Here is a 288358-nt window from a genome sequence, read left to right on the forward strand (position 1 = left end):
GTATAGTACATAAGTAGACTCTGAAAAGTATTTGATAATGAAATGCACACTTTTTTTTACTCAGATTTTAAATATTTCAAAAGAATGTTTTGTGGGAAGGGCCTTTGTCCCATGACTATTTAGGATTATACTGTAAACAATGCAGCACTAAAACCTATTCTGTTTTGGTAGGAAATAGAATTTATTTTTCATGATGTGTAAGTACCACAATGATTAAAAACCACAGTATTGTTTTTGCTTTGATATGCTAGAGAAAGGAACTAGCTTACTAAAGGTAGTCTTGATAGGAAGCAGATTAAGAAATTTGACAATATTAACAGAATACTTCTTTGGGAAATTGCTTAATAGTATGCATCTTGAAATTAAAGTTTAACAATTATAACAGAGGTAGGATGATACACTAGCCAGTTGAATTTTTTAAATATGATAAATCTTTTAAGTGACGTGGCACCCGTCTTCACTCAAAAATGGCTAGATTAGGAATCAACTTTATTTAAAATCATAAGTTACAGTATGCCCTTTTCTTATGAGAAGTAAAATATCACATGACTTATGTTATATACTAAAGTTGAAAACAGAAGCAGTGATGTCTGTAGTATTGTTTCTTTAACAGATTCTTAGAGTAACCCTAGTTGCCAGGAAGAATTCCCTTATCACTCCTTAATTATATGAACAACAGACACATAATACCTTTGAATTTACACTTTTAGTATTAGAATCCTCTGATATAAAAATCTTGTATTAGACTCCTCATAAACCTCTCAGAGTAATTAACAGTCTGCTTTCTGTGTAGGGCAGCTACCTGTGGGCTGAAATGCCCCCGTCATATTTTTGTATTCTCATGTTGCCAGTAATCTCCCTAGACACATTAGGAGAATACTTAAAGATGGGTGAATAAATGGGATTGATGCAGAATCAGTCACCTCATTTGTTATATTTTCAAGTAAATTTTGTAGAGTCTTAACCATCTAATTTATGGCATTGTTATCATGAGTTAACAAAACTGTGAAAGAATTTTTTAATTAAAGTGGTTTTTGTAACTTTTTGTAGTAAAAAAATAACTTGAATGCATAACAATAGGAGATTCAGTAAGTTGGCATTTTCCTGCAATAGTATACTATGCAGCCATAAAAATAGAATAATTACATGAAAAAAGTCAATTTTTAAAAGAAAAATATGTAAAGTAAGATTCTAATTTTAAAGTTTAAATTCATATTTCCAACATGGCAAGACCAACAGTCCTGCTGCACAAAACTAAAAATGTTAAAAAAAAAAAATACTAAAAAATAAACTGCAGAACACCAATGCAAAAAGTCTTAAAGATTAGCTGAGGATAAAAGATATGTTAAACTGACAGTTGACTTAACTGTTAGCAACATTTAAAGTTAGCAGAGAGTGGGAATGATAAATTCAATATGCTGGAATTATGTAATTGCCATTCTAAATACAGAAAAAAAATCTTTGACGAATGAGGATAAAATAAACATACATTATTCCATTCATGTAAAGTTTTAAAAAATAGATGGTAAAATCTATTAAGCAAGAAAATTATTGTAAAGGTGAGGACAGTCGTTCCATCTATTTAGCAAAAAACAGTTATGATCAAAGACGAACAAGATGGAGAACTTGTGGGATACTGGTAGGGATACACATTTTATATATTATGTGCTTTTCCCAATTGTTATATTCACAATAAAAGAAGAAAAAAGGGTACAAAGTTATTTTTAAAGTAAAGTATCATTTGTGGCCTAGACAATATATAAAACATTTCTCTCAAATTGATAGATGGATTCAACAAACATCAAAATTTCAGGGTTTTCTCAGTGAAAGTGATAAACTATAAAATTTAAATAGAAAAGGATTGAAAATAACCAAAACAATCTTGAAAAATGGCTTACTATAAAGCTATAGTAATCAAGACTGGTTTTGGCATAAAAATAGACAAACCAATGAGACAAAATAGAACCCAGAAACGTACAAATACAGTCAATGGACTTTAGACCAGGCATCAAGTTATTTTGATGGGGAAATCTAATAATACCTAGTGCTAGAATAAGATACCTATATGGAAGAATAAACCTCAACTCTTAACTCTCATAATACACAAAACTTAATTAAGATGGATCATAAACAAAACTAAGAACCCAGTAGAAAACAATATTTTTGCAATCTTGGGATAAACATGTTATTGGACAGGACACAAAAAGTCCTAATCATGACATGATCAGTAAAAAAAAAAAAAATTAAATCTATGTGTAAGACTGTGCATATTGTCAGAAAAGACCCGAGAAGGCTGTAAGCTGTCACCTCTAAATTCATGAGCTGAAAGTGAATGCTAAACAGTTAAAAACTGCTAGGGTGTGTGTGGAATCCATGCCCCAACATGTGCATAGAAGCTCTCAGCAATAACTAGCAGATTTATCAATTCAAGGAAATCTCTGTCCAATCATTACCTGAACATTATGCTACTGAGTAGTGACTTCAGTGGTTACATGCCACAAAGCTTTACAAAATTAGTTAAAAAATGTCACTAAACAAGCAGTGACAATAAACCCGGGGGATGAGGGAGAATATAGTTCCTAGAGTTGGCACACTATATTTTTTAAAATGCCCAATTTATAATAAAAATATGGAAAGAAAAAGTATGATTCATATCCAGGAGAAAAACAATAGAACTGTTCATTAGAAATAGACATTAGAATTACTAGACAGAGACTTTAAAATATCAATTTTAAATGTGTCAGAGAGCTAAAAGAACCTTGTTCGAAGAACTAAAAATAACTTTATTACCAAATAGAGACTATCAAGAAAGATATTTTAAAAGGAATGAAATAGAAATTCTGCAAAGTTGTGTTGAATAATTATAGTTATTGTACTGAAGTATTAGAAGGGCTCACCAGCGGTCTGTGAGTTGTCTTCTCATTCTCTTGAGATGATGTTTTTAAAAAAGATCATTCTTCCAATCTCCGCCTTTTACTTTGAGTTTAATCAATTTACATTTTAATGTAATTACTGATAAGGTAGGATTTATATTTGTCACTTTATTTTTTCTGTCTTATTTTGTTCCTTAATTATTCCATAGTTGCCTTTTTTTGTTGTTTAGTAGGTATTTTGTAGTGTACTATTTTAGTTTCCTTTTGTTTCTTTGATACCATTAGCATCTTAATTTATATCAATCTAGTTGGACTAATACCAACTTAGTTTCTATAGTATACAAAAATTTGTGTACTTTATAGCTCTAGTCTCTACCTTTTTTATTCTGTTACTGTATAGTGGGCCCACTAACAAATTTATAATTATTGCAACATGCAGTTATCGTTTAAACAGATAGAGGAAAAAACAAGTTACAAAGAATACATTTATACTGTTCACATTGTCACAAAACAGAAGGAAATGGAAAGATCAGTAATGGATGAGAGAAACAAGTCCCCAATTTCAAATACAACAACAAAGCTATAGTAACCAAGACAATGTAGTACTGACGTAAGGATAGACATTTAGATCGATGGAATAGAATCAAAAATCCAAGGGGAAAGAAAAAGCCTATGTGTGTGGCCAGTTGTATTTTGACAAGGGTGCCAAGACCATTCAATGGGGAGCAACAGTCTTTTCAACAAATAACACTGGGACAACTGAACATCAACTTGCATGCAAAAGAAAGTTTGGATCCCCACCTCATACCATTCACAAAAATTAACTCAAAAAGGATTAAAGGCCTCAATCTAAGAGCTAAAACTATAAAACTCTTAGAAGATAGGTGTAAATCTCTGTGGCCTTGTAGTAAGCAATGATTTTTTTCAGTTGTGACATCAAAAGTACAAGTAATAAAAGAAAAAACGAATTGGGCTTCTAAATTAAAAACTTTTGTACTACAAAGGACACTATCAAAAAGTGAAAAAACAGGAGAAAATATTTACAGATCATATATCTGATAAGAGATTAGTCTCTGGATTATATTTTAAAACTCTTAAAACTCAATAATAAAAAGCAAATAATCTAATAAAGTAATGGGCAAAAAATTTGAACACTTCATAGAAAAATACAAATGTCCAATAACTACATGAAAAGACCCTCTACATCATTAATTATTAGAAATTGCAAATCAAAGCCACACTGGGATACAACTTCATGTATACATGGATGGCTATAATTTTTAAAAAGTGATGGTGGATAAATGAAATTATGACTTTAAAAGGTTTTCTATTTTATCTCCATTATGATGTGTATGTTTTTAAATGAACGTTTATTAAATTTTTAAAGTATTCTCACTTTTGAGGGTAGATGAAAGGGAAGACTCACAGTCAAGCAGAGTTTATCACTACTATTCAATAAAAAGCTGATATGGTATGTCAACTGAAAAAGCACAGAGAATTATTCCTCTAAATAAGATATTCAAATAGCCATCATGTATCCAAATTAGACATCAGGAGGAAAGATGAACCTTAAGGTTAGACTGGGGAAACATATTACAAACTGAAAATATAACTAAATAGGAATAAATACACTTTGGGATTTGTTGACTTGCTTAAGTCTGTACCAGAGTAGATAAAGGAATATAAATAAATATATATATATCAAAATCAAAATAAAGGACTAAAAGGAAAAAATCTAAATCAAGATACTGAAACCGCTTTTCTGGCTTGTGTGTTAGCCTAACCTTGAGCAATGTCATAATCTCAAATGACTCCTAGAGCATGCAGTTAGAGTAAATATGTAAAGCTGGCTGGACGTAAAGCCACATGCTGAGCTCTTTGTATTTTACTTAGTTATATTGTCTTAAAAACACTGTGGGCAGATAACAAAACAGCTGCCTGTCTTCCTAGCTTCATATAGATAGCCTATGGCTGCCAATTTGAAACCCCTGTTCAAGAGTGTGGTAGCTTCACTGGGAAGCAAATCATCCAAAAGCTAATAATAGAGGGCAACATAATTTTGCTTCTTATTTTAATAAATATTTGACAGGTATGGGTAGATGTCATTATGTAGTAAACCTGAATTGCTACATCATGTCGAATTTAAGAGTGTCATCTTTGCTGAACAGAACAACTTATAATTGGCAACATTGACAACCAAAAGTATTTTAATGTGAGTTCTTGATGTATTTATTCAGTTATATTGTCTTAATTTGAACTATGTCGAACATATGGTTACAGCGGAAGATTATGAGATTATTGTTTTATGTAGAATGCTGGGTACTTGTTACAGAATGCAAACTCATTGTTGCCTAACTTTAATAAAAATCTCAATTGAGAAACACAGTATTGATGGAGAATTTCAGGAGAGCCAAGGATTCTTTCAAATGAAAGAATATCAGAAAGCCAAGTACTCTTAGAGCAAGCGTGGTAAAAAAAAAAAAAAAATAGCATATGCTGTGAGTTTGCAATTAGCTTTACCACTTATTACCTCTATGAACTTGGACAAGTCCCTTAACTGCTCTCTGGCCTACCTATATGTCATTTCCTGTTTCGAATTTTTGCTGTCTTATTTATATTTTATGTATCCTTATAAGCAACCTTCAGTCTACTGAGATAATGTTGGGGGATATTTCTAAAGATAAGTAAACAAATAGATAATTGATAATACTTCATAAAATAGAAGTTTAATGTATCTCAGGGATTTATAGGCAGTTTAATATTTTTAATTATATTAACATCACATCGGTAGCCTAACTAAAAGAAAAAAAACCTATATCATTTCAGTTGATGCTGAAAAGGTATAAAATAAAGTTGAGACTGTCCATGATTTTTTAAAAAGCTCTTAATAACCTAGGACCAAAAGGCTATTATCTTAACATTAAAAAAAAAATCTATCTGGTACCATAGCCATTTAATTCTTCACAGAAACATTCATTAAAATTAGAAGCAAAATCAGTATATAACTTTAGTTATTATTATTTAACATTGAATTAGAATTCTGGCCACCACAAAAATACATGGCACAGAACTGAGATCTAAATTTTGTGAAAAGGGAAATATAATTATCATTACTTATGAATAATATGATATACTAGAAAAGCTATAATAATAAAATAAAATCTCTGGAATTATTTAAATCCAATAAAGTGCTAGACAAAATATGCAATTGGTTCTTTGTTATTAGACAACATTTTGCTTGTTCTTTATATGGCAGCAGTAATCAGTTACCAAACACAATAAAATTATATTTACAATGTAGTCTAATATCTTAAGAAATGTAAAAGACTATATGAAGAAAACCACAAAACTGATGAAAGATAAAAAAGAAGAGTTTTTCAATGAAGAGAACAAATTTTAAAAATTTGTTAGTTACCACATTTTATAAATATATAATTCAATGCCAATTAAAGTCACAGTTTTCTCTACAAAATAATTACAAAGTTTGGGGAAATAGTGACTATATTAATGGGGCTTATCTAGAGCTATAATAATTTAAGACATATAGCATAGATACTGGAGTAGGCAGACATATGTACAAAACAGATGACTATATGTAAGATTTTAATGTGTGATAAATGGGGCACTGCGAACAAATAACAGGAAGATTATTCAGTAACTTATTTGGGAAACATTAAATATTTTGGGAAAATTAATTCAGATATTTATCTCATACTTTTGAAAGGACTAAAGGATAAAAATAAAATAAGTCAAAACATCTGTAAAGATCTTGAGAAAAACAGAAGTAAATCATTTCTTGAGCAGGGAACTATCTTAGAAAGGATTAAACAATTCATATTAAAAATGCCCAGAAAACTCAAATTTTAAGGCTAAAATTAAAACTAAATCCTAATGATAAAAAGATAAACTACGACTTGGAGGTAACATTTGCAGAAATGCCACAGATTTTTTTTTTTAAATGAATGTTCTTTACATTGTACTTGCAAATTTTCTGTAAATTTAGGATTCTTTTAGAATTATAAAATATTTATGAATACTCTTGGATATATGAAGAATTCTTGCAGCTTGATAAGAAAAAGACTAAGTAAGACCTAGTCAATGAATGGGTAAAGGACATAAACAGATAGTACACCCGCCCACACATCCACGCTCACAAAAGGAAAAATGTGGTTAACAGACAAGGCAGAAAAATATTCAGTTTTAGTAGCAAAGAAATTCAAATTCAATTTATCACTCTCAAATTGGCAAGTTTTTTGTTTTGTTTTAATAATAACATCAAATGTTTACAAGAGAAATAAAACAGGCATCCTTTCTTATTACTGGTGGGAGTGTAAATAAGAATAGCTGTTTGTATAAACAGTCTAGACATCCTTGAATACAGTAATCCCACTTGTAGGAATCACACTAAAGGAGAAATTCTGGAAAAAGAAAAGGTTTTATGCAAAAGATGTTCACTGAACATTATTTATATCAAACTATACAGGGATGATTAGATAAATTATAAAATATTTGGTAGCCATTAAAAATTGTGTTTGAAAAGGACTTTTTAAAATAATGTGATAAAATGTGCTAGATGAGGAAAGCCAGATGCAAAATTGTTTATATAATATGGTCACAAATTTGTGTAAAAATGAAGAAGTGAGGGGAAAAGAATTTTTAAAAGTACATGCTAACAGTTGCTTTGAGTGAAGGAGCTGTGGGTATTTGTTCTTTGAACTATTTCATTTTTACCAAATTTTCTATAAGGAGAATATATTAGTTTATAATTTAATAATATATAATATGACTCATAAATAATCACTGCTATGTCTGGAGCAGCAGGGAAATCTCATAGTATGTGACCATCATAGATACCAGGTTTCTGATTTTAATAAAGAAAATTTGTATGAACTTTTAAGCCAATGGCAACAATTTTTCCAATTCCATCGGGCACTAGCAGCCTATACAGAGAGAGGTCAGATAGATGGGAAAAAGGTTGACTGACTGAATTCTCTTACTGGGCACTTCGGTGCTACAACATGATTAGTTGGGCCTGAGCAGGGAAAAGAATCTTTTTTAAAAAGTACAATTCTACTAAATTTCTTAATGGCAATTTTTGTTTGCTTTTTTTTCCAAACTACTTTTTCTAAGTACAAGAATAACAAATGCTTGTTATAAAAGTTTCAAGTGTTATAGGTATTTATGACAGAGAGAGTGACTATCATTATTATAGCTTGGTATGTATTAGTCCAAATTTAGGATAAATAGCTAACATTTAAAAAATATTGTTTATACTCACCACTATTGTATAATGAAAATGCTTGTTTTCTTATATCTTCAACAATATAGTATATTATCTACTTTTGTCTTATTTTGGCCAATCTAATAGGTATAAAATATTGTCATTGTCATCTTTTGTAATTCTTTATTAGAGAAGTTAAGCACCTTTTCATAGATCTTTTGGTCATTTGTTTTTCTTCTAGGAATTGGCCATTATTGTCCTTTGTCTATATTTCTATTTGCTTATGTTTTTTGGTTAATTTGTCAAAGCTCTTTTATATCAAGGAATGATGCCCTTTATTATGTTATATGCATGATTTTCTAAGGTATCCTTTTGACTCTTAGTTTTCAATTATTTGGTAAAAATTCTTCAGTTTTAGTGGAGTTTTATTTATCAGCATTTCCTAACTGGGGTATAAAAGTATCATGCTTAGAAAGGCCTTCTCTACTCCAAGATTAAAATAATATCCACATATGTTTTCTTAAAGTATTTTTATTCCCTCATTATTTTACATTTTCATTTTTGAAGTATCTGGAATTTATTTTGATGTAAGGGGTGAGATAGATATCCAGTTTATTTTGTTACAACTGGATAGTCAGTTGGCCAGGTATCACTTATTAAATAACCCATCTTTTCCATACTAATTTTATATGCCTTATTGATGATGTACTAAAGTCTTATGTATACCCCGTGTATGTCTAATATCCATTTACCTTTGTTCCCGAGCCAGAAAGTGGCAATTTATTTTTGAGTAAAGATTTTCTTAGTAGAAAAGCAAAACACTACTGTTCTGAAGTTGAACGCCCCTAGACAATATGGAAAATGCTGATTTAACTTTCAAGATGAATCATTGGTCTTTGGTGATATGATGTGGTTAATATGGCTAGCAAAGTCAAATTTGGTATCATGCCCAAGTCACTGTGAGCCTTACCCACAGTTCCTTAGCCCTACTTTACCTGCCAAAGAAGAATTAATATTGTTCATCTGTCATTATCTCTGCCCAGTGAGTCCACTGTGACAAAATATTAGAACCACAAATTGAAAGTTTTCTTTATAATAAAGGTTGATGATATCAAGCTAAGCTATGGAACTTTTTGTCCCTAAGATGCCCTCAGTAGGAAAAGGTGTTTAAATTCATATGTAGACATGACTAAGATTCCTTTATTCCAGCTAGTATATCTAGCCCTGTGTAGATTTACGCTGAACACACAAAAATAGATACAGTATTTTACTTTAAGGGAAATTTCTGAACGTATAGAGTTCACATAGAATCAATGACATGGAGATTTGCCACAGTCTGTTTTCATGCCGTGGGGTGTGTGTGTGTGTGTGTGTGTGTGTGTGTGTGTGTGTGTGTGTGTAACTCACCTTTTCTTTCTTCAGTTACCAGAGCATGGAGGAAAGGAATGACCCTGCAACAACCTATCTCATTTCCTCTGATCTCATTTCCTCTGATGGAATGCCATATATTGCCTCTCGATTCTATTGTGTGTGTTTTGTGCAGTGACTCACTTCACCTATATAACACCTGTCCTCAGGTCCAACTTCCCTATTAGACAGAGTATATACAATATTTAGAGTCCACAATACTTTCAGGAGGGGTGCACAAATGTCTTTTAAAATTAGAAGCAGGAAAAAAAGAATTTAGGTCAAAGAAAATATTTTGTTATATAATATTAATGTAGTTAGCTTTATACAAACAGTTATAAAATATAATCCTTTATATTTGTTTATGAAGGAAGGAGCCCATAAAAATGATAACATAGCTTTCCCTGTCCTGCTAAAGATTCCTTGCAAAGGAAACATCAAATGTTTTAGATCTTCTATCTCTATTCTCCTCTTGGAAATTTACAAAGACTCAGAGAAGCCCTGCAATGCAAAACAACAACAAAAATGAACTTTAGTTTACAGAATTTAGTTTACTTCAGGTTCTTCAGGCTTATTTGACGTTGGAACTTTTTTTTTTTCTCCCCATATGATAGCTGCTGTGTTCCCCCAGAACTAGTAGTGATCCATGGAAGAATTTTGAAAATACTTAACTTTCCATTACATTAACATTCAACATTGATCAAGAGAGTCTATAGCTGAAATCTCCCATCCATCTTTCTTTTATTTCTTTATTTTTTTAGCAGACTATACAGAAGCCTAAAGGATTATTCTTCGTTATATGCAAACAAAGTTAAAATGCATCCCCTGATGCTAGCAACACAGCCCTACCCATCCACTTGGCAAGGGAATTTTATTGTTGCACAAGTTTCAGATTTATGCTACACAGCTCACTGGGACCCATTTCAGTTCAGTTTTCTTGATAAGCTTGCAGCAGCATGAGAGAAAATAATTTCCTAATGGCAAGGAAAGGTGAAAAGTCGCTTTCCCGAACCCCAGAACGGGTTATTCCGTAACCTGTCAGACCTTATTAAGAGCGACTTAAAATCTGTCAGCTCTCAAAAGGTTTCTCTAGTGACAGCTTTCTTGGTTCCATCTCAGTTCCTGCAGTTTTCATAACCACAGCCTATTCAATTTAGCAGCGCTCAGCTGAGTGAATGCTGAAATTAAAATGTGCCTTCAAAATTCAATCCATAGCAAAACTGACCTAACTAGAAGCATCTCCACAGTACGATTTAACAGAAAGATATGAGCCTGAGCTAGAAGGCCGAAGGAGGATAAATTCCTCTGAGGAATAAAATCGAAGTAGAAAGTGTTTTTTGTTTGTTTGTTTTTTAAGCTTACATTGACTAATGTCCCTTTTTAAAAGTCAGTTTTCTGTTTAACAGAATAAGTCAAAGATCCTAGGTCTTTTCTCTTCAGCTTTCAGGTTTGTCCCTTAGGGGGATGATCTCCATTATTTTTCTTGAAACAGAAACATTTGTCTGCCCATCATGATTTAAAACGCACCCATTTCTCACCTAGGAGAAATTCACAAGCTTTTTGGTTCAGAGAAAATCATCAAATCTAGGTGACCATATATATATTTTTTACACTCTTAAGGAAGCAAAACTTCTTTTAAGAAAAAATCTGCTCATTTAACTACAGACCTGACTTCTAGAAGATAAAGAATTACTTCCCCCAAATACATTATACTTAGCAAAACAAACAAACAAACAAACAAATAACAACAAAGGCACCATTTGGCCAGGCTCTCCTTTGTACATCTTTTATTATAGCCAGTGCACTTCACTGAAATGATTTCTTTATAGGTCTGTCTGCCTTTCTTAAGGCAGAAAAGACCTTAAGGGTAGAGAAGTTATAATATTTGGCTTGGTCTCTCTAATGCCAACCACAGTGGCTAGCATATATTAGGAGTCTAATGCAGCTTGTGGAATAAAGATCTATATATTTAATGGCTTTTTGGCAATATAACCTATTGGAAAATTTCAATATGTCCATGACTTAGTTATATCGTTATTATTCATCCTGAATACTGATACTGTACAAGCATCTGGGGAAAACTCTCAAGAAGTACAGGTTAAGCTAAATAGAATTTTACAGGATCTTGCGTCTATGTGTGAGAGTGGCGGGGCGGGGGGTGGGGGGAGCGGAGTAGAGAGAGAGAGATAGAGAGATTCAGAGAGACAGAGAGACAGAGACGGGCCCTTTGCCTGGCAGAGGAGATTGAAGTTTTGATAAAATTGCTTGCATTAATTTCATTTACTATTGAAGCCTTACATGGGTTCCTTATTTTTGAGTCAATAGAGATATCTATAACTCTTCCAAAGGCTATTTAATGCTGATAAAATAGTAATGAAGGAAAAAGAAATTATTTTAAAGGAAAATCACTTTGATAATCTTCTTGAACAGCTTACCTGGAATAAATGGAATGATAGTTAATTTATATATCAATCAGCCAACAAATATTTGATGAGTACTTTCTAGGTAGTCTACTACACACTAGGTGTTTGGTGGAGGGAACACAAAGGGACTATAATTGACAGTTAGTCATAAATCTTGAGGGGCTTATGAGCTAGTTGGAGAGGTGATACCAACATACCTGAAACAAAATACCTAACATAAAACAGGAGTAGAGCAGTGATTTTCAATCATGCTTCCATATGTCAGTGCTATTCCAGAAACATCACTGAGGTGTCTCCTGCCAAAAATGAATAACGGTAGCCTATTTCTTGTTTTATGAACTGGTAAAAGAAAAAAAAAATGGTTATCAGAATTTTCTCAATTTTATATTTTTACCTTACACATCTTCCTTAAACTATTGGTGTTTGCTATCATTTATCTATTAATAAGATGGCAAAAAGATCTAAATCTGTACCAAACACATATTGAGAGGAAAATTCTTCTGAAGTTACTGAGGACTTAATTTCACAACTTCTTATTTTTAAGGACATATACTCCTGGTTGTAATGTTATATTTTATATATAGAAGCAATGTTAGTTTCTTCTGGTAAAATTATTTCTAGTTTGTAGGGTGAACTAAATCAATATTTTATGCTGTTACTACCAGATGACCATAATATTCCGATATTTAACAGACCGAAATAAATTGGGATACAACAAAGTATATAAGCAGATGCTAAGCAGAATGAGCAAACAATTTTATCAATTTTTATCTATTTATAGCCTGACATTACATAAGGTTTAAGACTGCTAATGCTACAAACAAATGCTCAGACAACAACGTATATCAGTGAGTCTGAAAACGTTTTCTTAAAGTATACGGTATCTGAAAAAAGAAGTATAAATAAAATCTGGAAAAAATTTATTAGAAATGCAAAATGACCCAACAGCTATTTTTATTGCACCTGTTTGGTAATGTTGTTAATTTTACAACCATGTTTTAAATAATCTGATATGTTCAAGTTGTTAAGGTCATATGCACATTGTAAAAAAAAAATTAACTGTCAAGACATAGAAGGAAAATAACCCTACTACTTGAGTGGACTGCTATTAACATTTTGATGTACTTTTTTCTATAATCAACTGCCTACATAATTTTGTATCCAGATTTTTTTCAGTTCAAGGTAAGAACTTAATTTTTTTCATAAGAACTTAAATTTTTCATGTTAAAAAATTTGGTTGTGGTATCTTTAATACTGCATACTATATTACTGTAAAGGTATGTCAATCTATATACTGATTACAGTAAGTTAAAGTTTCTCATTTTTCATTATTACAAGCCTGAGATAAACACGGTAGTTGATGTTTTCATTTGCATTTGCCTCTATTTCTCACACTCTGTGGTTCCTAAATCTTGCTCTGTCCTCAATCAACCATGTGGTTTGACTCAGCTACAGGACTGGGAGCCATGCCACTGGCCAGGGATGGGCATATAACCATTTAAAAAAGACAGTTCTGTTCCCATGCTGCTCTTTATTCAGAAACTTCATTTCCAGAGTAGAATTACTCTATGTAACATCACAGTGTCTTCCGATGATAAGCATAGCCATAGTACAAAATTCTAGGTGCAGTGAATGTGATTCAAGAAAAAGAGAGAGAGGAAGCTTAACCTGTTCAGGGAATAGAAAGGAAAAGGGGCCTATCTAAAGCCAGGACAGAAATTATGTCTACAGAAAAAGCTGGTGAAATAAGAATCAGTATAGGATACATACACTTCATAATTTTTCTTGTTGTTGTTCATACATTTTAAATCCTGTGACAAAGGTGGCTATACTTGGGATTAGAAAGTTAGCTGGATTACCAAATATTAGTACAAATAAAATCCTCAAGAAAAACCTCATTACCCAAAGGTTGTTGAGGGTTTTTGCTACCTACAACTTCAGCTCATAAGTTTAAATGCAAGGACTGAAAGAGATAGAAGGTAATTACTAAGGATCTTGAAATGAAGGGAAAGTATCTACTGCTGTGAGAAGAGACAATTCTGATTTTGGTTGTCTAGTATTATATGAAAGGCTGAAAGACATGGTCACAGTCTTGTGAAGTTTGAATGAATTTAGTGAATCCTGGAATCTGTGGATCTCAACTGACAAAAATAAACCTAAATGAATAATAGTTCATGGATCCCTGACTTCTTACCAAGTAATGAACAGTGCTTGTACCAGTAAGATAAACTTGTATGGACAGGGCCAGCAGAAGGAGTTGGAACCTCAGAGATCACACTCAAGGGAATTATCTGTGAGCCACTGGGAGACAAAACTGAGTTTGTCTGTAATATGAGGCTCTAAACTGGCATGCACAGAGACTTCTGATCCACATGCAATGCTGGACAAGGCTTTAAACCTAAGTCACTTGGCACAGTGTCTATAGTATCATTACCTGCTACAATGGCTGCCAGTATGAAACACTGAATAGCAGTTTTTACCCTTGTGAAAAGAAGTAGATGGATACAAATATTTGAAGTAGCCTATAAGAATACCTATAAGTAGAAAAATACCCATAAAGCAGGCACAGGAAAACTACAGATAGAAGAACAGGGCCAAAGGAAGAGCTATGACATAGATATAAAAGCCACATGGACCCACTCATTTCCTACAATGATCTGTAAATTTGGCTTTGAGTTTCCTGCCCGCCAAGGCACGAAGAGCAATATGAACACTTAAGACGACGATTCACACTCTCTGTGAGGAACAGGCATATCTGTGTTTTTCATGGGAGGGCAGGGGGAGCAGGAAGGAGTAGTTTTCCAGATATGAATATTTAGTAACTAATTAGTTTTGGAGGTCTCTATGCTGCCATTATAACAGTTATTACTTTTCTTTATATGGCACTTAATACTTTGCAGAGTAATTTCACATACTTTGTTTAATAGGCACAAAAATCCTGTGATGCAAGATTAGAGAGGAAGGTGTTATTAAAGCCATAATGTATCTCTTACTCTTGCATCAAGGAACTTTACCTCACTGAAAATACAATGCAAAAGTAGAAATTCGAGATAACAAATCATATGGCACTAAATATATGCACAGAAAAGAGCCTCTCAGAACCTATATCCCCTTACTTAACCTGAAATTCTAACAAAGTAAGTTAATTTCCTTCCTAAATCCACAACAGATTAAAAGTAACAGAACAGAGACTAGACTCTTACAGAGAGGCACCCTGAAAGTTCCCCAAGCTGGTACATATGAAAGCAGAGGCAAGAACTAAAAAACAAGCAAAAGAGCAGTCCCTGCAGAAACTGAAAGCCTAAACACTCCCTAAGTAGCACAGGCAGGATGTGTCCAGCCTGGACTCTGCCCTTCATGAATCAGTTTTTCACAGAGCTACCTCCCTGATCTCTCAGGAACTGAAATGTGATCGGGACCACCCTCTCCCAAACTTATAATAAGAAAAAAAAAAATCATTGTTTAAAATGACCCAGAGGTCCTTCAGGTTCTGGCTGCTGCCGTCTACCTCTCCCGCCCATTTCACACTCCCTCCTCACTTCAGCCCCACCTGGTGGGCTTCTGCATATTTTCCCCGGTACCTAAAAGAGTCTCACTGCTGCCTCTCCTGGGCAACCGGAAAGGTCATTTCCTTGGAAAGCTTTACCTAATCCCGGAGTCTAGATTACATTTCTCTGTGAACCCTTAGCATTTAAGAATTGATCACAGTTGGACTTAATTATCCGTCGATTATTTAATACCTGTTTCTTCCACGGTTCTGTGGACTCTGGGAGCACAAGGACCATGTCTGGAATACATGCCGAATAAATATTTACTGAAAAAAAATGAATATGTAATGTCACAGGACAAGCATGATACATCTTCCTGGTATATTTCGACTTTACTAAAATCTTATCGGGGAGGGGAAAGCTATTATTTTCCTTATTAAAGGGGGAAAAAAAGGTTCATTATGGAGTAGAATGCAAAATTCATACGAAATTTAAAACACAAGACTTTGAGAATGCTTGGGGCTACACCCCCGGACTTTTCTGGATGCATTGTGCTTAAAATAATATGGAAACACGGTCTGGTGAAAGGATCCGTTCCCGGATCTGGATAACCAAGGCTTATCTTCATTTTGCTACATGGGAATGTGTATGAAGAGGGCTTTGGAAAGTATAAGGTTCGGTGTAAATATAATTTATTATTGAGAAATCTGTGTCCCGAAAAGGGGGAATGATTTGGCTTATATTACACGGCCAATTACAGGTGAGGCTGGCGCCAGAGCCCAGGTCTCCTGAGGCTGTCCAGCACACTGCTCATTAATGCACAGCATCTGCCACCTGGTCTCTGCAGCAAAGCAAAGGTCCCCTTCCTCCTTCCCAGCCGTATCTAGGGCTGACGCCTTAAGCCAGGCTCAAATACACTTTAAGTTCTGACCAACCACAACTGAGAAGCGGTCAGGAAAAATAAGGCAAGCTTTTCACGGCATAGTAATCCAGAGGCTTTCTGCTTTTCCTGCCAAGAGCGCGCAGTCCCCCTCTAGGGCTGCAAACGCAGCCAGCCTTGCTCCGGCCCCAAATCCGAGAAGCTCGCGCCCTAGCGGCGAAAACGCAGTACTGCAGCGCGTTCCCGGGACTCCGTCCGCCGCCAGACCGAGGGGGTGCGGGCGTTATTTAAGAGGCCCGGGACAGCGGCAAAACGGCAAAGTAACTAAGGACAGAGAGGGAAAAGACGACAGGGGCCGACGCCGCTGCTCGGCTTCATGGTCCTGCCGCGTGGTCTGTTGCTGCGCGCAGAGGTTGCCCACAGCTGCTGCTTCAAAAACCGGACACCCCCTTAGGCTTCCGCCGAAGAGGCTAGAGGACCCCATCAGTCCCCTCGGGCACGCGACCACCTTTAGCGCTCCGTGCGCCCGACCGGGAGCCGAAGGCGGGGGGCGGGGCAGGAGCTCAGACGAGACCGGAGCGCGAGCGGCAGCGAGAAGCGCCAGAACCCCGCACGCCCACCCGCGCGGGGCGGAGGCGCAGTGGCGGACGCTGGGTGCAGGACCGCGCCCCGCTGCCTCGGGCTCGCGCCGCGCGCGCACGCGGGTGGGCGTGGGAGGCAGGGGCGCTACTAGCGCGCGGCGTGTGCGCGCGCGCTCTCTCCCCGCGCGCCCTCCCGCGCAGGCGGGCAGGCTCGGCCCCGGCGCGCGTCACGAGGGGCGGGAGGGTGGGGAGAAGGGGGTGGGGCCGCAGGACCGGAGGGGCCCGAGCGGCGGCTGCGGAGCCCTAGCGGGAGCTGGGCTAACACGGCTGCGGTCCTGGCGGCGGCAGAGGCAGCGGCGGCGCCGGGAGAAGATGGTGGCGCTGGAGGTAGGAGCGGCTGGAGCGGAGCTTTATTCCCAGGCTTGGCACCAACGCTGTCATTAGCGCCGCCTGCTCCCGCGGGCCCGCGAACCCAGCTGTCAGGCAAGGTACCACCGCCAAGGAGGGGTGGGTGAATGGAGGCGCCTGGCGCTGATGCCGCCCCCGACGGAGCCCAGGTCCTCGCCGAAGGGCACCCTGGGGTGCGAGAGGGGCTGCGTGGAACAATAGTGCGGATGAGCGGGGACAGCCGGCGACATCCAGGGGGAAGTTCCTTTAGCCAGCGAGCCAACGGGGCGGTGGAAGGGGGCGTTGAAGGTAGGGACGCCTGGTGTCCGATGCTCGTTGGGATGCGGGGGTCTTGGGGCAGCAGGCAGACCAGATGACAGACATGGTAGGAGTGTGTGTGTGTGTGTGTGTGTGTGTGTGTGTGTAAAAAGATACAGTCAAGGGATTGGGGGTGGCTGACCGAAGGTGTTAGGGGATGACATTTCCAGGAATCCCCGCTAGGATCCCTCATCTCTCCGCTGACTCTCTGGGAAAAAGAGTGTGGTGATGGCAACGACGAAGTGGGCAGGAGGCACTTGGTCTGTGAGTGAGGAGGGAGGCGGTGGGGGTAGGGGCGGATTTGTAAAATCCCGTGTGTGAGTGTGTGTACTCGTGCGATTGCATCCACGTTCTTCCAGCTGTGCTCCAAACCCGGAGATCTGCTGGTGCCCTGACTTGCCGTCACCGCTGACTGTGGGACAGTTGTTTGTTAATTTGACCCTGCCACTCTGAGTACAGTCTCTGTTCTGCTCCTGCGTGTGGATGGTGCGGTGTAGAGAGTCTCACTTCCCCTTTCTCTGGCTTCTTGACATGGGGATGTGGAAGTGTATGTGTGGCTTTGGGCGCTTGGCTGAGAAATAGGATAATGGTTGCCCCTCTGGGCTTGCTGGCATCTCTGGTTTTGAAGGGAGCTTCCATCCTGTGACACTTCTCTCCTCAGCCCCTGTTCTGTAAGGGTCTTAGACATCCTGACTCTGCAATTTCTATTGTTTATCTCCTGTCTGAAATGAAGGAGAAGGGTCTTTAATGGCCACATTCCTTTCTCAGTCCCCACAACTTTGAATGTCAAGTAGACCTTCCCCTTCCACATTTAAACACTGGAAACCTAATGGCTTAAGAATGGGTGATCTTTATGTTGGTTCTTGTAGAATCAACTCTGGAGGTGTGAATTTGGTGGTGTGTGTGTGTGGCAGGGTTGGGGGCGAGTATTAAAAAAGAAGGAAAAAAATCATACTGAGTGATGTTTGGTACCCCCCCTTGGTCATCATCACGCAGACAGGGCGTTTTCCTTAGGAAAAGGGATACTTTATTTCTATTGCTAGTGACATCCGCTCTCCCAGCTTTCACAATGGCTAGGTGGTACCATGTATCATTCGGAAACTGAAATCTCCCAAGACCCAAGGTAATAGGGTCCAGGATCATTTGTCTGCTTTCCTAACCAATGTAGCTTGCTAGTACGGAATTTGGAAAATGTCAGGCTGGCAACGTCACCCAGTGGGAACCAGGACACAGAATTGCATGTAGAATCTATAGCCGTTTAATTGTCTCTGCGTAGTAAAGATAGGCTTGTGTGGGGTTGGATAGAGAGATAGGAAGGGAGATAGCATATTCATGTGTGTGTCCACTGCAGTTTGACGCCCCAGTTCCCGTATTCTCCTGTGGTAGTTGTGGGAATGAGTGCACCTTTAACTCAGTATCTTGATACTTCTTTATTAAAATGTTGTGTGACTAGATTAACCTGCTTAGAACATATTTGAACCATAACACCTTGAATTTTACTGTATTGCTGGCAGAATCCAAACTGGCTGCCCCTGTCCTCTTTGAAAAGCCTGTAACAGCCATGGCTACTCAAGTAAATACACAACAAAGTGGCATTAGAGGTTTCTTTCTCTTTTTTTAAAAAAAAAAAATTTTATTTTGTTTTAGCAAAGGTTGCATATTGTTATATTGATAAAACCAAGGCTATCCACATGGTTTTTTTTTTCTTCCCATTTATCTTTTTCTTAATGATGATGTGCAGACCAGGTGCTCTTGAAGCTGTGAACATTAAACTTCCCTATGTCCTTCAAGTCAAGCCTTCTGAAATTTTAATGTGAGGTTGTTGGAGCTCATCCAAGATTTAAGGATAGATTTATAAAAATGAATTTTGAATCTTAGTTCTTTCCTCTCTTGTTCATTCTGCCAATTTCTTTCTGAGAAAAGTACTTAAGGAATTTAAGAGGTTTTGTTTTGTTTTAGAAGTTATCTTTATATTTGCTAGTGAAACCCAGAGATGTAAATGTCTAACAAGAAAGTTTAACAATATTAGGAATTACCAAGGTAAATAAACTGTTTAGAAAAAGAGGAATTATTCAGCAGCACAATTGATGACTCAGGAATTAATGATTTCCTTTTTAACTCAAATGTGATCATTTTTAAGTGCAATGCCTGACTGCTAGATTGGATTAGTAAGGTTACTTTGGCTGCTTGAATCCTGTGATTTAGTCTGGTAAACAGTTGTACCTTTTGCTGTAGCCTGCAGCCAGTCACATTTGTTTTGTATAGATGCATTTGCTTCACTTGCAGTAGGAGTAATGCTTTTCTTTTTCATTATTGTGTGTCTTAAAGAAGTTTGTTTTTCAGAAGCTTGAAAATAAAAGACGTTTGAAAATCGATCTGTGGGGCCAAAAGGAATAAACTATGGCACCATGTGGAGAGATGGGACTTGTAGTCTACAAGGAAAGAGTAATTGTTGCTAAAACATATAATTTCAAGCCTAAAATCCACAGTTAACCCTTTGGGTTACCGTCATTAACCTACGAATATATGTTACTTGCCTACTACATCTCAGGCATTATATACCTTTGACTAGAATTTGGGAAATGTTGAGAGAGCTTGAGATTTGAAGAATAGGAGACTTAAATCCTGCCCTAAGGAAGTTCAAGGCCTAGAAGGAGAGACAAAGCATGTGGCTAACGAACTATAAAAATGGTGGAAAATGGTTACGTGCTGAAAAGCCACATTCCTGCAGTGCTGTGGGAGTTTGCAGGTTACAACACTGACTTCAAATGAAAGAATTAGGGAAGATTACATGGAAGAGGTAGCAGTTGAGCTGACTTTATGTAGGTGGCATTTGGACTGGCAGGGAAGGAAGGGCACATTTAGGGGAGGAACGTGTAGCAGAGGCTTAGTGGTGGGAAGGTGTGTGCCTGCACAGGGAGCAAAGAATGGTATGCTTTGGCTGGAGTGCAGAGGATGCCAAGAGATGTAATGAGACAGGTAATGAGATGAGAAAGAGAAGTTGTTTCCAGGTTGTAGAGCAACTTGCATGAGGATTTTATTTAGTAAGTACCAAGAAGCCATGGAAGATTTCTGAAGAGGAAGGTCAACAGGGTCAGATCCCTGCTTTAAAGCGATGGTCTCGTAGCATTGTGTTGATTGTTATGGAATGAGAAAAGACTGGCAGTAGAGAGACAAGGTCGACTCTAGTCAAATGAGGGGGTCAGAGAAAATGAGGCAGTGGGAGTGAAGAGGAAGAGACAGACACAAGAGACAGGGTACAGGAGTAGTCTAAACCTGAGCAGAGAAGTTGAAGGTCATTGTCAGGCTCAGTTGAGAGAATGATTGGGTCATTGGCACAGGAGTAGTCTAAACCTGAGCAGAGAAGTTGAAGGTCATTGTCAGGCTCAGCTGAGGGAATGATTGGGTCATTGTCAAAAGGTTCAGAGGAGTATGAAGAAGAAGAGGAAAAAGAAGTGGAGAAAAATGAAGTTTTATTTGGGGCATGACCAGTTTGTCCAAATGAAGTGATTACAATGCAGGTGTTGGTCTTTGGAGAGAGGTTAGAACTATGAAGAGAGATTAGTAAAATATCTATTTAGGAGCAATATTGATATCTCAGCAATGGATAATAAATAAAATGGAGTGGGAAGAAGCAAAGGTAGGGATAGGATCCCTGGGGGATCTCTATATGTTAGACAGAAAAAAGAAGAGAACAATATTAAACAAAGGGCAGTTGGAGAAAAATGATGGAAATAGCATGGTGTCATGGAAGCTAGGAAAGTTGAGGAAAGCTCCTATCATCCATACATCATTCATACAGCGCACCCCATGGATTTGGGGGTACAGTGAAGGAAAAGCCATTGGATTTGATGCCTGGCTATCCTTGATTATGTTTGTTTAAGAGGTAGCCAAGCCGCAAGGGCTTGAAGACTGTACATGTACATATATTTTGCGTGTACATGGAAAACAGCAAAGACAGGCTTCCTTTTTAGGAAGTCAGGTAGTGACAGAGAAGGAGAGAATTTGATGTATCAGAACAGTGGCGTAGTAGAAAGAAAGTAGTGCTGTTAGTATAAGAGGACTTGAGCCTACTTTGTAAGTGGAGAAGAATCAATTGAAGGGAAGAGAGATCAAAAAAGTAAGGGAAAGCTAAACTGAGGAAATGGAAGCTTCAAGAAGATGGAAATATACTGGATAATACCAAAGGAAAGACTCTTGAGAAAGAAACAGTGGGAATTTTGAGGTAGAACAAAAAGATTTTGGCCATCATCTTCTAAGTATAAAGTCAAAAGAGGAGTAGGCAGCTTGAGACCATGAAAAGAATAACAAAGACTTGGAGTGTGCTCTGTGGAAATACACTGGTGAATAAAAGATTATCACTCAACTCTGAGGGCTTCCTGCATTTGGAGAGCATGAATTTGTAGTGGAACCAATTAGCCCTGTGTAATTAGAATTTGGCTACTACTTATGTAATTTTTGTAATAGTGAACATTAAATGTTAAATACAGTGTTTCTTCTTTCTCTTAAACTCAATGAAAACAGAGAAATATTTACCTTCAAAATTAGCCACATAAAAGAATACCCCCGTGGAGTATTTCCTATGACTATTCTCTCTGAGGGATTGCTGACTTAAATAAATAAAGCTTATGGTAAAATAATGGAAAAAAGCATAAATGTGTTCAAAAAGGTGAGCTTTCACTATAACGGCAGGATATGGCTTTACAGTGAAGTGTAAAGTTGATTTTCAGAAGAAAAATCAAACATAGCACCTCACTCAACACCATCCCCATCATAAGCACTCAATAAATATTTGCCATACGAATACATAAGTTTATTTTTTTAATAAGCTAACTATAGTATCTCAATTCTAAAATTTCAGGCTTTCTTATTTACACCATGGACGTTGACTGAATTGCATTCTACGGCCTGTACAAATGTATGATAGAATTAAAACAATTTTATTTATTCATATCTCCTACATATGTTGTAGCTTTACCAAAAAAAAATTTTTCACAAAATAATTTTGTACATTTTAGACCCTTGAGTTAGGGTCTGTGTCATGACTCCAGACAAGATTATGAAACTTCAACTGTGGTTTTTGAGGTTATAATGATTAAATCACTTATTCATTCATTCAACAAATATTCATTGAGCACCTTCCTTGGGCCAGATACTATTTTAGGTGCAAGATATGGGGGTGGGGGAGGGGGGTGGAATGAGCTAAGTCCTTACTATCACCAACCTTTCAGTGGGAGGAGATTTAAAAATAAATAAATAAGCAAATATGTAACATGTCAGATGGTGGTAAAAGTCCTATGAAGAATGAAATGAGGAAGGAAACAATGTGGCAATGTAGGGGGGTGATACTACTTAACATAGGGTGGTTAGGGAAGGCCTTGAGCAGAGAGAGCTCAAAAATATAGAGGAGTGAACCATGCTGATCTTTGGGGTGAAGGGCTTCTAGACAGAATATCCAGAGTGAAGGGCCTAAGGTGGAAACGTGCTCAGCATGATCAAGGAACAGCAGAGAAGCCTCATTTTTTCCCCTTGCTTCACTTGGCCATGTCCTACCACACCTGATAGGTGGAATGGTCACTTAGGGACCCTGCAATGTAATGTTTTGCCTTTTGGATTGAATCAGTGGCCCATAAGGCTATATCGTATCATCTCATACCATGTTTGGACTGCACTGTGTGTGAGTCGGTGCGGAGTTTCTAAAAAGATGGATATCTTCAATCAGACATTTAGATTAGAAAACTTAAGAGTGGCTCTGTCTGGGTAGTGGTAAAATACCAGTCAGCTGGAAATAGTTCTCTCTTGGAAGAGCCACATCATGCTCTGCATTCTGTATTTCTTTAATTATGGAGTTTCTCTTTAGGTCCTTGAGGGTAGAACTATGTTTTGTTCATCTGGGTCTACCCTACAACTCATAGAAAAATTTTGCATTAGTAAGGGATCATTCAATATGTATTGGAAGGAATGGATGAGACATTTACAAAGATCTAGGTAATCTAGGTGTAAAGAATGAGAGTAAAACTCTTTTACCTTGATTTCTGCAGACAATTGTTTTTCAAAGAGGACACAAAATAGCTACATGATGCTGAAGTAGTTTATACATGCAGGACCTGAGACAAGGACTCGGGTGCAAGTAGTTTATTTGGAGGTGAACCCAAGACGCATAAGTGAGAGAGAGTAGATTAAATGAGATGGGGAAGGAAAGCAAGCCAATAAGAGGTAGGCTAATGAGCAGATCACCATCGTGGGCAATGGAGACTCAGTTCTGCTGATATTATGTAAAATGAACTTTATGATTTCCACCAAGCAGTGGGTAAACTGGGTTGTTTGTCCACCATTTAATATTGGGGCCATAAAATTCCCGGTACTTCAGGGAATTAACCTGAGCAAGCTCCGGAGGCATCAGAGAAAGTCCTTGGGCAGATAAGCAGAGAGGCAGAGGAGGCTGGAGGTTGGAAGCTGTCAGTGTGCTGGGGAGCTGTCTGTCAGAGCTATCGGTGAACTCAGAAGTGGGCTGAGGGGACAGGAGGTAGGGCAAAAACAGCATCTGTTCCACATGGCACAGAGGAATCTGAAAGAATTTTTTTTAACAGATAAGAATTGGTTTGATAAAAATTATTGATTCTTTTATTATCTATAAATTCTTTTTTTCAACTACTGTTGACATTTAATATTATTTTATATTAGTTTCTGGTGTACAGCATAATGATTAGATATTTATATAATTTACAAAGTGATCCCCTCTGTTAGTCTGGTATCTACCTGGCACTATACATAATTCTTATGGTATTATTGACTATGTTCCCTGTGGTTGGGGAACTGTGTGAAAAAGGTGAAGGGATTAAGAAATACAAGTCGGTAGTTACAAAATAGTCACAGGGATGTAAAGTAATTGGTATTTTAATTTAGAGATTTTGATGTCTTGCATTAACTACCTACAGTTCAGTTCACTCTCAGGCCAACTTTCCATAATCCTCAGGTATCCGGGGTGCAGATTGCTGTATATGCCCACATATAAGGTGTCCTCGATTATAAATTGGTCCCCAATTTTCCACTGAGATAGTTTTAAACAAGGTCAATTAGAACATGTACATTTTTGGGATATAAGGAGTGAAATGCCAACTTATATTTAATTTACTAATTTACCTGTATGTAGTACAATTAACATTATATAAAATTAATTTATAAATACAATGTCCTTCTTTCACATTTTACGAAATCATTTATTGAAATGTTTTCATATCACTTTGACCTAAGAGTCTTTTTCTTCATTAGGCTACTCTTGGCATATTTATTTTTATCTAGCTTGTTCAAAATGTCATCCTTCTTGAATATCTGTGTGATGCTGCCACCACAAACTTTATTCCAAGCCCTGTGTGTATAAGGATATACAATACAGGCAACTGTGAAGGAATATTCACTTAAATTAGTGATGAAACCTTGGCCTTCTTTATTCTCTCATCTAGCCTATTTCAATCATGTGACCTCCATCAGCATCCTTGTCTCGCATTGACTGAGGTTGTTTCCGTCTATCCTCTCCAAATAGTTCTCAAGTAACCTTGAAAACATACACTCCTTGTTCATGAAAACTTCAATCTTACCAAATAATATGTTTTCGACATGGTTTCTCCCTTTAAAACTTGTTGCCATCACGCCCAGCATTAATGAATTGCCCGATTTCAGTTCTTGCTGTCTTGGAGTTAATAGGCTTTTTGGCATTCAGAAAAAAAGTAGTTGAGAGAATGCCTCATAATATAGGAGATTTGTGTGGATTCAAACATAAGTTGACTTTCTGTTTTCTGAAATATAATTTTTGGGAGAATAGAAATCTCTTCAAATTTTTACATATGTAACCCCCCCACCCTTGCCCGTTAAGTTTCCTCTCTGGCTTCCTCCTTTTCCACTCCATGGCGGATTAATTAGTGTGAAAAATACAGCAGTGATTTATTTCATAAAGAAGATGATTAGCCATGATTTTGAACAATATAATCATTTATGTTTCTGATTTTGTATATTGAGATCTATTCTGTATTAATTAATAGGTACACTTTATTTTGAAGAAGTAGTATACGTGACAAGGCATGCATAAATCCTTTTCTTCCTTGTAAATTGTAGCATATTTTAAATGCAGAGGAAGAGCTTGTCATTTAAAGAAATTTCATTTAACAGATAATTACCCCTTAACATGGCTGGATTTTTATACTTGACTTTCTTAAAGTAGATCACTCTGTTTTGGAGGCTTTTAAATATTTTTGACTATGATCCCTGATGAGAATACAATTTGTATCATAGCCTAGCAATATAGATAAGTATGTAAACAAACACACATGCACATACACACAAACATATCACTGAAACAAAAGTTTCACTCAACAGTACTTGTCCTTTATTATATGTAACACACTGATATTTTCTATTCTATGTAGTTGCCAACACACCAAACTGATTTCAGCACTAATGGGTCCTGACGATGCAGTTTAAAAAACACTGTTCTATTGTATTACAGCCAGCAGAAGAGTGCTTATTTCCTTAGAGTGTGAAATAATTTCATGTCAGAAATTTTTTTCCATTTGTTTCAGATTTTTAGCATATTTGGATATTTGTTGGTGTGGGTGTATGATGTCACAATATTCTTAAAGGAAAAGTTTATTTTTAGTACATATTTTCTTTCTAAAAAAAGAAATTATTAGTGTGGAAAATGGAAATTAGAGTAAGATGAATTGTTTGTTTCTTGAATCTAGTGGCTTTTCCTGGACTGTGTGAACCGTGACCAGTTACGGGGCCCCAACCTCCTCACTGGGCTGATTACTCACTGGTCTGGCTAATCTCGCCTCACAATTCTTTCCTGTCCTTCTCCCTTCCTGCCTCTTTCCCAAGATACCACTCCCAAAACCCTGGGAGTTCCACATGTTCAGTTCAATGACTTAATTCTTAACTTCAACCTAATATATTTCTTTCCAAATCCGAAAATAGTTTTTACACCCAATTCTCTTCCAAGTAACTTGAAAATACAAGTATCATTTTTCCTGAGGTAATATTTAGGGAGATTTTGTCCTAAATGAGCTAGAATTTGTTTCACAGATGGAATGTTTCCATGGCATTAATTAGTCTGAAAGTCTAATGTTCTTATGTTCAGGTATAAGTGCATCCTTTATGGCTTGCTAGTTGTGTAAGTTAAGTACATACCAATTCCTGCTTAAAAACTTCAGCAGATTCCTTATCCAGTGAATGAAAACAAGTTAGTATTGTGCTTCGTACTATGTACAGTTAACTCATTTGCTTATCATAATGATCTCATTTACTCTTCATAATCATATCAGCAAAAGACTGACATTGCAGACTGGACTTTGAGGCTCTCAGAGGTTCTCTCAGTGACTGAAGGTTGGGGCAAGGGAGACTCACCTCAGGTCCAGGGTTAGGAACAGGCCCCAGCAACTCCTGGCCCCCCTGTCTCTGTTGTCGTGGGGCCCAGCAGCAGCCCCCTCCTCACACCGGCCCAGCCGGACTTGCTTGTTTATGTTGCCCGTGCCCCACATGGGCCAGACACCTCTGTGTCTCTGTGTGTTGCTGTTCCACCGACATCTCTCCAGTCTCAGCACCATGGAGTGAAGCCTCAGGACAGTTGTAATATGGTGTTGCCATTGATTAGCTGCCAGCATCATACAAGTCTCTAGATTGGGCTGAGCCTCAGTTTCCCCAGCTATAAAAAGGGGACTGACGAAACCTGCCCTTTCTACCTCTTCCCATACGGGGCTGCTAGGAGGATCAATTGAGATATAAAGGGCTATAGAAAAGTAAAATATGTTACTTTCTTCATAATGACCTCGGGCAGAAGTGATGTCTCTTCTCTAAAGGGGATTGACAAACTTTTTCTGTATAGGGCCAGATATTAAGTAGGTTCAGCAGGCCATACCCTCTGTATCATAACTTCTCAGCTCTGCTGTTGAACTGCAAAACAGCCATAGACATTATGTAAACCAGTGAGCGTGGCTGTATTCCAATAAAACTTGTAGACACTTGAATTTCGTATTTCAGATGTGTTGAGAGGAATGTCACAAATTTGATTCCTCTCCTGGTTTTTTCCCCCAACCATCTATCAATGTAAAAACCACTCCCAACTCCCAGACAGTACAAAACCAGGTGGCAGGCTGGATTTTTCCCATGGAACTTCACTTGCTGACTCCTGGTATAAATACTTATCAGCACTTTGTACCACTTGTTAGCAAGCAACCACAGTTTTATTCACTTTGGACTAAGTGGTACATGCCCACTTTCTTCCATCTCTTTCTCATCCTTCCAAATTATACAGCCCCCACCCACATTTTTTTCATCTCCTTTAGCACTGAGAAGGATAATAGCATATAGCTAGTATCCACATGCACACACATGTATAATGAATGCTGAATAGAAATTCATGTGTGTATTTAATTATTTCAAAATAATTTCTTCTTTTGGAAATAAAATATTTGAATAAATGGGGATTAGAAAATCTATTGCTTTTCTATGTATCTTATTTTTGCATATTTAATAGAAATTTTACCTATTCTCTAGTAAACCTTATAGGAATGACTGAGTTAACATTTTATAATTGAATTTAAGGCCTATATGATTCATGCCTTAAAGTCTGCCCCCTACCCCCTACCCCCACCCCACCCATTAACCATAAAAGGAAAAGAATTTCAGGGAAGAAAGAAGGGGGGAAAAAACAGACAAAACAAAATCAACTTTTCAGCATAAAAAGGGTTATTAGAGAATTACCGAAGTGACCAAACATTTAGTTTTGGTCCCTGGGGCTTTCTGTCACTGTAGGAGGTTTGCAGGCTGAAGTGCTTTTCTGTCTCAGCTGCCAGCAACCCTGCTCTTTGCTGTGTTTTCCTCAAAATACCAGAACTCTGCGTTGGGCTATAAATAAAGAGGACCTAGTAGAATGTACTTTATTTCTGCATCATGTCTTCATCTTTGATATATATATTTCCCCAACATGTATCAAGGAATGGTGGATATCTCTGAAGAGCAAAGCCTTGAACACAGCTCTCATTTTATTTCTTAATAAGTATATAGGCCTGAGAATGGAATTATTAGGAAATATATAAATTTAAAATGTTCTCAAAATGAGGTGGACAGAAACTGGATGATGGAATTATGGCGGTGTGTGCATGTGTGTTATTTTTCCAAATGTTCTATGATGAATATGTTTCTCCGTGTTCTGTCATGAGGACATTATGTGTACATGCATGTGAGTATATTTAAGGGATGAGAGAAAAGTAATATGCTAGAAAATTGGAACCAAAATCATCACTATATACTCCTTATTAAACATTTTTAAGGAAGGGAACAATTAAGTCAGCTTTAGAATAAGCACTTGACTTTTTTAGTCTGCCAAAATATATAAATTTGCTATAACATGGAAAAAAGATTCACAGCTGGTGTAAAATAAATTATAAAGTGTGCTTTTGAATTGGCATAAATCGTTACCACTCTGGTAGATGCTATCTAGCCTTGAAGATGGAATGTTAAAGCCGGTGTTAAAGGTACATATTACATTTAAGTCCTGTGAGATATTTGGAGCCTACTTGAGGAAGAATGGAGGCTGAGAGGCTCAGGATCTTATTCCTTATTATGTCTGAGCTACTCCAGGTGAGACACAACATACTTTACTGGCAATGTAAAGATTGTTTTTAAAATTACCCTTAGTGGATGGAGACAGAGAAAGCATGTAGTGGGGAGGGCAGGCTAACTCAAGAACTCCAAGGTGGTGGGGAGGTAATTAACCATCTGTCTGCAGCTTCTCGTGTGGAGTGAGGCACTTCCAGATGAAGCAGAGAGACTGTGCTTATGAAAACAGATGATTAAGGTTTTGTTCATTATGTCACCTGCACAGGGAATCTTACCGTATCTTCTTTCTGCTATAATTTTCTCCTTTCTTACCACTCCCTCCTCTTTCTTTCTTCCACTTGGGGACTTACAGTGGGTTTGTTTCCATCGCATGGCTTATGTGGATCGCTCTCTTCCATCTGGAGATTTTCAGATGGTCATTGTTGATTGTCCATTCACATGCAGGTCCGTGATGCTGAAGCTGGGTGGAGGTCTGTATTAGTCAGCTTGGTCTGTAGAGATCTTAGGTTGGGCTTTGTCAGAGCAGATGCTGAGAAGGGGTTGGTATGGGGGTGGGTTCTCTGCTTTATTAAGGAGATGCTGGGGGAAGGGGGTGTTGGGAAGGGGGTAGTGGGAAGATTATATGGTATGAGTGTCCTGAGGGGGAGCTCTAGACTGTAAGTCGTCTTTAAGGTTGTTCCTACCTGACTCAGTGGGGTCAGTCTTTCATACTCCATACCTGTCAGTTGTTGGGTAAGAGCCTGGGGATGAAAAGAGAAAAAGAGACTGTGGTGGTTAGAGGGGACATAAATTATCAGGTATTTCTGGCTCTTCACATGAAACAGCGAAGTTAGTGCACCTCTCCCAGTGAGAGCCTAAAGTTAAAGTGCTGGCTCTTGGCCGGGTGAGGATCTGGGCGGGACCAGAACATCATCCACCAGCTGACCGGTGGCTTCTCTGGGGGGCAGTCAGGCAAAGAGCCATTCATTTACTTCACTGGGAATTCCCAAATGCCAGTCTTTCCTAAGAAGGAGCTGCTGGCTTCTGGTGATATGTGTGTGTTCCATGGAGCAGAGGGCTGGGATCTAGTTGTTTGGTTACAGTGAATCATGTCCACCTCCATCTGTTGTTAGGCCTGCATCCCTGGGGTTCTACAGTCCAGTCAGTTCCAAAGAAATGTGTCAGAATCTCTTGTTTGTAGATATTTTCTTTGTGGGTTTATACCTTACCTATGACTTTATATGCATTAAATGGGGTCATGAGAGAAAACGGATAAAAATATATGTGGTCATTTGCTACCTTTAACCACCCAAAACAAAAGCCAAAGTGGAATCTTGGAATGAATTCTCTCTCTCTCCCCCATGCCTTCTCCCCGCCCCCACACCTCCAACATGCCTGCACATAAACATTTGTATTCCTGTAACCTCATGGACATAAGCTAATAGTTGAGAATTAGCCAATCTAAGTATCATCTAGCAAAGTGCTATAGCCAAAAGAAGTAGTTATAATCTGTTGTAACCATTATTTGGATAACATGAGCTAGTAGCTATTGTGGGTATCTTTGGTCTAAGCAAGGGGACTTCTTTCTTTCCCAACATTTTTGAATAGAAACACCAGACACAGGTGAGTAAACTGCTGATGTAAGTGTGAACCATGGTTCTCATGTTATCATATCAGAGTTAATGTTGACAATTGATTAGTAATCAGAAACCTAAGTAATAACTTTGGCAAGCTCCAAAAACACTGTCTTGTTGTTCGGGAATCACAAAGAAACTCTCCTTTATGTGTAACAGGTTTATTAACGGGCTAGGCTCAAGAGGGTGCAAATAGCACCCATCCCTGGTTCTTCTCACATGGCTCCCCACCCACTTACCAGTCTCATCTTGTCTTCCCCATTGGAATAAAAAATTCTTGGTCGGGTCCCTTAGATTTCCCAGTTACTCTTAAATGGTGAAAAGTTCAATCCAGTCTATCAATCACATAATACTGTCTAGAGTAGTAATAAAAATTCCACACTCTCACCTAATTTTTGATTTTTAAAAATTACAATATAATGAACATGGTGATTAGCAGAAATCTCAAGTGTACGGTTGTCGAATTTCCACATATGTGAAAACTCATATAACTTGTATCAAGATATAGAACAATTCTGCCCTTCCCCATCCTCCCTCATCCCCCTTCCCAGTCACTATCAACCACTACTCTGGTCTCTATCACCGTATAGCAGTTTTGCCTGTTTTTAACTTTATATAGGTGGAATCATATAGATATTTAACCTTCCGTTGCATACTTCTTTGTTCAATACTATTTTAGATTCATCCATGTTGTTGTATTTATCAGTAGTTCATTCCTTTTTATTACTGTTTAGTATCCCATTGTGTGACTACACTGAGTTTATTTAACCATTCTTCCATTGAAGGATATTTGGGTCGTTTCACTGTGAACACTTACGTGCATTTAATTTGGTGCCCAAATGCACTCATTTCTGTAGGAGTGGAATGGCGGAGTCATGGAACAGGTGTATGTTTAGGTTTAGAGATATTGCCAAAGAGGTCTTCAAAGTGGTTGTACCAATATGCACTTCCTACAGCAGGTTCTGAGAACCGTGGAGGTTCCACATCCTTGTCAACACCTGGTGTCTTACCATTCATGCAGCTCAGTCCGTTCTCATAAGTGTGTAGTGGTGTTAAACACATCTAATTTTAAACTTTATGACCTCCAGCTAAAGCAGGCTGCTTCTGCGGAGCCCACATTGTGACGACAGGAAACACACACCCCTGTTCTATTGGCATAGAAGTGCATTTTACTGTGAACACAACCCTCTCTCTCTTTGTCTTGCTAGCTCTGACTAGCTTTTAGATTTTTCAAAGCAAGGGAGCATTTGAGATCTTGCTCCTTGGCATGTGTTGTCAGTTTGGCTCAAATAAACTTATACAAATTAAAAAAAAAAAAAAATTTCTTGAAACAAGAGTCAGACAGAAATACCTGGGTCCCATAAACTCCAGAGGGCCTATGTCTAGCTCATGGAGTTTTTCTTGAAGCCTTCTTTACTTAGTATATTAGTCTTCACAGGCTACCATACAAAATACCACAGGATTATCCAACAGAAATGTATTTTTTCATAGTTCTAGAGGCTGGAAGGCCAAAATCAAGGTGTTGGCAGGTTTAATTTCTTCTGAAGCCTCTTATCTTGTCTTGCAGTTGGCCACCTAATTGCTGTGTCCTCACATGGTCTGTTCTCATGGGGGCACATTCTTAATGGCTCTTCCTCTAATAAGGGCACCAGTCGTGTTGGATTAGGGCTCCATCTTTATAACCTCATTTAACCTTAATTACTTCATTAAAGACCCTGTCTCCAAATTCAGTCGCATTAGGGCTTAGGGCTGTGACATATGAATTGGGGCGGGGGGGACACAGTTCAGTCAGTGGCAGTTGGTTCGGTGTCTGTGTAGAGAGAGGACTCTGCCAATTCTCCAGTGACACATGAAGTACTCAGATGGCAGTCCATTTTGTTAAATCAAAGTGCAGTAACGATTTAAACTACCAGTTGGGAAGATGTTTTTATAACAGAAGTAAAATGCACAGTAAAGTGTATAAAGTACATATGTCATCAGAGTATAGCTTGAAGAATTTTACATCTGTATAAACCTATGAAACCATTACCCAAATCAGGATATAGAACATTGCTAGAACCCCAGAGACTCCCTCATATAATTCCCATCTATACTTTTCCTGCCCTCCACAGAGGTAACCACTATTGTGACATACCATTATTTATCAGGTTTGATGATTCTTGAACTTCATGTAAAGAGAATCACATATGTATCTTTTTGTCCAGATTCTCTTACTAGATATAATATTTGTAAGATACATGTTACTGCATGCATTAGTAATTCTTCTCATTGCTGAGTAGTATTCAATTGTATAAAAACATGATGACTTGTTTTCCTATCTTCTGTGAATGGACATTTGAATTATTTTCAGTTTTTGGCTATGTGAACAAAACTGCTGTGAAGATTCTCGCACATGTATTTCTGTCTTTTTCCATATTTCTTGGCTATATATTTAGGAGTGGAATTCCTTGGTCACAGGATAGTATGTGTCTAGTAGGAAACATTTTAATTGTTTTATAATAAGTACGTTCTGTTTGATATAACCTTAACATATACTCTTGACAACTCAAGGACAGGTGTAGTTATATATGTTCTGCTTTAATGCGGAGACGTGTTTTGTTGATTTTTTTCTGATTAATTTTATTGTCTAGGTCACTTAACTGAATGTAATTTTGTTCCTTTATATTTTAAAGGTAAACGAGGCATATGCTTGTAAATTCACTGGATACTGACCAGGTTATTCATGCATATTTGAGGACTATTTTTGTCACACACTGTTAAGGAGCCAACAACCATCTACTAACAGGCGTTTTGTTAGTTTTATCTGAATCAACAAGGTTATATATTTAGAATATTTTCATGAATACAATAGTTTTATGTACAACAAAACAATCCAGTGCATAATTTAATTTTTAACATTTTAGTTTTAAATATTATCACCAAATAGTCTCATTATAACCAAAATATAACAATTAATGTATTAGCTAGAATGCTGTAAAGAAGCTTTAAGGAACACCTTAAAGCATTTATGGCAAACATTTATATATTACTCATTATAAAAAACATAAGACAGGGCTCAAAGCACTTAATATACATTAATTCATTTAATCCTTACAACAACACTACAGAGTATGCTAATACTATTTTCATTTTATAAATGAGGACACTAAGACACAGAGAGACCAAGTGACTTGCCCAAGATTACACAGCCAGTAGGTAGCCAGGGTACAGAATCAGTGTACATGTAATTACTATACCACACTGCTTTTAACTCTGTCTTTGATCTTTTTCTTTATTCACGAGGAGGGAGCTGTGGGGGAGAGGATTCCCGCTTTCTCAGCTCTCTCAGTTTAGATTGAAGCCATAGCAGTTAAAATCTTTATTGTTACTTTAACAGATTTTATTAATGAGATACCTAAAGGATGCCACCTGCTATCACTGTCTTTTAAAAATCATGTTAAAATAATACCTCTCTCACCCCTTTATAACCCCTGAGGTCATACTGGGGAGATCTTTTGAGGGGAAGACCGTACGTTCCTCCATGTCTTCTGAGGCTCTGAAACAGCCACCATTGCATGGCAAGAGAAGGACCCTGAATGAGACAGGCCTTAACCCCTGTAATCTGAGCACTAACTCCTTTCTCAATATCTACCCCTGTTTGTTTTCATTCTGCACACACTTTCTGGGTAGGGACAGTGTGTCAGCCTTGTGTGAGCCCTGGGGGTTGACGGGAGCAGAGCCCTTGTAGCCCCTGTCTTCAGGAGCTTTAGAGCACAGGAGACAGGCACTCACACAAGCCACACACATGTCATTGCTGTCATTACAACTGATTAGTACTATGAAGGCAGCGTGAGGGTGCATGCATGTGACAGGGAGACCCCATCCTGTCGGGGTCACTCAGGAGGAGCTTCTCTGTGTGGGGAGTAACTGAAGTGGAGTAGAAGAAGTAACTCAGGGAAGAAGGGAGAGGGTGCACCAAGGCCCTGGGAAGTGGGGGGCATATGTGGAGGGAACAGTGGGGACCAGCTGGCTGAACAGTGGAGCCAAGGCTGGGTCAGGCAGGAGCTCCAGGCCACTCTTTATTCTGAGGACAATAGGAAGCCATTTCAGTGCTTAAAATATAGGAAAGACATGATCAGATTTGTGATTTTCTAGGACAGTAGATTGGAAAGAGGGCAAAGGGAAAGCACATTTGTAAGCATTTTTGCAGATTGGAAGACGGTTTGCATCCAAGGACATTACAGAGCTCCAAGTAGGAAGATGGTAAGTTGGAATACTACTGGCAGAAAAGTTGGGGAGAAAGATGGTCTAGAAAGCCATTTAGCAGGTAGCAGTCAGTGCTTGGGGGTGGATTGGGTGTGGGAGTTAGGAAATAACAGGTATCATGGCTGACTCTCAGGGTTTGTTTTGTGCTGCCGGAGGGATGGGGTTTCCAGTCACTGAAATAATGGATGGAAAATGGAAGATGACTCAGTGGTTGGGGGCGGGGCGGGGAGTGAAGAAGTGCCCTGGAGTGAAGAACTGCATCTGGAGCTCTTCCGCTGGGGTCCTAAAGCCACAGAGCTCAACGATAACCGGGTGGTCCCCGCTCTTAAGCTGAAAACCTCGTTACGGCTTTTCAAATAATTTTTATACACTGCGAAATATACAAATAGGTTACAAAGAGAAACGTTTAGTGTGGTCTCCCAATTTGGAAGTGTTTAAACAGTTTTTGTCTCTAATATTGATGCATAGTTTGTGGAAAAATATTTATAAATGTCTTTACATGTAAACGTGGCTAATTGTAAAGTTTATAGTATCAACTGCTGATTAAATGGGAAAGTTACTTTTAGGTCCCATTAGAGCAGTTTATTCATGTGCTTCTTGTAACTTCATTGTGAAGTTAAACACGTTGATGTATTCTGACGCTGTCTCTAGTGTAGTTTTGTTCCTGTCCCTGTTCTCATCAACCTTTAGATTTATTTCCCTCAAGGGCCCTGCTCTTGATGAGAAATGGTGAAGCCGGGGGTCTAGTGGCCAGACATGAGAAGCCAGCAGAGAGGACTTTTAACGCTGCTCTCCACTTCTTGGCAGGTGACTAGCCCTTCTCCTGTCCAGACACCAGCAAGGACATCTGAGGTGCCTTCCAGCTCTGACTCAGTGCACAGAGGCGTGCTGCAGGATTCAGGCCCACGCTGCGGCCGGCAGTGTGGCGCAGCCTGGGCAGCGACAGCTGAAACTCACTGGCCACGCAGCCCTGACCTTCAGGCCTTGTCCTTATCACTCCTTTGTCCCAACTCTTTGAGAGGCCAGCCACCAAAACCCTACTCAGCCGTCTGCCCAGTTCATTAGAAAAGACATATTGTGAGCTTCTTTGGTCATTTAAGCATCTTTTATTTGATTTTCTAGAAAACAATGCTCTCAGAACATTTTATCTGAAGATTTTTAGACAATAGTACTGTTTGAGTTTTGCGTATTTGTGTGTGGTCAGGTCTTTCCATTTTGATAACATATATTCTGGTGCATTGAGAAACCAACTTTTAAGGCTTGGTTAAGTGAGGTTTGCTTTTCTGTTTAATGACATGCATATCTTAAACTGTCATTTTCATGATCTTGAGTTATAACTTAAGAATAAATTTGAGGAAAATATTGTCAGGAAACCTAAGAAAGAAGTGATTGACTTTGGTTATTGTCTACACTGAAAGCTGTCAGACAGAGATTACGTGTAATATTTGGAAGTTGGCTGGCTACTTTTCTGTCATTTTTAAAGCACCTGCTTTATCCAGCTACTTTGCAAAATGCTGATAAACTTGGGAAGATGGGTGTGTTTTTATGACTAGATTTTAAGAGTAATGACTTATGAAACTTAGATATTTTATCTGAAGGAGGCAAGAAATAATAAAATAGCTCGGGTAGAACTGCAGATTTGAGATTCCACAATTTGCTTCCTTTTCACATACTTGTAAAGGAAACAGTTAAGATGAATAGATAAGCTTTCTAAGCTTGAACAGTGCCTGCTTTCTGAACAAAAAGAGCTATAATCCCATTAAAACATCTTGCTGCTAATGAAATCTCAGGGCCCATCTTCAGATATTTTATTTGATGGCACAGGTTTTATACTGCTGTTACTAAGGCGCTGCATCCTTTTGCGGGGTTCTGAATATTAAATAATGATGCATGTTTCTAACAAAGCAGCAGAGAGAGAGAGACTGCAGGCCAAATTGGCAGCACATCAGAGTGTGGGACGTCTTCTCCCCAGTTACAGGCGATTGAGAGGAGCAGTCGACCACCCTGTGTTCCCCTGTGTCCCAGGACTTAGGCATGGAGGGCACTGAGAAGCCTAGAGAAACAGTATTAATCAAAGGTACCTGAGTGCATCTGGAACCGCTAAATCACATCTCTCTGTTCCCCTCCCAACTTTGGAACCAGAGAAGAAACAAAAGGCAGACAAATGGAGCTCTGCTACTGATAAAGCTGGTTAGGAACTGTGCCTTAGGTGTGCAGCCTCCAAGGACTGTCTGGAATTCGTCTTACTCACACTCTCAGCCCTGCTACAACAGGGGCAGCGGGTACCTGCAGGCAGGGGGCAGACCAGAATGCACCTCCTGTGGGCGGGCAGAGGTGGGAGAATGGAAGCTGGACATGCTCAGGACTTGTTCCCAACTCCCCAAGCATGCTGGACACACCCCCTCCCAGGAGAAGGGGTGAATGCTGAGGAGAGGGATGAGGCCACAGAGTGGAGGAGGCTTAACTGTAGATTCTGAACACTTGTGGGAATATCAGACCAAGGAAAAGAAGTTATTCAAAGAACATTCCAATGGAGATGGGAAGTAACGATATGCATACCTGCAGAAAATAACCAAACATGTTTCTATGTTTTAAAATAACATTTTTAATAGAATTACATATGCACAATAGAAAACTTATAAACTGTATATAAGCAAAATGAAGGAAATCAACATTACCATTCTCACTAGCCCAAGATAATGTCTGTTAATATTTTGGTGTAATCTTTTCGTATGTATGTAACAAAAATACAGCATGTATACTATTTTATATCCTGCCTCTTTTCACTTAATATCATAAAGAAGTTTTAGTAAATCTGAGAAATGGTGCCTAGGAGCATATCAAATAAAACTTTTCCAATTTTCAGTTTGCTTATATGTTAGAGGACTTGCTTTCAACTGGTTATAAGATTGATGAATGGATCATAAAGTAAAACATTTACAGTATTAATGTGTATCATTCGGGATTCTTAGACACAAGCAACAGAAAGTGACTCTGGCTGACCAAGCAGAAAAGTCGCTGGGTAGCTTGCAGAATTGTTGGGAGAACTGAAGTTCTGGGATGAAGGTTGAGCTTCCCGGAACGGAACCCAACACCAAGGCTCAGAACTGGTCTGACAAGAAAATGTCACTTCTTCTGAACTCTTGATGACACATGACTTCTGTTACAGGACTTTAAGTTTATTACCACCGCTAGCCTTGCCATCACCGAAGCTCTCTTCATGTCAGGTACTCAGCTACCACCTCTTCTGACACAACTGAAGAGAATGAGCCTTCTTTCTTTCCCTTTTGCATCACCAGCACCTCAGTCTACCTCCCATGCAGATTTGTCTGATTAGCAGAGCCAGGTCATGTGCCTTTTCTTGAGCTACAAAGGAAACTGGCAAAGCAGTTATCAATTTTTTTTTTTTCTCATCTTGGAGGAGGCACTCTTGCCTTGTCTAACCTCGATCATCAAGCACATAATGAAGTTCACGCAGTGGGTGGCCAAATTAAAGGAAAATGTTTTTCATGCGCTATGTTGTTATAAGTCTTTTCTTTAACTGATGTTTCCAAATAGTTGGCCAACTTCCTGTCCTGATCATTTTAGAGACATTGACTTCAATTCTGCTGGCTCGTGTGGCTTGGACAAGTCACAGTCTTTCTTACCTGCCCATCCTACAGGTCAGTAAAGATCATTAAGATGAAAAATGCTTTGAAAATAATAAAGAACATGAAGCTATAGTTATTCCACCTCTTAACCAATATATTTATATCTTTTTTGCAATCCAATCTTCATCTAAAACTGTTGTCTTGAGGATTACCATGTGTCTTCTAATAGGCAACCCTAGCTTATTAGAAGGGTTGACTTCTAGCTCTATTCTTTGGCAGTATCTGACATCTCTCCTGCCCCCATACCCAGTCCCATTCCCACACATACTTCTAGTCACTCGCCAATCCATATAAATTCTTTGCCCCTCCCCCCGCCATGTTATTTTCTAAGGCTCCATTTCCAGAGTTCTATTCAGATTTCATTACCTACTCCTGCTCATGAACCATCAATGGCTTCCTACAACTCACAGAAGAAATTTGGTTTCCAAGGGACTTCACCATTAGGACCTTGGCTCTTCATCCAGCATTATTTCACAGTTCTCAACAGCCATCCCCAATTTTCTCTGTTCAAACTGGTTACTCCTGGTCTCCCAAACATGCCCACCCCCAGGCTTTGCTCCCATTGCATCCTATTTCTGGAGCGCCTCCTCCATCTCCATCTTTTAAATCTTTCCGTATTTTTTTATTTCTGAATTTCTGTTGTATCTGTGGTAATTTCTCTTTTGTCATTCTGTTTTATTTGAATCTTTTCTTATTTTTGTGGTCAGCCTCGGCAGAGCCTATCTTTTCAAACCTTTTTAAAGAACGATCTTTTGATTTTATTAATTTTTCTTTTGTTTTTGTAGTTTTCTAATTTTATGATTTCTACCTTAATTATTCCCTTCTTTTTATTAATTTGAGTTTGCTGTGTTTTTAAAACATTTTTTATTTGAATGCTTGTTAATTTAATTTATTGTTAAACTTTCTTTGTTTCCCAATAAATGTGTTTTAAGCTATAAAACTTTCTCTAAATACTGTTTTAGCCACATCTCTATATCTTTTTCACATGCAATGTTTACATTCTAATTCAGTTCTAAATAATTCTCTCCATTCTTCAAGACCTTTTTTTCCCCTACAGCTACCTTCCCTATCATACTTCCAGAATCTGTTTTGCTCTACTTACCTTGACTTTAAGAATTTTTCCCTCTTAATACTGTTCTTATGACTTTCGTTATTAGTTATCTGTGTGGATGTTTTAATCCCTACAATGCATAGTCTGTCCCTTGGCAGTGTCTAAGGACTGCATATTGTTCATCTCTTCTGGCTTCAGCCCCCCGTATAGTGCAACAGTATTATGTTCTTATCATTATTAAATCATCTGGAACTAAGTTTCTTATTTTAGCTCCATGTACTAAATCACCAGTCAGTAATCTCAATCCAAAAATACTTGTTACACATCCTTTGCAAATCACTGTGCAAAGTACTTTGGGGTAAGTTTTAACAAGGTTAAATTTCCCATCTAAGACATGACCACCTTGGAAAGAGAAGAACAGAATTTCTGGGCCTCTAGAAGTAGAATGCTGTAGTGAGAGCATTTGGGTCTTACGGATAGAGAAAGCCAAACTGAAGTTGTAAGAATGTGATTAAGTGACTGATAGGAATTGAATTGAGTCTCTGGTTGAGAACTAACAGCAGAATTTGGAGAGATGAAAAAAAAAAAGTGTCAGCATTGAATGTACAAAATATTGGCATAGGCATGATAGGAGATACTCCTCTATGTTGATATTATCAGTAGGGATAAATGGACTGTGACAGTGTTAACTAAGTTAAAACAGGTATGTAAAAATTAATTACTGCTTTATTTAATAAATTTATGGAACATTTCCTAAGAGTTCTGGTGATAGGAGCATAGTTCTCACTCTCATGAAGCTTACATTCTCATGGAGAAAAATAGATTAACAAGTACCTATATATTATCAATGCCATGTTTTTACAGTGCTCTGAAGACAAATAAAGTTGAGTAATGGCAAAGAATGTTGCATAGGGGTTGGTCTTTTAGATATGGCAGTCAGGGAATACCTGACCTTTGAGCAGAGGCTTGATAAAGTGGCTAAGCCACCTTCTTGAATATCTACGGAAAGAGCCTTCTAAGCAAAGGGAACGGCAAATGTCAAGACTGAGGCAGGAGTATTGCCACAGTCCTTGGGAATAATAAGAAGCCAAAGGGAAATGGTATGAAAAATAGTAGTATCAGCTCAGGTGATGCCTCATAGGCCTGAGGCCTGGTCATTTTTAACCTGCTCCAAATCCCCTTCCCTGAGAAATGTCTCCTAAGCCAGCCTCTGCTCACTGGGGATATGAGATATGTATCCAAAGCCAAATAGACCTCAAGATGAATCAATCTCATTCTTTCTGAGAATTTGGATGTGAGACTTCATAAAATTGATAGGAGGCCAGGCAAGGCTGGGCATATTTGGCTCATATTTCTCATGAACAAGAAAGAGAAGCAGTACAAGGAAGGAAAGAAAAAGATATGAGAGACCATTGGGCCTTGATAAGGAGAAGAGATGCATCGGTTCCTGATCTCAGACCTTCCTGAGGCTAGCTGTACTTCCTGTTTTCAGATTTTCAGAGTTTTCTTTATAGGTAAGTTTATAACTAGGATTTCAGTTTCTTTCATAGACAGAAGGATGCTCAGGTTATCTGTTTTTTCTTGAATAAGGTTTGGCAGATTGTATGTCTTCAAGTAATTTGACTATTTTACTTACATTATCAAATTTATTTGGCAGAGTTGTTGATAATATTTCCTTATTATCTTTGTAATGTCTGTAGGATTTGTGGTAATGTCTCGTGTCATTCTGATACTGATAATTTGTGTTTCCTCTGTGGGGATCAGTTTAGCTACAGATTGGTGAATTCTATTGATCTTTTAAAAGAACTAACTTTTGGTTTAATTGACTTTGTTCTATTTTATTCTGCTAGGCTTAGGATACTGTTTTCTTATCTCTTAAAATCTATACCCTAATATGATCAACATAAAAATCTCATTTTTCTGAAGAGATTCCCAGAATGCTTGTAAAGGATATATTTTTTTTCATTTCCCAGACACTCTACACCAAATTCTGGTTAAAAGCCATTTATCTTCCATGTATACCTAGAATCTAACATGAGTTGATCAAGCTTTTCTTGAAGCAGAATGGTGAGGTGGCTAAAAAAATATCACACAATTTCTGGAATCCTGTACTTTATCCACCACTTACTAGCTGTGTAGCCTTGGGCAAGTTACTCGCTTCCGAGAAATAAGGATAGTTATATTTGTTCCTATGTTTTTTTTATGTAATTTATACAAAATGTTCAGCATAGAACCTGGCATTTGTTAAAAAATCAACAAACATTGCCTCTTCATAATATTATGTACATAAAACATTCAATTTTCCAAATATAAAAAGTATATTATTAATATAAACACCAAGGGGTGTTTGTGCCTCAGATGAGGATCGCTATCCTAAGTTTTCCAAATTTGCTTTATTTACCAAGTGTGAGAGCTCACACTGTTTTACGATTACCCAATTAAAAATACTATATTCTACAATTGTAATCGTTTCCTAGTTATTTTCAAAGCAACTTATTTTGTTTGCATATGCATATAGGATGTGTGTGTGTATAATGGTTTTAGAAGTGTTACAAATATATATCATGCAAAATAGGCTGGCATTAAATCTGAATACAGTTTGTTATCATTAATATTTTCTGTTCTGTTTCTCTTCCCTTTATTTGTTGAAGTACAAGCTGGTCGATTTTCCTGTAAGATGTCCAGAGTCTGGAGTTTGTTGACTGTCCCCTGTGGTGTCATTTAATATGCTCTTTAGGCAGAACTAGAGGTTTCAATTAGGTTTAGTTTCAATAATGTTTTGCAATACTATTTCATAAATGGTTTTTCTACATGTATTAATACATTGGGCATTACAAAATGACATTCTAATTTTACTATTCTCTCATTTATTAGATAGATGTTCTCTATAAATAGAAATTTCCCTTTGTCAACTATCTAATTACTTTGAAGAGCAGTTCATACTTGCAGGGCAGGATAATTGCTTGATTCTTTTTCTTTGTTTACCAGTTTTCAGAATAAGGAGTTGGTTCGCTCACATCCTCCACAGGTGACCAGTGAAGAGAAATTTTCATTGTTACTGTTGACTTTAGTGCCATAAATTTAAACACATTTGATGTTTTTATATTCATTGTAGTTTGGCCAGTAGGAACCTGTTAAAGTTGGCTCCAGAATCCTTTTCACATAATCCTAGTAGTCTTTGATACTCCCTTGTTTCTGGTGTGGTAAGATGTTCCAGGTTTATCTTTCACATTTCTTGCTCCAGACCTAGAATCAGTGGTTTCTCTTAAGAACCATTGGTTTCTTTTAGTGAGAAATGGTATAGACCACAATCCATTGGGGCTACTCACTGCTACTAGGTTGCTCGTTATTTTTAGGTTAACTTAATGGACAATTGGGAACTGTGTATTTTTTAAAAAATAAATGACATCATAAATTCATGGGGATCTTTCCTATTCAAATTCAACACCACAGGGTTACAACTCCCTTTAAAAAGAGAAACATTTGCAAAGAACCATGCCATTTCAGTGAACTCCAGACCTCATTTAAGAATAGGAAGATGAAAATAATATTATAAAAATGTCTTTTAATTGCAAACTGTCATGCAAAATAGAGGGGTTTTCCATTTATAAGTAATAATTTAGTGCAAGTTGTGAAAGCAAAAGATTGGGTTATCATAGAAATTATAACCCCTATAAATTCTCCTACAGCTCCAAGGGCCCTGAGAATAGGGTATGGAGCCTCCTGTTTGAGAAGCCCTTTCCCAGGCTAAATCTCTATGTTATTCTCTTATGACTTCATTAATTGTGACTTTTATCTTTTTTTCCATTAACCTTCAGAATAAGCACCGAGGTATCTGAAGTAAAAGACTTCTCATATCTTTGCTTTGACTGACTCTAGTAAATATTTGATAGGAATTGTAATCACTTCAGTCTTTTGCTGCCTTAAAACCTAAGATTTTTAAAAACTAAACACACATCCACATATACCTCCACATACACAAACCAACTTTTAATCTCATACACAGAAATGAAGAGTGGGTCAGGGGCAAGGGCTTTATTATTTATTTAACAAAGTATTCACTTGAGCATTTTGTCTGTTAAGCAAGATCCCCAAGCACATTCGAAATATGATTCTCTGTATAAAAATCTAATTTGTACGCAGCTCGTCAGCAGCATATCTCTTGAGTACATAAAACTACAGCTCATCAGTTGCGTCGTATTTTGAAAGAAACAACACCATCTTCAGAGGTTGCTGATTTTGCTTAGTTGTGGATTTTGCAGGAAGGCATTCATGGTAATGTCATGATCTGTGAAATATGTACAACACTTGAACAACACGGTTGGCCTGATTTTCCTGAATTTTCTTCCTTTCTCTGTTGCATATGTCCTAGCTCTCTTTTTCCATGTTGAATATCTCTTCTCTGGCTCCATTTTTAGAACCATTATCCATTTTTCCTAGTAAAATGTGATTTCAGTGTTATTATTCATAATCATGATTTTTTAGAGATCATGACAATATTGAAGATATTTTAATATTTTATATCACTTCTGCTCTTATGTGTTTCAGGTCCTTATTAAATTGACAGAAAGTGTTATACAAGACAAACAGTGATTCTCTGCATTACAACTTCTTTGTATTAGAACTGCCTCTTAGCCCGCGTCTGCTACTCCAGGGTATTCAGACATACTTGCCAATTTTATTTATTGGGCCAGTGGTTTATCACCAAGGCAGCTGATAACATTTATTCATTTCCTCATATGGAGGATGACCTAAAGATGCAATTAATGGTTAATTCATAATGTGAATATAAAACCTGCTGCTGGTGTCACCTTCTAAAATTAAGCTTCTGGTTATAATTAAGAGCTTCAGCCCTGGGGCATTCAGTATTACTGCTGGCTTGACTGTTCACAGGGAGAGCTCCAGGTTGTATCTCTTAACTCCCGTTCCACTAGGCCAGCTTGGAAAAGGTGAGGTAGCACTAAGAGAAATTTGTCTTTGAACTTGTTCTCAAGGGCATGGTAGCAAATGCTTCAGTGGATTGAATGTGGATGGAGGAGAAACTTTGATCATTTGAGAGATGGAGTACCAGCAAGTCCTCTTATCCTGCAAGTTGTCAGGGGAAATAACATTTACCTGAACAGAAGGTCAGTGAGGACAGTAAATGCTGAGAGGATTAGAGTCCCTCACTTTGCCTTCCCAGCTCGAATAACAGAAGAGTTTGAAGTGGAGTGCTTTGGGTGAGAGTCTCAGCCTTCTGGCTCAACTGCTGTTTTTTTTCACATATATAAAGTATTCAGGGTGCTATCTTTCCTTCATGCTTTGCATGGCCATATGTCCCAAAGCTTGGCTAATGTGTCCATCTAGGTCTCATCAGGTAATTTAGGAGAGTCAAACGAAGGGACTATTTAAAACCATGTATTTAGAGTTATGGAGAATAGCCGGAGATGGTGAAACATCCTGGGGCTTGCAACAGTGGGGAATCTTTTCCCTCTCTAGGCCTGAAGGGGATGGGAAAAAGAAGGTTATCAAACCCTAAAGAGAGGAGGTGTATCTGTGACAGTGGGTCGCCTGGCTGGAGCTGTGGCCTTTGGGAGAGGGCAGCCATGGTGACCCAACAAAGAGGAAACTAGAGGAATAGACACCCAGACTCACTCTCCTTCCTCTCTCTTACCTATCACCAGTGCCTCCCATTGGCTGAATCCAACCAGAAACCAGAGGATAAGGAAGCCCATTGAGGCAGAAGGTCAGCCTTCTGGAACACAGAACAGAAGGAGAGTAGATCTGGAGAGACAAATGGAAAACATCCAACAATATCTATTTCCTGTAATGTATACAAATGTGGATCGTTGTATACAGGAAATGACAAGTATGGACAAGTAATTCAGATATCTGATCTCAAATCCCTTTGTGAATTTGAAGTGAAAACTCCAGTGATGGAGTAAAAATAGTCATAGTTGTCATCATTGTTCTCATCTTAATATTTATTAGGAGCTTACTTATGCTAGTTACTGTTCTAAATACTTCATCTATATGAACTCAATAAATTTTCTAAACAATACCATGAGATACATACTATAATTAGTCCCCTATTACAATTAAGGAAGCAGAAGCACAGGAAGCTTAAGGCATCTGTCCACAGTCTCACCCCTGGGGAGATGGAGAGGCAGGACCGCAATCCAGGCTCTCAAGCTCCACTCTTACTACACACTGCCTCTCACTCAATAAAGTCAAAGTACATAAAATACATTTGAGGGGAGGAAGTGGCCACTGTTCAGTAAAGATTAATATTTGCTTCCAGCTGATAATCGGAAAGACATTTTATACATTAGAAATCTCTTCTCACACTTGAAGATTTTAGGTTTAGAAGGCAAAGTTTGTTTGTTTGTGAGTCATTAGCAGTGACTCCACCTAGAATGGTTTAGTGATGACTTTTCTCTCTCCTCTTTAATGTTATTTTTCTTTCCTCTGTTATTCATATAGAAGGTACTCTTTTTGAGCTCCAGAAAAATAGTAGCAACAGAATAGCATCTGTGGCACTAGCCAGAGAATTTAAGAAGAATAAATTATTCGATCTTCAGAATAACCCTGCAAAACAACTGTTAAATTTCCTATTTTACAGGTGAGAAGACTGAATCCTGGAGACATGGTTCGTTGTCCAGGGTCACACAGTTAAAAAGTGCAAGCCTAAGTCTTACTTGCTCTGGTTCTGTCTTTACCATAGTGTCTCTGGGAGACTAAGTGGCTTGTCCTGGGTCATCAAGGCTGATGAATGAGCTTTCACTTAACCAAAGCCCCTGAGAACTTTTTCCCCTGAACACTTACATTTATGAGTCATTCCCAAGAAGGGAAGCTGAGGAGAAGCCAGAAACTGAGGAGAAAATGTGGTGTCATGAAGAGAGGAAAAGGTTTCTAGAATGAAAGTGTGGTCACCTATGTCAAGGGCAGCAGGAAGTCAGATGAGTCAAGGGCAAGTGTCCTTTGAGTTTGGACATGTGGAGGTCATTGGTGACTTTAGCAAGATCAGTGTTAGGAGAGGGATTCACTTAAAGGGAACTGAAGGTAAATGGGCGGGCCAGGAGGTGGAAGCTACACATGACTCTTCCTTGGCTGGGAGAGATGATGAGTGGTGTCCAGGAGGGTGTAGTGTTCTTTAAATATGGGAAGTAATAGAACTTTAAAACTGAGGAACAGGACCCACAAACAGGGAGAGAGAGAGGATAACAATATAGCAGAGAGGGGGAGATAATTAAGGGCTAAAGTTCACTTTTTTTTACCTAATTCTACATGAAGTGGCCCCGGCCCGCATCACTGGCCCCACCACTTTGATCGTTACGCCCAGCCACTCTCGTTTTCTTTCTGTTTCTGTTCCTTCGTGCTCAGCTCGGTCCTGCCTTAGGGCCTTTGCGTTTGTGGTTCTCCCTCCCTGGTACGCTCAGCTCCCAGATCTTTGTATGTCTGGCTCCTCCTTAACACGGAGATCTCAGCTAAAATGCCACCATCTCAGAAAAGACTTTCCTTGCCACTCCATCTAAAGTTGTCCCCTGTACCTCCCTCTAGTCACTCCATTATAACCCTACATTACTTACTTCTTAGTACATTTCCTCCTTCAAATCTACTCAGAAGCCACCTACTCAGCAGCCACCTACCCTGAGTGCCGCATTTAGAATTGTGACCCACTGTGCCTCCACATACACACATCTAATTACCTTTATCCTGTTCTTTTAATTTTAAAATAGTACATATCACATTTTAACACAGTATATAAATTACCTACTCATTATGACTTGTGTTATTATCTCTCTCCCGTGGTAGAATGTGATTTCTGTGAGGGTGGGAATTTATGTCTGTTTTGTTCACTGATGAATCTCTAGTATCTGAACGCTGCTTGGCAAGGAGTAGGATCTTACTAATATGTTCATTTGAATCAACTTAACTTTCTACTATCCGAAATTGCCTTGATCAGTTGTTGGCTTGTTGGTTAATTATTTGTTCCTGAACTTAAATCTTAGCAGGGACCTTATCAGTCTTATTTACTGCTGTAAACCCAACACTGGAACTATGCCAGTACTTAATAGGTGCTCAATAAATATTTGTTGCATGATTGATGGTTACATTCTCTAACTTGACTGAACTCCCAGACTTAAGACTCTTGACTTGTCTTAAGCACTGTTTATCCATGACCGTCAACCTGTACTATCAATTTCCAGACCTTGGTTATGTTTTGTTCCTCTGGAAATTTCTGGAACTTCGACATTCTCAATAATACAAAATATAGATCTAACTCCATTTCATGCAACTTATTATCATCATTATATGGACGATATTATGCCTGTTTTTACATCTTAATGCCTCTAGATGCTTAATAAATATTCCTCAAAAAGTAAGATTAATCATCAACTATTAGCAGTAGAAGAATCCTTTGAGGTTATCTGTAGCGTGATTAAAATTAGGAATGGGCTAACATTAACATCAGCTGTGTAATCATAATGTATAGTAAAAATTCAACTAAGAAGTAAGTATTCTAAATATTAGCTAGATAACCAACCTTGTTATTTGCCAAATACTTGACATTGACATTAAATAAATGAAGGAGAGAACTCCTGAATATATGTTGGATATACTCAAGAGTTATATATAATTTGTTTCAATTCAGGCTTTAGCTGTGCTTTTTGTGTTTGTACTCCACAGAGGCTACATATTCTGAAATTACCTTTTGTGTAGTTTTATATAAGCAACCTTAACACGGTTAGTTTTTGAAATTTATATCTTAGAAAAAAGCTATGAAGAAATTATTGAAAATCTAAGAAATGTAATGTGGAGTAAACATAGGTAAAGATTGACATGTGAAGTTTTGCAGTCCTGTAAACACAGTCAGCCACATTAGGCATTTTTCTAGTTCACTCTAATTCCAAAACTAGTATATGAACTCAGAGGTATAAAGATTTAATGGAAATGTATTTGCAAAAACATGAGCTATAGGCAGATGAGGACAAAGAGATTGTGTCTACTATTCTGCATTTCCAGGAATTTTAAGTAAAGCTACTTAGAAGTTCCCTGTACAGTATAATAAGATTTTAGAACATGTCAGGATGCCCATTATTTTTCATTGTCCGCTTAAGAGGTTTCGCTGGTTAATAAGCTTTACATTGTAGGACCCAGAACATCTAAGAGGCTAATAGGCACCCTTTGGAGTGGTTGACACACACTCAGCTGGCTCTGTCCGGCACTGACTTGAGTGTTTCTTTCTGTGATTGTCTGCAGAGGAAGGGGGTTAGCAAAGAGCTCTGTAACCAGACTTAGAATGACCCTGCTTCCTTTTCAGGGTGGACAGAGAAAGACCTGTGACGCTCATTTCTTCTCTCAGTAAATTACTTTTCTATTTCTGCAGAACAGATTACCATATACTGGCAGCTTGAAACAACACGCAGTTCTTATCTCATGGTTTCCATGGGTAAGAATCTGGGCACAGCTTTGCTTAGTCCTCTGTCTGGGGTCTCACAAGACAGCAATCGTGGTGTCTACCAGGCTACATCCTCATCTGGAGGCTTGACCGGGGAAGAATCTGCTTCCCTGCTCATTTGGGTCGTTGGCAGAATGTATTTCCTTGGAGCTGTGTGACTGAGGGCTCAGCTTTTGCAAGTTGCAGACTGAAATCTGCCCTTCCCCCCACAACAGCTCTTTGCCATGTGGACGTCTCAGCATGGATGCATATTTCATCAAACCAACAAGGAGCATCACTAAATAATAGTCATAGGAGTGACTTTGCTATGTTCTGTTGTTCAGAAGCAAGGGAGAGGATTACACAAAGGCATGAATAGGAGGAGGCAGGGTCACTGGGGTCATCTTAGAATCTCTCCACCGTGCTCAGGTATCTCATTCCCACACCTGTGCTTTTGCCTTTTAGCCATTATGTCCTGTATTTTGCAAAATGAAAAAAAATTTTTTTTTCTAGTTGTGGAACTAATTTGTGTTCCAATCTCAAGCTTCTGTTTTGGGATCTCTCTTGGTTACCTTAGGGATAGGAGAGAATTCCTAAAAATAATGGAAGGAAAACAGAATTTGGCTCCTGAGGAAGGGGAATTTTGGTGCCGGAGATTTGGGGTATCTGTCGTCTGTGTTTCATGTGGTATTAACACAATTTCCACTTGGTTTTTCATGATGTCACCCAGGAAATTCCTTTGGGTTATAACAATGAATTGACACCCAGATGGCCCATGTACTGTCAGAGGATTACTACCGTCAGGCTGGGAGCTGGCTCAGATGGGCTCAACAAGCCTGTCCCACCCACGAATACTCTGTATTGCTATAAAATTAGAAAGTCTGCCCTTCCCATGTAAGCCAATTAAGGAAGGATATATTCCCCAGAGATCTAGTTAATGGAAGAACTGTTTTTCAAAATCTGATGGAAAAAGAGAGAGAAGAAAAAGTAAAAACCCTAGGGTGAATCTAACTGCATGGAACTATGATGAACCTAAAGATGGTGTAATCTGATAACCGCCCCCACCCCCCAAAGACCCTTCATAGTTAGGGGAAAAAAAGTGATTAGAGATATTTTAAAAATTCTCACATTTAGAGTGCCTGTATTTCTGGTGTATTTATAATGTAGTGTATTTCTGTTTATGTTTTTTACTAATGATTTGCTCTGGAAGTACTTTAAGAAGGGCCCACGGGGTGCATTGGCTTTATTCAGAATAAAGAATAGGTCAGTAGTATGCGGCTTTTTCTGGAAAACTTTGAATAGTGACTTGAAGGCACTTTTAGGCATGGATAACCAGAATTACTGAGGTAGAAATCTGCAAAAGCAAAGGTATTATTTAAAATAATAATTCTGAATTTATCCAAGTTCCCCCCCCCCGCCCCCCGTAAGTGCTGTTTGTCTCTCACTAGCCTCAGGATTATAAATTTTGAGGACTTAATGGCTGACATTAGTAGGTAAATAAATATGAGGAGAGATGCCATTGGCTTTTATGGATATTGGTATGCCTTAGGACATGAATTGAAAATCATAAAACTCTTTTCTTTTTTAAGGCTTTAAAAGCTTATATTCCTATTCCATTCTCTCAAGGATGTTTGGCCAAGTCTTAATAAGTAAATTTATAGAAATGGCCAGAAGCGCCAGGTGCTTCTCAGAAATCAGTTGATAGATAAAGAGAGCAAGCAATATGTTTCATTTTTCCTATTCTGTAATTTTGAGGAGATGCTTGTTTATGTAGTTTAGCTTACAGCATGTTCTTTTTTGTGTGTTATAACAAAATCTGTGGTTCCTGGTCCTGGATGGGGAGAGTGATAACATACCAGAATGAAAAACTATCTGTTTGAGTTTTATTTGCCGGGTCTCTACTCTTGCCTTTATATCACCTTTTAAAAGTAACTAACAGCTCGTAACGTACATTAGTCAAAAAAACAGTTATTCCTTTGAAATAGAAAGACCTCCATGGCCAAAGCATGAGCCACTATAGCTGCTTTTCACTTTTTTGGGTAGATGTTATGGCGGAAGCTCAATTGGTCAGCAGCACAACCACCTACATCACCAGGATGCATGTTGCCCTTCGCCGACCCCACGAGCTTATGGACTATATTTAGCATCTACCAATTGGTTCTAGAAAAATAGTAACCTCATTTAAAGGCTCAAAAAAAAAGATTTCATATAACCTGTACTTAACAAATTGCTTTTTTCTAGACCTAGAATCATGTTTAAATGGTAGTTAATGTTTGAGTCTCCTCCCCTCCACCCCCATATTCAAGTTAATCCCATTACCAAATAACTCAAATAAAAACCTTTTCTGATGATCAGAGTGTCATTAGATACACTGCCCCAATAATATTCTTAAGAATTAATCTGCCAAATTTATTCCCAAAGTAATTTAGGCTGTGATGAAACTCAAGCCCAGTGGCATATGTTATACTCTTGTATATTCAATGCACCGGGTTGTGCATTGAGTCAAAACCTCTTATAGTTGTTAGGGTATGTTTCAGACTTCAGTAACACTTCTGTAATAATAATTATGGTTAATATTAAATTTTACAAAGAACAAAGGAAAAGTTTGAATTATGTTTTAACTAAATTAGCTCCAGCAGAGTTCAGCAATTTAAACTAATTGGGTCTACGAGCTATACATTTTTAAGCCCAATTAATGCTGAGCCCTAAGATCAGGCAACCTTGCTGTTTCCCATATTCACTTTTCCAAGAAATATTTGTGGGCCTACTCTGTGCCAGGAACAGTTCCAGGCTCTGCGGATACCACAGTGGTCAATACAGACAAGATCCCTGTTCTCATGGAGCTACATTCCATTTGAAGAAGACAATAAACCAAAATATAAATGTTCAAGAGAAATAACAGCTGGAGATAAGTCTTATGCAGAGAATTAAGTAATGCATTATGATAAAGAGTGATTAGACAGCTACTTTACATAGGGTGTTCATGGAAGGTCTCACTGAAAACAACAACAACAACAACAACAACAACAACAACAGCAATAGACTTTAGTGGCAAAACATTCCAGGGAAAGATGAAGGGAGAAAGTATTCAGGCAGAAGGAACAGCTGGCGCCAGCCCGATGTGCTTAAGGCTGGGGAAAAGGCCTTGCGGCTACAATGCAACGGGAAAGGGGAAGGTGGCCCAATGTCGGGGCCAGATTGTACAGAGCCCTGGACGGCAGAGAAGGGAATTTGAATTTATTTTAAGCTCAGATAGAACCCAGAGATCGCTGGAATGTTAGCTCCATGAAGGCAGTATGGAGACGAGAGGCCTACTAGGAGACTTTTGCTGTGGTTTGGTTGTTAGCAATTACATATTTGTAACAAAAGCTGGCCATGGCCTATTTTTCCTTTGAAAATTGGGAAGAAGAACCTGGGAAAATATGTCCCAGTTTGACAGTAGAGAAAGAGAATTCGAAGCATTTTAAATTTATTGTTGACGTCTATTTAAGTGTAACTTCACATCTTTATTTCTCTACATTTAGGAAAATTTAAACTGCGTAAATTGTGCTTCATTTTAAAATCCTTGCTCAAGAAGCAAGTTTTGGTCCCGCCTTTTTATTTCGTTGCAAAGATTGATGTATTTCTTGGAAATTTGACTTTAGTGTGTTGCTCTCCAGAATTCAGAACACATTTAGCTTCCTACTGCGGCAGGTCTAGTTCAGGTGAGAATATGAAACCATGTCCTTTGATCTGCTGGACACCTCACCTGATCTCTGTGGGGTGGGGCGCCTATTTCTACCTGTGGTGAGGACAGCTGCAGGGACTGAACAAGCACCTTCCGATTCTCAAAGAAAAATGCTGTTTTGTGGGTATTTTCCTTAATAATTAATAAGAGAAGAGAATTAAAGGAATTATTAAAGCTATAAAAATCGTTTCAAAATTGAATGTGTTTTTCATTCAGTCTGAGCAAAGAATGAGCGTTATTTGCTCTGGAAGCGTGTGCTTAGTCCCCCCATTCATTCTCTGCAGTGCGGAAGCCATTTAAAATTCACCGTGTTGTAACTTCACGAGCTCTTTATTATATTTAGAGACCATTTGATTTTTCCAGAAAACTGGCTCAGACTGCACGGTATCCTAATTTGGGCCTCCAGGAACTTTTTGTTTCACATCCGGAATCCCTCAGACGCACTTTGCCAGCATGTTCTCAATATGGGTTATAAATCAGGGAGAATGAAAAAATGGATGATGATGATTTATGTTTTGTATTTCATGTTGCTTTACATTTCTAAAAAATACATTCACACCTACCTTATGTAATTCTCAGGATATCTCTGTGAGAGAAGTACTACAACACATGAAGGGAGAATCAGTGACATTAAGGTGACCTACCCAAGGTCACAATGCTAGAAACAACAAAACTGTCCGCTGGTTTCATTTTTCACACTGTAAGGAGCTTAGGCTGTGTTCTGCAGTTTTGGAGACAACCATGTGCATCCGAATGGCCAGGGTGACTGCTAAAACACAGGGTCTGGGGCCTCACCCCAAATTTGAATCTCTGGGTTCGGAGGCTAGGAATCAGCATTTTTAAAGCACCCCTCCCCAGCTTATTTTTGTATGCCGTAAAATTGAGGACAATTATCATATTTAGTCAGGGTCAGCCCTTGACAAAATTATGAGGCTGGGAAGATTTCCTTTGTCGCATCTACCTCCTGCTCTAAATCTTGGTCTTCGGTTTAGTATATCAAGTTCATTCCCTGTTTTCTTTGATCAAAATCCTTCTAAGAAGAAGATGTGCAAGAGCTAAAAGTACCACTCCTTTTTAGGATTTCTGCCTTTTGGTGAAGACCAAGTTTTAAGCAGGAAGGAAGGAAGGGAGGGAGGAAGGAAAGGGAGGGAGGAAGAAAATATGTTGGGGAAGTGGAGGAGGCATGTGGGAATAAAGAAAAACGAGGTCCTTGTTGAACCTATAGAACCACCCTTATGTCATCTATTTTCATCGCCATCTCAGGTGAGTTCTAGGTACAGCACTCACCTATAAGATGTACATTTCAAAACAACTGGAGATTGAAAATGTAAGTTATTGGGTGGAGTGCCTCTGAGCCTCTCTTGAACTTGCTGTTTTTGAGACTTTTCAAGGACAACTTGGCTATTTGAGCCAAAGATCAAGTCAGACGTTGGCCTTTTAGAGGTAAAGCTTGGGCCTTCTCTTACTAGTGGGACTCCCTTGGAGAGTCTTGGAGAAGACCTTTGTCTCAGCCAAGGCTGTGGATACTTGACTTATGAGGTCACTGTTGTAGATGCTGTTACTATGCACTACGATTGTCAAAACTACAGCCGACTTTGAGCTACTTTCCAAACATTAGAGGGAGTTGTCATGAGCACTTAGGAAATCATCTTTCTCATCCCTACTGAAACTTCCAGGGAGAAGTCTTTAGCTTGGTAGGTATTTAGTTCCTGATCTCTGGATAGGTTGTTCTCAGGCACACAGAAGGACATGTTGCAAGAAGATTCCAAAAGGCAGCTTGGTATAAAAAGGTATAAAAATAGACTTGGATTTCCTTTGCACTGGCCTTAGATGCTACTGGCACTGAATGAATTCACAGGCCAGAATTATCTGTCACTTGTATTTCTCTGTATAAATGGAAGAATTCATGCAACCTAGCCATAACCTACCTGTCCTTGTAATGAACTAGACACAGACATGCTCATATTTAATCACTTGTGGAGACTGAGCCCTTGGCATATGATTCATTTCTTCGTTTCACTTTCTAGAGATGGTTCTGCTGGTTTAAATAAGCCTCATGGTTCCTCTTACTCTGAGATGTGGGGGAAGTGTGCTAATTCTGCTGTGTCTTAGTTTCATCTTCTTTGACAGGAAGGGAATTGATTAAATCAGTGGATCCCAAACGTGTTGACATCCCTGGATTCCTGAGATGGTCCTAGACCTCCTGAAATTGTCTCAGAGTCTGGGCCCTAGGGATTTATGTGTTTTGAAAAGCTTCCCAGGTGGTTCTTTCTTCTTCAGGTTGGGTGGCCACTGTAACAGAGGCCTCTCTGGCTCTGATGGAGTAGGAGGCAACATCTGTCCCTATTTATCAGGGTGCCATCTAGGACAGTAGAACATAGTTTGTTGCTAGTCATAGCCAACATTGAGGTCTAATTAATTGCTTAGTTCCTGCCAAACACCGTGGTTTATCCACTAGTAGAAAAGCAGATGAAAGATCATAAAACATTTGCCTGCAAAGCCTCCTGGGCCTAAGTCACTAGATTTTCCTATTCTTGAAGCATAATTATAATGATAGCCAATATTCATTTAGTGCTGTGTGCCAGGTGCTCTTCTAAGTACTTGAGAAGTGTACTTATTTGATCCTCCCAACCACTCTATGTTGTGGGACTATTTTTATGCCTTTTTGCAGATGTGGAAACTGAGCCACAGAAAGAGTAAATAACTTTCCATGGTCCCGCAGCTAATTAGTAGTGGGGCCAGGACTTGAACCTGAGCAGTGTGACTCAAGAGTGATACATTGGGCCACTTTGCTATGTAGTCTCTCCATGGGTGAGTGTTTGTCTAATTTTATTCTGGACTTCTAGGCTGGTTGCCTGGAAGTTTGGTTGGGCATTACTCTAGCTGGGGCAGTGGCAGTGGAGGGTCACTGGTTTGGGCTGATAAAGGTCTCTTTGACAAATTGAGTTGGATCTCACACTCAGAAAAGGAGACATGGCTCAAAAAGCAGAGTCGGGAAAGACCAGAACAGGCATGAATGACATAGGCAAGGAGCAGAATATAGAATGCCAGGGGGCCCAAAGGGAACAAAAACCATGGAGGTTGCCTTGGTCCAGGTGGGCAAGGGGTCAGCTAAGGGAAGAGGAGCAATCAAAGCAGTAACAGGAGAACCAAGAGCCTATGGTTTCAGAAAACCAAGAGAACACAGATTTTCTCAAATTACGGAAAGATAAACAGTGTCAAGTGGTGTAGTGGCAAGTGGAAAATGAGAGAGAGACGATAGGAATTGGGCAACTAGTATCTCATTGATAACCTTTCAGAAAAGAGTGTTAGTGGTGTCGAAGTACCAGACAAGGTCATGTTACAAAAAGTGATGTTAATGTGCTATATTTAATTTAATTAATTCATGAAGTCCTATATGAAATAATATCTGTGGAGTTAGTACTTTAAGAAAACCCTACTTGCATCAAGATAACTAGCTCAGCAGACAGCTGGCACCTTTAAGCTTTTAATATCTATAGTTAAGCGTGCCTTGCTGATGATAACTACCATTTGGTGGATACTTACTTGCTGCCAAACACTGGTCATTACCAAAAGTCTTATCCATCCCCATTTTACGGATCAGAAGCCATGATAGGTTACATCATGTGCCTTAAAACTCAGCACAAGGCGGAGCCCAGACTGAATCCCAGTTCACACGTTAATCCCAGCTGTGCTGCCTCCTCCTGCCGCCCGTGGTCTGCTGCTGGTTCAGCCCGCCCCTTCCTTTCTGGAACCCCACTACTGTTTGCCTGTGCAGGCCCCTTGGTTCCTGAGCCTGAAATGTCCCTCATCTGGGCATTTCCACGTGAAGATGAAGTGGGTGTAAAGGACCAGGACAGGGCTCTGCAGCCACTTTCTGACCCGGGAGGCTTCTCCTGGCCAGCCGTAAAAGAAATAGGTGGTATGTTGGCTCAATTACAGTCTCTAGGGACGATCTCCCGATCTTTCTCATTTTCTCAGTTTAGCACATACCTTACAGCCTCTCATTTTCTTCTTGAGGTCTGGTGATGCCAATTTACAGAGAGAAAGAGGACTAGAATTTATGCTAGGCTTTGCTATGGCTTTACGGAATAAATTTTTCGAACTCAATAGACCATTCTCAGAAGAAGTTAAAAGCCACCAGTACCAACTGCCAGATCTAATTTGGGGAGAGAGAGGAAGAGGCGATACTGGTAACTAGTTTTGCAGAAGACAGACAGGGCTTTGAGACTAAGATGTCAAGGGAAAACTGTTTTCAGTTCAGTGTTTAATTGCTTGTTTTTGAATGTTTGGAATCTTTTTATTTTTCCTAATGTTCTAGAGATTTTGTGTAATTTTTAACACAGAAATCCAGAATAAGAAAAAAATTCTATATTTGTCAGAGAATTTTGTGGGCTGGCAGATAAGAAATAGAAAAAGTACTGTTTATGCCATTAAGCAGAACAGAATGTGTGTGTGTGTGTGTGTGTGTGTGTGTGTGTGTGTGTGTGTGTGTGTTGTACACTGCAGGAGCAACCCAGGTACCTCCATTAGTGTGAATGAGTAGGTCAGACACAGCCATTAAACCCAGAATTTAAGAGATGAATGTGTGTCAGGCTCAATCATTTTCACAAAGCCGGTTTTATTTTGTAAGTTGGTAAAATTTCATCTTAGTTTTTCTATTGGTCCTAATATAAGCACAGGAGATATGGGGAAGGGGCCTGTGTTTTAATAAGTAAGAGATTTCATTGTTCTCTTTGAGATGCTGGTAATAATGATGCCATGCCTTCGTATGGCTCTTGTTGGTTGGCAGAGCTTGTCCGTGTACATTATCTTGTTTGAGTTTCATGACATCCAAGTAAGATAGATAAAAGAGAGAGCAACCTGCCCTTCATGGTTGAGAGGATAGAGATTCAGAGACATTAAGCAATTTGTGTAAGGTAAGACAGCTAGTAAATAATAGGGCCGAAGTAGCAAATGTATTTGTAGTATTTATAAGTCTCATATTTCCTTCCTTAATTTATAGAGATGTCTCCAATTGCTTCAGTGGTCCTCTCAGTCTTCATGAACAAATATTGTGTAATCACTCAGGAAGTATGTTTCTAAAGTAATGTTCCTGTTATGGGTTCCTTTTCATGACTGGAATTTTTTTTCTTATGGTTCTTTAAGATATACATTTCCTTTTCTTTACCACTAGATGAATTTCTTGAGAGGGGGAACTCTCAAGACTTAAATTTCTTTTGAATTGCCTCAAAGCAACAAATACTGTCCTTGTTTCACTAAATCTTGACTGACACAGTTTTGTAGTCCAATAGGCTACTCAAAATCTCCTTGGATAAAAGGGAACCAAAATGTATTCAGTACCTGCCATATGCTGAATATTTTGCTAACTGCCCTGTAAACTGCATCTCAGTTAACCTTCACACAGCCCAAGGAAGATATTATTATCCCTATTTTGTAGATATTATGTTTGGAGAAGTTGAGAGACTAACCTAAGTTCCCCTAGCTAATAGGTGGAGGATTAGGATTTGAATACTTTTGGCTCTAACATGTCTGTATCTTTTCCTCTATATAATATATCCTTAAAAATAAAGGCTGAAAATGTTTGCTAAGAACTTCTTATGACAAATCTTGAGTTTGAGCTTCTCTTTGTGTTAATGGATCTGCCCTGAGCCATAGATCATACTTTTCCCTCTACCTGGGTCTGCCCTATCTCTCACCTGCCTGATTCTACCTGCCATAACTCTATGACCTTTTTTTCTTTTTAGCCCAGATCTGCTTCAATCAAATATAACTGGTGATCTTGACTTCCTTCATACTTCCATTTTTGTTTGTCTTCTTCCATAGAAAGGATCATATCCTTTCTTACATCATCAGGTATTCAAGTACCTGCCTTAACCTCCTCTTACACTGAAAGCTTTTAGGGGTTTGGAACTTATTCTACTTATCATTTAATTATTATAGCATCTGGATCAGTGTCTCTTGCACATGACAAGAATACACTACATGTTGAGTGAATTAAAATGGATCAAGAGAAGCTGAGTGGTTCCTAGAAGAGTAGCTGGTACCAGGCCAGCTGCTTATGCCAGCAGCCATCAGATAGTCTGAGAAGTGCTGGGGACGCTGCACAAAACTGTTATCTATGGCTGTGTGCACGTCGAAGAGCACGAGCTCTGTTCCATTTCTCTGAACCTGCACTAAAAGGACTAGTCCGAGAATGATCAGTATGTAGCATGCATGCTGCCGTCCCACCTTTCACACAGTACTCCGGCAGACGTTACAAAGCAATTAAAGGTGACATTTGAGTGAATGTATTTGCTGATCCTCTGTTGGTCTACCTAGGGATGTGTCCGTGCGTACGCACATGTGTGTGTGTGTTTAAGCTTGATCATAAAACATCTGGAGGTTAGGACTTTAGCATGGCTTTTTTAAAGTGTGTCAATAAACACTCAGATTTGATCTCATTGATAAGAAAGCAGGATTTAAAAGAAAGGATAGTTGCACAGTAGTGTGAATGTATGTAATACTACCGAATTATACACCCCCAAATGGTAAAAATGATAAATTTTATATTATGTATATTTTGCCATAATGAAAAAAAAAAAGATGCATATGTCCCAAGTATTTCCCGTTGACAGTTGCATGGGTAAGCAGTAGGGATGAGTACGGTTTTGGGGAGAACGAAGGTATAAATCCCATTTTTTCTCCATCATGCTCCCATATTCTCAACAATTCCCCAAGCCTACAGCAAATATGTATCATGATCTGGGTTGAGTTTGTTATTAAACCATATTACTAGCTCTTAATGTGGCACTATTTATATAGGGAGTAGTCAATAAATATTTGTTGATGATCAGTAACGATCAAATGTAGGAGGGATATACACATAATCACTAGATTAGATTCTATTATTGGTCATCCAGTGTAAGTATAATTGCTCAGTCAATTTCTACACTCTGGCATCTTGGTGGTGTATAAGTCTCCTCCACCTGGCTTCAGGCTCTCTATAGACAGTATATAAGTCAACCTCTAGAACATGAACCCTATGAGCTATGAATTGTCATTACTTTTATTCAGTATCATTCCTTTGTCCCACTCCCCAGTACAGTGCCCAGAAAGAAATAAGTGTAAGCATTAAAAAATATTGTTGAATGAAGAAATAGAAGTGACATCTGATTGGCTTTTATATTCATTGCAGTACCTGTCTGGCCTAGTCTGTCACATATAGAATACAAGTTTGTACGTTAAACTGATGTTTTAAATTAAAAGCAGATCCCATACCACAGTGGGTATCACCTACTTGCACATAAGAAGAACTACTTAAATCTTAGTGATTGTTTCTGGAGTATGTTGAGAAAATATTAACGCTAATAAAGTGGCACAATTGTAGAAAAAAAGTCATATATGGAGGAGGGACAGAGGAAGGTGGAAACAATAGATAATTAGGGCTCAAAGTTGGGAAAGTATACTTAAGTTCTCAGTACAGATACTCTTTAATTCATTTTGCTTTAAGTAATTGCATGTAATTATCCTCTAGGTCTGTATCACTGCTTCTAAGAAGGAGAAGACCCAAAGGGAGCCTCTTAAAAATAATGATATTTAGATGTTCCTTTATGCCCTCTTTTCTCTGTGTATGTTGAAGTAGCATATTGGAAATATTGTCTTTATGGGAACCAGTCTCTTATATAAGACTTGTCTAAGCAGTGCTCTCTCTTCTCTTCTCAATCTGTCATCATTCTTCATATCTGAATTTTCCTGTAGCTCTTTCGATGTTTCGAAGTTATAGTTCTTCTCTCTGATCCACCTGCCTGCTTCTTTCCTTTTGAGCAGTTTGATGATGGTATAGATTCAAAAATTCAATTCAATTTAAAAAGAAAGAAGAAACCAGATGGGTTAAGAAGTACCTGATTTTGTGTGGGTATATTAATTCATCATAGTAGCTGTTCCCACCGTGATAAACATTTCTATTTTTTACTACTGAGTTTGCAGCTAACAGTGTTCATCACTGTAATTAAAAATATTTTGTGATTTCTTTTCCAAATATGATACTAAGTGTTCTTGGGCGGAATGGCACTGCATATAGAAAAGGTGAGTTGTAGGGTAGTTTACAGTAAGATGCACTTCCAATTAAATGGTAATCTTCTGTTGTCAAGTAACCTAAAAATAGTAGATGTGGCTTGTCTCTACCCATGCTACCTTGCTGGCACTAATATTTTCTAGGCATGATCTAATAATAATAACTAACATTTATTTAGCTCTTATTATGTGATAGGCATGTGGCTAAGTGCGTTATGTGCATGACTTCACAAAGACCCATGAGACAGCGACTGGTAATATCCCCATTTTACAGATAAGGAAATTGAGGCTTACCCAGTTTATGAAATTTATCCAAGGTCAAACCATCAGTAAGAGACAACTCTGAGATTCCAACCCAAGCTGTCTGACTCTGGAGGCACAGCCCTAACCACTAATTCGTACTGCCTACTATGAGCCATTGGTTGGCCCAAACAGACGAGACTTTGTCCCATTTTTGTTTTTCTTGAGCAATTCAAAAAATTAACACAAAATTCTTGCAAATATAAGAAAGAATGTGGTTTTATTTAGGGATGAGTCCTACAGTGTATTATTCAAAGTACATAGGGAAAGCTTAGCTCTGCAGGTTGGAGGAAGAATGAATTACAAACTATGGATGTGTCCATGTACCAGTGCTGGAAGTAACTGTGGATGCCGTTGCTGCTGCTTCTCTTTTTTTCAATCCAAAGGCGATAATCGCAGAGTAAACTAAATTCTGGCTGGGATTATAGGGGTTTCTTTTAAAGAGCTCCTACTGTGTTTCTTAGAAATAAATGGGACAGTATTGTTTTAATTTTTAATTTATCCATTTTTCTTCAGGACAGGAAATCTTCTCTTTATGGGCTTTTTCACTCTTTATTTTATTGCCCCTTCGTCACCACGTGTCGCTTCTTTTAGGAAGCAGCATGGCCTGAGAACAGAGTATGGACTTTAAATAGACAGACTTGGGTTCAAAAGTGAACTTCCCACTCAGTGTGTGAACCCTGTTTAACTTTTCTGAGCATCAATTGCTTTATCTGTAAAAATGTAAGTGATACAGTAAAGCCTGCTTCATTGAGTTCTTATGAAGTTTAAACTAGGTAACAGATATCAAGTTCCTACCACAGTGTTTACAGGCCTGCAGTAGATGCTAATATAATATGTTCTAGTTCTCTCCTCTTCCTTCCTTCCTCAGTCCTACTCTTTTGCACCACCATAGGCTTGTGTTAGGTTTTGTTAATCAAATGCAATTATTTGCTAATTGACAGAAGGCAAAGAGCCCTGTTTGCTGCACGGATATTCTTGAGGAAGACCAGTCCATTGGCTTTCATACCAATGCTTTTTCTCAGTGTTGAATATAAAATCTAGTGAGTATATGTGTGGATTCTTTTAGTGTATATGTACAGTTGTTAAGCCTATTGGCAGGACTCTGCCTGTGTTCTTCCTTCAGGTTCCAGGGGACTGAGGACCATGGGTATATTTCTTATAGTTCCATGAGTTCTCTTTGAGAATTTTCTATTCACTCACTCAGTTGTTCATTCATTAAATGAGTCTATAATGACTGTTTACTATGTGCTAGGGTTTGCTAAGTGCTGGGAACACTATAGTGAACAAAGCAGACCCAAATCCTTGACCTCATGGAGCTTACAATTCTAGTGAAATTCATTTTGATGATAATTTAAAAACAAGTTTAAGGTAAGCATGTTCTGGACTCTGCGGGTGACCACCTTGTATGTAACTACATGCTGCTGTGAGGCCCCAGTATGCATGATGATATGTGTGTTATTAGTACCCCAGCATCTAGTGGTTTTTCTTTAATAGCGTTTCAAAGAACGGTGGTAAATATAATTACAAATGATGCCTTCCAGCCACAGCAAGGCCAGATGACAATATGGGGCGGTGCTGATGACAATAAAAGCTGCATGGAGAGCCTGAATAGGAAAAAGCGGCTGGAAAATTGAGTCATCACATGACACACAGTAAAATGGGGAGACCAAACTTGAAAGAACCAGACCACAGCGTAGAAATCTAATTTCAGTAATATATTTCAGATTAATTAATGTGATTTATTTGAATTTTATTAGTTTTATGAGTTTCTTTGTATTATCAGTTATAAATTTGTTCTGATCTTATAGCTATGTGAGAGCTTAAAACCTAAGTAATGTATAGCCTTAGAATAATTTTTTCAGTTAGCCTGAGGGAGGCCAGAGATAATCTCTTCATTGTAAAGAAGACCAGTACCATTATTTAAGTGCAGAAACATTGTTCCAGAGAAAGCTTCTCTATAGGTAAATGTGAACAGCTTAGGAAAAACTAGTTTTGTCCTTCATTTATTAGAAAAATAAGGAAAGGACTGTGAGGAAAGGTTATGGCTATTGTTTTTACCCCAAAATCATTCTGTGTTTTATTCTACACTTGTGAGTTATTATTCTTACACTAGTTATGATGGAGTTGTCATGCTTTTAAGTATTTCTCATTGATTTTTTGAAAGAAAAAATTACATCAACTTCTTCCTTGCCATGCCTCTCTACTTAAACACATGTATGAGCACGTACGTGTGCGCGCGTGCGCGCACACACACACACATAAATGCTGACCTGTAATCTCTTCCAACTAACTTATATTCATCACTTATTCACTTTGGACCTGTCCTCATTTTAAACACCTTTGTACAGGTTTGCAGGATTTGTTATAAAACAGGGTAACGCAGGCCTATCCAAAGAGCAGTGAAGAGCAATCATAAAAGTTTATCACTTTATAACCATTAGCATTTCCTGACATGTAATATAGATTATTCAATCTTTCCTTCTAGATTCTAGGCTCTGGGACAGACTCGGGAGGTCATTCTCGGTTAGGACCTGGCATGATGCCCATGTACAGAGTGACCACACGTCTATTTGCATTTGTCTGGTACTGTCCAGGCTTATGTCTGCTGTCTCAGCCTGTTAAAGGTGCCCCTTTCACTCTCAAAAGTATCTCATTTGGATGATAAATTATACGGTCACTCTAGTTACATGAAACACTTTGGCCTTATGGTCCTGTTAGATCCAAACAAAGAAGTTGTTTCACAAACTCAGTTTAATCCCTTATTCTTAACTATGTTTGAGTTTACACATTGGGTAATGTCTATGTACGAAGGTATGGCGATATGTGTGTACCTGTTGGCAATGTTTCTCTTAGAAATTACAGCAGGTTTGTCATAGAAATGGCAAGGATCAGTCAGTCCGAAGCAGTGATTAATCTTCAGCAAAACTTTTTAAAGTGTGAGCTGATCAAGACATTTCACATCCAGGAGGTCAAATCCTGTAATGCTTGTTACAGTAAACTAGGACCTAAACACATTCTGCCTTCAAAAATTAAAAGTAAAATTGCTTCATTGTGTCCTGCCTAATACAAGGTCTCATAGCTTGGGTGGGACTAAGAAGATTTGGTTGGAACCTGCTATTTTGGTTGGAACCTGCTATTTTGGGTGATAATCTTCTCTTTGTCAAAAAGCTTATTATTTCAGAGTTAAAGCAGAGGTCTTAAGCCAGTGATTGGGCTTAGATGGTGGTTTGTGGCATAAAGCATGTGGACACAAGACAAGGAGTGACATCTGGTTGTTCTGAAGCTAGCTGCCCAGTTTGACTGTGGCTCAGGCCGTGCTTCGGGTCCTCTCTTGCTCTTTAGCTGTTTCATTTGATCCTTGCAACCCTCCCAGAGGCCCGGAAGGAGAAAAGAAGGGGAAATAACAACACACCAGTTTTCTAGAAAAAGTTATTAGTTAAGAAAGAATATTGAATCTGTTTTGCTTATTTCATGGGTGTGTGTGTGTGTGTTTGGGTTTTCTTGTTTGTCAGACTGAGTATATTGTATTTTCTTGCATGTATTTCGTTCTTACGAAATACATGTTGGTTTTTTTAATTTCGTGAAATGCATGTAATCACTAGAAGAATAGCTTTATTAAGGGGGCTCATAGCTTGTTTTATTCACCAGTCTGTCTCCCTGTTCCTAAAACAGTGCTTGGTGCTGAGAAGGTACTCAAAAATAATGAATGAATGCCACAGAGGCAAAAAGTAGATTCGTTTGTACAAGAAGCTGGGGGGAAGAGAAATGGGAGTGACTGCTGTTGGATGCTTGGTTTCTTTTGGGGACATTGAAATGTGCTGGAATAAGATAGTGGTGATGGTTGCACAACCTCGTAACCATACTAAAAACCCCTGAATCGTTCCTTTTAAAAGAGTTAATATTGTGGAATGTTAACTCTAGCTCAGATTTTTAAATTACGAAAAAAAAAAAAAAGAATGAATTAAGGAATAAATTATATGCTTTACACATAGTCATAGTTGATACTTAACAAATATATCTTTTGGATGAATTAATGATTGTTTTTCAATACTGAAATAGTCTTAGGATTTCTCTCCAAGTATGCATGGCTATCACTGGTCATATGGTAGTTATCTGGCTGAAACATTTGAGTTCAGGAAGTTTGTGGCTTACCGTGGTGCCTGAGCATCACTTGGGATTAGGGAGAAATGGAACACACTTGAAAAATGTAGTAGTCTCTGGAACAGTAGTGTGGTCTGTGAGTGAGAGATAAGAGTAAACTGCCTGTCGAGATTGTTTGATTCTAGTGATACCAAAGAAGACTGTAGTGTGATGATTTTTGAATTTTTTTTTTCAGTATTGAAGGAGAGAGCCTCTGTCAGAGGCATTTTCAGTGTAAATCTTTCCAACTCTTTTATTCTTTGCTCTTGTTAAGGCTGTTTAAAGTCCCTATGAAGCTGCTACTCTTCCGATAGCATATCCGTCAAAACTGTCAAGATTTTGCCATTACCCAAAATATTTGGTTATACAATGACAACTAATCTGGAAGAATTTATTAGAATTCATGTAATTTAACCACTTACTAGTTGCCAGCACATGGTTATGTAGTCATTCGAATCAGGTTATGGAGGTGGGGTTGGTTATGGGACCTCCTTAGCACAGGTCATGTAGAATTCTAAAATAATACCTATCTATACTTAAGGTGATTTCTTATATTATCTTTTCTCTGAGGTAGTATATATGAAATTAGTTAAAAGAGTGTTTGCTGTTATATGAATATTAAATAATATCTTCTGTCTGAAGAACTATGTTCAGAGACTCTGACCTAATCTAAAAGGAAGTTTTAGACTCTTTGGATTTGGAAAATGTGGACTACTTGGGTTTGAAACTTTTTCTCAAATGTGAATATTCTATCTTGTTCACATTAAACTAATAGCTCAATAGCTTGCATCTTTTTTTGTTGTTAAAATACGTGATTTGGCTATACATAGTTATCAATTTGTATTTTTTCTTCTCATGCTCTAAAGTTATCCTAAGGATACCTGATATAGCTATAAGCTTTCCTACTACTATTACTCATAGTAAACATGTATGATTGTGTTTACCATTTTAAGGAAGTGTGCTATGCCTTTTATTTGTATTCTCTCATTTAATCCTCAAAACAACCCTCTGAGATAGAAAATGGGTTGACATTCTTATTTTAAAGTCACACATAGGTGATAAGTAGTAGAGCTGGATTCAGACTGTTTTTTCAGAAGGGGCTTTCATTTACCTCTTCCCCAAACTGAGGTCTTCTTCCCCTAAAACCTGGTGCTGTCTTTGCAGAATTACCTTCCTATAGTCAGTGGCAGTCATAGCTAGCCACGACCTTCACTCTTCTTTCCTTTGAGCATTTCTACCACAGATCCAGGTGATGCTGATGCTGCTGGTCTGGAGACCACACTTTGAGAACCACCCCTGTAGAGAATTTGGTGAAAGCTCTATGCCATCTCCTCAGATAGATAGCAAGTTGACAGTGGGAGTTTGCAAATTATCAAACTCGGACAAGCTGGTTTAAGAGCACTGATGAGTGGTGAGGTATTGGAGGAAATACATGAGGGTGCAAGTTACTAAATGATTTGAAGTTGGTTTTTAGAAACTGCACTGAGGACGTTGTGGGAGGAGCTCCTGGCGGACCTGGAGGGGGTACCATTTGTTTCGGGTGGGTTGTGAGAAATGCTTAAAAACCATTCATAGTATTTGCAAAGTTGTTACAGGCTATGGGTCAAGCACTTTTTAAAAATATTGACAGTTGTAATGAAATGCAGTTCTCTAATATACGCAATTCATATGTGGACTAATTTTTTAATTGTGGTAAAATGTGCATAACATAAAATTTACCATTTTAACCATTTTTAAGTGTATAGTTCAGTGGTATTAAGTGCATTCACATTGTTGTACAACCATCAATCACCACCATCCATCTCTAGAAGTTTTCATTTTGCCAAACTGAAACTCTGTTGCCCATTAAACAACTTCCCCTCCTCTCCTATCCCAGCCCTGGCTAACCACCCTTCTGCTTTCTGTCTCTAAATTTGACTATTCTAGGTACCTCATAGGTAGAATCATATAACTTTTGTTTTCTTGTGACTGGTTTAGACTATTTTTGAAGAAATTTTGAAACAGTTATAAAATGTGATCATAATAGTCCTAATAATGAATAGAATATAAACTATAGCAAAGCCTAGGAAAAAAATCATGGGAGAAAGGCTTGACCTTTGGGCTTTTAAGAGTCCTCCTTTGCTGTCCACTATGACTTGGAGCCTTTTTCTCAGTGCACTGTAGGCCCAAAGCTCCTTCTTTTCCTCTCCTGCCAGGTGAATCTTGCTCCTCATTCTTACAAGAAGCCTGTCATCTTTGAAGGCCCCAAGGGAGAGTTGGGTCTCAGGCCCTCAAAATTGTCCTTTCGCTTATTCATTCAGCAGATACACATTCAGCACACGCTAGGTGCCAGGCCCCATTCAAGGTTCAGGGACCTAAAGGGGATCCAGATACCCTATGTTTTCCTATACCCCTACCACCACTCCACCCCCCACCCCCCATCATCCCCCCCCCCACACACATACATATAAACACCAAAGCTTCCATCGGAGGCCTGGAATATTCAGAGAGTGAGATATGCTGTGTCAGGCGAATGTCCCAGGTAATGAAGCTCATGACTTTAAATGTCTTTTAAAACGTTTCACCACGTTGATGGGAATCTTTCCATAGTGTGCCAGTCCTTCCATGCCTTAAGCAGAATGTGCCAAACATAATGTAACCTTCCCTTCATGATCGAGGTCTGTGTCGGACTGTAAATATTGATTTGCTCCCCCAGTAAATGGCTTTGAGCTGCTGCGTGTAATTCAGCAGCCACTGTCGTTTCAGCTGTCACTTTTCAAACTATCTCCATATCCCTTTCTAATCCGCTAGCTCTAGGAAGATCTAAGAAGAAAATCAGATACACTAAGCTTTGAACCTGAGCTACCTAAACGGAAGATAGAGTGTGACAGAAGAGAAATTTTTGTCCTTCAGTATCTCTCTCTACTGCTAATGTTTAGAATTTCACGATGTTTAGTGGGGCACATGGCCACCAGAATAGGGAAGTCCTCATTTCCCAGCCTCCCTTGTAGTTGTGCATAGGCAGCCTGACTAAATGTTACCCAATGAGATTTAAACAGAACGAAGCTTCTGGGGAGGGAATGTTCTAAAGGGTGATGTGTAACCTTCTCTCTAACGTGCTTGGGCTTGAATGCGATGGCTGTAGCTCCAGTTTGAACCCCAAAGAAAAGGAAAACATTTTGGGAAGGTGGAGCAGAAAACTTGAAGCTTTTAGTCTCACATAACTGGTGCTATCATGCCATGCATAATTTGGATTTTTATGTGAAAGGGAAATAAATTTATATCTTGTTCATTCACTCTTAGTTTGTGTCTTGGTTACTGGTAGCTAAACCTCATTGTAACTAATATGCAGATACATTTGATGAAAGAATTTAGATACCTGGATAATAAAAAAAAAAAAAACATTTCGTATCAGTGTTAAAAAATTGTCAGCGGAAACCCAACATGTAAGTAGATGAAAAGGAAGTGGTTCTGATGGAGAGGAGGTGTCCAGAGTACCCCTGGTTTAGGTTTCCTTCCTCTCTACCAGGGCTCTGAGGCGATGCCGATCATGAATTGCTGCAGAACATAGTCTGAAAACTGGTGTGCACAACCCTAAGGTCCCTTCCCAAACTTAGATTCTGGGAGGTAAACAGAGCCATCCTTCAAACCACTGATTGTTGAGCTCAACTTGGGATGTCTCCTTAGGCATCCTTTTATCATCATTTACCACCAACCCAGTGGATCCTGAGTGGCTAAAGTCAGTGTGGACATGCTAGATTTAGCCAGAGGCTGGTGAACTTTTAGCAACTTCGACCATCTGGAAATAATCTACAAAGCTATGAATAAACAAAACATAGCCTTGAACATGAAGGGAAACATTTACGATCCAGCCATACTCTTTATTGCATGAGACACATGGAGCTACCCTCAGACGGCTGGCAATGGATATAAAGTGGTGCATGAATTAGAGAGCTACTGAAAAGCTTCTTGAAAGAGTGACATAGCCCCAAGCACTGAGAAACAGGTTGGACTAGACCATCTCAGAGGTCTTTGCCTTCTAACACATTGCAATTCTATTAATAAGCAGGAAGGCAGAAGTCAGGGACTAGGTGGATTTTCTTTAGTCTGCTTTAAGTTCCCCATAGTACAGATTCCATGGAAACCAAACCAGAAGAGAAAAGAAAGGAGATTTCCAATATTAAATATTAAATTAAATATTTATTGAAAATATTTATTTAAATATGCATTCAACATATTAAATATTCAGTAAGTATTTGACTTACTGCCTGCTTGGTGTGTAAGTGTTAGACCTCAAGCCAAAGACAAGATTACAGACATTGGCCAGGCACTCAGTGGCAGCTTTTGTACAAAGATTATTTGAGCCTTAGTTTTCACCTCCTTGTTGCCCAGGTCATCACCTCAGGAGTGAACTGTAATAATATATATATGTAGAACCAGTATTTTATTATTAATGTTTACAATAGTCGTTATGAATTGAGTGTTTACTTTGTGCCAGCCTTTAAGCACTTCATACCATATTTCTCATTTAATTCTTATAATTAAACTGTAGTTGTTAATGTCCTATTTGACAGGTGAAGAAATTTATGTGTAGAGAGGTTAGGTAACTTGCCTAACTAGTAACAGCAATATGTGTGCTGGCCTCTTATCAGACTCCAAGGCATTGCTCTTAACCACTGTTTCCCCACGAGAAAGTATTACATGATTGGTTTGGGTAATGCTTGGTCATCAGAAAAGCTGAAAATGTCAGGTGGAAAAAATTTAAGAGCTCTTTGGGCTGTCATTTGGATGAACCTGTCCTATTAGTGTTTTGTTCACCAAAAATCTCTACTCATGTTATTATTATCTATTATTATTATCCCTAATCAGATCATAATCATATAATTATATATTGTTATTACACTCAATCATATTATATTCACCACAACCACCCTGCTTCCATAATCTCATCCAAACAATTTTGTGTCATTCTTCTTCCCTTCTCTCCTTAATTCCTCTCACATTCCTTGGTTTATCTTTTATCTGATCACCTCCTTCAAGGGAAATAGTAATCCAGATAAGGAGAACCGTTTGTTCAAGGGCTAGTTTGACATTGGATCAGCAGAGGAGACGGGAATCTGAGAACTTGATTGTGCAGCCTGATTCCTTGTGATTCGAAGTGAGGTGTGTGGGGCGGCAGCAGCAGTAGCAGCAGCAGCAGCAGCAGCAGCACCTGGGAGCTTAATAGAACTATATACTCTTGGGCCCCACTCAAACCTGCTGGATCAAAATTGGCATTTTAATGACTGCTCCTCCTCCCCGCCCCCCCACCCCCGACAATTTTAGGCACATTAAAGTGTGAGACGCACTACTCTTGTCCATTGCTGCAACCATGATACATCATAGATAATCCCAGACACTGTTTACAAGGGGAAAGGATAGGGAGAACCAACAGGAAGAAGACCCAGAGCCGGTGGCCCAACTCAGGGAGGAGAGGGCCAAGACCTCCTCAGCAGGAATAAGGAACATCTATGGACTCTTAAGAGTAGAAGAGCCAACACCTCTATTTTGCACTAAAAACACATTAAACTCAACTTGGAAACTACTGAGAGTTAAATAAATGTTGGATACTCAAGGTCATGGAAGTCATTTTAAGAGAGCTTCACTGAACAAATTTTCTTTTCATAAGTAATGAGTCTTTCAGGGATAAAAAGAGCTGATGAAACAAAAGATTCCCTTTTTGAAGAGTACATTTGTATTTTATTTATTTGCTTTATCTGGTGTTTTTTGTTTTGTTTTGTTTTTATCGTTGCCCTCTTATCTACTTTGGCTTTCATTGGAGCCAATAGGAGTGTGAAAGAATTGACCTCATTTGAAATTTCCTTTCAGCAAATGGTCAAACCTTTGTTTTCTGCTCCATTGTTTTCTAAAGTGGTGCATAAAAATAATGCTTGTGCTTGAGGCATGTGCTTGCAATGTTAACCTCCTGTAATTTCCTGAAACGCATATTCCATCTGCTCTCTGCTTTTACACATGAACCTTCTCCCGTCACCCTCTCTCAGGGGTCTCCTTCATGTTCTTTTTACCTCCTTGTTGATGGTTGTTTGATAATTCTTGTGGATTATCTTTGAATTCTTTGAATATTTTTGGTGATAATTGGATGAGATCTAAGCAAGTAAGGTATCACAGGCTGATTTTTTCCTATCAAAGCAACTGCATGTCAGATATGCATAATAGTGTGGTTGCTGATTTAAAAACCAGTTCTAGAAGAAAAAAGTTATGTTTCCTACATATTAAAAATGACTAGACTTCTTAAGATAAGCACTGGTATATTTATATCAGTCTTCATATATTGTAATAAGAAGAAATATAGCTTCAATGAGTAAATTTTTTAAGTGTAATAGAAATGCAGATTCTTGGCTTTATATTTTAAATATTTTACTTTGGAAAATAATATGATTTTATGAGAGTTAGACACTGTAGTGCCAAAAGGAAGGGTCTTCTAACAATGATAATTATTCTGCAGTATTTGAATGACTAGTAAGTTTCTTACATAGAATTTTGTAACACATCTTGGTTGCAGGTAAAATGATATAATAAATAGCAAAACGTAGGCCCTATTAATGGACTACAGTCATATTTACAGTTTCGTTTTCAGGTTCAGCACAATTTTAGTCTTAACAATATAAAGAAAAGCTTATTTAAGGAGCCACTTTCTTTGGCACAGAAATGATAAGCTTTGTGGATCCATATGAATAAAGCTATCATAAAATATTGTGACTGCAGGATATGGAGAGATTTTAGTTTCCTGTTCAGCATCCTAAAAAGGGTAATTTAGGTAAATGGCTTCTTAATTATTGAAAATGATGAATATATATCAAAAAAAAAGAGAAGAAAAAAAAATCACTCTTACAAGCAAGAAAATGTAACCCGGTTAGAATGCATTCTGTAAAATTAATTTCAACATTAATCAGGTAAGGTGAGGACTGGTCACTGTTATTAAAAACATCTATCTCATCAAAGTTAGAAAACATGAGCATAGATTGAGGACCTGGCTTATTGGCACTGGGCATGTATTGTTCATGGCCCTCAGCTTTGAGGTGCATTTAATTGAAGAGACTGGACATCGTATACATTAAGATATTTAAGGATATTTGTGACCGATCTATATTTGAACGTATAAAATGTTATTCCACTGGAAAATTTTTGTATTAATTGTGGATTCAGGAATCCACAGGAGAGGTCTGAATACTAAAAAAGGGAGTGGAACACTACTAAAGAGGAGGAGAAAAGCGTGTGGAGAGAGGAGAAATGCAGTTAACCAGGAGACATCAGGACTTCAGATCAGAAGCTCTGTTTTGATAATATTTAGAAAAATGGAGCCTAATAGGCTGAGTATTCTGTTCTCCCAGCCTCAGGAGGGGAAGCATCACATGGAATTTTTTACCTCCTCTCACAGTTTGGGACAGAGGTACAGGGGCCCTACCAGAGTCATGGCATTGATGGGAAAGTATGGGTCTATTCAGATTTGCTCTTAGCAAAACACCTTCTGCTGAAAGCCCCCAGCACTCTCTTAGGAGTTTGGTCTTAACGTTGAGTTTAGGACCAGATCCGAAGATTAAAACATGCAGAATATTCTGCGTTGTTGAGCTGTGTGCAGTGCATGCCAGGAAGCAGGACCCTGCTTTCATCAGGTACTCAAGCATATTCCCTGCCCACCTCCATGTCCCTTGCCCACCCCAACTTTGGAACGATGAGGGTTGGTGGGATGGGGGAGGAGCTAGGGGAAGCACAGCATATGCACGTGGCCAGAAAAAGATTGACACAATTAATAGATATTAGAACATGGTTTTCCGTCTGGAAATTGAGGGTGATTATTTCTCCTTCATTGTGTGCAGCATCCATTGAGATTATTTGGGGAGGGATTTTGTCAGACTGGAGAATTGTGATTAATGGTGAAGGCCTTGTAGAGCCAGACTGCATGAATGCATTATCCTTAGTTGCTTTCCCATCTGTGCTCACAACATCACTCAGTTTCAGAGCTGAGAGGCCATCAGAGCTGAGCTGGTCTAGCCCCACTATTTTAGCTGATGAACAAAGACCCAGAAAGGGTACAGAGCTTACCCTGCAGCACATAGGGAGCCAGCCCAAAGCCAGGACTTGCACCAAGGTCTTCCACATCCACAGATTCCTGTTCCCCTGACAACACAATGCCAGTCTCTCCACCGTTCAATTTAACAGCTATTTCCTGACCCTCACTCTATGTCACTGAGCCCTAGGTTTCTAAGATGGGTAAAACATAGTCCCTTCCCATGAGGAACTAATAGTCTATAAGGGAGAGAGAGAGAGATTGATGGCACATCTCTTTTTAAAAAACTAGGAATGAGCATAGGCACAAAAACACAGTGGAAGGTCACTTGAGTCATCCTAGGAGTGCTGGATGAGGTACCGTTTGATCTGAGGCTTGAAAGACTAGCGAGGGAGAGTCCAGGGAAGAAAGGCAAGAGGGCCAGTCCGTCCAAAGGAAAGAACAGCGTGGGCCTCTCTGCTGGGCTTTCCTGCCAGAGCACGTCCTCGTGATCCTCTATTGAGAAGCAAAATGGTCTTCATTTTGGATCCAGTAACCTCATTTCTCTTAAAATTGCAGGTGGAGGGTACGGCGAGTGCTTGTGAGTTCTTCTTTTCCTATTTCATTAAGTGGAAGATTGCCCTAAAGCTTTTGGTAGGAGGGAAACAGAAAAGCTGATCCCAGTTGAAATTGCTTGACTCTGGTTTATTCCGTATCTTACGTGTTTTCCTGCTCATTATTTCAGCTCTTTTTGGAAGCCACCTGAGTTTGGGGGTTGAGGGTACAGAATGAGTTTTAGCTTTAATTTACTGAAGACTGCCCAAATGACCTGAAAGGCCTTACTGAAAACCATGGGCTAAACGAGCTACTGAATGACAGCTGTTGCTAAGACACTCCTCTCCTCCCCCACCTCCTTGTTTCTGGTGACTTTGCGCCCCAAATCTCGTTGTGACGTACTGTGTAGATTCCTCTGTAGAGTGTTCTAAATGCTTCTGAAAGAGGAAAGTGAACCAATGGGTCCTAATCGAATACAGAGATAAAAGAATAAGGAATATGGAGGCCAAAGAGCTGAGGAAAGAGAACTAGAGTGGAAGCCTTCCCTGTTTGGGCCTAATCTCATGCCATTTTGTCTTTTCCCATGAATGATGGAATCAAGCAACAGATATTGATTAAGCATCTTCTAATTATAAAGCATTGTGCCAAGTGCTTTGGGAATGTAAAAATGAAAAGATACTGCCCTTCCCTCAAGTACCTTATATTCTCGTTCAGGATATATGACACATGTTATGACAAGGTCTCATGCCATATGAGGTAAAACTCTACTACTTATTTATTTAGCAGTCGCATTACTATTGACAGGTTGCCTTACCAAACCAGAGCTTCCGTTGCCTCATCTGTAAAATGAGAGTGATAGCTTAGAAGGATGTAGTGAGATTACATGAAATGATCTGTGTAAAGCATCTTGCATAATGCCTGGCATATAATACATGCTCAGTGAACAGTAGCTGCCACCACCACCATCATCATCATCGTTGTGGTTTAGAGGAACTAAGCTCTGACATCTAGATCTTTAACAAACTGATCAACTTAACATGTTCAAAAATGGAAGTCCTGATTACTTTCTTCCAAACTGGTTGTCTTATTATCTCACTGTCTGGATAAATGGCATCACCATCTAACCAGTTGTTCAAGCCAAAAACTTAGGAGACATCACTGATTTCCTCCCTTTTTCTCTTCCTTAATTTCTAACCACCCACCAAATTTTGTCTGTGCTACTTTCAAAACAATATTATGAATTTGCCCACTTTTTTTTTATTTCCATTGCTACCACTTTGGTCCAAGTCACCAGCATCTCCTGCCTTAACTGCTGGCCTCTCCTAGACTACAGGACCTTTTCTTGCTATCACTAAGCTCCAATGATACTGGCTGCCTTTCTGTTCCTCCAATGTGCCAAGCCCTTTCTTGCCATCAGAGCCTTTGCACTAGCTAGTTCATCTATTGGGAATGGCCTTTCTTCCTCTTCTCTTCCCAGTAGCCCTATTACTTGCTTTTTATAAATTAGGTCTCTATTCAAATATCATTCCCACAAAAAAGGTCTTCTCTGACACCGCCTCCATCCTCAACCCCACTTCCCAGCTTCTTAGATCACAGTTCTCTGTTTTGTGGCTTCTGGAACATCTCGAAAGGTGCTATAGAAGGGGGGAAAGGTTCTGGAGGAGCTCATAGAATGTTTTTGGGAAAAGGCTGAGAAGTGGCTTACATCACGTCTGCACATATTCCTTTAGCTGGGTTCAGTCTCATGGACACAACCTACCTGCAAGGGACACTGAGAAATGTGATTAAATTGTGTGTTGTGGAAGAGGAAGCCATGTCATTGACTGCCACAGTTCACACAACTGAGAATCCAAGTGTGTGGTTTCATCTACGCATTTGACACCGGGATCCTTTTTTTCTCTCTCCATCTCTGGATTCTTTTTCGGTTTGGCCATAGTCTCAGGTAGGCTTTCCTCTCAGTGAAGTAAGATGGGTGCAGAAGCTCCACACCTTGCCACCTACAGTGGTAAACGGCAAGAGTCTTTGCTGGAAGCCCAGCAGAATTCTCACTGACTGGGTCACCTTCCCCTCACACAACCAATTACTATGACTGAGGGAATGTGACCTCACACCAATGTTGTATTCTCTGTGCCAGATGTGTGGAGGATCAGGGAGGCAATTGAACCTAGTGGATCAAGATTAGAGGAGAAATTGATAGTGAAAGGTCTCTTATGGGACATAGGACAAATAGGTGTCAATGGAAAAAAAAAAATCAGACATCCAACTACGATAGCTCATGATGAGGTTTATCAGCCAACACTTACAATTCTAAATACTCTCCAAGTTAGTTATCTCAGGATCAATGGGCCACGTTTAGGAAAGATTTTTCTTCTTAAATCACCTTCGGCAGCAATGGCCTCTACCAGAAGCATATTGTACAGCCACAACTCTTTGTGATAATACACTGTAACTCTTGGTTCTTTGATTTCTCTTTCTTTAGCCTGATTTTTTTTTTTTTTTGACTAAGGATAAACCTAAGTGGCTTCATTCCAGTTAAATAAGTATTTTGAGTTGCTAGTTATAATGGGCAGCTGAGACTTCCTGTGTATCACCCACCTCTGCCAAGTTCACAGAGAATGCAGTTATAGTTCTTGTTGAGGATAAGACTGAGTGGCCAATGTGAGTCGAGAACAAAACCATCAGAGGAGAGGAACTTGGAGTTGTGGTGTTATAGGGTTATCTATGTGTCTGTTGAAACCATTCAGGATTACGATAGCAAGGTGGGCCCCAGAACCCAAAGAATAAAGCTAAGTGACTCAGATATTGTTGAATGACAGAAACAGTGAGGTGTAGTGGGTAAAATATGGTGTGATAAAGTGAGTTTCAAAGCTGAGGGGGTTTTAGGAAGCAAGGAGAGAGTGACCTGGAAGCAGCTTTGAGAAGCGATACCTACTGCTCCTCTGACTCCAGAAAAACAAGGTCTGTGGTAAAGAAAGTTAGCCATCATTTGAAAACTTTATAGGGAAAGCAGTGCCATCATGAGATCACCAGGTTGTGGCTAGAAAAAGAAGATGAAGAATGTTCAGCAAAGAGGTTGACTTTGAGATCCTTTGCCCTTAAGCCAGTTGATCATGACTTCAGCTCATGTATAGGCTGAATTGAGGCTGACCCTTGTGTCAGTGAGCCAGAGGCCACCTCTGTTGATGATCCCACTCTCCATCAGGTGCAGCAGGTACGCTGTGAGCAAAGCAGACACATTCCCTGCCCTCATGTAGTTTACGGTCAAGTAGAGGAGACAGACATCAGTCATATGATCAGATAAATATCAAAACAGAAACTGTGATAGTAGAGATATGCAAATGTTTGGAGCTTAATACAGAAAGATCTGATTCTTGGCTGATTCTAAGCAGTAGGGGCAGGAAAATTCTAGTTGTCAATCTGGATACAGCAACTTGGTGCTCAGTGTTAACTACTACAATGGCCAAGCCCTGGAGATATACTGATCTGTCTCTTTAATGGTTAAAATATGCAGGTGGGGTGTTGAATGATGGCCCCAACTGCTCACCCAGCAGAAATCCTATTGAGCAGCCACAATAAGGGTTCAGGAGCTCCATGGCAACAGAGCAAAATTCACGGGCCAGGCAATCAGTCATTGTGGCACAGTTCCATCATGAGGTGACAAGGCAGGCGTATACATCAGTGCGTAGTCCAGAACAGGCCCAACATGAAAATGCTGGCAATGGTTGCCTGCAAGTAGCTTGGCCCAACCCAGAGCTCTATGAGATGAACATGGAAAAGACACATTGTTCCGACTCCAAGGAGTACTGGAGTGCTCAGCAGGTGACCAGAATAAGCTTTGATACAGAGATGAAACCAGGAATCCTGTCACCAGAATTGGGTCCTTAGTTGAGAACCAAGTCTTATGAACAGGGAGGAAGCCCGCGTTTCAGAGCATGAGTATAGGTCATAAATGGTCACGGGGATCTTAGGGGGCCCTAAATGTCAAATCAGAGCTCTAGAAATCTGAACAGCAGCAGGTCAGGACTGAGTCGTGAGGCTCTTGCTGGGCTGAGCCTGCAGCTGGAGGTCAGATGGCATCACTGGGGCCTGGGCAGGAAAGGAGAGAACCAAACCCAGAACCAGCTGAGTCTCTGAGGTACCCCGCCTCTCTCTAGGGTGCTTTAGCTTACTTAGGCCAGCTTCCCACCCTGGCAGGAATGGAGGAAACTAGCACATACCCCAGCCCTTGTGCCCAAGGCTCTGCTCTTCACCTCTTCTTATTCAGAGGATCCTGGTACAGGTTTGGGGTCGAATAGCTGAGTTAGTTGACCTAACAGATTATTAGGGATCAGGAACTACTTTAGTCTTTAAATCTTTCCCCTCTGCTTTTAGTATTTTAAGGAGCAGATAATTTTGTGAATATAAATTTATTAATCAAATATGGTATTATCGCTACCTGATATGTTATGTACTTATCTGTTTGCTGCCTGCCTCACCTAAAATAGTGTGAACTCCCAAGGGCAGGAGCTTTGTTTTGTTCACTACTGGGTCTCCCAGTGCTTAGATCAGTGTTTGTCACAGAGTAGGTGCTCAGCATGTTTGTAAAGTGAACAAATGTGACTAAATTCCCCTCTGATGGGCTTGGCCAGTTCAGTTCTATCCATAGACACGTTGTACTCAAAGGAGATCATTCACAAGTTTAAGCCAGTCATCAAAGGGTTCCTCTGGAAATCATAGGTGAATGATGACTTATTCATCCTGGACAATAAATGACCATTCCTTTGTTTTCCTGGCTATTCCAGCAGTAATTCAAGTTTTTATGTCGATTCAAACTTTGACCCCTTTTTCCTCATATTTCTACAAGAGAAGAAAAATGAACTGTGCTTGTTTGTATTTATAACCATAAATAGAAAAGGTATTGTTTCTCTTTTAAAATTAAGTCATGGTAAATTTTGCTAAAATTTACCGAATGTGTACAATGTGCTTGGCACTATTCTAAGCCATTTACATGTATCAGTTCATCTTTATAATAGTTGCTTATATGGAGAAATTGGGGTACAGAGAGGTTAAGTAACTGACCTAAAGCTAATAGACAGAGGAGCCGGGAGCAGTCTTAATCACCTGCCTATACAGTCCGTAATGGTACATCAAAAAACACCACGTAACTCTTTATTTACTGAGTGAATAAAAGATAAATAACACATGTTGACTGGCTCATAGGTTTCTCGTGAGGATCAAATGAGTTAGAACTTAAAAGAATGTCTGCTACATGGTTAGCACTTGACAGAGGTTAACCATTTTCATCCACTACCCCCTAAGATCTCACAGTATTGTTGAGGTGACAATATGAATATATATGCTTTATGTATATATATTTACACACATATTATTATATATATGATATATATATATATTATTCACATGTATGATATAGATATGTATATCATTCATTGCATTTTTATTTGGGCTTGGTCATTAGTTTCTTCCTCTGGCAGAAGTTGGAAGAGGAAGACAAGTGACATTAAATACAGTTTATTTAGCAAACACACTAGGAGGGAATGTGACTCACTGCTGGAGAGATGGCAAATTTTAGCAATTCTTCAACTGACCTGCTAGAAAAGCATTTTACAAGTAGGAAGAAATGGCTGACATTTATTCGATGCTCATTATTTGCTGGACACTGTACAAAGCACTTTACATGGATTATGCCCTTGAATCCTCACCACATCCTTTCAAATTAGATACTATTGTCCGCATTTGGGAGATGAAGAGATGGAAGCCTGGAGAGGCTAAGTACTTGCCTTGGTCCCCCAGCCGACGAGCACGCACTATAGAGTCAGTGCTTTTAATGATTCTGCAACACCACACATTGTAACATTGGATGCGAGGTCAGTTGGCCATGAAAACTGCTGCTATCTAAGGCTTTTTAAGAAATGCAAGGAGTAGTCAGGATGGAAATCCTGGTAATTTTTTTAAACTGTATAATTAGAAATCTCTTTTAAGATGATTTTTTTTTTCTTTTAAGTCCCATTCATTTGTTGGGTAATTTCACTGAGCTAGCTCTAATAACACCATTTTAGTATAATTACTTGAGATATAGGTACTTAAGAGAGAATTCTTAAGAACAGTGTCTGATTGATGAAGGGTAATTTTGTAGTGCAGTAATAGGTTTAAAATAAATCTCAGTTGTCAAAACCATTAACACTCAGGATTTCTGGTTGTATGTGTCTTCATTCGTTTGCTTCATTGATTCATCCAGCAAATATATATTGTGAGCCTGCATAGGATCTGTTCTAAGCGAACATGACAGATTCTAGCTTGTATGGATCTTAACTCACTTTCCTAGCTAAAAGCCAGGGAAGGAAGCTAAGGCAGGAAATTTGTGAAGATGGCAGGGGAGGTAAGTCCCCAATTAGAAGGAGCCCCCAGTGGGGGTGCTGATAAAGTGAGGCCAAAATGGGAACAGCTTGAATGGGAAGAAAAAGTCAGTAGGGTAGGAGTAGAGTGTTTCAAAGGAGAGAGCAGGATGTGTCAGTAGTATTTGCCCCATTTTGTAGGGGTCGGGGGTGGGAACTAGGTAGAGGAGACTGGGGAAGTAGGATGGGAAGCAACATGAGCCAGAGGAGAGTAACAAACAGGCAGCTTGCTTAAAATCTGCAAAAGTCCTCAGTTTACATATTTCTTTATCACAATCTGTGGTTTAATTTGATGGGCTGATGCATCACGAACTCGTCTGAATGTAGAGGTGAAAAGCAACATCCCGATAGTGGGAGGTGTGTATAACTTCACTAGAAGCAGGTTGGGGAGTGCAAGATTTCATCTCCTGACTGTACACCTCAAATTTTCTAGAGGGTCGATCTCGTGTTAAACATTCTTCATACCACAGTGAACAACAACAACAACAAAAGATTTCACTTTTTTTTTGGTCCCGTGTAGTATCTAAAAGCAAAACTTAGCTATTTAAGAGCCTCCCACTTTGGTTTATCTCACTTTGTATCTGATAGGTTAAATCAGAAAACAAATTGGGGTTCTCCTTGATCCCTCGGTGCTAGGCTCAGTGCCCAAGGACACTGGAATATGTGCTCATCTGTTGGCTAAAAATGTATGTAGCTTCTCCTTTCCCTCTTGTTTAAATCACTTGATAGTGACTAAAAGAAGGGGCTCAGACCTTTTATAAGAGCTACACACAGGACAACACTTTTTATCTCCAGTGAAAAGCAGTTGTCCAGTTGGCCTTCAAGCCAGGACTCCTTTTATCAAGCAACTAGACCCCACCCTCCCCGGCTGTGATTCCTGTTTCACCTTTAACATTTCTGAGAGAGAAGCTAAGCCTAACCTTCAAACTACCCTGGAGGAAACTGAGGTGACTTGACCCCAGCTGGGAATTAAGAGGTTAGATTTGCATTCAGATCTGCTGTTCCTCAGGGCAAGAGTCCTCTTTCTCTGCCCTGCTTGTTAGGTCCTAGGACATTGTCGGTAAGGAGTACTCTTGCTGCAGAGGCCTTCCTCCATTTAGTAAATATTAACCTGAGTGTCTACTGTGTGCGGGTAACTGTTCTAAGCTGGTCATGGCTCTGCCTTCATGTTCAGAAACTTCAAAGGGCAAAATATGGGAGTACTTAAAGTGTGAAAGTTCCATATAGTCAGACCACACACACACACACACACACACACACACACCCTTGAAGATAGTATATTTTCCTAAGAAAATAAGTTGTCCTCTTGCCACATGTAACTTCTTGGAAGGAATCAGGTCTGTTTTGTTTTGTTTTGTTTTGTTTTGTTTCCTGCCCTCACAGAGGTATGGTGAGCTAAGCTTTCTGGAAGCGGTAAGGTAAATGTCAGGGATGTTTTCTCAGTGAATCTGACTGGCTGATTTTATTTTTACTTGCAACAGAAATAATAACAGTGGCCATGCTAACGTATAATCCTGAGGTGAGGAAATTGCGGGGCAGGATGAGGGGAAAATGCATTTTGACACTCTTCCCTTTACTGATACCATTTATGTGGCCTATTGTAAGCCTGAATTCGATTTAGGTCAGATGTACCAGGAAATTACAATGCCAGAAAAGAGTGCCTGGAAATGATGCCATTTGCAGGGCATTTCGGTGGTGTCACTGATTGGAGCCATCTTTGATCTTTGTCACCTGCTGCTCAGGAAATGAGTGACTGTCAAATATATAAGTTATCAGAGGCTCATGGAGGCATGTCAGAGATGGATCCAGGTCAGAATACCCATCAGGAGTCTGGAAAAGCAATTCGGCTCTCAAGTTTAGGGACAACTATTCAGCTTCTAATGGGTCTTCATTTTATTTAACTGTTTGGGAACAGCCCCATGATGCTGCCAAGGTGATATGGAGAGGGATATGTGAAGTTTATGCAGTGGGAAGCTGAAGGTACTTTATATAGTCCACAGAATTCTCTAGGCTCAATCAGTATGTGTCATGTGGAACACCATTCAGTGGGGTGAAAAGCATTTCACGCTTTTGGTTTTTCAAAGGAGGCCTGTCAGCAAGTTTCCGAGGGCAAAAAATAACTGTGCCATAGTCAAACTTCACTAAGAGTCCTACCCAATCAGATAATGTCCTACCACTATGAGGAAGAATTTAGGGCTTTGCTACAATAATAGGATACTAATCACTGGCAATAGGATTTGTTGACACAGGTCAGGAGGGTTAGTTATGACCACTGGTATATTGATTTTTATCCATCAGGCAAAGTCCATCTTCCTTTCTCAATGCTGATCTCTGCCCTGAGGTCAGACCAGGTGAGGAAAAGGTTGAGCTCGGTGCTTTGGTCAATATGAAGGTTGCTAGGGCTTAATTTAAAGTAAAGGAAGCAATATTTGTTGAGTATATACTCAGCGTAGGCATTGTGCTAGAAGCTTCCCCGCCATGTGCTCTTGGCTGACATTGCTACCTGACAACAACGCTGATCCAGTCAACCTAGATTCAGGCTCAGGATCTACAGCAAAGGGTTCCTGGAAACCATGATCAATCCATGGGATTTGGCAGTCTAGACAACACCCACGTGCCATCAGGTATTTAAAATGTTTTCTTCAAGGACGTGGACCCCAGCTTCACATCTCCTCACTTGTGCTTGGTTGTATTTGCTGCCCAGTAAAGGTCTATTGTTAAATAATGGCTTTCATCTTGAGTATGGTACCCACAGGCAGATATGGATATGTTTTATGAAAGTGAAAAGAAACTCCATTTGGAGCTACAGAGAGCCCAGCTCTGGGGCAGAGGCTGGCTGATACAGTCGGGTGTGCACAGCTATAAAAACCACTCTGCAGCTAATTGGCTCTTGAGAGATGGGATAGAACGAGCAAGAATCAAATTAGATCTAATTCCAAATTGGCTTTTTCTGTTTTTGCTCTTTTCCTTCCTCCTCACCATTTGCTTACCTCTGTCTTTCCATCTTATTTTAGTTATGATGTATTTACAGGGCTCAGGTAACATGCATTAATCAAGACCTACAACTTTTGCTGTGAACATCACAACAGGTTTGGCAACATACTTAAGAGAATTGGCTAGAAATTCATATCTGGGTTGGGTTCTCCACTCTCTTCCCTTAATAGCTGTATGAGCACAGCCAAATTAACTTCTCAGAATCTCAAAATCCTCACCAGTAACACAGAACTACTACCAGCGTCACTTTATTGTGAGGACAAAAAATGATTTTACTGTTATGTAGATGATTATAAAATATAGCCCCTGCTTATTCTCTAATTGAGGACTTAGATTGGCAAAAAATAAATGCAGCAAAAAATACAGATATTCCTCCCACGGCTATTCCTCCTACAGTTAGAGTCTTCATAAAACAAATTGATACATCAGAGCCCATAATCTTGTACCCATCACCTGGCCTCTGTGGATGATGACCCAATCTTGCTCAGGAATTAGTATCAGCCTTAAGGGAAAAAAATCCTGCTTCAAGTGCAATCCAGTGGCAGTGTGTTGATTATACTAGGCTAATATTGGTCTCAGCATGATGGGTGGTGGCAGGGAGATCATTAATATTGAGCTGCATATTAACAAAACACTGAATTTTCTTGGTAATGTTTGGGATTTTCTTTTAGCTGTACGTTTTTATCTACAAAAAGCTCACTGAGAATTTCTGTAGGAAATAAAACTCGATTATTGCTGGAACTTTGTTCCCTAATCCTCTTTTATTCATTGAAAGAATTACTTTCTATAAAGTAGATTTTGATAGCCCAAAGTTTCTCATTCATCCAGCCAGCCAGCCAGCTATCCATCTATCCTGCCATCCATCCAACAAATATTTAGTGCCAAAGATATGCTAACAAGGTGCCAGGTACTGGGTACACAAAGACAGAGTCCCGGTCCTCATGGAGCTATGTACTTTTTTGAGGTTCTGATAAAATCACATCTGTTAACATGTAGCTGTCCTGTGGCAGCAGACAGACTACATGTGCTAAACTGAACTCTAAGCCTAGAAGGGGAAGATCAGAGAAGGTGCCAGTGGTGGCCGGGACGGGGCAGGGGGCTTCCTGCTCCCAGAAAATCTACCACATCTTCTATATAATAATATCTCCAGTTATAGAGAATTGATTTCTCAGTCCTTGTAAGAGTGAATAAAAGCACCTTTGGAAACTTTGCAAATTTTTTTTATTTAAAGCACATAAACTAAATAAAATCAATGTGCTTACTTTTACCTAGATTGCCACCCTAAAGCTCCTTCTGTCCAGAAATTCTGGGTAAAATTTAGAGAAAGGAGCAATCGGTAAAAGAGAAAAGACTCAGAAAACCTTGGGCAGAGGATGGTCTATGAATTGAGCCTCAAAAGATTAAAATCTTGACCCAGATGCCCTAGGCTTCCCATACATAATCAGCACATACAAAGAAAACTACTTGTGCTGTGGCTTGGAGCAGTGGGGTCTGTAAGGAGCTAGGAAAAGTTTTAGTGGTCGGATCCTGTGTTCCATTGTACAGGGCTGACTCTGTTCTCATGCTGTGTTGGTCCTTGCTAGGGGCTCCCCTGACACTGCAGCTAAGATATTGTAATTTTGCTTGGTTGATTTAATCTCTCACTCTAGAGGAAGAAACTGCAGTAGATGTTTTCTAATTGGCCTCTAGACTCCTTTAACAGTTACCTTCAGCGCAGCAAATCTGAGGCACTCTACTTTAGATCAGCTAAGAGGTACAGAGAGAGTGTTTGCTGAAGCACTTGGGACAAAAAGATTTTTCCACCTGGGCCAGTTTTGGTGATTGCCTGGGTTGCTGCCACATCAGGGGGTGTCATGGTGAAGAAGTTCAGAGACATGGATTCTACTGTGTGACCTCATGCAAATCACTGAAACTCTCTAGGCCTTATTTTTATCATCTAAAATATAAAGAGCTTTAAAGAAAGTTTTCTCAACTGTGTTTAGCCAGATCATTTTAAGTGGCTAAAGGATGAGCATTCTTTACTATTTATATATTTTCAGGGTCAGTTCCATTTACGGGTAAGTGGTACTAAGTTTTCATAACAATGTTAATCTTATCTTTAAAATAATGTTATTTGAGTAGCATTTTCCTCATGTGATTTCTTCATTCACAAACTGACTGTAATTCCGTATTTGCTTTTTCCCTGTAGTCCTGCATTGTAAAACCTCCAATCTCCTTTCTAAAGCCTTCTCCCTTAGCCATCCTGTTTAAACTTTAATTCCCTATAAACCTCACAGGATCTCTTTTGCTGGAGTTTCAATAAAAGATCAGTAAATTTTCTTTGTGGCAGGTTACCTATGTACATAGTCTTTAAAAATTTTTTAAATTTATTAATTTGGGTCTATTCTCCTGACTAACATTTTCAACTCAAAGTGAAACAAGTGACGTTGCTAGCGAAGAAAAGGGACATAAAAGCAAATGTCCTTCTTTAAAATTGAAAGAAAGGAAAATATGTGTTTGGGGAGGCAATCTCTATATTACAGCTAGTAATGAGTTACAAACTTTAGCAAGCTCAGAACTTTTCTGCAACTCAATAGCATAAACAAATAATATGATATAAAAAAGAGCAAAGAGCTCGAATATACATTTTTCCAAAGAAGGCATTTAAATGGCCATCAGGCACATGAAAAGGTGCTCAGCATCCCTAATCATCAGAGAAATGCAAATCAAAACCACAATGTGATACCACCTCACACCTGTCAGAATGGCTATTATCAAAAAGATAACGAGTATTGGAGATGGGGTGGAGTAAAAGGAACATTCCTGTACTGGGAACGTAAATTGATACTGTCACTATGGAAAATAGTATGGCGGTTCCTCAAAAAATTAAAAATAGAACCATCATGTGATCCAGAAATCCTACTTCTGAGTATATACCTGAAGGAAATGAAATTACTATCTCGAAGATATCTGCACTCAAATGTTCATTGTAGCATTATTCACAAAAGTCAAGACATGGAAACAAACTAAGTTGGATGGATGATGGATGGATAGATGATTGGATGGATGGATGGTTGGATGGACGGATGGATGAATGGATGGATGGATGGAGAAAAAATGATTCTCACACACACACACACACACAAATATTATTAAGCCATTAGAAAAAAGAATAGAATCTTGCCATTTGCAACAACATAGTTGTTCCTTGAGAGCATTATGAAAGAAGTCAGAGAAGACAAATACTCGATGATCTCACTTATATTTGAGATAACAAGAAAAGCTGAACCCATAGAAACAGAGTGGACTAGTGATTGCAGTGTTTGCCAGGGGCTGAGGTATGGAGGAAATGGAGAGATGTTGCTTAAAGGAAACAAATTTGAATAAGTTCCAGGGATCTAAGGTACCACATGGCAACTATAGTTAACAATACCATATTGTATACTTGAAAATTGCTATAAAAATAAAGCTCTAATTGTTCTCACCATAACAACAACAAAATTCGAATTATTTGAGGTGATAGAGTGTTAATGAACCTTATTGTGGTAAACATTTCATTATATATACATACAGCAAATCACATTGTACACCTTAAACTTATACAATGTTACATGTCAATTGTATCTCACTAAAATGGGGGATGAGAGAGTTTTACTGGGAGTTTTTTAAGTACAGATCTCTGTTCCCCCTTGTCAGGTGGGTGTGGGTCAGGTGATCCCGACACTGCCCTAGGAAATTAATCACATTTTGAAGTTTTCTTCTTCTGTATTAAAGTTTATCATCTTTAAAGCATTTGATGGGGAAGGGGAGAAGATTTTTATCAATAAGACATTTATTTGGAGATATATAAGTGTATACACACACACACACACACACACACACACACACACATACAGAAATTGCTATTTTTGTAGAATAAAAATGTTTGAATAACACCAATTTCATATTACCTAAGAAAACATAGTTTGGAAGAAAGTGTCATAACCAGAACTATCACTTAATATGAAAGCAATGATATCAAAGTATTTCTGAGTCGTTGTGCTGAGTTGCAGGAGCTTCACATTCACAGTCTGGCCACTGTGGGCAGAAGGCTGAAGAAAACTGAGCGGCTTCTTCCGTCCCCTTCCTTACGCCTCGTGGCAGAGGCAGCCCCTCTAGGTGTTGTGTGTGTGTGATCAAACCCCAGGCTGGGCACATTGGAAATCATCAGAAACACTAATGTTCAGCAAAAATGTCGTTTTATCAGTCAAGAAGTTAATGCAAGCAATTGAGTTGATGTATAAGACTGTAGCAATAGACATGGAGGACTGAGATTAGAGTCTAAAGATATGAAGCCCTCCACTTCGGCAATGATAATCAGTCTTAACATGTTCAGCAATTCTACACCTTCAATTTTATTATTTTTAAAATAAGATTTTTGTCCAAGGATATTCCTGTGAATTATATACAGTCCCAGACCCAAAAGGGGCTGTAATGTAAAGAAAATACTTAGATTACAGAAGCTATAACACAATAAAATATTATATAATCACTAAAATCATATTTCGAAGATGAGTGAGATGGTATAAATTCATTCAGCCAACCACCATCTTGAAAATCCGTGTGTCAAACCCTGTGCTAAATGTTTGGGATGGACATGATAGCTCTGACCTCAAGGAACTTTCAGTCTAGTGGAAGAAAGAGAAATAAATGGGCAAGGATAATGTGGCAGATATTCAGATGGAGGTATTTACCAGGGTATCTGGGACACCTCTCCCCCCCCCCTTTACAAAGAGGGGCACGAAGAGGGGCAACTAATTTAGAAAAGGGGTCAAAGAAAGATCACGAGAGGAAGACGGACACTTAAACTGGCTAGACATGAGTTGACCCTTAGAGGGACTTTCTAGAATATGAGCAATGCACATATAAGGAGTGGAAGCTGGGGGAGGGTATATTAGGCAACTTGGAATGATTCGTTTTAGCTAGGGTGGGGAGGGTTGGGAGTAGGGACGAGATAATAACAATAGCAGCGCCCTTCTCTGAGTGCCCTCAATGTGCCAGGAACCCTAAATCCATCCTTGCATACTGTTTTATTCCATGCCCATGCTATGAGGAAATGGCACACAGGATTCTCACCAGAACATACAACTTCGATGCCTGTGTTCTTAGCTTTTCCCTGAGGCTGGAGCAGTTGACAGAGGGCAGATCATTGAGGCCTCATTTTCCATGTAAAGCATCTTGAATATGGAGTCAGGGAGAAATTCAGAACATGTATAACAGCCAAAAACGGGAAATGACCTCCATTTCCCCACACACAAAAAAAGAAGTAAAAAAGCTATGTCCAGTCAATGTAATATTGTGCAAGCATTAAAATGATAGTTATCAATACCAGAAATATGGAAAATTTTTAATGTAACGTTTGGAACTTTTTCTAGTGTAAAATGGATAATTCTTAATTGCAGAAACTGAATAACTCAGAAAAATGATAATAAAAAAGTAATCCTACCATTTAAAAATAAACACTGTTAATATTTTTGTATATTTCTTTCCATCTATTGTGTGTGTGTATGTGCACACACACAGGAAGATTAGGGTTGTAAGTTAAAAAGTTTTGTATGTGTATTTATTATTTAACATTATTTTAAAAGCATTTTCTCATACAGGCCATTTAGTATTCTCAGAAAACCTGCATTTTAATAGCTGTATGATTCATTTTATAGATAAATAATTATTTAAATGGATAAAAGGCAATAACACAAAATTGTATGGATTTTGTGATAATAGCCATGCAAAACACTGGCATAAGAAACATTAATAATGCTGATGTTATGGACTATTTCTCCTTTTATTTTTCTCTAATGTAGTTATTTTCATGACTTAGGTTTTTAAATTTTTTCAACCCTTAGCATTAATTCATTCAACAATGAAAAATTTGCACATCATTTTACAATCGACAAAATTACCAATTCATAATAAAATTGCGCTTCTGTTTGACATCCATTCCTGGGTTCTGGGTTTGGAGAAAGAAGAGGGGAGGAGATAGAGAAGTCCTCAACAATGCCCTTTATGTCCCTGCTTCTGAAAGCACAGTGTAACTATGACACTGTGTTGGCAAAACAGTGGGGAACTGAGCGCTCAGTGTTGTGCTTGAAGATTGCCTTACAGCCTCCATGTCTTAGCCCCATTCGAGAGAGAATTACTTCCTCAACATAAAAAGTAATAAAACCCAGAAGAGACTTGTATTTTTAGACTGATATTGTTCATGTTGATTTATTAAGTCTAATATTTTGTTTTTCTTCAGAACTTAGTCACAAACAAGTCAAGAGGGAAAACTCAGATTCTAATTAGAGGCTGGCAGTCCATGGCTCTGAGAGTGAAATGTTATTTAATTTATCGCCTATTCATATTTGTATATGTTTGTATATGGCACCTACCATATTACATAGAGAGAAATAAATACAGAATCTAACCCGTAACAGCAAGGATATGAAATGTTAGTTGGGTGAGAAGTAATGGGAACGTGTGAATGAGAGGCTGCTTTATCAAAGCATCTCCAAAAGTTCTTGGAAGAGCTACATAACTGATTAGAAGGCAGGTTTTTTCCTAGTACAAAACAGTTTACTTAGTGCCCTTTTAGAGAAACATTCTCTTATGTATTGAAATTGCTTATAAATCTTTAAGGTCACAAAAACAGAGATGCTTAAAGGGGAACAAAGTATCTTTGGGAAGTCACTTTGAATTTAAGACAAAGAATGGATTATAATATTATAAACTGTCTGAAAATAACCCAATACGACAATGAGAAAACTTAACTTTCGTATTTATTTATTAGGCCCCAGCCCATATTTCCAGCAACATCTCCCAGAGTTTCTCCTTATCTCACATCAATACGCTCTTTCAGCTCCAGAAATCAAATGTGTTGAGCTGCCTGAACACGCAGTACCATTTGGCACCTCAGTGCCTTTGCACAGCCACCATCCCCCTACCGCTGTCAAATACATCTGGAAAACGTCCTTCACCCTTCAAAGCCCAAGGAAGATATCTGCCTTTTGCAGATGCCTTCCTTTAACTCTCCCAGATAACGTCTCTGAGATTCTTTGAACTTTGAACTCTTACCTTTGTGACATGATACTGTCCTTTTCTTGCTGTGCCTCTCTCCATCATGAGCAACTAGAGGTCAGGGGTTGAGTCTCACTCTCATTTGTGTCCTCACTGCCTGGCACATGGTAAGCACTAAATACGGTTTATAGTAAATGCTTCCGTTTCATAAAGCGAATAACTCTTATTAGAATGTGCTAAGGGGCCTTTAGGTCCTTAACCTGGGCAGGATCCCATTGGTCTGAATGAGGCCTGCATCACCCTCTTCTTGCTAGAAGGAGAGGCGATGAGTTGAGTGCCTTTTCAAGCCTCCCAGAACCCTGATTAACATTCTCTGATTCTCTGTCTTAGAACACATTTAAGCCTTTCCTTCAATTCTGACCTACCTGGCAGGGGAACAAGAATTTATAGTGTCACTCACCCACAATGAAGATTGCATGCCTGGCAATTTGATTTAATTATCTCTGGAGCTTGATTCAGGCTGATCTTATCTGCCTAAGAAGGAAAAAAGACTCTGGTAAGTTTCTTGGCCACTTTTGAATTAGTGTTATCCCAGAAGAAAGCAGGATTTTTTTTTTTCCATTTTAAGCCTGGCATTCACCTCTACAGCAGAGTTTTATTTCATGAGAATGTTAAGTCTTGTGGACAAAGCTTGCTGTTTATTTTAGTAGACATTTCTAGTGTTGCCACAATCACCCTCAGTAATAATATAAATATATGTAAATATGTTTTTAAGGTTTCTTAATCTCAGCACTATTTGGGCTGGATAATTCTTTGTATGGGAGTCCGTCCTATGCGTTGTAGGATATTTTACAGTGTCCTTGGACTCTACTGACTAGATGTCAATAACACCCCAACACACACACTTGTGACGATCAAAATTGTGTCCAGATATTAACAAATGTCACAGGGAAATGGGGAGGACAAAGTCACCCCAGTTGAGAACCATAAACACACACACACACACACACACACACACACACAGAAATATATGCTGTATAGAAACATACACATGTAACACACTTTTCACACTCCTTTATAGCCTAAGCACTTGGCAAATTCAGCTTGTCTTTCATTTTTTATATGAAAATCTCTTCGTCTTGGAGCTACTTCTCCACTTTGGAGGGGGGTGGTGTGTGTGTGTGTGCGTGTGTGTGTGTGTGTGTGTGTGTGTGTGTGTTAAGCTGCGCCTGAATGAGAAACCTAGCCTCCGTGGAAAGGCGATCCAGTTAACTTTCCTTTTCATGGGGAAAGCACCGCAGGAAGTAAAACAGAAACACTGCAGGATGCCTGTTCCATGGCCACGTGATAGAGTAGAAAACGGTTCAATATTTGCTCTTTCCTGTTCCTCTCTTTTGGCCGCGAGCATCCTTTTCCATAGTTAGACTTGGGGTACATATCAGGTTGTAGCGATCGAACCTTCCTGGGAAGTCCAGTTCTTTTTCTATGCTGGCTCACACGTACCTCTAACGTGCTTGCGGAAGTCATAAAGCGACTGTTATTGCATCATTTGCTGCATACCAGATTTTAACCTAAACCTTTTCTTTTAGTTCTTATAATAATTCTATATAGTAGGCACTATTAATATCATGATTTTACCCATGAGGAAATAGGCATAGAAAGTTGAACATGCACAGCTATTAAATGGCAGAGCTCACTCTTGACCACCACACTGTGTCACCTTCCAAAGGATTAGTCGATTTGCTTATCAAGAACTTCAAATGACTGCATCATAAAGTATTTAGATAAATGCCTTTTAGACTTTTTATTTTAGCATTTTATTGCTAGTTGGAAAATGAGAGAGGGCTGGAGGAAGCAAGGATATACTTAAAGTTCTAAAAGAAGTGACCAGAAGAAGTCACCTGGAGAAGGCTGGTTTTCCTTCTGTTGACTGCATGTGACGTAATGCGTGCATTTTGGCTGTGATTTTTGTAATAATTAAGTGGGAGATATAATTGGTTTTCTTCAATTTTGAATCATATATTAGAGCTCCAAAGTGCAGACTACCTGGCTAATTTATTCCAGTCCAGATTTAAATTTTCAAATGAGAGCAGTTCGCCCAAAAGCTAAGAGAAAGCTCTGGATCTTCCACGAGGCGTTTTTTCCCTCCTTTGCTGAAGTGTTATCACAGGCTGACTCTGATGAGGAGCTTTGAGAAAGGAGAACTTTCACTTAGGGCGTGTGAGACATCCTCGGGGAATCCCAGTGACTTCCGTGGCTCCTCTGTAAGTGGAAAATGTTCCCGTGCCACCTCCCACCCAGACAGTTTGGTCACTTGTCCCATATAGGAAGGTAGAACAACCCTGGCACGTGTCGTTCTCTTATTTGGTGTGGTAGTTAAGTGCTTTTAGCAAAAGGTAAAAATCTGTTGGGGGGTGGGGAGGGGTGATTGCTGAAGAAGATGAAGTTTGGAAAGGAGAGGGAGGCACAGCCAGGGCTGGCCTAAGGATTCTCAGCACAAGGCCAAGGTCTCCATTAGTCCTCCGGCCTCCTCCTTGCCGAGGGATACAGCTCTCCCTGCTGGTGCACAGGCTCATGGGGCAGTGATGCTCCGGGTGGAGGGCGAGCAGTGCAGGGAGTCCCACATACAGGATGTCCAGGACGCTTATGTGTCTGAGCAGCATTGCAGCTCATTCTGGCCAGCCTTCCTGTTAGGAATCACTGCATTAGTCAGACTGACACTAAAAGGTGGAGTCCAAACCCAGGGTTCAAAGTAAATGAAGAATGTTGAAAATTCAAAGATTAACAGTTCAAGTTAAATGAATGATTATGTGGTGGGCGATGGTGGGGGTTGCAGGGGTTTCCTTAATGTCGGAAGAAGCTCGGCCTTCGCCTTTGCATGTGTGGTTTTCTCAATGAGGAATACCCTTCTCCATCTGGCAGATGTCTGCACATCTTCCCAGAGCCCACCTCAGTATTGTTTCTTCTATATGGAAATGGTTGATCACTTCTCTGGGCTATTCTGCTGTATACAGAATCCAGTAAATGCTTGTTGGATCAATGGGTAACTCCATACAAGAATCTACACCTTTTTAATATTATAATAAATGATCCTTGTGAAAATAATTAGAAAATTATTGACGTGTGTGAGCCATTCCGTTTTGAGCATATATCCACTCGTCATTCATTCAACAAATGTTTTTTGTACTCCTACTTGGTGCCGGGCATTGCACCAGCCGCTGGGAATATGGGCAGGAACAATATGGATGGTTTCAGTCCTCATGAACCTGACACTCAAGTCCAGCGAGGCAGACAATAAACAAACAGCAAATATCTAATGTCAGCTAGTGATGAGCCTTGAAGAAATAGTAAGGAGGGCAGGAGAGTTTCAAATGATGGTGAGTGAGGTGGCCCTGGTGGTGGTTGAGCCAGGCGGGACAGGGAAGCATCTAAGCAGAGGCCCGAACACAGCTGGGAGCCAGCCATAGGGTTATCTGGGGGAAGGTGGTTCCAGGTGGAGGGAACAGCAGGTACGAAGGCCTTGATGTGAAAATGAGCATAGGGTGTTTGAGAAACAGAAAGGACAGTTTTAGATGGGGTCAGACAGGTAGCCAGGGCCAAAATCATGCAAAGCTTGATTGGCCATGAAAAGGACTTTGCATTTTATTCTGAGATATAAAGCTACTGAGCAGGAAAGTGACATGGTCAGATTTATATGTCTAAGAATGGCTTTCAGAGCATTTTCATCATCCTTCATTCAACCAGGATTTATCAAGTACTGTCCCAGATACCGGAGAGTGGCTGATAAAAGACACAGCGTGTGACTTCAAGAAACCAGCAGCACAATGTGTTGAAGCTGTGATGGCCAGCACGGGGGGGCTGCAGACCCAGGACAAGGGCACAGGAGATTGTCTGGGTGAGGACACCGTCAGGGATGTTCCCAGGATATGTTAATAGAAGCAGGAGCGTATGTTGCTGTGAGGATGTATCACGGGGGACCTGCCTCGGACTGGGGAAGTTAAGGGAAGAATCTTTGAGGGAAAGATTTTTAGGCTGAGTTCTGAAGGATGGGCAGTAGCTGGTTAGGCCAGGAGATGGGGTGGAGTCCGGATAACTCCCCAGTGCCAGGGCCAGGGAGGGGAGAGCTGAGATGGGAGTGGGAGCACCATGGGAGATGAAGCTGGGCAGGTTGGTGGTGTCTGAGCGTGCAGGCCTCGAGACTGTGCCCAGGGCTTGAGTCTTCACTCAGAAAACAGTGGGGGATGGAAAGCATTTTCAAGAAAACAGAAACATGATTAGAGTTGCAGTTTATACAAATCGGCCTGGCTTCATGGTGGAGAATGTTTCGGAAGAGAGCAAGGACAGAGAGGAGAGCTCAGCTGTAGCCTAGATGAGAACGGACGTTGTGGGTACGGGCCAGAGCGGCAGCTTGGAACACTGTGTAGGAGATGGAGCGAGAGGACTGAACAAATGATCGGACACGGAGAGTAAGGGAGAAAGATGAACCATCAACAACTGCCAGGATGCTGCTTTGGAATGGTGGGTGTCAGAGCTGTTTTCGAGATAAGTAATATAATATGGAAGGAACTGCGATGGGAGAGAAAAATGATGAGTTAATCTTTGGGCAATTGAGACAGCTGCAAGGAGTATCCACTTGGCAGCTGGATATTGAGGTAGGACGCTCCACAGAGAAGTGTGAACAAAGGACATATCTTCGGGAGGACTAGCAGATCATTTAGGTCATGGGAACAGATGGGATCACTCAGGGAGAGTGTGCAGAGAGAGATAAATGAGGAACCCCCATAGTTAAGGCCACCGAAGGACACTCCGCAGATGTGTACTTAGATCTCTGGCCCATCACAACTCTTCTAGTAGCACTGGCTGTGGGCGCGGTGGAGGCACCCCCCAGGGAGGCACCCGAGATCCTTGTAAAGGTGGCCTCCAAGGTGACAAGTGAGCGTAGGCCTCTGCCCAGCAGATGTTTCCAGTCACTTTTGCATGGCAGTTGTTTGGAGACTTTCGGGAGTGAAGAGCCAGTCTTGTTTTCTGTTTCTTATTTCAGGATTAGAAAGAGTATTTTAGAATGTTTTCTTCTCTTGGCTTTATGCCCATACTGCATGAAGAGCAACAAAGGAAAATGTGGCTTTTTTTTCATACAGCCTTTTCATTAAATTCACATTAGCAACATTTTGTGGGAGGGAGGTTTGGTGCGGTGAGGACTGGGTGAAGGTGGCAAGGGTACATGCTCCCAGTTTCAGGGTGAATAAGCTCTGGGGATGTAATGTACAGCATGGTGACTACAGTTAACAAGATTGTATGTTTGACAGTTGCTAAGAGTAAACCTTACAAGTTCTCACCACACACATACATTCACACACACATAAATGGTAACTTTGTGAGGCGATAGATGTGTTTGCTAATGTCATTGTGGCAATCATTTCAAAATATGTACATACATCAAAAAAGTACATTCTATACTTTAAACTTATACAATATTATATGTCAGTTATACCTCAGTAAAGCTGGGGGGAAAAGAATATTTTATACGGCTACGAGAAAAGCCAACATCTAGCGAGTCTTGCCTGGCCAAAGCAGAATTGATTATTCTTGGGAAGACTTGATTGTAGTAATGTTGTCCTTTCCAGTTGCCTAGGATGAGACTTGGCTTCACTCTCTTTTCCTTCCCCTACTGCAGTCTGTATGGACTTTCACAATATACCATACAAAGCCAGGCACATTAATATAGAGTAAGTCCTCACCGAATCTTATTTACCATAATTTTATTATTATTTTGTAATTATTACTCCATTGTATTTGCATGCTTGTCTGTCACCCCCTGGCATGACTTAAGGAACAGATCTTAATCTTGGCAGAGGCCTTGGCACAGAGCAGAAATAAAGTCTTCTGTTGTAGTCTATTTGATTTTGTTAGTAATCTTTTCCCAATTTGAGCATAAGCTCCTTGAAGACAGAGATGATGTCTCCTAACTTCTCTTCCCCCAAATTCTAGCCCTGTTCTGAGCACATAGTTGTTATTTACTTGTGTTTATTTAAAAACCGACATTAAAATCATGAGTTTCGTTTTTGTCAGTTGAAGAAGAGCACAGAGATTATATGAACACTCGTGACCTCCCACCGCGGCAGCAGAAGCACTGTCAAGCCAGTCTTAGTGAAATGAACATCCGTAACCTTTAAAAATGATGGGAAAATGGGCCTTTTACAATTCAAACATGTCGCAGTCAAAAGTAAAGACATACTCTTTGTTTTCAAGTGTTACTCTTTGATCAGGGTATTAATATTCATAGAGATCTTGAAAAGAGATCGTCATTAGGTATTAACGCGCCACTGCGGTTGTCACTGGGTTTCAAAGTGTTGCCACAGGGATGAGATTGTGTTTCCACTGCTCTGCAGACGCACTGCATTGGGGTGTGAGTTCCACCGGTTCCTTTGCAGGCCTGTGCTCCTGAAACCGAGAGGTGGTTATTACAAGTGCAGAAGTCAGGAGCGGATGCTTGAAGGTAGCTTCTGGAGTTCAGAGTTCGGAGAGTTGCATTTTTTTTTTTTCAAATTTACTTTTTATTAGGTAATACAGTTATGTGGTTTACATTTTAAAAATAACTATTCAGTCCTGGTCCCATATAGGGAATCATTCTTAGATTCTTATCTGTCCTCCAGTATTTCTTGTGCATGTAAAAGCAAGTATCTGTATCTATTCTTCTCCGCTTTGGCTCGTTTATGCTCGGGAGGGAACACACTACATACACTGCTCAGCCCTTCCCTTTATCCAGGAACTCTTTCCCAGTAGTGCTTTCCAATGGCTGTCTAGGTTTCTGTTGTGTGGCTACACCATAGGTTTTTGTTGTCGTTTGGTTGGTTGGTTGGTTGGTTGGTTGGTTTTGGTATTTTTATTTATTTATTTTTTAAGTTTTTAAAATTTTAATTAGTTTCAAGGACACAGTACATTAGTTAGACTACTATATAGTTTGTAAAATGATCCCCCCAATTATTCCTTCCCTCCCCTGACCCTCCCCCTAGCCAACGTATTAATGCTAATTTCATTCTCTATGCCGTGCTCCCCATCCTCGTGACCATCCATCAGCTACTAATCTGTACTTCTTTAACCCTTCACCCCATTCTCTCAGCCCCCCAAACCCCTCTCCCCTCTGTCCGTCACCAAATTGTCTACTATATTTGTGAGTCTGTTTTTGATTGGTTTGTCCTTTTTATTCCTTAAGTCCTGCATATAAGTAAAATATAGTGTTTTTCTTTCTCTGACTTAAATCCCTTCTAGGTTCATCAAAGCAATATCTTTTTCCATTCCCTTCCTTTTCACATGTAGGGGTCTTGTTTTCTTATCCTTTCAGCCACTCTATCTTTTGGTTGGAGCACTTAATTCTTTTCCATTTAAGGTACTTATTGATAGGAATGTAGTTGTTACCATTCTCTATTCCTGTCTTTGGTACATGTTTTTTCTTCTCAAAGAAGTCCTTCCAACATTTCCTGTAATTCTGGCTTGGTGGTGATAAATTCCTTTAGCTTATTTTTGTCTGGGGAGCGCTTTATCTGTCCTTCAATTCTAAATGATAGCTTTGCTGGATAAATTATTCTTAGTTGTAGATCCCGGGTCTTCATCCTGTCAAATATTTTTTGCCAAGCCCTCTGTCCTGCATAGTTTCTTTCGAGAAATCAGTTGCCAGTCATATGGGTGTTTTCTTATATGTAATTTTTTTTCTCTTGTTGTTTTTAATATTCTCTCTTCATATTTAACTTTTGGCATTTTAATTATGATATGTCTTGGTATGGGCCTCTTTGGATCCCTGATTTTTGGAATTCTCTGAGCTTCCTGGGGTTTTATGTCCATTTCCTTCACCAGGTTACGGAAGTTTTCCATCATTATTTCTTCAAACAGCTGTTCAACATCTTGATTTTCTTCTGTTATGCCGATCAGATGACTATTTGGAGCCTTAATAGTGTCCTATATCCTCCTTAAGTTATTTTTATAGTCTTGGCATCTTTTTACTTGCCATTCCAATTGAGTGTCCTGATTGGCTTTCCTGTCCTCTAGATAGGGCATTTGATCCTCTTCTTTATTTGTTCTCATGTCAGATCATGTGTTCTTCATTTCAGACTGCTTCCCTTTTATAATTTCCGTGTCCATTTTTATGTTTTTTATCTCTTTGTTGAAGTTCTCACTGAGTTTATCTACACGTTCCAAAAGTTCATTAAGCATCTTTAAAACCAGTGTTTTGAATTCTGCATCTGTTAGATTACTTGACTCCATTATATCTGGATCTCTGTTCTGTTCTGTCATATGGTTTCTGCTTCTTTATCTTCTCATTTTGGCTGCCTTTCTGTGTCTGTTTCTATGTACTAAGCAAAGCTCCTAAGTCTCCCGGTCTTATTATTGTGGATTTGTGAAGTAGGTGTCCAGTGGCACAGTCCTGAGAGGGGTTCAGCTGCAGGCCAAATTTAGCCCAAGCCTCTACCCCTCTGGGGCCTCCTGTTAAGATTCAGCAAACAATCCACAGATGCTGTGCTTTAGTTGCCTCAAAAGGCCACACCAGAAACCAAGGTCAGCTGCCTCCACCAGTGTGAGTCTCAGCACGGAACACCTGACTCACTGTGGATACACCTGGATATTGCTTAGGTGGGACTGCGAGTTGGGGAGGCAGGGTTTCAGGGAATCCCTTGGGCAGAGCGACTTCTGTTATCCAGTTTAATACCATCACCGCTATGGTGGGGTTGTATCCAGAGCACTGGAAGAGGGGAGGGCCCAACAGGGAACAATGGATACGGCCTTAACTGAGCGAGTCTCGCCTGGGCCCTCACTCTGAAAATATCTCCCTGTAAGTCCTTGGTGCCACCCCCCCACGCCCCGCCCCCCGCCATCACAGCCAAATGGGCACTGGTGCTCAGAGAGAGCAGGTCCGTCACTGCGAAAATCTGCTTGCGGATGCGGCCCCTTTAAGAGACGTCTGGTACTGCAGCTGCAGCAGCCGCCTGGGACCTAGCAGCCCCCGTATCCTCTATCCTCGTTTGCTCGCTCCATCCTACCTTCTGCCATTGCAGAGTGCTTTCTTGGATTTTTCCGTAGTTATATGGCTTGTTCGTCTAGATCCTAGGTAATTTTTTCCTGCTGCTGCTCCCCGTTTCCATCACAACTTTGATTTGGACGCCAGAGGAATGAACAGCGCCTCTATCATCTATGCCATTTTTTTCTCCGGAAGTTGCATTTTATGTGCACTTTATGAGGTTAATCTCCCTGGGAATGGAACACCACCACCAGAAAACACTCTCTTGCTGTCACATGAATGCCACTCACTGTAAACTTTGAGAATTGACATTGAGGAGAGGCTACACTATTTGTTTTCAAAATGGGTAGCTTGTATTTCTTGAGATTTTATCCCAGTGACTTTTGCATTAACAAAAGTCAATGAGTGCTATGGAAATAATCAGCCTTTGGCAAAGCTAAAGACCTCCTGTTCTCTCGAACATCTTGGGAAAAACTGTCTGTCTGAGTGTTAGGAACCACAGGATCCAAAGCGGTTCATTTGGAAGAGTTTGGTTTCTTCACAGTGATTTGAGTATTGATGGATGAAAGGACAGACAAGTCTTTCAGTAATTTAAGAAAAATTAAAACTAATCCATGAACTCAAAACGATATGAGCCAATGTATTTCTACCAATATGTTAGGTAAAGTAGAAAAGGTTAATATATGGGTTGTTCAGGTGCCTTACTTGGTAGCTATGCAACTCAAATATTAACCAATATATTAACCTTTCTACTTTTGAATTAATTTTTTTTTTATTTCAAGAAAATGAAAGTGGACTTTAAATTGGATCTTGATGAAAACTGTGCTAACACAGAGACAGCTTTTCACTTGCAATTATTTTAGACGAGGAGTTTTGGTAATATCTCCTTTGCTGGTGAAATTTAATAGCAAAATCTTTTTAATTTCAAAGTCCATTTTGAGTGGATGGGGGAAAAAGTCATTTTTAATTAAAAAAAGACAAATTGGTTATAGAGTTACTTTTTCTTAAATTTATTAAGATTGGTGTATAACCAGGACTGCAAGAGTATGTAATTCAGATTCTAAGAATCTTACCAAATTTGGGCGAGATCGTATGTATAGGATAAGATAGACTTGAGACTTGTGTGTGGAAAGGGTTCTATTGACAGATGGACTGGCCTAGACTCTGGGCCCTACTGAAGCCGAAAGCAAAGATTAACTGAAGGCTTTTAAGTATAGTAAGGCAACTTTAAATTCTGTTCAAGATCTAGAAAACAATCATTTGCAAAGTAGTGTGGCAAATTTCGCAAGCAACACCTTTTGGAAATGATAATGATAGTGAATTTTAAAATAATCATTTTCTATGGTGTTCAAGTCTACCAAAGCTGTTTTATCAAGTTAATTGCTTTAAACTTTATCATTTTTAATTCAGCGTTTTAAAAAGATCATTATATTTTTATGCCCAGAATTAAAATTTTCTATTTGGGCAGATCTAGTGTATTCTCTTTGCAACAGGCCGGACACAAACAATGTATTGCTTTTTTGTAGTCCTTAAATGATTCTTTAAAATTTTGACTAAAGCAGAAATTCAAGTAGAATCAACAAAATCTACAATATTTTTAGTGTAAGTAATATTTATACTTTAAGGTTTCATTTTCTTGCTGTATCATTTTAAGACTTTAAAAATTGCTTCTGAATTTAATGCTCAATTCAAACTCATAGTAGCAAGCCAATTCCTTTGGAAAATATATTAGATCTCCTTTGGAAGTACAAGAAGTCAATCAAACTACTGCTTCTTGGGGAGAAATAATGAAAAATCTAATTAATAAAAATTATCACCTCCTACCCCCCTAAAAACTGTTAGAGGGCAAAGAGCAGAAATAAATATTATGGTAATCATGGCTACCTTAAAAGATCCCCAAGACCCACAGATGATAAGCTGGCAGATCCATCCACATCAAACTCAACTATAGTCAAGACTGTAGTGTATCTCTAGGTTCCATAGGAGATGTCAATTGGTGGGTTCATTATAAACCAATAATAAACTATCTTTAACTGTGTAGTGTAAGTAGTTTTGTTCTCTATCTGGGGTGATTGCTTAACTGAGGCCCTAAGGAAAGGGCGCTTTCCTTCCTATATAACAATAATACTACTTTTATGATAGTCCCTAAAGCCGTGATCTTCAAAGTGTGATCCTCATACCCAGTCAGTGAGCTGTTTGTTCCTGGTCTGCAGTGAGTTACAGGAGCTTGCACCACCCTCACCATGTAAACCAACCATGTCACTAAGCACCGTGTTCATCTGTTTATCATGGCACCTTCCTCAGTGAAGGAAGCAAGTGCACCGACTGGCATTCTGGGAGAAGCAACATGGCCATGTTCCCTCTCTCAATGTTCTCTCTCTGACTTTCAAGGATTTTCTCCAAACTTTGTAAAGTTCAACTCAGAATGTATAAAATGTAAGAACAGGGATTTTTATAGGGTAGTATTTATAAAGAACAATATTATATAATCCCATATGTAGAGAGTTCATATTATCATTTGTAGTTATTAGTTTTTTTTTCATGAAATATACTTTTCTGTTGTTTTTTTGTTTGTTTTTGTAGCATCAACTTGGACATAAATTTGATTCCTAGGTAGGCAAATTAATAAGTTTAATAATGTAATGCAGTGTTCCATAATAATGGTTATAGATGAGTGCTTACTAAGGTACTAGGCTAAGTGCTTTACATGCATTAGCATGGTTTATCCTCACAGTCCTTTGTAGTAAGAATTTTTATCGCTCTCTTTTTGGAGGAAACAGGCTTAGAGAGGTTAGGTAACCTACCTAGTGTCAAACAGCTAGTCAGAAGTTAAAAAAGTGATTCAAAATCAGGTCCGTTTTGTTTCAAGGCCCTTGTTCTTTGCCACTCAAAACCCCAAAAGGGCCAGCCGGATAAATGATAAATGATTGAATAGACTCAGAATCTGGCAACATGGTGGAAAATACTCATACAGAGTCATCTTTAATCACAAACAGAAAATTTGGTTAAAATATGTTTTTTAAAAATATCCTAATAAGTGAGATCAAAAGAAAGAAAGGTAATCACCAGGTATGAGAAAGGAAGTGGAAGCTCAAAGGAGTCAGATAAGAAAGCTGTAGTTAGGGCCCAGGGAGCTATTGGTTCTGGAAGCAGACCTTAGTGTTAACTCCCACGCATGCAGGGATGGTAGATGTGACCGGACCTGTGAAAGCAAGAAGCTCAAACTTAAACCTCATAGAAACCTGAGCTCTTCAAGGGTCACTCTTTTTTTTCAAGAAGAGAACTTGATCATTTTCATCCATTCAGCTCATTCCATGTACTGGTGCGAGGTCCAGATCTGCCCCAGTGATGCCAAAGTCTAAGGAGATTGTCTCCACTCCGAGAGTCATAAGTTCTCAGATGGATGAAGCATGTTGACTTCTGTCCATTCTTTCAGCCTCACCAAAAGCAAATCCTTCTCGTAATATAACGTACAGAAATTTTAGAATACCAAACATAAAAAGAGCATTTTCAACATAACCAGGAGAAGGAAGAATAAATAACAGAGAAAAAGGTCAAATTGCAATCCAAGGAAAAATAATTCACCTGACAGCAAACTTCTGGTAACAGTAAAGATGAAAAGACATTAAAATAACATCCTCAATAGCCAAGAAAAAAAAACTATCAATCTGAATTCTGTACCCTGTGAAACCATCATTTATGTGTGTTAATGACGTAGAACACACAATGAGAGGAAAAACTACTGATGGAAACAGTGACTCACAGACATTATGTCCAGTGAGAGACAGACACAAAAGCATACCTGCTGTGATTCTATTTACATGAAATTCAAGAAATAGGCCAATCAGGAGTGATCAGTGTCTGAATAGTGGGGGTGAGAAGTCACAGAAGGGGCATGAGAGAACCCTCTGGCGTGATGGAAATATTATAAATCTTGATCTAGGTGGCATTTGCTTAGGTGTATGCAAAAATTCATCAAGCTAAACCCTTTAGATGAATGCACATGACATACCTCGCTGTATATATTCTGATGCCTCAAAAAGAATTTTTTAAAAAAAGAAAAGATGGGGTATAATAGCGACTTTTAAATTTTGCTTTTTATAAATGCTCACTAAAGAACTGTACATTATCTGTAAGAATGAGATAGAACCCAGAAGCTTGGAGTGGGTTGTAATAATAAACAGTGTGAAAAGAAAGTGGTAAATAAGAGGTTTCATTTAAACAAACATTGACTAAGAACAATAACAATGTCTTTAAGGGATGTGGGGGTTAAAAACAACATGGAGTCAAAACAGATAACAACCAGTGAGTGTGGTAGGTGGTAATCAGAGCTAAAGCATTCTAAGATCATTGTTTTTTCTGAAGAAGCGTAAAAATGTTGATTAAGTTTGAGTCAATGTTAAAAATTTAAGTTAGTCACAAAAACAGTAGAAATAGAGTATCTAACTTTCATATTAAGCAATTGTGAAGTAAGAATTAAGAAGTTCAATCTGATGCAAGATAGGGCAAATTTCCCCCCAAGCAACAGGGAGACCAAGCCCTGTACTGAGAGAAGAGGGTCCTTTGGCAGAGAGTGAAGAAAGAATTCAATACACATGCCAAAGTTGGAGTCAAAAGGAAAGTTTATTAGAAAAGGGGTCACACTCCACAGAGTGTGGTCTCCTCTCAGAGGCAGAGAGTGAGAGAGAGACAGTGAGAGAAAGAGACACAGAGTAAAGGCACTGAGAGGGGCCCTGAGTGTTCAGGGAATTCAGTTTACATGTCATTCTTTAGTTCCCATTTCCTTTGATATGGACATACAGCGAGGAAGGGGAAGAATGTGTAGTTTAAAAGTAAGACTCTGTAGAGTGAAAGGCCTGCTGGCAGTTCCTAGCCTTTAATCCGTAGATTCCCCATGGCTTCAGCCATAGGGAATGACTCTTGGTTCCCATTTCCCCTTCACAGGGGTGGGGAATGGGCTGTTAGCAATCCCAGGGGGAATCTTCCTTCGTTCAGAAGATGTCTTCCTGGCCTGGCAGCAGGGCTGATCAGCACAGTTCAGTTTCTGATTGTGGCTTGATTAACATTTTAATTCTCTTGCTTCCTCCCTACATTAAATCTAACAGTAAGCAGGAAAGGAGGAGAAAAACAAGCAAAAGCATGGTAAATAGGAAAAAAATGAAAAATATAGGTCCAAATAAAATAGTAACTATAATATAGATGTACTTTATTAAATAGATATAACTTTTAACATGTTCGAAGATTAAAGCCCTACCATATCGTTTATAAGAGAGACTTCTAAACCAAATTACACAAAACGAAAGGAATAGAAAATGATAAATCAGGAAGATTATTTTTTTAAATGAGAGCCAATATAACTACATTAATATCATGCAATACAGACTTTAAGACAAAAAATAGATATATTTTTAGGAATAATTCATCAGGAAAATACAAAAATCCTGAGCCCGAACATTCAAGTTAAATCAAGCAAAGTTTGATAGAATGATAAGGATAAACAAATTCATAATTACAATGGGAGATTTTAACACATATTCCTCAGAAAATACCTTTAGCAAATAAAAATGATGAAAGATGTGAAAGAGTTGAACATTATTAACAAATTTAATATTTTGAATATATAAAGATCCCTGCCCCAAAAGGTAAACAATATGTATTCTAAGCACAACACACATCATCTACGAAATTGAACATGTATTAGTTCACAAAAAAAGTATCAACAAAGGGTAAACCAGACGAAGTGTAAGACAACTGGGAGCATTCAGGCTTGCAGCAACCAGGAGCAAATGTGCCTTCTTAACAATAAAATAAAAGGACTCTGCAGCCTATAGCCTTGGGTATGAAACTTTTAAATGATTTCACTGTTCTGAAATCATCCAAGCACAAACATCTGCTGTTCCCTTTCCATCTGGTTGCCCACTCTGATATTTGACAACTCATAGACAGGTGTAGTCATAGAAGAGAAAGGTGTTATCAGTGAATAAGACCCTCCCGCTCCCTTCGGTAGACCGCAATTGTAAATACTTCTGGTATTGGGTGACAAGGCATCAGGGAGGAAGAGGCCATTGTCTTAAATTAGTTTCAATGACTATGTGATGAATTTTGAGTTATTCATTGTCCCTAATCCTCAGAAGTTCACCTCTAAGAGAGGTCATATGATATCTTTCTCTGAATGAAGAATGGATCGAATCATTTTCTTCCTGGATACAGTTAAGACTTTACTTACATATTGAACACATTTAATAAGTGCCTATTCTTGGTCATGGCTGAAAGAACTGTGGGACCCTGAGAAGACTTGGACACAGATTCTACTCAGTTGGGTGAGCACAGGATTTATCAAGAACACTATAGGACTTCATTTATCACATCTAATTGTCTCACCTCCTTTTTTCATGGTTTATGAATAATATTGTTCCATATGGTTAAAATATACTAGATTTGATGCGTATCCTCCTAATTTATTAAGCTGTAGCATTTTTAACCCTTTATAAATGATTCATGACAGACTCTCATCCTGTTAGATGTTAGTATCTGCTCTGTATCTTTGACTGACCTAGAAATTCTACAGGCAGCTCCATTTTCAGGCTGAGGAGACACAGTGATCCCTGAAGCGATCTGTCCGGTCTCCCACAGGTAATCTCCTTCAAGCTTGAAATGATTCTGTTTATTACCATGAATCTGTGCCCTTGAGAACATTTTCGCTGAATGCTTGCTAATATCCTTTTCCGTTCTGCCTTTGCATACTAGATATCAACCTGTCTCCTAAAATCTTTCTTAACTTTTTAAAGTTAAGGTTTTAATCACCAAATTATATATCCCCTGGGTGTTTTCGGTTGACACAAGAGGAATAAAACAACCTGTCACAGTTAATTTTACAGTATAATTGGATAGCTAAAGCAACTATGGAGAGTGGGCATCACTCCTAAGCGCTAAGGAATAAATAATGCTCAGGTTTATATTTTTCTAAAAGTGTTATCAGTTTCTTTGCAAAGCAATAAACTACAACTGTACTTGGTCACAAACCCTGGGCATCAGAATTCTTTCCACAGTGAAAGTCGTCACTGACTACATTTATGTAAAATATGACAAGCCATCCATCACATTTGTGCTAACAAACTTCCAGTCTTGAAGTTTGCATCTAGCATCTCTCTGGTCTCCCATATTTATTTACCCCCGAGATTTCAATCTTTAGTGTATGGAATTGGTAGTATCCTCACTATGTAAATAGCTTTTGTAGTTTTTGTGAATAACACTAAGGACACAGTAGATAAGTGAGCTGAGGACATGAACAGCTTCCTAAAGAAAAAAATCTAGATGACTGGTATGCATTTTAAAAACTGTGCAGCTCACTAGTAATCACAGAAATGTCATTTAAAACAACCGTGAAGTATCCTTTCTCATCTTTAAAATTCTACTTTGGTAGGTTGCTTATTTCTCAAAATTTTAATTATAGAAAGACATTAAAGACTTTAATATTATCTTGTTAAATTGATAATTTTTTATATTTATTACAAAATGTTTGCTGAATTGTACCAATTATAATCCCAAGTATGACACTATAGAGAGGAGATACCTGTACATGTAATATATGGAGACGATCCCTTTTTAAAAATGTTGCCAGTGATCAAATTATTGCACAACTATACGATATCATACTTTCAGGCATTAAATATGTATTTACGAAGATTTTACATAACACAAAGAGATGCTTATGAAAAGGACAAATGACATCATAGGTAGCCCCAGACCCTACTCTTCAGTCAGATAGGGTCATTCAATAGAGAACTTGAATGGTGTGCGGTATCCAGCACCCGCTGATCACCAGGGTGGCCATCATTCTTTTTATTCCTACTTCATACAGCCAAAGAAAGGTTTAAAACTTGAGTGAAACAGCCCTGTGATAAAACTTGTTTTCTCTCATGCTGGAAAATAGTTGTGCAAATATTAAAACTTGTGTCATTGGTTAAATCATTCACTACTCTTTGGAAGAAACCTGGATTGTCTCCAAGCAAAATGAGTTTGTGATGTTGAAATGTCTGCAGTGTCTCACTTAGTTTTGAATACGTACTTAAATTATGGGGATGTTGTCTTCTCAGGACACGAGCAAGACATCAGAATCATCAGTAGTTTTTCAACTCCTTTGGCTTATTCGTTACCCTATCATCTGTTTATGTTTCCTACAAAAATTACTTAAGAAACTGCCTTGTGAAGAGAGCCGATTTTTTCTGCAGGTGTCCTTACTACTGAATCAAAATGAATAGAGGAAGCTGTCATAGAAAGACTTATCTGTGGAATCGGAGATATCACCATATGTATGATTTTTTTAACCTAAAAATATCCACCATTCTCTATTTTTAAAGGATGTGCCTTGAGAGGCAGTTGCAAAATCTCACAATCAAAATAATGTTTATTTTTAAGGTAGAAAAAAATTAGAAATGATGAAATGTTTTGACTGGTGCAACATTGAAGCACTGACGAAAGCTGTTCTTATAAGCACATCAGATAAGTCTTTGTCATATAATATTTAAGTTCCCTGCAAGTGCTGGGTGCTGATGGAAGCTTTGGGTCTGTTTGTGCCAATTCACTCGGCAGAGAGATATAAGTTTGGTTAGATTCCTCATGGCCAAAAACCATGATGGCTCACTTGTGAGCCATTTGCACCTATACAGACTTTTTCAGTTACGGAATTTATGTTGCCTACTCATTTTATAAAGATGTCTTGGTGTAAAGAGGGTGGGTGAGCTTTGAAATATGACACTCTGGGGTCAGGTTTTGGCTCTGCTCAGATCCTAACCACATGACCTTAATTTACTTAGCATCCTTGAGTTTGTTTCTTCACCTGAAATGTGGGAATAACAACACTCACTTGACAAAGCTGTGAGGATTAAAGATAATATATGTAATATATAAGAATCAGCATAGGTTAATTACCATGAATACTTCCAGCATTTTATTCACATGAGATAAGTAGGTATTTGAATAAGTTGTTTTTCAAATGACTTTGTAATTCAACTAAATTGACCGTAATGCACTTTGGGTTACGTTTCTAGTCAGGATGAGTTTTTCCAGGTGGAGGAATTACATCAACGCTTTCCACTAACTTTAGGTTCCATAACATGCACTGGTGAGTGGCTTGGGGTCCCTGTTGTTTTCTGAGACCTGGAAATGAAGCCCTTCTCACCAGAAAAACCAACGAGCTCGTGTAAGATTTGGCCCACACCTTTGTATTCATTAGCACCAGGATGAACCAAATATATTTAATTGGATGCTTAATAATTCTAATTCAGACACTCTATGGGGTGTGAGAAAGATGTTCTATTTCTGCCAGGAACTTGTAACGTAAAGTATCCAGAACAATCTGTAAAAAAAATATGTGCTCGTAACTTAGAATTCTCAACTCAATTCTTATATCTCTCTAGCCCAGTCTTAAACCCTAGGAATATCTGTCAAAAACAGTTCCCACATTGGAAAAAAAACCCCAAATATCCATCAATAAGAACAAACTGTAGTATAATTCATATGGTGGAATGCTACTCAATGATAAAAATTTCAGAGTTATTAATAGATACAACAATATGGGTAAATTGTAAATATATTAGATTGAGCCAAGGAAGCCAGACACAAAAGAGTATATACTGTAAGATTTTATTTTTTTGAAGTTCAAGAAAAGACGAATCAAATTTAAAATGATGATTGAAGTTAGAACAGCAGTTATCCCTGGGGATAATGACTGGAAGTGGCAAAAAATAATTTTCTGGGTTGATGGAAATGTCATATTTTATAGATACAAGATATGTATATGTACACATTCATCAAGCTGCACACTTAAAATTTGTGCATATACAGTGTGTAAATTATATCTCCATTTTAAAAAGTATCCAAGATAGAGGGAGTAAGTAAGGTGAAAGTAGAAAGATATTAACTCTTAAAATACCAATATTTCTGAGGTTTACATTTTTATAAGCTGTTTCCATAAAAACAAATCTACCACTGATCTCTGATTTTAAAAGTAAGTAAAATTCATCAGCATAACTCCCAGTAGACAAATGATCCTAAGTTTTTAAAGTAGTTTTAGCTCTGAAACAATAGGCAGTGCCCACTTTAATAATGAGTTCTAGCCCTGAAATGCAAGAAGGTTTATCTGTTTTAAATGTAGAAGTGACACTGATTTTAAATGTCTCTTTGGCTGCATCGGTATTTCAGTTCAGAGAAAAGTACAAGTTATGTGGTAAATTCATCTTCCCGCCTTGGGTTCATTGAAATCTTCTCCCTGGAAGAAGCTGGAGGAGGAATTACCCAGAGTTAGATGTGAGCATATGTTTGGACTCAATGTAAATTAATTTGTATGCAGGACCTCTTCATTTTACGCATAGAAAATGAGCCATTTGTCGATTACTCTCCATTTACTCTGCAGTATACCTTTTCTAGGACTTGAAGAGAAAAACAATGAATCAAATGGGGGTGGGGGGTGGGGGGTTTGTATCTAGAAATAGCTTAAATATAATAAATACTTTATGAAAATTATCTGGAAAGCAAATACAATCACTTCATATTTTCCTTTACGAACCTTCATGATGAATACAAACAACCTCTTCTGTTGTAATATGCGAAACCTTTCATATTTTTTCTCAGTGTTTTAGACATTCCCACCCCCCACTGTTCTTCAGAAATTCCCACCCCAAGCTTTCTATCCACGTGATGTGACATTTCCTAAAACCTTTCTGAACAATTCCATTTCACTCTCAGCCCAAGTCAATTTTCCCCCCACCACGCGCATCCCCATCTCTACATTAACCACAAAACCATGCCTTATGCCGAGCAGCCATTCAAAGTCTACAGAATTAGGGAAGTGGAGAAAGAAGAAACGGATATCCATCTGAACACCAAAGATTAAAGGCAAAAAAAATGAAATGTTTCAGATTTACCATTTCATAGTACACAGGTTTTGCACTAATAAAGATTTCATGGGATCTTTCAAACTCCTTGTCTCTCCCTGCCTTCAGAACTTCATAATACCAAGTAATTAAGATTTTCATCCCAGGAACAAAAAGGTCACCTAGATTTAGACTTATTTTTGTAACAAAATAGTTGAACAGTTACCACACACACACAAAAAAAGATTGATTCTGAAACTCTATAAGTCAAAATAAAAAAAATAGATCATATTATTTTATTTTAAAAATTTAACGTCATTTTTTTAAAGTCTCACAATCTGCTGTGAACACAGCATGTGGCAGCATTATGAGCAGGTCTGACCTTATCCCCTAAAATCTGTCACCAAGGCCTAATAGTTGGTTAGAAATCCAAAAGATTTCCATTAAATTATTTTTTCAAACACTTTTCTTTTCACAAAAATGAATGTTTAATAAACATTATGCGAAGGCAGAATATGTCAACACTATTTTTTCTTATAGCTAAGAATTTAACATTACTTATGATAAAGTTTTAAGATAATCCTTATGTAATTATATATACATATGTGCATATATATGTATAGTATATATATTCATATATATGTATTCATAACAATAGTGTACCTACACATTTGCGAGATGTCCAATAAATTATTCACACATGGTTGGCGGCAGTATAATGTTCCTCCCTCCTCCATTTCAGGACCTTTGAACTTCCAGCTCGCTCTATCTGGAATGCTTTTCTCCCTAGTAACTGCAGACTCACTTGCATATCTCCTGTATCCTTACCCTTGTTACCTTTACAGCCTTTCTCAAGTACTTGCAGCTTGATTATTTGTATTATAAACTCAATTTAAAATCCTCAAGGGCAAGGATCTTGTCTGTTTTATTCACTTTAGATCCCTAGTGCTTAGCACAATGCCACACATATAAGAAGAGTTCATTACATATTTGTGAAACGGATGAATGAATGACTCAAAGGTCATTTGATGCAACCTTCTACCATACACATGAATTCCCTTTGTATAATTTTAAATAAAACCCTACATTCATGAATTAATGGAAGAGCACTTATAACACAATTTAGGAACAAAGTGAGTACAAAAGAGGTCAAAAGAAAATAAATGAACGATCCAACGTGAGTTGAAAAAGAGGAGGAAAATTTCAGAGAGCATTTAAAAGTAAGGGAAGAAGAAGAAATCAGTCTGACCCATTTTATATTATGGAAAGATGGCTGGTGAATAGAAACTGCATCATTTATCACAGAGCAGTTATTTTTATTCCTTAACTCTTGAGAAATTAATATCTGTATCACACTTTATGGTTATAAGTGCAGTCTATGACATTTCAAAATAACTAAGTAAATGTGTAAATAAATAAAGCCCTGTGAGAATTGATGATCAGACTATGTTATAACCCAAATATCAGGGGGCTCAACATAGAAAACACTATATGTGCCTTCATCTCATTTGTACCTCATAACAACCGTATCAGCAGGCCAGGTATAATTACTATATTCCCATTTTTCAAATGTGGAGACTGAGTCTCAGAGACTCTGAATGACATGTCTGAAGTTCATACATCTTATGCATACCAGAGTCCAGATTTTGTACCAGCTTTTTAGACTCTAAAGCCTGTAATACATGACGGGAAAACTCAGTTCCAATTTCTGAGGCAATCCTGGGAAGCAAGTTACACAGAGAAATTAGAAAATATATCTTCTCTCTCCTAACGTAAACCTCGTATTCACGTTGATAGACTCATCGAGGTATTCTTTTTTAAAAAATTATAAACATTTTAAAAGTCCTCTACTCTCACTCTTCTTCCCACGAATACTGTGTAACTGTTGATTGAATTGATGTGAATCTAATTATTTGGATTTAAATGGTACTTAGCTCTGCAGTTACCCTCTTTTACCACGAGAGGTCACTTACAGGCCGGGAAGGCCAAGACCACTGAGGGGTTTATGAGAAGTTGTAAAATAACTTGGGAATTAAAATTTATAGACCACATCATGACTCCTGACAAGGTGTGAGGTTCATGACTCATTGAATCAAGGTGGCAAGAAGTGAAATATTTGTGGGTTTTAGACACCCTTGGACAAGACAGTGGCAGAATACAAGAGAACAAAAAAATGCGGAGGCCACAGTCGGCTACAGTCACCTTCAACAGAATGATTTTCTTGAGCAAACACTGTCCTATGCACCTGCTGTTTCCCAGGTTCTGCTCTGGGTAGTTTGGACAGCAAGGGCATAGCCCTTTTTTCCTTCAAACCTGCTGCCATCTAGATGAGACTGCAAACGGAGCCTGCCATAGCCTGGAGCTGGGTTTATTGGGTGTTGGCCTACATGCTGCTCCATAATTGTTCTAATTGCTTTTTCGTACATCTGCCTGTCTCCTGAAGACATCGAGTTTTGTCTCTGTGACTTCTCTGTCTGCTCTCTTTCACCTTGCCCATTGCGAAGAAAAGCCCTGTCTAGTTTTGAGAGGTCTGGTTACCACCACCCTAAGCATTTCAGAGCTTCGGCTGTCTTGCTGCCTCAGCAGCTCCTGAAACAAAGAGATGACAGCTACTTCTACTCCAGATGGCATCTGAATTCAGATGACCTTGTTTGCCTCAAAGAAAACAACCAACATGCTTTGAGAAGGTTGGGGGGCACCGACTATCAGGACATTCTGAATGGAGCCGTCACAGACATGGCTGGCCCTGGGGGCACCAATGCCAAATGTTGGTGGTACTAGGCAGCTTCCATCAGCATACAATCCTGTCCTTTTTCTTCCAAGGTTTCGTTTCTTCCCCCATCTTCCTTCCTTCCTTCCTTCCTTCCTTCCTTCCTTCCTTCCTTCCTTCCTTCCTTCCTTCCTTCCTTCCTTCCTTCCTTCCTTCCATTTCTTTCATTTCTTTCATTTCTTACCTTATTTTATCCACTTTCCTATTTTACCCTTTTCCTCCCATATTATCTTCACGTTGCTTTCTGCGCCCTCTGGTGGCCCAAGCAGAAACTGGTGGTGATGCAGGGACCAAATTTGGACCTTGGGTGAATTTTGCTTGGCTGGTACCATGTTTTAACTCAAATTGCATTTGAAGGTCTTTGGACATGTATGCACTATCCAGTATTTGCCAGTCTCTACCGCTGAATAGTCACACACTTAAAGCTGCATTCATTTAACTTCCCTGGCCCCAGGTCTGATCTGTCCTATTCTTAAAATGTGGCTCTTTTAATACCTGAGAGTTCAGGTGTCCTGACCACCTTTCACCCTTAATGGCTTCTACCTGTTAATTTGCCAGAAGCTGTTCCTATGCAGGTAAGGAGACATTTCACTGATAATCTCTGCTTAAAATAGAAGCTCTCTTAAAAATATGAAAAACATTACAGAAGAGCTTGCAGCCTTTGTCAATCCACTTGTATTAGTTTCCTGTTTCTGCTATAATATTACTACAAATTTAGCACTTTAAAACAACAAAAATGTATTGTCTTAAAGTTCTGTAAATCAGAAGCTAACCTAGGGCCCACGGAGCTGGACTGATCCTCCTGGAGGCTATAGGAGAGAGTCCGTTTCTTTGCTCTTTCAAATTTTTGGCAGAATTCAGCACCTAAGGTTCCCATTTCTATGCTGGCTGTCAGCTGAGGGCCTTTCTCAGCTTCCGGAAGCCACTTACCCCCATCTTCAAATTCAGCAATGTAGGGGGCAAGTCACTCTCATGCTTCTAGTCTCCTTCAGTCTCAGCTTTCTTATGCAGCTGGAAGATTGTCCACTTTAAAGGACTTGTGTGATTAGGCTGGGACCACCAGATAATGCAGGGCAATCTGAGCTTTCCTTGCAGCTAGGGGTGGTCAGTGTGATGTGATTTTGGTTGAGGACATATAAATGGCTACCACTGAATAGGGATTCTAGGAAAGCTCTTTAAAAGGAGCTGGCTCAGCTAATACACATCCTTACTTGCTCTATGCTCTGCTCCCTCTGCTTGCCTGGAATACAGACGTAGTGGCAGGCACTCAGGCTGCCATCTTAGAAGTATGCGGATGAGAATCAAGCCCTGAGGATGGCAGACTGGAAAGCTGGGGAGAGCCAATGTTGTGAAACCCCACAGCAGCTCTGGACTACCTACTTCTGGATTTCTTTTATATGAGAGAAAAATATGCCAATGACGGGGTCGGAGAGGGGAGGAAGTAGGGGACGCTCTGTTGCTAAGATGATAAATTTAATTCCTCACTGGTCCCTGTCCTCTAACACTGATTCTTACTCTAAAGACTATCACGAGATTCAGGAGTGTTTTCTAGCAATAGGAAATAAATTTTTCTTAATAATAAATATGTGTCAAATGATTTCTCCAAAGTACTTATGTTTGTATAACACTTTTAAATTGTGATAGCTCTTTCACATATGTTATCTCATTTTATTATCAAAATAACCCTATGAAGTATGTAGGCGAGACATTGGCATTGCATTCATTTACAGTTTAGGAAACCGAGGCACGAAGAGCTTTAATAGCCTTCTTACAGACCGCAAGTCCTTATTTATATCTTTTCACTCTAAGCCATTTACTCTCTTCTGCTCTTCAATTTAAGGTTTATCCCCTAATGTGATGTTTTAAAAGAACCACTGATTTACGATACAAAAATATTTTCCTTTTGCCTATGATGTGTATTTAATATGAAAAAACTATAAGATGATTCTTCTCAAGCCTCTCCTCCCCGCAAGAACAGGCAACCCACTCAAGCTAGTTCTCACTGGTGGGCGGGGCGGAGAGGGGAAGGAGTCAATCATATCCACAGAGGCACTTCTTGGAAATGAGGGTGGCCAGACCCTGGGAACGAATCTGTGACCCGAGGAGCCACTAGTGCACATTGCTCTCTGCGTTCTCTGACTCTGCAGCTCTCTTAGTTTCCTTCTCTGATTAACCCATGGCAACCTGGGCTGTTCCTTCAGCACAGTCCCTGAGTGGGAACAATTCTCAGAGAAACAGAATTATGGATAGAAAAGGCAACCCACCTCCTGTCTCCAGCAGTTACCTCACAATACTAGAGTAAACTGACCCCTGAATAAGAATCTCTCTTCTACTGTAGTGAACTATCTGGTCAGAAAGATTTTTAAGTCTCGTGGGTTAACCTGAAAGGTAAAATACTGATTTGCGTGATGATGAAATGGAATCTAGGCCAAAAAGTACAAATGACAGCCCCAGATCGCTTCATCCAGCTAAAGGACTGAAGAATTCTGAGTCCAAATTGTGAATTTTTAAAGGTAAATTTATCTTGTATAATTTCCAAGATCATGCTACTTTAGAAAATTTATAAACTAAAGAGGAATAAAGAAGAGTGTGTTCCCACAAGCCAGAGCAAATGCCTTCATTTTCTTTGAAGATGTGACTACTTTGACCTGGATCGTCTGTGACATTTAAAAGCCCCTATGTTGAAGGTCATTCATTGTAAATTAATTGGCTTACATATCCTGTTTTTAAATTCTGTTTCTTTTAGCATTGAAAATTCACATCTGAGTCCAAATAGTAAGATTCAGAACATTGAAAAATCATAATCATGAAAGCAAATTTATGGAGGGCTTCCTACATTATAAAAGTCACCCTGAGGGTTGCTAATTATGGTGGAGGCTTCATCTCTGCCATCAATGTATTTAGAATCTAAAGAGACAGACCAGACACCTAACAAAGAATAAGAACAAAAATATGCAGTCCTTTGTGACTATGTGCAAGCATCTTATTTGAATTAGCAGATGTCTCCTGCTCAACACGATCCTGCATTCTTGTTTGTATTGGTTAGAATGATTGGTTGCAAGTAATAGAAGCCAACTCAAGCTAGATTAGGAGGGAAGAAAATAGGGAGAAGTACTTAAAGACTATGTAAGTTTCTTATGGATCCCTAAAACATGCAGCTGGTTGCAGGAAGGACTAGAAAACTAGCAAGAATCTAGGAAGGTGTTCTGTTTTTGCCTTATTGTCTCCTCTGCCCTTTATTTCTCTGTTTCAGTTTCTCTCTGCCGGTTAGCACATCTTCCACCAAGTCCCTATTGTGCAAGCTGGCCACATTGTTTTTTGTTTCTCAACTCATGAAACCAGCCCAGATAAGAATTGAAATCTCAGTCCCATTTCTAAACTTCTGCAGGAAGAACTGTGCCCTATCATGGGTAAGGGACTCACTGCCAGTGAATTAGCGAAGGCCCAGTGGAATAAATGAGAATAACAAAGGCCAGCCCCTAGGATCATGTGAATGATGGAAAAGCAATTCTAGAGAAGGCAGAACTATGACAAGCTGCACAGAGACCCCAAAAGGTGTCTTCTAGTCTTATTGAAGAATAAACCATTGGTTTTGTACCTGCAGGCCAAGGCTCTGGGTAGGGAATGGCAGGTGGGAGAGTAGAAATCCACATTTATTGTGGTGGTCCTTCCTTGCAACGATCCACACAAATAACAAGCTTTCTCCATAGACTGAATAAATAGTGTATCCTGAGCATATGGGTGTAGATGTTTTCCAATTTTACATAGATGCTCTTAAAATTAAATTTAAATTCCTTTACGTGTTACTGAATTAATTCTATCTTTTAGTCATCACATATCTTTTTCAATCACTGGACACTGATAGTAAAGCTGCTCTTGTGTGAGAGTTCCCCTTACGTTGAGCAAGATAATCAAGGCCCCCTTTGTAGAAAGTTAGAAGTGGACTGAAAGACTATGTGCATAGCTGTGAGTGTTGGCTAGGAGGTTCAATCAGAAGCTCTACACATGAATTTTATTAGTCCCCCTTTTTCCCTCTTACATCGTCATGAATTTGTCTATAAACGCCTTACTGCATGCAAGTATGTTATATGCATAAATATAATATGGTAGCCCGTTCTGAATGACAAAGAATATTTAAATTAACTGACCTTGTATTACTTCCAACTCCATTTAGTAACAGGAACTGGGCTGACAAAAAGTTGATAAGAAGAGGTTCTTTGCAATTTGCCATCAGGAATATTTCTGTATGACTTATAATTCCATGGTGATTGTTGACACGTGAGCAAATGCTTTTAAAATGTTTAAAGATATCCCTTAAAGATATCTTAAATACTGAAAGTATTGTTTGCACAATTTTACAAATTCTCTTCATAGATATTTGAAAAGGAAAGTTCCTTCTCAGCCTAGAAAAACAGTAATGATAAAAGAATAGTATTTTAAAATAATACAATTTTTTTTTAGAGATAGTATTGCTGTGGCAATTTCTTGATACAAGGATTCCATACTTTATAAATATCTTTTATTTTTGCAGCAAATGTTATACTGTATCTACCCCTGCTTTATAGGGAAGGAAATTGAGTTTGAGAGGCCTGCAATTTATGTCAGATTATTTAGATCAAAATTAATGTGTTTTTACTATTTTTAAAATACTCCCTTGAATGGAAGAAATAATGACAGAGAGATCCAATTAACCCATTAGGTTAACTGGAAAAAAATTCAGACATTGCTGGCACATTGAAGAGACACATAGCCTCGTCATTAAGACCAGATCCTCTGCTTACCTGCTTTGTGACCCTGGGAAAGGTGCTCGGCCTATCTGTTCATTGGTTTCTGCCTATTTAAACTGAAGAGAACTACTTCAATAGCATTGGTGTAGGGATTAAATCATATTTAAGTGCCTGGAACATAGGATGTGCCATCTGATTGCTTTTGTTTGGCCCGGAGCCTGTGCACTTGGTGTGTTAGCACTGTGTGTGTGGGGGGTGGGGGGGGGGGGCGGTTGCCAGTGCTAATTCTGTAGGCCCAACTGCCCAATCAGTGGGGCAGTCTGGAGAGGCAGCAGGGCACAACATCAAACACTTCCTTAGCTCCAAAATTCTCCACTTTCTGCTGACTCCCAGGCCTCTGTGCTCTGCCCATGGCTGGGGAGCCGTCATAGCAGTCAGGACCCCAGGCACGGTGCAGGCTGTGGAGAGCAGGCCAGGTGGGGAAATCCCTGCCTAGCCCAGGCTCCAAGAGCTGTCAGGGGCATCCCTCCAATTAGCAACCACAGCCCCTCTCAGGACTGACACACTTCCATTTAAAATCCATTGAGTGCCATTCTTAGAAACTAAAGAACCCTAACTAATTGGGCAGTAAAAGAAGATTTTGGTGTAGAGAGAGTGGCACATTTAGTGAAGTCTGCAGAAATTTGATTGCACTCCTGCCTCTGCAGCTGGCTGGCTGGGGCCTGCAGAAGCCTCTGAACTCATGGTGCTGATTGCCACTGCAAGGAAAATAAGAGCCGGTTCGTTGGCTCTCCCTCTCCTCCCCAGTAGTCCTCCAACGGTTCATTGCTATTTGCGATTCCTTTTGATTTGGTTCAAAAAAAGACAACTATGGAAATGCTAGGGTAAAATACTATTTTTTATAATTCAGGAGAGATGATCTGTCTTAACTATAGCGACCATTTAATTTATCGCCCAAATTTGGACAATTTCGAGAACAAAAGGAGACACTAAGCATAGTTAAAATGGTAGAAGTTTTCTTGGAAGACAGTTTAGCAGTTTCTTAATAAAACTGAACATGTTCTCACCATGCATGTGATCCAGCAATTGTGTTCCCTGGTAGTTGCCCAAAGGAGTTGAAAGCTTACATTCACACAAAAATATGAACGTGGATATTTATAGCAGCTTTATTTATAATTGCCAGAACTGGAAGCAACCAAGATGTCCTTCAGTAGGTGAATGAATAAATAAACTGGTACATCTAGACAATGGAATATTTTTTAGTGTTAAAAAGAAATGAGCCAGTAATCCATGAAAAGACATGGAGGAAACTTAAATACATGTTATTAAGTGAAAAAAGCCAATTTGAAAAGATTAAATACTGTATGATTCCAACTATATGACATTCTGGAAAAGGCAAAACTATGGAGACAGTAAAAAGATCAGTGTCAGCCAGGAATTGGAGGGAGGGAAGGATACAGAATTTTTAGGGCAGCGAAGCTATTTCGTATGATACTATAATGGTAGATACATGTGGTTATACATTTATCAAAATGTGTACATCAAAATGTGTACCCCACACACACCCCAAACAAAACAAAACAAATCCCTAATGTCAACCATGGACTTTGGGTGATAATGATGTTTCTATGTAGATTCATCGATTGTAACTCTGGTGCGAGATATAAATGCACAGGGGAAGGGAGATAAATGGTAATTGCACATATTTTCTGCTCGATGTTGCTGTGAACCTAAAACTACTCTAAAAAATAAAGGCAATATTTAAAAATTATATAATTTTGGACATATATATTAATCAGTTTTATTATAAATATATATTTAACTATTTTCAAAAATAAAATTATATTTATAAAAGTAATTTTTTAAGTATAAACTGGGATTATCCCAGGGATCAGGGATCATATTGGTCTCAAGCAGCATACTCTAATTGGGAGCTAAAAAAGAAAATAAAAGTTAGCATGCTTATTAATAAATTGACCTTTCTGTTGGAAACATATACTGTCAAACTTTCCCCCTTTATTCTATGTTTTGTTACTAATTTATTGAGTAACTCGCATTGTACCCTTTAAGTGCTTTACATACATTAATTTAGTCCTTACTAAATAGAGGCTTATTCATTCATTCACTTAAAACTATGCATTGAGTACCTGTTAATTATCATACACTTTTCCAGACACTGGGAACATAGTAGTTGTGGGGGAGGCAGATAAAAAATATGGAATATGTCAGGTGAAAAGTGCTATGAAGAAATAAGAAAAAAGGTAATAAATCTAGTAATATTAAATAATAAGAAAAGAAGAAAAAAAAAAAAGAAATAAAGTAAGGAAAGCGGATAGAGATGGGGACTGCCATTTTAGATAGATCATCAGAACTGCTCTTGTAAGGTGGCGCTTGAAGCGGAACATGAGGAAATGACACAGATAAGCCGTGTGACTATCTGGGGTATGAGCACTCTAGACAGAGGGAACAGAGAGTGTGAAGGCATTTTTGGAATAACAAGGATGTTAGTGTGGCTGAGCATAGGCTAGCCGAGGGGCATGTGGGAGTTGAGGTCGTAGTGGGGTCTAGGTTGGGTGAGGTGCATAGGTCATTATAAGGATTTAGGGTTTCCCTTAGCAGAAGATAGGAGATCACTGGAGGAGATTCATGATCTAACTTACATTTTGGCAGGACTGTGGAAGCCTGGAGACCAGGTAGGAAGCTGTTGAAATAGTCCAGGTAAGACTGGCGATAGTTACGGTGGAGATAATTAGAAGTACTTGATTTGTTCTTGGTCTGCTTTTGAAAGTAGAAAGGACGAGAGTTGCTGACAGGTTTGATATAGGATATGAGAGTAGGAATTTAAGGGCAATGCCAAGAAGGGCTGTGAGGAAGACTGTGGAGGGAATAGGTTTAGGAGAAATCAGAAGTTCATTCTTAGACGTGATTTCGAGGTATCTGTCAGATACCCAAGGTGAGATGTCAAGAAGGCAGACAGTGTTGAGAAGAGCTCAGGGAAGTGTTCTGAGCTGGAAATACAAACCTGGGAATTGTCATTGTGTAGATCGTTTATAAGCCTTGAGTCTGCATGAGATCACCTGAGGAGGTAGTGTAGATGGTGAAGAGAAGGGTCCAAAGACTGAGCTTTGCAATGTGGAGGGGCCTGGGAGATAAAAAGGAGCAGCCAGGGATGGGGAACCAGAGAAAATGGTGTCCTGGAATCCAGGAGAGAACAGTACTTAGAGAAAGAGGGTGTGACCAGCTGTATCAAATGCTGCCCACAATCAAGTCCGATGACTGCCAAATTTTGCAGTAGGGAGCTTCTGGTAACCTGGACAAAAACTGACTCGGTAGAGTGGTAGGGATGAGAATCCACTGGAATGGGTTTAGACAGAACAGAAGAGAAAGGAGAAAGCAAGGGACAGGCTCACACAGGGTAATAACCGTGCTCATGGGACCTCATCTTATGTGCGGCCGAGCCAGGATTCTGACTTGGATCTTTCTTACTCCAGAGTCTATACAGTTTATGGTAGAGGAAGGAGTCCTGGATCAGGAGTCAGTGCGGTTTTGACACTTCTTTGAGGTCCTACTATGTGCGGGGTGTGAGGACTACAGAGATGAATAACACAGACCCTTGACCTAGAGTAGGTGGTGGGAAAGGAAGGTAGAGATGGTTCCTAGAGAGGCGAAACTGCCATTTTAGTTCCTCTTCTCATAAACAAATGGGGAGGTTGGATCAGGAAAGCTCTAAGTGCCTTTCTTATCCTTAAATTCCATAGATTTAGGATAAAAGCAAATCCTTTCACCTACAGATTAAAAAGAGAAAATCAGCAAGGCTTCCTACCTCCTCCGGGATGTATCACCAAGGTATTTTAAAGATGTCAACCCCTAATTAGAATCTAAAATTGGGAGAAATGTGTATAGGCACTTCAAGTGCAATTAGAGCAGTAGATTAAAATCATTTTGAAGTGACTTCATTCACTTCCCAAACTGTTTAAATTGATTTTATAATTTTCTGCCCATGTAAGTGGCCAGATCACATATGGATAGGCTGGGAAACTATTAGTGGAGTTTAATGAGACTACCCTGGTCAACCAAGGAAAAAAGGGTAAAAATGTTAACGCAGACTCAAAGGATCCACTTACCTGTGTGCATCCAAGCCAAGAAAAGAAAAAGAAAAAAGACAGAAGCAGGAGTTTACAGCGAAGAAGTTTACAGTGAAAGTTTATTTAAGGAGATGGCGCCAAGCCCAGAGACACAGGTGAGCTAGGGCTCTCAAAAACCTGGCTCTCTGATGGCCTCTAGTGCCTGGGTTATGTAAGGGAAAAATCATTAATCGTGGTTACTATAGGAGCTAGGGCCATGAGCTCTACTGATTGGTTGGGACTAAGGCAGGGAGCAGTTGATCATGATGTCAGTTCCTGATGTCAGCCATGGCATTGTTTGGTCTGGTTTCCAGAGGATGTGGTCCGTGGGGCCTTCCACTTTCATGAGTCTGAAGCTGAAACATAATCGAGGCCAAGGTGTTATCTTTGTTTGATGAAAACCTTATTCTATTTCAGGTGTGTTGTATCTTGGTCATAGTTAATAGATCTGAGTTTGATGCTGACCGGAACTTAATATCCTAAAGACTTAATGATTAAAAGGCATGGACATATAGTATACGTACTGGTAGGAGGTTCTAGTGGAAAGAATGCAGTTGAGTCATAGTTCTAGCGGGCTAAACAAAGCTAGCTCAAATTAAAGAAAAACACATACTGAAGAAATGAAGTTCTTATGCGGTTACAATTACTAATTACTTTTTTAATAATAATAATAATAATAATAATAATAATAAGCAGCTTCATCCTTTTTCAATGGGCTTATACACTATTTTCAATAAACCTGGAATGCCAGAGATCCTATTTCATCACAACAAATTTGCTGAGGAGCACTACTACATACATGGAAATCTATGGAAAGAGTAACTATAAACCAAGGCAAATGATACACTGAGAGAAAACATTCGCAACATTGTGACAGTCAAAAGTTAATACTATCCTTAATATTTAAAGACCTCCTACACACGGATAAGAAAGACTTGAAAGAAAATCACGCAGTTCACAGAAAATGGAAATGCAATGGCCAGCAAGCCTCTGAAGAAAGAGCTCACCTTATCAGCTGTCAGGGAAACTCAAGGTAAAACATCAACTATCAGATTGGCAAAAATGAAATACATTGATAATGCCTGTTTCCCTGCCTCATGACTCATTGAAGAATTATACCTGTGGCCTCTCTCCCTACTGCTCTCCAGCAGAGGACTATTGTATGAATTTGGGGAAGGAAACTGAGTGGGTGGGGTTGGTGACATTTGGCTAGGCTTCCTCAGGCAGGCCTGATACCTGTGAGGAACACCTGTGGTTTACCGATGTCCCAGTGACTAGGCACAGTACTTCTATCAAATGCAGAGGTAAAGTATTAGTAAGATGGTTTAGCTAAAATATATAAAGGCAAATCATCCAACCCAGCTTTTCAAATGATCTTTTTAAATCTCCATTTATATGGCTCCTGTAATTATCTTTTTGCTGGTTCAGAACTTAGGAAAGGAAGAGAGGAATACTTATTGTTTCTTTACTTATTGTTTCCTGTCTGCTCCCTCTCCACCCCCCAAACCCTGAAGCAAAAGAAAGAAAAATATCTCCATGGCAACATGTAGAGAAATAGAAATTCCTTGGAGTCGAAAGGGAATTGTTAAGACTTCAGGGGAGGTACCTGGAAGTATCTATTAAAATCTGGACCTGCATTAGATTGGACGACATGACTTGGGGTCTGGCTTTGCTCCAACATAAGCTAAGAGGAAGGCACAAGTGGGTAGGGCCATGGGTGCATCAAGACTAGCCTTTATCATGTCCACAAGTGTTTGCATCCTCTCAATCAAATTAAGAGAATAATTACACTATTCTCTCTGGCTTTCCATATGTTTGAAATTTTCCATAATAAAAAGTTGTTTTATAATACATATTACTTTCAACCAGCAATTTCACTTTTAGGACTTTATTCCATAGAAATAACATATCAGCCCATTTTATGTGTATATATATCTATGAGAATGTTTATTGAAATACTGTATAAAAATATGGAAATAACCTAATAATCATTATTAGGAAAATGGTCATATAAACAATGTGTACGTTGACATCATAAACAAAGTAAATTAGGAGAAACAATCTTGTAGAACATCAAGGAAAATTCATGCCAGCTACCTAATCCTTTATTCTTAAACATGAACAGACAGGAATCACCAAATATATTAAGGGAAATAGCAGCATGAAAGAGAAAGGCCAAGAGTAACAGAAAAACTGACCTCAGAAGAAGCAAAGAAATCTAGGAAACTTCAAACAAACAAACAGCAGCTCTCATTTGTATGTTCAGGGAAATCTAAGAACTTTCAACATGCATTTAAAACTGACAGAAAATCAGATAATAAGAAAAGAAAGAGTTCTTAGAGATTAAAGGTAGGCTGTCCAAAAATTCAATAGAAGGGCTTGGGGAAAAATAAGATGAGGAAATTTAATAGAACATAGAGCAAAGAAAGAAAGAAGCGGAAACAGTAGAGAAAAGATAGGGGAAGTAGAGGACTGGTTCAGAAGCTCTAATACAGCCATTATGGAAAACAGTATAGAGGTTCCTCAAAAAATTAAAAATAGAACTACCATATGATCCAGCAATTCTACTTCTGGGTATATATCCAAAAGAAGTAAAAACAGAATCTCAAAAAGATAGCTGTACACCCGTGTCCATTGAAGCATTATTTACAATAGCCAAAACATGGAAACAACCTCAGTGTCCATCAATGAATTAATGGATCAAGACAATATGATTCATTCAGCCATGAGAAAGAAGGAAGTCCTGCCATTTGTAGCAGCATGGGTGGACTTTGAGGGCATTATGCTAAGTGAGATAAGTCAGACAAAGAAAGACAAATATTATATGATATGACTTACATGTGGAATCTAAAAAAGCTGAACTTACAGAAACATTAGAATGGTTGTTACTAGTGGCTAGGGAGTGTGGGAAGTAGAGAGATGTTGGTCAAAAGGAACAAACTTCTATTTATAAGATGAATAATTCTGGGGATCTAGTGTACAATATGGTGATTATAGTTAATAATACTGTATTATACACTCAAAAGTTGCCAAGAGAGTAGATTTTACATGTTTTCACCATAAAAAAAGAAATTAATAATATGACATGGTGAAGGCGTTAGCTAACACTGTAGTGGTAATCATTTTGAAATACATATGTGCACCAAATCAGCATGTGAACACGTTAAGCTTATACAATGTTACATGTCAATTATATCTCAATAAAGCTGGAAAAAGAAAAGGCTCCAACATCTGACCAATAGGAGTCTCAACAGTAGAGCCAGAGAAAATGGCAGTGGAAAAGGAAGGAAATTATCAAGGAAATAATAGAACAGTCCCCAAAACTGAAGAAAGACACAGATCTTTAGGTTGAAATGGGCTACTAACTACAGAGGACATGATTAATAAAATATTTAAAGCCTCATCCTCCAAACATTAATAAGAAGAACAATATGTTGATAAATACCAGAGAGAAAAAACTACAAAAGGATATGAATTCGGCTAATAGCAGACTTCTCATCAGTAGCGTTGAGTGCTAGAAACACTACTCAAGTATGGTCCTCAGACCAGCAGCAGGATTGTCATCTGGGGGCTTATTAGAAATGCAGAATCTCAGGCCCCTCCCCAGACCCAACAGTCAAAATCCGCATTTTAGCAAGATCGCCAGGTGATTCATACCCATGTACACAGGCTAGAGCTCAAAGAATGATTACTTCACTATACGAAAAAAAATATTTAACTTAGAATTCTATGCCCAATGATCAGTTGAGTGTAAGGGCAGAATCAAAGCACTTTAAGGCCAAATACAAAATATAAAAATTTTACTGTTCTGGTGAGTGATGTTGATAATGGAGGAGACTATACATGATTTGGATCAGGGCCTAGGTGAGATATCGCTGTACCTATCAATTTTGTTGTAAAGCTAAAACTACTCTAAAACAGAGGGGGTTTTTTTTAAGCTAGTTTTTAAAATTATAAATGTAACCAATAAAATATAATTATTCAACATTGGGAGACGGAAGGAAAAAGAGAGACTAAGTGAGCTAAATTCTCATCTTTCATCATCTTTCATAGCAGGAAACTATAGATATTGCCTAAATTAAGTCAGTAAATTGTGACATATTGTGTAGCGCTGTGGAGGTAACCCCTAGAAGAACTAAAAGGAGAAACAGTATATTTTTACTCAGTGATTCTTTTTTAAAGCTGAGAGTTAATGACTTGTTTCAAGGCCCTACTGGAATGTTCTCATTCACCGATTGATTAGAACAACATAAACAAGCTCCACAATTTTATTGCAGTAGCACATTAAAAGTTCATTTACTAACAGTGGCAGTCCAGTATGGGTTATTTCTGGTCAGTAGTCAGTTTTCCTCCATGTGGTTGATTCAGGGATATAGGCCATTTCTTTCTTGTGATTCTGATATCCTGCAGGTCTCAGACTCTTCCGCATTTAATCAGAGAGCATGAAAAGGCAAACTCTAACTTCTTAAATGACCTGACTCAGAAAGGACATCCTCCCTTCCACTTTCATTCCCGTGGAGAAAACTAGTCTTGACATCATCTGCATGTGAGAATGGCTTGGAAATGTAGTTTTCTTGGAGACAGTTCTACCTTATGGACGGTGAACATAAATTTTTGGTGTCAACAAGCCATTCCTGCCTCATTCTGTATCCAGATAGCTGTGTATAAATGGCACGTACCCCTTGCCTTCTCCTCAGAAAGGACATGCGCATTCTGGACACTGGAAATTCAAGTGTCCTGTGGGTACAGAAAGGATGGTATATTGGGCAGATTAGCTTTGAGTTGTTTAAATATGTTTAATTCCTTTCCCCTGCTCTGATATCATTTAACAGTGCATCTTTTCATAATTATTTTCTTTCACTTAGTAGATCTGTCTCATAACTAGGTTGCATGTCCTTTTCGTAAATTAATACATTGGCATTATGGCAGAACAGTGGAAGGAGGTCTGAAAAGAGAACAGGCAACATGTCGCACCCCGGTGCTAGCTTTATTAACACCTGCGTGACTTCGAACAAGCCATGCAACCTCTCCTCTCACTGGTGTCCTTATCTGTAAAATAAGAGATTTGTTAGGCTTTGCCAACCCTTCAGTTCTAAATTTTTTTGTTACTTTACCATTCTATCAGCGAACTGATAATAATTGAGTTTCTGGGGTGCAGACCTGAGTAACCACAGTCTGGACTAGAAGTTCCCACATACATATAGCAACTCTTAAAGTCCTTTTCATCACTCCCACCCCTGTAATCCGTCAAAGGAGACATCACTCTTGAATAGCAAAGCTCAGCGAGAAACAGAGGTTGAGTAACAGCATAGCAGCAAGAAACCTGATACGTAGTGAGAAATTTCCATCAGTAATAGAAGAGAAAGGTTTTACAGAGATTCAGCTCATCAGCCCTGTCACAAAGCCCACCTCAACAAGAAAGGTGATAAATTTCCCAGGCACTTTACAGTTCATAAAGCAGTCACCATCCCCATAAAGTAGGGAGAATAGGTTATTATTCTCATTATATATTTAGTTTTTTAAAAAATAGGTCCATAGCTCAAGCATCAAAAAGTACAAAAAGGCAGATGGCGAAAAGCTATTCTACCCTAGTTCCCCCATGTGACCAATTCTCATTCCTCACCCTCCTCCCCAAAAGAAATATCTACTGGTTATTAGTTTTTTGTCATTTCAGAGATTTTCACACATATCCATTCTTTTCTCTCCTCTTCGACATATGTGACAATATTTATTACATAGTGTTCCAACCTCGTTTTAATTTAATATATCAGGGAGTTCTTTCTAGTATTTGTACATAAAGATCATCCTTTTTGTGTTTAATAAACTTCTGTAATTTATTTTACCGGTTTTATAACAATGGACATTTGAGTTGTTTCCAATTTATTGTGAACACAGACTATGCTTTAGCAATTTAAATAGAGTCGTATATAAGTCATTTCATACACTTGTATATGAATGTATACATAAATTCCTCAGAGTGATAATTTTTTTCAATACTTTCAAAAAATCTCTCATTGACCCATCTTATAGATGAGGAAAGGTGATAAGAATTTATGATTACAAATCAAGGGATATGAACAGCTTGCTTGCTCACAGGTATGATTTTCCTGAGTTGGAGCCAGATGGGTGTGAGTAACACAGGGTCAGAGAGGTTAGTATTGTACGCTGAAGCAATCGGCTGTGAGGCGGGCAGTCAGAACATCTCAACAGCTCACCAAAGTGAACGCTGAAAGAATGAGCTGGGTTGCAGCGTGCTGGGAAGTCACAGTGGCAGATGTGAGCCAAGCACCACTGCTAGTGCCTGAACAGGCATTTTGTAAGCCTAACACCCAGGGTGGACACCGGCTTGATTGGAGGCTCCAGGAATAGCAGTTACATACGTGTGGGCCTCTGAGCCAGACTCCCTGCGCCAGTCCGATGCCTGCCATCCCCACCTGGATTCGTTGGATCTTAGACCTGGGACAATGACAGGACAGTGACTGAGTGTGGCCAACCCACATGTCATTTAAACTCTAGTGAGGAGTAGAGGGACAGTTTTTTTTTTAAAGTGGAGCAACCTCATTTGCATGTTTTAATAATAAGAAGATATAAGTATATATTTATATAGCCATATATAATTTATATATTGATATCATAGAGAATATATTTAAATATATTTATATTATTTATATGTATAATAGTTATATAATATATATTTATATATCTATATTTTAACTTATGTAATATATATTATATGTAACATGCACTATTTGAAGTATATTTTAAATACATAAATATATATTTAAATAACAGAATTTTTTTCATATACTGTCTTTTTTAGAGCAGTTTTGAGTGCACAGCAAAATTCAGTGGAAAGTACAGGGAGTTCCCACATGTCTCCGGTCCCACACGTGCACGGTGTCCCCCGCTGTCAACATCCTGCACCGCCAGTGGTACATTTATTACAGTCGATGAACCTGCACTGACACATCATTATCACCCAACGTCCATGGTTCTCACTAGGGTTTACTCTTGGTGTTGTACATTCTAAGGCTGACAGTGTATTTTTTATTGTTCTTAGTGCTATGTTATCTCATTTAATTCTTCAATAACCCTATGAGGTGGGTGCTATTATTACCCCCATTTAGAAAAGAGGAAACTGAGGCGCAGTAAGGTTAAACAACTTGACCAAGGTCATGTAGCTAGTGAGCACTGGAACTGAATTTGAAATCAGGCAATTTGATTCTCTGTGTGTTTTTAACCATTATGCTATACTGCCTCTGATTCAATACCCCAGTCCCTTGCTATCTCTTCCCGCTTCCCACCTCTCCTGTAGGTGACAGAAAAGGGTCCTCTCTGTTCTTAATTCACCTGGCTTCCCCATAGCCTCATTGCTTGTTTGAGGAATCTTGGAACAATTTCTGCTGTTCTCTGCAGCAGTAACTCCAGGTGCTGAAGGGCAGGAGCTGTAAGGTAACTGTAGCCATGAGCATGTGGGTTATCGGTGAGGGGGACAGAGGGAAAAAGGAGAGCAAAGCTGGAGGTGATGGAGAGGGGAAAGGAGCGGGGATAGTGCCACTGGACTCAGGGTCCAAAGAGATCTGAAATTAAAGGAATATGATGAAGATTGGGGGAGAGAGGAACATGGGAACAATCCCCCTGGGAGCCTGGTAACCAGACATCCTAGGACTTGGCTCTGGGTCACAGCCACAGCCAGCCTTCTCACTCATTCATTTACTTGTTATTCATAATTTCTTGTTATTTGGAGGAAACATTCTGATAACTGGAGGGTCAAACAGGGTGACAGAGGGTGCTGCTACATACTTTTGTAAGAGCTTGAACACAGCTAAATTGTTGTGCAAAAGAAAAGGAGAGAGTTTGGGAATTCCAAAAGGAAAATCTGGACCTGCACTGTCCAATCTGATAGCCACTAACCACATGTGGATATTGAGCACTTCAAATGTGGCTAGTGCTGTGCCGTAAGTGTGACATTCACATTGGATTTTGATGATTTAGTAGGAAAGGGAATGGAAACTGTCTCAGTAATCGTTGTTTATATTGATCATATATTGAGATGATAATATGTCATCATATGATGAGATGATATATTGGTAAAATAAAATACAGTGACACTTGAACAATGCAAGATTTAGGGGTGCTGAGTTCCCATGCAGTCAAAAATCTATGTATAGCTTTCGACGCCCCCAAAACTTAACTGCTAGTATCCTGTTGACTGAAAGCTTTACCAATAACATAAATAAATGCTCAACCCATATATTGTATCTTATATGTATTATATACTGTATTCTTATAATAAAGTAAGCTAGCAAAGAGAAAGTGTTATTTAAAAAATCATAAGGAAGAGAAAATACATTTATGGCACTGTACATACTTATTGAGAAACCTCTGTGTGTAAGTGGACCCACACAGTGCAAAGCCATATTGTTCAAAGGTCAACTGTATATTACTAAAATTAATTGTACTTTCTTTACTTTTCTTAATGTGACTACTAGAAATATTTAAATTACATATATGGTTTGCATTATATTTCTACTGCACTGTGATAATCCAAAAGGAAAAGATAAGGACCATGAAGACTTGGGACTGTTGGGAAAGGTTCATGAGAGAGGGAAGCCCTGTGGCTGATGATTGAAAGGAAGATGCAGGCAATTTTTACCAATGGGGTTTTAATGGAGGATAATGGCATGATGTGCAATGCAATCTCTCACCTCAGTCTTCACTATGAAATCTTCAGTAAAAGCAACAACTACTTATTCATAAAGTAAATACAAAATTTTCTTTTGGAGGTGCCTTTCCTTGGGGTGACTAAAAAGTTCTGGGTCCTAGAAACCCATTTTTGATTTTGCCTAGACTATATTTGGAGCCTAATTGGTATTAGTTAATTAGAAGAAGGGTGTAGAATGCAGATAACCTTTCTCTTTACATTCTAGTCAGCATGTCCAAGGAACTGTTAATAGTTTCCAGTCTGTCCATGCATCCTGTTTAAGAAAAAGTCATTTTCTTGTTTCTTTCCCTGTTAACGTTTTACTAACATGACTGAATTGAGAGAGTTGACAGTTATGGGAGGCTTCAAATCAATATGGAATTTCTGGCTCATCAAATTCAAATTCAAGCCATCACGAATGTTGCTACCTAATAGTTACTTAATAGATTTCGTTCTTTAGTTGTTGTGGAGCCAAATTGTCAGAGAACAAACATTTTGAGAAATGTTTTTAATCATCTAGTATAGCCTCTGCATTTCAGATTTGAAGCATAACTGAAAGAAAAAAAACAGTTGACGACTATCATGAGCATATCCTATGCTGCTTTCTGGACTTGTGAATAGAAAGAAGCTTGGAAACAAGAATTTAAATTGAAGCTTCATAATTAGGGTAATTTCTGACACTCTGGTATGGATTTGAAGAGGAAAATGCTAGAAGAAGCTACAGAAAACTTGAGGGAATAGAAAGAAACGAGTTAACTGACTTCCTAATGAGCCAAATAATTTGTAAAAGTAACAATAGCAGTAAATTTGAGGTGATGTGGTCTCAAAGGAAACAGTACATTTTAATGAATTAGTGTTCAAGTCATCCTTAGCCTAATATTCCCCTGTTTCCATCTCCTTTTGCGGTATGAAGTAATGAGCCTCTGAAAACTAACAGCTGAACTGATTTTAGAGATTTACTATCTTTAACACTATAATACTGTGGTAGATGACTTTCTATATAATAGAAATATCAGGAAAATGGTTCAGATTGATTGTAACTGGTGATTTAATACCTCCAAACTGAGGGTATTAAATGGAGAAATAGAGATAATAAATGTAGTGGGGTGAGGAAAAGAAGCTGTGTGGAGGCATAAAGAAAAAGATTTAAAGAAAAAAAAAGAGAAAGATTTAAAGGAAAAAAAGAAGTTAAAGAAAAAATAGCCAAAAAAAAAAAAAAAAGAAAGAAAGAAAGAAAAGAAAGAAAGAAAGAAAGAAAGAAAGAAAGAAAGAAAGAAAGAAAGAAAGAAAGAAAGAAAAAAATGCCAAGTTTGTATAACCCTCAATAAATAGGGACTATGCAGATATGTTCGATTTTATATCGGAGGCATTTCAGAAATTTTCAGATAGACTTTTAATTGGTTTTGATTTTCAGAGAATTTCCTTGAGTTTTGTATAAAATTTGAAAAATTTCCCCTCTGAGTTTCCATAGGTGCCTTAAACTTATTTCTTGTATTTTACCGGAATCAGAATGATAAATGAATGATTTGATTGTTAAAGTGCTAGATGAAAACTAGACAATAAGGAAATCTGCAAAAATTCAGAATTTTCTCTTTAATCAAAGTCTAAGTTATGATCAGAGCTTTTGGGGTTGCACGTCTGAATTAACACAAGTGGAGGAATTAATTTTCCTGCCTGGTTAGTGTTAGCCACAATTACACAGCTTTCAAGGTGGATGAAAGTAATGAGCCTGATTTTGTAGTAATCACACAAGAATGTGTTCATCCAAATGGCCTCTATCCCTCTGTTGACTCTGAAAGGATAAAAGCTTATGTTAAAGATGTGGCCATTGGCCAAAACAATTTTTAAAGCCCTCTTTTGGAATTGACTTCAGAGCTCGACCCAGTCTTTTTCTTGATCTTGGCTATTGTACATGTTCATCCTTTGGGGATAAATTTGATATTTGGGGAACATCAAAGAGCATTTTCAGCCAAATCTTATAAACAAGGTAGGTGCTAAACCTGGATGATACCCTTTGAGGTTAAAAAATCAAATATGACTAAATATGAGTATAAAAATTTAAAAATGATTTGCTGGTAGCTTCAAAACCCTTGAATTAACTTTGAAATCAGTTCCAGTATAGGAGTGGCCCAAGTGTTTTGAGCGAAGGCAGTGCCCTTGGAATACATAAGTGTAGAGTCCGCCAAGGTGACTTCTAAAAAGGATTACACCAATTTAGATGTTTGCTTAAAAAATCAATCTCATCACTTTATGGGCTCAGTGAAATGTAATAGCAAGAACGTGAACAGTTAGAGCCAGATGGGCCTACCTCCACCCCTTTCAGCTCTGAGTGACCTTGGACGAGTTATTTAAGCTGTCTGAGCTGCTGCTTGAAAATTACCAATTGGAGATAATAATTCCTATGGGGACTGCTGCGAGGGTTGGAAACACAGTATGTAAAGTGCCACATGTATTGGCCTGCTCATAGCACAGGGTTTGTGGTTATTATTTGATGGATTTATTTATACCCAGCCAGATTAAACATAGCTTACATGCTTGTTTTCTGTCCTTACATAACCTTATTTGGGAAAAGATAATAAATGTACCATGTGCTCAAACCATTTATATTAACATTGTTTTAATTTTTTCTTTTTATATACTATGTTAACTATATCTGTAAATACTAATTATGGTACATGCAGAAAATGCACTAATGAATGCTAAATAACACATATATCAGACTCTGTTTGAAGTACTTTATATATGTTAACTTGTATTATCCAATAATCCTGTGATGTGGTTACTATTATTATCTACATTTTAAAAATGATAAAATTGGAATGTTTGCTATAAGTTATCAAAGAGCTAGTAAGTGATGAAACTGGGATGCAAATTTAGGCAGTCTGTTGCCCACACCTGTCTCCTTAACCAACACAATACCTCATTAGACATAGTGGATGATAGGGTGATCTTTTAGGGATAGATTTGATCCTTGAAGAATATTGAGTACAGTTTATGGCCAACTCTTGTAAATAAGGTGGGAGATAATTCTTGGAGGTCAAAAATCAAATATGACTAAACTCGACTATAGAATATTGAGAACGATTTGCTCGTAACTTAAAAATTTCATAAATTAACTTTGAAAGCTGTTCCAATAAGGGAGGATCCATGGTGTTTTGAATAAAGGCAGTGGCCTTGAAACATATAAGTATAGAGTTTACCAAGGCTTGTTGAGAGGGCCAGGACCCACCCACCCGTGTTGAACATGTGCTAGAAGGCAAATTCAACTGCATGTATGTACAATAGTTTAGTGCAGCAGGCTATCTACCATCTTTAAGAGAAATAGCAACCACCAATGAGTACCTATCCAGACAAGCGGTTGGCATTCCTGATCCAGAAAATGCGCTATCCAAGATGGTGAGGCAGCCAAGATGGTGCGGCAATCTGTCCAAAGGGGGAGAACGCAAATCACTGGGTAGTTCTGATCCTAATCCTTGAGGGAGGGCCAAAGCTAGGTCTAAAATTACAATTATGTAGAGACTGGTTACAACTGCTGAGCAGTTGATGGACCGAGTGGGCAGTAGGTGGTCAAGTGACCTCTCCCCTTGGCAGAAGAAAGAAAGAGAGGCTGAGACACAGGCAGGCAGGTTTGTACGCCCATCACGCTTCCTGTGTGGATTTCCTCTATCAATTCCCTGAATGCCATGGAACCTCTAGAAAGGTAGTGCGGAGGGTCTGGGAAGACACGGCAGAAGCTGGTGCAGTATTTTCCCCTTGGGTGCCATCTTCATGGTTTTTACTATAGCCTTTTCTTATTTATTGATTTACACTTTTCCCTAATTGGATTAATTATTGATTTTTTTTTTGTCATCTACTAACATGACTATTACAGCTTTGGTATCAGTTAGGGTCCCATCAGGAAATAGACTGGGCACTCAAATGAGTTAATATGCAGAGAAAGTGAGAGTTGGATAGAGGGACTGTTTACAAAGGTGTGGCTTTTGTGGAGTTGCACCACCCCTGCTACCCATAAACCTGAAGGGAAGAGGAAGGAGCCATTAGGTGAACCCTGTGGAAACTGCTACCTGACAGGGGCTGTGCCCTTCAGACAAGGGACATTAGCAGCCTGAGACAATTTTGTAGGAAGGGACCTGGGAGAATAAATATCCCAACCTCAGACTCCTTCCTCTCTCTGATGTCCCACTGGAGCGCCCCATTGGCCAAACCCAAACAGAGGAACGGGGAGCTATTGATACAGCCCAAAGAGGCCAATCTTGCAGGGGAAAGAGCAAGGTGAAAAAGGTGTAGGGTGCACCTGGACAGAGAAACTGAAGATGTTCAGCTCACATGTCTTCCTCTATGTCAGGTAGAGTCAAGGACACAGCCCTGATGTCCAACTACAGACACCTCGCTCAGGTCGACATCTAGCCATTCAGCAACTCTCCTTGGGTTCACATGCTCAGCTCACTCTGAAACCACTACCAATACCATCTGCCAAGCCATGCTTTACAGTTTCAAGTCAGGCGCAAGGATATTCAGGGAAACAAAACATTTTGCTGAGGCAAGATGCTGTGTGTGAGGAGGGTTTTTCTGACCCTGTGAGTCTTTATTTAAACAGGAAATTATTTTAGGAAGAAAACATATGTGTTCTATATCCATCTGGGCCCCCAGTAGCACTAAATTTAATTTCCAAATGAATCAAAGAAGATTAAGCTTTAATCAAAGGAACTCTAGTTGTTTTTTTTTTCTGTCTTCTATGTTACTTTTGTTAATAGATGCATTGTGTTTCGAAGAGCTGATGATTTGAGTGGGGTCCCTGATGTCCTTTGCATTCCCTGTAGGGTTTTCACAATTGATTTACCTCATGGAAAGAAAACATATTTGTAGGGAAGGGAAGATAGAGAAGAATACCTGCATATTCTTATTCTGTCACTTTTTATTTTATTATTTTATTTTTTTATGAGAACCATAATCTCTCAGCCTGTGTTAATTGTGTGTGTGTGTGTGTGTGTGTGTGTGTGTGTGTGTGTGTGTACACATACACTACATCCAAGGCATGCATGATCTTGTTTGGCAACTACAACTGTTTGTTACTATGGAAATGACTGTATCACCACAGCCTGAGGATCATTAGCAGTCCCTCCCCCGCATGTGTGTGGGCGGAATTGGACAGGCTTCAGTCCCAAGAACTAGGATTACCCTTCCAGCTCCAGTGGGAGAGATGTGGAACATTCATTAAGTCCACAGAAAGTAAATGCAAAAGTATAAAGACATATAAATGGAACATGTTGTTCATTCTAGTTTCTTTAGGAGAGAGAATGGCTAGTAGGGTCTTCTCCTCCTACTTTTCAGCCCTCTACCTTTATGTGTTTTCTCTGCACCTGCATCACTACCACCCTGCCCCTCCCCACCCCATCCCCCAACATACAATATCTTCTGTGTTAACAGCCCGGTATAATTCCTTTTGTTCTTCTAAAACTACTTCTGAATGTGTTAAAATGGAGTCTATTGGAAATTCTCATCAGTGACTACTTAAGGACAGAGGAACCAAAGTAATTTATAGCCTCTCATTCTATTAATTCCAAACCAACAAGAGCCTGAGCTAACATTAAGAGATACCAAATTCAACTGCTAAATCAAGAAATGTTTTATTTCTAAATGATACACTGCAGTGGAGTTCCCTCCCTTTGTTCACTTTTCCAGTCTGGCTGCAGAACATTCCAGAAACAAGGGTCAGAAAGCAACCTCTGCTTCACTACTGGCAGCCTAGATTCCCTCACTCCTGCAGCCAAACCCTCATCATGTTGTGTGGGGCTCCTGTGGAGGGGACTGGCTTGCCTGTGTGTTCCAGGTCATCCAGCCTTTTGTAGAATGGGAGAAATTTTCTTCAACCTGCTCCTCCTCCTACTCTCTCAGCCTCCAAAGGTACATGGGTCATAATTAAGGGCCTTGATTGGATGATGGCCCTTCACTCTTTGGCTTTAGTTCCTAGGATGCTCATGAGCTCATGAAATGCAGAACCTATAAGAACAGCAGCACGTGCATGATTCACAAAGGTGATGCAGTTGTTGTTTTAACTCTAGGCACCTTCTATGGTCTGAACTTATTTCTATTTTGCACTTATCACCAGTTGTTCTAATTTTTGAAGCTGTCTGCCCTTGAGGGCTGGGACCATAATTTAGAAACTTTTGTATCCCCTTTGCTTTGCACGGTGCCTGGTACATGTCCAGTAAACGTCAGCTGGATCAACACACTCACATGAAGGAAAGAGTTCTTTGGGCACTTAAAATATCAGAAGGTGGACGAAGTTGCATGGGTGGATAAAGGCAACAGAGATTCGAGACAGAAAGAAGAAATGAGTTCTTCTCCAAAGGCTGAGCATGCCAATGTCTAGAAGGCCCCAGATATTAGGGGAGAAAAATTTTTTTTCCTTTTTAATCACTAAAAATGTATTGACTACTGTGTACCCTCTGTGTTTAGCACTGGGTAATCAAAGATAAATGACAGGTCTTCTTTTCCCAGAGACTATATTTCTAAAGAATTATTACTCAGAATGACAGGTACTATAATATAATAATGACGTAGAGGATGGATAGATAGATAGATAGATAGATAGTTGATAGACAGACAGACAAAGTATAGTGGGACAAAGTGAGGGGTTAGTCAGGCCTTATCACTCCCCTGCTTAAACCCGCTCCCCAGTAGCATGCCACTGCACTTGACATAAAATCCAAACCATCTACCCTGATGTACAGACACTGTCCTGCTGGCCCCTTCCCATCGCTGTGTCCTCGTCTCCCACGACACCATCTCTTACTCATGTCACAAACATTATTTCTACACCTGAACATAGCAAGTTCCTTCTCACCTCTAGGCCCTTCCCTCAGATCTTTACTTGGCTGCCTCTTTCTTTATCGTTCAGGCCTCAGCGCAAATATCGCTTTCTTGTGGCCGTTATCTACAAAACTTCCTCTCCTCCTCACTTTCTATGCCATTACCCGTTTTTATTTTCTTCATAAACCTTTTCACTATCTGATGTTATCTTTTTTCTTCATTAACATAATTATTGTCTATTCTCCTCTCCTTTCCCTTCACCTCCATACGCACCAGTATGGGGTGCTTCCTGAGAGCAGAGAAACCTATCTGGCTTGGTCACTGCTTTGCCCCCATGCCTGGCATAAAACACACATTCATGAAATAAGAACTTGCTCTGGGGAAAACAAGAAAGATTCACCAAAGAAAGTGATAGATAAAAAATATGCTGAGGATGGGGAAGGCAATGAGGTCCGGTGTCAGGACTCTGGGGCGTTAGAATAGAGGGTGTAGGTCAAGTGTGGAGATAAGCCCTGAGGAGTGATGTGGCCCAAGGGCTTTGTTTGCCAGAAGTAGAACTCAAGCACCCAGTGCCTAAAGCTATAAAGGAGGTGGGGGGGGGGGTGTCAGACACCAATTCTAACAATTCTGTCCCTACCAGGTGTGTGACCTGGGCAATCACCAAATAGCACTGTGCTTCCATTTCCTCATTTTTAAGTAAGCTGATAATACTCTCTATAGGGGAATAGAAGAGTATTCTCTTCGTAGGCTGATGCGAGGATTAAATGAGTCATGTAGAAAATACCTAGTAGCACCTGGTATATAGTTGGCTTATCATTTGTACTAAGCACTAGAGGGGAATCACTGCACGGTTTGAGAAGCAGGGTTATGGGATTGAGATTTGTATTTTGGAAAGATCTTTAGGCTGGCGGTGGGGAGGATGGACCAGAGAGGGCTGAGAGATTAGGCAAGGAAACAGTTGTGTAGGCAAGATGGACCAAGACCAGGCAGTAGCAATGAAGATGGTGTAACAGTTATTAAGACAATGGACTTGGTCATCAGTTTGGGGAAGGAGGTGAGGGAAAGAGACAAGTCGGTAATGATTCCTGGATTTGTGGCTTGGGAGGACCGGTGTCTGGTGGTGCTATTCACCCATTCAGGAAATACAGGAGGCAAGCCAGGTTTGGGAACCAGGGTGAGGAGAGATGATGAGATCTGTCAGCTGTGGCAGGTTCAGTCTGAGTGCCGTGGGAACTCCATCCAGGTAGAGCTACCCAGCGAAAAAACCCCACATCTTCCTGGATGCTCACATGCTTAGCATTGCACTTATTGGTACTTAATAAATGTTGGCATTTAATAGTTAGTGTTTATAATCTTTGCTTTTTAAGCAAATACCATGAAAAACATCTCTGCCCACATCTGAGTTTTTTCCTTTGAGTTTTCTAGTAGAATTCCTGGAGCAAAGCCATGTTATCTTCGAAGATTTTAATTCATCTTTCCAAATAGCTTTTCAAAAAAGTTGTACCGATACACATTTCTACAATAACCTGGGATTCTTTACAAACAGCCTCAATGTTCTTTTATTAATACCACCTCCAAAGTTGCCAGGGTATGGGGAACAGTTCTTTCATGTGCTACTTATGGGTCTGACCACCATCAACTTCATCCTGAAAAGTCACTCATTGCCTTTGTCCTAGGGAAATCCCTCAACTCAATGTCTGTTATTAATTAACATGTTGCCAATACCATAACCCAAACTGTATTCTTAAAACCATGACATTGAGTGAAATATAAACACTACATGTATAAATAGTCCCCTGAGGGTTGGGGACAGGGGTGTAAGGAGAATTGCACTCAGTGACTAGAAGGCTCCACTGTACCAAACTACATTATGGTAACAGTATTTCCCCCCAAAAGAACAGGTTTCTTATAACTTCCCTTACCGTGATTTAGTGTATGTACATGCATGGAAATCCCATTTCCTGTGAATCATTAAGTGCACTGACAGGGGATCATTCACTGGTCAAATCCAATTTTAGCCCAGAATAAACTGCAATTTATTTTGAATACATGTAAAATAAAAATTTTTATTTTCACTGAAAAAGGCTTTTGGTCAGTTCTGCATGTAGTTACGAATTGTTGGCATTCAAGCGCTTTGGATGTTGGTTGTTATATTTCTAACACTGATCATACACATCGCTGACACCCTGCAGGGCAATAGCACATGGAGAAGTGGTTGGTGTGTTTAGTATCCCTCTCTGTGAACACTTGCTTTGTATTCATCAGACTTAGATTTGTACATTACTGCAGTTTTTAGTCTGTTGTCTTTTCCAGAGAGTCCTTATAAAGGAAACACGGGTTGACTGTTCTTGTGTTGTATTGAATATTTGTTTTGTATTTTCCTTGATCCGCTGGAGGACACTTAACCACGGGGCCCCTAGCTTCTGTTGAGAGCATTAACCATCACTCAAAGTCTAAATGGAGGCTCGCACTTGCTTTTGGAAAGCTTTCTTATATCTTGTCTATGGTCACTGTTCTCAGGGGTTAATGAGAAGAGGCCACAGTTTTTCAAAGGAGACTGGGTCTAATATGTATGGTCAAGTAGGGAAGCAATAAAGATTGAAATAAAGATTGATCATCTCGAGGAAACCATTATTGTCCGTCAGGGGTAGACTCATCAAAGAATGGGGGGAAAAGACACTTTTGCTTGAAGGTGAAGTTGGTAGTTCCAAAATGGTCTCCTTTACTACTGGGATTGTCATGGTGCTTGAAGGAAATTGCTGTGGTTGTGGAAGTGAGTTATGTAGAATGTAATGCATCCCAATATGAGAGAGTCTATCAGATGTCCCTGGTCCTCCTAGGGCTTTCTGCTATTACATTAAAGAGTTCACTCCCATCCATTTTGTCTGCTTGTTACAGGGGCTCTCCAAAAGAACACTGTGAGAAGAGTCTGCACATAATTTTGAACCCATTTACCACATGTGTTTTGAAATCATAGGGCTCTTTGCCTGTTTTTTGTTTTTTTTATATCCTTTGGATTTATTTCCATACACTGGACACCGATTATTCTATAAAGCTATTTTGCGATAAAAAGAATTGAGAGAGGTGGAGACCAAATTGTCTAGCTACAAGTTCCTCTGGAAATAGGTAAAGAGAACTATGTATATTTTTAAGGAATCAGCCATATCAGTTCTGGCTGTAATGGTGATTCATAGAATTTTAAATTCAGGGTTTATTGGGGAAGTGAGCTAGTTAGTGTTTCTTTAAGTGTATTTGTCAGAACTCTGGCCTGGGGGAGGGGGAGCGTGGAGTTTCCTTGTCAAACAAGTTTGGGAAACCCTGCATCTTGCATCTCCTTCCCCTTGAATATTCACAATGAAAAGGCAACGTTAAATCAGCATTTCCCAAACTTATTTGACCATGGAAACTGTGTTCCCTTTGTTACAGCTGTTATCATCCTGCTGTAGGAAATGAGTCCAGTCTCACAGTGGAGGTCCAGAAAATTAAGCCACTTGTCCAGGGTAATAGCCAGTAATGACAGGACGAGAACCCATTGGTGGTTGGTTGATAGCCTCCCTCAGAGCAGCGGCTAATTTGTATGGACAGCGATGGCTTCAATCACATTTGAAGATTTCTCTCCCCTGAAATTTATTTAAAGAATTTTTTCTAAAGTTATCTAGGATCCTAGTTTAGATAGATTTATCCCTCGGCAGATGGAAAGTGTGTCATTTGGCCCATTCAATTTAGTAGTACTCTTTATTCATACGCATCAGAAATGGAACCTGAATAGTAAGCACGGTGGAGAACAAAATGCTCAAGAGGCTCTCAGTCTGAGGCGCGGGGAAAGGAGAAAGCCAGTGAGCAATTAAACAAGTAGGTATGTAATTACAAATTACGATAAAGGCTACAAAGAAAATTAACTACGTGCTGCCAGATTGAGCTTAAATTTGCAACCATTTTTTCAATTGACCCAGATTCAGAGGGGATCGATAACAGCTGTTTTTACGGCTATCTTGATGCTCAGCTCATGACCACAACCTGAGCCACTTCACACCCCTCTTCCCCTTGTCTTTCCAGCCGGGTGGAGCAAAATGAAAGCGCTGTGAGCTGGCCCAGCCTCTCTCCCAGCCGCCCCCGACGCCCACCATGAACCACTTGGAGGGGGCCGCGGAGGTGGAAGTGACCGACGAGGCGGCAGGCGGGGAAGTGAACGAGTCGGTGGAGGCTGACCTGGAGCACCCCGAGGTGGAGGAGGAGCAGCAGCACTATGCGGGCCACCCCCCGCGGGGGCGCGCCGTCGAAGACCCCCGAGCCCAGCCGGGGCAGCAGGAGGAGGAGGAGCGCGGAGAGTGCCTGGCGCGCTCCGCCAGCACCGAGAGCGGCTTCCACAACCACACGGACACGGCGGAGGGCGATGTGATCGCCGCGGCCCGCGACGGCTACGACGCGGAGCGCGCGCAGGACCCAGAGGATGAGAGCGCGTACGCAGTGCAGTACCGGCCCGAGGCCGAGGAGTACACGGAGCAGGCGGAGGCCGAGCACGCCGAGGCCACGCACCGCCGCGCGCTGCCCAACCACCTGCACTTCCACTCCCTGGAACACGAGGAGGCCATGAACGCGGCCTACTCTGGCTACGTGTACACGCACCGGCTCTTCCACCGCAGTGAGGACGAGCCTTACGCCGAGCCCTACGCCGACTACGGGGGCCTCCAGGAGCACGTGTACGAGGAGATCGGGGACGCGCCCGAGCTGGACGCGCGCGACGGCCTGCGGCTGTACGAGCAGGAGCGCGACGAGGTGGCCGCGTACCGCCAGGAGGCCCTGGGCGCGCGGCTGCATCACTATGACGAGCGCTCGGATGGCGAGTCCGACAGCCCCGAAAAAGAGGCCGAGTTCGCGCCCTACCCGCGCATGGACAGCTACGAGCAAGAGGAGGACATCGACCAGATCGTAGCCGAGGTCAAGCAGAGCATGAGCTCGCAGAGCCTGGACAAGGCCGCCGAGGACATGCCGGAGGCCGAGCAGGACCTGGAGCGCGCCTCCACCCCGGGCGGGGGCCGACCCAGCAGCCCCGGGCCACAAGCGCAGGCGGGGCAGCAGCGGGCGGCGGGCACCGCTGGTGGAGAGGCGGTGCAGCGGTACAGCAAAGAGAAGAGGGATGCCATCTCGCTGGCCATCAAGGACATCAAGGAGGCCATCGAAGAGGTGAAAACCAGGACCATCCGTTCGCCTTACACCCCCGACGAGCCCAAAGAGCCCATCTGGGTTATGCGCCAGGACATTAGCCCCACCAGGGATTGTGACGACCAGAGGCCGGGGGATGGAGATGTAAGTACCTGCGAGTTCGCGCTTGCTCAGCTCCACGCGCGCGAGGCCAGAAGGGGAGCCGGTGCTGGGTGGCCTCGTCATTGGGAAATTACTTGATGAGATTAATGGTCCGTGGAGATGCTAAAAATGTGGCCACTGTAAACCTCGAAAATAGCTTGCACTTAGCAAGTGAAGCACTGGGGACCGGGAGTTAGTGTTGAATGCGCTGATCAGAACTTGGATTACTGTGAATCAATCGGTGGTTCTCAAACTGTTTCCAGGGCACTTGTTCAGAAAGGGATTTCTAGGCTCATCGTCCCCTGCCCTTCTTTCTCACTTAGAAAATCTGGGGTGGGACCTGAGAATTTGTATTTCTAACGTCAAATCAAAAACAAGTCCGATTGAGTAAGGAGAGGCTGTTGGAAAGAAGTATTGCAAAGGGGGGACACACGCACTATTGTGATAAGGGGAGGACAGCTGCAGTAGGAGAATCTCTGCGAGATTTGCCAGGGTCTCTAGGATTAGACAAAAAGAGGTTTCTGTTATGAGGAAGAGTAAGCAAGGCCGGAAGGGACAGGTGTGAGGAAGTGGAAGGAAAGCATGTCTTGACTGTATGGCAGATAAGGAAATGTTTTAACCTGAGACCAGCCTATTGCCAGGAGGGGCTGTGGAGAAGGAGTTGTAGACTAGCCAAAAGTTCAGGGACCTGGAGGAAGGGGAGAAGCTTAACAAAAGATTGGTTAACAAGCAATTTGTTCTGATTAATCCGAAGTTCTGCTAATCATCTGTCAGGTAAAGAATGGGAATTTAGAGTGTCTGTTTCTGGCCTTGTCGTAAGTAAACAAGGGGGCATCTGTGAGTCTTATCTAAGTCATATGAGGAGGGGAGTTTTTTACACTAAGCTGTTTCCAGTACACAAGGGGTGGAGGCATCCTTAACCTTTGCTGTAGTCCAGAATCACATGACTCAAGTGAAGTTCAGCATTGTCACCAACAAATTCTCCGGTGATGCCGGTGCTGCTGGTCCCTGGACCCCAGTTTGAGAACCATGGCCTTAAAGCAACCCCTGGCAGGTTTGGGACAGATAGTGTGGCATCCTTGGAATATATATTTCGGAGCCCTTTCATGCCAAGAGCTTCTGCAGTTTTTGACCCACCTGATCCTCACTGTGGTATTCAGTAAGAGCTTAATTTTTACTTCTGATGGTACCAGGCCATCCTTCCCGTATCACAAAAGACATATTTTGTTTGTTTGTTTGTTTTAAACTGAATTGTGCTTCTTTGTGAAGATCTACAGAAGGCTGTTGTTGTCACCGTCATTGGTTTATTTTTCATTTTAGAAATACCTAAGAAATTTGATAACATGGCAAGCTTGGATGTCACAGTCTATTCAAAATAAATCAAGTAGACTAACCTTTGCTCCACTACCTGGCTATAAAGATTCTCTTTCTGATCCAACTCTCACTTTACCATCCTCTTGAAAAAATTTTAAGCAATTTCATTTAAAATGGGAGCCTGGTGTAAAAGAAGGGTCAAGAGGTTAAATTCAATTTCATTTAACTGCATTTTATGATTGCACTAGGCTGTTTCTCAGTATATCCTTTGGAGTGAGAAACCATTATTGGAAGCTGTTCATTTTACTTATACTGAAAGGACTATGCAGGTCAGAGGGGTTTCTGTCACCTCTTTTTTTTTTTTTAGTAACAGACAACATTTGTTGTTAGCTGATGAAATCACTGACACCTTTAAGGAAAGGCTGGAAAATCGGTCTGGAAAGAACCTGCATCCTCCCCAGCGAGGGGGCAGCATTGGGTCCGTTAGTTCTGCGGTGGTGTGTTCACATGTAGACTTCCCCTTGACCTCCAGCTATTTCCAGGCTCCTTCTGGAAAGGAGAGAGGGACGGCAGCAAGCATTTTGCAAACGAAGTGGAAATGGAGCAAGTTTTCAAAAATAGGGAGTTCGCAAGAGGCTGAGTTCTATATTCTTTTAGAAATTTGGAAAGTCAATCAGAGAAAAAGCTGCAGAGCAGTAAGTCCGGATGCCTCTTGCTTCAGCTTTCTCACATGCATCAACTCCTTGAAATGACCCGCTCAGCCACGTTGTCCCCGCAGCCTCACAATGAACCCCTAACACAGCCTACACTAGGGCCGGGGAATTGCTTTTATTCATTTGAAGTAGAACAACAATGTAACTCTCTTGCACGATGTTTCATTCCAAAGGTAGAATTAATTATAGAATGTTGGATGATGCTTTAGATACCCGCACAGTCAGAAATCCAACTTGATGCTAAGAAATTGCTGAGTAGGGAGCACTGGGTTATGAATAGCTATCACAAAGCAAAACCAAAACCCTGTGTTTTAAAATATTCTGCCAGTGATTTTTAAAGCTATTTGAATTTGGGGATTGTATTGCATCCATCATGCCGTATTTATAGGAAAGATTTTCATTTGCTACCTCTTTGATGGTATTATGAGGGAAAAAAACAGTATATACATTCTGTTGATTTCCACCTCAGCATCAAAATATATTTACTGAGTGCTCATTCCATGAACACTGTCATAGAAAATGGAAAAGCACTATTAGAAGCAGTGTGGTCTAAAGTCTGTCTAGGAGGTGTTTGTTAAAAATAGTAATTACTGCCTTTCCTTTCCAAATTAGAATACCTAACGTGGGGTCCAGTGATCTGGAGCTTTGGGGTTTGGTGGGGGGCAGTTGTTTGTTATTTTTGTTATCTTTGTTATGTTATTTTTGCTTTGATTTTGTAAATTCTCCCTGTGATTCTTAAACATGTAAAAGATTAAGAACAATTGATTTAAAGGAAAAAATATATATTATCTGGGCAGTTTCCCTGTGTAAGACCTGTGGATTTGAGACTTACCTTTTAGGACAGGAATGGTTTTAACTGTGGTTATGAACAGCAGACCTGGAGAAGTAGCCCTGCAATTCTTATCACAAAAGCAATACATTCTCAACTTGGCCCAATCAGAAACTATAGTAAAGCAAATAAAAAACACCTGCATTACCACTTGCCAGAGAGAACTGCTGATAACTAAATCTGCTTTTACCACTATTTTTAATTCCCTCAGAATTTTAGTGTTTTTCTTTTCTCTTGGAACAAACTGACATTTGCCTACTGATGACTTGTACAGAATGCAAAAATAGGATTGCTCATTAGTAAGGACTTAGGAACACATACTAGATACTCAGCACTGAGGGAAAACATTCGTTTTCTAAAAATTTAAACAATGCTTATTAGTGCTTTGGTTCTAGAAACGACTTTCACTTTTCCAGATATGTGTTTGAAAACTGCCTCCCAATTCCATACTTGAAAAATATTGTTAAGGACCAGCTCTGAAAAGGTCCACAGCCTACCGATTTCTTTCTAGGCAACAAAGTCATTCTAAGTAGAGAACAGAGTCACGGCAGGATCAGCACACAGTGTAAACTGCAGGGCGTTGGCTACTTTAGTGTGTTGTGCAGCTTGAAGTAGTGTTTATCTCTGCTCCCTCTTAAAGCTGCACTAAGATGACAGTGAAATAATAAAAATATGTAAAGCCACAAGCGCCGTGAGACAGAGGAAACAGCAGCAAATGAGAACAACCAAATTTTGGAACACGAAGGTGGCAACTGCCTCTGATAGGCATTCGTGCCCCCAGAATTTCCAGGTGTCTCCTCTTTCAAGCGCAGGGAGGCCTGCAGTGCACTTCCACATCCCCTAGAAGTCAGGCGTGACCAGTAAAACAGGAGCAATGAAGTGCCATGCTGCTTCTAGGCAGGAGCAGCTAGGAGCAGGCATCTTCCCCTGAAACCTCAGGTTAAGACGATGGTGTCCTAAGATGCAGAGCCTCTATTAGCATGGGTCCCAATTGACCTTGATGATCAGGTCAATAGGTCAGCCTGATTGATTCTGACTAATACACTGATGGAGTTTTTGTTTTCTCTGTTTTGTCACGTGCTTATGAGGATCTGTGCTGTGAAACCCCAGGAAAGGCTTGGGAATTAGAGACTCCAGATACCTCGGGTGGCAGGAATATGGCTGGGAAATAAAGGATCGTTTGAAAGTCTGTCACAGGAGATATTAGATTCCAGATCCTTCCCCACCCATGCTGCCAGGTTACTTCTCCTCCCCCAGCCCCACAGTTTTTCTATAAGGAAAGGGCGAACCAGAGAACTGCTGGAACTGGGAACACCAGCCACAGCTGAAATGGGAATGAGGCACCTTACGGAACACAGGAGCTACTAAGCCGTGAGACTCCAAGGATGCCTTAGAATTCTTAGCTGTCAGGCTTCAAACCCACCCATCCCCAGCCCCCAGGCCCTACCAAGAGATTACAGTCTTCCTCTCTGAGCAAGCAGGCCCAAGAAGAGATACCTGCAGACATTCATGTTTAGGCGTTTCCCGGCGTAGAACCTGGATCCCCACCTGATCACCTCACAGTGAAGGTTTTTGCCATGCATGGATCTTCCAGTGGGTTTTTTGGGACCCACTGCTAAATATGAGTGGACATCTAAGGATCACTGGACATTCGAAGAATATCTCTAACATAAAAGACACACACACACACACACACACACACACACACAGAAAATGGGAAAAGGAACTTGGAGAAATAAAGGCAGCGAGCAGAAATAAATAGCAGAAGAAAACTTTTACACTTATCAATATCCTCAGAAAGTTTAGAGAAGACAAGAGAGGTATTACATTAGAATAGGGTGCCATTTTATAAAAGAAAATTCCCCCCACATTTTTTAAAAACTATAACATAAATTTAAAAACCTCAGTAGAAAGGTCAGAAGACAAAGTTGAGGAAATTATGAAGAAAGTAAAAAAATTAGGGCAAAAGGATGGAAAGTAGTAGGAACATAGATAAAATGGAGAAATTATTTTAAAAAACTGTTGCCTCAATCCAAAGGACATGAGAATTTCCTGATTAAAAGATTTCACTGGGTACCTAGAACAATAGAATAAAAAAAGACCCACAGCAGTTTCAGAACAGACAGGAGAGAGAGAAGACTGTACAGGCTTTCAGAGAGGTAAAAGCAGGTTACAAACGATCAGGAATCAAGATGGTGTTGGATTCTCAAAAGCAACTGTGTGGAAACTGGGAGGCCTACGCCCAGACTATTTCCAGTTAAATGTGAAGGTGGAATAAATGTTTTCAGATATACAGGATCCCAGAAAATGTGCCTCCCTATGCCTTTTTCTCAGGAAGCTACTAGACAGTCACTCCGCACAAATGGGAGCTTAAATCAAGAAAGAGGATGCAAGATCTGGGAAATGGGAGATCCAGCACAGTTGAAAGAGACAAAGGGACTCTTCAGGGTAATGGGGGAGGAGATCCCAGAGGACCGCTGTGTAGAAGGCCAAGGCAGCAACGGACCCAGTATGGACTGGAGCTTGGAGGGCTCCAGGGTTTCCAGAAAGAGTGGAAATGAGAGATTTCCTAATATGATTGTATTGAGAGGGATCTTAGATCTTTTTAGGAGCGTTCGGCATAAATTACTGATCAGTACACAGAAAACTGAGTGAATGGAAAAACAATTCAGTTGTTTACCTCACTAAAAGCAATTGTTAAACAGTCAAGAAACGTGATAATATAATGCATTTGTCTCAGCGGGCAAGGGCATGTGCATAGTCTTTAAAATACAAACACTGCATATTGATTAACCAAAAATTGTAATAATGAGAGGACGAGGAAAAGTGTACTATTTAAGTGGCAAATCCTAGTCTTTTATTGTAAAAACCAAGGAATAATGTCTAAAATTGAAAAATCAAGGCAAGGCAGTGTAAACATGCTATTTGTGAGTATTGAAATAAATACCAGAAGAAATGCTGGAATGCTTAACAGTGCCAAGGGAGTAGGGAAAGGACCTCTGTGTTTGCCGTAAGCCGTACAGTAGTCTTTGACTTTTAAAACTATTCATTATTTCTTTGCCTTAAATTAAAAATATAAAAGAATGGGAATTATTACGCAGAGCTATTTCCCTGTACAAAGGGATCCTTTCATTGTTACTGTCTGTTTTCTTGAAAAAATAGAGAAAGGCAAACACTTCTGTATATTACGTGCACAATTTATGAAATTGGCTGCTTTATTAAATATGTTACATGGTAAGATAAATGTTCTGAATTTTTCATTTTAATTTAATGCTGCATTTGTGTATGTATTAAGCACATACACTTCCATTTGGCTTGCATTACACACATAAGAGTAAAGTAAAAAGTAGGTCAAGGCAGGAACTGTACCACTTAAGGTGAAGAATCCTAATTGGTAAGTGGTTTTGCACCTTGAAAATGAAACCCGAAGCATTCAGGAGCTGTGGGCTTGATAATGGGCTAGAGTTTGGAAACCGCCGAACATACGTGGGAAGGATAGTAAGAATATTCATAACTGCAGTGGGAGTGATGATTGCTGAGGTCAAAAGCAGATGCATTCATTTCTCCTCAAGTTTTTATACTTATTTAGGTTAATGGTTTTAACTTTAAAAATGAAATATTTTCAATATGCTTTTTTTTCTTTTTTATTTTTAACCAGGGCACATTTAATGGCCTTTGTGTGACTTAGGATCAGCAATAAATTGCCATATCTCTGCCAGTGGGGGAGTAATGCTCGATGGAAGAGAATTTAGTTGTCAGTAACAAAACAAAACAAAACAAAAAAAGAGCCACTTTTCTATGAACCGTGAGGACCTGATGTGACCAGGGTAACTTTTCAAAGATGTAATGATCTGATTGTTACAGCTTCAAAAGGAAAAGGCTTGACCTTGAAATCCCTATTGGAGAGCAAATAATTCATTTCAATCATGAGTAAACAAAAGGAGGTCGGAGAATGTGTGCTTTTGCTCTCTCCTCCTGGATTCAAAGTATTATCTCTGATTATTTTAACTCGCCTCCAGAGTTTTGCCTGTCAGTTCAGCTCCATGCAGGTCCTATTTTCAGGAATGGGCAGGTGCGTCCCCACTGACATCGGATCATCACCGTGTTGGAATCACCAGAGCAAACTTGTCCAGTGATCTGCACAGCAGAAGGCAAGGGCTCCAATTACTTTGTGCTCCATGGCATGAAAGTGAGTGATGGGAACGATTGATTTTTTTAACCCCCAGGCTCCAATTTTTTCTCTTTAACTAACTCCACTCCCAAGAGGAGTCTTTCTCCACTTTTTAATGGATTGTCTCACTAGTCAGTGTATATGTGAAACTGTGTCACGGAGTGACGGGACAAGCGGCAGGGAAGAAAATGGACGATTTATCCAGAGAGAATTTTGTTATCACTTTCCAGATAGACATGCAGCACACCGGGCCTCAGTTAGGGTGTCTGACATGCTCACTTAATAAGTTGGGGCTCAAGAAACTTCCCAGGAGTCTTTAGAAAAATTGTGTCAGCTCCCCAAGCTGTGCACTCTTGACATTTTCTATGATGAGTGGATGGGGGCAGGATAGGGGAGGAAGGGAGAGTGCAGGGAGAGGAACAGATATATCATAGATAATTGAATTCCATATGTAACCCAATTAAATTCGGGGCTCATGTAGTCCTGGGGAATTATGAAATGTGATTTATCTATAAATGTGATCCTCTTCAAAATGAGAAGAAATACTCGCATTGCAAGAGCAACTGGCAACATGTTCGTAATACAGAAATGTAGTTTCTCAGTGTACTTTCTTTGAAACACAATTTTCATTGACCACTATCTTGAGAGTAGGCATAGAGAGGGTGCTCTTTTATTTCAGCAAAGGCCACTTCACTCTCCTGAAGAGTCCTACTGACAATTTCTCCTGCTTTTTCCCATATTGAGAAACAGGCTCTCAACTGCCTGCTTAATGTACTTGGTTGACCTCTTTAGTTGGTCAGACCCTGCCAGTGGGATACCAGAAATGAATGAAACAAGGCTGGGAATGGAGCAAAGGAGGTTTGGAGCTGGCCTGAGTATCTTGGCCTCAGTTTCCCAAATAGAGTAGTTGAAAACAGCTGGGTTATACAACCCGGCAGCTTTGGCCTACCAGTCACTGTTTTTGACACATTTTACAGAGCTTTAGAGGGCAAATCATCCTGGATGTTTGGATGTCCTTTGTCTTGGGCCCAGACAAGGAGATTCCCTCAGGAAGTAATTTTCTAGTATATATTTCAGGTATGACTAGGCAGACTCCACTGAGCTTAGACCATATGGCTCCTTTGGCATGTAAGGACACCCAACCCCTCCTCAACACACACACACACCCATGGCCTACTCGTTACTCATAATACAAATTCAAAATCTACTTCTGTTTCTCCACACTTTCTACCCATTGGTTCTCACCTCTGCCCAGATCACATTCCCCCATTCAATACAGTTCAGCCCCTATTTTCAATAGATACATTCCAGGATTCCAAACTTCCTGATTAGCATCTCCGGGTGTTGGATCTTGGCATCAGTATTTCTGAGATCTAGTCAAAATTGGTAACCACTAACTTAAATGGTAGACTACAGTTTAACACGACTCGTTACTGCCTTATTATCTACTTGTCTCATGCATTATCCTATTGCCTGTGTCATTCACTCTCAGCCTTTAGAAGGCATACTGTCTTTCTTTTTATTAGAGCAAGTCACACAGAGTTGACTCTCAACAAGTGTTCATGATATGTAAATATTTACTCTACAGGTGACCTGCAGTTACTTTGAGTTGGTCACCTGCTTTCTTCTTCCACTTCGGTTTCCTCATCAGTAAAGTGAGTTATTAGACTTATCTTTTGGGATGACTATGGGAGAAAATGGCTTTGCAGGGTTGGGCTCTCTATGGAAATGTGAATAAGAATCACGGTTTTTGATATATTAGTTGCATCAATAGGTCGAAGCTTACTTAACATTTAGGGTCAGTCAGTGGCAAACTGAGTTGGGAGAGTTGGCCTCTTCCTCACCTTCTCCAGGCAAATGTTTCCATCTTGCCCTCCCTGTGGCTCAGATCCCTCCTGTTCTTTCACTGTCCTGCCAAGCCTGGTCATGCACTTCGAATAACCCGAGGTCTCCACTTCCACCTTAAGCAGCAGCCTTTTTTCCAAAGCTGGTCTGATTAGGTCAAACAGCACTGCTAATTAATGATAATGGGGCCATGCATTGGCTCCCTTCAAGTAACATTTACCTTTAATTGGCATCTCCAATTCCAAAAACCAATTGGAGAAAGTATTCTGAAGCAGTAAACCGGTTCAGCACTAACACTTCTTAGTCAGAAACCAGCCACTCTCCTGCTGAGAAGGAGATACTGTCAAAACTCTGGGAGGTGAGGGCCTGATGATAACACCTGCCCTGATCATATGCACTTGTGCCTACCTTTAAAAAAAATTTTTTTTTTTTTTTTGAGAATGATGATATAAATTGGGTACAGGAGCATCCTGGCTTCATTTGGGCCTCGATTACCTTGACATCACCTCCTTGTCCTCTGTCCCTTTTCCCTTGCCCTAAATTCAGTATCAGCCTGCATGGATTTTTTTTTTTTTTTGACTGTTGCTAAGAAACTATTGACCAAGGTCAAGTGCACATGCTAAGTCGTTAAGGCTTGTTAGCAGCATCTTATCCTGTTGACCTTGTAGTTATGTTGTCAAGTTTATAAGGGCAAGTGAAAAGAACTTTTACTGCTGGAGGGTTCTGTTTTTGTGAAAGACGCCTGTCGTGTATTCTGAAAGGATCCTCTTGCTGATCCACATGCCTTCGGGGAGTTCTGGCCAGCTGCAGTTTTTCCAAGATCTGCATAACAAGGAATGGAGTTGAAATGGGATCTGAGGTCAAATAGACAGACTTTAGGATGAATTTATGTTCTGTGGGGGCCTGATTTCTCCACGCAGATCAGTTCCTAGCTGGAATGTGATGTATTCTTGGCATGTTGAGGGGTGTGGGAGGTGGGCAGGGGTTTCTAGGATTATTAGCTCCATTCCGCGTCCACTTGTGGCCTGAAAAGAACTAGATCCCACTCATACTTATCTCAGATTGTTCCCCTGGCTTGCTGTGGAAGAGTAGGCATCTCAGCGTTTCTCTAAAACCAACTTTGTTGTCTTATATGTTTTAGAGAAGGATTAGCTGGTGGACCCTCCAGGTCAGCATCCCAGAAGCTTATCCAGAAGCATAACCTTAGAACCAGAGGATCTGCTGTCAGGACAGTAAAAATGGGCTCCAGTGTATTTCGCCAAGCAGACCTTGGAAACTAAAAGACACCTCTCCTTTTGTCAGTGAACCAGAGGAAATCGTGACTACCGTCCCTAGTGACAAATTGAAAGTCTATCTCACAGTTTATCATCCACTCATTCAACAAATATTTTCAAGTTTGTCCTATAGATCAGGCACTGTGCAGGATAACAGGGATATAGCAGCAACTGAGATCTGACTCATCAACTCTAGGCTAGTCCTTTTTTGAGCCCTCAGCCAGACCTCCAATCCTCCTCTGCTCTTGAGGCTTATACCTGAAGCCTTATTTGGAGTTTTAGCTATAGCTATCTACTTCTGTGTAACAAATTGCTTAAACTCAGTGCCATTAAATAAGACACAGTGGTTTTCTCACCATTTCTGTGGTCAGGAATCTGGCATGGTTTAGCTGGCCTTCTGCTTTAGGGTGTCTCGGAGACTGCAGTCTGTGACCCACGGTCATCCTAACACTCTCCTGGGGAAAGACCTGCTCCCAAGATCAAGTGCTTGTTGTCAGGACTCGGCTCCTCACAGGCTATTAACTGAGTCTGAGTTCCCGACTCTTAGCCAGAGGTATCCTTGGTTCTTTGCCATGTAGGCCCTCTCCTACATGGCAGCTTGCTTAATAAAATATACAAGACAAGAAGGCCATTGAGTCTGATAGCAAGGTGGAAGTCACCTAATCACAGCGATATTTCATCGCCTTTTCTGTATTTTATTGCTTAGAAGAAGCCCACACTCCCTCCCCAGGGAGAAGAGTACATAAGGGTCTGAATATGGGGAGGTGGGGATCATTGAGAACCATCCAAGAAGTCTTGCCTGACATGTTTAATGTCTGTCATTACCTTGTACCAGCAAAGAACTTCTGGGCATAAAACCTGAGGACATGGCAGCTGCTGGCCTTGTCCTCCCTCAGCTGGCCTTGTCAGCCATTCCCAACTCCTAGGCTGTGTTTATTTTGTTGTCTGGCTGAGAATAGGCAGATCTGCAGTCGCTGAAATGACAGAATGAAAGCAGAGTGGTGTAAAAGGGACATGTGTGTGAGCCAGCACAGGGGCGAGGCAGTCGGCTATGTCAGAGAAAGCTGGGGCCCAGGAAGGCCAGTGGAAATGGGAAGAGGAGTTGTTCTGAAGGAATAGGTATATCCGCAGATTCTTTATAAGTAGAAGGATTTTCAGTTAATTCTCAAGGGACTCCCAGTGTCAAAAGAATTTGCTATACAGACATTTGTAAGTTAAGGCATAGCTTTTCAATCAGTTCGCTGATGATCCTCCCGAGTTTGGGGGAGAGGAGGATGACCTGGGCCACGGGGAATGTTGCCTTCAACCCCAGAGGCTTCCTCTGAGGCTCCAGAGTTTCTCCGGTTGACCCAGTGTATGGTATGAACATTTTCATCTCTCTGAGTGCCATGACGCAAAAATGGTTGAGAGGCATAGAGTTAAGAGAGAAAAAGAGAACAGGCCTTGAGGCTGGCTGTCATTTTGGTGCCTTAATTTCTTCCTCAGGTGTGGAGTGTGCATCGGATTCTTTATGCTCCATCTCGATCACCTTGTTGCGGATGAAGTTTTCCATCATGAGTATTATTCATTATTGATGAGGCATGGAGAAGGCAGTGGTGAATAATTAAGCAGGTTTCAGGTGCAGATTGAACATTAAAGGGACAAAAGAATGAAAATAAGAGAGCGAGGAAAAGAATTCTGAATTTTGTCACACAAACAGGATGCTGTATGTAGATGCTTTCTATAACTTTTCAGACGGGTCAATGGGTTTTTTGTAGTCTGTCTGGTGTTTTTACAGTCTTGCATGTGACAAGGGTTCTCTGGTTAATAATGGAAGAAATTACAGGCTTTTCACAGCAGCAATAAAGATTCTAATGGCTTTAGCCTGTCCTAAGTGGTTCGTGAATCCAAACCAAAGCACATTTTAAGAATGATAGTAGGGGAAATGGCTCTGCCCGTGAGAGAAAATTAAATGGTAGCGGGTGTTCAGTCTGGGCACTTGAGAATCAACAGTCAGAGATTTTCTGTCTTAAATAATCAATTTAAGAAGAAAGTATTTTGAAAGATGCCCAGTGCTACGAACTAGGAAGGAGTACCTCCTGCACTGCTCACCATTTCAAAAAGGGCTGTCTTGAATGGGGGCATCAGAGTGCCCAGGATTATATTAAGTGCAATCCAGCAAGAGTGGTCAGAAACACCAGAACAAGCAAGGAGAGAGAAATGCCCTAGGACACCCTCCCTCTGACCCTGTCTCCCATGCTGGCCTGCAGAGTTATCCACAGTACAGGCAACTATCCACTAGCATGGATTTTCTAGCTTTGGATGGTTCAGGTCTTTTGCTTCTCTTTTTTTTTTCTACTTTTCAACTCTGTCACAACTCATTAGCTAAACAGGTGGACTCAGAGAGAGACCTGTCAGCATACCTGATAAAAGGATTGATGAGCAAGAAGGCTGAAGCCATCGATTAAGATAATCTCTTGGATGTTCTGTGCCTTTCCTCTTTCACGCGTCCACATCCTTTCCCATTGCCATGGATCTTTATGAGGTAGATTGGCTCTGGGAGGTCACTCTGTCCACCTCCTGTCTTCTCCCTTAACTGTCTTGCCTACCTCAGTTTCCATGAGCTCCCTCCAGCCCAGTTCCATCTATATTTGTCTTAACCTTCCTCTAGTCTGTTGAGGATTAGCAGATATGGTCCAGCTGTTGAACCTAATTTGGGATTACCTGTAGGTTCGGGTCATACTATGGTGGAGCTTTTTTTTCTGTTTGTGTAGCTGGCTTACTGTATCTCCCTTATTCAGACTGCAGTAAAAGGCTGTTAGAGGCACTCAGCACATGTGAAGAGGTAGCGAGGGGCTAGTTCCAACATCCCATGTCCTGAAACACCCAGGCCCTGGCTAGCCGCAATGTTCTCTAAACTCTTAACAAGTCCTCAGGTGCATCCTGATGAAGGTCCTGAGAGAGCCTCTTTTTTCCCGAACTCCACCCCTGCCTTCCACATGAGCTGAGTGCTTTTTTCACAGGTTCTATAAACATAGCAGAGTTTAGAGTGTGTGAAAGTTTCTGGTAGCACCTTGGAACCGAGTTTATTTTCCCCAGAAATAGTAGACATCACTGCCAGGAGGGGCAGGCCAGCCCCTTCTCAGAAACATCAGGTGACGGTGCTCCACCAGTGAGGCATGACTTCATTGGGCTGTTCAGGCACAGAGGGGTTAATGTTGATGGTCAGACGCCCTGGGAGGTAGTCATAGCTCCTGTTACAAGTTGCATTATCCACTGGGGCATCTAATATCACTGGAAACAATCTACCAGACAGGCACTGAGGTCAACAGTCAGCCTCAGCTCACAGGTGGATGCACCAGGGCTAGCTCTGCCGCTCAAAAAGCACCAGTAAAGATGGAGAATTTTTGGGTGTACCAATTGGAGTGTCATGAAGACGAGGTAGGTAGATCTTCGGGCTTCAAAATGATGTTTACTGCTTCGCTTTTGCTTTTCTTCCAGTCCTGTCAGATTAAGTTGTTCTCTGTTTCCTGCAATAGTATCACTAAGTGAACAGAGTAGAAATAGATGGGGAGAGTGAGCAGGACCCAGGATGGGAGAAATGTAATCAGATTTGCCTGTTTCTTGGAAGTCCCAGGTGACCTGCAGAGAGAAAAGGCAGTTTGATTACTTAAAAAGATGGCGTACTCTGCTTTATCTCCGTCAGCAGTCTGTTCTTATTCTGTGTTCTGATAAATGAGTTACTTTGGGCACTGTAGCCTCCAGTTTCTTGCTCTGTGTTGTGTCTTTTGCTTCCATGACACTAGTAAAAAATGCATGGAGATTAGTGCCTTGCACATAAGGAACTGCTTTGCTAGTAAATGAGGTAATGGGCATAATATATACTATATGGTACCTGACATCTAGAAAGCCCTCCTTAAATAGTGGCTGTTATTCTTAGCAGGTAATGTGTTATGGCAGCAAATAGTCTACATCTCTTAATACAAACTAAAAGTGACTTTGATTTTTCCTCTCACTGATCTCTCGGGTCAGGTGGCCTGGCAGTGAAAGTACAAGAAGACCTGCAGAAGTGAATGCACCTCGAGGGGGAAATGAATAACTGGCTCCCTCGTTTGTCCATCACAAGTTGTAATGCATTTCAAATAAATACTGTGAGGCCCTTTCAAGGGGGGAAAGATAACCTCTGTGTATAGATCAGCTTTAACAGAAGATAAGTTATCTCACCTTACAATATGACTCTGGTTCATATTTAACTGGTCAATATCTTTCTCTTTTTTTTTTTTTTTTTGCCTTTGAGAACACAGCTTCAGAAGTTTAGAGCCCTTCTGACAGTGATAAAATGAATTATTTGTGTGCCACCCCAACAAAGAAAGCACTCTCTATTTGAGGAGATTGCTCCCGTGGAAGGCTCAAGGTGGTCCAGGTCTTCCCACTGGAGCCCTTACATCGGTTTAACAGACTCGGGGCTGGGCACAGGCCCACTCTTCCTGTGGGAAAAGAGAGAATGCAAATAGTTAGAACACTTTAACTTAACAGTTACCTCAGAATGTTCTGTTGGTATTAATTGAATCCATTATAAAGGTGTATATAAAACACTTCGTTATGCCCCAGCTATTATCAATTTAATGACATAATTATGCCCCCGCAATGCCTGGTGCCCACTCTCCTACTTCACCACATTAAGGAAATACAGTTGTGCATTGATAATATAGTTTGCATTGAGAATGAATAATTATGGATTTCTTAACCAGTTTTAATTTTCATAAGCACAATCATGTCTTAGAGCAAGAAAAAAATCTAATCATATATTAGGGTTTTTAAAATAACTCTAAGAGGGATTAAGGTTAATTTAAAACAACTTAGATGAGTGAGGAAAACAATGTGCATTTATTTGAAAAAAGGGATAAAGCCGGACAAACCCATATACATAGTGAAAAAGCTATTCGAGGACACTGGGACTGGAGAAGCCCCACACAGCCCTTGAAAAGGAAATTTACTGAAAACTAGAGTGTGGGCCATGGCCTGCCCGAGCCCACCACACCTTTGGAATTCTGTGTGGAGAAGGAACTAGAACTAGAATGTCCAGGCTGGAAAGGAATCAAATGACCCAGGGCTTCATTACAGTCTATATGAAACACCACCTTTGAGAACATTTGATCCTGCAGTGTCCACAGCACTTTTTTAATTATATGAGGATGCGCGGTTTGCAGGCAGCGTTTGCCAGAGAAGAGAGACAGACCGTAATCCAGAACTAGTGAAGAGAACCCTGAGCTACACATGGGTACAAAATTCACATGAGTACGTAAGTGCAATGCTGTGTGTGTTCAGAACCTATTCTGTACACAAACTTATTTTGTGTTTCTTTTCCTCCGATACAAAAGGATTGATGCCATGCATCATTCCATATGTTCAATACAGTTATTGAACTTCTGTATATTTCATGGGGAGCCCTGTATTAAACATTTAGAGAAGAAAACATGTAAATTAATCATAAAACCTGCCTTTGATCCTTTTGTGCTTATTAAAATATAATTAAAATATAAATTTTATATAGTATTATGATATTTTTATACAATACAAGGGGAAAAGTGATGCATCATAAGAATGGCACAGATAAAATACAAACAATTCTCATAGGTGATGGATTCCTTTCATCTAAGGATTGGAAAGACTATGGAAGAAGTAACATTTGAAACGGGCTTTTGGAGGCTTATGGATATGTGGAGTTCAAAGGAGCATAAACAAAGCACTGAGCAAAATTTACAGGTTGTGTAGAGGGAACAGAAAATAATCCAGTTTGGCTTGATGATAGAGAGTAAGTACTAGAAAGGAGAAAAGGTAAAGAAATTAAGGCCACACCTTGGAGTGCTTTAAGTGCCAAGGTAAAGAGTATAGGATTTATTCTGTAAGCACAAAAGGAAGCACTAGTGTCTTTAGAGGAATGACCTGCTTTTTAAAACTGTGTTTTAAAATGAGAGCAAATAGGTACTTAATGAGATGTCTCTGGTTGCCATTGGGCTGCTGTTATAAGATACTGTAGACTGTGTGGCTTAAACAACAAATTTATTTCTCATAGTTCTGGAGCCTGGGACGTCTGAGATCAGGGTCCAGCATGATCAGCTTCTGACGAGGACCCTCTTTCTGGTTTGCAGATGGCTGTCTTCTTGCTGTGTCCTCACATGGCAGAGAGAGAGAGGAAGCAGCTTCTCTTGTGTCTTATAAGAGTGCTAATCCTATCATGAGGGCTCTACCCTCTTAACCTAGTTACCTCCCAAAGTCCCCACCTCCTGATACCATCCCACTGGAGGTTAGCGTTTCATCACAGGAAGCTGAGGGGAACACAGACATGCAGTCCGTAACACAGGTGAATAAGATTCATGAGCTCTTGGTGCTTGGGTCTCATGCAGTTATGTTGGCTGTTTGGTGACTTTTAAAAAAAAAGAAAAAAAAAAACCTATTCAGGTTCTGTGAGTTGTTTCATATAGAATTATTTTCTTCTATCCTTCGTTGCCGTGAAAGTTTTGCCACTGAGTTTCCTTGGAGGAAAGGGACCAACTTGTACTGGAACTCATCAAGGTTGGCTGGAGCCAGCTGAGATCTTTCACTAGGTGTCCTAAATAGTAGAGCGTTTGGTATGTCACAGTCATTCATTAGGCATATTGCAAATTAATACTATACAATTCATATGCACACGATTCTCTTTTGTAAATCAGTCATCATAATAGCCTCATTGTGACCATCCATACTCCAAAATGCTATCTTGAATGGTAGACAGTGGACGTGCCGCAGTCGCACACAGCCATTGCATGTAGTGCCCAGCCTTAGCTAGTAATGTGCTATTCTTACCGATAAATATCCCAGTGGGAGTCTTGGGGCCTATAAATTAACTTAGTCTTTGTGGTATGACTTTATAGAGCCTTTATGTGCTTTTTTATTTTATCAATAAATAAAGCTTTAATAAGGAAAGAAACAAGGAGGTGAAAAATCCCCAAGGGTGTGCGTCATTGTGAGCACTCTCCCATAGAGGCGAAATCATTTTTGTAACTGTTAGACTCTTGAAAGACATCAAATATTGGTCGAGTGCTTTGTGCATGCCCAGGTGCCGAGCTGACCCCTTATGTGTGTTGTCATCAGTTAACCCTCATGTCAGCCCCAAGGGGTGAGTAGTCACTGTTTTCCCCAGTTCTCAGGAGGGTGACAGCCATGAGTGGTAGAGCCAGAGTTGAATCTGGTGGCCAGAAGCTAGGACTTGAACACTTAACTGCTTCATTATCCTGTCACAATATAAAATTAAAACATCAAAGTCATTTTCAAAGGAGGAATGAAACTTGTGTTCCCTGTAATCACACTGTGCTTTCGAAAGTGGATTGTAATGTTGAAAAGGCAGATCATGGTGGCTTTGAAGACTAGACCCAGTGTTTTAGGAGTCGATTCATTTTTTTACTTCCACCAGCCAGCAGGCTTTGTTCCAGGGCTTTGGGACCTATTCTGAGCCTTGGGCCTGTAGCAGGAAAGGTTTCTGTGTCTCCTCTGTTACCTGCCCCAGCCTCTGCAGGTACGTAGTCCCTCCTCTCCAGAGCATGTAATGGCAGCTGTCATGTCACCTTTCAACCACAGGGGCAGGTGTGTTCTGAAGTATCACTGCATAAGTATACTTTTAATAGGCTGATGTAAAAGTAATTCGCTTAAAATGAGGACCAAAATTTCGAAGTAAGTATGGGGAAGAGGGGATTCGATTAGAACTTTACCTTGAAAAACAATACTAGAACTATAAACATAAGCTTAGCTTATCTTTCGACTAACAACATACAGGTTATAGTTCTAACTATACACAAATTCTTAGAACAGAGAAGAAGTATTGACTTCGGAAGTTGTAATTTTTTTTCAAAAAAAAAGTCATTCAATCACACAATAGAGTATCCTTCTTCAATTCACATGTAACTTTTCCAGCATGTTCAGAAAGGATTCTTTCAGTCATAAAGTGGACCAGTTCGGCAAAAATATTTAAGAGTTGATTCTATTTTCCCAAGGGCCTCTCTTAATTTTTGATATTTGAGTCCTGCTGTTCTGAACCACCTCTAATATCATCATCCTTTCCATTTTTCTGTTCTTCATTGTTAATTAATGTAATTCTGCCAACTCTCCAATGATCCATAGGTGGTTTGAGCAGTTCTCCAACTTTGCCTTCTTTAACTTTAAAAAATTCTGTTTTATATTTATTTCTTTTTGCACATGTCAGTACTTCTGTATTAAATGAATGAATGAATGAATGAATGGCTTAACCAGACCTTCTGATTTTGTGTCTTTTCACTAGAATTCCTCCAAAAATCTTTCAAGATCTGTGTACAGCTCTCCAAGTCACGGTTTTGTGCTCAGCCCAGCCTCCGTGCTTAGGCCTTTCTGAAAAGAATATTATCCATGTGGGAAAAGATAGGGGGCCCTTTACCTCTGGTTTTGGGGTGTTTTTATTATCATGCTGTCAACTTTTTCAGATTGTAATCCCTTCATGCAGATGTCCAAGGGTGAAAGAGGATCAAGGGAAAGAGCACAAGTGATAGCTCAGTCCCTTAATCCTTTACTCTTCCAATTGAGCTCAGATACAGGAAGTGCCTAGATAGTGGTTCTTCACTGAGAACCACAGGCCAATGACCCACAAAGAAAACACCCTCAGGGTAGAATAGGCACTGCTTGTCATCAAGCAAGGATCCAGTGACTGGTCCCTGCTCTTCAGCTGTCTATCACTTCCCTTCCTTTGTTTCCTGTACCTTCCCCCTTTCCCTGTCCCATCCTGCTTCATGAAAACTGCAGTTTTCAGGATTCAGCTGAAACCATCACCTTCCCTGTGAAGAATTGCCTGGTATGCACCTCTTCCCACCTGCAGAATCGATCTTGCCCAATCCTGTGTCCTCACTCACAGATTAATATCCTGGCCGCCTTCCACAGCCCTGCCTTCACGTGTCAGCCTCCTCCTTGTCTGGAAAGAGGTAGAGGACAGGACCATGACACCACTTTCCTCTTCATTTCTTGACCCAGTGTTAGAAACATAGGAAGGCACTAAAATGTCTGTAGAAGGAATAAATGGATAATAGTTATGCATGTGCTGCTCTTCTCCCCTACAAGCACAGCTTGAAATTTTCATCAGCTAGTTGTCTCTCTCATCTCTATCGCCAGCCATATAGTATTTTCCCCCAGGAGGTATTTAGTCAGAATTGAAATGAATGATGGGCTTTCCCTTTGGACACTTTAGCATCCTTCATCCACCTCTGATCTAAGAACAGGACTCTCCATCTCTCATCCTGGCATTGAAGAACCCAAATCTTAAGGCTGAGAGCTCTGCTTTGTGGAACCCCAGAGCTGTCACAGTCAATTAAGGTCGTAGTGGTGGAGACTCTGCTAGAACACAGTCTGCAGAAGATAAGTTGCTGAGCTTAAGGAGACCACCTGTAATTATCTCAAACAGGGAGTTGCTGAGTCATCTTTGAACACTACCACCTCCATTGCCCTGTGTGGCACTTACCTTTGTTAATTCCTAAGCCCACATTTGCTTCCCATAATTGTATCAATCTAGTAACCCAGAAGGCATGAGGCTCCAGTTACAGATATGTGAAATAATAATTTTTACTTTTGTTTCATATTTCAGTGGTTAAATTTGCCTCTAATACAGTCTTTAAAGGTAGAAAGTATTATCCAATTTCTAGTTTTCTCTTCACTTTTGAGAGTGACAAGGCAGAAATTAGAGGTACGAGGCAAAGGGCTTTTAAAGCAGATATTTGAGATGAATTGATACTGACACCTTCGTTCAAGGCTCCACGGAGTCTATGTCTACTCATGAGGCGTTTATCCACTGTGACCTTGCCAGCAATGATGTGGTAAGCAGTAGGCTTCCACTAGGTGGGGTCCTCTCTTGTTTGAGGATTGCTTTCTACTTCAAAAGAGCTTCGCTGGACCTAAGGTCAGGGTCTTTGCAAACAAAGACCATTTCTCTAATTCAGAATTCAGATTTTAGGGAGGGAGGGCAACAACAAAAACTTCAGATTTAACGTATTATGCAAAACAGCAAAGGGGTGCTGCATCAGAAAGAGCTTTACCATTGACCACTACAATATACGAAAAACAGTGGTGGTCGATCTGCTTTCTGTGCAAGTTGGAAAACATGGCAAAGCTGGAAACTACATTGAAATCATTTATTCGCTAAACATTTACCTAATACCTGTTGTTTATGAGACCCGAGGCTAGGCACTTGGATTATAAAGATGAATAAGACAAGACCCCTGCCAGAGAGTTCTTGAGGGAGGGCAGAGATACACAGAAAATAGATAATTACAAAACCTGGCACATGTCATCAGGAGAGGAGAGAATGTACTGTGAGTGAGAAAGCTTCAGCTTTGTATACTCTTGAATTGAACATAGGAGAGAATGAGAAGGAACTCTCTGGGTGGAGGTAATTAACTGCATATACAAATGGAAGGAAACATGAATGAGCTTATATGCATGCAGAAGGCTAGAGCATCCATTGTCTGAGGGGTGTGGGCCCCGATAAAGGTTGGTGTAGGTCCCACGACAGCATCAGTGAGGGCAGTGCTCACTGCAGTTGCATATGTTTAGTTTTTGTTTTTCAGCCGCATTTGTGCCTTTTTTCCAGTGTTCCATGGCAGGTGTCCAGCACTGGTCACTCGAGCTATTATTGTAGGATCTGACCTGCCTCTTTCACATCCCCGACTACTGTCTGCAGTTTTCTCATATCATCCCAAGATTATCTGGTGCCCATGACATTGTAAAGAATCCATTTTTAGAAGATTTGCAACAGAAAATTGTTAAATAGGAACTGTGAGACTCTTTTGGAGGATTGTTGGTTTTTTAATGAAGGTGTCATACCGCCTTCAAACCAAATAATTAAAAAACAGCTGCACTAGCTTCCCAAGAGACTAGACTTAAAATCTTTGTGACAAAGAAAATTACTTAGGGAGGGGGGAAAATAGACAAATATCTAAGGAAGCTCTTCAGATTTTAAAATTTGGTATATTTTAAAGGCATCGAATTATCATGAAGACTTTCCACATTAATTTTGAGTAGGCCAAACATAAAGCTAACTCAGCAAGTACCCATCAACTCTCTTGGGTGCCAAACGGAAAATTATGTGTATTTCTTTTTAAAGGCATGCAGGGCTGTTTTCTTCCACCCAGGGCCTGTGGAGCCTGGAGCCTGGGGTACCTAATGTCTGCTATTATCCTGTGCCTGTCCTCCTCGCTTTACTGCGGAGCTGCTGATTTCTTCTGCATGTGAATGTTTTAGAGGCTCAGGGGTCCTCACCTTCCTGCTCCGAATCAGGCCTGTGGAATCATGGGAAACAAATCCAGGCTTCCCAGGAATGGGCCGGGACCACACACATCTCTGTGAAGAGTACTGGATTGTACCGCATCCTCTTAATGGTTCATTTGGTGACCCCTGTGTTTCCTGTAATTCAGACTTTCTGGAAAAGATTTATTTTTTTTGTGATTTCATATACTACTCGCCGAGGTCCCCCTTGTATGTTAACATTCCCCCTTACCCCCCTCAGCACCACTGCTTTGTGGAACATTCTTCTTTTCCACACAGAGCTGTTTTACTGCTATTTCTGTACCTCAGCTTCCCCAAGGGGGCCAGTCCCATGAGATCAGATGAGATTCAAGCAACCATTAGTGTTAATTTGCTTCCTTTGCTCAGGACTTACCCCCTCTTACTCAAATCCCCACACTTCCTCAGAGTATAGATCTTTGTGTGGGTTCTGTTTTATGTCCACTATCAAACATCAAACTGTGAAGCAGTGTGTTCTTATTCTCAGAGGACCATCGCTGTAGAATTCTTAAGCATCCCTATGGCTCACCTGAAGATTCCCTCCATCTCCCAAGATTCCAGCAGCATACAGAAATGTTTGGGTATCAGCAAGGGAGGATTTTCAGAGCCTGGATTAGTCCTATTCCCGCACTTGCCTGCTTGCTTTGGTCATTCATTCAGCAGATATTTATGGAGCACATGCTGTGTGTCAAATACTGGCCTAGAGCATCGTACTTCCAGTAGAGCCTGTCTGTGCAAGGAGCCTAAGCCCATCACCTGAAGCAGTAGCACACCTGATGAAGATCATATTCCCTTGAAACTATTTTTTAAGGCTTTTTTTTTTCATTAAAGATTTTTGTAACTTTTAACTTATGATTGACATATAATATTACATTAGTTTCAGGTGTATAACATAGTGATTCAACATTTGTATGCCTTATGAATAAGTCTAGCAACTATCTGTTACCATACGTAGTTATGATATTATTGACTAACTTTCCTGTGCTGTACATTATAGTTCCATGACTTATTTTCTAACTGGCAATTTGTACATTTGAACCCCTTCCCTTTTTCTGCCCATCTCTCTACCTCCGCCCCTCTGGCAATCATCAGTTTGTTCTGTATCTGTGAGTTTATTGCTGCTTTATTTTGTTTATTCAATTATTTTGTTTTTCTAGATTCTACATGTAAGTGATAGCATATGGTATTTGTCTTTCTCTGACTTATTTTTCTTAGCATAATGCTCTATGTACATCCATGTCTTTGCAAATGGCAACATTTCATTCTTTTTTATGGCCGAGTAATATTTAATTGTGTATATGTACCATACCTTCTTTATGCAGTCATTTTTTAATGGACACCTAGGTTGCTGCTATATCTTGGCTATTGGAAGTAATTCTGCAGTGAACACGGGGGTCCATATATCTTTTAGAACTAGTGGGGGTTTTTTCCTTTAGATAAATACCCAGAAGTGGAATTGCTTTAAATCTTATCATTTAACAAAGAATTTTCGAACTTTCTAAGAGCAACCAAGGTAATGTCGTTTGGATGCTAAAACTTCTCTTAATTTTTGGTGGCATGTGGATTAAATCAGACAAGATATTTGAAATCTGAACTGACTGAGAAAATATGTGTCGTATGGTTTCCAGTCATCAGTCAATCCCAGCTGCCTCTTTAAAAATATATATTGTAATTTTTACTTTCTCAAATAATCTTGGGTAGGTAATTTCATATGGCATTTATTACACAAAGTCTTTGTATCTTTCAATAAAAAAATGTTTTAAAGCCCAAACATTTGCATATCACTATTAGCTTTATTCATCTAGAGCTTTAAATTTGATGTTCAACTTTTACTATATTTAAATTGGATTGCTATATATTAAACACTTGGCCTAAGATGTGGAAGCTGAGCTCTAAGTGCTCCTTCGAAAACATGGCAAGAATTTAAAAGGAGGCTTGATAAACCTGAGTGTTTTATGTACAATTGGCAGCTCCTTTCCAAGGAACTTTTCTCCCTGCCAAAACGTTTCTTTAGTTGTGTGTGGCTTTCTCCTCTCTCCTCTGTCCCTCCCCACAGGTGGGCACTCACCCAGTCCCTCGGTTTCTCACTGTGTTATTTCTCTCCTTGCTGTGTTCCAGTCTCCATCTCCAGGCAGTTCCTCACCCCTCGGTGCAGAATCTTCAAGTACAGCCCTTCATCCCAGTGACCCCTCGGAAGCCTCCACGAACAAAGAGGTAGGATGCTGTTTTGTTTCATATGTCATCAGCTCATTTTTTCCATTCTAATTCTGGTTTATACTTTCTCCAGCCTCCCACAGAGTTTCTGCCCCTAAGTAATTTGGGGAGAAAATTTTTATTTTCCCCTATCCAGTGTAGAATTTGGTGATTAAAGCCGTGACATCAGTTCGTCTGCCACGAGTTGCATTTAATTGGTAAATAAAATGAAAAGCATCTCTTCAGGCATACAAGCCACATTTCAGATGCTCAGTGGCCACATGTGATTAGTGGCTGCTGTATTGGACAGGAGAGAATTCAGGACAGTTTCACCGATACAAAAAGTCCTCTTGGACAGTGCTGACCATTGGACATCAAAAACTCTGCAGCATCCTTGTGGTGTGACAAACCTCAGGTATCATGGACTTACAGTTGCTGTGTGGTTGGGAAATGGGTTGTATTTTAAAAAATACTCATTTATTTCAGGTCCAAGTAAAATATCTTTCATGATGACAGGGTGGCTACTTGTCCTGTTTCACCTGCAGTGGTTCTAGTCACACTTACTGTCCAACAGCACACCTGGCGAGCACCCCCTCTCACTCTCTAAAGCAGTGCTGTCCAGAGATCTGGCCACAGCAATGGAAATGTTCTATTTCTGTGCTGTCCTCTATGGTAGTCACTGGCTACATGTGACTAGCAGGCCTTTGATATGTGGCCTGTGGAACAGAGGACCTGAAATTTTCCTTTTATTCAGTTTCCGTCAACTTAAATAGCTACGTGCAGTTAGGGGCTCCTGTACAGTGCAGCCCTAAAGTGTCCTTTTGGACAACAAATCATACTGTTGTCCTACTTAGGGAAGCCAAACTGAGTTCTGGCAGAGAAAATACCAGCAAGAAGATGCTGCTTGCTCCCCCTGAGATTTCTAGGGCTAAAAACGGCAGGTGTTTTCTCTGAGGGGAGCCACTGCCTTCTCTCTCACTGTCATCTTTTTACACTCAGCTAACAGCTACCCACCCCACCTCTTTATAACCAGCATCAGGTAAATATTGGCCTGCGTCATAATCTCTGTGTGGGCCCATCTTGCTCTAAATGTAGATGCTGCCTAATCAACACTGAGGATATGCGTTAGAAAGGTAAGCCACATAATGAATGGTTGGTTGTCTCATTTTCCCTCCTCTTGCTAATAACTTTATGTTAAACGAAATAGAAGAAGGCAATCTCTTCTAAAGGAAGATCACTTCTAAAGGGAGCCTTAGTTAAAATGTACCTTTAAAGTATCAGTGACTACACATACATTTGCCACTAAATATTCATGCAGGGGAGAAATATTGTTTATTAATCTGTTCATATTAAACCAAACAAACATAAGGAGACCGCCTCTGGAGCAACATGAGAATGTAGATTTGACGTATACTTTGCCCTCCGCTGGTCTTGATCCACATACCCTAGGGCATAGGAACAGGACTAATGGAATCACAGTTGCTGCTGCCCCTACATCCCACAGCTTTGCCTTATACTTTATTCATAGCACACGGAGAGGTGAGACCGATTGCAAGAAGAAAAGAGTGACAGCACAAGGATAATAATAGTAATGAGAGTTACCATTCCTTGAGCATTTACAGTGTTCAGGCACCAGGCCAAGCAAATCACAGTCTCATTCACTCCTTAAAATAATTTTGTGAGGTAGGAATTATTATCCTCATGTATTAGTCAAGGAAGCTGAGAGGTTGAATAACTTATCTGGTGTCCCAGGGCTCACAGCTGGTGAGCTAGGATTTGAATCCAGAACGTGTGTGGGCCCAGGCTCTTAACACCAGGATCTGCTGTCCTTGGGGTGAAAACTTTTTGCAGGTCACACACACTGCACAGACAAGGTAGCTCATATGTCATTATTCCAGTTGTCAGGCCTCTCCAGGCTTTGCACACAATTAGTGCGACTTCCTAGAAAACCCCAAAGGTTGTGGCCTTTATCTTCTTGAATGTGACTTTGTTAATTTTCGAGTGGTAAGGATCAGCCAGTGTTCATCTCTGTCCACATGTGAGAAAACAAAGGGCTAATCAGACATCTGAATATTCAACATTTGATTATTCATCAGATATAATGAGCAAAGCAAATTTGTTAGTTTCTCAGTTCCTATAGGACTTGACACATGTTTCTGCATATTCTTAGAAATAATGATGAAAAATCCTCTTTGTGCACAATAATTAGAGATTCTTTCATTTCACTAAACTGTTTTCAAAAAAAATTTTTTTATTGCCCCAGAGACTAAAGAAAGCTAGTCATAAACTCATGAATAGAGAATAAGTAAATGTAGCAAATGTCCTCCATTGTGGCTCTAAATAAAACAGCAGTTTTTAGAGCTTTAGACTGAAGTAATTCTGTAGCTTCTGCTAAAATCTGGACGCTGTCCTTGAGATTGGCATTCAGAAAAGTATCCTGATAGCCCAAGGAAATCTGAATTGCCTTCATGGATATACTTGGAAGCTTAACCATTTTGATGAAACAGAGTAAACCCTCATTACCCCACACCCCTAGCAGCTGAGGACAAGGACAGGGAGATGTTTGGGTAATAATTTAAAAATCTTTGGCCCTTATGAAGAAGCTAGCTTCTATCTGCATACCCTGAAGTTATAGGTTGTTTTCTTTAAACCGACCAGAATTAGATTTCGCTTTTGGCCCTCAACTGGGCCTGTCTTCTCACTTGGATAAATAGAAAGTAAAATTAACGTGAAGCACCATTGAAATTGGTGCTCGTTCCTCCAATCCACATACCTTGGCTTCTACTTGGTGTGCGTTTTTCCGTGAATGCATCAACAGCCAATAACCTTTTATTCCCGGTGGACTCATATCTTTAGTTTCTTTAAAATGATCCCTTCTGAAGCCAGAACCCTACCCTCTGTGGCGTGAGCAGCCGTTTCATCCCAGCGAGCAATGCGTTTGCTGACAGACTGCCCTGCATAGTGTGCTGTGTGATCACTGTCTGAGTTCCTGTCATTGGCCTGAGTTGAGTGAAATTGCTAAAATTAGGTGTCTTTGAATGCCTCCAGTTTTTCACATAACAGTTAACACTGCTGTTTTTTTCTAGTGTGGTACAAGTATTAACTAATTTATCACCCCTTTGCCATTCCCATCTTCCAAGGGAATCACATTGTGTAAAGTTCTGTGATATGGAATTGTTTCCCATGACATCCCAGCCCTCAGGCAGGGCCCTTCACCCTTCCAGGCCACCAGGCTTCCCAAAGTATACCCTCAATTCTAGTCAAGCTGCTGAACAGCTATGTTGTACCAGATACTCTTTTTCTAAAAATAATTTAAATGATCACCTAACACCTGGGCGCTTCTTAGCAATGACAGTCTTAGGCTTCCCGAGGATAACCCTTGGCCATGCACACCCTACTTTTTGCCCATTTTAGGGACTCTCTACTCACCTGCAATGCTCACATCAGCCTGCCCTAGACAGATCAGCTATAAATCCATTACTGATTGAAGCAGGAATGAATTTCCTACCCTTATGCCCCTCAAAGTTATCTGTAGGATAACTTGTAAAAGGAACTAAATGGTAAGTATTGCTCTGAGAGCTAGCATTTCAACTGCCATCCAGTCAGATTCTAGAAGGTTTCTGTTTGGTCACATCTATTTCTAGTGGCACTGTTGGAATACTAACCTTTGCTCCAAGGTATTACTTAATATAAGAAATTCCAGGGCTTTTAATTTACTCCTTTGTTTGTTGTCTTTTTATTTTGAAGTAACGCATGAGAATTATATATATAATGGAATTTTTTTAACTAAAATAAATCAGTAATAGATGAAAGAAAGAGATAAAACTCTGGTAAACATTTTTAGCACAGTGAAAGATCACCGGAAGCAAAGACCTAAAATGAAATAAAATTCTCTAAGAGAATTCTTAATTTCAACATATAATCATATTCTTAGTGCTTTTATTAAACAGCAGTTTTTCACTTAGAAACCCAGTTTTTAAAGAATACAGATTGAGCCCTTTGTATTGCTATTGTGGATTATAAATATTGGTCTATGAGATATTTTTAAAGCTGACTGACATCTCTCTGGTGTGGAACATAGCATTTTTAGATTATCTAACATACAGAAATGGATGGTTCTGGGCTTTAGGTAATCTTTAATAAGAAACGAGTATGTTTATTTACTCTGTACTTTCCGTAACCAAACATGGTTGCTAACTGGTTAATATCTGCCATTGGAGATGTATTTATTTTTCATGTTGCATGGATGGTTGTGTTTATGCATTTTTCATCATGCTTTGCTCTTTTTGAAACCTCTTTGTCTTAATTACAGTCAAGAAAAAGCTTGGCTTCATTCCCAACCTACGTTGAAGGTAAGAGCTGAAAAGAAAATATCGAGCGCTGAGTCATTCATAAATCTTTTAGCATCTGAGGTATTTGAAGCACGGGGCTGGAAGGCGATAGTGGGGAAAGGCCACAGAGCCACTTAATTCAGTCTTAACAGTCTTAAAATCTTAGAATAAACGAACAAAAGCCATGAACCTCTCAAAGATCCTCCATGCCTTTGCTGCTTCTGCCCATGAGAACCTGAGGCTAGGGCGGGGGCTTGCCCTGCTTCATAATGGTCATATTGGATCTGAAACCCAAGTCTTCTTGCCTGTAGTCCAGTACACCACTTACACCCATCAAGGACTGTTCAAGTGGGAATGAGCTTTAAGGAAGAAATTTTGGTTATCTTTATTTAAAAGGAAGAAAAAAAAAAAAAGACCTACCCAGTAATTCCTGGCTCTCTTGCTTGGATGAGCTAGTAATAGAACATTTATCTTCAAGGTACTGCTCTAAGTACTTTGCATGTAATAACTAATTGAATCCTCACATCCATCTTGTAAAGTGGGTTTTATTATTATCCCCACCTTATGCATGAGAGACTGAGGCATCAAAGGGGTGAGCAACTTTCCCAAGCTCATGCAGTTAGCAAGTAGCAAAACCAGGCTCGTGAACCAGCAGTCTTGACTCCACACTTCTCCCTGCATTCTCTGCAGGGCTACCACACACACAATTGTGCAGGTTGTTCACTGCACAAGGATACCCAGTCAAGGGGCCTACTGAGGCCGAAACTCAGCCCAAACTAGGCACCCCAGGTTGAGGTCAGGCCAGACAAATGAAACGCCTCTTTCGCATTCACATAAAGGCGTTCCCTAGCTGGAGGTGACAGTGATCCTCTACCAGAAGGTTGTCGGATGCTTTCTAATGTAGGGTGGATTGTCATTTCCTTGAAGTGGGATTTTCATGGGCCTAGACATCACCCTGAGGCCATGTCTAGCCTTTGGATCCTGTGAGTAAACGGTTGGTGTGTGCCACTGCCTGGGAATGAGTAATCAGGATTCATAAACCTCCTTGAACCTTTGGGCCTGGAGCCCAGGACAGCTCAAAGGTTTTTTCAGTTACTCCAGTTTCTTCCTTGAGTAACCTGTAAATTATTTTCATCACTTTTGCAAAGCTCCAAAATTCCATGAGAGCACCTTCCATGAGGGAGTTTTTTGGGAGTTTGGAAACTTCTTGTCCAGTCCTCCGGGCTTGGCATTAAACACGAGGGTGAGAATATACATGTGTCCTTGTTCACCTGCAGAGCAACACAGGGGCTTCTCTGAAAGGAAGAACACATCCCAAAGGACAAAACAAAACCTGCGATTCTTTGACTTAGGACCCTCGTAACTTTAATCTTTTAAACTTTTTAATAATACACTAACATCTGAGCCTAAAATGAACTGTGACATTAGGGTGCTTTTTTTCTGGGTATGATACAGTGACGGTGACATTTGATTATCATCAGTTTCCCTGGAGAATCAAAGACATAAGATTACGTCTCAAATGTATGTTATTTGGGTCCAGTATTTCTGCCTCTTGGCTGTTTGACACTTACCACAGTTTAAATATTATTTGGATTGCTCTGAAACATACCTGCATGTCCACACTCATTATAGTTAAAGAGGGACCCTTTTCAGTGAGGAGAGCTAAATCAGAGATGAATATATGAGATTGGAAGTTTTTGTACATGTATTACTTTCACAAAATAAATGAAACATTTTTAAAACTTACTATCCCAGATGCAGTCTTTTTTCTTAAGACCTGGTTGGCAAAAAAAAGAATGATTACGTAACACTGCACATCCATCATAGGAGTTCATAATAGAAGAATGGTAACGTTTTATTTTTTAGAAAGCATAGCGTGAGTCCAAATTTGTCCATATTTTATTTTAGTTAAATTAGTGTTTCCCTTCTATACAAGGAAACCATATATTGTAAATAACCTGAATCCTCCTCACATCTTTGAAAAGTTTCAGGAAACATATGGCTGTTGAGAATAATGTAAATTACTGGTAGTGGAGGCAGGTACCATTCATTGTTTGTCCAGAAGTTTTTCCTAGAATGATCAAGAATAAGACAAATAACAGATTTCCTTATTTCATTACTACACACATGTTTTGCGAAGGCCTTTACTTAAAACATTGTTAATTTCTTTGTTTCAACCACCACGTTGGTTTTAGAAAAAATGGGTAGATTATTTTAAGTCTGTACCCTGATAAGTAGCTTATCATGGGAAGTGGCTATTTAAGCTCAAGATGAGCTTCATGTTTAAGGATGAAAACTAAAACCATTTCAGATTAGCTCTCCAAGAAAAAAAGAAAAGCAAATTGTTTCCATTTCAAGGTACTTGATTGAAGACTCTGATGTTTGAACTGTGGGTTAAAATGTTTATTTTAGACTCCCCAAATATGGCATTCAAGCCAAAGAAAATACATGTCTTCATTGCGTAATTACAAGCCTTTCTTAGTGCATCTGGTGTAAAGTTATATATTAGTCCCAGACATGTTTTAATTTCAAGTCTTGTTTACAGGTGATTATGATTAGAATTGGCTCACCTATATTTTAAGTACTTAAAACTAAGATTTGATTTAAAAAGCTGAACAATGAAACAAATTCCCATTTTCCTTGAAATTGATCTGTATGTGGACGCAGGCCCTGTAACGTTATGGTCTGTGAGCCAGCAACGTTGGCGAGATGAGACCAAAGCTTTGGGATAATGTTATCTGCCTCCCAGAACTGGAGACAGAGGCTATCATGGGAATCCAGACGGTCTGAAACAAATATCCCGTTTTTCTGATTTATGAAATTTGTTTCCCCCATTATGGATAAAAGGGAGAGGAGGAGATACGAATGTGTGGCAAGTCAAGGAACCAATTAACTAACCATTTGTCAGAAACATTTATTTGATACCACTGGGTTGCAGATGCTGACAGGACACAAGAGAGCCTGAGACGACTGTGACATAGTCCTTGTCCCCAAAGAATTCAGTCTAACAGGAGAAACAACATCCTTCATCACTGAGCTTTATGTTTTGTATTTACATAAATACTCACTTCATTTCTCACAGTGAAAGGCATGGGTAAAGTAAGTTACTCTAAGAACAAATTGTTTCTTCTGTTCAAAGGCGAGGGTAAGTGAAGGCAGGCACAGAGCAGTGCCTTAGACTGGCAGGTTGACACAAACACTCAAGAATCTTGGGAGCTGGGTCCCCTGTGCCGGTGGTGAGCAGTGTAGGGTGGGGGTTGTTATGCCGGCTATTGGTCAGGGTCCCTCACCCCCAGAGTGGCTTCACTTACCACTGTGGCTCTGTCTTATAGTTCCTGGACCTTGTGACCCCGAAGACTTAATCGATGGAATCATTTTTGCTGCCAATTACCTTGGCTCCACCCAGCTGCTCTCAGACAAAACTCCCTCCAAAAATGTGCGCATGATGCAGGCCCAGGAAGCAGTGAGCAGGATCAAGGTGAGAGGGGGTACGTGCTCCGCGGGGGCGGGGGGCACAGGTGGGCACCTGAGCTATCCATAGCAGCTGCCCCAAACCTCATGTATCTGGAATTTAGAGAAGAATCGATCGGGATGGCACTGCAGGCAGCACTTGTATGTGTACCTGCTAACAGTTTTAAGCGGCAAAAAGATTTCCAAAGTGTACTGGAGTCCTTATGTATAAATACTAGATATTAAGGTTATCCTTAAGGGCCAATTTTGAGAAAAAGTGCCTGTGATCACAAACTTTGAAAAGTTAATATGATGAAGAATAGTGTTTTGAGTATTATATCTCCGGCGTGAGAGGTGTGTCACTATATTTACACTGGCAACTAGAGACCCATGACTTAAACATTTCGTGTCACAGTGTGGTTCAAACTAGGTCCCATTGCTTTCAGATAGGTTGGTCCTGTTTAAGTGAAATTGAACTGGCTTGCTTCAAGTAAAACAAACCATTTGATCAGATCTAACCTAGCTAGTCTGAACGAGCCTGAGCAAGGCTAACCCATTTTAAACTAGTTTGAGCCAGTCAACCTGTTTGAATGTGTTTCATCAAGATTTTAAAAAAGTGAGCTAGGAACAACACTTTCATCTCATTTAAATCATCCTTGAACTAGCGTGAGCCAGCCAGAACTAGTCTGATCTCATGGAAATGCAGAGCTCTAGCCTCTCCATGAGCCCAGCGCCGCCTAGAATTAGAGACAAACCCAGGACTACAGGGACACATAAAGTACCATTATGTCACTCAAGTGTCATTAAGTGCCACCAGCACCCAGAAACATTGGGCAACCACATCTTTGAAACCCCGAAGCAGGTATTTCAAGCAAGTTGGGATAGGTTAGGACTCTCCAGAACTGGTTTTATCCAGTGTCAACTGGTCAAAATCAATTCCCTCCTCAATAAACCATTCCCTTTTCTGTATCTTCTCACTCACACATTCCCGTTTCATCCTCGTGTTTGTGTGGCAATGTGGAATGAGAAAGAAGCGCAGGTAGAAGGTGGTAACTGAGAGTCTTTAATCTCTCAATCAAGGAAAAGGCATTTCTTGAGCACTTAGATACTCAAAGCTGTGCAAGGTCTCAGGAGTGAGGGAAAATGGTGATTTATAAAATGAGATCCTTACTCTCAAACTCAGCAGCGCAAATGAGAAATGAATTAGGCCAGAGAACATGCAGGGCGTACCGAGGAGGAGAGAAGGGTACCCTATACTAAGTGCTTCAGGAGTGCGGGAGAGGCCTTGACAGGTGAGACACCACCTGACAGCTTGAAGGGAAGAGTGGAAGCAATCCACAGAGGTCCTGCAGAGCACAGGTGCTGCTTCTGGTCTACTTCTCTGGTGCCCCTGTCTTCTCCCAAAATTAGCCTCTCCTGTGATGATTGGCAGTGGGAAGGTCCACTTCCTTCATGGCAAGTCCCAACCCCTACCCACAGAGATGCGTCCTATCCTGTGGTTCTCCACAGGACAGCTCCATGAAAACATATCAGCCTGACCTTCATACCTTCTAAGTCTTTCAGATTCAGTAATGCTGGTAGAACATCAGGTTCCTGTTGAGCTGCCCACCCAAGCTTGGCCTAATTCCTTTTCACCATCACCCCTTCTCATAAAGTGGTGATGTTAAAACTGTGAGATCTTCCCACTGTCATCCTCTTAACTTAGGATCCACTAGGCACAGTGTTCAAAGCAAGAATACACAAACCCCTCTGAGAAAACAAGCTGCTTCTCAGGCACCATCCCGTCTTATTTCATCCAGAACAATGACTGTTAAGAACAAGGTCTTTAGGTTGTGACTCCTCGTGTCCCATAGTTACTAAACACAGCATGCTACAATTTTGTTAAGTGAACATTTGTTAAGTAGAGCCCTGGGGTGCCAGATGGTAAGCAACAGAACAGAAGAGAAATTAAGATAGAGAAGTTATTACTCACAGGTCCTGGAGAAAGTCCTGAAGGGGCCACATGGGGAAGTCAAGGCAGGGTGCAAGCAAAGAGAGGCAGGACCTGGGCACGTGCCTTTATTGGGGTCCATGGATGGAATGTTAAGGCCAGATGGGTCAAGTCAAACCAAAAAGCATCAGGAGTTGGTAAGCTCCACAGGCACAGAAGGGGGAGGTCCTGAGAGGCGGGGGAGACTATTGATCACAGGGCTGTTGGAGTCATAGAAGGAGCTTATGTTTGTTTGTGACTCCATGGGCTGTTATCTAAGGAACTGACTTATGTGAGGGGACTTGTGTCAGTCTAAGGCCCACGCCGGCTGCTTGGCCATTACTGAGGCAGCAAGACCATGGAGTAGCTCAGCTAAACTCTCAACACAGCACTTAAGTTCCCCAGGTTAGTGGTGCCATTAGCCACCGTGAAACCAGCCTCGGTGTTTGTGGTGCTTTGTCTCTCAGCAAACTCTGAACCTGAAGCTTAGGTGTCCATTTCAAAGCAGTCTTTAATTTCTGTTCTATTCACTGATTGTAGTGTCTGTCACTCACGTAGCACCAACCGAATACTACGATTGAATTTTGATATTGGATTTACATTTAGAGCCATAAGGATTACAGTTTTCTTAATCTAGCAAAGAATTTACAGATGCATTTGCTGATGGGGAGAGAATTTGGAGTTGTGATTTGGCCAGGTGTTCTCTACTCGAAGTGAGGAGAAAACAAAGGAATTTGGCTCAAAAAGCAAACCATTCCTATGCAGATCCACATTATAGGCATCTTAGGAGATAAAAATTAGCCAAGACCCAGTCCTTGACCTTGAGAAACATGCAGTCTATTAAGGGAGTCAAGAAGAGTGTTGAGGTAACAGTAATACAAGGCAGCCCAAGGAATCTGAAATTAAAAGGCTTTCTATCTCCCAAAATATAATAAATAAGATGTGTCTGAATGCAATAGGAAAGGTAGAATACATCCGCCATTTTTTAACTTTTTTTCAATCATCTTTGGACCTTCCTTCATGTGCCTTTCTGTCTTTGTCGTTCGTCATTTTTGAGAAGAAATAATATTCTTTCAGGAAGCTCCCATGTAACGTCAGAAAGCATAAGAGCAGTAGTCCTCAAAGTGGGGTGTCCAGGGTCCCGGCAGCAGCATCGCCTGGGAACTTGTTAGAAATGCATGTTCTCTGGCCCCACCTTAGTCAGAAACTCAGAGTAGGGCCCAGGGGTCTGTGTCTTCGTAAGCCCTTCCGGAGTTTCCGATGTACACTACAATTTGAGAAACGCTGCCTTAGAGGAGGGCGGGCCACCCAGCATGCTGGAGCATCTGTTGCTTTCCAGTCAAGCTGCTTCTCACTGGTAGGGTTTCATTGGCAAAGAAACTGAAGACACCCTGCAAAATGCATCTCTTTTTTCGATGTTTGCCACATATGTTTTCCTATTAAAGACTCTGTGAAGTCCTGTACTAAGGAGGTTTAATTCATTTTGTTTAGCCAGAAACCTCCCATAGTTATTTGAACAGAGAATACATTTTCACTGTGTTTTGCCTGTTATGTAAAGTCTCATTGCTAGGATTCTCTGGAGCATGTTTTGGGAGAAACTTCTGGAAAGAGCTTTGCCCTTTACACTATCAGTATTTAAAATACCCTAGAGTACACCTGAAACTTAATGTAATATTGTATGTTAGCTATATTTTAATAAAAATATTTTTTAAAAAGTTAAAAAGGAAAAAAGTATACAGTTAATAACAACGTTAAAAGAAAGCAGCCTTATTTACTGATTGCCAAAGGCAATTGTTGTGTACTTTTAAAACAAGTTGGGTAATAGGCTGTTTACATATCCAAAACTTCTAATGCAGTGAGAAAATAAATTATCCTCTGTATTAACCACGGGAAAAAAAAATTATTTCATGAGCTCGCACCCTGTTTTCTAAAACTTAGGTATTTGAATGTCAAATAAACCCCAATTTTAGATGACCTAAAGTCAGACCATGTCTTAAGGAAGAATTCAAAAATATGATTATATCTGTAAAATGGGAATAATAATACTTGTCATATCATCACATAAAGCATTTAGCATAATTTCTGGTATGTTGAAAGTACTCAATAAAAGTAACTATGATTATTTTTTTAAATGTACCCTAGATAAAGACACCCCCCGCCACACACACGCACTGTGGGAATAATGCTTGAACTGCACATGTAGGTGCAAACTTGGAGCAGTGCAGCGAGCTCGCTTGTCTTCCTCTCCCACTACGTCTCTGTGCTTCATTCCACCCTCATTCCCACTTCATTCTCTGCTCTTCGAACAGAAGACGGGGTGACCTGCTGAACCTTCCTGAGCTGTAGGAACTGCTTCATGTCTGTGCAGAGTCTGGTATACATGTCTCCATTCTTTTTAAATTTGTGAAGCTCATGTAATTAGCTCAGAAATATTTTTTGACATTTTTTGGTCCGTGCATTTTTGTAAGGATCATTCATTATCAAATAGCCTTATATCTGCCTTGTTCATTACAAAAGATCAGGTTTTTCTATTCTCTTATGGAAAGATTTTCTTGAAATGTCAGAAACTGTGATTTAATTGTAGAATCAGCATTTCTACCAGTATAGCTTTGTCTCAGCCATGTGGTTTTCCACCTGACTTGGAAAAGTCTGTGGTTGATAAAAAGGATATTAATACTTATAGCAGGCCTTTCACATACATTCTCATTTACACCTTAAAATGGAGAACGTGGGGAATCCTATGAGGTAGGTATTATTAACCCCATTTTTTGGGCAAAGAGAGAAGTTTACAGGTGAAACACTTGCCCAGATCATACAACTAGCAGTTTGGAGTATAGAGTGAGACTTCCAAATCTGAAAACTGTGTGATTTGGGGCAAGTTAATTATCCTCTCTGTGCCGCAGTTTCCTCTTCTGAAAGATAGGATGATGTGGTGCCTACCTCACAGGGTTGTTCTAAACTTTTATGTTGATAGATATGAAACACTTAGAAGAATACTGTCAGCTAGGAAAAGAAAATTTAAAGTCAGGAGGCTCCCCAGTGTGAATAACATAGAGAGTCTTAACAACAGTTAACACTCAATACACATTGCGGATCGAGTGATTGGATGGGCGGTGCCACAGTTTATGTCCTTGCACACAGCCTGCTGGGTAGTAAGCCATAATCAGTTCCGTGAAACACAAGGACTTAAATGGGTGCTGGCATGCCTCACTTTGAGATGCGTGCTGGCCCTGTGGTTCTCTTAGACCTCTCTACTACTCCAGTTTCTCATTCTGGCTCCAACTCCATCATCATTTCCAATGTTATATCTCAGTTTTCAATTATGGTTTGTTCTGGGGAACTTGAATATCATAAGTGATTTAAATATGTTATTTCTCTAAGGGAATAAAATATTTTTAACTTCATAAACATTTCAGAATGCCTTTCATGAAACTCGGTCTGCCTTTTGGATCCTCTTCCTTATCACCCATTTCAGTTAAAAAACAAAACAAAACAAAACAGAATTTGGGCGTTCCATTGGCAGCAGACTTGTTTTCCTTTGAAAGGGCCCTTTCAGATCACTGTTCTCTAGAGTGAAGGACTTTAACCAACAGCTATTAGGTTTTGGTCTCAAAAATAATGGAAATTCCTATGTTCCTGCCATATCATTTCATGTCATGTCATTTTAGGGGAGGTGGTAGAAAATAGAAAAACTTTAGGATCTCACAGCAATCATTTATCATAGGATTGTAACTCGCCCAGGTAAGAACTTCCTTCGGCAGGACTCTCAGATTCCACATAGTACATGTGTGGCGTTTTTAGCATCAGCATAGAACCACTCATCAGATGCAGAAATATTTCCACCATCATGCACGGCAGTTAGGGGAACACTTGCCTTTGGACTTTTCCAGAGCACAGTGTTCACTGTGACCACCAGTAAGAGTTATGAGGTGGCTGTGTGGGAGTAGGCTGCCCTAGTTTCCTGGTGTACAAAGATTAGCTATTTGGTGTTTGAGTGACTGACTCATCCAGTTTCTCCACAATGAGATAGTACAGACAACACATTTTAGTCATTAATGAAATAGAGATGAGCTGCTGAGAACACAAGAGGTTTCTGCCAGGTGAGTACTGAGGAATGTGAAAGAGCAGACCTTCCTCCACCCCTCCCGCATCACCACAACAGCGTTCTGGTTTGGCCATTGACTCACCATTATTTGTACAAAATCTGTGTGCATATAGCAAGCCTTACTAAAAGCCAAGAAATTGCATCCTGATGTAGGTAAATTATATTATGGCAAACACAAATATAGTGCTTATAGTATACCAGGCACTGTTCTAAGGCCTTTGCATATATTCGTTTTATTCTCAGAACGGCACTACTGAGGTAGATGTTATTTTTATCCTCATTTGACAGATGAGTAGACTGAAGCACAGAGTTGTTCAGTGGCTTGCTCCGAGTCACACACCTAGTAAGGGAGCAGAGCCAAGACCGAGTTTTAAGCAATTCAGCCCAAGTCTCTGCTTTTATCAGCTATGCTTTTACTTATGAGCAAAGAGTGTAACACTATATCCATATTTAGTTAGGTGTAGGGTATATTAATATTACACAAATTTAAGGCAAGAAGTAATACTGGATATAAAGAGGGACAACAATAAAACAATTTAATAGGAAGACATAAACATCTTAAGTGTGTATGCACCTTATAACATAGCTATAAAATGAATAAAGCAAAGACCAAATGAAGCAGACAGAGACAAGTCCATAGTAACAGTTGGAGATTTTAACATACCTCTCTCAATAAACATTAGAATGAGCAGACAAAAAAAAGATCACCAAGTACTTAGAAGATTTGAACAATATTCTTAACCAATATAATTGATCTCATCAACATTGATCGAATACTATCCCCAGCAATTGAAGAATACATCTTGTAAAGTCTACATGACAGATTCACCAAAGTCAGTTGTGTTCTGGGCCATACAGTTAAGAGTCAGTGAATTTCAAAGGGTTGAAATCAGAGTATATTCTCTGACCCAGTGGAATTAATTCAGAAATGAGTAACAAAAAAGATAACTAGAAAATCTCCAAATGTATTAAAATTAATAACACAATTCTAAATAATCCAAAAGTTCAAAGGAGAAATCATAGTGGAAATTAGAAAATGTTTTAAATGAACATTAAATTGCAGCGCATCAAAATTTGTGGGATACAGCTAAAGCAGTACTTACAGGAAGATTCATAGCTTTAAATAAATATATCAAAAAAATGTCATATCGCTTAAGTTTTCATCTCTCAAAGCTCAGAAACAATCAGCAAATTTAGCCCAGAGAAAGTAAAAAAAAAAAAAGAGAGAGAGAGAGATTGAGAGAGAGGCTGAAATCAGTGAAGCAGAAAACAGGCATACGATAAGAAAATCAACAGAACCAAAAGTTGGTTCTTGGCAAACATAGGTTGCAGTTAAGTATAAGAAGTGACACAATACATTTCCTTCCTTTTACCGCCCCTACCACCTACTAAATTTTGAGTTAGGAAATCCATTGTCTATAGAGTGGGATTATTTTAAGTCCTCCTCCCACAGAAATGCTTTATACCACTATCGGTATTAGTCTGTCAGACGTTCCCTTTTCAACTTTGAGTCTCTGCAAATTCTTTTCTAACTGTTCTCCTATCTCTGTTTGTTCCATGCTAAGCAGATGGCCCAGAAATTAGCCAAAAGCAGGAAGAAGGTGCAGTACAAACAACTTCATCAGCTTGGTGTTCTGCCTGTTCTTTTCATTTATTTATGTTTTGCCTTTTTATTATTTCGTGTTTTTATTTTCTGCATCCAGCAAGTTTTTGTTCAGATTTCTTTTTGAACCGCCCCATAAGCCAACGTTTCTCAAAACTCAGTTGCCTAAAGTGGCTGTTTTCTGTTGCTCATGAGTCATTTCACTTCAGAGGAACAGCAAGGAGCAGATTGGAGATGCTAAATGAAACATCCAGTAGTGTGAAAGTTCCCACCATTCAGGAGCATTAATGTGGCAGGGACTTGGGTCTGTTCAATTATAGTCATGTTTGATTTGTGGATTTCTCAGATTGCTGGATGCAAAAAAGAAAACTCGCTAATAACCACACATGTTCAGAGTTAAGCCTTAAAATGAACTAGACTGATGCTCTTTTTTGGCTGTGGAGCTTCTAGGTGCTTATGAGCTACTTGTGGGATGTTGAGGCACTGGGGCTCTTCCTTAGTGGGGCGGCTTCAGGGTACTGCTTCTGTGTTGCTGTGTTGGTGTGTGAACATGAAGACCCTCTTACCAGAACTGCATCCAAGTGACTTTGTTTGCAGCAGCTATAAACATGGTCCTATCACTTGATCAAGGGCAGACTCTGACTTCACCGAGGTCCTGAGGTGTCAGTCACTTGTCCTTATTCCTTCAATCTGTTGGGCTCTGAAACCTTTGCAGAAAGAGCCTTTCATGATCCTTGTTCATAAAGCCAAATCTACCGCAGTGAATTACTGCTTCTAGAGAGGGTAAAGCAAGGGGGAGGCTGCGTTTTTCCCTGTAACCTGGAGATACTAACCCTCATTCATGTGTTCACCTCTGTGTGGTACCATCAGCTTTGGCAGCCTAGTTCTGGGCTCTGCACTGCCGTTCTGGTGACTGTGTCTCGATGCCGCTATGTGTGAGTGCTCCCATGCGCCTGTGTCAGAAGAGTGTACTAAGCTTTACTTTGATGTGTTTTCCTTCTCAGGCTCCCGAAGGCGAATCTCAACCAATGACAGAGGTGGATCTCTTCATTTCTACGCAGAGAATCAAAGTATTGAATGCTGACACACAGGTATTAGCTGGCTGTCACCTCTCCCAGTGGTGAAATCTAGCAGTATGGCAACTCAGAGACTGTGCCCATGTCTGTTGAGCAGCTGTCCCCAGATGCTGGCTTCTATACAAGCTAGAAGGTTCTGTTTGCAGTGCCTGCCAGGGGAGGTGGGGACGGGGGGACCTTGAAACTGTTTTCTTAAAAATTGAAAGAAAAAACCAAAACATGAATATCGTTTGCTAATAATTCTGATAAGTTTTTTTACCAGAAGATTCACAAACTCAAACAGATTAGCCTTTCAAAATCACACACACACACAGGAAAACAAAATGCAAGCATCACATGTAAATTTATTTTCTTTTACTTCCCCACCAGAGAGTCTACTGGTTGTAAAATGATTCACAACTCTTTTCACCACAGACCATTTTCGGGGTAATTATTAACCAAGGGACTTGCCTCCAGGCCTGGGTGAGTGCACTGGACTTAGCATCCTCTCCCTCCTGCCCTCCAGGAGACAATGATGGACCACCCTCTGAGGACCATTTCCTACATCGCAGACATCGGGAACATCGTTGTGCTGATGGCCCGCAGGCGGATGCCTCGCTCTAACTCCCAAGAGAACGTGGAAGCCTCCCACCCATCCCAGGATGGAAAAAGGCAGTACAAGATGATCTGCCACGTCTTTGAGTCTGAGGATGTAAGAGTGGCTTTTCCTGATTTCCCTCCAGTGACCTGAGCTGCCCCTGGGTGCCCAGATTCCCTCTACTTCTCAGAACCTGAATCATACACAAAACAAATATTTATTGAGCACCATGTGTCAGACACTGTTGTAGTGCTAGGGATATATGGCTAAGTAAAGCAGACAAGGTACTCATTATGAGGGTTGTAGGGAGACAGATGATAAATATACTTAATATAAAATTAGATAATGGGAAGCTTGATAAAGAAAAAATAAAACTAGGTCAGGGGTTAAAGGGACAGAAGCTGTTCCAGGTAGAGTGATCAACAGAGCCCTCTCTGAGGAGGCAAGATTTGAGCAGAGACCTGAATAGAGTGAGGAGAAAGCAAGTAGAAGGGCCTCGAGGCAGGGCCCCGCTAATGTAGCATGAGGAAAAGCAAGGGGGCCAAGCTGCCAGAGAGCTTAAATGAAAGAAGAATGGGAATTGTTCATTCACACCCATCGGTGCCCAAGCAGGCCTCGTCTGGGCACTAGGGCATTTGGGAGACTGCTTGGGGGCTACAGGAAAATCAGGTTCTCTGCCCCTACCCACTCACCCACCTCCTGTCCTTATGAAAACCAGCTGCTCCCCCTTTCACAAAGCCAGTGATTCCTAACCCTCATCTCTCCAAGTGATGAAGTCAACAGAGAAAATTAGTTTATGACAGAGATGGGGCCCGTTCTTCCATTTGCCCTTCTTCCCCAGTTCTGCCTGGAACTGCTGGAGAGGCCACCAGCTTCAAGCCGCGTCAGCTCCCAAGCAGCTCCCATAGCTTGGCAGGCCTCTGGAGCTGCCTTCCAGGCTGGGGCCACAGCCCCACAATGGTTTTGAACTGCAGAGCCCCGGAGAGGGCCACGTCAGTGCCGTTGACCGTGCTAATTATTCCTTCTGCCACAGTTGAATAAGATCTGTTTCTCATATTGAGCAGGGAGCCCTTAAAACTTAAAATTGCCTGTGGTTGCCTTTGTTCCTTTAAAAAGGCCATTTTTCTCCAGGAGAGTGTTCATCTAGCTGCAGTTAATGTCCTCCCTCCAACAAGTAGGAGTCAGAGGCAGACTGCGTTTCTCCGGGGAACCAAAACCATCAGCCTTGGAGAGGAGGAGGTGCTTACATTTTCTGCACCGTCCTTTTCTGGTCTGGTTCTCTAGAAAGCAGCTGTGGGGACAAGGTCACTGGAAGGCAGAGTTTGCAGAACCTCTCCCCGCCATTCTCTCTGCTATTCCTTTAAAACCGAGGCCAAACTTGTAAACTGGTAGAAAATGAATCTTAGGAGGTTCTTGGAAAGTTCTGAAAGAGTTAAGTTTAGAGCCTTACGCGTCCTGCAAGCCTGCATCCTGCAGGCCAGTGAAAAGGCAGGGTTTGCTCTGCTCGCCAGGCCAGAGGCTGCCTGTATGCACAGATGTGCAGGTGAGGATCCCTCCGACACCTCATCTACTCGGAACCCCAAGAAGGGTTTTTTTCCTTGGGGTTCATGTTGGGAAAGATGATGAGAAAATGGGGAACGGGAGTTAGGACAAGTGTGGACCTACAAATCTTACCCGTTGGCTTCCTAAGCAGAGGACAAAAATGGAGTCTGGGCTCCAGACCTAGGAGAACTGGATATGAATCCCGCCTCTGCATACCAGCTGTGTGGACGCTTAACTTCTGTAGGATGATAGTGCCACCCTCTTCGGGCTGCTGTGTGGCTGTGTATAGATACTGCATAAATACCAGCAGCCGGGGCATTTGCCACGTGGATCCACACATGATGGTCAGCAAGCTCATATGTTTTAGTTCATCTGTCCGCTTGTGCCTTTGATGCAAGAAGCAATGCCTCACTCCCTTTTAGTTTTACATCAGGATGCAGGGTGGTGGTCCTCAATGTGACTTGTGGCACACGAAGTCACCAGATTCTGAGTAAGGAAAGGTAAGCATTTCTTCTCCCACAGCCAGCCACAGAGAAAGTACTACTATCACTGTTAATTAGCTGCTTTTAGCAAAAACCAGGGAAAGTAGGGAAAGGAGAAGAGGTTAGAATTGTCTGTTTAAAAATATCTCTCTAGGGATTTTGTTTGGATTTGTTGTTTTTCTACCTGTCTGTCCAATGGGAACAATAAAACAGAATCACAATTCCAAAGTCTAAAGAGCTCTGAGAAAGGGATTTTTCTAGTCAATTTGCTGATAAACCTGCGCTCAACTGCCGTGAGGCCATTTATAGGATTTGTCCACGAATCTTATGCATTTTGCTGGAGGAATATTGCTGTGTTTGTTGATAGGACACGTCTCTAGGCTCTAAAAGGGTTCTTACACAGTGTCTGATTTAAGCACGTTGTTACCCTTTAAGATCCACAATTTTCTGAATTCTGAAACACAGCCTCAAGAGCTTAGAATGAGGGCTTGTGGACTAGTCACACTTAAGCATCAGTCACAGGCTCAATGTGGGGATTTGTCATGGTCCTTGTAAAGCACTGAACGCAGTGCAGGCACATAAGTGCTCAGTTGCTGCTGGCCACCCCAAGTCATGATGTTGATGGATTCATGCAGGGCAAAGTTATCAGAGCCCAGTGCGAAAGGAGGAACAGTGGGAACAGAGTTCCCGTCCCGTGAGCTGTGTGACCTTTGTGTCTGTGGACCTCAGTCTTCTCACCTAGAAAATGCAAGGTTGGACTAGGTCAGGGTCCTCAACGAATATTTTATAATGCCCCAAAACCATCCTAAAATGAAATTCATAGATAATGTAACCTCCCCTTTTGAAAATATTTTTACAAAATAATGTCTTGCCATAAATATAACTCAAAGGAGAAACCAAAGGGAACAAGCTAAGATAACATTGTACTTATGATGATTTGTAACTGTTTGGGCCCAACCAGTCCAGAAGGAATAATGGAGTCATGAGTGCTTACACCTACTTGATTAATAAGCTTAGACACGAGAATACAGTATTTAGCTAAACATTGTAAACACGTTATATTTGACATTTTGAATTAAGGGCTCACTAAGATACACGCACACGCACACAGAATTACCGTCTGGACAGCAGATGTTCCGGCTCATAGCAATGTGATTTACTGGCCACGCAGATGCCAGGGACAACATTCATGCTAACGAGTTTTCAGTCATGAAGCTTACGTCTAGTAAAGTGCTGGACAAAACAAAATGCCCTGTTCTCTCAATTTACACGATAGTTGTGTTCTTGGAACATTCGGTGTGTGCAATTAAAGTCTTTGTGCTTTAATATAAATCGAAGTTGATCCTGGACTCAGATAATAGACCCAGGGGTTACATATGTATGAATATCCAGTGGAGTATTTGAAAATTGTGTAGGATGCAGAATGACTCATTGTGTAGGACTGTCCTTTGCATGGCTATAAGTGTAGCATCTCTGACTCCTATCTACAGATTGCCTCTAGCTTCTTTTTGGTTATTGTCATAACCAAAACTGTCCCCACTAATTTTGAAAATGACCTCTGGCAGGCATTAGTGCCCCATGTAGACCCCCTGGCCTCGCTGATGCCTAGGACTCCGTGGTCCTCTTGGGACTCAGGCTGTCTACCAACAAGGCTGCCCTCTTGACCTCTGTCTTCCCTCTCTGGCTGTTTTCTAGGCCCAGCTGATTGCACAGTCCATAGGGCAGGCATTTAGTGTGGCATACCAGGAATTCCTCAGGGCCAACGGGATTAACCCCGAAGATCTCAGCCAGAAGGAGTATAGTGACCTGCTCAACACCCAGGACATGTACAACGACGACCTGATCCACTTCTCCAAGTCGGAAAACTGCAAAGATGTAGGTACTTTCCTGAAGCTGTTCTCCAAGCTGGGCCAGGCGGATGGGAGCCCGGGTCGTGCGGGGCAGGGAGGGGTGGGGCAAAGAGCGGTGTCAGCAGGACGTTGCTAAGGGCTCAGGCCTGTCTCTGGCTCCCCTTGCATGAGGCCCTGTGATTAAAGACTGCAGCGGATGGCCATCCGCTCTCAGTGTCCTCTGCTCTCAGCAATCCTGAGCTAAATTTGGGTTGGGTTCCAGAAGTAGACAGACCCTGCACTCTGTCCTTACCAAGCCCAGTCTCCAGCAGGGCATAGAAGAAGTGAGATGATGGTGGTAGTACAAGCACTAGTCAGAGACAACTGAGGTTGGCAAAAAGGAGCAGACCAGGAGTTTCAGACAATAGATGCTGCATTCCTGCGGGGGTGGCCTCCTCTGCAGGAGTGTCTGGAGGAAAATGGGGCCATCCAGGTTAGTCCGAGGGTCTGGGTTATCTGTGGAAAGTGGAGGGGCGTGCAGAGGGTTGGGCCAGGTAATAGGAGAATGAAGGTCAGAAAGCTCAGTAGTGGTCTGGGAAGCCATGCATGAGGCAGTGTAGCTGGTGCATGTATGAGGGACAGGAAGAGGCCAACGTGAATGAAGTTTGGGTCAGAACTGGAAGGCTTAAAAGTCCAGCTGAGCAGCTTAGATTTTATCCAGTAGGTAATAAGTACCCTTATAAGAAAGGGATCTTTTTATCCACTATATGTTAGGTGTCCTGGGTTCCCTGGAAGCAGAGCCTGAGCCAGGCATTCTCGTTTAAGGAATTGGGGAGGAGCGTGCCCTCTGACAAAAGAGTGTGGGCACCAGGGTAGTGGGGATCCTAGTTCCTAAGGGGGAATGTGGCCTTGCTGGAGATGAGCTTCCTTCCGATCCACATTGGGCCTAGGGAGCCGGCAGGCCTTGATGCCCTGCGTGGATCAGTCACTGACACCAAGGTCGATGGGGGTGTGTCAGTGTGTTCTGGAACCATAACAAAGCACCACAGCCCAGATGGCTTCCATGACACATATTTATTATCTCCCAGTTCAGGAGGCTGGAAATTTGAGATCAAGATGTCAGCAGGGCCGGTTCCTTCTGAGGGCTGTGAGGAAAGGATCTGTTCCAGGTCCCCCTCCTGGGCTTGTAGATGGCCGTCCTTTCCCTGTCTCTTCATGTCATCTTCCCTCTGTGTGCGCCTGTGTCCAGATTTCCACTTCTTACAAGTACATCAGGCATATTGTCCTAGAGCCCCCCCTAACGACCTAATTTTAACTTGATATCCTCTTTAATGACCCTGTATCCAAACAAGGTCACATTCCGAGGTCCCGGGTGTTAGGGCTGTAACATATGAACTGTGGGAAGGATACAGTTGAACCCATAACAGGGGCTGTCTCCCATCTGGCTAAACAAAATCCTCCTGGGAAGGGGCCAGCCGTGCAATTCAGCAGCCAGGGGAAGGGACAGCAGCCCGGGGAAGGGACAGCAGCCCATGAACATACGTAAAACCCCAGCAGCCACCACTACGTGCGGTTGAGCATATGTATATCTGTGAACGGGAGTAAGTAAATGCACACACATTCTTTTTGGATGCTTCCCAGAAGTGTCCTACCCCTTTATGGTGTCTCTGAAAACCTTACCAGATGGCACGTATCCAAAACTAACTCCTGTCTTCTCTGCCAAGGAAGGCCACAAAAAATTAGACATATCTAGAACACAGTCTTCTTGTTTGCATTACCAACCTTTTGGTCGTGATAACTTTGGCATCTTTTTTTTTTCTTTTTTCCTAACCTTTCTCCTTGCAGAAAAGTGTTTCTGTAATGTGTATTTTTATTTATTTTTACTTCAAGAATCTTGAACGTTGCAATTTGTGAAGCCCTGTGGAATAGGGAAACCAGAGCAGAGAATCCAAAAGTTATTTTTGGAAACCGTAACTCAACACCAAAGCTCCCACCTGTACAGTCTCTTCCTCCCCCACCCCAATACCCCAAGTGGGGACTATAGAGAAAAAAACCGTGGTGCCCTTCGTGGTTATATTGCCAAGTAAAGACTGCTTATGTGAAACAAGAATTACCAAAAAGGGTATGGGCTTGTGTGGAATCGTTTCTTACACACTCCAGTGCCATGGGATGTAAAGAAAACAGCTCATTTGGGTTGGAGTCTACAGGGAACTGTCTTTAGTCAAGACAGGAAGAGGAGAAATGCTTTGATTTCTGTTGCCTGGGACGGCTGCTGATTCAGGCTGTTTCTCTCCTTTCAGGTTTTCATAGAGAAGCAGAAGGGAGAAATCCTAGGTGTGGTGATTGTGGAGTCTGGCTGGGGATCCATCTTGCCAACTGTGATCATAGCCAACATGATGCATGGAGGGCCTGCAGAGAAGTCGGGGAAGCTGAATATCGGGGACCAGATCATGTCCATCAATGGCACAAGCCTGGTGGGCCTGCCTCTGTCCACCTGCCAGAGCATCATTAAGGTACCTGGGAAGAGGGGAAATCAGCTTCTGTTGCAGACCTGAAATGACCTGAAGTGCGACTGCAATCCAGTCATTAATATCTATGAACATATTCAAATCATGTGCCCATCACAGGCATCACTAATTAATCACAGCACTCTTCCCACTAAGCCCAGGCTGAGCAGAATTGTCTTCAGCTCAGCAATCCAGACAGTCATCTGGGATAGGGATTCTTGAATCCCACTCCCCGGGGACACTTGGCAATGTCTGGAAATAGTTTGCGATGTCACGACTAGGGAGGTGGAGATGTTCCTGGCATTCAGGGGGTAGAGCCCAGGGATGCTGCCAAACATCCGCCAATGCGCAGGACAAACCCCCCAGCAAAGGGTCACCCTGTCTGAACAGCCGCCATGCTGAGCTTGAGAAAGCCTGCCACAGGGGGATAGGAGTTCAGATGGGGGAGAGAGAAACTGGGTGAGGGAGGTCAAGGATGGGTTCTTGGGGACTTGGAAAGGTTTGGGGAGGGGGAGCAGGAAGAGGGATAACCTGAGTGAAGGTGGGGCTGGGGCCTGGAGGTGAATGAGCAGAACCTCCTGAGAACTGGCCAGGCTGCCAGGCAGTGCCCAGGCCTTCACGGAGTCACCTTCTTCCCTCCTCACGGCAGCCCATGAGGGAGGGTGGACGGCAAACAGCCAGTTCACAGAGGAGTCATCAGAGATACGAAAGTGACTTGCCCCAGGACCCATCAGCCCTAACAAACAAGCCCAGAGCCCCTCTCCATCCTTCCGACTCCACAGGAAGGAGGCAGAGGAGATAAGGGAAGCTGAGACCCATGAGGGCAGCACTGACTTCCCTGGTGCCACATGGGGACCCATCTTCTGCCTGATGGACCACACATCAAGGTGGAAACAAAGCTCGCTCAGAGGACTACTGTCAGCCCTGTCTGAGCAATTTGCTAAGGGGAAAAGGTTGTTTGCATGAGTAGTTGACCTTCAGTGTCTATAAATGGAGTCTCTGGAATCAGAAAATTAAAAGGTCATGTGGTGGTGAAAGAGATACAGCTGGTGAAGATGGAGAGTAAGGAAACCAGTGCCTGTGTGGCCGCGCTTGGCGAATTGCTTAGCAGGCAGGCCCCAGTGAGACTCCGCTGCCCTTCCTCAGTGCAGTGCTTTCTCGAGGGGGAGAATGTGACTGGCCCAACCATGGGCCCCCTGGCTCCGCTGCTTCCAGCTAGAATTGCCATACCAAGTAAAGACGTTTCCTATGTTTTGGTATTGTTTTTTACATCCTCTAGACAACACACGCTTTTGCCCACTCCCGAGCAGATGCTCACACTGTCCTTCCCCACCACCTGGGGACATTGCAGGGGACGTTCCGGGCTGCTTCATCGTTTCCCATTAGCATTGCGTGTATGAGTGCCCCTCGCGATGCGTTTAACAGGCAGCTCTCGTCCAGGTAAATCAGTGCTTCGCAAACTGATTTGAATCACTCGGGGATCTTGTTAGAAATCCGGGATCTGGTTCAGCAGGTCTAGGGCAAGATTCTGCATTTTCAACAAGCTTGCGGGTGATGACATCACCAGTCTTTGGGCTGTGCTTTGAGGATCAGGGTCTAAAGCCGCGTGTTCCGTGTCTTGCTACTTTAATGCATGCTGACCGTTCCCCCCCCCCCCAGTCATAGGAAATAGAGTACATTTCTAGAATGGAGTTGTAGGTATTGAATTATTTCCATCGCTTTCTTCCCTAGCTCTTATTTTGCCTGTCGTGATCCCCAAAGCATAATAGTTGGTAGGCAAAGCATGTCTGCCTGTTCATCGCCACTGTTGTTCTGCCCTCCTGATTTTTTCTTTTAGTTTTATTTTATTATTAGTTTCAAGTATACGGTATATTGGTTAGACATTTGTATAGTTTATAAAACGATCCCCGCACTGGCTCGCTCTCTCCCTGGCCCTCCACCTAGCCATTACATAAACGCTGACTGCACTCCCTAGGCCGTGCCCCCCATCCCCGTGACCCTCTATCAACTACTAACTTGTACTTTAACCCTTCACCCCTTTCTCGCAGCCTCCCAACCCCCGTCCCCTCTGGCCGTCACCAGATCGTCCTCTATATTGTTGAGTCCGTTCTGATTTTTTTCTTGAACTAGAGCACTTCTTCCCCTTCCTTCCACAGGATCGTCCTGGTTCTGCTTTCCTGTTGCCATAGATACCATTCCGGCTTCTCTCTTCTCCCCTCCCCATTCCCTCACCCTTCCCCTCCCACCAGATTTCTTAATTTGCTGCACTATTCCACCGTTGTCATGGGGACGAAATGACCGTTTATTTAATTGGCACTTCCAATAAAATGGCAGCTCAGAAGCCCAAGCTAATAGGACCCAACTTGAAGCATTGATTAGGAATAGTGGAGCAAATACATGGTCTGGTTATTTCAAATTGCCATCTGTCTAAGCCTCATCATGTAGCACATTTCCTCAATCTAGACATTCTTTCACTGGGGGACAAATCAGGCATCTTAAATCAATTCACATAAAAGGAAAGAGCCCACCAGAGCAATGTGAACTTTTTAGGGAACATCGAGAAAATAGTTATTCTCTTGCTTTTCAGTATGCTCTGTAAAGTTTTCTGCACCTCACAAACGTTCATAGTAATCCCAGTGATTAATAGGTGTGAGCATTTACACAGGTGGCTTTGTCTGAAGAGCTGTGATTCTAACTTGCTCCCCTGTCTTCAGCATTCTTTGCTCGTGTTTCCCATACTTTCCTGGTCTCGTGGTGTGATTGTGGAGGGAGAGGTGAAGGGACTCAAGCCCTCAGGCTGCCCAGTCCTGTGCCGCACAGCCTACCCCTGGGCTCCCGGAGGCCCCGCCCCACCCACTCTCAGTGCCTAATATATTTCTTGGCACATAGCAAATGATCGGTAAATATTTATTGATTGGGTAAATGAGAAATAGGAAGCACTCAAAGGAAAAAATATATATACATGAATGATATCTGAGCAAACCCCCCTTTCTGCAAAAGAAGCCTATTTTTATTTTAGAAATAGGTATTTCTCAGCTTAATGAATGAGATGTGCTGTTATCAGCAAACACATTTTGGAAAAAGAAAAAGAACATGAAAAGGGGTGAAATCATAGAAGGGGAAGAGACTTTGGTGGGTGCCACATTTGTTTTGCCGATGAAGAGATCGAGGTGGAAGAAGGGGAGAGTGGAGTGTCTGAGCCCCCACGGAACTGTGGTGGCAGAAACACAGCTTGGGCTCAGGTCTCCAGACACAGCAGTCTTGTTCACCAAGCCCTGCTGTTCGCAGCAGAAAGCCAGAGCACCCCCGTCAGTGCGGACGACGGGCCTGCTGTCTGCTGGAAGACCAGAGAGACTTGATGTCCGCTCATCTGTTCCTCCACTTTGAAACCAGGGAAGTTTCCCGGAGAATTCTGGAAACCACAGGGAGACACTGATAACAGCCGCCTGTGCATGGACACCAAGTCCCTGCAAGCCAAATTACAGTCATCAGGAGGCTCAAATCCCTCAGAAGACAGAGCAATTCAGAACGTCGAGGAAACAGGCCAAGATGCTGGAGGCGGAAAATTCAGTGGAGCCCCTCAAAATGCACAAACTGGAATCAAAGTCCGTGGGGAAGCCAACAGCAGGAGCCCTGAAGAACTCTTGCCAGCTGAAAACACAACTTTGTTGAGCAAGCTTTCCTCATGCATGACACGTTCTCTATTGTTGTCAATACTGGGAATCATGGTGTAGGAGAAAACGCTGTGGATTTGAAGAGAGACAGACCTGGGATTGAATGTTGCTGTGGGTGAACTTGGGTGAGTTCAGTATCTATGAGCCTCAATTTCCCCTTCTATGAAATGGGCATAATTACAGCTGCAAGATTGTCAACGAGATTAAAAGAGATAGCTCCTGTGACTCTCCAGGTCAGTGCCTGGCAAGAAATCAGTGTTTGGTGACAGGTGATTTGGCTGGTTTTATCGTCGGATAGGTTTTGAGGGACAGTGATCTTAGGGCGGTCACACATGGGATAGTCATGCAGATGGCCAACTGGGCATCAGGCCAGCCAGCTCTCCCACAAGCAGTCACCCCCACCCTGATCTTGCTAGGCCCTGCTCTCTCAGAACATGCTGGCCACTGGTGTGAGTAGTAAATGGACATCATTGGCTCTCATTGTCCCTTGGAGAAATTAAGTCACCTGGGTGCAGGTGAGTTTATTGTTCTGCAGTGGTCGTCTACACCAGTTCTCAGAATCAAATGTATCACTGAGAGTGTATATCAAGTCTCCAGGAAGACTCGTTAACACACAGACTATTGGGCCCCACCCCTGTGGTTTCTGATTCAGTAAGTCTGGATAGATCCCAGACTTGATTTCTAACAAAAATGGCCAGGTCTCGCTGTTGCTGGTGTGGAGTCCCCTCTTTGAGAACCATTGGTATATACCAGCTAGCCAATATAATAAAGTCAGACAACCAGAGGCAAAAAAAATAAAAAGAAAAAATAAAAAAGCCTCTATCCATCAGTCTAAAGCATATCTTAATTACTTAGAAACGAAAGAGGTGCGGGTCACTTCTGCCACTCAGAGAGGCACTCTCGCCATGGATTCTGTTGGTACAAAAGTCACCTAATTACCAGTTTCACCTCCTTGCTTGGCAAGGCGCTTGTCAGGAAGACAGAGGCCTGAGCAAGAGAATCGTCAGCCCAGTCCTGACCTTCCTCAGAGAGAGATTTCATATACTGGTCAAGGAGTGATGATTGGCAGTGGTGGCTGTGGAATTTGCAGATTTCTATTTTTAGAATAAGAGGCAATCCCCTTTCAGACCAGAATGGATTCACCACTGTTCTCCCAGGATTTTCTTTCCACTTTGCCCATTGAGGACACACACGGGGCCCATTTGTGAATTGACCAGGTGCTGTCTCGATCAGTAGTGTGGACTTAGAGGAGAAGAGCCCACTTTTTCCTGAACACCTGTCCCTCTGGTGGCTACTCTCCCTGGAGGAGAGGCTGCTCACCCACCCCACTGCACCAACGTTTAGGAATAGCTTCTTCCTTCCCCTCTGATCCTGTGGAGGAGAACCTTGGTGGTCTTGAGCAGTTTCCTGGTCAGCTGGCCTTGCTAGGTGGTAGTCCAGGCACTTTCCGCAGGAGCGCTGAGCCCTCCCCACCTCAGCTCTTAAAGCGGGGCCTCCGACCACACGCTCTTTGGTCTGTTTACCACAGGGAGCAAAAATATCTTTTTCTGCCATGACTTTTTGTGCCATGACTTGGACGGGTTGAAAAACACCTGCTACAGGCCATTTGGTCTGGAAATCCAGCGTGCAGCAGTTAGCCGAGGCCGAGCAGGAGGCCTCTGGGGGACCTGGGAGATGAGCGTTTATTCTGGGGCTGGATTACGTTTGTCTGGCACCCTCCCCTTGAGGTGAAGCTCACAAGTTGGCAGTAGGACCTTTTGGAGCTAAACCTTCCCCTGCCTGGGTGAGGGAGAGCGGAGCTTTGTGGTGACTTTGTAGGGGTGCTCCTGGACAGACTAGGGCTCCGGTCACTGCCGTGCATGAGAAGGAGACAGGAGGACTGGCCCGAGCCCAGCTCAAACCAGAGTGGAGTGGAGGAGGTTCTCTGAATGGGCTCTGGAACCAGACCAAGTCCTCGTTTTGTCTTTACCACCACCTTTCCCTCCACACTCCATTCTGATTTAGAGGGAAGGGCGTCTCAGCAAGGACCGCGAAACTGCAGACACTCTCCAAGCCGCCTTTTCTTCTTCCTTCTCCCACCAGTGCCTCTATTCATTCTCCCAAGGATGCCTTCACTGAGCGGAATTCTCTCTGCTCCCTGCTTTTCCCCAGGTGCTTGTGAGAATGTCGATAAAATCTCTTGCAGTAATATTCCATCGTATATACGTACTACATCTTTATTCAGTCATCTCGGGCATAAGATGAAATATTGCCCTTTGCGACAACACGGGTGGATCTCAAGAATGTCATGCTAAGTGAAATAAGTCAGATGGGAAAAGTCGAGAACCATATGATTTCACTCATATGTCAGGTATAAAACAGAAAGCAACAGCCGAACAAGAGAAATAACTCGTGGACACAGACAACAGTATGGTGGTCACCAGAGGGAATGGGGAGATGGGGCAGGTAGAAAAGGGGAAAGGGGGTAATGTGTGATGACAGTCGGACACTTTAGGTGCTGAACACACAATGCAACAAACATGATGTAGAACTGTACACTCGAAAGCTATGTAATTTTATTAACTAATGTCACCCAATAAATTTAATTAAAAAAAAAAAATTCCCTAACAGGCAGAGAGAGGGTAGGGAAGCAGGAATGTCAGAGACAGAAAATAAGCCCTCATGAATTGAGCCAGTGGCTGCGAATTAAACGTTCTTTGTTTAGAAGAGGAGGGATTGCTAGCTTTTAACTTTCGGAGAAAAGTCTGTTTCCCACTTGTCTGTTTCCTGACCAGGAGAAATAGTGTGCACCCTTCATCTTTCAAGCCCAAAAGCACATGTGACAGTTTTCCCCTTGTTGTACAGACAACCACTGTATTCAGATCCCTTGAACACAACCGTTTTCCCAAAATGATGATCTTACCCACAGACGTGAGTCTCCACCTAGGATGAAAGGGGTTCACGTGACGCAGGTGGTATCTCCTGAGCTGACGCGGACTAGCACTGGATCGCGGGTGCTTTGGGAGTCGACGAAATAACAAGTCTCCTTCGGGGCCTCTTTTGCCCTTGATGCTGTCTGCTCTGACCCCTTCGGTCTGTCTCGGTGGTCGCCATGTCCACTGTGCTTTGTTCTCTTTTCAGGGCTTGAAGAATCAGGCCCGGGTAAAGCTGAATATCGTGAGGTGTCCTCCAGTGACCACCGTGTTGATCAGGAGACCAGACCTTCGCTACCAGCTGGGTTTCAGCGTCCAGAATGGAATCGTAAGCACCACTCCACACCCTCCCTCCCTTGGCATTCATCTTTCCAGATGGAAAAATTATGTTCGTTTTCCTGCTTAAATTTCAGCTAATTGTAGGTAATCAGAATGTTAGTCCAAGTATGTTTAAAGGTTTAGAAATACACATTTGAAGTTCCCAATTGGAATTAAAGTAGCCAGCCCACTTCATCTGTTCTTCGTGCCTATGTAGCCTCATTTGCTTTTTGGAGAGGAGCCTGGGTTACTCCTTATAGTTTTGGTCTGAGGTCATGTTTATCTGCTTATACTTCCTTGTTTGCTTTGTTCATATTTGAATAATATTAAAAGTTCCGATGTGAACAGAGGGTCGCTATGTAATGGATGTTGGTCTGTGGGGGCCTCATTTTATTTAGTGTGGGGAGCACCTAAGGAATGCTTTGACTCCAAGTACATGACAGGCTAAAGGTTTCCACATGCTCACACACGCGGGAAGCATGTTGTCGCAAGATGTCAACGTCTCATCTGCATAAGCTTTTAAATAAAGGTGCTCCGTTTGGGTGAAAAGTCAACTTTGGAAATTCAAAACATATTCTTTGGGGAAAATTCCGATTGCTTTGTGTGTGAGGTGGAGGTGGCTGTGCCCTGCAGTGCCAAGCTCAGAGCCCTCCAAATAAGAAATGCAGGCTCATTTCCACCAGCCTGCAGCCTCCGCCCGCCCGCTGGGATAGAAACCAGTCACGTTGTCATTTCTGTGAGATGGGAGTTTGATCACTGGTCACTAAGTTAGGAAAGCTGAAAGGAGCAGCTCCACTCCAGCAGGCCACACCTAGGGACACATGGAACTGTGACCCTGAAATGGACTGTGACCCTAAAAAGTAGCTGCTAGCATCATTCAGTTTGACCTTTGAGTCTCACAGGTGACCGTGGGAGATAATATTCACCTGAGGTGTACAGGCCTACAGTTTGAACACACTGGCAACTCGGCGACAGGCCCAAATAACCCATTTTACCAGGACCCAGCTGGGAGGCAGAGTAATCAGAATTCAGTCTGTGTGGAAGCCAGGGATGTGCTAGGTTCCCTATGTAGACTGTATGAATGAGGTAGCCATGTGGGCATAGGGGACCCTACTTCTTGTGAAGAGAAACAAAAAGGTTTAAATGCCCAAAGCCTAACTGTGGCAGCTTCTCAGAAAGGAGAATGCAGGGGGCAGAAGGTTCCAGAAAAGACAATCTTCTGACCCCACTCAGTTCCTTGCCCAAGACAGTAACCTGGCCTTTGACTGACAGATCTGCAGCCTGATGCGAGGGGGAATCGCTGAGAGGGGCGGCGTCCGCGTGGGACATCGGATCATTGAGATTAATGGACAGAGCGTGGTGGCCACCCCGCACGAGAAGATCGTCCACATCCTCTCCAATGCTGTGGGGGAGGTAGGAGTGGGATCCAGGCCTGGGGTCCTCTGGCGCCCCTCACCTCATGCTCGCCCATGCCCTGACCAGGCAGGCCCTTCCAGGAAGTGTCCTTCCCAACCCTAAATACTCCTCAACCGGAACAGACCAGATTTTAAACCCATTAATGAGAGGTGGTCTGGGAGCAAGTCCTTGAGCTAAGATCAAGTCATCTTTAGTCTTCTCTCAGGATGACTTGCTTTCTTAAAGTTCTTTTTTAAGTCTATAAGTTTCAAGTGGTACCGTGTTATAATTCGACAACCGTGTACACTACAGAGTGATCACCCTCAGATCTCGTGACATCCATCACCATACAGTCGACCCCCTTCAGTCCTTTACCCACCCTCCTTTGGCCCAACCCCCTTCCCCTCTGGTGATCACCTATCTGTTCTCTGTATCTATGGGTTTGTTTTGAACATTGAAGGTATGCTAAGTGAAGTAAAGGAGGAAAAAGACAAATATCATTTGATCTCATTTCTATGTAGAATCTAAAAAAAAAAGAAAAGGGAAAAACAAACTCATCTTCCCTTTTTAGCTCTCAGATTAGTGCAACTTCTCTCTGTGGCTGCCCAATTCTCTCCATTTTCGCCATCTAATCTCACCAGAGGTGCCTCCTGGAAGACTTTTAGTCTTCGATTCGTGCAGTCTCCCGGGCCCAGACTGGGCTGAGGTCAGAAGGGCTGTTCCAGACCTGATTTCCTGAGCTGCCCGACCTGTCAGGGAGGGCGAGAGGTGGGAGCAGTTAGAACCCCACAGCCATTCAACTTCTGTTTTAAGAGTTCTCTCCACTTTTTTAAAAAAGGCCTGCTGAGAGCAAGAGCATTTGACTGGGAAAATAAACCTTACCAGTTTTTCATGGCAGTTCTGTTGCCCCTAACTTTTTAGAAAGCCTGCAGACTCCACTCTGCCTGGAGGCCACCTGGGTCGGGGCCCTGTCTGCGGTAGGGTTGGGGTGGTAATCTTCAGATCCCCCCAGGGTGAGAAAAGCCTTCTCCCGCCCCCACCTCCCACTCCCCACCCCTTTCACCCACCCCCACCCCCTGCTTCAGCCCCTGGGCCCTGAGCCTCAGCCCCTGATAACATGTGCTCTGCCCTCAGATTCACATGAAGACGATGCCGGCTGCCATGTACAGACTGCTGACGGCCCAGGAGCAGCCCGTTTACATCTGAGGCCACGCCCAGCGCCTGGCGGCGTGCATGGAGGACTCTCCTCGCTCGTGGTTGTGTTTCTCGTGCTGCATCTGTGTGCCCACTGAGACATTTCCTTCTCATGCCCAGCATTCAGTCTCACACAGGGAGGAATCTGCAAAGACTTCTTTGTTCTCTCTCCAGTTTGCTTTTTCTTTTATTACCAGGGGAATTTTGTATGCACTCCCTTGAGGATAGAGAGCAGCCAGTGTCCACCCGGCATCTGCCCAGGACTGGACTGTCCTGAAGGACCCTCAGGGGAACCCGTGGAGGGCTGTCACTGCCCAAGGGGGCATCCTCCCTTCCTAAGAGGTTCAGACCTCTTCGAAGGAGCTCCTGGGGGCAGCAAAGGAGCTGTTTCAGCAGTGCCTACAATTCATTCACTGATGTCTGCTCTCAAGTCACTTTGTAGGAATATGGTAGTCACAGGGGAACAGCCCCTGTCTCTAAGGATACACCCTGCCCGCCACACACTTGGGCCACCACACATTATTTCTGCCCGGGATTTCTGAGCAACCTTATTCCTCTTCTATAGGTAGTTTTGTTTCAACATAATTGTGTTTTCTAATAGGAGCCTCCTCACCCAAGGATAGAAGGGGAACTCCCTTGGACAGGGATACCATCGTGTTGTCGGCAATTCCTGGGACGTCTATAGCTTCCCTAGGTTGTCCTGGGGTTACAAAACCATTAGGTAAACAGGGGCAGGTGCTCTCTGCCTCCCTGTGTGTCGCACACCCATATGTACACACAGTCTCACTTGCATATATATCACCCTTCCCCCCTCCCTAGCACCCAGGGGCACATGGAGCCCCTGGAAAACCCACATTACCTCTCTGCAAGGCCCCTCGCCCTAGCAGGTGAGATCTGCAGGGGCCGGTCAGCCCTGTCCTGCGAGAGACGCCTGTCCTGCGGCTGAGGCCTGGCCCTGCCAGCACCGTTTTGGCTGCAGGTGTTCTCCAGTGGACGCCACGCCCCATCCCCCCACACATGGAGTCTGGGAAGGTCGACTGCTTACCTTGAAGGTGAGGATGCGGTGCAGTCATGTTACACTTCCTGGCCAAAGGCAGGGCCAGCTCTCTTCTCTGCTCAGGGCCACCAGGCAGGATGTAACATTTGAAAGGCCAGAAGAATACATAAACCACAAAACTAAGGGGACAATAATGACCTCAAGCTACACCTAAGAATCCCCACCTGTGTTCCGGAAGCATCATCTTGCTGCCTCGTGGGTCTGAGAGTAATTGGTGCGGAATGTTACATGTTTTTATCAGGTGCTTCATGTTTATGGGTTCTGTCTCAGTTCCGTGCAAAAATTTTAGTAATGTTATCCTGAGCCAGTTTTTACTTATTCTTGGTCCAAAGAGCATTTTGTTTTCATGTGGATGGGGTGTGGCTTGGTTTGGTTTTTGTTTTGTTTCATTCATGACCTCAGCAGAGACGGGGGAAGAGAAACTAATATATTTTATAATATTAATGTAGCCCCTGTTCTCTGCATCTGGGATATTTATGTGGAAATAGGAATTTGGCGGGCATTTATTGGGTAATATATATTTATAAGCCGAATGGAGGGATTTAGGGGGAGGGAGAAGAGTGAATATAAAGAGATTAGGAACAGAAGGCTTACCCCAGAGCGCTGTGTGCGGTCAGGTCCCCTGGGACCTCCGTACCTTCCGAGTTTTTGTTTTTGTCTTTTTTTTTTTTTTTTTTTTTTGCTTAAGAGTCAGGAAGCAAAGGCATCAGCAGCTCATCTCATCTCTCAGTGTGTGGTACGACAGCCCCAAGGAAGAGGGCCCACACCACCCGGACATCCTCTCTGGGAAGGAGCCGCCCCTTCTCTAGGGGAGCCAGGTGGGCAGTCAGGAACCATGGCTCCAGGGTCTCCATTTACCAAACTGTAGAGTGTCTGATAATATAATTCAATACTAAAAAGTCATGAGTTCATCTTTCCTCTGCCCACAAGAGAAGGTGAATGAAACATGAATGCTGTTACTGCAGGCGTCTGGAGGCTTGGGAAATCATCGGAGGGCTGTGCCTGTCTGCCCCCAGGGGTGACCCAGGGCTGCGTGGCCGAGTACCTGTTCAGAGGCCCGCCCAAGACTGGCCAGGGACGGGAGCTCCACCACAACATCCTGTGTGGCCTCCCAAATAATTAGAACAAAGTGTCTTTACCCAAAGGAGAAGGGAGAGAGCATAGACTTTCTAATGCTACTGCACACAAATCATAGAAAGTTTGATGCTAAGAATATCAATTTGAGAAGTTCTCCTAGAAGCGGGGCTTTTAAGCTAACATATTAGCCTAAAAGGTCATTTACCTACCATATGCTTTTGCGTTAATAAAAGTGACTCCTCCCACCCAGATAGCTCATGTTTCTGGAGCTTGGTATAAAGTCACCTGGCTGAAGTGTTTTCCCTCTGCTCCCATTGAATGTAGGAAGTTAATCTACCTTTGGTTAACCAAGGAGGCAGAATCTTAAATGTTAGTAACTCTATTCTTGAGAGTCCCGTGGGAAGTAGCCGTCAATATCCTTTGACATCTCAGTATGTATAGTTATATATGTAAATATCTGAATACTCCGTGTAATGGGGAAGGCTATGTGTGGAGCATCCCAAACATGACCTGGGCAAAAAGCCACTGTCACCTCTCAGCTAGGACATGCTTGTGATTCAGCTTTGGGGACAGATCCCCAGATTGGTCTACCCCTCCTGGTCCAGCCAGGGTGCACCAAAACCTACCCCACCTCTGCCTTCTCAGATTCGAACATTTCAGGGAGCCACCATCAACCTCAGGTTCCCAAGAGGAAGAAACCCCCAGAGACCGATGCCTAGAGCCCCCGCCCCCTTTCACCGGAGCATGCTCTGTGGGGCCTGGGGCCCATCACGAGGCTGGGCTCCAAAGGCCCTGCAGACGGTTCTACGTGAACATTGTCCCCTCACACCGGCCTAAGGGTCCCAGAGTAACCTACTACCTCCCCCATGGCTCCTGTCACCCCCATGCCCCATCCACACACAGATGAAACCCATCCACGAGCCCTCGGGTCCCTCGACTCATGGGTGTGGCTGTTACCAATGTTTACAACCAAGGGCCACTTCCCCTTAGATGTGTTTACTCTCCCACTTACGAGGCCGCTTCTTGGTTTGAGTTTGTCCGTCTGCTCCTTCCCTGGTTTGGCCGACTTGAACACACGACCCTGAGTCTCCACCCCCATTCTTCAAGGCAGCGCGGGAGGACTGCGTGGCACTCAGCACAGCCCCTAGAGTATGAACTTGTACTATTCTATAAAGAGGGTGAAATAGAGCTTATTGTAAAACATTGGGAGACGTATAGTATTGTATTTGTAACAATATTGTTCTTTGTATACACAAAACAACGATCTCTATATATAAATATAAATAAATATATAAATAAAGTATATATACACGTGAGCCTGGAATGTGGACGCCGCACACCCGCTGAATGTACTTCCTCCGACAGTCTGGTCACCGGGCCTGCCCTCCCCTCCGTAGTGTTTTGGGGGTTGTGATGTATTTAATGTTATCTTTATTTAACTGAACGCTAATGTCTGTAAGAGTTGCTGCAACAATAAACAAGAACTTCACCTCTTGGCCCAGGCTGAGTATCTTATTGTTTCGAGGGTGGGGCAGGATGGGACCCAGGCAGGGGACAGATTTTATCTTTATCCCTGACAGGCCACCTCCTGCCTCTTCTGTAGCGCCTGCTTGATGCCTAGAGCCTAGGTGTTTCTAAATGGGCATATTCGATGAAACCAACTTGGTTTTAAACGTGATAGTCTGTATCACCCGTTACAGCTGATATTCCACAGGCCTGTCAGCCTCCTTAGAGCCCACTGGGTGGGAAAAAGGAATCCTCTGGATTTCTCAGTGAGGGAAGGAAGGAAAGCAGTAGTTACCTCCCCCAAGAGATCTGCAATGAGGGGAGGTGGCCTTGGTTAAGAGGACAGTGGGAGGAAAACTGTACAGTGGCGGGGGCCTCCCGGAAGGCTCCTGAGGAGTTGCTGGGAGGTTCTTCTGATGCTCTTTGCGGTTCCACTTCGAAGCTTTCCAGGTATGACCTCCCTGCTGCACTGGACCCTCAACACAGAGTATCCAGCCCCGTTTCTAAAGGAAAAGGCTTTTAATGTTTTTTTGTCTGCAAATGCCACTGCCCTGTTGTCCTCGTGAAGCCCAGTCACAGCCTTTGAGGGTCTGGAGATGGGGGCTGCTGCTTTGAAAATTCTCTGGGCCCAGGAGACCTAAGAGGCTGACAACTCCAGAATTGTATCAAGAGTTTATTAGGAGAACTTCCAGAAGCTGCCTCGGGCACCAGCGAGATGGTGATTTTCATACAGAAAGGGGACACAGGACTGATGTATGTAGCCACATGGCACTGACTAATACTGGGGGCTTATAGCTATGTGGCATGTGCTTATTAAGAAATGTATAATCCAAGGCGGTCAACAACATGACTACCTACTCAAGAGCCTTCCTTCCACCCCTCCTGGCATGAACTGGTGGTCAGCTTGCTTCGCAAGATGGTGACAGTCATGTTAAGTATCAGGAATCATTTCGCCCAACCCTCCAGCCCCTGTGACCAGCTCTTACAACCTCATGTGACCCCCTCTTCCATGATGGTCCCTGAGCCTCTAAGGGGATGAAGAAACAGATGATGCTTTTCGTGACATCAGTTACCCACATTGGAGACGAAGGCCAAACAGTAATACGAACCCATGCGGGGGAAATGAAAGAGCAATAACGATGAAGATAAAAAGTTCAAGGAGAGGTCGTTTCCGCCAGCATCCCCAAGCACCAAACCAGTGTGAGAACAGGTCTCCAGAAGAACTAAACATAGGCACTTGCCCACAGCCCCAGCAGGAAGAGGAATTGTACGTTTGAGCACATGCGTGTGCCCGTGGCAGGGACAGGTTGGTGTGGAGTGTGTCACCTGAAGGCAACAGCGTAAAATCAAGAAGCTAGGCGCAATTAAAAAGGGGTTCACTTGGAACCTGTGAGGGTGTGGGCAGTCTTCCCCTCCCTTTAAAAAAGGCTTCTGTTGCAGGCCTCTGAAAACGGGGGTCATGAGCACATGTTGACCTCGGGAACTGGGCACCTGGGTCATTATGGGGTGAGAAGGCCGGTTAGGGTTCATATTGGGGTACCTCTAGGTATTTCTTTGGTCACCTGGAATGCATAGCGTGTCTTTAGAGGTCCAGCTTCCAGGAGGACAGGAGACCAAGTTAAGAGGTCTAAGGACTCCTCAATATGGAAAAAAACTCAATCCGGCCAACTGGCACCCTCCGTCCTAAACCCCAATCAGTTGTGCCTTGTCCAGGCATCAGAGCCAGTGGGGTCTGAAACTGTAGGGCTCATTGCCCTGTCGGTTCCTCGGGGACGGTTGCACAAGGCACCTCTTTTCATACCTCATAGTGCGAGGCCTTCCTCAGGTGTTCCCAATCCAGCATCAGCATAACAGGCTGCATGGGGTCAGCATTAAGATGGATTAAGGCCGACTCAAGTACCTGCGTTCACCCAGCCAAGGAGCCTTTTTCTAATGACAGTCGTATCTGTTTCGGCAAAACCATTTTTCCTTTCTATTAGCCCTGTGGCGTGAGGGTTATATGGTAAATGGAACCATCCCTCGGTGTCATTATCTAGTGCCCATTGTTGGATGTCATACTCTAAAACGAGATCCTGGATCACTGTCTATGCGACACGGGTGTCCATTCTAGTGCTTAGTTTGAATAACCCTTATATATAGTTTCCTTTTGATTAGCCCGCCTGCGAGGAAAAACCTGTAACAGACAGGGTCTGTATCTACACAGGTGAGAGCATATTTCGAGCCTTCGCTAGGAGGCAAGCGGCCAATCTAGTCTGCTTGCCAGTCTTTTACTGGGTTGTTAGCTTTGCATAGGTTGATGAGGAAGCCTGCTTTCTCGTTAACAGGAGCAAACTTGAGAATATTGTATAGCTGCTAAAATGTAACTGTATAGGCCAACCCGCTCCCTTTTCAATACTCCATCCTACTTTTGCCCCTTGATGTCCAATTTTTAGATGGAGCAAGTGGGCTAACTCTGCAGCTTGTGTTGGCACCAAGATTTTAATCTGGGCCAAAGCATCTGCCTCCAAATTACTAAGGGGAGAAATATGAGAATGGGCAGGGACATGAAACACAATGAGATCTGCTCAGGGGCCTGCAATCTGTCCCAAATAACTTTCCTAGTCGCTGGCCCCAAATGGGTTTTCCTAATAGAATCCATTCTTTTACTGTTTGCAAAATAGGAGCTGCCTTGTATTTTATCTACAGCTACGCCAGCATTAGGCAACCAAATAACATCAAGAAATTTTACAGTGTGCCCTAGGCCTGTATCCTTTCGGTACTGATCGCCCATTCTTGGTCTTGGAGGCAATAGTGCAAGGAATCAAGAGTTTCCTGTGAAAGAGTTTCACCTGTTAACATGATAGCGTCAACACAACGGGCCCATTTCACAGAGGTCGGGAAGGGAGAGTGACAAATCCCAAGGCATCATGCGATGGCAGGTGGTGGGGCTATGTAAATGTCCTTAAGGGAGCACATGGCAAGTCCTTTGATGTCTTCCCCATGGGTTCCAGGCCTTCTGCATCCCATCCCGGCTTTTACAATTATTGCCTGTACCCTGTACCACTAACTGTTTTCCTCCCAATTTTACAAAGTGGCAAACTGCAGATTCTTGTTCCCCAACCTTCTCAGCTGAGATGGAGGTGAATAAACGTGCATCCTTTCCCAGTCAGCGTTCCCCTTCTAGTTTCCTAACTTTTCTCCTTGTTCTTTAAAAGGATGTCAATTGCCAAACTAACTGCCATAAAGCGGCCAGCCCATTGGAGCGTCCTTCCTTACCACAATGGGCCAGAGACATGCAGCAAACAACCCCTCCAGCCCAGCCAGCATTTTCAGGGGCATCTGGTACCCACATGGTGGGCCACAACCATCTGGACAACCGATACCCACACAGTGGTCAATGGCCAACTTGGCATTTCCCCTCAGAAGCCCCTTTTCCCTTTCCCATTTCTCCTGTCTCCTGGCTGGCTCCCCAGCTGTGAAAATTCCCCAAAGCTGGAGACTGGAGAAAGAGGCTGATTACATGGAGAGTTTCTTAAGAGAATTTAGGGACAGAAAGGGACTCCGGTGCCAGAAGGACCAGAAGGACGGTGGATTTCCACACGAAAGGGAAGGTGTGATAAATGCAAGTGCTTGGTAACAGCTGCATAATCTGAGGCAGTTAACAACTTAAGGGGCCTGCTTACCTATGCAAGCACATTCCTTTCAGGTGAGAGCAGCCCACCCCACCAGGGGTGACCTGGCCATATTGGCTTACTTAGTAAGATAGCATTGGTGGGTTAAATCCTGAAAATCATTGCTCCTAACAGCTGCCAAAAGCCGGGGGAGGCACAGCTTGTACCTTTTAACCCAGGGGACCCCTTTTTCCTGTTGCTCCCTCTCACGGAAAGCAGATCTCACCACACAGAGATGTCAGCTGTTGAGTAAAGTGGAAAGAAAACACATCTCACTAATGTAGGGAGAAGTCCCAACTTGGAAAATGACTAACAGCTGGTCTTCAGAGATCCTTCTATGTGCCAGGCACTGCTCCAAGCAAGATACACAGATTAATTGAGTTAATACCCTCTGCAGCTCTAAGAGATAGAGGACACTATTATGCCCATTTTACAGGTGAGAAACTGAGGGGCAGATTGTTCAAGGACTTAACGTTTATATTTCCAAGTGCCCTGTTCCATCACAGGCTAGTGAACTCAGCATTATACCATTTCCTCTCTTGGTTCTTAAAATCCTTTCTTTCCAAAGTTTTACCTTTTGCAAACCTCAATCCTGTTCAATCAGAGCTGCCCCACCCTCCGGCTAGGCTTTGAGCTCTAGGTGCTGGGGGAGGGGGGCTTTGCATTCCCACTCCTCCCTCCCTCTCTGCAGGCCCCCTTTAAGGGGGTGGGTGAAAGATGGACAGAGATTCCCCCGCTTTAGGTGTTGCTCCTGGAAAGGTCATGGGCCTCTCCTTGTCTGGGTCTTTCTGCTAATCCAGTTCATTGACTAGGGGCTCAGTCTAGACAAATGGTGAGCAACCCCCAGGCACTGGGGTTTCCTCGAGCCCTCAGCCACATCCCCCAGGTGATCCCTCAGAACACAGTTCTCCAAAGGGTACACTTCGACCTAAGCTGCGTCCCCAGCAAGTCTGCAGTCCACAGTCTCACCAGCCAGCTCATGAGCTGTCCATATTCCTCACCCCTCAGAGGGAAAGGCGAAGGGCCCTTCATCCTCTCATTTGGCGGTGCCATGAGCCATCTGTCTCCATCAAAAACAGTGCTTTGCTTTCCACTGGACCTGTCCCTCAGCCACGCTAGGTGTGATGGTCAGCAGCGCCTCATTTTGTGTGGGGGTTGGCTCAGGCACCAGAACTTCACAAGTGATTCCTAGCTTGGAGAAAGAGAAATACTTCTCTTTCCTTACCACATGGGGAGGAGAGGGGAATAGAAAGGGCTCCTTTCCTGAGCTCTGCGGTCCCCAGATGGCAGCCCCCCTCTGTGGTCCTCTTATGTCACCAGCGTGAGGTGGGAGAGGCAGCTGGTGGTAGAGCCTATTCATTGGCACCTCTCAGCAAGCCCCCCATAGGTGTGCTGTCCCCTCTGGGAGATGACTGTCCCCTGTGAGTGGTGTCTGCCCCCATAGTGAGACTGCCCTTGCCACAGAGAGGGGTGGGAGGTGGAGTGGTTTATGTAGGTGATTGTAAGAACTCTGGTGCCGCGTGTTTACATGCACTACACACACACACACACACACACACACACACACACACACGCACACGCACGCACGCACGCACGCACACTTCATCACTCTCAGTTCACATTCATCACCTTTGAGCTCCCGTCCTGTATCATCCGTTTTCAATCAGGAACCAGTTTGGCAGGAGCTAGGTTTTGGCGCCCTCTGGTGGAACACCAAGAGAAATGACAACTCCAGATAACTATTTAGAATCCTAAACGGTGGTAGAGTGAAAGAAGAACCATAGCCTGAAAGAAGAACCATAGCCACCCATCTCAGGTCCCTCGTTTTTCGGATAAGAAAAATAAAATCCTAAACAGGGGTAGGACTTGCCAGAAGCCACATAGTAAGCAATAAGTTAGAACCTAACTCCCTAGTTCTCAAGCTAATGCTCCTTTGCACAATCTCAGCTACTGACAGACACCGGGTAGGGGTGAGGGCGGCGGCGGCGTGTCTCATCTTCCCATTAGCCAGGCCAAGGAGTAGCCTGAAGACAGGCTGAGCACATTGCTGTGACCTCGGCCTTGGGCCACATCCACAGTCTTTGTGAGAGCTGAGCAGAAGATCACAGATCATTACTGGTTCCCCATCCCTTCTAGACTGGGAGAAGCCCTGGCTAGAGGGCTGAGGGTACCATTTGGGAAGTATATAGCCTTATTGCTACCCTGGCCCTCTTCCCAAGAGATCACTCCGCACTCTGCTCCTATTGGCAATCTCACCAGCTGCTTATATGACAGCTCTCTTTCCCCTCCGCTCTCCAGAGATTCTTATGGACAGGGACCAAGTTTTTCTCAACTTTCTAGACATGGTGGGTTATAATTTGAGGAAAAGTCTCAGACAGGGGTTTGAATTATAGCTCCACTAATATTATATTAATTATATTCTCACTGTGTGACCCTGGGCAAGTTACTCAATCACTCTGAGGAACTATTTCTTCATCTGTAAAATAGGCATAGCTTGGCACAGCTCTTAAAGGTTAGAGACTCTGCCCTTGAAACACATATGAAGCAGAGGCAGGCATGCACCAAGTTCAGAACATGACCTACTGGAAAATGGCTAGTCCTAGAAGAGAAATGTGAGGAAACTCTTCTCAAAAACGGTGATGTCTCTGCAGGGTTTTAAAGGTGCTGTAGGAGTTTGCCAGGTGACATGGTTAGGGGAACATTTCATGCAGGAGCACAGAAGCTTGGAAGAACATGGCAAGGGGATCCACAAAGACTTGATACTACGGAAGCAAAAAGGGTGTGATGGCTTTCCACGACTTAGCTAAGCTGGAATTTCCAGAATTCCAAAATTCCCTTCCCTATACGGTCCCAAATGAGGATTGGCCGCAGGGAAGTGTGAGTGAGATTTGGATGGCAGACACGAAGCATCTGCCGAAATGCACAGAAGGTCAGCATAGTGCTGGTGCCGTTGCAGCTCAGTCTGTGTCGCTGGGCTCCTGGTTTCCATCGTTGGATCAGGACAGCTACCATCCAGCAGCTCCTCCAGATCTAACCAGCTTCTCTAGGTCCTGGGCCAGGCGTGTGCAGCCAGCGTCTCCTGCAGGTCACCACATCACTGAGATGAGAGGTGGTGAGTGACCAGCTTAGTGCCGTTCTGAGCTCACGGCTTCCAGTTTCTCCTTGCTCCCCGCATCCCCCAGTTCACATCCACTTATATTTACAAGAAAGGCCAGCCCTGCCAGACCCAGAGGCACAGCCTCCGTAGACTTCTTCACCAACTCCCACGACTGCACACTGTCTAATCCCCATTATATGCCTTAGTGCATGTCACTCAAGGGATCAAAGCCAAACAGAGAAGGAACAGAAGTGAAGCAGAGAGTGGAGTCTGGACTGATCACAAAACTCTTTGGACGGCCCGCTCCATAGCTTCAGCTTAGTTTCCCTTTAACTCCTTTTGGCGGAGAATACACAGTTCCTAGGGTGCTGCCCCGGCACTTGAATTTTGTCAGATGGAAGTCATTCCTTTTTTTATGGAGTCTGTAAATGTGAGAACTTTTCTACATCTATGCTGAGTTTGCTCCCATGAAGAGCTGCGGTGCTGGAAAAACTATTCCGATCTCTGAGAAGATAAACTCCTGAGGTGTGCGGATGGCGTGATCATGAACTCCTCCCCTCTCCACTCCCGGGAACGCCTGGGTTCTCACAGCAATTGGCTGCATCATCCCCATTTTGCTGATAAGAAAACTGACACTCAGAGACTCAGGAGGAGACTTGGCCCAAGGACACACAGCGCTAAATAATGGGTGCCTAGACTTGAACCCCGATGCGCCCAGTCTGAGGGTTAGGGGCAGTACCTCCAGTCCCTAAGGGCAGCCCACAAGCCACTTCACAAGAGAAAATCAGAAGGAAAGTAGCTTATCTCCTACGGTGGGTGGGGCAACAGAGTGACTTTCTCCCTTACATCCCCAAACTTCCTTGTCTTGCCTCCAGAATAGCTCTGGGTTCTTCACCCGTCACAGGAGGTCCTGAACACACCACGGAGGATGTGTTGGCTGCCATGGCCTCCACAGGCTTTAATGACTCCTGAGGGTCACAGGTCTTGAGAGGATGACCACACAACTCGATCTTACCTTGGAGGCCCCTCACATTGTCTGCACTGTCGTGGCTGCTGCGGCTGCCCCTTAGCATCCTGGGATGCAGGTCTGTCCTGGGCATGGGATGCCGCTAGCCAGCAGTGTGCCAGAGCCGGGTAATCACTCTTTGAGAACCCACTGTTAAATGTTCAGGGATTTTATTGCTAAACACAGTCATTATTGAAGTTAAAGATCTGCTTTAAAAACAAAGGTAACTATTAACCTATGCTCTTCGGGTTATTTACATCTACGGTGTCTGTATGACAGTCACACCATCTAGGGATGTGCTGCTGCATATTGGCTAAGTGAGAACAGAAATGCATTCTGGGTGATAGCTGAGGGTCCCTTCAGTATGAGCCTGATGGGGCTCAGAGCAGGCTTCTGTCCTGCCCCCAGCTCCCTGAAGTCTCCAGCTGCAGCGCGGACACAACGCAATGTTAACAATACAAAGCAATCTTTATATTCAACTCCCTCACATGTTCATTGGAAATCTTCCAATATTCCATTTCTGTTAGTAACAGAAAAACAAAACAAAGCACTTACCAAGATTTGATAATTTCCACCCAGGCTGACAAACAGTCACAATGAGAACTAACATTTTTTGAGCATGTCTAAGACGCCAAGCAGGTGAGCTCCATGCGTTATATCACTTCGTCGCACAGCAATATCACAAAGCCGGTGTTACCCCATTTTATTGATAAACAAACTGAACTCAGACGAGGTAGGTGATTTGCCTGAAGTGCCAGAGGGACGATTTCAACTCAATCATGTCTCACACCTTCCTGGTTATGCAGGGCTTTCTCCTCTTCTTGCATGAGCATGCGGTCAGGAGTGTGGTCTGCATGTGCCCAGGTACCTGGAATACCTAGGAGGATGCTTGTCGCCAGATGTCACCTACAGGGAGCTTGGGGAGCATAATGGGGGAAGGGGAAAGGAGACAGGTGTGCAGCTACTTTGCAGGGGACGAGGAGCACTGTCACAGGAAAGAGTCGACCCATGGCTTGTCAGGAAAAGTTGCTAGTTAGCTTTGGGGACCAATGAAGTTCAGACTGGAACAAGCCCATTCACAATTTTGTTTTATTTCATTTGTTTTGTTTCGCTTTTCACTAAAGAAGAGCTCTAGGGGTTGCATGAGTAAATTCCACCCGTGTTGTGAACTGCCAGCTACACTCTCACCCTGTAGATCTCCTTAGTTCAACCCTTCAACTTCTGAGCACGGCTTGGTGCCAGCCGCTGTGCTGGGAACTGAGGGTACAGGCTTAAGTGAGAAACACCAGCTGTGCCCCGGGGTACATGGCAAGGGCCTGGCATCTGCTGTGTGGCTGGAGATGAGTAAGGACATGGGGTCTGCTTCTCTCACCAGTTTGGCCCTCACTAGCACTGAGGCGTTGGGTAAACTGCTTCACCTCCTCATTGTGCTTCAGTGTCCTCACCCGAGAGATGGGAACAATAGGAGTGCTTGCCTCAGAGGCTGGCTCTGAAGAGTAAATGAGATGAAGCCGACACTGGACGTGGTACACGCTCCATAGGTGTTACCCGTGATTATCCGTGGAGAGTCACAGCGGCCAAAATCCTAGTCTGGTGTCCGCATAGCAATACATACTCTGGCCTTGCTTGGAGGTGGCCAGGCCTCTCCATGATGTGCCTGGCTCTGCTGGCCATCTGCAGCCCTGGTGTGATGGCTGGGCCAAACTGTGATATTCTACAGCCACCTGCTGGGCCATATGGGAATACAGCAACTCATTCAGTAAACTCCATGAGCCTGACCCTGGAGTGAAATGAGTCTGAAAGCTGGCATGGTCTAGATTCACTCCCTGTGGACTGCTCAGAGGCTACATTATCCTCATTTCTCTTTAGTGAAAGAGAAAATAGTCAACAGGCATTCCCTCGGCTTATCTACAGTGGGCGATGATGGGACACAGAATAAAACCTTCCCATTCTCCTGCTTCACTCAAGCTACTTCCGTTAAAAGAAAAAAAAAGATTGAGTGGAGAGGAGACATCATCCTAGAGCAGGAAGGGAAGACAGGAGTCTCCACTGACCATTCCCAGAGTTCCAGAACCTTTTATCCAGTGCAGTGGCTCTAACTGAGTTCCTGGGGTCCCAGCCCATCTGGACAGGGAGTGGGGTTTTTCCTGGGCTAGGACTCTACTCCTTTGGACACCTGGGGAGCCACAGACACATCTTGTCCTGGTGATATGTTGACATCAGCCTGGAGCTGCCATCTCAGCAGAGGCTGGATATTGATGCCCAGAAAACCCCTAAGCAGAAATGAGGAATGTCCCACAAGGAACGGCCTTAGACGTTTGCTTCCTCAGCTAAAACCAAACCAGCAAGTGCTACAAGAGTGTCCTGGGCCCCACGCCGGAGCCAGCACACCAGGGCTGGCCCCTCTACATGCTCTCAGAGGGGTCAGCACTAGTGACCCCACACTCTCTTTTCCCCAAATCCCCACCTTGGTGACTCACCACCATCCCCAAAATCTAAGCCACAGATAAAGTTACGTTGTTCCTGAAAGCAAAGGAATCAACAAATAAATCATGTGGAAATGAAATTCTTAAAAATGGACTCTAAATGTACCAAGAGAACTTCTTATTGAAAGAAGTCTGGCTGTCTAATGCCTTTCACTAACCAATGGTAAGTCTGATGATCTTTAGTGGTAAATGGAATGTTTGGGTTCTTTATTTAGATTATGGTCATTCAGTCAGTCAACAAGCATTTATTTAGCATTAATTCTGTGCCAGAAGCTGGGGAGACTGCATCGAACAAAAAAGACAAAATCCCTGCGCTCTCGCAATTTATATTCTAGTGGAAAAGACAAAAAAAAAAAAACAGTTAAATAAGTAAAACATATATTAATCGATGCTGTGTGCTAAGGAGAAAAAATTTAGCAGATAAAGGATGGTAGTGCCGGAGGGTTGCAAATTTGGAAAGGGTGGCCAGAAAAGTTCTCACTGAGAAGAGGACATTGGAGTCAAGAGTTGGAGCTGACAGGGCGACCGAGAGATGTTGGAAAGCATTCAGGCAGGGGGCAGCAGGTGCAAAGGGCCTGAGCAGGAACGCCTCGGCACAGTCAGAACAGTGAGGAAGCCGGAACAGTCAGAGCAGAGCGAGGAGGGAGGAAGAGAATAAGACATGAGGCCAGAGATAAGTAGGTGGGGTAGAACGTTTATGTGGGGCCTTGTAAGTGACTCCACGCTTTCTGGCGATTATTCTGAGGCAGTGGGAGCCACTGGAGGGTTTTGAAGAGACGAGGCAATTTGTCTGATGTGTTTTAGCAGGACGGCTTTGGCAGCCTCATGGAAGGTGACGCTTTCGGTTCTTTGACTCTTGCCTCTCTTTTTCCCACAACCCTTTAGCCAGCAAGTTCTGCCAATTCCACTTGCAAAATATTTAGTCCTCTAAATCAGGTTTTTATAGTCACCTTTCTTAATCATATTAAGTAAGTCCTTATTTTGAATCAATTTCTAATCTTAATGTTTAACTAATTTTTCTGAATATAAAACTAATGCATATTCATGGGAAAATTTTAGAATAGTTTTAGAAAAGTAGAGAAAAAGAAAATGCCAATCACACATAATCTCAGTATCCAGAGAGAATCAATGCGAACCCTTGGTATATTTCCTTTCAGACTATGTGTGTTGCATATCATGCTTTATTCCCTAGATTCTGCTTCTTTCATTTAAGATGGCGATGTAAATTCTTCTCCATGTCATCAAGAATTCTTTGAAAACATTTTTAATGGCGCTATATTATTCTATCACGTATACAATTTTTTAAAATTTCAATGCAAACTAATTTCATTACTCCTATTGGAGATTAGAGCAATTTCAATTTTTTTCTTGCTAGTTTAAATTGTGTCGCAATTATTATCTTTGTTCTGAAATCCCGAACCTTTACTCATTGTATTAGCAAGAACGTCGTAACAGGCAGGGGTCCATATATCCACCTTTTTCCACTCCAGCCCTTTTCTATGCTGCCCCTGGGCTCTTTCAGCGGCTCCCATGTGCCACGAGGAACAAGTCCAATGGCCATAGCGTGGTGTGCCAGGGCCTTTACAAGCCTGGTTCTAACTCTCACCCCGCCTCATTTTCTGCACCTCCTCACTGCTTCTGGATACTGGCCGTCCTCCAAATACAGCTTTTCCCATTGCCCCGACTTTATCCTCTGCTTGTAATTCCCCCTCATCCTGTTCCTGCCTGTGGAATCCTCTTCAGTCCTCTGCCTTGTAATGCCTTGAGTACTTTTCACAGCATGTGGCACATTGTACTGTAATGTATCTTTTATCTGTTTTCTCTGTTATTCTGTTATTACTATGTGGGTGGCAGCTGTTTACCTTACTTCTTTAACCACAATGCCTAGCACAGTACCTGGCTTTTGATAAATAACCTGGGTGTTTGTTCAGAGAATGGTCACCAATGGGTTAGAAGCTTACATTGTCTTAAGTCAGTGGCGCCACCTCCTGGACATAAGTGGTTGTGGTTGGAGCAGCATCTGAAGTGGACTAGATCTCAGGACCCCCATTGTGCCCGCCTTAGAAAAAGCCACTGTCATCCTTAACTAGAGTATTGCAGCTGCCTCCTGTTTTCTCTCTTCCCTCTTCCTCCCCCTCCGACCAGCAGCCAGAGCAAACCTGTTCACATGGCAAAATCACATTAATCCCCCTGTTGGAATCCTTCCAAACGGTCCCATCACCCGTAGACTAAAACCATGCTAATGTGAGGCAGTTGGAGGAACTGCTTTTACCAAAGCAAACTAATTCCAACAACCTTCCTTGCTCAGGTCCTTTCCTGCCTGACATATCTTCATACCCCCAGCATAAAATGCTTCTTTTGGATCAGAATTCATGTGCAGTATCTAAAGATGCTAAAAAAGCCTCTATACACCTGGCGCCTACAGCTACTTTGAAAGAGAGGAACGATGGTTCGTTCTGAATTTTGGCCCTAGCTCCTGTGTTAGGGCAAAGCAGAAGGGATCCTCCCAGCAGATGGAATTAAAAGAGCGTTCCTGCTGAGACAGTGATGTGCCTGGGGCCAGGGACAGTGTGGTGAGAAGAGGAGGTGTTCATGAGATCCTGACAAAGACTCTCTCCTTGACCAAACTTGAGTCCGGCTCCTCTGAGTCCTCCTTCTGACCAGGTTCTGCCCTTGTCCTGCTCAGTCCAGTTTTAGCAAGAATGCACCTGGGTCAGTTTAGTGAAAATCCTCCACCCTTGGTGTGTGGTCACCCTTCTTAAAGAGCAAAATGCAACTAAGTAAATTGGAAGGTCTAATTGGTTGTATTAAGTGATTCATGAATCGGGCGGCATCCCATCTAGCAACTGAGTTTAGAGGGGTTGTACAAAACGGAAGGTTGTGATAGGAAGAAAGGAGGCGGGATGAGAAATTTCAAAGAGTGAGTGGCAAGGTCACCTTCCCTCAAGGGAAAGTAGAAGTCTCACCAGGCAGAGTCCCTCACAAGTGCTGACCAGGAAATTTCAGACTCATTGGTTTAAAATTCCACTCTTGAGAGAGGCTGAAACTGGAGTTTGGCTAGTCATTACGTTTTGATTTGGTGACATGGCTTAGCAAAAGTGACTCTGTTTTGGTGGTTGTTTCTTTTTTTAATACTCTTGATATCTGATCAGATTCCTCATCCCCACCCTTGGCCTGCCTGCAGCGAGTCCTGTCCAGCTGGTCAGGCAAGAATCCCCCTAGCCCTGATGTCTCTTCTTAGTCATTTTCTACCCAGCGGCCCCCACCTCGCTGCTCAGCTATGAATCTCCACTCGGAGTTGAGCCCACTCACTCTCCCTTACTGCAAAACCCCACCATAGTAGTGCCTTCTTGAATAAAGTCTCCCTTACCATCTTTAACAGTTGTCATGAATAATTTTTTTTAATTAAAATTTTTTTCAATTACTACTGACATTCAATATTATTTTACATTAGTTTCAGGTCAGGTGTACAGCATAGTGCTTAGACACTTGTATAATTTATGAAGTGATCCCCCCGATTAGTCCAGCACCCATCTGGCACTACATATAGTTATTACAATATCATTGACTATATTCCCCGTGCTAATTTTTCTGCAGCAGTTCCTAAAATGGTGATCGCCCGCTGCCACAGGCTCAGGTCTGCAGAGCTTCCCCCGAGGCATCCCTGGCGGGCCCTGTTTCACAAGCAGGGGTGAGGGAACCCTTCAAACCAGTGCTCTGATAAATCAAGCCCTCTGGTCTTCAGTCAACCAAGACAGGGTCCAGCTCCTCCTCCCCTCAGGGCCTGGGAGCAGCTTAGCCGCAGGCAAAAAAAAAAAAAAAAAAAAAAAAAAAAAAAACAACGTAGCCCTGCATTAACTGTTCTTATAGTTTTTGTCTGTTCCCCTCTCATTCTCAGCATTCTCTCCTGGGCACCTGGCCCACTGCCTGGTACTCTTAAGCTCAATAAATACCTGCTGAATGAAAAAGGACGAGGGCTCCTGCCGGGAGGGAGACACAGAAGATACGTGGTGCTGTTTGGCCCTAGACCCGGCCTCCCTTGCAGAGGCCCCAGGGAGGGGAAGTGAGTAAACAGAGATGCCCTTGTCCAGGCCCCTTGCCTCACCCCCTTCATTGTTCTCTTCTGCATCCTGCGACAGCCCTGAGAGGGTGGAGATGTGCTCCTTTGTTCTGCTTCCTGAGTTCCTCTCCCGCTGGGCGGAGGTGGCGGCTGCCTCTTTCCTCTGCCATTCTTCCAAATCCCGGGGTCTCGCCACAGCCCCGACCTTCACAGTGTGCACTGCTCTGAGAGGGGAGCCCCTTCTCCCAGGCACCGCCCCCGCCCCCGCCCCGAGACACTCGCGTGCAGAGGGAACAGTGTGTGCCCACGCTCCAACCCCCAGTCCTCTTCGTCTATGGTCCCAGGGCCTAGCACACAGAACGGGCTCCAGTGAAACTGGGAAACCGGCTAGAGTGGGAACCCTGACCAGAGCGTGGGCTTCACACCTGGCCAAGAACTCTGTTCCTGGTCCTGAAAAGAGCAAGTTCGGATGATGAGGGTGTTTTCAAATGTTAATTTGACAGAATATTGTTATGACTGCTGAATCTAATTACTTTAAAAAGGGGTTTGAATGAGCAATCAAGCCATGAAAAGACATCAAGGAACCTTAAAAGCATATTACTGAGTGAAAGAAGCCAATCTGAAAAGACTACATGTGGTATAATTCTAACTATAAGGCATTCTGGAAAAATCAAAACTATGGAGGCAGTTGAAAGTTCAGTGGTTGCCAGGGGTTAGGGGTTCGGGATAGATGAACAGGCAGAACTAAGCAGAATTGCAGGGCAGAGAAACTACTTTCTTTGATACTACGATGATGGATGTATGTCATACACTTGTTCAAACCCTTAGAATATATATATATATATATATATATGCAACACCAAGAGGGACTCTAATGGATTATGATGTGTCGATATAGTTGATCAATGTAGCAAATGCTACAATTGTAGCCATTTCTGGTAGAGGATGTTGATACTGGGTGAGACTGTGCAAGTGTGGGACAGGGGTATAAGGGAAATCTCTGCACCTCTTAGTCAGTTTTGCTGTAAACTTAAAACTGCTCTATAAATAAAATCTAATAAAAAGGGGTTACATTTTACATATCCTTTTTATTACCATTATTTCTTCTTCCTGGTAAACCAGTGCTATGGATCGAATGTTTATATCCCCTCAGAATCCGTATGTTAAATTCCTAATCCCCAATGGGATGATATATGGATTTAGATAATTGAGTTTAGATGAGGTCATTAAGGTAGAGCTCCCATGGTGGCATTAGTGCTCTTATAAGAAGATGAGACCAGAGGTCTCTCTCTCCCTGTGAGGACACAGCAAGAAGGTGGCTGTCTGCAAGCTGGGAAGAGAGTCCTCACCAGACACCAGACACCGAATCTGTCAGCACCTTAATCTGGGACTTCCCAGCCTCCAGAACTGTGAGAAATAAATGTTTCTGTTGTTTAGGCCAGTCTGTGGTATGCTGCTATAGCAGCCCAAGCTGACTAAGATAGTTTTCAGTGTGTTTATTATAATTTACAGAAGTTTTTGGTCCATGACAAATTAGAGGGGAAAAATTGGTCCTTCGTCCCAAACAGTTTGAGCTCTGACTTACACCAACAGCCCTAGTACAGGAGCCAGAAGTCTGGTCTCCTACCACTGCTCCATTGTTGGTGCTGAGTCTCGGTTTCCTCATTTGCAAGCTGAGGAGATAAAATGACTGGACCTAGTCAACATGGCCAGTTGGCAAGTGTCTGAGTCTTTTGGAAAAATGGCAGCCTCAGGCAGTTAGCGGGGGCCATGGGCCTCTCCCCAAAACCTCCCCATCAGGTGGGATGTTCCAAAGAAAGCAAGTCTTGGGGCAAATCTGCAAGGCAGACACAAACATTCATCGGCAAGTCTACGCAAAACAGTTTGTAAGGTCGGGAAAGTCCCACTCTCTGTCTTCAGACATGTGGACTCGCTGCTTTTGTGAAAGGTTGAGGCAGAGGAAACATCATCCTAAAACAGCAGCCCCATATCGTGGTCCCTCCTGTGACAACTTCATGAAGAGGGGACCGTCCTTGCACCTCACTGATGCCGAGGCGATGCTTCTAGCCAGCCACAGATCGTGAGTACCGCCTATTTCACCAGTGCAAACTAACTTCAGCTACCCCTCTTGATAATTAAGGAACCCTCTGGTGTAATTTTGATTACATTTGAAATGCTTCACCACCACCACTGCATTGTGGATGCCTAAGGTACTCCAAATGCAAAAGAGCTGCCCTCCCTGTGTACGTGCAGTTCTGTACGTGCGTGTATATCACACTATTGATGCTCGAGAATTTCATAGTATATCACACAGAGACAGACAGGGAGATGAAGCACATGACCTCTAAGTTCCCTCTCGAAGCAAATATACATATATATCCGATATTATAATATATATTGTAATAGGTAATACATGTTTTTAACTTTAATATTCCTTAAAGTCTGAGAAGACAGAAGTCAGTTTTCTGACTTCACCAGTACCTTCAGATGCTGAAATGACATGGCACGTTCCCCAGGCTGCAAAGTCAAATCTTCGAAGCTGAGACGGTTCCCCACTTCTTCCTTACGTGTGTCAAGCGGTGCCCTCGGTTTTCATGATCTCCTTTCCTCTTCCGGTTGTTACTGGCAATTTCCCTTTTCTCAAGATTGCTGAGACCATCCCTGTGACCGTTGCCCCAGGGCTGGAAGCAGACACCATCCACACTTGTCTTCCCTGAGCCTTCATGGCAGATGGTAAGTTCTGTGGTGGTAGCTGGAGTTGAGCAGTAAGGAGTTCAGAATGGAAGAGGAAAGGAATGTGGAAGGAGGTGGGCGGGGGGGGGGGGGGGATGCCCTCCTGTAGTGGGAGAAAACAGAAGCCTAGAAAGGTGAAAAAGGCCCAGTCCTCACTTTCCCAGCCCTGGGAGAGGAACAAATTGGTGGGCTGAGAGCTCCTGGCCTCACCCCAGGACCCTAGGTAGGGAGCAAATAAATAGCCATAAGAGAGGAGAGCAACTAACCTGGGCTATGTGGGTGGTCCAAGGGTGGCAGAGAGGCTGGGGCTTGTAACACAGCAGAGAGCCTCAAAGAGGGCACAGGGGCTTGCCCCAGGGACGTGGGCCGGCCACCAGTGGCCTGCTACAGTGCCAAATAGCAGAGGACTTCTAAAGAAATGGGAAGATTGTTTGCATTCATGGGGAATTCGGTACATGGGACAGGTGGATGAGAAGGGAGAAAATTCTATTCTGGGAAAACCCTGGAAACCTTCCCTACAAACAGCTCACTGAGGGAAGCAGCCCAGACTCCAGCCTCTCTACAGGCACCCGTTCCCCCTTATTTCCAGATCTGCTTCCACGGCTAGATTTTCAACCCAGCTCCGCTCCTCTGTCTCTCCCTCTTCTTTATTCAGTCCTCAGTCCTCCTGCCAGTCCCCACTCTGGCAAAGTTTGTGGGCTTGCAGCCCGGGGTGTCTGCGCCAAGCTCAGAGCCTTAGCAACCGCTTCCTCATAGAAACAAGGAATGGCAAACTGCTACTATTGGAGAGGTCGGGGAATGGCGTGGTTTCTGGAGATGGGATGCTGGGATGTGAACGGCATTTCTACCACTTAGCTTCTGACTGACCTTGGGCAAGTTACTGAACCTCAATTTCCTCATCTGTAAAATGGGGATAAACATAGCTCCTGCCTCTGAGGCCGCTGTGAGGGTGAAATGAGAGCGTGTGAAGCCCCCTGCGCAGACCTGAACCACAGGCAGTGCCCAGGGCGCACGGCAGTCCTCTCCCGTGTATAGCCTCTTCTTCGTTCTGCTCCTCACCTCCTTTATCCCACGTCCTGACCTAAACTAGTCTCTGCTACGCATGTGATCTCTTGACATGTAAATTAAATCAGTCACTCCTGTTGAAAACTCTTCCAGGGTACCTCAGTGTGAGCATAAAATCCAGCCTACGGCTCTTCCTCCAGCAGCCGCTAGTGCTGGGAGCCCTTGCATTGGCCATTGCATCCGCCTGGAACACCGTTCCCTATCCCTCAAAGTCAAGCCCAGTTTAAATGCCGTTTCCTCAAAGAAGCCTTCTTTAACCACCTCCTTCCTTCTCGGCACTAATCCCCAATCTGTAATCGCTTTACTGATTTAGTACTCATGGTCCCATTATAAGGCAGCTCCAGAGGACATTTGGATGAAGGGTGCATTTTTATCCACAGGGATGGGGGTTGTGGAGATTAAACTGGTTTGGTGGCCTGCCCAAACCAGACTGCCACTGCCCCAAGTTCCAAACCCTCGGTAAGTTAAGGTAAGGCCTAGCCACCTCCACGGACACAAATGTTGTACACCGAGCCCAGAGGTCCAAAGTAAACATTTTTATTCTCAGTCCTGCCTTAGCCGTCTCTAGTTTTGCAAGCATGAATAAATGGAATCAACAAGAATACTCTCCCTAAACGTCTCTCATTACAATTTGTCACTCAAAAGGTTTCCTGTTTTCCCTAGAGAGCATAATTTCAGGGTGACCTAAGATGAGGCTTAACGATTGCCGAACGTCAGGGTTAGTTGTCCTGCTTCCTTGCCAATTCCTCTCTCACTGAGCAGTGCGAAGCTGCAGGAGCTGTCAAAAGCAGCCCGGCAGATCTGTCCTCCCAGTGACTGAGCGCTCGGTGAGGAAGAGAGCCATGAGGGGTGAGGGGCAAAGACTCATGAGCCCCATTTCTGCCCACACCAGGGCAGGGAACCCAGTAGAGGAAAGAGAGATGCTGCTGTCACATGGCCTCCAGCTTGATGAGACCCACGACCAAACGACCCTAGGAGAACCTGCTAGTTCACCCTTGAACACCCTCAGTCAGCAAAAAGGGGAGCCAAAGAGCAGGAACAAATGTCCTCTGAAGTGCCCCCCCTTCTGAGGAGTTCCCAGAGGGAAGCCCCAACTCCCAGCCAGGAGACCACATGATGAGAAAGAGGGTCCTTCCCCTCAGAGTGGCCTTCTGCCTTCCGGGGCCCATCTGCCTTCCCGCTCCTCGGGTCATTGCAGGAGCCTGGCCCCACTGGTTCACAGGACAGTCTCTCGGATGACACCGATGAGGCTGTGTGGCCGCTCAGCCTCCACTCGCCGGGGCCTCCTCTCGGCTCTCGGCCTCCCTGCCGAGACGAAGGTGCTCAGGTCTCCACAGCTCTGCAGATGCAGCAGGCCAGGCTGTCTCCGCGAGGGTAGCACGTGGACCCCAGAAGTGCTAGGCTGCAATGGGGCCATTATCTTTGGGAGAATAAAGAGGGTGGGGAGAGGTTAAGCTTCACCAGATGTGGTCCTGGGATCTGCCTCCTACATCCATCCATGTAATGTTTAGTTTAGTTGCCTTGAGAAAGAGAAAAGGGCATTTTCCCAAAGCTGAACCCACTAAGAATTCCAGAGAGACTTTTAACATATCACCTCTTTTCTAAAGCTCCTAAGAAATTCTCCAAATTTCCTGTGGTTTCAGCTGTCAACCTGCCTCACTTCACCGGTTCATCTATTGGAATTTCTCACTTTATGTTTAGCATCCTTCCCATCATTTTTTTTTTTTTTTAATAATTTCCCTGTGGTCTAAGCCAGTGATTCTCACTGGGGTGTGCACATTACAGCAGGAGGCGAGCTTGTCAGGAACAGGGATGCACAGCTTCCGCCACACCAATTGCCGTGTGAATCTGGAGTAGGGCTCCAGCATCTGTACTTTTAATAAGAACCCAGGTGATACCGAAGTACCTGAAAATTTGATAACCACGGGCCTGGCATTGTGACCAGGTAATGAGTTTATAACATGTCGACCAAAACCAATGATACTTCTAATTGATCTCATAACCCTTCAATAAACAACATAATAAACAACATCACAACTAGGCCAATTTATTTGTAAAAATCCTTAAGAATGGTTCAACTGCTAGATCTATTTTTGCGATGTGCCACATACATAACTTAAAATATATCATATCACTTCCTTTGTAAAAATGGGATTGACGAGGGGCGGGGAACCATTCAGTACATCCAAACACGGTCATGGCCATGACCTTAAACACTCTTAGCGCCTTGGGAAAAACCCGGCTGCTCAGTTCCCGCCAACATCATAGGACAATTACTGGGAGGACTTTTGTTTAGCATGTACCATTCTGGGATTTTAAGGTCATTAAAAGGTTACTCTCCCAAATAGATGAACCATTAGATTTGCTAACATGCTATTATTATTTTTCTTTAAGGTCTGTGCTTGTTTCCTGATTAAGAATTCCAACATTCACGGATGTCAGCTGTTATTGATGTGCAAGTTAGGACCAGTGGTTTGGACACTGGTAAAAATTAAAACGGATCTAAAAACACATTCTAGTAACATAGAAGGAGTGAAATGTGCAAAGGCTGGGTAGAGTCCAAAATCAAGGCTCCTCTTCCGGTCCCTGCCTCCTTCTCTTTGAGGAGGGTGTGATATTACAATACGTCACCACCAGAGTCTGGCCCTGGAAGCCTCCAGCAGATGAGCCAAGTCGACTGCGACAATCCTGGTACCCGAACTTTTATCTGGTCTGTGCACAAAGGCCCAGAAAATTTTTGTAGTGATAGTATCTGTGAGACAATAAGTGCTTATTCTTTTTTCCCGGAGTGATTTTCCAGTGAGCAAGACTTTGCAGAAGGTCCAGAGCAACTGCTTGCTCCAGCTCCTACCTCACCAGAGCTTGGCAGCCTTTGAGAAGTGACTCCAAATGCCTGGTGCTGTTTAGCAGGCCATTGGGGATGGACAGAGGGAAGGAGGCAGAGGGTGACATCCAGCACAGGCCAGGGGCACCAGGATGTAAATGTCTCCCCTACATAAGCTACTAGCTAGGGCTGACCCAGGACCACTGGCTGACCATTGTTAGATAGCAGACAAGAGGGTCCATAGTTCGGGTACATCTTCATGTGAGTAACTGAATAGCTCTTTGTCTCCCCTGAGTCCCCTGAAGGTCTGGGAGAGAATTTGGCTTCTGGCTTCTGTTAGAATAGGCCAGCGAGTAGAAAGGGAGAACAGAAAGGAAAGTGAGCGGGCTATTTATTCAATCTGCCTACAAATTTACCTAGGATCCTGTAGCTGGTAATGACCCTGGGAATCAGCCCAATTTAACTCAAGAGGTATATCCTAGGCACCTAATACACACAGGCACAGCCAGGTAACACCACAAGCCACTCTACACTGTCTTCAACAGCCACCCAATGTATGTGGAGCAATGGGGTTAATGTCTCAAAGATGACCACTTTTAAAAGAGGTGGGTAACTAAAGCTGTGACCCATCCCCAGTTCTCATCGGAAGAAAATTTCTTTCATTCAGAGATACAGGTGTAGAGACTACCTAGTCCAACCTTCACTTTAAAGATAAAAAATCTGACATCTAAATGAATCATTTACGTGCCTGATTGTTTCTTTTCCCTGGTGGCTTCTGTTTAGGGGATTGCCTTGCACTTTTTAACCTATGGAAAGGAAACGGCGTTCATTCCTTTCAGTCCTATCAGCTTAGTAATCTTGCCAAACATTTCATGGTAATGTGAACAGTTCCCAGAATCTCGCCAATATTAAAATTCATGTATGTCCATCATTATTGAGGGTCTAAAAACACATGCCATCCCAAAGGAAACTTTCAGTACAGGAAACCAAGTGCTAAATGTTCCCCACACTGCCCATATCCCTAGCTCTTATCCCCAAGCTGCACCCTCTTTTTCCAGGCATGCGTCCACATCCCAGAAATATGGGTTTGTCTTCCTGTGGGCCAAGCACGCTATGGAAAAATCACCACACCTGAAAAGAAAGTGCTCCAGCTTCCTCTCCCCCGCTCCAGAGACCTCCGAACCACATTTCCCTGGATACAGTGATCATGAACTTACTGTGCCTTGGACAGGAAATCGGAGAAGCTGCCTCAGCTGCTATGGAAACAAGTTATCTGATTCACGCTGGATATTAATAATAAAACTACCTGTTCAAGGAAACTGGCACTTGTGATGGCTTCCTCCATGTGCTCCTCATCAGACTTCAAAACAGATTTAATGTTTTCTACAAGTTCGTGGATGTCCGGGGTCATACTGCAGGAGGACTGCTCCAGGAACCTCGCCACCAGCAGCTTGGTGTCTATGTAAGATTTATAATCTACTAAAGAACGCGGTCTGCATCGTGAAGCTCTGGATCTCAAACCCCTCCTCAGGGTCACCGCAGCCAGATCCGGTCTTCCCTCAGTCTGAGTCGCGGCTTCACAGCTGAGCACAGGGGCGGCTGTGGGCAAAGACAAACAACACATACCCATTGGCCGTGCCCCCTAAGAAAACACGCCTGTATCTGAAACACCACAGACCACTAAACTCAGCATGGGAAGCATGTGACAAATGCTGACAGCCATGCACAGCTTGCTTTTCATTTTGCAAAAGGAAAACAAAACCAACCACTGACACAAGCTTATTTCCTGACATGTAGTCCCAATAGGACATGTCCCCCAAACATTTTATTGTGCCACATAAAACACGACCCCCAAGGTAAAGGCAGATGATAGAGAGGAGCATCTGGAATGCAAACTATAACAGAGCGACAGTTCCACGGGATAATGACCAATATATGGGGACGGATGGGGCAAACGGACCAAAAACACGGTTGAACAATGAAAGAACATTCCAAGGGGGGAGGATAAAGGAGCCACTTAAAGAGAGGGAGTGAGGAGAGACAAGACTTGCGGGATGGAGGGAATGCTCCGTTCACTTTGTACCTTTGTCCTAAACATCCTCAAGGGCACTGTACTGACTTATATCATCAATGCTCACAGCATGGCTGCGAGGCAGCTCTACGGCTGGCTATTACAGAAAGAGAAATCTCGATGCGGAAAGATCACACATCATCCCAGAAGTCAACGGCAGGCCTGGGAAATCCACAGCAGGCTCCGACTTCCACAACTACCTACTTCGGCAAGGGCGTAAGGACCGGCAGAACACGACTACACTGTCCAGAGGGTGAAGTGAAACTGAGGCCTGAGCTCCACGTGTCCGTAGGCAGCCAGCAGCCTGCAGTGTGCACGACACTGGGGAGTTCCGTCTGTGACAGCCTGAGAAGCAGCAATTTGGATACTCAAGGGAGAAAGGAAGCGGGGTGGGGGAACAGGTGGAGGAAGGGGAGCATCCTTTTCCTCTGAAGAAGGGTCGGCATGAGGCTCTCTAAACAAGGGTTAGCGGCGGTCCTCCTAGGCTGCCAGGTGCATTTCGCAGAGCCGGAATCTTCCAGGAACACTCCCTACAGACACTCATTTATGAGGACAGCGTCAGGGACTACACTCAGTCACTTGAAGGCGACCTGGTCCCTTCTACAACGGAGGGCTCCAACAGGTAAACACATGTCGTCCTCGCCCCTGCAGCACTGCAGAATGGGAAGGGGTTCTGGAAAGATCTCTCTAAGCTGTGCAGACAGCAAAGTTCCTGTTGAAGCTGGCAGGAGGCCAGCTCGAGTCCTCAACGTGCCAGGTAGGGCAGAGACCCACAGTGAAGAAAGGTCTGGGGAGCTGAGGGGCCAGGCTGCCAGCCTGCTGGGGTTGCAGAAGCGTGCTCAGTCCCAGGTGGTGGGACTCCTCCCCACGCGGAAGCCACAGCAGAGACAGGAGTGTTCTCTCTGGCTCCCACACGGTCAGTCCAGAGCTGCGGCAAACAACACAGGCTGTCAGAGGGATGGAACCAGACTGTAAGGGGGTGACACAGGGCCCCAGAGAGAGCAGGGTGAGAATAGTATTTGCACAGAGCATGAGGAGACCGTAGGCCACTCGTGAGAGAACAGGTCGCCAAAAGAAGCCAGTGCTGGTAGGATTACAGGTTTTCTTTTTCTTCCTTTGGTTCCTTTATTTATTTTTATTGTTTTACAGTTTTCTACAATGAGGACATATTTTGAGATATTCAGGTATTTATATATTCAGAAAAAATGACTCAATGTTATTTTAAAAATTTTTAATTAAAAAAAAATTAATTAAATAACATCTTTACACAAACTCAAAACAGAGAAAAAGGGAGATGGAGTATAAGTTTCACTCTATCTAGAGTTCTTAAAACGAGGTCAGATTTAAATAATTCAATCTACTCATACATAGTAAAAAGATAACTAATATTAAATTATAGAAGAAGAGATTTAGAAATACATCCCTTTGACTGCTTCCTTGAGAGAGAATGCTTATTCCCATAGGACAGTGAGCATCTAGAAATGAGAACTAGATTTTCAAAATTTGCTTTGTACAGTACCTACCATACTATCATGTGAAACCAAATGCTTTTGATGAAAATGACTTAAAAAGGGGTGAGGGGAGGGGGACGGAACTACCAACTTCAAAAGATATGGCAGATGCATATTCCTAATGTGCACGTAGAATATCTTATTCTCCCAAGACTTCTTAACCTCCTTTAAGATATCTCTTGAGTTGTGTGTAGGGCCTTGGGCAGCCAGAGCCACCTGCTTTCACCTGGCACCCTTAGGCAAATAAGTGCCCTGCCAGAAGCTTGGGGAATGACCTCACCTCTGTCCGCAGAATGGTGGAGCACAGGGTCACTCTTCGATCTTGTCCTCAGGGGCTGCAGGGCTCTTCCGCTTCTCACGGGGTGTAGCTGGTTTGAGTTGGGAGTTGAAGTGGATGCGTTTTCTTCTCCAGGTGTGTTAGGAGTGTCCCCCCCTGATTTTTTTTTTAAACAAGAGAAATAAAAATGATTTCACCAGCTGCAGCTTTCAGAATGTTGGGCAGGAAACACCTGTGAGCCCACACCTGCTGGGTATGGGTAATACAGTTAACAACATTTGCTTAGGCTGCTGGCCCAGCAAGTTTGTATTTCTCAGCACTACGGGAAATGCCTCCTCTCCAAACCACCCTTTGGCCCTAAAAACAATAAAACATAACAACAACAAAAAAACAAATAAAAACCTTTAAATCCAAGAACACAATTAAAAAGCCTGGTCAAAATGTCAGATTTTTTCTAACGGCACTTAGCATCTTCTCCAGTGAAGCATCCTAGTACAGCTGCAGTATTGGAAAGCTCCTAGCCATCCTATAGTTTCTGGCCATTCAGGATGAGATTTATTGGGTGGAAGGTAATACCTGCACAGGTGAGGCAGCTGCCCTGCGGGCTACAGACCAAATGCAGGCAGAGGAGGCATCTGCAGGCCAAGCTGTGAAACTCCTGGAAAGCCAAGTTAAAGAGCCAGTGGCCACTAAATGAATCAGTAAATCCAGTCTGGAATTGGATGACTTTTACTCAGGAAAAGAAAATCACATAATTTGTAAGCCTGAGTTGTGGTCTGGGAAACTTTTCAAAGAAATGAATGAATTACAAACATACGTAGGAAACAGAACAGTGCTGCACAATCCTACATAAGATGGAAGGTGAACAGAACAAGAACCCAATTCCAAATGGTGCTGCTGAAAAATTACCTCCACCTAAAATAGCCAAGTTGATCCATTATTTATCACCAAGTACAGATTTGTCCTGGTGGACAATTCTCTGGGCGATTTAAAACCTCTTCAAAGAGAGACAGCTATAATAACGTTCCCTTAAATTACAAGGATAAGTATAAACTGACTCTAGTATTTAATGTGGGACTAGAAATCAGAAATCAGCACATGTTAAGGCAGAATGACCTGGGCCCTAGGTTATAAGTGACAGCACAACCTCACAGCAAATCATCCTGCAATAGATGAAACGCTTTTTTTCCCCTTAAAAAGAGCTCATGTTATTTTAACAGGAGAAAAAAAAAATAGTAATCTTTGGTCGGAAAGCACAGGAATGCCAAATTAAACTCTGTAATCTATTTCTTAGGTCCAGAATAGTCTGGTTAGTATGGTTAGAAGATTCTAAGGATATCTGTATTTCTGTTCACATGTTAACTCTCACTTGTAAGCCCTAATAGTTGATAGTATTTTTACACCAGGAAAAGATGTAACTTAAATCATTTGCTCCAAGAATATCTGACCCACCCCCCCCCCAACAAAATATCATAGAGATCATAATTTTATCATGTTTTAATTTACTGAATCACAAGTTTGGGCAGTGATAATGAGTTTATCACCTTGAGTCACCGGCATGCAGATTGGTTCCAAAGGCCTCGTGGCAGCTTCTGATCCTTCTGGCATTTGGAATGAAGATCCCTGAATCACCAGAAAGAAGAGAGAGATTTGTTGATAATCAACTCAAGCGTCATCTGGACTCAGCGAACTTTGTAAAAAGATCTGCAAGGCACGTTCTCCCATTGTTCTCTGTGTCACATGCTTGTGGTCAACGTACCAAAGAGAAACTCCATAAACAGTACCTGCTCCTGGTCGGTCTGGTTCACCACAGCTTCATAGGGAGGTGGGGGGTCCAGCGGACAGAACACTTCCACACCCTTGATTCGTGCTCCGTAGATATGCGGCAGTGGAATGACATCGGGACCAACCATCCTAGGAAAAGCACGCTGGCATCAGGCCATCTGGCTACCTGACGTTAGCGGCTCCTACACGCTGGCCTTTGCCTCTAGAGGGTTATCCTTAAGCAAGTGACCATGTATAAAATGCAATGCCATCATTACTTTTAAATCCACTAGGCAAAAAGGAAACAATAATCCATAAGAGAATAAAAGCAGATTAGTGACTGCCAGGGGCTGGGGGGAACGAGGAGTGAGTGACTGCTTAACAGGCTCCCCTCGGAGGCGACGAAATGCTTTAAAACAAGGTGGAGGTGATGGTGGCACCTTATCGTGAATGTACTAAATGCTACTCAACTGCACATGTTCAAACGGTTAATTTCATGTTATGTGAATTTCATCTCAAAGGAAAACACAAAACAAGACTAGGGACTCGGGGAAACTCAATTATTTCTTACATTAGTAAATATATGCCAAGTTCCTTGCCTGGGTTTCCCCAATGTCTGCTCATGATAGAAACTCACTACATGTTCAAAAAACATTTAAAAGGATATATGAAATTTTCAAATAAAGTGAACAATGCCATAGCTCAGAGACAAAGCCGCATATTGCGGGAGAAATCACAAAGTGACCCCTATTAAAGGTGGCCATTCAACAAACACTGACTGAGTGCTTGCTGCATGCCAGGCACCGCGGTTTTTGTCCTGTGGGACCCTTGGCAGCGAAAAACAAAAACAAAAAAACCCACAAGATTTTCTGCCAGTGTCCATAGAAAATTACATGTGCATATTTTTCAGCCCTCAAATCTTCATTTTACTTTGCATTAGTGAAAATTCATCATAGTTGCTGTTAAGATTTGGGGTGGGGGTGGGAGAAGACACACACACACACATACACAAATAATCTAGGTAACAAAGAAGCTAAATTTCAAAATAATAGTTAAAAATACATAGAAGTTTGTAGCCTTTAACAAAACTTCCAGTTATAAAATAAATAATTTGTGGGGATGTAATACACAGCATAGTGACTACAGTTAATAACACAGTTTTGTATATTTGAAAGTTGCTAAGAGAGTAGATCTTAACAGTTCTCATCACAAGAAAAAACTTTTTCTTTTTTTTCTTTTTTTATGGTGACGTTGGTTAACAAAATCCAGTAAGTTTCAGGTGTACAATTTAGTAGTAAGGCATATCTATATATTGCATTGTGAGAAAAAAAAAAAAAACCTTTTAAACTATGTGTAATGATAGATGTTAAACTAGTCTTGCTGTGGTGATCATTTTGCAATACAAACAAATAACAAACCATTACATTGTACACCTGAAACTGTATTGTATTTCAATTATATCTCAATTTAAACACACACACACACACACACACACACACACAGAAGATTAAAAAAAAAAAAACAGATTTCAGGCCACAAAGTAGTGGAGGAGAAAAAAAACAGATAATAGCAAAATGTAACATTTGTTCTTGAAATACATAAACGGACATAAACTAAAAGACTAATGAAAGACATTCTGGAGCCAGTTGTATGAGGGAGACTGCTTTTTCAGAAAGGCACTTCTGGATTGATGGCTGTTTCATTTTATTCCTCATGCTCATTTACAAAACTGTAATTGGTGGAGGAAAAAAAGTTGAAAAAGCTGTGATGTTCTTCATTCCTAACAATTAAACTTCCAGAATTCTGGGATTTAGAAGAATGAGACTCCTGTGGGCTGAGGGAAACAGATGAAAAAGCTCTCCCCTCTCCCCTTTATCTTCTCTCAGAAGGAAGACTCTCAGCCCCTGCTGACCTGAAACGTAAGGGAGGAGGTTATGTTTTGACACCTAATGTGGGGATATGTGTAGGCTCAGAACATAGCACATAACATGTCTAAATAAAAGTGCCGGCATGAATGGTTTCTCCCAAGGGTGGCTGTGAGAGGTCCTTGCAAAGTTTTCAAAAAAGGGACATTCTCTCCTTAGATCAGGACTTGCCCACAGGTTTCACACCAACTGTCTCCATTCCAGCCGGGGCTGTGCGAGAACTACAAACGCCCAGCGACTCCAGGAAGCCAGACTCTGCCTGGACCTGACCAAGGATCAAGGAGACCTGTTTTACTCGATGAGACCCAGAGACTCCTTCTGTCTTCTCCAGAGGGCCAGTCTTCAATCCATAATCAGCATAACCTTCAAGAGCCATCTTTCTAGCACTTATAAACCCTTGGCTTTTCCCCCTTGGCCAACTCTGCCAGCATTTCTTCACTGCTGTGCCCTTGCCTGGAAAGTTAATATCCCTGCTTGTTCGTTAGCTCTGGCAGTGTTCGTTTTATATTCCCAGCCCCGTGGTTTCCTATACATTACGTTCACAAAGAAGAGAGGGCTTGCTTAGGGCCAAGGGGTCAGAGGAAAAAGCTTCCATTTTAGATCGTAAACTACTACAGAATCTCTTCAAGAAGAAAAACTGGTGGGGGGAGGGTGATGCTCTTTATCTAAATTGATTGCAAAATGAAGCTTCTATGGTGGTTATAAAAATGACCAGGAAAGCCTCATTTTGATGGAAGATGCTGCTAGAGTTAGTGCGGCAGGAAAATTCCTTTCCTGTTAGGCAGCTTTTCCTTATTTTATCGCTTTGGGTAAATAAGGACCCTTGGAGGGAAATGGGTCTGGTAGCTCCTGGAAGGTTTTTCCTGATCCCGTAGGGCTTGCAACCCTGGCTACAGAGTAGAATTGCCTGGGGAGGTTTCTCAACTTTGGATGACCCAGACCTCACCTCCACAAATTCTCCTCTAATTGCCTGCTGAGGGACCTGGGTATCTGTAGGTTGTCAATGCCCCTAGGTGATTCTGATGCACAGCTAGGACTGAGACCACTGCAAAAGGAAATGGATTATGGTGGCTGAAATTAAAGCCCTGTTATATCTGGGAAAGGTAATGAGGATTTTATTAAGAACCTGTGTCTTAGGAAAACTGCTACCTGCTAAGGTAGGGGTAAGATTAAGGGCTACATGTATCTTAAGTGTAAGATTCGTGCCAAGAACACTTTAAACTGGGCAAGTAACACTGGTATAGCTCAGTCTAAGCTTTTATTTTTAGAAGGACTTTTTTAATGCCCATTATCTCTTAACAATCCTCTCGGCAGCCATGTAGCAATGCAGGTGAATAAGGAAACTGAGGCTCAGAAATGATGAGAAATAAGAGATCTACAAAAGGTCATCCTTTTAAGAGATACCAGAGCCTGGGCTCTTTCAAGTCATCCCAAAGTCTTCAGGAAACCTTCATTGGTTCATGTTCCTAAGCACTAAAGATGAACAGGAAACCCAAACAGATCATGCATGTGTTCTGCTTTGATGCTACAAATAGGCCTTGAGAACTCATCCAAGAGTGATGCAGCAACTAATATGCCCTTTCGCTGGGCACACGGTGGTAGGGTTTCCGCCCATGGAGCGGGGAGCAAGACAGGGGTTGAGCGCTGCGTCAACCCCTAGCACAGCCCCGCTCTACCTGAGTGTGGGTTTTGAAGCTTGTTAGGAAAAAAAATGGGTGGCATTTTTGTCTTCACATTCAAGAAATGCCCGGGTCAACCTGGCTCCCACCCCCTCCTCTTTAACATTCTATAGCAGGTATCATCCCCACAGTACAAGCAGGCCCACCTCAGTGAAAGGGTTTGGAGACTCTTCTTTTTTGACTCCTGACTCGAGCCAACTTCTGAGAATGGGGGGCTCCCTAGAGTAGTGGGCACGGGATACGCAGAGCCCCTCCTGTACTTACAAATCGATTCACAAAGTAGATAAGCCATCTTTGGACAGAAGCCTTGACTGCAATCAGGCTTCAGTTTATGACAGTAACTTGAGAAGCCCTTTCTCAAGGAGATACCAATGCATGAAGTGGTTGTATTTATAGAAGTTAAATAAATAAACCTCTTCTGAGAGGTCATAATACTTTACAAGAAATGGGGAGCCTCTATTGTGTGAAAACACTTAGCATAACTGATTGTGGAAATTTTAAAAAAACATTCATTAATATTTTGCCTGCCTGCTTACAAGATAGAAAATTACTAACTGGGTAAAACAGCTAGTATCTACAAAGTTCATTTATACTGAGAATCTAGCAAAATCAGTAAAACTTAAAAATATCTTTGATAGAATATGTATCTAAAGGTGAATAAATTTAGCCATTTTAAAAAGGAAAGTGGACTGCACTTTCCGATATTGGTAGCATTTCAGAACATGAGAGTGTTTGCCTGTTGGAGATCTGATCTAGAGCTCCAGGCATACATTTTAGGCTGAGTAGTATCTTCTTTCTCACAAAGGTGTTTTGCTTTAGCACCCTCCCCCATGTTGCTTCAAGAAAGTTTTGAATGATAACGAGACACTCTTCTGTCTACTTCCAACCTAGATTTGGCCAGGGGCTCTCTCAGGACTGGGGGACAAATCCAGGAAAGCACACAGATGGGGAGCAGAAATGCCCACCCTGCTGAACATGACTGAGGAGGAGCGGATGGGGGAGAGGTTTCTATAGGACTCCTGGAGGCACATGACTCCTAAACCCACATGGGTCACTTTCCCTCTCTGCCTCCGCAGGAAATTAAGTCCGTTGCCTCCTCTTTGGTCAACCAAGTGCTCACCCACGACCTCAGTGTCACGGAATTCTTCCTGAAGAGGGCATTTCCCATCCCAACCATGAAATAACAGGTGTTTCTACAGTCCTCCCATGTGCCCTCTTCACCCAGCCTGAGACCGAGCCAAGGTTTTAGCAAATGTGTCCTAATGTACACAAACAGTATGAGTTTTGTTGCTCTGTCTCTCTGGCCCCTGTAATTATTGGCCCATTTCCTAAGAGACTGGGGAAGCTGTTCTGGCCCCTGAGGCTTGAATTTTAGTACACCACTCCCTGAACAACAGTGACGCTGAGCTGTCCCCCAGGATGCCCCACCTCCATCTGTCCAGCCGGCTGATGCCCCCTCTGGCTTTGTGGTCTTTTCGACCTGCCTAGGCAGGTGAGCATGAGATAGCATGGAGGCGGGTCTAGGTATGACCCTGAGGGACAAGTCGGGAAGGTAACCCGTTGGAAAGAACATTAGCAGCACGTGGTGGTAGCCCCCACTGGTGACCTGTTTCCCAGTCACATCGCTGCCCTGCGCATTAGAAAATGGATTCCAAAAAACCCAAGCCTGGAGCCAAATTTGTTTGATAACTCTCTATTCGTATTAAAAGGTGAAAATTCCTGGCCCTCTAAGTATCGAGCTAAAGACACTAACCTTTCTGTAGAATTCAGAGATTCTCTTTTGGAAGCGTAAACATAGGCTTGCTTATCCTCTAAATTCAGCTTAAGATCACTTCATCCAGGAAGCTAACACTGGCTAACTCTTAAAGTTTTCTGCAGCCCGGCCACTGTTCCAGGTTGGGTGGTCCTCTGTGCACTGAAATTCTTTCTTTTGAGAACTGCTGTGATCCTAATAACACTCATTTTGAATGCCCTTGACTGTGAGCTCCCTGATAGAGGAAGAATTTGAATCTAACTCATTCTGAATTCTCAATAATGGAGCACAGTGACTAATAAGCAACGGACTGATTAAATATTTGTTGAATGAATAAATGAAGTCATTCCTTAGAGAATAACAATTCTAGAAGTCACCAAAAATCAGAAGGCATGCAGCATTTTGTTCTACAAATAATAATGTTACAAGTAATGATTCCTTAGAGTTAAGAAACAGATGATCAAATTTTGAGCTAGCATTTGAAAAGGAAAATAAGCATGGTGACTATTTTTTCTAGACCAGGAAGGTGTAATTAATAATTCATCTTTTTTTAATGGCTGGGAAGAATTTCATGATTTGGGGACCTGCTGATGGTGTTATAATGAACATCGATTTGGCCTAACTGAGCACGTTTCCAAGGCAACAGCAGCTCTCAATCATGTCGAATTACAGCCGTTATCTCACTGGGTGTCAGTTTTCCTAAGAAGCTAATTGAAATTGAAAAAGTATAACCTTGTATCAAGGTTTGACTTTTCTTTAGTTTCTTGCAGTTTATCAGACAAAAAGAGGAGAGAGAGAGAGAGCAAAAGAGAGGGGAGGGGAAGGTAGGCAGGGATGGAGGGACAGGGAAAGGAAAAAAGAGGAGAAAATAAAAAATCCTAAAAATATAACACAATACAATAACGCATGCAAAAAAAAACCACGATAACACAGAATAACACAATCTGTCTAGATTTCGGAGAGAAGTCAGAGCTCCTAGTGTGAGTTGTGGAGATCCTTCTGTCTTCAAAACTGAGAGTACCCCACAGAGACCTGGGTGGGAGGGAGCGGTCCTAGAAACCATACCTGCGGTTCATCCGGGGTGTGCACGAGTAAAATGTGGCGAAATAGGAAGGGGGGGGCACTGGCGGCACGAAGTCATCAGGATCTGGGATGCGTCCGTGTTCTTCCACTTCTTCAGCAGAAATCTGGGATTCATCCTAATTAAACAGCACCACCGTTAGTCACCAGCCCTTACTGCAAAGGCTCGGGGAGAAAAGCAATGGATTACACAGAAAGGTCCCTGGGCCAGCTCAGTGAAAATGTAGCCACAGTGCCACCTCGCATGGACTTACGCTGCAGGATCTTCTGGCTGCAAATATCTGGAGGTAGCGAAGGGCGGCGGCCACCAAGCAGACGGTGGTGGTCAGGGCATTCAAGGCACACAGGGCGAAAAGGACTTTCTAGAACAAGGAACAATGACATTGAAGCAGATGACCGAAACGCAATATTAAAACTTTACAAAATTATTTTAAAATAATAATAATAATAATAATAACAATAATAAAAATGTCCCAATTCTCATGAGAAAAATGCATTAAAGGACTTACATGGTAAGTGCCAAAATAAATGCTGGTGATTATTATCACTCTCACGCAATAGTGTGTACTTCTTAATTTGCAAAACTTATCATAGAAGCTTTCTGTCCCAGAAAGACCTGATACTACAATATTTCTGTCTGCAAGCATCAGAACACTGTCTGGAGATGTTTATTCCAAGAGAGTAATGAGAGTCCCTCCTAAAGCTGGTGTCCCCAGTGACATCCATTCCCAGCCTCCCCCTCCCATAGCCTCGCACCAGGACAGCTTGCTGCTTAACTTGTGGCCACTGATTCTATTTCAGGAGCTATTGGCAGAGCTGCCGGGGGCACACAACTGGGACAACGGAGGGGGCCGGCTGCCCAATTGTAAACAGGGCTTTTCTCCTCCAAATACATATCTCGAAATAGCAGCAAAGGCCATTCCAAAAGTTTCTGTTGCCATAGCCCTGGCTCCTTCGTGGGGCTTTCCCCAAGCTAAGTAAGTCCTGGCTCAGAAAGTTTGGGGGTGAGTCAGCTTTCAAAAATCCAGAAGCCAAAGAAAGAAGGCCATTTTTTTTTAAATATCTCACATAACCCAGAGAGCCGTCAGCTTCTCTCTGCTCAGAGGTCCCTCTTCCCCACAAAAAAAAACGAACTCAAAACAAAGATCTAAAGAAAGTTGTCATTAGTAGACTTGGTTCACCAGCTGATCTTGTCACTCACTGGTAAGATGGGCCTTAAGTCAGGACACAGTTTGTATCCAATACTGTAATAAACGTTAATTTTGTATTTTTCGTTAACTGAGGTCATCTGTTTTTAATCTCTGTTGCTTATTATAGCTGTTGCCTATTAAACAAGAAGCAAAGTGCTTGCAGTTCTCTTGTATTTCCTGGCCAATATCTCTCCGAAGTCTACGTGTCCTGGAATGGCAGGACTCAACTGCTCACTTACGCCAACAAAGGAGCATCAGAGCAATGACAAATGGGCGTGCAATTTAAAGGTTTTGGGAACACCTACATCATATATGTGTAGCTATATGTGCATGTGTGCACATACACATATATACACATATATACATATGTATATATTTAATCTCCTTTACATTTTTTACTATCTTATACTTCTTGAATACAAAGAAAGCCATCCATACATAATTTAAAAGACACACAATCTGTGCTCTTCCTGTATTCAGTTCTGTCTCTGAGCACTGATGAGGGGTTGCTCATATGTTCTTCCAGAAGTGTAACTGTTTGAGGCAGGTAACAGGGTAGGGATATTTCAAGTAACTTAGCCTTCTCTGGGGGCTCTGCGGTATATTTTTTGCTGGGTGGTTGAATCCATTTGAGGTACCTTAAGTAGAAGGTGAACCGCACTACAAGGCTGAACTGGGAAGAGTTTCAAGGCATTTTCTTTGTCTGTGCATTTAGTTGGTTGAAATTCTTCACAACAGAAGCAAATCTTGCCTTCACCTAAGTCCACCTTAAGGGGGAAAAGACAGAAGAATAATTTAATTAGTAAGAAAAAATATACAGGCTACACTATGAAGCACCAATCCTATGGACAAGATATGGCAGGGTTCAGTGTCAGGCAGTGTCTATATCAGTCAGGATAGGCTAGGGTATGCTAGGGTCTGCAAACTTTCGATGGCTTAACCAACCAAAGTTATTTCTTAAATATCTGCATGTCCATTACAGGTCAGCAGGAGACTCTGCTCATCATATTTCCTTAGAGACCCAGGTTGATGGAGCATCTACCGTTCCAGGATTGATAATCGCTATGCCAGAGAGAGATAGAAAACACAAGATGAATTGCACACTGGCACTTAAAGTAGGGCTGCCAGATAAGATGCAAGATGACCAGTTAAATTTGAATTCAGATAAATAGCAGACCACTTTTTAGTATATGTCCTAAATATTACATGAGACATGTTTACATGTTAATAGTAAAAACCTATTAGCTGTTTATTTGAGATTCAGATTTAACTGGGTGTCCTGTACTTTTATTCCAAATCTTGGGTAACTCTAGCTTAAATTTTCCTCTTGGAAATGACACTCATCACTTTAGCTCACATATCATTGCCAAAGCAAATCATAATGCCTCACCAAACTCCAAGAGGGCAAGACAGTTCAATCTACCATGTGCCTGTTAAGAAGCGCAGGGTATAGTTAGTTGGTGAGAGTAGCCCTAAACCATGTAGACTTGAAGAGATCTCTTAGTTCACATCTTCAATGCTCTCTCTTTTGAAGTGATAACATCACTGATGAGCAATCTCATACATATTTTAGTGAGATGCTTTGTAAACTTTTGGTCACTTTTCCAAGTTTCCCTTAAGTTAGGCTGTGAAAATATGTTTAACACCTGATTTTGGCTCATCAAACTCATAAATTGGGGGCAGAGGTTTGTTCTTACTTGCTCTGCTGCTTGAGTTGTTGAAATTGCCTATGCCATCTCAGCTAAAAAGAAAGGCCATGCCTCTTTCATACTTGTTAAATTAATCAGGCAGCTTTGACTTCACTGCAAAATTCTTCAGTAATCTTTAAGAACGAACATCTACAATGCTTTAGTTACTAAACAGAAAAAAATTTTTTTTTCTTACTACGATTCTTACCCTCTAGTCATAGTAATAAATTTCATGCATTTTTCCAAATTAGGAGAAAATTTAGTTCCTTATAACACAAGCTGACTAGGAAGCTAAAGGAAAAAGAATTCCACTACTGGATTACACAACAGTTTTCGGTTTGGTTGTGGTTTTTCTTTTTTTGAGATGAAATTTACATACACACACATAAATTTTACATATACAAATCGTAAGCATACCATTCAAGGAATTTTGAGCAAGGCATACACCTATGTAACCCGAATCCTATCAAAATAGAAAACTTTTCTATCACAGGAGTTAATTTCCTCATGTTCCTTCTCCATCAATTGCTGCCCACACCCTCCTTGAGGCAACCACTGTTTCTGATTTTTTTCTACATAGATTAGTTTTGCCTTTTCCAGAATTCCAAGGATTCTGTAACATTTTTTTATTCCTTGTCCTTAAACCACATTAAGAGATGTATTATTATATCAAACACTGATGCCTATATTTTGATGTAAATTCTGCCTGTGATACAAAGAATTGCAACTAGAGTTACTTTGCTGGACTCCATAGTCTACCAGTTCATTCCCATTTGGTCTCTGTCCTTTCCTGGTTTGTTCGTGGACATTACCTCAGCAATGTCCCCACATTTAGATCCATGACTCCCCTCCCCACCCCCAAAACACAGATATAAGGCTGTTTGTATTTGAATTTTTCTTCCATTGTCTCATATTTTTTAACATGAATTCTGCTGCTCATATCCGAACTAGATTTTTGCCTTCTAAAGGAAAACTACTGTGGCCATTCAGACAGAATTTCTCTAGGCAGGGTCTAGGCAGGTAGGAAATTTTCCTTTCTCTCAGGGATCATTGGCTTTCTCTTGGCTCCTCTTCCATAATTAATAACAGTCCTTGCACTGGGCTAAATTCGGCAGGTAAATATTACTCCTAATGGGCTTCCTCCTTTAAAATCTCCAGCTTAGAACTTCCTGTTTCAATACTTAGAGCACTCTTTAGCAGTAACAAAGAAGCAGCTAAGAGAGATAATACATTCTGCACGTCTCCATTCTGCTCATGTACACAAGACCCCCTTCTACCCAAACAGGAACCAAGCTCAATTTTCCGACATGACGTAGTGTAATTTGTATTTCTGGTACTTGTGTAAGCCTCAGGATTTTACCTGAGGATTTTACCTCCCTCAGGTAAGAAGAGGTGTCATCTTACAAAGTACTTCCTTCTCACAATGAGTCCATTCTTGATACAAGGCATTCTGTTAGAGGAGAAACCAGGCCTGTGTGGGATGTATACACATGATTGTATTATTCACACAACACCAGACATCTAAATATATGAAATATCTTTGGGGTGAGCCAGTCTGGATGGCAAAATTTTCCAAATGAATGAAAATTAATCCTTTTAAACAAGACTATTTGAAAGTTTAATCATTATGCAAATTATAAGGAATATCAATTACTGTGCCCGATGATACAAGAAGCCCTGAGGCTTTACAGAATTATTCTAAGCAACTATGTGTTTTGTGTTCAGTGTATTTCCTGTTTCTGATTCTTCACCTTCCTTTCTTAATCTTCTCTCTGAGCAATGTTTCTAAAAATGTATTCTACTTTATCATCAATCTCTTTAACCTATCTGCAAACAAACCTGTTCAAGACTGCCCAATCTTAAGTGAAAAACATCTATTCTTCAATCTTGACACTATTCCCTGAAGCCATCAGACCCTCTCCTCATTACTCAGTATTATGGTTTTCAACCCGAGCTGCACATTAAAATCTTCTGAGAAATTTTCAACAAAAAACGGCAATGCCATCTTTAGCAATTAGGAAACTATAAACTAAAGTAAGAATGAGATCTCTCTTCAGTCCCATGAGACTGGGAAAAATTTCAAGAGCAAGAAACACTTGTTGCTGGAGGAGGGTGGCAGGTGAACATGTGAGGAGAAGCCATTTATTAAAGGAAATGGCAATACATTCTAAGTTAAAAATATTTACTCCCCAAATACTTTGGAAAATCATTCAGTAGTTATTTATAAAGTTAGACATATAATTACCACATGACCCAGCAGTTCTACCAATATGTATTTACTCAAGAGAAATAAAAACATGCCCTCCCCCCAAGAAAAACCTATTACAAAAAAAATATTACAAAAATATTTACAATAGCTTTGTTCATAATACATCCGAACTGGAAACAACCCAAATGTCCACCAACAGGAGAATGGATCAAATAAACTGTAGCATTTTTATACAGTGAAAAACTACTCTGCCAAAAAAAAAAAAAAAAAAGAGCAAATAACTGATATAAAAACAAAAACATGGATGAATCTCAAAAGCTTCATGCTGAGCAAAATAAGTCAGAGGCAAAAAGGTACATACTATCTGACTCCATTTACGTGAAGGTCAAGAAAAGGCAAAACCAATCTATAGTCCAAGCAACTGGAACAATGGCTGCCTGCGAGAGTAGAAACTGCCTGAGAGGAAACACCGAAGGACTTTCTAAAGTGCTGAAATGTTCTAGATCTTTTCTGGGGTGCACACATGAGTGTATTTGTCAAGATGAAAATATACATTGGTCAAAGTGGAATGAACTACACACTTAAGATCTGTGCTTTTCACTGTTTGTAAATTTAACCTCAATTTTAAAAAATAGAGCCATCAAATAGTTGAATGTATAACAAAAATATGAGACAAGCTGAAGAGCATTCACTGTCCTGGGAGCTGACCCCACTTAGGCAAAAGCCCACACGGGGACATGCAGGATGCTCTGCAGGCAGCATTGTTTCTAGTGGCCAAAACCCAAACCACGACAGAGAACAAGAAAATAGAGAACTAACCTGTGCAAAGAAATAAGGGATGTTAGCTCTGTTTCTACTATAGCTTTAAGTAAAAGAAAAACAATATTCAGGGAAATAGACACAGTATATCCCATTTTTGAAAACTAAATTATGAATAACCCCACCCCATACACATTTATGTAAGACTGTATGAGTGTGAGAACATGAACATGAACTTCCCAGCCTGTTACCATGGATTTGGGGTGACTAATGTGGGTAGAGAGGGAAAAAGGAAAGGAGAGCATCCTTTTTCCCCAAAAGACTTAATTTGTCAAATAGTCTCCCTATGAAACAAAATTATGATATGGTCCCATTGAGGGAAAATTATGTGTTCTTATGCATAAAGAAATGAGGAAAAAAATTGTCAAGGAGTTGACTGTGGTATCCCAGAATGGTAAGATTTCAAATGATTTTTAAATTCTGTCCTATACTTTTATGGCTTGCCCCAATTTTTACAATTATATAATATGAAATTATCATAGAGTTGGCTTCATGGTGAGAAAAAAATTAATTAAAAATACATTTAAAAGCTTTGAGTAGGGGGGGGGAACACAACTCATGTCTAGGCCCCCACTCTAGAGAATTCTGAACGTGGGCCCAAGTTTGGGTATTTTTTAAAAAGTTCCCCCAGGTTATTCTATTGGGCAGCTGGGGTAGAAAATAGAATTTCTCAGAAAAGTCGATCATATTATACTCTTAACCCCTGCAGACCGGCTTCTGTTTTCTCCAGAGCTACCAGTGATCTAACCACGAGGCTAACTCCCCCACACTGTCCTCCAAATCCTCTGCTCTCTTGGTTTCTATCCACTCCCTTCTATACTCACTGTTCAAAGTCCATCTCAAATACCTATATTCCAGGCTTCCCCAGTCTTCCCCATCTTCCCATGGATACGGCCTTTCTTCTGCGTCCTCTAGCGCTGAGTCGCGCTCTAGTAGCTGATCAGTCTTCCTTACTCCGCAGCTGGGCTTTGTTTATTCATCCCCTCCATGAAATGATCAAGTGTTTGCCATGTGTATCCTACTCCTCCTGCTACATGATAAGTTTCCAGGTCAGAAAGGATGTCTGACTTTTCCTTCTACTCTCTGCAGCCTCTAGCACCATGTCTTGCATATAATTTTCACCAACTGTCTTTCCATATATTACGACTTTTCACTTCTAGCCTGTGTCTACTCAATTTGCCCCTTCTAACTTGCTGTGTGATTAGTAATTTGAAAACCAAACTTTGTTCACAACTTTTTTCTAGGAATTCTCTGTACATGAAGGAGTGTTTAGGGAGTTGCTGAAAACTCCCGAGGTAATAGAGAACCAGACACTGTCCTCAGGGAGATCCCAGCCTGGAAGAAGAGGGAGGAAAGATATGTAAATATCTTTAGCCCAAAAAAGAAAAGGATAAATGCCTAAGAGATCTACAGATTAAACATTCTGGAAGATAATCTCCTGTGAGGATCAGGGACTATTTCCTGAAGGAGATAATCTTTGAAAGACTGATAACACTTGGATTATTAGGGAAGTAAGGGGTAGGGAATTCTGGGTGGAGAGACAGCATTGCTAAGAAAGTAGGGCAGAAGCTTGGGTGATGACAAGCAGGCTTTGGCTCAGTTATAGGCAGTGTCAGCTGTGGCCATGAGAGGGTGGGACTAGGGTGAATTGTAGATGGCCTCAAAAGCCAGAAAAGGTTCTAAGAACTGTGACTCCATAACTTCAGGCTGTTAAGTAACGAAATGATAAAAATCCAAAAATCTGTAGAGGGTTTGTTAAGAAAGAGCAACAGATTTTAAGGAATCTGTGAGGTGTTTTCCTGTCTGGGAGGGTGGTGAGTCCCACTGCAAGTGCTTTATCATGGCCTTCTCTGTCCTGCTGATTTCAAAAAGGTGAGACTGCTTCTTAACTGAGTTCCAAATAGATGAGATTTAGTACAACTTCTAAAACGTCCCTTTATTTAAAAAAAAAAAATTCTGCTTTGTTCCACAGGGAGGTATTCATTAGTAAGAAACCCTTTAAAAAAGTTTAGAGATGGCCAGCAATTCCACTTGTGTGTATATGTCCTAAAGGATTAAAAGCAGGGTCTCACAACAATATTTGTAAACCCCTTTTCATAGCAGTATTATTCACAATAGCCAAAAGAAAACAACACAGTAGTCCATTGTTGGATGAATGGATAAACAAAATGTGTTGTATACATACAGTGGAGTATTATTCAGCCTTAAAAAGGACAGAAATTCTGACACATGCTACGATGTGGGTAACATTTAAGGACTTTATGCTAAGTAAAATAAGCCAGTCACACACACACACACAAAATGAACATCGTATGATTCTACTTATATGATGTATCTAAGGTAGTCAAATTCAAAGTGTCAGAAAGTAGAAGAGTGTTTGCCAGGGGCTGGAGGATGAGCAAATGGGGAATTGTTGCTTAATAAAACAGGTTCGGTTTTGCAAGATGAAAAGAGTTCTGGAGATTGGTTACATAACAATGTAAATGTACTTAACACTCCTGAATGGTTAGGATCAATTTTATGTTATATGTATTATACCACAATTAAAAATTAGAAAAAAAAGTTCAGGTGGTTAAGGTCCACAACCTCTTATATACTATTCTAAAATCCCCAAACCTCTAGAAACGAAGTTTCTATTATAGCTGCTAACCCAGACTTCACTGAGTGCTATAGAATAAATAGTATATACCTCACATTTTCTCCTAAATATCAGAAATACTCTGAATGCTGAAACACAGCTGGCCTCCCAAGGTTGAGAATAAAGGATGGCTGACCTGGATTCTGATAATATCCACTTTTCCTCTTTAAATGAGAGCAAACGAACATTGATTGTGGACACCTAACTCATCCCTTCACTAACTAATGATGCTTTACGTTACCATGGTTCTGGAGTTTTGCTGGTTGGCCCCAGCTTTGTAAAAAAAAATAATTGACAACTCGAGTAAAATAATTAGCAAGCAACTTTCTTTTACCGATTTGAGGTTACACTTTAGGACTCTGCCTGGGGCTGGATGTTGCCAGCCACCTGCCGGTACACCAGGAAAGACACACAGTCCAGGGGCGGCCTCAGTGCACAGTGATGTTTTAGGACGGCTTACCAGATCACACCTGGGCACACTGGACACAAACTGGGCCCCTTGGCAGCCTAGGATAAATCCAGCTAAATTCAAGAGGACACACACCACAGAAAGCAGAACGAAGAGGTTTACCTGCAACAGCAAGAAAAAGGCAGTGAGAAAAAGACAACAACTAAACTCAAGAGTTTTGTCTCAATAAAACAAACTCAAATTCTCTTCCTGAATGGAACTTTAAAAAAAAAAAAAAAGTCAGAACCATGTTTTTAGTGTCCAAACTTTTTTTTTCACTGTTCAGAATTGTTTTAATGTGCTCAGGAATGCCATGTGATTTCAAGTCTTCTCAATAATTTCATGTCCCAATTTTTTTTTTCCTCTTTGCAAATAAGGGAGTTCTGACTCTATCTCTTACCTTTTACATTAAGCCAGGGCTATTTCCACCTTGAGCCATTATTATTTTTTCTGAGTTTTGCAGGATCTATGGTAAGTAAACAAATGGAGAATTCTAGAATATAAGTGGAACCCAGGGAAGTCAAGGAGCTCAGAGCTACTACTAGCCAGAAATCACAGTATACAGGTGAAAATAAAGATGAATCTTTTTATAGTTCTGAACACTTTAGGTTCTCAAGAATAAGCGTATAATGATCTGTGTACTTTTCTGCAAAGTTAAATATTACAAGTATTACCCTACATTAATTAAGAATTGACAGATATGAACTCAGAAGCCAGTAGTGATTTGATGTAAATTAGACTCTATACAGGCTTTTCGGCATGGAAACTATGATTACTACCAAAATCAAACCTTATCACAAATACAAAAGCAAACATAAAAGGTTGGAATTACCATTATCAGTGTTAGAACCAAGCAAAGCTTCAGTTAGCTCGATATGTCAGAATTGGCTGATAAATGAATTCGTACATGAACTCTAACAGAGAAAGCTTGTTCTTTATTGCTAGTATTTCAAGAAGCTTGAAAGCATCTTCCAGACCCATGTTATGACTCAATATTTAATATCACATGATGCCACTTTTCCTAAGAGGGATTCTTTCTTCCTCTCCAAGAGGAGTCTGGCTTCTGCTTCTCTCCATTTTCTGTTAATATTTAAAAGGCTTATGCAACCTGTCATCAAATCTTGGGGAAAATGCTGGCAGCAGCTGCTGTGTTACTGTTTCCCAGGCTCGATTCCTCAGTTTCTGGAGGACTTGACATGACCAGCATGTAGCATATGTCCCCTCTTGCACTGTGTTATTCATAATCACGCCAAAGCTTTTTGGAAAATGAAAGCTGGCATAGGACAGAACATTGTCTTCTTGCATGGGCTTCTTCTGTGCATTGGCAGTTGCTACTCAAAGAGACCTTACACATCTGGAATCACCACACCCGGCAACGCAATTATTGTCACAATGAGGAAGCCTTCAACTCTTCTTTAGAAATTTTCTTTTAATGCAATACCAGATGCCTTGAAAAGAAAGTGTGCTTGCAATCCTTAGGCCCACCAGCATATCACTAATCTTCATAATGAAAACTTAGCAGCATAAGATATAAAACGTGTGAGGGCCCATTACCAAACACCAGACCCCAAATCTTATCATTAAAATCTTAAATCCCGCTCATCAAATGACACCATTAAGAAAACCAATAGACAAGCCCCAGACTTAAAGAAAGCATTTCATGCGTATATTAAACAAAGAACTTCTATCCAGAATATACAAATAACTCCTCAACTCAATAATAAAAAGACAAATAACCCAAACTAAAAACTGAGCAAGAGGATTAAACATATATTTCACAAAGGAAGATACAGCAATGCTCAATAAGCACATGAAAAGGTGTCAAGATCATTAGTCATCATGAATGCAAATTAAAACCACAGTGAGATACTACTTCACACCAACGAGAATGCTTAAAATTTAAAAAACTGACAACAGCAAGTATTGGTGAGGATGAGGAGCACGTGGATTCTCAGACATTGCCTGTCCAGGTACAAAATGCAACTACCGCTTTAGAAAACTGTTTTTCAGTTTCTTAAAATTTTTAATATAATCCTCCCATGCAGAGAAATTCAAAATAATTTATGAAGATACTCTACCCTCAAATCCCTATTCCTTAAGGGTAGGCTGCACAAGGTGAGTTCCTTCCAAAGAACACAGTATGAAAAGGGGAGAAAGACTAACTTTCTAGCGGAGAAACCTGACAAACACAACACCAACCAGGTGACCAAGGTCAACATCAGTGATAAGTCACGTTGATGGCATATACCTTTGATATGATATGATGAAATGGCATTTTGCTTCTGTGATCTTCCTTCCCAACACTCATAATAATCTCATTCTATCATGAGAAAAACACAGACAATCCCCATTAAGGTACATTCTACAAAATACCTGACAAGAATCCCTTAAAACATTCAATGTCATCCAAAACAAAGAAGGTCTGAGAAACAGTCACAGCTGAGAAGAGTCTAAGCAGACATGACAACTAAATGTAATGTGCTATTCTAGGATGGGATCACAGACTGAAAAAGGACATTAGGTTAAAACTAAGGAAATTTGAAGAGTATAGATTTTAGTTGATAATATATATCAATACTGGTTCATTAATTGTGACAAACGTACCATACTAATGTAAGATGTCAATAATAACAGAAACTGGGTGTGAGGTATATAGGACCTTTCTGTACTTTCTTCGTAATACTTCTGTAAATCTAAAAATATTCTAAAATAAAAATTGTATTTAAAAGTGCAAAAAAGCCAAATATATACCTACCCTATGACCTCAATTCCACTCCTGGGAATAGACTCAAAGAAATAAGGGCAATTGCTGACAAAAAGACTTACAGAAGAATGTTTACAGCAGCTTTATTCATATTAGTCCAAAAATGAAAAGAACTCAAATATCCAACAACAGGAAACTAAATAAACAAATTGTGTATTTTCAAATAGTGGAATACTTCCAGGAATATAAAGGAACAAACTACTGATGCACAGCAACATGAAGTTCAAAGACCTTGAGTAAAAAAAAGCCAGATACTGAGATTCCACCTACACGATGTTGAAGGTCAGACTAAATAATCATGATGATAGAAATCAGAAGAATGGTTGCCTGTTTTGTTTTGTTTTATTTTAAGGAACCTGTGGAATGAGGGGATTGACTAGGAAGAGATAAGGAAATTTTCTAGAGTGATAAAAATGTTCTATGTCTCCTTTTGGATATTGGCTACATGTGTATATCCAACTGACAAAACAGAGCTAACTTATGATCTGGGACTTATACAAATTACATTTACTATATATATATATTTTAAGTCAAAAAGAAAATCCTGAGTCCAGCTGCCAGAGCAGGAATTGAGATCATACAGTGAATGGGGCTCCTTTGCCCCCTGGTCTCTAGTTAAGTTTAGCCAACAGGGAGCCCTCACAGAAGGTCGGAGGGATGAAGGAGAGCGAGATCAGGGGAAGTATTTTTCTGGTTCCTTCTCTGCAGCCTAAGGCTGGCTATGTCCCTCGGTGGAAAGTCACAGACCCTCTCAAGGAAATTTCTACATGATCCCAACATCCAGATTCTGCCCACTGCTTCGTCTTCTCATATCAGGCCTAGGGACAGTAACGGCCTCAATGTTCCCTGCACCCTGTGCAACCTTTGTGAACATGCCCTAAGTCAACCTCTTGTCAAGTTATAATTGTATTGTATCATCTGTGTCCTGCTGGGACCTTGACTAATACGACTTCTATATAAATTTTTTTCTTATATTTAGCCTAAGCTTTTTCCTGATCTTTAAGCCTAGTTATTATTGCTCTCACTTCAAATTTATCATCACCTGCCCGGTGAGGTGAACACCATGGCTACAGCTCCTGAACTCTACTGAGGCCAAGTCATCATTGGGATTTGACATTGAAAAACAGAAAAGCCCAGAGTTGATGTAGAAATGTCTTTCTAGAAATTGTATTTTAGACATGAAAGATGGTAGGACCAAAAAAGTGGAGGCATTGTCCCACTGCACCTATGGCTTTTAAGAGTAAAATGCAAAATCCACCCATTTAAGGGTAAGATGCAAAATCTAAGACCCAAAAAGCTGATCGTCTCACAAGGACTGGCAACATGAGTTAAGCCTTTCATGCTTTTTGTTTTATTGTTACTAACTTGAATCATGAGGATTTTACGATACTTATATACAGCTGGCTTGATGCAAAAGGTACTATGCTATTCAATTCGGTATTTGGAATTCGCCACAGCTCTGATTCCTTGCAATCGTACCTTCAGTCCATTCCAGATCTCAATTAAATGACCCCCCAAAAAATATTTGGGGAACCTGAGGCTATCAGGAAGAAACATCACCTTCAATTTGCCTATTCCTACTTGCCGGAAGCCCCTCATAATCCCTATCACATAATATCATTAAATAATTATGCCTATCACAGCTTGGTATTGTTGAATGTCTTTTTTGATACAAGATTTCATTCTCAAAATAGTTTGACCTTTCCCTACTGCCTAATGACTTTTATTTTGCTTCTTACTTCCCTACTGCTCTAAGTTCAAGATGCAATAGAAACTCAACTACACAAGTTTAAATAAATAAATAGTTCCAATAACTGTGTGAAAATAGACTGGTTTAACATTGAATAGATTTTAAATGGTGAATTGAACATAGCATTTTGTTCTACTTATTCCTGAAAACCCATTAAAATGGCAATAAAGGAAAAATTTTTAATGCAGAAATCTATAAAGACAGAGAGAAGGGGGAAAACAGCAACAAAATTTTAGGAGCTAGAAAGCTGATGGGCAAGTATGAATTGACTTGGTGGTCCTGAGAAAACTGAATCCTATGATAGCAATAAGGAAAGACCAAACTCAACAGATTTACTCCTCAGAGTCTCCAAATGTTCAGAATGGGTGGCAGCAGATAAATCTGGAAATGATAGTGAGGCTAAAAACAGAACAGACTGAAAGTCTAAGAAATGATTAGAAAATGGTACATCTACTATGGAAAACTACTGGCAGTTTATAATAAAGTTAAAAATATATTACTCTATGATTCATCAATCTACTGTTAGGTATGTATTCAAGACAAATCAATGCATATGTCCACAAGAAAACAAGTACAAGAATGTTCATAGCAACTGATTCATAATAATTAAAAACTAGAAACAATGCAAATGTCCAAGAATAGGAAAATGGATGAACAGATTGTAGTATACTTACTCACAAATGGAATAAAACTCAGTGCTATAGTCTGAATGTTCGTGTCCCTCAAAATTCATGTTGAAATCCTAACCCCCAAGATGAAGTGGGATCTTTGGGAGGTGATTAGGTCATGAGGGCAGAGACCTCATGAATGGGATCAGGGAATTTGTGTGTGTGTGTGTGTGTGTGTGTTCTATTTAAATACCAAAGCTCACTAAATTATTTCCTCATGAGGAAAAACTTCTCAAAAATTTTACTTTAAAAAATACTAATACTGCTTCAGAATCTTTTTCTTTCACACTGTCCTTCATTTTTCAATCTCCCAAGAAAAAAACACTGGAACTCATTCGGTCACGCTTTTCCATATGCAGCTTTTATATTGCTCAAAATAAATGAAAAGCAAAATCCAAGGACACTAAATGAATGAATGAATGAATCCATCAATCACTCAAAGAACAAATGAAGGAAAACCAATTCTTTATGATACACACTACATGGAGGCATCATGCATTCTTGCTAATATTCTGGAGTACATACAGACAGGCTCTGAAAAGCAAACACTGGATTGACTATCACTGCTTGCATGAAAATCGCGGCTACCACTGTTGCCATGAGGACTCACCACCTGCTGGGGAAGGAAGTGGGCAAGGGTGGGGGCTCCCTTGAGACCGTGAAGGGAAAAAGAATAGGGGTAATGGGTGAGTGGGTGGAAGAACAAAGCAGCCGGTCCTTAGGATGCAGGTTACATTTTCCCTTTTAACAAGAATGTCGTGTGATCTGGCTGGGAATCTACCTGACATATTAACATTTATTTTCTCAGAGACATGGAGGCTAAGCTCCAAACCACTGATTAGTCCCTGGTTAACAGGACAAATTCCACAGAACCAATGATAGTTACTGTAACTGCTCATTTGACTCTTAACATTTATAATTGTAATTTAGCTCAGGGAAGTATTTTAATATGAAAATGGAGAATCATGAGCAAAGATATCTGAATACAATGCAATGAACTGAAAAACAATTGAAGACAGCAAACTCAAACCTTTCTAAAGTAGTTTAGCAAAATGAATGTTCCGATTGACCACCCGGCGCCATGGCAACCACCAAAACATAATAAATCACAACCACTCACAAAGCCCAGACTCTTGCTGCTTTGAACCTGTTTCGGGAGCTCATACATGCACTGACTTGGTTTGTCTGTGTGCCTTTAATCCTTAGATCCTGAGAGAACATACTCCCAGGCTACACTCCCATGACACCCTTTAAACCTCTCCCAGAAATTTGGCAGATATGTTACTAACATCCAGGCTGGTTCTCCTTGTCAACAAGCCAAGCACAGGCCCATTGCTGTGAACAGAACCAGCTGTCTCTCTTTCCCCTCAAAGATATTTAAGTGTCAGATTTACTCATGTTATGGCTGTCCCCAGGTTTTCTTTATTTTATAGTGTTTAAAATATAATAACATTTATTTCCAATTCCTTTTTCAACAGGAGTGAAAAGATTCTTCCTCTTTTCACCAGAGTAAGACACAATTTTTCCTTGGTTTGGAAAGAGCTTCAAGATAAGTAACTGAGAGTTACTCATTCCTGATGAAAGTATACAAATCTCAGAAGTGCTTTCAAGGCCCTTGCTTGTGAAAAAGAAATCTGACTCTACCAGGAGTCCTTTCCCTCATTCTCTTACAGATTCCCAGTCTCCCAGGGCTCCCTTTCAACATTTTCGCTCCTCGTTTCTCAGAAAAGTGACTTTTCTCATGACCCAAGCAATCAGGCATAATAATAAAAAAAAAAAAAAAGAGGGTGATGCCCTCAGCATGTGTCTGGCTCCATAATTCCCCCATATAACTTAGACAGCTCTGCCAAGTCTAAATTAACATGTTCTCACTGGAATGTGGCTACTACCAGGAGGGAAACATTCTAATGTGAATCTCAAAAGAAATAATCAGATGATGACATGACACATGAGATTTGCTATTCAAACAAGGTGAAAGGGTCAGAAATGTGGTCTGCTATGCCCCTTGGGAATAAGGTGGCAGAAATAAATTTGGATTTGAAGAAAGGCAGCAGAAAGTTAGTTTTAAATGAAATTGCAGATCTCTGATTCTTGAGACTTCACTTTTCCTTACTCCGTTATTCTTTCTCCTTTCCTTTGTACTTCTCTAATTTGTGATCTTTTCTTGCTTCTGGCCTCTTCTCCTCTGCTGTTAGATTCTCAAGGTTCAACAAGTTAGAGTCAGATATCATGAGTCTCCAGTAATAAAGATCACAGCTCTTGAGAAGAATCTGCTACTCAAAGACAAGTCCCCAAAGATGGCCACCATCAAGTCCTTCCCTCTCTGGACTCACAGGCTGTTCCTCACATCAAGAGGTAAAGTCCGACACATACAATGGAATACTATCCAGCCTTAAAACGAAGTACTGACATGTACTGTATGTACTGTATCAGGAATGAACATTGAAAACATTATGCAACTTAAAATTAGCTAGTTACAAAAGGATGAATATTGTATGATTATACTTATATGAGGTCAATTTCATAGAGAGACAAAGTAGAATGGTGGTTAATGGGGGGGGGTGAGGATGGGAAGCTATTGTTAAATAGGTACAGATTTTTGTTTGGGATGATTAAAAAGTTCTGGAAATAGATAATGGTGATGTCTGTACAGTGTTATGAAAATACTTAATGCCACTGAATTTGTACACTTTAAAATGGTAGAAATAATAAATTCTACATGTATATTTTACCACAACTTTTATGAATCACAAACAAAAAAGAAAAAAAAGAAAGGAAAAGAGATGGAGTCCAATTCCTAATTTTTCTCCTCTTGATTTTAAGCTGGCTTTAGGAACTTATTTGACCAACAGAATGTGGAAGAAGTGACATTCCGGGGCATAGAAGTCAAGATCACAAGAAGCCTGGGCCACATGGGCCTCTTGGAACACTTGTCTGAGACACCCCTTCTCAGAACCTACCTACCATGTCTGGGGGCGTGTTACAGGGGAAGATCACATGTTCACGCTCTAGTCAACAACCCTTGCTGAGATCCCAGATGTGTCTTTCATAAATATATACTGAAATATTTAAGGATGAAATGTTGTGAGGGCTGGGACTTATTTCAAAACAACCCGAAGGCAAGGGAAAAGAGAAATGGTTAGGGGTGTAGAGGAGGTAAGTCTGAACATGTGTTAATGATTATTGTAGCTGGGCAATGGGGGCAAGGGGTTGTAGTAGTTCTCTCAGATTAGGCGTATATTGGAAATTTACCACAAAAAAAAAAAAAAGAAGAAAGAAGAGGGAGAGAAGGAAAGTAAGAAAGGAAAAGAAGGAAAGGAAAGAGAAGAAGGAGAAAAGGAAGAAGAAAATGAGGGAATGAGATAGAGAGGGAAAGAGAGAGAAAGGAGAGGAGAATAAGAAGAAACACACTAATTTGACTCATCTCTTCAAAAGTCAAATCCTGAAATAAGAAAAAAAAAGAAGTCGGAACCGTATTCTAGAATGCAAAAGACTAATGAGACAATAATCAAATTAAATGACTGATTAGGTCTTGGATTAAAAAAAAAAAGAACTAGGTTACACAGGTGTATTCACTTTTCAATAATGTATTAAGCTGTACACTTAGAAATATCCACAAACAGAAATATACTTAGAAATATCCACAAACCAAATTTCAGTTGAAAAGCTTTTTGACTAAGTAAAAGGTATACAACATTTTTGAGTGATTGGGGAAAATTAAATATGGGCTGAACATATTAGATGACACTAGGAAATTACTGGTCATTTTCTTAAAGATGATAATGTTATTATGGGTAGGAAGAAGAATGTCTTATTTTTAGGAGATTCCTCCTAAAGCATATAAAGTTAAAGTACCATGAAGTCTTTGAAATAGTTCAATATATCATATCTTATTTATGTATAGATATAGCAAACATAGTAAAACTTTAACAGCTACGGAATCCAAGTGGGAGATATACAAGAATTTGTTGTATTATTTGCTCGACTTTTCAATAAGTTTGAGAATTTCCATAATAAAACACTGAAAAAATATTGGAGATTTTTGAAGGTGCAAAAGTAACAAGGAATAAAAGTATTCGTCTACCAGCTAATACTAGTGAACTTCTTTCTAAAACAGTGGGATAAGCTGTGTGGGGGTGCAAAGTTCCTTGTCGCAAAGTCAAGTCTTCTTTTTGGCAGAGTGGGGTCATCTGTCTGCCTCTCCCGAGCATACCCTAACATAAAGCACATCCATCACTAAGGTCCATTCACCTGCACAGAGCTCCCAGGCAACCTTCCTTCATAAACAAGGCTGCTGTGGAAACAGTCCCACACAAGCAATGTAGTTATTAAGCACACGGACTCTAGAGACAGACCATCTGGAATTGCACCCTAACTTTGCCACTTCTAGCTAGTGACTTTGGGCAAATTCCTTAGCCTCTCTGTGACTCAGTTTCCTCAGAATGAGGATTAATATCTCATGAAATTAGTGGGCTAATACATGCATCTTAGTTAAGTGTTTATCATCATTATTATTATTATTATGAATTATTGCGAACATTACAAATATTACCAACCTAGTTCTTCAGTCATAACTAGAATGAACAATCAAGAATCAACAGACATTCAAAAACCAAACAGCACAAAAAACAAGGACCAAGATGTCAACCAGAACCACTTGTACCCCCAGGGAAAAAAACATAGATTACTCAGAAAATGTAAAAGAAAAATTTTAAAGTATCTGATATGTATCTTCAAAAAGATAGAGGAAATTACAAATACATAAAAAGAAGAACAGCTGCTATGAAAAAGGATAAATCAAAGTTCAAAACAGAATTCCTGAACATTAAAACACAAAATTCTCAAAATAAATATTTCAATAGAATGACAGAAGAAAAAAAAATTTAATACCCAGAATAGAAAGAAAAAAGACAAAGAAATAGAAAATGTGAGACTTTGAAAAGTTAAGAAACAAAAAGGCTCAATTCAAGAGGTCCAACATCTGATTATTAGATGTTCTAGAAAAAAAGGGGAGAGCAAATTGAGGCAAGGAAATAATCAAAGAAATGAAAAAAAATTCTCACTGTTGAAGAGACATGTCTTCAAAATAAAAGAGATCAAATAATGGACCACAGACCTCGGCATAAGCTAAAACAATGAAACTCTTAGAAGAAAATATAGGAGTAAATCTTAATGATCTTGGTTTAGACCAGCTTTCTTTACTATGATAGCATTAAAAATATACTATATAGACCGGACTTCATCAAAATTAAAAACCTTGTGCTTCATCAAAAAATAAAAAGACAACCCACAGAATGAGGGAAAATATTTGCAAATCATTTATCTGAAAAGGGACTTACAATAAAGACAATAATCACACTTAGAATTGGGCAAAGTATTTGAATAGATGTTTCTCCAAGTGATTGGGGAAACACAAGAAAAGATGCTCAACATCAAATTAAAAGCAGAATGAGATACCACTTCACACCCATAAAGATGGCTGTACTAAAAAATACAGATGATAATAAGTGTTAATGAAGATATGGAGAAATCGAAACCTGCTTATGCTGCTGGAATATAAAATAACACAGCCACTTTGGAAAACGGTTCCTCAAAATGTTAAACTCAGAGTTACCATATGATTCAGCAATTCTACTCTAAGCATATAGCCAAGATAAATGAAAACATATCAATAAAAAAATTATACATTAATGTTCTTAGCAGCATTGCTTATAGTAGCCCAAAAGTAGAAATGTTCATCAACTGATGAACAGATAAATAAAATGTGGTATATCCATTAATGAAATATGATGCAACAATCTGTGTACTGACACATACTACAATATGGATAACCGTTTAAAATATGGTGTTAAAAATTATGCTAAGTTACTTAGGATCACATATTATACCCAGAATAGGCAAATGTATAGAGACAGAGAGTGTATTAGAGGTTTCCTGGGGCTGGAAGGAAATCAGGAGTGATTTCCAGTGGGTACACAGTTTCCTTTGGGGGTGACAAAATTGTTCTACAATAGATGGTGGTGACATTTGCGGATGTCTGCGAACATACTCACAACCATTGAACTGTACACTTTAAATGGATGAATGTTATGATATGTCAATTTTTTCTCAATAAAGCTGTTAAAAAATAAGCAGCTAGATGTTCTCTGAGAGTAGGTATCATTTTTTGTCAACAACAAAAAGAGAAGAGTTATTTAGAAACTCCAGGAAAAACATAAATCTCGTTATCAGAGTAACGGTCCAAAGCTGAAGCAAATTAAAATGTGACATATTTTAGAACAAATGATAGAGAATAAGAAAAAATAATAGATTTGACCTGGCTGCTCAAAATTGCCCTCCTTCGAGTGGCACATAGTTATGGTTCCTTCTCTCTAGAGCTGACCATTCTTCCAGGTTCTAATGTAAATAATCTAGCTGATCCCTTGAACAAGCAGGACTCATGGGGGTCAACAGAAAACCACTTTTTCTAATCCTCAATGTTAATCAAGCCCACTGCATAGGGCTCATTTTTCCTGACCCCTTGGATGAAATTTGGTGCTGCACCTATGACTTCTCTGGTCAATGTCAGATACAAAAATCCTCCAGTCACTTCAAGTGACCCAAAGTCTCATTTCGGTAATTAAAATATCCATACTTGTGTCCCAGCCAAAACGGAGAACTTCATTTAAATTTCAGCTTCCCTTATCGGGCTGACTACTGTAGGGAGCAAGAAAGCCTGCAGTGAGAAAGGCAAAAAAAGTGATACAACCTTCTCAATTTCTCTTCTTTTTGTGTCTACTTCCCCTGAGCCTGGGAGCCACAGCTCTGTCATTTAGGAGAGGAGGGAGTGAAGGAGAGGCTAGCGCATGATGGTAAATACGGTAAGGGGCAGCGAAGTGGCCTCAGCAAATGTTTACAGAGGACTCTCCCCCTAACGGGGCCTCCATTGGCTTGTCTGAGATACTTATTGTTGAGCCCGCAGTTCCCTTGACTTGGGCATCCAGCAGTGCAGGCTCCTCACTCCTCTAAGGGGCTCTCCAGGGCAGGATCTAAGCTCACCCAGGTCTGTTTTCTCTTGCAGGGCCTATATGGTCAGCTGGAAGTTTGCATCTTGGGCTTGGTCTGTGAAAGAACACTTATTTCCCAACTTCAGTCTTTAACTCTGAGGCCACAGGGCACTCCAACCAGCCCTTTAAATTCCCCCAGGCATATGCCTGACACCAGTTCAGTCAACCACCAAGGGGTCCATATCAGGTTCTCCAAGTACTTCTCTTTAGTACCTCTCCCCTCCCCATAGAGAAGTGGAACTCAAAATGCCACAGCGACTTAGTAACTTTCTTGAAAACATTTGTCTCTTTAATTCCAAATCTTTTTATAGGCTGGGGATAGAGATTAGCTAAAGGTTGCAAAACTGGTTTTCACCCAGAAGCTCTGTAAATCCTGTTTAGTCTCACACACACTGAAACGTGGGAGCTGTTTTGCAGCCTCAGGTAAATCTGGAAATAGAGAAACCAATTCTAACATCTTAGTACAATCACATTCACATAAATGTTTTTATTGATTTTCACTATTTTAGAAGCAATTTATAGACAAAGTTTGACTGGCATAATACAGTTAAAGAGCAAAATGTAAATACTGAAACACTGACAATATAAAAAACTGGGAGGTGGAAGGGAGAAAGACACATAGTTATCCAAAGTTGATGGATTAAGAAGTAGAAGTTTATAATATTATTTCAAATTATAAAGCCATCAGTAGGGGAAATAAAAATAATTTCAAAAACAGGAGGGGAGGATAGGTAGGAGAGCATCAGTGTAACAAATCCCTCACTTCAGCAAGATGGAGACAGACGCCAGAAACATCGAAACTAGAAACGAGTTTAAAATGATTAATTTGGAGAGTGTAGTCAGGTTTGGATGCTGGGAGAAATGAACAAAGGTCTAACTATTATTTTTAATAAAAGTAAGAAGGGCCAATGAGCTCCCCTTTTTTAAATATAAAAAGATCTTTTTCCTCTTAAAAAGGCATTTAGTAAATTATAAAATGTCACAATAGTACAGTGAAGTGTTTGAGATGTATGATATATAGTATGTGTGTGTATATATATGCCATGTAGGTTTGAGATATATGTCCATTGTATGTGTGTATATACATCATATGTAAATATATTTTATAGATATAGATATAAAATAAATGGATAACAATCTCAGAGAGGTGATTTATTTATTGTGCCTCAAATTTTACAACTAACTAAGGGACCCCAATCATATCCAGGTCTGGCTCAAATCTACACTCTTTCCCTCTATCAACATATAGGAATTCCTAATACGCAATATCCGTTTATAAATGATACTTTTTCTCTTCCTTACAAACCTCTAGCAGGTGACCTTTTGGGATTCTCATTGAGAAATTACAGCTAGTAAAACCCAGTCCCATCACCATCCAGCCCAGACGCCCACCCTCATCCTCGGTTTCTTCCAATAACACTTTCCAAGTACTCACCACTAATCAATCCAACTTGAGCACTCACTGGATTTCTTGTTCTTCAACTGAGTTACCATAAATGATCAAATGTTTTAAATGAATCTTTTTTATTTTTGAGGTCATTTGTTAAAAATTGCCATAAAAGTAACATTTATGGAGGAAAAAAATCACAGTCCTACAACAGTTCTTATGTTGTGAACAACAGAAACCAAGTTGGGCTATTTAATTGGAAAAGGAATTTCTTGCAAGGCTATCAGGTAGCTCGCAGAATCCACAGGGACCAGGCTCAGAAATCCAGGAAGGAGCCAAGGTAAGCTGGGTACTGGGACCTCTACCAAGGTCATGCCACTGTAGAAACAGGTGCCTTGGACACTGGTTGCCTCTTTATCCTAATGAATTCTAAGTTGCCCGGCTACTTTGCATCAATGGCTCCAGCCTGAGTCCTGGGCAGGAAGGTCAGTGGGTGGATGTCATGGGTTCCCCGGCTGCTGGCATTCAGAAGTGTAAGCATCTGGCCTCAGAAGCTTCCACAGCGGAATATGGGGTTCTGCCTCTCACCAAGGCTCACAGAAAGACAGATAAATCAGTCCCCAAAAGAGTTTGAACACTGCAGGTACTGGTAGCCAAACCCAAACAAGAAACTAGAATAGCTCCTCTTCACACAATTCAACCTATGTACTCTCCAGGTACAAAGTAGAAAAGCGAAGTCTCCCTCCTTCCCATTCCCACTGCACTCAATGGAAGTGCCTACTGTAAACAGTTTTCTGTATATCTTTTCAGAAATTTTCTATATAACTACCAATATGTATGTATGATCCCTTAGGTTTTTAACACACACACACACACACGCACACACACAGAGGTACCATACATATTATTCTGCAACTTTTCACATGACAATGCATCTATTTTAAGATGCTCTCTTATTCAAAATGGTCTCCCCTCTTGCCCCAAATCATTCATGGTTCATGTAGTTTTCTCATAGTCATATTCAGAACTCGATCACTATAGCCTGTGATATAGGCCCAGACAGCCTGAATGCAGGAATGGTCAGAGGGCTCCCTTCAGCAACTTGGATACTCACATATTACTGTAGTGTATCTGTAATGAACTTCAAAATACTTCAACACAGATGGTGTGACGTTAAGTACATACTGGTTGGCCCAAGCTACAACCTCAGGACAATCAAGAATTCACATTCCAGGATAGTCGGCTAGCACCTATAAGAAAGCCCATACTCTGGAAGCTGCTTACTTTATCTCTACCTCCCAACAACATCCCAGTGACTTTGCTAAATTGGCACAGTAACAACTCAAAATGAAAACATCCTGCCTCTCGAAGGGTCCTGAAAAGACTAACCAGTCCCCTCCCAACGTCCACCACTAAAATGCTCCCTAACCATGCCAAAGTTAAAAAGGAAAGACTACAAATTTCTAGAGAATAAAAGCAAGTAAGAGAAATTTAAGACAAAAGTAAAAGAGAAACCATAAGAACTCACTCAGGACCTAGGTTTCTTAATAAGTACAATGGCCATGGGGATATAGGGTGAAGAAGACAGACAAAACTCCCATCCTCACAGAACTATCTACTGGGGTAGACAGACAACTAGTAATTGAATAGCACACAGGCTGTGAACCCAGTATCCAGTGCTGGCGCATAGTGAGGGGCAGGGACGAGGGACCACGGTAATCAGGGTGGTCAGGGAAGGTCTCTCTCAGGAACTGACTGCTGAGCTGGCTCAGAAGAGAAGGAGCCAGCCAAGCAAACAACTAGAGGAAGAAGGTCCCGAGTTTGTGTAAGACAGCCTGGCTGTGTCAGTGTCAAAAGGTACTCCTGTGGGCAGAGTGTGGGACATGAAGGGGATAAGGGCCGGAACTCTGCCCAGCCAAGCCTGGCTCTTCGAGAACACAGACCCACAAGGCTCCACTGGCTTCTCTCTTGGAGCATGACCTCCCACCAAAAATCATCCATTGGTGCATTCCCTAAACTCAGGAACGGGAGGGGGCGGGTGGGTACAAAAAAGGTAAAGAATCCAGTAAGCGGGGGAGGGATGGTGGTAGAGCCAGCCCTTGGTGTCATGAGATTATCCCCTTTGTTCAGGAAAGAAAACTAGACTTAGAAAAGTTAAATGGTTTGCATAAGGTTATACAGCCTTTGGGGATGAGCCGGGCCTCAAATTAGTAGTGTCTGACTAGCTTGTCCAGTTTATTTCATTATATCACATGATTTTTTCATTTTTGCATTTGGCACAGGTTATAATGGTATACAACAACTAAGATTCACATAGACTGAGGATTTCTCATTTATGATATTTACTAAGGCTCAAATGATTTATTGATGTACTCAGAAAGTTTTCTCCTATACAATTCTCATCAATTAATTTATCTTCTTTATAAATTGATGTAAATTAACATTTCAAAATAATCTTTATGTGACCTTTTGTAGCAGTCAAAATACAGAAGCTCAAATGTCCAACAGGTAATACAGAAATATGAAAGAAAGCTTCTTGGCAATTTTAAGTGACAGGCAGTGTAGGCTCCTCATACATGAAAAATTATTTACTGATATGAACTTAATTAAATTAATATTAAACAGAAAAAGCAGAGCATAACATAGGGATATACAAACTGGTTACAACTTTGTGACCAAGAACATATACTTACCAACAAAAATGAGAGAGAAATTTAAAGGAATATAATAAAGACACATTTTTATTAAGGTCACTTTCATTTAAAGTTGCTTGAGTTCACATAATAAATTAATAAGGCATCTTTCCAAAAGAAAAGAATGTTAAAGAAATTAATGTCTTAAAAGGAGAGCTTTTTAAATATCTACCCAGAAAATCAGTTCATAGTCTCTTCACCATTTGGAATTTAAAAAGTACAAAAAGTATTAGAGATGTTCTGATTTTAATTTAATTTAAATACCTCAGGTTTGTATTACTGAGCATTTCAATATCAACCCAATGGAAAAAGATGACTCCTATAACCAAATATTAGTATAAACATTGAATACCATCCAAAATTCTTCTGCAGAGACTGTAAACCTAGAGACTTGTTGCAAAACAACCTTAGCCACTGGTAACACATGCCATAAAAGTCAACCAGAGCCTCATTTTTTCAGATATTGCTAATATTTTAAAAGGCTGCATCAGTAATTTGTTCCTTCCAGAAATATTAGCATAGTTTCACTAAATGCAATAATTGATGGGCTGGTAAAATGCTGCCTAAATTGTCTGGTGGGTCTGAAAACTCTTTAGTTTTTCAAGATCGTCCACACAATATTAGGATCAATTTTTCTGACTATGCTACAATGTGTTTCTCCTTCTATTTAAGAATTTAACGAGTTTTATATTCATTACCCATCACCTAGCAAACAGTAGTCTGTTTAAAGTATTAAGTTTATACACACAAATGGCAAGAAAATTATTTAACCTTATTTCAAAATGGATAGAAAAGTTAAAAAAAGGTCGCATAGAAAAAAATTTTTGTTTACTTTAAATTGAATTTACTATATTCTCTATTCTTGAAATTTAGCAACTTCATTGGTTATCATTTTTTATAGTAGTCTTTAAATGTGAAGGACACAGCAAATAAAAACAAAGGAAGGACACTGGGAATGTATAAAATGCCACTGAATTGTATACTTTAAAACACAATTTTATATTGTGAATTTAACTCGATAATGAAAAAATAAAGTCACCAACTATGCCTATATCACCATAATAATATAGTACTTGTGTGACAGAGAATATAGAAAACTTAAGCAATGAGATTCTGAGGTTGCTCAACCAAAGCATTATAACAATACAAAAATTATGTACTCATGATTAATATGAGATTTGCTTCAAAAGGATATGGAGGAAAAAAGAATACAGAGGGTAGGCGGACTATAGAGGGCGGGGTCCAGTTGAACAAGACTGGCCATTAGTTAACACATAATCATTGAAGGAAGGTGATTGGTACAGGGAGTGCATTATATTATTCTCTCCACTTTTGCATATTCTTTAAAACAGGGGTCTTGAACCCCCAGACCATGGACCAGTCCCAGTCCATGGCCTGTTAGGAACTGGGCTGCACAGCAGGAGGTGAGCGGTGAGCGAGCAAAGGTTTATCTGTGTTTGTGGCCCTCCCTAGTGCTAGCATCACTGCCTCAGCTCCACCTCAGATCCTCAGGCATTAGATTCTCATAAGAGCGCCAGTCCCTGGGACCAAAAACGTAGGGGACCACTCCTTTAAAATGTCCACAGTAAATTGTTTTGTTTTGTTTGTTTTAATTATGTCTTTATGATAGGTCTAAACCTGGAATGAGAAACACGTGTTTACAATTGGGTATATAAGAATCTTAAAGTGAATCAGAAAATAGGCAAAATTATCATCCTACTTTACTGTTATGAGAACATTTGACCTCTAATATTGTCCAGTGTTAACTTCTTTTTTTAATGAACATGGAACCTTGAACATTTCTTCAATGATTTATCTCAACAGACTTCATAAATAGCACATTTTACAAAGGGTAACAATTTATAAGAATAGTACATACCAAGAGTATCATAGGCCGTTTCCAAGTTGTTAATCCTATGATTCCAGAGAGTATCACCTGCAAAGACAAACAGTATCATAAATCTAGAAAAGGAACCAATTCCAATAAATCATGCCCCAGTCTCTAAATATTTTTTAAAACAATGACATTTCAAAGCCTTCTAATTCAAACATTTAGTAGCTCCTGCTGATTACCACTTTGGACTATCCTTCACGCTTTCTTATTGACTGTGTGTGTTTTATTTGAGGACCAATTAAGAACCCAAACAGAAATTAGCCTATCCTTCCGGTTAGTGAAGGAATCAGTGTTTCCGATCCAGGCTCCCTGCACCCAGTAGCACCTAATCTGTTGCCAGAGTCAGCTACATAAGATGCACATCTCTTTGCAACCTTAGCTTCACTAGATGGATGTCCATCTTTATAGAACAAGTAAATTCCTCAAAATAGTAAACGAGGCCTGCAGGATCTTCTCCTGCCTACTTCTCAAGCCTGGTCTCCATGTATCCCTGCCCCTCTCACCACACACCTTCCTTCCAGGCACACCTGTCCTTCCTTAGACAAGCCAGGCTCTAGACATTCAGAGGTTTTGCACTTCTTTTCGCTGCAGTGCCCTTTCCTCTCAATTTCCTCCGAGCTGCCTGAGAACTCCTATGCATCCTGTAAGACCCCAACTAACAGTCACCCCCTCAGAGAAGCCTTCACCGATCTCACCATCTCACACTCCTGGAAGCCCTCTAAATATAATTCTCCCTCCCCGCCCCCCCAAAAAACTTTCTTTTGTATCTGTCTTTCCCACTTACTATGAATCCTGTCTCATCCCTGTGAATCTCCAGCTCCTAGCACAGTGCCTGTCACATGATTGGCAACTAATAATTGTTCCTGAGCATTTACTGCACAAAGGGCAAGGGGCTACAGTGAGAAGATCTCCTGTTGCAAAGTGATACTTCAATAAACAAGCTAAAATCCTCTGTAAAGAGGAATGAGCATTTTGTAAAAAATGTAAACTAGAAACCAACATCAATCAGCCTTTGAATAATACAGTTCACTAAGCAGTTGGAGAAGAATAATGAAACTAATTATTCAGCCCAGGGACATTCTGATGCCATTTGAGCACATTTACCTTTGTGTGATAAAGTGCACCTGCTGAATGCAGTCATGAGGATTTTCATTCAAGTACACCTTTTACCAAAATCACTCAACTGCACCATTTCTCAATTACTGTTTATTGACTACAAATCAGTAAGGATTTGGCATTGTTCGAATTCAAATTCAAATTCCAAAAGCTCACAGGCCTGCTTGCAATAACTCTCCATTCTCCTTTTATCAAATGAAAGTAAATCACTCCACAACATCAAACCAGCAGAGGTCAAGGACCAAAAACCACCTATGGGTATATAAGCAACAATTTCTTCGTATTCCATCTAGTTCAAACCTACTATCAGCTGTCTGCCCATGAGGTACTATACCCTTGCAATCATCTTATATGCAACAGGATATTTCCTCATCCTAAACGAATTTCTGCCTGGAGACGCACAGGGCATACGTGGCCCATCTAGAGGGTTTGGGCTGTATCTGCTTTACAAATTGGGACTTGGTCTCCACGAGACCTTGGGATCCTGGTTCCCTACTTGGCTTCTAAAAATCAATCTGGCCTTACCCAAGTCATTTCACCTATGCTCTCCTCACTCTTGTTTCCTTAGAAATATGGTAAGTGAGGGAAACCATCTCTGGTCTCTTCTAACTCAAAAGGTTTACCCTACTGTGATGACAGAGATTCCCCCCAAACTACATGCCCTGGTGCTGGCTCTGCCCTGCAGAGGTGTGCGCAGGCATTCGTGCTTTCACATGCATGTGCTCCCTGCCTGCCCACACAGCTGTCTACTAGGCTTTGCTGAGAAAATGCAAGTATTTTTGTGAAAACATACTTAAAATTGGGCTGCCCTTGAGGGAAACACAAACTGCCCACTTCACTAAAATATAAATATGATTGAAATGCCAGCAGTCTCCATTAATACAGAACCCTGTAGTTCAGCTTTTTGAAACACATTTTTCCCATTAAAACGGTATTATTAAAGTGAAATGTCCAGCCCAGCCCATAAAAACCTATAAAAATAGTGATATGCCTAAACTATACTTCCTACCTCCCCCACCAGCCATATCATCCCACCCTCCTCCACGTTAACAATTTAGTAGGTTTACATATTTTACACATGTACATATTTTTCTCTAAATTTTCATCGCTAGACACACATGTGTATGTGTATATATACATGCAAAGGGGTGTAATTATAAAAAAATGGATTATAAAAGATACTTTTCTTTCTCTTTTTCTCTCCCAATAAATACTTGATAGAAATCTCTTCATGTCCATGGAAATAGCTACATTCATTTCCATTTAATGGCTACATAATATTCCTTTGTGTGGTTGTAAGTAATGTATTCAATCATTTCCATATTCATGGATATTCACTCCATTTCCAGTTTTTAAACCTTCACACACAATGCTGCGCTAAACATCCATGAACATATTCCCTTTAAAACAGTGCTTTTTATATCTGTTGGATAAGTTGAAAGGGATATATATATGTATATGTGTATCCATCTATCTATCTATATATATGCACACTTATGTTTATAAATCACAACCTACAATTGTCATTTCAAATGTAGGGTCTCTGAGACAAAAGAATTAAGCTATCTTTCTTTTTTTTGGAAGGAGTGGTTTGCATATATGAACAATAAACTAAATTTAAAACATAATTTAAAAATATGTATAAAATGTATTTGACAGATAAGAAATACCAATAATCTAAAAATATGACAAAGATACTTAAGACCTCAGTATAGAGAAATATAAAGCTTATTGAGTAATATGAAATGAAGACCCAAATAATTCGAGATATATATCACGCTCATGGTCTGGAAGACAAAATATTTAAAGGTGTCATTTCTATTTGAATTGTTTTATAGACTCAGTAAACACCCATGATAAATCCCAACGGGATTTTCATAAACCACCCTTCTTTACAGGGATGTTTTAAGGAACTGCTTGCATTCCAGTTGAAGGTGGGAGTTGTAGTTACATCCACCTTAGTCCTGCACCCTACAACAAAGGCACTCACATTTCTTCTGGGGAGAGAGGTGGAATTCATGCATGGAGACAGTTCAGGGAAGGGAGGGAAGAAGGTGGCATACTGCAAATTTGTACAGCCACTGTGGAAAACAGTATGGAGATTCCTCCAAAAACTAAAAATAGATCTTCCATACACCCCAGTAATTTCATTTCTCAGTATTTACCTAAAGAAAACAAAAACACTAATTCGAAAAAGACACGTGCAACTTTATGTTCATTGAAGGATTATTTACAACAGGTAGGATATGAAAGCAACTAGATGTCCATCAACAAATTAATGATAAAGATGTTACACACACACACGGCAATAAAAAAGAATGAAATCTTGCCATTTGTGACAACATGGATGAAACTAGAGGGTATTATGCTAAGTGAAAGAAATCAAACAGAGAAAGACAAATACCATATGGTTTCAATTATACGCGGAATCTTAAAAAAATAAACAAAACAAAACAAAAACAGACTCATGGAAACAGAGACCAGAGGTGGTGGAGAGAAGGTAAAGGGGAACATAGTCAATATGTTGTCATAAGTTTGCACAGAGACAGATGATTACTAGAATTAGTGGGGCAATCATACTGTAAGGCATAAAAATATAGAATCACTATATTGTACATCTGAAACTAATACAATATAATATTGTTTACCAACTATACTTAAATTTCAAAAGAAGGACTGGAAAGAAACACATTAAAGATGTTTCCAGTGAGATTATAGTTGATTTAAGTTCTCTCTGTCTTTTCCTTTCTGAATTTCACATTTCTACAATAAACATATTTCGCTTACTTTATTTATTTATTTATTTAGTTAGTTATTTAGTTAGTTAGTTAGTTAGTTAGTTAGTTAGTTAGTTAGCTAGTTAGTTAAAAAAGGAGGAGGTATGTTTTGCTTCTACCTCCCTTGGTGGCAGCAGTAGCTGGAGCTCCATCAGAAGGGAGTCAACAATCATCCTTTATGGCACCCATAATGAAATAATGCTGTTACTTGTTTAATTGTATTTTATGTTCACTGGAAACTCATGAGGGCTTGAACCTGTGACTATTCACTCAAATACCACTAAAGCCTCCTTAAGGCACTCCGTTATAGCAAGAGTCAATGAATAAAAGAACAGGTGATAAATAAATGAATGAATGAAGGTCAAAAATAGGAGATTAACTTGCTCAAAGATGACTGGAAACCTAAACACGTTTTTCACTTCTGTGCTTCTTAACAGAATACATCAGCAGCAAAACCAACTCCATCAGCATTCTTTCCACCCAATGCAAGATGCATCTTGCTCTGAATGAACAGGCAAGAATCTATTTCTAATTGTCTCTATATTATTATAATGAGATTTATTAAAATTTTGCTTTTACTCACTTGCAACCCATTCCTTGCAGCTTTTAGGAAAAAACAGAGGCCTTCTTTTTTTCTGATATTCCAAAGAAGGGTTCTGAGATACTCCAGGCAAGAATCATTGTTACCCACCACATATGGTTAATGTGTCTTAATTTTTCAGCTTAAAAATCAAATCATTAAGATCAAAAACATAATTTTACTCTCCTATTTTCATTTGTTAATCCATTAACATGCATTAGGGCAAAAATGTCCTGGATTGTTTGTCAAAAATTGCTATATCTAAACATAGAGATAAAAATAGCCATGTTTACCTGGTAAATAAGCACAGAATAATCAAAGCTCTCAATAACCTATCTTGCCCTCTAGCTTTTACACTGACAATTTTTTTAAAAAGTGTGTGTGCATACATATCATTCTTCCCTATCTGTCCAGCACGACTCACTTAAAAAAGTAAAGATGTGGGCAACTAGATATTTCTAATGCATACATGATGGTTACGAGCATGTCCCACAAAAAAAACCAAACAAACAAAAAAAACTGGCCTGTTCATCTTACTTTAATAAAATATTGCCTTGATGTTTAAAAAATATTGATAAGGGTTCTAGTATGTGCCAGGCTTGGTTCCAGGGTGCAGCAGCAAAGCACTCTCCTAAACGTTCTCTAATTTCACCCTCACAAAATCAATTTTGAGGGGAGAATCATCCCAACCATTTTACAGATGAATAACTGAGGCCAAGAGGCTCAATGACCTGTTCAAGAACTTATCAATGTAACTCTCCTGTTGTGTAAAATAAAGGACCAAAGAAAATCAATAAAATTCATCATAAAAATTATATTTAAAATGTTTCTTAAATATTAAAGTAGTATTTGATAATTATGATAGAAAAATATATTTACTCTTGTTTAACTTGTAGAGACTTTGAAATTTGTGCATTGGTTTCTCTTCTGGACTTTTCGTTCTTTTTTATAAGGAACAAGAATCTTGCCAAAGAGTCACAGACTCAAAGGATGAGTGATCATGAGTGCAGGTCAGTGACTTCAAGCAGCGATTAGGACTCCCAAAGAAGAACTGAAAATAATAATCAGCTTCTTACCATTTGCCTGAAATATCTCCCAAGGATCACATATGTCATCAGAGTCAGGAATTTTGTTTTTTGAAGGAGGCACAAATCAATGCGACTCTCTCTACTCTTTCATTAAATCTAACACAGTGTTGGTAGGCTGAGTCTCCCATAATTTCAGTGGAATCTAATATTAATGAAATGCTTCCCCAAATCAGGGGCCAGGACAGCATGGCCTGAACATGGACATCGAGATCTCTCTGCCACCCACCTGGAGTCAACTTCAGGTTGTTTTTACAAGTGGCTAATCTCTTAGCTTTATGAACTTTGGTAATAATAGTAGATTGAGTCACCAACCAAGGACACCATGAAGAAAAGGTTAACAGAATGCTTAAAAACAATGAGTACATTAAAAACATTCCCTTCAATTTGCTGAAAGTATGAAAAAGAATCTTTATAGGACTTGCCAATTTTTAAATATATATTCAAATAGATAAAATATACCTTCAAGGTTCAGACAAGTGAAGGAAGCCTCAAATTCTTAGGCTCAAGATGGGAACACTTACAGAGATGGAAAAATATTCTTGAACTATACTGTGTTTAATAAAACAGACCTTTCAAATGAAGATATTTGTCCTTTGATTTAAGTTTGTATCAAATATACAAGCAAAATATTTACTGAAGATTTGCCCATTTAATTAATATAGCAGATTAAGGCATATAATGGTCATTCAAAACTTGAAATGCGAGGATATCCTTTTACTGTGTTCCCATGTGGATTTGGAGTAACCTTAGACTTAAATTGGCACTGCCACTCAACTATCTAGTTTCGTATGCCAATAAAATTTCTGGGTAATAAATAAAATGTGATATAGCCATACAATAAAATCTCATTTGGCAACAAACAGGAATGAAGTACTGGTACATGCCATAATATGGATGAGCCTTGAAAACATTATGCTAAGTGAAAGAAGCCAGTCAGAAAGGACCACATATTGTATGATTTCATTTATATGAAATCTCCAAAATAACAAATCCATCGAGATAGAAAACAGATTAATCTGTGGTTGCCTAGGGATAAAGGGATGAGGGGGAAATGGGGAGTGATTGCTAATAATAGGTACAGGGTTTCTTTTAATTTTCTAAAATTGATCATGATGATGGTTGCAAAACTCTGAATTTACTAAGTCATTGAATTACACACTTTAAATGTGAATATGAATTACATCTCAGTAAAGCTGTTATTTAAAAAAAAACATGCAGTCTTCAAGTCATAATTTTTAAGCTTTTTTCATAAAAACCTTAGTTTAGCTCTCTTTATATTAATTGCAGTGTGCAAATAAGTCCCTTTCTTTTAACTAGAAATGCATAGTCCCTTTCTCTTAGAAATACATACAGAAATATTTAATGGCTGAAACTATGATACCTGGAATTTGCTTTAAAATAATCCAGTGGGGATTAAGAAAGATGAGTGGCTGTGGGTATAAAGTGGCCATGTGTTGATAGTTACTGAAGCTGGGTGATGGAAAAATGGTTCATTATACTATTCTTTTTGCATTTGCTGAAATTTAAAAATTTCATAATAAAAGGTTAAAAGTGGAGGGGAGTTCCCAAGACTCCTGGTCACTTCTATGCTGTCTCCCTATTCTGTTTATATTTTCTTTTAAAAAATATACATATATTGAAGCATTTACACATGAAATGATATGATGTCTGAGATTTACTTCAAAACGATATGGGAAATTAATGTGACAAATGGACTAGGGAGAGTGATAGAGTTAATTCCTCCCCTGCTTGGAACACCCATCCTCCTGGAGTTATCAGAACACACAGAGCCAGCAGCAAATTTGCAACTGTTGTTATTGGGAGGCAGGCTGTGGAAAACATCACTACAGAAGAGAACTTAGGTCAAATCTTTCCCTGCTCTGGACTGTTGGGTCCTGGAGACAAAGACACACCCAGCCAGCAGGCCTGGGGGAATAGCCTTCATCTTCTGGCTGACGGCTTTTTTTTTTTTTTTTTTTTTTAATATTTCATCACCTCCAGCTGTGGCTTGATTGACATCTAAGTCCATTTACCTCCAAAATAATTCACAATAGAACACTGATTTCAGGTTTAATTTTAGAAGAGCAAAAATAGTTTTCAATAATCCTAAATAGCTACCTTTGAGAAGACAAGAGATTATGATTTCACAAAGAGCAAATCCCTAAAAATGTATGCCAAGATTCACTTGTGGCCCACAGTATTTAGAGAGATGAAATGCACCCACCATTTGGCTCAATTTAGTCTGACAAGTGAACTAGGGATCATAATGGATCTAATTCCTACCCAGTCAGGAATACTCCTCTCCTGGAGTTTTAAAGAACACTCGGGGAGGCCAACAGGAGACACCAAGGGCAGGGCCAAGAGCATGGGATTTCTTTTACATAATGCACAAGCTGCAAACTTCAGTTACCAATGCATGAGTTATACCACAGTAAGGTCATCTAGCATCAAAATATTTCAAAAGAAGAGCAAATTGGCATCGATTTAAGTATACAATGTCAGGCCACACTCTCTTAATGTTCTCTGCAAACAACTTCTTTGGGTTCAATTAGTTCTCCCTATATTCTTAAAATTTGGTCTTGAATCTGGGTACGTGCGGATCTGCACAAGGACAGTCTTCATGCATTCAGAACATATATTCATTACAGATCTTAGACACTGCCAGACCTTTAGATTTAGTTAGTTTATGAAAAGGTCATTTACTTTAAAATAGTCTTCTCCCACAATCTTTCCTAAAAGACCTGTTCCCAAATCTCTCAACCCCAGGCAAACCGAAGATGCTGGATATCCTGGAAGCTGTAAAATTGTCATGCGGCAGCTTAGGAAGACGAGCCACCCAGTGTTCACAGTCGCTGGAGGGCAGCAGCCTTTCTTGGAGGCTAGACACCTTTGCCCCAGATCAGCATTTTTCATTGGATGTCCCTGAGCGGGACAGACATCTCCACCTAGCTGTCCCAGCTCCCACAACTTTGGAGAGCTCATGTATAATGATGGTTTGGGTTCTGGATAATTAAATTCTGCACAGCAGCCTGTGTGGCTCCAGGAACCAAGTAGGGGCTTAGGGCCCTCCTTTAATGACCAGGTACAAACAGGAGTTTACACACACCCTGCCATTACCTCGGCCCCAAATAGAGTGGAGCCATCCTACGCCAGATATATTTCACATTTATGTGTGTTAAAGTAGAACAAAATGAATGATGTGCCTACGTCAAGCTGTCACTTCATACGTCCTACACACACACACACACACACACACACACACACACACACACACACAAACCTACTATGTGCCAGGCACTGTTGATACCTCAGTGAACAAACATCAAATCCTTGTCCTTCCCAAGCAGCGGTTGTCAATGAAGTAAATATTCAGTGGTAGAAAGAAGTTTGACCATTTTCCTCCCACTTTTCTGCCACCCACTACCATCCTCCCAATCTCCCACAGATCTGGGAACTTGTTTTATTCTATTAGCTTGACAGCGACAGCAAAATACTTTAGCCTGCGAGGAACAGATGCTGTCCAGATGCAACCCAATTAACCCCTGAACTCCACTCTCCCTGAGCCTTCTTTTCCAAAAACTTCACCTGACATGAGGGGCTGTGCTTTCCCACCTGCAGCCCTGGAGACCTAATCATGGCACATGGAAGGGTCCGACCAGAGCCCCCTGCTCCCTGGGTGGGCCCTGCCAAGGCGAGCGGGACGCGCGCGGCACTCACCGAGGAGCCAGCCCAGAACGGGCACGAGTTCTTCACCTGTGGGGAGCTGCTCAGCGACAGCGCCCCGAAGCTGAGCGCCACCATGCAACAACCCAGGATTAGCTGCAGCAGCCCGAGGGACAACAGCGGGCGAGCAGGCAACAGCGCGGAGCCCGGGACCGCGGCGGCGGCTGCGGCGGCGGCGGCCCGGCGGGAGGAGAGCGCCGGCGGTGCGGCCAGCACCCCGGTGGCGGTGGACGCGCAGCGAGGCCGCAGCGGGGGCTGCAGCGTGGCCCGGGGCCACCGCGGCCGCAGCGGGGGCAGCGGCGGCTCCTGGGCGGCGGCGGCCGCGGCGCCCGGGCCCCCGGCCTGCGGCCCGCCGGAGAGCCCGGCCACTGGGCAGCAGGAGCCCGGGAGCACCACGGGCAGGGACATGGACGGGCGGGGAAGGGAGCGGCCGGTGGCTGCAGGGAGGGGACACAGAGCGGAGCCGCCGGCGCCGCGCACTGGGCACCGCGGGCGGGCTGCGAGGCCAAGGGGGAGGGAAGGAAATGCGCACGGCCCAACCACTTGCTGCTGCCGCAGCTGCCCCGGCTCCCGCCGGCCGCACCCACCTGCCACCCGGAGGGTCCGCCTCCGGCCTGCGCCGGACGCACCCTCACGCCCACCCACGCCCACCCGCGCGCGCCCTGCGCTCGCCCCGCGGGGTTGCTGCAGCCTTTGGGTCACAACCGAACCCCCACCTCTCCCTGGGGTACAGGAAAGGTGCCCAGCCCCAATTCTTTAAAATAGGTCCCTCGGACTAGGAGGGACCCGGCGGTCAGCACGCACGGGAGCTGGCGGCCGGCTATCCAAGTCTGTACCCCGCCCGCCGAGCTGGGGCTGGACGGCAGCGCAGGAGAAGCGCGGTGGACCCTCGCCCCCTTCCGGTCCAGCCAAGAGCGGACCCTGGAAACCTTAAACGCGAAGGGAGAGCCAGGTTTTAAACTTTCCTCCCGCGAGGTAGGGGGATGGTGGCAGGAGGAGGGGCTTTGGGTGACTTGGTGGGAAAAGTCTAAGCCGCAGGGCTTCGGGGAAGGACGAGGCAGAGCGAAGTCACCACTCGCGTGGGCTTCGTGACGCTGACTTTGCGCTGCCGCCCGGACTCCTGGAAGGCAGGGGAAGGGCGGGGTGGCAGCGGGGGTTCTTTCCCAGCACCGTGGTGGGAGCGAGAGTGAGCACGAGTTTACCTCGGAAGTATCCGGAATTCAGAAAGAAAACTGGCGGGGGCCCAGAGAGCGTAGCTAAAGTTACACTCAGTGTCCAAATCACCTTGACTCATGAGCTTTATTAGGCACCACCTGGTAGAACACAGAATCTCAATCTTCCAAAGAAATACCCTAATAAAATGCTATTGTTTTTGGAAACTTATAAGACAGATTTAGAGCTATTTTTTTAAAAAGATGATTTGCTTTTGAAAAATGATTTTTCTTAATAGTATACCCTTCTTTCGGAAGAATTCTTAGGTGGCGAAAGTGTTCTTATATGTAAAACGATTATAATAGTTTTTTTTCCCCAGGTAAAGAACCAGAGCAATGTCACTTTCCAGTGAGTCAGTTTAGTATTAGACAACTAATCTTACCAGTAAGGTTGGGGTATTTGACATCCTCCTGCCAAATAAACCAAGGAAAATGTCTAATTGTGCTTACAAAAGCTGTATGTATTTCGATCATTACTTACTTTAACACACAATGTAATGCGTTGCCAGTGTGCATGTGTGTTTACATACACACTTTTGAATTATTAAAGCGCCTATGATTAATAGGCCCTAGGACTTCTTTTATGAACTCTTCTTGGGTATAAACTTCAAATTCTGGAGAAAAGGAGCTCTGTCTTTTAGATAAATGTTTTAAACAGTGTTTCGTGCACTTTAAAAGCACCTTACAGTAAATGTTCTTAAATTGCAGACGATGTTAAATTAAAAGCTTCTTGTATGCTGAATTTACACCCTTTATTCACAAGCTTAAAGGTATTTAATTTTTTAGATTCTACTGCACTGTGCAATATAAAAAGTCTGAGTCTTGAGAAATCCTGTCAGCTTAATGAAGCTATTCCACTGGTCAATCCTTGATACCTGAAATGTACTATTAAAAATGTACTCTTTGTGTCTAGTAATGTTGGTGCTAGATGAGAGATGGCGTCCTTCCCTTTGGATGGTGAATGGCTAGAAAGGGAAAAGTTCCAGGGGAGCTGATAACCATCTGTTTCTTGCTGTGGGTACTAGTAAAATGAGTGAGGTTCATGGAGTCTTGAGAAAATTGATGGAGTTACACATGGAGCATTCCTTTGTATTTTATACTTAAATACTTTAAAGTATTTCTAAGTGCATTATCCTTATTTTGTTCTTTTAGTCTGTTTTCCTATAGAGAAACAGATGATAGCAGAGGTAATTAAAATCTATAGATAGTTTTGTCCAATAGGCTTACTTATTTTTCAGGCCTCTAAAACTTTTTCAAAACCGCTAGTTAAGAGTTGGTGCATTGTAGTTTTCTTTTTTTGTTTTTGGCCTCATTTATAGCTGTGAGTTTCATTTTCTACTTATCATAAACACAAATTCATGGAACATTGCCCCAACCTTTCAGGTTATGCCAAATAACACTCTTGAGTATTTGAGCTTTGAATTTTTGGATTTCATAACCCAAACTTGATTCTTCGCATCCTTCAAACACTTGCTTACAATAAGTCTTTAGTTATACCTGATCAAGTTGATCTGTATGTAACTAAGCACATGGAGGATAATTCAGAGCCATTGATTTCAGATTGGTTTAAAAAAATAAAGTGAGAACATTGAAAACAATCTAGCAGTTCCTCAAATCATAGATTATTATTTGATCCAGTAATTCCACTCCTAGGCACATACCCAAGAGAAATAAAAGCATGTCCATACAAAAACTTGTATACAAATAGCATCACTCAAAATAACTGAAAAGTAGAAGCAATCAAATTGTGGATGAATGGTAAACAAAATGTGGTAATCCATGAAATGGAATATTTTTGGCAATAAAAAGGAATGAAGTACTGAGACATGCTACAACATGAATGAATCTTTAAAACATTGTGCTAATGCTAAGCAAAATAAGTCAGATGAGAAAGGACAAGAGCCATATGATTTCACTCATATGTGGGATATAAAACAGAAAGCAGCAATTGAACAAACAAAACTAACAAGATCATAGACACAGACAACAGTATGGTGATTACCAAATGGGAAGGGGGTGCGGAGGGAAGAGGAAGAAGGTAAAAGGGGTCAAATATATTGTGACAAAAGTAGACTAGACTTTGGATAGTGAGCACACAGTGCAATATGCAGATGATATAGAATTGTACACCTGAAACTTACATTATGTTATTAACCAATGTCATCCCAGTAAATTTAATTAAGAAAACATTATGCTAAATGAAAGAAGCCAAGCACAAAAGACCACATATTTTGTGATTCCACTTATATGAAATCTCCAGCATAGACAAATCAACAGAGACAGAAAGTAAGTTAATGTTTGTTTATGGTTGGGCAGATGGGGAGATTAAATATTGGCTGAAGGTGATAGCTAAACAGTGTGGAGTTACTTTCTGAGGTAATAAAATGTTGTAAAATCAATTGTGATAATTGCACAATTCTCTGAATATACTAAAAACCACTGAATTGTACACTTTAAATGAATGAATTGTATCTTAGTAAAGATACACGTGAATTATATCTCAATAAAGCCTTACCCAAAAAATTAAAGATAAAGTCCGAAGAACATGTGGAGAAATGGACCCAAGCATTTCATCAATGTAGGCGAGAGCTCAAGGAAACAATAGTTGTGTATTGTTTCGTGGAACCCAACTGCCAGCTTTCCTCAAGATCAAAGCCAAATAAATTCCAAGGAGAAACTTCTACCTGCTCTTCCCTTCCCTGTACCTCATTTTCTACTCCCCACGATCAAAGCCTTTACTGCTTAGGAGTTCGGGCTCTTTTACTCAGGTTTCACTGGACACCTTTAAACAAACTCCTCAGTTCTCCTACTCTCTCAGGAGACCCAACCTGTCAGCTAATAACAGGAGGTTATTCCCTGTTAGAGTGGGAGCTGCTGCTGAAGCTCCTTAAAATGTGCTCCCTGACACCTGCCTCCAAATCTTAAATTATAGAAAGCAAGGAGTTTCTCTGAGTGAAGCACGGTGGACTCTAGAAGTCCTCATTTAATAGAATAGCCTTAAAGCAACTTCTCAAAGTGTGGTCCATGGACCACAGAAATATTCAGAGAGCATGTCAAAATGCAGGTTCGTGGGCTTCCCCTAGACCTACAGAATCTGGATAAGAGGCCTAGGAACCTGCATTTTAACAAATTCCTAAAAGCAATAGTGGTTGGTACTATTCAAAATCCAAAATTTGTATATAGGAATTTTTCTGTGGGAAGTGACTAGGAGTAGCAAATTAGCTGGAAGAGGAAAGCAGAGGATTTGGTTTGAAAACAAATTTAGATGTCAATATGCTAGGGGGAGGGACTTTACTGATCCCCAGCCAGGCACTGCTGCCCAGGTGATTTATGTACAGGAAGGATTTAGATCACTGGATTCTAATGGAAGGGGCATCATATTAGAAGCCAAACATCTCAGGTTGTAGCCCCTCCTCCACTTAGTGATCTTGAGCTAGTTCCAAGCTTCTCTAGCCTCACTAGCATGATCTGTCAAGCGCAAGTTTGTGATGTTTCATCTGCCTGAGGCTGGACCATGCAATCGGTTGGGGTCTCTGAGGCCTGAAATTTTGAAGTTCAGCTGTTCTCATTGCCATGGTTTCTCAGATGACCAGCAGGAGAGCAGGAACCAAGAAAAGCAGGTGAATTTGGGTGCGGAATTGTTAAACTTGCGGACCCAGAGACCAAATCAGGTGTCCCTGCTTTGTGCTTCCCATCATAGTTTTCACCAAACCACATTGTTGTTGCCTAATTTCTTGTCTAGATTTCTGTCTAGATTCTGCAGGCAGAGACGCTCCATAAATGGTAGCTTGTATTTTTTGGTGCATGGTCAAGACAGGACCTTTTTTGAACCCCTTGAAGGCTCTTGTTTCTGTTCAACCCTGATATTGATTACTGATGAAAGCAGGTACTTTGTTCTACAAAATGAAGAGCTGGCCATGTATGCCCTCCTTGCCAACTTGAATGAATGAATTAATTAATTAATGGTCTTTGCTTTTTCTCTCACTTGCTTTGTGATCTTGGACAAGTCACATCACCTCAATGGGCTTCATTAATTAAGAGTGGGTGGGGAATGAATAGGGAGGGGTTTAAACTAGTTTATATGCATGGTTCTTTCCAGTTCTAACATAAAATTCCAAATATCACCATTTAGAATTGTTTTCTTCTCAAGGTGCCTTGGTTTTCTTTAAATAGGAATATCCTGATTATGTATCATCTCGATAAAAAAGAACAAAGAAAGGTGTGTGTTTGTGTGTGTGTGTGCACGTGTGTGAATGTGTAAATGAAGCTGAAAGAGAACCCAAGGCCCTTGAAACCCTGGTGTCAGGCTACCTGCCACCCAAATATCAGGTGTCCTGCTCATAGTGGCTATGCTGTCAGCTTCAGAACTTAGCCCAGAGAGCAGAAGCTGTTCCCCTCTCCATCGCAGAGTCTTCGCAGCTTAGGATATGACTAAAGATGAGCTTGCTGTGACACACTTCTGAGGAGACTGATGTAACTAACAACTAAACCGTCTTTGCTGGGATTGGGTGGGTACGTGAAGACCTGGGGGCTGGGGTGCTGGACTGGGGGGCAGTGGTGCATTGTTTTCAGTGTTCTTGGAAGTAGTGGATGAATGCAGTCTGGGAAAAACCTCTGAGGACCCTGGAGGCCACTAACCATGAACCTTATAAACAGAAACTACAATGTCGACATGAAGTGGAGGTTTAGACAGTGAAAAATGCTGAGTGCACTTAACTGGAGTTAAATCTGAAACAGCTCCAAGAAGCAGTGGGCTATGGAGCAACCAGCCATGCAGAATATCAAGAAGCAGAGAGAGAAAAGACAAATAACGTGATACGTATATGTTTCATAGTGTTTGTATTAATCTTTTAGGCACATTATCTTATACATTATCTTATATAATATCACCAACAATTATGCCAAGTAGTTATTTTTTTAGTCATTTAAAGATGAAGAACATAAGGTTCAGATATAGAATGATTCCATAAAGTCAAACTGCAAAGCCAAAGCAGAACCCTAGGCCTCTGACCACTAATTCAGTTGGTTTCCTAGTACGAGACAGGAATATTTTGTGCGCAACATTACTCGTCATTCAGAAAAGCAGTAAAAAGGGCCTTCAAACAGCTGAATCAAAGAAGACATCTTCAATTCTGCCAGGGACTACTCTTTCACTTATTTCAACCATGTGGTGCCAGTCAGGGCCACCATGTTCTTGCCTGACTCTGGATCCGGCATGATGTGAAGGTCCCCTCCCCACACCTTCTCTCTGGACCACACTTGGTTGGTCCATGTCAATAGAATGACTTCATGATTGTGACTGCAATGAGATGTTCAAATCAAAAAGGAGGACATCCCTTATAATATTTTCTTTAAAAATGTATGATCAATTTCAGCACCTATTTCTCTAAGTGAAAGAAGCCTGTCACAGAGGACCACATATTATATGATTCCATTTATAGTAAAAAATGTCCAGAAAAGGCAAATTTATAGAGACAGAAAGTAGACTAGTGGTTGCTTAGCATTAAGAATGGGGATATAGCTAAAGGGTATGGATTTCTTTTTGAAGTGATGAAAATGTTCTAAAATTGACTATGGCAATGGTTGTACACATCTCTGAATTCACTAAAAATTATTGAATGGTACACTTATAAATGAGTGAAGTGTATAGTATGTGAACTATATCTCAATAAAACTGTTGAAAAATCCATTTCTGATTTTTAAAACCTCATAAAATAAATGATGGTTTCTTAAGATTATATCTACTCAAACCATCATTAAGAGCATATAAAATAATTTTATTAAATGTAGGAATAAGTTAAGAATGTCTGCTCTCCACTTGAAATGTTGTTCTAGGCTTCCTAATGAATAACAAATATTTGAAAGCAGAATAATTATTTTAATTTCAAATGTATGACTTTTAACTGGAAAAAAGTATAATAACCCTAAATATCCAGAACATGAATCCGTCTAATTCAAATATCTTTAAAGTTAAATGAAAAAAGAAAAAAGCATATTTAAATATAATAGGCTCCCATCTGTTTCAAAGTTAATTTACATACACTAAAATCAGACAAGTGCAAATCCAATCAAGTGACCAATCAAGTGATCCATAAGTGGGACTTATGAATTTCTCGAGAAGGCAAAGACTCAAATATTTGGATAAACTGAATCCAGCTAGTGTGCTACAAAAGCCATAATTCTTTTTTAAGTTTCGAAGTCATATCACAGAAACCAAAAAAGGCAATCTCAATGTGATAGTGGTATCGGTGAGAAGAAATGCACGGGACATCTGTAGCTCAGTTCTCACATCCAGCCTTAATTTCTAGTTTTAAGTAATCCCAGCTGACTGACATGATACCATGTCTCATCCAATTAAATTTAATTTAAGACAGTATTACATTATGTATCACTGAAAAAGACTAACTGCTACCAATCAAGGTGCCATTAATTGTAAGAGACATCTGAATTTCAGAGATATCAAACTGTTGGGGGAAGTAGAGGGGTAGTACATCTTAGAATAGATGAAATTTCCTTAGTGAATGACCATCTTTTAATCCTGGAAGAATTTAGAATTAAATATTCTGAGCTCTCATGAATTCTACTAGTATTCCTTAGTGAGTATCAGGTTTTAATTCTGGGAAGATTTAAAAATAAAAACTAAAAATTTTAAGGGGGTAAAAACCATGAATTAATATTTGAGTGTTTAGAAAGACCCTGTACATATTTGATATTATATGTGTTCATAATATAGAAAAGAATTTGGTCTAAGAGTGAGAGCTTCTAACTCCAGTTTAAAATGTACAATTGAATAACTAAGACTTATGATGTGATATTGAAATCTTACCAAGTTCATGCATGGTATTGGAACACCTAGGAGAAACTTAACTTTCAATTTTTTATAAGGTTAATTTATTGTATTTATAAGAGTTAGGTCCTTCAGGAAGATTTATTTGGTCAAGCAAATGAAATAGTTAAGAAGCAAATGAAATATATCAAATTGATAAATTACGTTTGAAATGTTGAAGCAGTTCAACTGAGTTTTTTAACAGACCGAATAATATTTAAATATCCCTTAAAAATAATTGTTAACAACTGCTAGATTTATAAGTAGAATAAAAAGTTCTTTAAGAACTAGAGCTATAATAAAATGAAATAACTTGCTTAAACCAAAAGTAAACTTCCTAAGTCTTTTCTGCAAATAAAACCCACACTCGATGTTACCAGAAAGCTTGTTAACAGCCCAGAGAAACACACGACCCCAATTTGCCAGTCAGAGACCTTGCCTAGAATTATTCAAACTGGATTTGGGGAAGAGTCTCTCTGGTAGTGAGCTTAGAGCCCAGGGTCTTGCGAGCTGTATCCTTGCCTTGGGCTATGTGGAGTAACTCAGCCTGCATGGAAAGTGGAGCTTACAGACAAAGAGAAATAGAGGTCATACCCAGAGAAAGAGAGGTGAGAGAGAGACAGAGAAAGAGAGAGAGAATGTTCCCTGGTGGTATTCAAGCCCAAATTCTAGCTGTTTCTCAGGTTCAGCTACACTCGACACTTCCTGCCGTCCAGCTATTGTGCTCTTCTCTGAGTTACATGAGATACCTCGATATCTTTCTAACAAAACCCCGTTTCTGACTACTTCGATTTGGATTTCTGCACCTGGCAACACAAACATTTCAATATTCCCAGGTACCTGATAAATTCAGGTAAGATCTATAGAGTGGGAAAAACCTCAGCTCACAGAGGAAGAGTTGTGTCATTGTCAATATTACCAAGTTATTAATAGTAAACAACCTCGGGAAATTCTGTGATAAGAAAACTTATATTCAAGCTGCTTGTCAGTTATAGATTATTCAACTTAAACAATACTCAATTAACTTATAAACGTACATGTAAGAGCTAAAACTATAACATCCCCGAAAGAAAAAATAGGAGTAACTTTTCATGACCTCGAGTTAGGAAACAGTTTCTTAGATATAACATCAAAAGCACAAGCAACAAAAGAAAAGAAAATAGATGAATTAGATGTCATCAAAATTAAAAACTTTTGTGTTTCAAAGGACACCATGTAGAAAGACAATCCATAGTATGGGAGAAATTTTTTGCAGATAGTATTTCTGATAAAGGATTTGTATGCTAAAAAAAAAACTCTGACGAATCAATATTACAAAGACAACTAACTCAATTTAAAAACAGGTGAAGAATCAGAATAGACATATAAAAGATTTGTAAATGGGCAATAAGCACATGAAAAGATACTCAACATCATTGTCATCAGGGGAAAATACCATAATGAGATACCACTACACATCTACCAAAATGGCTAGAATAAAAAAGACAGACAATAACAAGTATTGGAGAGAATGTGGAGAATGTGGCTGATTAAAATATAAAATGGTAAGCCCACGGAACATTCTCCAGAAAGAATGTATGCTGGCCAACAAAACAGATCTTAACAAATTTAAGATTGTAATCATATGAAGTATCTTTTCTAACCACGGTGATAATGAAACTAAGAATAAATAACAAAAGGAAAATTCACAAATGTATGGAAATTAAATAACACACTCTTGAATCAAAGACAAAATCAATGAATCAAAGACAAAATCAAAGGGGGAAATCAAAAAAACCCTTGAGACAAATGAAAATAGAAAACCAGATATCTAAATGCAAAAGAATGAAATTGGACCCTTATACCTTACACAAAAATTAACTCAAAATAAAGTAAAGAATTAAATGTAAGACCTGAAACCATAAAACTACTAAAAGAAAACATAGGAGAAAAGCTTCTTGACATTGGTCTAGGCAATGACGTTTTAGGATATGATACCAAAAGCAGATGCAACTTATGGAATGGGAGAAAATATTTGTAAACCAGATAACTGACCAGGAGTTAATATCCAAAATATATAAAGAACTCATACAACTTAACAGAAAATAAACAACCTGACTTTTAAAAGAGCAAAGGATTGAATAGACATTTTTCAAAGGAAGACGTACAAATGGCCAAGAGGTATATAAAAAGGTGCCCATCATCACTACCCATGAGAGAAATGCAAATTAAAACAACAGTAGAGATCACCTTACACTTGTAAGTATGGTTGTTATCAAAAAGACAAAAGATAACAGTGTTGGAGAGAGTGTGGAGAAAAAGGAACCCTCGTACACTGCGGGTGAGAATGTTAATTGGTACAGTCTCTATGGAAAACAGTATGGAGATTCTTCAAAAAATTAAGACTAGAGCTACTATATGACCCACAATCCCTCTTTTGGGTACCTAACTGAAAAATTTGAAAATACTTGTTTATGTACCCCTATGTTTATTTCGGCATTATCGACAGTAGCCAAGACATGGAAACAACCTAAGTATCCTTTGACAGATGAATGGATAAAGAAGATGTGGTACATATATAAACGAAATACTCTTCAACCACAAGAAAGGATAAAATACTGCCATTTGTGACAACATGGATGGATCTTGAGAGTATTATGCTAAGTGAAATAAGACAGATGGAAAAAAACAAGAACCATATGATTTTACTCATGTGGGATATAGAACAAAAAGCAATAAATGAACAAATAAAACAAACAAGATTATAGACAAAGACAGCAATATGTACAGGAAGAGAGATGGAGAAAGGATGAAGAGGGTAAAGGAGGTCAAATATATGGTGACAGAAGACTTGATTTTGGGTGGTGAGCACACAATGCAGTATACAGATGGTGTATTATAGAATTGTGCACTTCAAACTTATATAATGCTATTGGCCAATAAATTTAATTTAGAAAAGAAAAATTGTCAAAAATGTACATGAATTGAATGTATGTTACAGGCGCCACCCAATATGGCATATAAAAAAGACAGGAAATAAACCATCCCTATCTAGATAGTCCCATTCTCCTCTCTTTTGTGTTAATAGTTTGTCCTAGGAGAATCCCAGAACTAATCAAGTAGCCAGGTGACTCACTTTTTTATTTTTAATAAAATTTCATTTTTTAAAATAAAAAATTTTTAAATAAAAAGTAGGTTATATTGCCCATCCTATTGTCTGCTCTTTCCATATAAATGCCAATATGCTTAATTGCAGTCTGCTCCAAATTCCACTACAAAGTGCATACACAGAATTAACTGTGTCAAAATAGTTCCTTCCTCACATTCTCATTTTTCTTGAATTTTAAATGCCTGTAGAAGAGAATTTATCTAGAGTGTCTATTTTCTGAAAACAAGTATAGAGCAATCACCTTGCTTATCCAAAAAAGCCATACCGTGTTTAGTTTTTCCATTCCAAAAATAACATAGAAATTTTTGGAGACAGTCACATGGCAAGGAACCAAGAGTTGGAATGCAAAGACTTCCTGTCTCTTGTGGAAGGCCTCTTGAGTCCTTAAGTAGTTACATTCCAACATCGCAAGGAAGCTGAAGGGGCAAACGCAGTGAGAAGAGTGTTAGAGGCAGCCCTGGCATTCCTCTCCTGGGAAATACCAAGTTTGGTCATGCCCTAGAGAAGTTAAGGTGCCCTAAAGAGGTGTTGCCACCATTGTAGTCTGCAAGGCAACCTGGAGTAAAAATAATGTTTTCTCCAAGTTCTGATCAGTTGTGTATGACCTCTTCAAACACCCACCGGGATGCCACTCGGTTTTACTCCTCACCCTCCTCCTCACTCTTCAGAATTTCATGACACCCCCATTGCTACTTCACCCAGTGGCAAAGAGGCAGATCAGTTTCTTCCATTTTCTTTCACATCAGTCTTTCTCCCCCTTGAAAATGGAAAATGCACAGGTCAAATGCCTCCCTATTTTCCTTAGTTTATAACATCACATAACTCAGTTAATTTTTCCTTGAGCAATCCTTCTCTTACCTAATCATCATTTTTATCCCAGTGTTCCTAAATCTGCCACAGCTCACACCCAATTAAAATTTTTGTCTGTCAGTCTCTCTCATTTGTGAATGAAAAATAAATAAAAGGAAGAACCCTTTTAACAAATGGTGCTGGAGCAATTGGATATCATAGGCAAAAAAAAAAAAAAAAAACCAAAAAAGTATTGACCAAAACTTAACACTTTATATAAAAATTAATTTAAAATTAATCACAGACTTAAATGTATACTAAAATTATAACTTTTTAGAAAAAATAGGAGAAAATCTTTGGGATCTAGAGCTAGACAAAAGTTGTTATAATCACATAATACATAAAAGAAAAAATTGAAAACTGGACTTCATCAAAATTAAAATTTATGCTCTGCAAAAGTCCTGTTAAGAGGATGAGAAGATAAGCTATGAATAGAGAAAAAATTTTACAAACCATATATCTGACAAAAGACTAATATCTACAATATATAAAGAACTTTCAAAACTCAACAATAAAAAGACATACGATCCAATTAGAACATGGGCAAAAGACATACAGTGACATTTCACTGAAAAGGGTATATAGCTGACCAATGAACACATGAAAAGGAGTTCAGAATAATTATCCATCAGAGAAATGCAAATTAAACTCACAATGAGATATCATTATACAACTATCAGAATGACTAACAAAAAATAGTGACAACACCAAATTCTAACAAGGATGCAGTTAACTGGATCTCTACTAGTGGAAATGTAAAATGGTACAGGCGCTCCGGAAAACAATTTGGTTGTTTCTGGAAAACTAAACATGTGATCGCCATGAAATTCAGCAATAGCAATAAAATCAGCAATAAAAAGGAATGAACTATCGATATACACAACGACTTGGATGAAGCTTGTGGGGATTATTCTGAGCGAAAAAAGCCAATTCAAAGGCTGTATGCTATCTGATTCTATTATGTAGCATTCTTAAAATGATGGAATAATACAAGGGGTTGTCAGGGTGTAGGGATGGCGAAGGGACTAGATGCAGTTACAAAAGGGTGATAAGAGGGAGCCTTGCAGTTATGGAACTGTTTTGTATCTTGACTGTGATGGTGGCTACTAGAATCTACACATGGTAAAACTATACAGAATAAAATACACACACAAACACACACACACAGAGTGCATGAAAACAATGAGATGAAAACTCAATAAGGTGGATTAATTGTATAAACGTCAACTTCCTGGTTGTGATCATGTTCTGTAGTTATGCAAGATGTTACCTTGGGAGAACCCATAAAGGGCATAAGGGATCTCTGTATTATTTCTTATAACTGCATACAAATCTCAAACCTAATGTTTAAAAAAACAAGCCTGATCATGGCTGCTAAGGATAGGATTAGGGTTAAGGACACATCTGGATTAATAAAAAGAAAAGGCCATAAATTTCTGAGGTAAAACTGGCCTCACTGGAGGGAAGAGGCCTGTGAAGAAGTGTCCAGAATGATCTTCACGGCATGGAGCAGAGTGGGGCGATACCCTGTGTGGAAGTCCCAAGATTTTCACTTACTAATTACTTACTTGCGACCAAGCCTTAACAGTTGGTAACTCTCTTTTTCCTACCCATGGGAAGAGGAAATGGAGAAAACTGCCCCGAAAGGACGGATGTTGCCTCCGACAAAGCCTGTTGCTGAGGCTGCCTCTCCATCCTTGGGTGAGCGATTCTGTTCCATCTAACCCAGGTTTTCCAAGCTGTCTCCTCATTCAGCTCCTTCAGCTCTGGGAACCTGCACAGCCCTCCACATGCATCACGGTATACTAGAAAGAGGGACCATCCACAAGCCGGGCAGCTGGCTGCATACAGTTCTCTCTGCCTCCCCATTTTCACTCCAGAGGAATCCAAGTGTCTACTGCTGATTTGAGAGGAAAAAGGTGGTCCATCTCTCAGCCAGGCAAGCAAACATAAATACAACTTTAAAAAATGTTCAATCAGTTATTTAGTTCAGGCTCAGATAATATAATCAAACCCATGTGAGCTGCAAGGCAGTGATGCCCTTTTCAATGGCTTTAACCTTGAGGAGTGCCAGGCTCAAGGAATGGGATGGAAAGCGGTAGGGAGGATAAACTAAATGACCACAATATAAATTACCATAAAGTGTTTTTAGCAAGGGAATGGATGCACTGAGCAAAAGTGTCAAAATATCTTAGGAAATTAAGTCACTTATCAAGGAGGTGACATCGACATGAAGGCAGACTAGCAGGTGTCAGGCCTCATTTCCCAGGATACAATAATTTAACAGTTTTTGTATGTGATTGAAGTTAAATTGTTATCGACTTAAAATAGATGGTTGTAACTACAAGATATTTTATGCAAACATCAGGATAACAACAAAGAACAAAAAACCTATATTGGATACATATAAGATAAAGAGAATCAAAGCAAAGCATTACGAAAAAATCAACTAGCAAAGGAAGGCAGCAAAGGAGGAAGAGAGGGGCAAAGCTGCAAAGCAGATAGAAAACAACTAACGTAATGACAGTAGTGAGTCTTCATCTCTTAATAATTACTTTAAATGTAAATGGATTACATTCCCCAAAGGACATAGAAAGGACAAATGGATTTTTTGAAAAAGATTCAGTGATATATTGCCTGCAAGAGAGTCACTTTAGATTTAAGGACATACATAGGCTGAAAATGAAGAGGTGGAAAAAGATATTCTATGTAGATAGCAATCAAATTAAAAAAAAAAAAAGCAGAGATGGCTACACTTATAAAGACAGAATAGACCTTAAGTCAAAAACTGTATCTAGAAATAAAGTAGGTTATTGTATAATGATAAAAGGGTCAATTCAGCAGGAAGATATAACAATTATAAATATACATACATGTATCTGACATTAGAACACTAAATGTATAAAGCAAATATTGACAGATCCGAAGGGAGAAATTGACAGCCATGCAAAGATAAGTGTTGGTAAGGATATGGGAAAAAAGGAACCCCGTGTGCTTCTGGTGGGAATACAGCTTGTTATAGCAATTATGGAAAACAGTCTGGAGGTTCTTCAAAACATTAAAATAGAACTACCTCATGATCTAGCAATCCCACTTCTAGGTATATGTCCAAAGGAAATGAAAACAGTATCTTGAAGAGATATCTGATCTCCCATGTTCATTACAATATTCACAAAGGCCAAGATATAGAAACAATCTAAGTGTTCATTGAGGGATGAACACCTGGCGACTAAGTGAAATAAGCCAGATACAGAAAGACAAATACTGCACGATCTCATTTATACGTAAAATTTAAATCAGTCAAACTCATAGAGGCAGAGAGACGAATGGTGTTTTCCCGGGGCTGGTGGGAGAAAAAAATGAAGTTGGTCAGGGAGTACAAAGTTTCAGTTTTGTAAGCTGATTATGTTCTGGAGTTCTAACATACAGCAATGTTACTTTAATTAACAGTACTGTATTACATACTTGAAATTGCTAAGGGGGTAAATCTTAAATGCGTGTGTATATGTGTGTAGGGGGAGGAAGAGAGGGACAGGGGAAGAAAGGAAGAAAGGATCGAAGGAAGGAAACAGAAAATGGTAAGTACGTGAGGTGATGGATGTATTGATTAGCTTGATTGTGATGATTATTTCACAGTGCATACATATATCAAAGCATCAAGTTGTATACCTAAATATGTATCATTTTTCTATATCAATTATACCTCAATAAAGATGGAAAAATAATAATAAAGTCATGTATCAAAAGTAAACTGTTTTTATTAAGCAACTTAATCAGAGTTGTACCAGTTTAAATGTACCGAAGGTTGTGATTACAGACTTTTTAAAACAAATGTACCAGAATTTTCACATGTCCAAGAAAATGTTTTTTCTTTCAAATTGGTGGTTTTGTGACATTAGC

The 288358-nt window shown here is 40.9% G+C and overlaps 2 protein-coding genes across 4 annotated transcripts; one reads left to right on the plus strand and one right to left on the minus strand.

Annotated features, from left to right (window-relative positions):
• Positions 1 to 17143: 17143 nt before the first annotated feature.
• On the plus strand, positions 17144 to 202955 carry APBA1 (amyloid beta precursor protein binding family A member 1). 3 transcript variants are annotated; one of them, XM_016135531.2, is made up of 13 exons: positions 17144 to 17361; positions 141462 to 142712; positions 166287 to 166382; positions 170674 to 170713; positions 174025 to 174170; positions 181785 to 181817; positions 182824 to 182910; positions 183401 to 183586; positions 187192 to 187371; positions 189626 to 189838; positions 196627 to 196746; positions 198009 to 198149; positions 199266 to 202955. In XM_016135531.2, the coding sequence occupies exons 2-13, from the start codon at positions 141531 to 141533 to the stop codon at positions 199335 to 199337; spliced, it is 2496 nt and encodes an 831-aa protein (XP_015991017.2). In that variant the 5' UTR covers positions 17144 to 17361; positions 141462 to 141530; the 3' UTR covers positions 199338 to 202955. The 3 variants fall into 3 exon arrangements, with proteins under 3 accessions (XP_015991017.2, XP_015991018.2, XP_015991019.2); XM_016135532.2 differs by having other exon boundaries at positions 17162 to 17260; XM_016135533.2 differs by lacking the exon at positions 181785 to 181817 and having other exon boundaries at positions 17166 to 17361.
• Positions 202956 to 221583: 18628 nt separating this feature from the next.
• FAM189A2 (family with sequence similarity 189 member A2) lies at positions 221584 to 272954 on the minus strand. The gene is made up of 11 exons (XM_016135534.2): positions 272419 to 272954; positions 263126 to 263182; positions 244951 to 245061; positions 237775 to 237903; positions 236201 to 236308; positions 235932 to 236065; positions 229530 to 229659; positions 229290 to 229368; positions 227749 to 227901; positions 225193 to 225485; positions 221584 to 222482 (listed from the first exon to the last, which is right to left on the minus strand). Exons 1-11 carry the CDS (start codon positions 272830 to 272832, stop codon positions 222279 to 222281), a joined length of 1812 nt encoding a protein of 603 aa, XP_015991020.2. The 5' UTR covers positions 272833 to 272954; the 3' UTR covers positions 221584 to 222278.
• Between the last annotated feature and the right edge of the window lie 15404 nt (positions 272955 to 288358).

This window comes from Rousettus aegyptiacus, unplaced genomic scaffold, assembly GCF_014176215.1.
Source record: "Rousettus aegyptiacus isolate mRouAeg1 unplaced genomic scaffold, mRouAeg1.p scaffold_m13_p_3, whole genome shotgun sequence".
NCBI classification, from domain to species: domain Eukaryota; kingdom Metazoa; phylum Chordata; class Mammalia; order Chiroptera; family Pteropodidae; genus Rousettus; species Rousettus aegyptiacus.

Coding starts and splice junctions, on each gene's coding strand:
- FAM189A2 (XM_016135534.2), bottom strand. CDS start 272,832: ATGTCCCTGCCCGTGGTGCTCCCGGGCTCCTGCTGCCCAGTGGCCGGG. Junction 227,902..229,289: donor CTGCATGCCGGTGACTCAAG/GTGATAAACTCA, acceptor AAAAAAAATCAG/GGGGGGACACTCCTAACACA. Junction 222,483..225,192: donor GTGCCAGTTTCCTTGAACAG/GTAGTTTTATTA, acceptor ATTCTCCCAAAG/ATAATGGCCCCATTGCAGCC.
- APBA1 (XM_016135531.2), top strand. CDS start 141,531: ATGAACCACTTGGAGGGGGCCGCGGAGGTGGAAGTGACCGACGAGGCG. Junction 142,713..166,286: donor AGAGGCCGGGGGATGGAGAT/GTAAGTACCTGC, acceptor GCTGTGTTCCAG/TCTCCATCTCCAGGCAGTTC. Junction 166,383..170,673: donor AAGCCTCCACGAACAAAGAG/GTAGGATGCTGT, acceptor TCTTAATTACAG/TCAAGAAAAAGCTTGGCTTC.